At 40.6% G+C, this 240,055-nt stretch overlaps 7 protein-coding genes across 13 annotated transcripts; 1 reads left to right on the forward strand and 6 right to left on the reverse strand.

The window, feature by feature from the left end:
- Window positions 1-1,134: 1,134 nt before the first annotated feature.
- On the reverse strand, window positions 1,135-12,809 carry LOC128444418 (troponin I, fast skeletal muscle). Of its 2 annotated transcripts, none has more exons than XM_053426899.1 (7): window positions 12,693-12,809; window positions 7,137-7,175; window positions 6,627-6,663; window positions 6,392-6,520; window positions 5,966-6,055; window positions 5,029-5,205; window positions 1,135-2,149 (listed from the first exon to the last, which is right to left on the reverse strand). In XM_053426899.1, exons 2-7 carry the CDS (start codon window positions 7,145-7,147, stop codon window positions 2,069-2,071), a joined length of 525 nt encoding a protein of 174 aa, XP_053282874.1. In that variant the 5' UTR covers window positions 7,148-7,175; window positions 12,693-12,809; the 3' UTR covers window positions 1,135-2,068. The 2 variants fall into 2 exon arrangements, with proteins under 2 accessions (XP_053282874.1, XP_053282875.1); XM_053426900.1 differs by having other exon boundaries at window positions 7,137-7,172; window positions 12,693-12,797.
- A 2,678-nt stretch (window positions 12,810-15,487) lies between these two features.
- Window positions 15,488-20,882, reverse strand: LOC128444417 (troponin I, fast skeletal muscle). The gene is made up of 7 exons (XM_053426898.1): window positions 20,732-20,882; window positions 18,829-18,861; window positions 18,557-18,593; window positions 17,629-17,757; window positions 17,172-17,261; window positions 16,472-16,648; window positions 15,488-15,716 (listed from the first exon to the last, which is right to left on the reverse strand). Exons 2-7 carry the CDS (start codon window positions 18,834-18,836, stop codon window positions 15,621-15,623), a joined length of 537 nt encoding a protein of 178 aa, XP_053282873.1. The 5' UTR covers window positions 18,837-18,861; window positions 20,732-20,882; the 3' UTR covers window positions 15,488-15,620.
- A 17,956-nt stretch (window positions 20,883-38,838) lies between these two features.
- syt8 (synaptotagmin VIII) lies at window positions 38,839-60,746 on the reverse strand. 3 transcript variants are annotated; one of them, XM_053427788.1, is made up of 10 exons: window positions 60,520-60,746; window positions 49,739-49,928; window positions 48,609-48,778; window positions 48,270-48,350; window positions 47,568-47,663; window positions 46,501-46,668; window positions 46,029-46,196; window positions 44,111-44,228; window positions 43,133-43,266; window positions 38,839-42,788 (listed from the first exon to the last, which is right to left on the reverse strand). In XM_053427788.1, exons 2-10 carry the CDS (start codon window positions 49,908-49,910, stop codon window positions 42,552-42,554), a joined length of 1,344 nt encoding a protein of 447 aa, XP_053283763.1. In that variant the 5' UTR covers window positions 49,911-49,928; window positions 60,520-60,746; the 3' UTR covers window positions 38,839-42,551. The 3 variants fall into 3 exon arrangements, with proteins under 3 accessions (XP_053283763.1, XP_053283764.1, XP_053283765.1); XM_053427789.1 differs by lacking the exon at window positions 60,520-60,746 and adding an exon at window positions 59,125-59,240; XM_053427790.1 differs by lacking the exon at window positions 48,270-48,350 and having other exon boundaries at window positions 60,520-60,745.
- Window positions 60,747-78,405: 17,659 nt separating this feature from the next.
- On the reverse strand, window positions 78,406-88,106 carry dldh (dihydrolipoamide dehydrogenase). Its single transcript, XM_053427074.1, has 14 exons — window positions 87,966-88,106; window positions 86,544-86,619; window positions 85,369-85,448; window positions 85,094-85,162; window positions 84,723-84,792; window positions 84,495-84,595; window positions 84,257-84,400; window positions 83,461-83,562; window positions 83,122-83,312; window positions 82,829-82,999; window positions 82,327-82,516; window positions 81,235-81,372; window positions 79,831-79,920; window positions 78,406-79,652 (listed from the first exon to the last, which is right to left on the reverse strand). Exons 1-14 carry the CDS (start codon window positions 88,002-88,004, stop codon window positions 79,587-79,589), a joined length of 1,527 nt encoding a protein of 508 aa, XP_053283049.1. The 5' UTR covers window positions 88,005-88,106; the 3' UTR covers window positions 78,406-79,586.
- A 1,748-nt stretch (window positions 88,107-89,854) lies between these two features.
- On the reverse strand, window positions 89,855-91,244 carry LOC128444786 (E3 ubiquitin-protein ligase TRIM41-like). Its single transcript, XM_053427443.1, is given in 2 exon segments — window positions 89,855-90,022; window positions 90,024-91,244. Coding segments are annotated over 2 exon segments (1,386 nt in total). The 5' UTR covers window positions 91,242-91,244.
- A 19,533-nt stretch (window positions 91,245-110,777) lies between these two features.
- ptprz1a (protein tyrosine phosphatase receptor type Z1a) lies at window positions 110,778-202,309 on the forward strand. Of its 3 annotated transcripts, XM_053427371.1 has the most exons (31): window positions 110,778-111,090; window positions 142,008-142,070; window positions 147,246-147,425; window positions 149,962-150,113; window positions 150,918-151,013; window positions 157,115-157,181; window positions 157,271-157,428; window positions 166,873-167,023; window positions 172,727-172,911; window positions 173,415-173,541; window positions 175,869-175,909; window positions 175,995-176,706; window positions 177,679-178,230; window positions 182,575-182,713; window positions 187,067-187,155; window positions 187,460-187,545; window positions 190,030-190,050; window positions 190,705-190,801; window positions 191,270-191,352; window positions 192,708-192,842; window positions 193,472-193,606; window positions 194,445-194,608; window positions 194,748-194,883; window positions 195,160-195,306; window positions 196,045-196,138; window positions 196,244-196,317; window positions 197,676-197,807; window positions 199,057-199,212; window positions 199,690-199,832; window positions 199,955-200,090; window positions 201,360-202,309. In XM_053427371.1, the coding sequence occupies exons 1-31, from the start codon at window positions 111,030-111,032 to the stop codon at window positions 201,501-201,503; spliced, it is 4,656 nt and encodes a 1,551-aa protein (XP_053283346.1). In that variant the 5' UTR covers window positions 110,778-111,029; the 3' UTR covers window positions 201,504-202,309. The 3 variants fall into 3 exon arrangements, with proteins under 3 accessions (XP_053283346.1, XP_053283345.1, XP_053283347.1); XM_053427370.1 differs by having other exon boundaries at window positions 175,995-178,230; XM_053427372.1 differs by lacking the exon at window positions 177,679-178,230.
- A 5,003-nt stretch (window positions 202,310-207,312) lies between these two features.
- On the reverse strand, window positions 207,313-239,833 carry aass (aminoadipate-semialdehyde synthase). 2 transcript variants are annotated; one of them, XR_008339159.1, is made up of 25 exons: window positions 239,699-239,833; window positions 236,624-236,856; window positions 235,499-235,675; window positions 234,495-234,579; window positions 233,690-233,757; window positions 233,352-233,498; window positions 233,007-233,085; window positions 232,358-232,485; window positions 230,168-230,316; window positions 228,250-228,372; window positions 226,840-226,951; window positions 226,583-226,642; window positions 225,220-225,287; window positions 220,595-220,716; window positions 218,710-218,839; window positions 217,973-218,083; window positions 217,594-217,702; window positions 215,607-215,747; window positions 215,314-215,481; window positions 214,125-214,220; window positions 212,198-212,313; window positions 210,740-210,828; window positions 210,207-210,383; window positions 208,411-209,695; window positions 207,313-208,368 (listed from the first exon to the last, which is right to left on the reverse strand). XR_008339159.1 is itself a non-coding variant. In XM_053427076.1 (24 exons), the coding sequence occupies exons 2-24, from the start codon at window positions 236,840-236,842 to the stop codon at window positions 209,574-209,576; spliced, it is 2,796 nt and encodes a 931-aa protein (XP_053283051.1). In that variant the 5' UTR covers window positions 236,843-236,856; window positions 239,699-239,833; the 3' UTR covers window positions 207,313-209,573. The 2 variants fall into 2 exon arrangements, 1 of the variants encoding a protein (XP_053283051.1); XM_053427076.1 differs by having other exon boundaries at window positions 207,313-209,695.
- Window positions 239,834-240,055: the final 222 nt, after the last annotated feature.

Consider the following 240,055-nt stretch of genomic DNA (forward strand, 5'->3'; position numbering starts at 1 on the left):
GCCCTTTATATCTAAATACTTTATATATACATAAAGAGCAGGCCTCTATACGGAGGCCGTCATTTTTCTTGACAGCAATAAAATGATTCACATAAAACAACTCTACATTATTACAAAATTATTTTAATCTCAATCCCTGTTGGCTCTCCCATTTGACAACAAACAATTTTAAGATAAAAGATAAAAACACTCAAAAATGTAATTACTTTGAAGGTTAAATTATGACTTTTTTATATTTATACCAAAATATTTTCTGTCTGTAGGTTAACTAATGTTATCTGTAAGAGTGGAATTAGCTAATGTTTAGCTAGTTGGTAGTTGTTGGTTAGAACTGTTGTCAAACAGTATGAATATCTTGGATAAAAAGAAAAACAATTAGTTTTTTCTCTGTTGCCTAATAATGTATATATACTTTGAACCAACTTCTCACTGAGAGAACGGAGAAGAAGGTGAGGAGCATCCACGCCGACAACTCCCATCCTCTCAGCCGCCAGTCTGAGCTTCTGAAATTTGGTAGTCTCTCTGGCGACAACAAATATTTTGTTAAGGTCTTTTATCCTAAGTGCCATTCTAAACTCTGTATCAGCCCTGCAAGTGTTACGCAATTTTACCCTAAACACCAAACTGCACTTTTAGATGTTTTAACTTTTAAACATTTTTTTTCCCAATTTGTAACTCAATATAGTGATAGCTGCACTTCAACCGACAGAAACTGAACTGCTTTATTATATTTTAATGTGTTGTCTTTCATCTCTTTGTCTGATTCAACAGAGCTGAAGGCAATTTTCCACTTTTGGTGGACAATAACATTGCATTTGCTTTCATTCATACATTTAGATGAGAAGTAAAAATCACCATAAAATGCATTAGTGGAGATAATCCTACATAAAGAAATGTAGCATCAACTGTAAAGAAGTTATGGTCTAAGTTTAGCCGGATGAGAGAGAAGCTGACATTTTATGTCTTCTACCTTATTTCTATTTACTTCAAAAAATGCGAGCAGCGGACCAAACCCTCCAAAAACCTGAGGTTATAAATCAAAATAGGCTAATGGGATTTCATTTAATTCAAATCGGAGATGAACTACTGTGAACTAAAACAGAAGAAAACAAATCCAAGACTCTGAACAAGATGAACATTAAGCTTTTGTATTTAATGTGACTGCAACAAGATGAGAATAAGATCATGGCATTTTTGATTAGTAAAGAAAAGATAACATGATGTTGTTGGGTACAGACTGTGGACTGAGTTATACCTCTGCAGTTAGACTCGCAGTAGCTAGCATGTTTAGAGCGATTTGCTTCATTTGATTCATGATTGCTAGCTCTTCATGCTTTGTCACTTTCCCTTTTCACACTGGGCCTTAAGTGCTTTTAATTACAACACATCAAAAGCATAGAGGCAGACATTCAGTGAAAGAAAAACCTGATATCAATAATTTGAAACTAAATAAACCTAAACCCAACCTGCACATAAAGCCTCAAACAAACGGCCTCATCACAACCAAATAGTGGGGTCTACTTGTGAATTATGCAGTGCCACAGTGCTATTATATGAGAATGATACATTATAGACATTTTACATTTTGATGCAGAGGTATAAATCAGAGCAAAAGCAGGTTTGATTCACCAGTCATGTACCAAGAGACGTTGGAATATTACAATACATCAAAAGCAGAGGGCAGTTTAAATCAAACTTAAGAGTTTTGTTCCAAAGTGAGCAATCCAAAATTACAAAACTAAAACACACAAAAAATCTCTAACCCAGCTGTGCCATCTACCTCAGATCACGTTACTGATTTTCAATAGTACTTCAGTGAAACTTTTCATTTAATTCTTTTTTTTAAACAGTTCAGATTTATCCAATAAAGGCCCTTTATCACTTACTGTACCATATCAGAACAGTTTATCACTATCACCTCCACAGCTGTCATGTCTTGTTGTTCCTTAATGGAAACGTTAAAGTGGATATGCAGCATTTTGGAATAAAACTCTTCAGTTACAAAGACATGAGACAAGAATTCTGTCCTGAAAACCACTCTTAATCCTTAATCAGTGACAGATGGCATTTAACTATCAAACATCTTCTTCCTATCAGACTTGTCTTCAATGTTCTTACGCCAGTCTCCCACATCGCGCAGCTGCTTGTCCTGTGAACACAGATGATATTTATTTCAGATTTATTTTACATAACATAATGACCTGTATTATATACAAAAAAGAAGAAAAAAATAGCAAATAAGAATGTTAACCATAATAAGCTCCATTGTTATCATATAAATCAGTTGTGATTTATTTGAGTGTTTCTATGCTACTTTATCTTCTATGCGGCAATGATAAACGCTTCACTTCCTGCGTCCGTCACACGATGTCGATCCTTGGGTGCTAATTGCTCATTACAGTCCACGCTATCAATAGCACATCACACTGTTAACATTTTATGTACATTGAATGATAGTTGTAAAACAAAGCTTATTCCTGTTGCCAGTAGTTGTCACCAGCAGTATTATTACATACAGATTCATATATCTGTTCAAGTAGGGGCTCTGATGTATCGTGAGCAATTTTCTGTGAATTGACAATGTTACAACAACTTGATTTTCCCACTGATCAGTAGGTGGCGCTATGACCCCTTTTAATTATAGTTGTGAAGTTGGGGGCCGGTTGGATAATGCAGAGTGGATTTACAAAGTAGTTCCTGTTTCATGGCGAATCAGTAGGTGGCGCTATGACACTGAGGAAATATTGACACATAGAGCTGTTAAGGCTTGGACTCTGATCAGGAAACAGAAGTTTGGTGGTGATAGGACAATGCACACTGGAGTTATGACAACATTGTCGCCTTTGGTCCTATGACTTGACTGATCTCTTTTGAGCTGTATATTGTAAAGCAGCCAGGAGCAGTCCATCAAAGTATTAAACTTGTCACTTCCTGTAGCCAGCAGGGGGGGCTTTGACGACGAGTAAATATTGACACATGGATCTGATCAGGGTGGGACTGTGAATGTGCGAATGAGGTTTGAGGCTGATGGAACAATGCACAGAGGAGTTATAAGAAATCCCTCTTTTTTGGCGAATCATCCAAATTTGACGCCACGCCACGGTCAAACCGTGTATATCCTACCCTTAAAAAATCTTCATTTTACTCTTAATCATGAACTAGAATTATCCCTCAACAATAATTGACAAATATCCGTAAATTTAATTTAGTTTGCAACATATTAACAATGTGTGAACGAGCTCTGCAGCCCTAGTGAAGAAGATTTGTGCCTTGGGCAAACCATGGTAATACACGCCCTCTAGTGACCAATATTGCAGGTGTAGCTCAATCATCTTGATTTGACTCATCAAACTTTAACGCCACTTCACGGTCAAACCGTGTGATGAAATCAACTATACCAAGGTGGTTTACATCTCCATCTTGTTTAGGTGACATTCCCAGAAGTTGAAGTTAATCTGATGAAAGTCCTACGACAAGTTCGTCAAAGTGAAAAAGTGGTAAATGGCTAAACTGGCCACTAAAGTCAAAATGGTGGGCTTCCTGTTTGGTCTAGCATATCTATCGCGGTACCAGGGCTGCACTTTAGGGGGCGCTATTCAGTTATTTTACCACACCCATTCCTTAAAACCTTCTGAATGTCTTCAGGGGGGGCTGTTGTTACACAAATGTAGTTTGAGTGATATAGAAGCATGAACACTGGAGTTACAGCAATTTAGTTTGTCACGGCGAGTTGATGAACTTTGACGCCATGCCACTAATATGGCGTTTGACGAAAAGTCACAGTTATCATGTGCCTACATCATCAATGTCTCGAGAGCCTTTTGACACAGGTTGACATGGTTGCGGTCAGTGGAGGAGGAGGAATACTTCCAAGTGTAAGACGTTCAAAAACAAGATATTTCCTGTTACCACCAGGGGGCACTGTGATTTTAATTCATAATTTCTGTGTAGATGTCATCAAACCGGGACTCTTGTGTCACATGTCTAATTTGGAGTCGATTGCATCATTTATATCTGAGATACACAACCTTGTGTTTTAATGGTGTATAATCAAACTTTGACGCCACGCACCGTGCGATGAAACACGAAATTCGAGGTAATTAATATCTCCATCTTGTTGTGATGACACTCATCTCCATATGAAGTTGATCTGATGAAAGCCCTGGGACAAGTACGTCAAAGTAAAAATGTAGAAAACGGCCAAAATGGCCACTTATTCCAAAATGGCGGGCTTTCTGTTGCGTCTTTCTTATTGCACCTCAGACTTTTTTGTGCGTCTGAACATGATACAACTGTGTATCGATTTTTTGTGAAGATCAGTCAAAGTGAACTCAGGGGCTGTGTATAGGTGGCACTTTTGAGCCATTTTGCCACACCCATTATAAATTTCTCCGGAATACAGTTAGTCTTTGGGGTTTTGAATTTCCTGCAAACTTTGGTATGAATTTGAGCATGTGTAGGCCCCGTGTGTTTCATTTAAATCGTATGAATTGTTGTTTTCTCTATGGAGGCTGACATGTTTTTACTTTAGCTCAGACTGGACAAACTAAACTAAAAAATGTTGAAGGCTAATTGAAGGCTGACACAGGTTATCCTTCATGTTTTGAAGTTGAGGGTGTGAGATATTCAACTGCAACATGCAACTTCACTACTAGATATCACTAAATTCTACACACTAAACATTTAAGGGACGTTTGTCACAGGTTTCAGATGTGTGCTCTATCAGTCATTTACGGCTTCTTCTATGAATGACTGAATGTGGGCAAGATTACTTTTTTATGACCTAAAAACAAATCCTGTTATGTTATCCTTTATAATGTAGCCTAAGTCCAGAAATCATTCAACCTTCTGTTTGACTGTCGGATCTCTTTTTAACGTTTCCATTTAATCTTACCATATTTAAGAATCAAACTCAAATGTCATAACAAAAAAATAAGATCTAGGTTGTGTGCCTTGCATGCTGGATCACCAAATACTCTGCAGCTGTAGAGTTTGAGAATGAGGACCAAGGTAGAAGAAGCAGCTTACCTCCTCTTTCACCTCCTTCTTGACCTGCTTCAGGTTGGCCCTCAGGTCCATGTTGACTGTGTGCTTGGAGCCCAGCAGAGCTTTAAGCATGGCATCAGCAGACATACGCACTTTCTTCAGCCGAGGTCTCTTGAACTTTCCTCTCAGATCCACAATCTTGATGTTGAGATCTCTGACCTGTAGGAGGAGTCAAGACATAAGGACACATTCATTCTTATTGTAGGTCACATTTTATTTTAAACATTTTGCGGGTAAAGTTGTTTCGTGCATGTTCTCAAGCAGGGTAGTATTGGCCTGCTGGAAGATGAGGCTGGTACATTTCTCATATCAAAGTATGAAATGAGATATAATCTGTTTCCCTGTGCAATTGTGACGTCAGTGTGATGGGTCAAGCGGATCAGGCCCTGGCCTTTAGAAGGTGTACTTCTGGAGGACGCAAAGTCGCATTCCGATAGATTATGCAGCCCCATGACGGAACGTTTCAGCCTTTACCATCCCTCCTGTTAAAGGGATTCGGAGAGACTGATGACATTTTTTTATTTTATTTATTAAGATAGAGTAAAGATGCTTTGAGATGGCCTATAAATTGTCTCTATAGACTGCACAACCCACCATGTGTATTTCACTGTTACTCCGTCCATTAAAAAACATTTCTGAATTTGTGAATACATAATGACACAACCTTTTTCAAATGTAGTTTTGAAAAAACAATATCTTCTTATATTTGGCCCAATACAACATTACTGAACCTGCACAGACAATAGGCTGAGAATTTAATTGTAATATACTGTTAGCAGTCTAAAATAATATTACTGAACCCAAATCTATAAATCAACATAACTTTTGAAAAGTTAATAGCATGAATCAGTCATGAATATGAACAGCTCAGAGATCTGCTGAAATCAATACTGTGAGCAGGCCTGAAAATGTGTCCTACCTCATTGAGCACCATGTTGAGCTTGAACTCTATGGAGTACCTCTCCTCCTCGCTGATGTCAATCTGCTCATGGAATTTCTCGCAAAGTTCCTGTAGAAGAAAAAAGAGAACTGTAAATGTCCCTTTTTGTTGAGTTTGCAGTGTTCCTGAAGTCAAGTTCAACCCTAACCCTAGGGATTAAACAAACTAATTGGTGCTGATCTCAAATATTTTCATCTTGTATTAATACTTTAAGTTCAGATTCAAATCTTTGCTAATACATGTGCTTACCATTAATGACATGTATGGAATGGTTCAAATTGTGTTGTTAGATATTTATGAACAGGATTTCAGAGATGACTAAAGCATGACTGCAGCACCCAGTAATAACCCTGCCAGAGGCTTATCCCGGACTGACCCGGGACAGTCTGTTCTGTTTTCTCTCACCAAAAGCTCGTCCTTGGAGTATGGAATATCCACAGGGGGACATTTGTCTGCCAGGAACTTCTCCCTCTCACCAGTCTTCACTCCGGCCTCAGCATCCAACAAGGTATTGGCCACCACCAGCATACAGCTCTGCAAATCACAGTCACACACAACCTTAAGTACATAAAGCTAAAATCTCAAAGTAAGCAAGAGAAACACAGCAGTATCTCTTCTCCGCTATTTATTCATTTATTACCTTCAGAGTATGCTTACGCCTCGCAGACAGTCTTTTCCTGAAGATAAATATGAAAACATTCATCAGTTTTAGGGGAATTAAAGGAGGTTTATTCTACATTTTTCACAAATCCATCATTATCATTTATTTAACCGAATCATGCAGTGATGATGTTGATATTGAGTTGATACTGCTTTATAACTTTTGTTAATTTGATGCTGTTGTTGCTGGTAATTTCTTATTACTTCCAAATGTGGCTTGTGTCACATGTGTCGTGTGTGTGGAAGCCATGTCTGCATAAATATCAAATGGATTCTGTTAAGAAAAAACATGAAATGGATCTATTTCAAAGCAAACACAGAGTTAGACTATTATGGTATGTATGTGCAAGATGTTCAGCAATCTGCATGATTCGTTCCTTGGCTCATTGGCCATTTTAAAATCTGTTAGCACAGCCTGCCATCAACAACATTAGCTATAATCAAACAAGAAGCACAATATTCATTATTAAGTTTGATTTTAAGTACTTACTCAGTGGCCATGTTTGCTGCAGGGTCCTGTTCTTATCTGCTAGAAAAACAAAAAGGGTAGATTGAACCATTTTTTACCTTTAGATATGTGATAAAACTGATATTTCTGGAGTGTTGCTGGAGTTTGTCCACAATAACACAAAAGCAATATGTACAAATATTAACTTGCAAGAGACACACAAAGCAAATACACTTAGTGTTTCAGCAACAACAAACAGGACACTGTTATTTTGTATTGAAATGAAATGTAAACTGTAATCTGCTGCTTGAGGTCACCTTTTTCTGCATTTGATCAAATAGCTGAGCTTTTTTTTTACCATATGACGTAAGCTTTGATTTGCAGCAGTCGGCAAACATAATGTTCTATTTAGGGATCAGTTGGTCATATTTATGTAATACATGGTGACTAGTCAATATATGCAGGGTAGTGTGCAAACATTTCTTCTCTTTATTATAAATCATTATTCAGATATATATTAACAATGAATAATGTTATGTTACATTATTGTGTAAAACTGATTTGAATAATGTTGGGTTTAGTGAAAAAAAGTTATTATGTTAACTATCACCATGCTTTAGGTGAAAAAATCTAATCCAATATACATTATGTGGTGATGTTGTTGGGTCTTTGGATTGACAGTTTCCACTTTTGGTCCAGCCTTACTATGGATACATAAATAAGTAAATAAGTGGAAAATCAAATCAGTACCAATGTCCCTGTATATCAACAACATGGCCTCCCCCTCCGACAACAGCTTTGATAAATTTTGTGTTTTTACAATCTAATGGAAAACATTGAAAAGGATCATAGCTACAGGATCTCTAACAAGGTTTTTATTAGTGAGATTTAAGAATTTATCCATCTATAAAGGTCGGTAATTGTCTACCTGTCCATATTTTGGTTTCTCAACAACGGCTCATTTCAATACGCTCGAGAAAATCTATTTGGATCTTTACAACATGTGGTCAGGTCAGAACCGTACTGCGAGCGCAGTGCACCCAGACAACTGACATGCCAGGGCTTTCAGAATGGTGAAACTCAAGTGCACCTTCTATGCTGTCACCGAAATATTGCTGGAGCTGATCAGGAGCAGCCAACTCAAGCTGGGCATAGTAATCAGCGACCACCCACAGGTACAGTACATCCTTTTTATTTCAGTAAGCTGCCAGGTGAGGCCTCTTTGGAAAAAACTGTTGGCAGGGTATGCTATCCTACTGGAAGATGCCTTTGACATTAAGGGGTACTGTAATAATGACAGAGTGTACAATGATTTGTTCAGCAACATGAATGTCAGGTTCCTTGCCCTACCTGCGGCCATCTCTACCCCAGGTTGCTCACATGACGTATAAAAAAACAGGAGTCATCAGACCAGGCCATTGGCCCATTTTCCAGTTCTGATGCTAACATGCCCAATGTAAACATTTCAATAGTGGACCAGGGTCGACAGGGGCACTATGACTGGTCTGCGTCTACACAGACCCATATGCAGCAAGCTGCGATGCACTGTGGTTCAATCATGATCAGAATGAAGTTTTGAGGGATTAAGCATTGCAGGCTCTATGCTCCCTATATGTACATCAACGACTCTTGGGTGTAAATGATCCTTTTGTTGGTAACCAAAGTGGCCTTCTCTGTATCACTTTTGGTAGAAACCAATGCATCATGGGAGCACCCCACGAGACCTGCTATTTTTTAAATGCTTTGACCCAGTTTTCTAATGTCACAATTGGCCTTCGTCAGTTGCTCACATCCTTAAACTTGCCCAGGTTTCTAGTTGCCAACTGAGAACTGAAAGTTCACTTACTGCCTAATATATTTCACTGACTAACATATATATATATAACAAAAAATCCATGTTATTTACATCCGTCAGTGTTTTTACTGTTGTAGCTGATCTGTGTTTATGCTATCTAACTGCATCATATTGAGGTCATGTCTCTCCTGTTTCTCTCGTACCGTAGAAACTCACCTCTCTCACATGTCATGATTGGATCCAGCTAATTCTATTTCAAGACACCATTTTGATTCCAGGAGGTTTCAATTAACGGATCTTTGTAACCAAGGCCATGTTGATGTCCTCGAAACTATATTTAAACACATTAGGGTGGGGCTCAGGGACAGAGGTCCAGCACTTTGGTCCACTCATAAACAGCGCAAAGAGCATGACTCATTATAACCTAAAAGATCTCCTGACTGGTCTTTGAGCGCCACCAAGCTCCCAAATGTAGCCGATACTTTTCCAGCTTTGGACTTTTGCCCTAAGCGTAACTTGGATGTGAATGCTAACTTAGCATGTTAAGTTAAAATGTTTACATGCTATGTAAAGTTTGCTAATGGGCTAAACATGTGTTAACTATGACCTGCTTAAATGGGTATTTTAACAAGCTAACACTAAATGTTACAAGATTTAAGGATATTTTAGCATGTTAACATAGCATGCTAACATTATTAGGTCAAAATCTGCATTACTTTGAATACAAAATAAGATATCTCTTAAACTGAATGAATCCCATTCACCCATTGCTTTAGTTTGATTATAATGCTAATACGGTGTGCTAACACTAGCAATGCTAAATATGAAATGCTTGTACGTTAAATAACTTGGACAGCTTAGCATGCTAAATTTGAACAGAACCCTGTAACCAGCTTGAATTACAATAACATGCCAACTTAATCAATATTCGTATTCTTAATCTAGCCTTTTAGTAATGTCCAAAATGTGCTACATTTATATAAAAATGATTATTGTCAGTATCTCCACAAAGCATTTTGAGCATGTAACAATCTTGTGTACTTATGTATGATAAGAGCTACCCTAACCAAATTGTTAGATTTATTCAGTATGACACACTTTTCAAACTTGAGGTATCTAGAAATATAAATATTTGAAATGTGTTTGGTAGTGATGTAGAGCATATTACTTCATATTTGATATTTGCTAAACATTTAGCAAATATCAAATAAATTGTGCAATACTTGTTGTATTAACATCCAAACATTGTACACATAGTCTTGTTTGTGAACAGATCAACCTGTTTGGGATCAAGTACAGTGCATACAGCACATAATAAATGGTAGCTTCACTATATTTTGCACACTGACCCACAACCATCCAGTACAGAATACAAATCTTAAACAGGTTCCCTTTGATTTGATAAAGCACAACCTAATTTAGCAAAAAGCACCATGTGAGCAAGAAATAGGGCTAAGCTCGAAGCGTCAAATATGAAAAAAGCAACCATCACAGGGGAACTGGTTGCATGCTTTCCCAAGTCTCATACCAGCAGGCAGCACCATGATGTCGGGTACGGAACTAGAATTTCTAAATATATACAACAGAAGTTGAAAAACCTGCATTTTTTGTTTTGCTAATCCAAGGTTAAGGCAAATAGCATATCAAAGGAAAAAACACTTAGTAAAACCAAATCACGAGGCCATTTAAGTTGAGTTCACACTACACGACTATCATCAACTAACGACAACAATCATGACTATTGCTGCACAGTTCGTACTGCGGAATTTTCCGTTGTGTGATCGGGAGTCTTGTTGTCTATGTTAGTTCATGCTTCATGACTAACTGAGAACAAGAGGTCACACACTTCACTATCTTTTACCAGGAGAAACCTCCAACCGACCATCTCCTGACATTTATTCTAGCACCACTGGTTTACATTTATTGATTCAAGTTGAATGTCTCAGCAAATATCATTAGCTTATCATCTAACATTTCCATCAAGTCAAAATTATTCTCTGTCAGGGTTTTGACCATATTCCTGCAAAACTAATGACTATTTTCCTAGCAAACAAGTCTCTTAACTTCAATACTTAGAATAAAGCGAAACATCTATAAACAGATACCAGTACAGTGGGTAAAGTGACCCTTTAAGTACCAGACTCGAGGGATCTGAGGCCAATACCAGGGGTACTCAGAGGCCAGATAGTTGCTGCCTGAGCTGCGTCTAATATTTAGGAGCTGTGACAGTGCAGTGGATTAAAGCTCTATTCCTGGAGCCACAGCTGCTCCTAACTTCTTCACTATGGAGACAAAAAAACATGACAGCGGGCTCTTCTCAGAAGAAAAGACGTCTGGCAACCACTGCAGGCATCCCAAAACACATAGCTGGCCAAGGATCAAATGGCTGTCATCTGTGGAACAGTCGGGGGGTACTTCCGAGCCGACAATGTATTTTCAGACACTCGACACTCTGAGGGCATAGTAACATATTGCTCTGGAGACAAGAAGAGTTAAATTTATGCCATGATTTTTGTTCTTAAGAAATTGATAGTGGGTGTTACGGGTGGAATTGTCTTTGGAGGGAGGAAGGTGGCAGGCTTTGCTGTAACCCAACACCATCCCTCGCACAGCCACGACATTAGAGCATTTCATAAAAATAACCTGCCGCTGGGTTGACCTCAGATACACAAACACTTCATCTGCTGTACACCCAGCGAAATACAGACAGGAAGGTACAATAGCATTCGATATGTCCTATCTGAAATAGTAGTTCTGTGAAGTTAAAAAAAAACTATAACAAGTCTAGAAAAGACATTACAGTTTTGACCAAGTTTTTCCACCAAGCCGACCGACCATGGATTTATTTGAAGTTTAATTTCTGTTTGATCTTGAAAAATAAAGAATTTGTTGATCAGGTCCATACATTTACAGAAACCACAAAAAAACACTCAAAGACTATGAGAAAATCTCTTTTAAAAGGTCATCCATTGTAGGGATCTTGTTTTGATAAAGGCAGAATAAAGAGTCACTATTGCTAACACACTCCAACATTTGTGAAGGAAACAGGCTAAATCTGGTGGGCAGGGATTTATGTGAAGTGTAAAGTGCAGACAGAGACCGAGGTTGGCAGCCGCTACAGATTAGTCCAGGTTTTCCACACGCAACCCTCCGTGGTGACAGGAGGATAAACACTAACGGCTCGATTTTCAACTTCATGCCTTGTTGTGGTGTTCCTTTACAGCACAGCACATCAACAGGTTTGCCACACCACAGACGGAACTCATGTGCTCATATTTCTAAGCTAACACAAAAATGACTCCTTTAACCACTGAAATCCAGATTAAACACTACAATAAGAGTTGTAATAGTCAGTGAAACTGAAAGAAAGCTGACATTTTCCATGTGTCCTCAATTCACAGAGCACATCGACTAGTAATTGTTTTCGTATGGCTAAATTTCTCCATACTCTACAATTAAGTCCTGTTAAAACACTCCAATCGCAAAGATGCCATTTTATCACGGCTACACACCGTCCACATTCATTTCGCATTGCTGTAACCTCTGTTTGAAAACCAGCCAGTCACACTCCACGTTTCGTCTCATGACCTTGTGAGTAACCTTTTTCTACAACCTTCCGCTGACACAAACCAAACATAAATTCCCAACAAAAATATCGTTGAGACAAAGTATTTTAAAATAACGCCAAAGAACAATCAACAAAGGCAACAAAACAACCACAATGCCACTGCATGCTTCTAGACGTCATCACACTTCAACACACTAAAACAATAGCAAAGTGGCCAAAGAGAAGATGTCCTTACTTTAACAGAGCAGACTTGTCAGAGTCCCAGACACACAGACCCAGGCAGAGAAGTGTTAAGAAGGTATATATTGCAATCTCTGAAGACCCTCTAAATCCTCCACTTTCTCTTTATGGAAGTGGATTACTAGACAAACCAATGAGCTGGCAAGGTCATGAAATACAGTACACTGTCATCTGCCCCTTCCTCTGAGCGCCTCATTATAAATAACCCGCCCTTTAAGATTCTTATCTGTATTATCTTGTACCATCAGCTCTTGAGGCACAAAATGAAGCAAAGTGATTAAACCACAGAGGCATTTTGTAATTAAAAGTTAATATATATACACAACAGAAGTTATTTAAAGGTTTGATATCATAGGAAAACACTCACTGACAAGATATAGCAAAGGTGCAGTTGTAAATTAATCTGGAAAGATTTTATATTTCATATTCTAGTTCACATATCCATGAACATAAAGTGGAAAATGTATCATGCAGTTTTATTCCCACGTTTTCCATGCTGCACGGAGCTGAAGCTTTGGCACTTGGTTTGGTGTTATGAGATTATATTGAGCATTCACATGATGGCAGAAATATGAGGCTGGACATCTGTTGGGAGTTTGTGCAGCTTGACAAAGAGATAGTTGCAAATTTAGTCAAGCACAATGGCTTTTTAAAGACCTATAAGTGAACCTCATGGCTGCAGTGTTTATGAGCTGAAGTCAAACAAACCTTTCAACAGTATCGGAAGTAAAACAATGATTCTAACTGTTGTTTGGTGTTTTTCTTTGTTAGGCTTTCAGATTTTGATAATGGAGTAGTCATTATCTTTATGTCTTGACTACGGATTGTACCTATTATGAAAAGACTTCAGAAAATGTAACTCACACAACACTTTCAGCAGAAGGGAAGCCGTCCTAGACTCAGCTTGATACCTGAAAAGACAAAACCATGATGTCATGTTAATGTTAACTCAATTATACAAGGTAATATCAAAATTAAACATCTATGAAATCCGATAAAGGCCAAAAACACAATTACAATTTAGGCCCCAGTTTATTATTTATGAGAAGTAAACATTTAATAAATACACAGTGTAATGTAGTTTTAAACAGATATAACATTTGTTGTGTATATTGATAAACAGAATACATCAACAATCACAACTCTTCTATGAACATATAATTTATTTAAGTCAACTATGTGCTCACCAGCTTCCACTTATGTATGTCCACAGACGGAGTTAGTTATCAGCAAATCAACCTAAAAATGCTTATATTAGATTACAAATAAATTATAGTGTTATAAATCCTTATAACTAAAACTGAATGCTTATATACCACCTTTTAATATGAATGTTAAAATCAACCAATAATAACAAATAAAAACAGTAATATTGGTAAAAAAAAACGTACCTCTGATCTTTTCCTGGAGAATGTTGAGAAATGTTGTGCAAACATATCAAAACCTGAGAAGTGTCCAATAATCACTGCAGTTCATAGAGTTCATATGAAGGGATACATAATTTGTATGTGGACGTGTGTCTCAATGTTTCTCACTATACAATTACACCTCCTTCCAGGATGTGATGAAGATGACACCTCTTTAAACTTGGGTCAGTCTTACATCATTAGCGGCTTTGCACATCATAAAACAGGAAGAACCAAGTGAGAAGCATGTATCGATTACCAAACGCACCTACTAGTCACTTCATGGAGGCTCTGACGTATGGAGCCCTTAACCTCTAAGACCGTCCACCCGAGCCACTGTATGAAAGTTGGTGAGTATATTTCCTCCTTGAAAGTCACAGAGTTCAATTATAAGGTTAAGAAATGACCACAAAGAGACAAAAAGCCGCAACACCAATTATATAGACGCACAAACAACTACAAAGGGCCAATAAAAAGACCACCCAAAAAAATAAAGCTACAAAGAAATGACCACAAAGACACACTGACACCCACACACAATAACCACAGAGCCCGAAAGCAACTGCAGAGAGACACAAAATGACCTCATACACCAAAAAAAGTGTATCACAAATATACAAAATGATCATAAGGACACACACAGTGAAGATATGATAACTGTATTTTCCTTGAATAAAAGTACAGCTATATATGCAAATAATTTTTTTACTTATTAAAGCAGCAGAAACGCTGGAGTGGTTTTACTTTGAAAGGGTCCCAGGAAGTGTTGCAAATATTTATGTACATATTCAACAGATAAAGATTAAAGCTGTGGCGGAAGATCATTTTCAACATCTATTCTGCTGTGAACCGCGCAGTACGCTGAGGAAAAAGGCGACAACTTGATTCAAATGATGTATGTTTTAAAAACATGTGGAAAAAGCAGAGAGAATAAATCTCTTACCGACAGGCCAGTGAAAATGAATGCCTTGATTTATGTGATATATTTTTAATTGTACAGATTTACTGTATTTAGTGTAATATATAGATTTTTAATAACTGCATCTAAACCACTCCTGCAAGGACTTATAGTTGTTTTATATGTATATGTAATGTATATATGTAATCTTGTTCTGTATATGGCACTGAAACAACACCATGTAACTATATTTGTGCTCTTCACCTGTTACAACCTGATTTATAAAAGGTAAATGGTCTTTATTTAAATAGCACTGTCCTAATGACACCCATTCACTCACATACATACAAAGCAACTATGTGCAGAACTTTTCTACAACACATCACTCATTGTCTTTAGAGAGCTGATGGTATTTCACTTGTATGTTTTGATACAGCATGTTTACAACAAACGTGTGTATATCCAAGTAAACAAGGAAACATCTCATTCAGCAGGTTTTACTTCTTTATTTGACAGAACTTTTCACAGCTTACATATTAATTGTTTGAAAGGTAGTTTGAACCAGTGCAGTCAGTGGAAAACAGGGATTACAAATCTGCAGCTTTGATAGGACGCTGACTTAAGCCTCGGACTCAAACATCTTCTTCCTGCCGTCCATACCAGCTTTGTCTTCAATGTTTTTACGCCAGTCGCCGACGTCACGCAGTTCCTTATCCTGAAACACCGAGACGATAGGAAATGAATCAGGATCAGGTGGTTTCAGGACACATGACTTTACTTAATTCAACAAATCAGAAATTAAGCGTAAAAATCTGCATCAAGGAATCAAAGGTTCAACATCTGGCCAAGGCTGGACATCTGGAGGTAGATATAGATTAGGTGAAAAGTACAAACCTTTGGTCCAAAAGGGTTGTACTTGGTGTTTTAATGAATCATGAGTGTGTTCTAGAGTGTGGTTGGAAAGTTGGTGGCTGCTGACTTCTAATCTTCACAAAATGTTTGCGTCGCAGCAAAATAAATCACTGAGTGCAAGTTGGACAGCATGCGGGAAATGAATAAACCGGATTGACATTTCCCATTCTCTTTAGAAGCTGGTGGATTAGTCAGGTAGTAAGGAAAAAGAATCTGCAGAGAGTGACATTGGCCATCTGTGTGTGTAGGCTTGTGCAAGTCAGTAGCTGAGAATTTGTGTCACATGACCACACCTCATTATACAACCAAGATGGTCACAAGCATATTTACTATTTAAACAACATTTGTGTGGGACAAGAAAAACAGAGTGGGTTTGAAACTAGCAAAGAAAGTTGCCATGTGCTCTGCCCCGCTCGGTGCTAGTTAGATAGGGCGTTTAGTTTGTAACGTCACATTATTCACAGGCCTCTGTGTGTGTCTGCCAATAATAACCTTCGGCAAGCAGCAGCTGCAAACACATTTACACTGCACATGTGAAAAATCCAGCCAGCTCCTCACCTCCTCTTTCACCTCCTTCTTGACCTGCTTCAGGTTGGCCCTCAGGTCCATGTTGACTGTGTGCTTGGAGCCCAGCAGAGCTTTCAGCATGGCGTCTGCGGACATACGCACTTTCCTCAGGACAGGCTTCTTAAATTTGCCCATCAGGTCCTGAACTTTGATCTTCAGGTCATCGATCTAGAAGGTGAAAAGTGGTGAGAAATAAACAGGGCGAAAATGAAGCCCGCTGGTCCCAATTTACTTCAATTGTATTGGATATGGCTTTTCTGGAATCAAACTCTTCACCCCCCCCCCCCCCCCCTCCATCGGCATAGTGGTGTGTAGATAATGAGTGAATTTTCGTTTTTCTGTGAACTATCCCTTTAAGAAAGGTTATAGGGTCAATCAAATCTGTAGCAAACCTCATCAGTGTCCACTATAGTTACCTTTTTATTCTGCCTGTTGTCTTTTTTCCTTTTTTTTTATAAAGGGCACAGCTAATTTGGGCTCAGTTTATTGCTCAAGGACATCTCGACACAGGGACAGGAGGGATCGAAACAACAACCTTACTGTGACATGGTCGCTATCTTTGGTAAACTCTGGAACCTCTGCTACATTTAAAATACAATTATGTAGGTTTGAACTATGAGTTTGTTCAGACTGAACCACTGAAGGTTCTGCAGGATTTATATCAAATTATTTATAAATAAGAATAATCTACCTCCTTGTCGGCCTTGTTGACTTTCACCTCCAGGTTGTATCTCTCCTCATCGATCACGTCGATCTTGTGGTGGATCTCTCTGGACAGGTCCTGAACACAAACATCAGTAAAATGTCATGATGCCAAAGTAATGCAGTGCACACAGATTATTTTAATATTCTTTTTTTCAGCACTTACAAGATAAGATAAATATTCCTTATTGCCATAATGGTTTGATGATAAGTTGCTAATCACCAGCAGATGTTCAGAGGGATCACTAGTAGATGTCAGGGACATATCTGCAGTTGTCTACTTTAGCGTCAGTGGGTACACAACTTCTGTACAATTATGATTTCAGTCAATCTTGTGAACCCAGTATCATACGTCAACTATCAAGTGACTGACATAAATCACATGAATGTTTTTAATGTGTGATCATGCATTGCTGTGTGTTTCTATGCGTTGGTGTGTGACGTGCCTGCAGCTCCTGCATGCTCCTGGGAAAAGAGAGAGCAGGACAGTTCTCCGCCATGTACCTCCCCCTCTCCTCCTCCTGCTCCCTCTCCTCCTCCTCAAGCAAACCTTTGGCGATGGACAGCATCAAACTCTGCAGAGGAAACAGACCGATAATGTGAAAACATGAAGGCACATCCAATATTTAATCAATATGTGTTATATGTTGCTGTGACAAAATCCTTCTAGCAACCAATTTGTCATTTGCGGAGCCCTGAAAGGTCATTGTGGGAATATTTCTGGGGATTCATTTTTGTTTTGAGTTCACAATACTGTTTTCCTTCTAAGCCTGTACGTGCACAAGACCAAACTCATCAAGTCCGACCTGAACCCAACAGCTATTCTGCTTTTTGTTTTTGTGTCTGTGATGTGATTGGAATGTAGCTTGCTAATGCTGGTCACTAGATTATGTCGCAGCTAGTCTGTGATTAATACGATTAAAAGTTGAATAAGTGATTGTGTTCTCCAGTCAGTGAACCTGACCTGAGCCTAATGCAGTAAATGAAAGCTGCACTGAGTTTGTGTTTCTGTCTCTGACACACGTGGTTATTGCTTGTTTTCCCCCATAAAAGACAAAAATCCGCCCAACCAATGTTCAGATTCTCAGAGTTCTCTCCAGGAGAACACAGTACAATAATCTGCAGGGTGCTGTCTGATTCAATTAGAACCAGTAACTGTACTCGGGACAACTGGGTAGATACAGATGACGTTAAATGATTGAAACAGGAACCTCTTGCAAGATAAAGCAAAACATATTGCGTACGAAACTATTGCGAGGTAACGCAAAACCGTTAGAGGGAATGCAAAAGTGATCCTCAAAGATTTCTGGTTGTGACCTCTGCTTGCTTTACAAAACAATATAAAACAACAGTGTTGTATACAAGGACCTTTACCTTTATATGATGCTTGCGACTCGAGGACATCTTTTTTCTGAGGAGAAAAAACAGTCAGAATGTTATGTTGTGTTTTGTATTCATAAATATGCAAAGAAACTTGTTTCTTGAATTTTTTTGGATGGTTTTAAGGCTAAAATGTTAATGAGATGAAACACAAATATTTGCCCAAACCCTTAAGGAATATGGAGAATTATGTTTGAAGCAAGCTTATCATTAGAGGAGTAAAATCTAAAGAACTTGAATAAATGAATAAGACCAGGGATACTTACTCTGACATGTTGATGTTTGTTTGGCTTCAAACCCTGCACAAAAACACAATGATCCTTTTCTAAATGCTGAAATGTAAAGACAGGCGACTGGAGAGACATGTGAAAACTGTCATAGATGGTTATTTATCAGGAAAGGTTATTAACAGTGTGGCTAACACAAACAGGGAAACGGGACACGAGATGAATGTGGGGTCAGACTGAGGAGGAACAGGACTGGAATCCCTCTGTTTAGTCTCTTGGGGATAATGGCTCCACTCAGAGGAAACCCAACACTGGCTCCAGGCTCAGTGGTCAGCCTTGAATGAGGAAAGCTCTCCTTGTCTAAATTAGGGCAAAGATCTGGGGTCCATTTGTCTCCCCACGGGCATCCCTGTCTGTCTTCTGGAAGATTATCAACAAACACCTGATACCTCCTCTGTTGCTACAAACATCTCAGACATTAGACATCTTCTCCTAAAATAGAGACCCGATCAGACGGAAAACTGAACTTAAGGCTCTTAGATCTTTAACTAAATGTCTAAAAGATGTCACAGCTATGGTGTCAGGCTATAGTTTTCAATATGTAAAAACTTTAAGGTTAGGGTTTTTTTTTGTTCTGTGCCTGAACCCAGAAAATGTGTCTGATTTGGTATTTACAGAAGCAGCGTTAAACCCCACTGTGCGGTCAATGAAAACATGTTTTGCTCCCAATACTGATCAAAATCCTTTGACACAGAAAAAGTGGCAGCACCAAGTGAGTCTGATCCACACGTTTCTCTTTCAACGTTGTGTGGATCTAAACAGATGAAAGAATGTTTAGAATTAGATTTGGCTTCATTTACCAACATAATCCATCAAAAAGAAAAAGCATAGCTAGCTCTGATCCTCCAGATTCAGGCCTGTGACACAGAGTGTCAATACTAGTAATGTCTGTTGCAATATTTCTCATACGACAATGTTAGAATTTTTATAGAATAATGAAGAAAAGATGATAAATGATGGTGCAGATTGAAAGTAAAGATCCCCAGTTAAAACCACAGCAGCTTAATGGACTCATTGACACATTAACCACAACAGATCCGGTCCCTACAAGAAAGTTTTGCCATTTTATGACTGACGTATATTTGAAGGGAGTGAATGGTTCCAATTGCTTTATTGTCACAATTCAATTATTTCATATGTTATATTGGATTTATACATTGTAATTTTCAATATAAAACTTCAGTACACTTTTATAGTTATACAGTGATAGTCAAAAGTATTTGTATTTACAACCGGAAGACAACTTTTAAACTAAAGATTTTTTAAAGATTTTTTCATTCTTTCATAAATCATGTTAATATAAACTGATGATTGTAAATCCAATGTTTTGCCTTGAGACCAGAGGAACTCACATGTAGTTCTTATTGAAATTTGTGTTTAAAAACTTTTCATATATATATATATCATTAATTAATTTAAATATGTAATATATAATGCAATATATTTTACAATGTAAAATATGTAAAATATACAGACACACCATGAATAAAAAAATAATAGGATCCTTGATATTGAAATGTGATAGAAGCATCAATGCAGATTATTGCGAAACTCTTTCAAATCTGACACATAAATTATATTCAAACAGTTTGTGATGACAGTGATTAACACTGGAACTATCACTTTTCAGCTCGAGGCAATTTTCACCTACACACCTCATCACTGACCGTAGGCTATTATTGTTAAAATAAAACAACATCATCACCTTCATCCTACAGTCACAGATTCTAAAAGAGCTGGATTGTTTTTTTATGTCAGTTTAAACATCCAAAACAACAAAAACATTTATAATCTGCCAAACAACTGGATCCACAAGTTTTCATAAGAATCAAATATGTGCTAAGAAATCCGCTGCAGCAGAGAAAAGACAAAGATTTCTCACCTTTTGGCCAGAGTTGGAAATGGAGCAGAGCAACAGAGGTGGGCAGCAGATCCGTTTTGGAACTAAAAGTCTGTTTATATTGTATTCCCCAAAAGCAAAGGAAACCCCAGCTTTCTCTTTATGGCAGTAGATTTTCTTAGTGTCCAATGGGCTCACCAGCAATCATATATCTGGCCTCCCCTCTGCTCTTAAATCTCCTCCCTATCGGACCATTATAAATAACCCCCAGCCTTCTGATTGTTTTACTGATTGCATTATTTCCCCCTGAGCCTCAAAAGGAAAGTGCTCCCAGAAGGAGGAGGTGAAATTGAGGAGAACTAGAAGGTGATATTTCTCAATACACCAAAAATGATTAAATATGAACACTGCTTTAGACTCGCTGTTTAAGGGAAGGATGACTCTGAGGCAGGCTTTGGTGAAGGAAACCAGGGAACAGCGGTGATGAAAGTTGAGGAGACAGCAGGTGGGAGGGAGTGGAGTTTCTGGACGGTCATTTAAGACACGCTTAATGGAGGCTGTTAAGAAGCTGTTAACAGGAGCTGGCGAGTGAAGGAGTGAAAGTGAGAGGAGGGAGACACGGCAGGGAGAGAGACTCCCTGAACTAAGATCACTCAGGATTTTTCTGCAGGAAGAACAAAGTAATAAAGGGCAGCAGGAGTATTTCTATCATTTGGTCTGTGAAAGGATTTCAGGGGCTTGTTCGGCTCAGTGTTGACCCCCGAGGTTGGCAGGTGGCACACATGGGTTGCTGTACCGTCAGACAAGCTTGACAAAGATGCTGCTTTTCTAGAGAATGAACCTCGACTTTACGCCACCATTGTGTACAAGTTCAGTTCAGCCGTATCATTTTGATTAACAGCAACAGAAAACTCTGCATCCCAGACATGTGGGAGAGCAGGAAATGAAAACAGCGCAGATCACATTGGTGCCAGTTTCTTCATTGAAATGTCATGACGTTGCAGCTATGAATAGTGTCCTATTTATAGCAATAAACATAGCAGTCTAATTTTACTCTAGCAGTACTCTATTGTATTGTTTATTTTGCATTTTTGGAAATGTACATCAATTTATAACATTAAATATATAACACATGATACAGGGACAGAGACAGACCAAAAGTTGGTAATGAAAGTGTCCTTAATGCCATCGTCATAAAATAAGTGAAACTTTAAAGGGGACATATTATGAAAATTCCACTTTTGTAGTGCTTCTACACGTTCATTTCGGTATCTGGCATGTCTATCGTCCCAAAAACTCTGGAAAAAAACAACTCCTGCGATTTGTTGTGGTTCCTCTATGTCAGAAACATACACTAGAGTGCGTCCAATGGGATTACGACCGAAATAAACGTCATAGTCTCATTATGACGAGCGACTATGACGCTCGCGAGCTAACCGGGCCGGTGGAGCCCGGCTAGCGTTAGCTCGCTGCTGCTACCCGTCAGACATTTAAGTGGCCGCATAAACAAGGGACCCCCGGGACACCTCTAAACGTTGACTCAACAGTTTGGAAGGATGCTGCTGCTGCGCCAGCTCAAGCTCCCACTGCTCCCACCGAGGGGCTGCACTGGGGAGCTGGGGCTCTTGCAGCCAGGCTCACAGGGGGTGAGGGGGGCGGGGCACTCAAAACAGGTCAATCTGAGGAGGGCTGTTATAGACAGGGTAAAAAGGGTGCTGTTTTAAATGATCCTTGTGGTATTTTGACCAAAATATGTTACAGACATTTCATTAAGACCCAGAGAAACCATATCAACTGTGGTAAAATGGGCATTATATGTCCCCTTTAATATTTGATTTGCACTATGTGTCTACAATGATAGTGTGTTAACATGTAATGTAACAGTTTGAGAAGTTTGCACTTTGCAGCTTTCTAGAGGCAACTACCACACAACCGCCGACACCTCCACATCCAAGTCCTCCAACTACAGCGGCTACATCCATACATGTTCTAGTTTGAAAACAGTGTCCTTTTAAGAGAGTGGTTTTACTCTGTTTATTACTGTTTGTCCTGGTTGGTCAAATTAAGAATCTGGTTGCCCACTTAAAGCATCAGAGGGTGAGTTAAAGATCTTTAAAACAAATCTTATTTATTGTTGCTTTATAGATGGACACTAGTTCAGTTATCAGAGAATAATCCTGATAACTGAACAAGCTTCTTTTAATAAGAGATCAAGTATCAAGTCTGGAAACAGACACAACACGTGTTTTCTGGCTTTCTCAGTCAACACCAGAACGACAGTTGAGTACATATCTTTCTTTAATATTTCAACAGTACAAATTATATGTGACTTAAGAAACATGACATGAGAAATACATCGTTTCACATTTCTGAACATCACACTCATTGAGAACATTCTGGGCCACTGAGAAATCACCTGAGAGAATGAGTCAGAAAACCTATTCAGTTTGATTTGATGACTGTGACTTGAAATATGCCGACACTCAGTCTACTACAGTGGGCATTAATAACATCGAGAAGTATACCGTCTCCTGTCTCACGTCCTGCGTTAGTAAAACACCAGTACTGTACACGAATGGATAGCAAATATATTACAGCAAGGACCTTTTTACACAAATATCATGTTTATACTTTTCTTTTTTGGCCAAAATAAAACATCAAAAAATATTCAACATTGTACAACATAATAAGAGAAGATAGTCATACAAAGTGTGCAAATGTCACCGTACGGTCACGAGACAACTTCAAATCAAGGCACCATACTTTTAGTTTCCACTCCTACCACACGGCTCACATCAAGACTGGACTGTGCTGCATACAACCGTCCTGTACAACTTATTCTCACAGAGGCTGCCCAAGTAAGTACATGGAAAATAAATGAAAAACAAAAAAGGAAAAGCCAATGGCAACATTTTAGCCTTCATTTAGGTATTTGCATAACTTTAATTTTCAGAAAAGTTTTCTAGGAGTGTTTGTTCCCCAATTATAAATATGTAGGACACTCTACCTTGATTTATCTTTACTGTTTGATGAAATAAAATGAAAACTGATGACAAATATCCAGCAGTGGGCTAATGTCCTAGGCTTCACATTTCAGAGCATGTTTTGTATGAGGAGAGTGTCACAGTTTCTATTGAGCTCAGAGAAAAACTGTGGGTTAATATCTTTCTGCTTTATACATTCAGCTTTGATGATCAGAGTCAAAATTCATACCAAGACACGTTGCATACAAGAAGTGGATGAACCATGTGTAAGCCTAAACCTTTTAAACCCTAAAAAAGTTTATGCTTTTGCTAATACTAACTTAAACTTTGATGATGGAGCTTCAAATTTCAGAGTGATATGTTTTGTAACCACTGAACTGAACCTGACTAAACTTCAGCTGGTTGGTTGAATTGCTGTACTCACCGTATTTCAGTAAAAATTTGAGCCATTAGATTGAACCATTTGCTAACTACAACCAAACATAGTTAATCAACCGATCCCTCTCTTGCCTGAATCCAACATTTGTGAACTTCAAAATGAACATGTGCATGAACCTTTCTTTTTTTAAATTACTTTTTGCAACTGATAGCAATGAATAAAACTATGCAAATACATGTATCTGCATAGTAGGGTCATATTAGCATCCACAGCAGCAAACCAAGCTGCCCTAAACCCTCTCTTAATTTTCACCTTCAAATGACAGAATGGCAAGAGATCATATGAAAAACTGAACAGAAAAAAGAGAAATTATTTGCGCTGTAATTAATGACCCAAAATACAATAGCATGCGTTGGTGAAAAGCATATGGGACACGAAACAGTCCAGATATTGTTACAGCACAAACCCTAATGGAGCTTACCTGACAAGCAGGCTTAAAACATCCCTCCACAAGTGGAAAAATGTACCATTTATATTATGTCATTGCTGTAGGATCATCTTGGACTGTGAAAAATGTCACAAGTGAATTACTTGTGCTAATAATAATAATAAAACCAGAATCATCTAGTTGACAAAGGGGACAATCTGTAATCATTGGGATGTGGATACATACTGATAAAATAAAGGCATCAATTGAGGTGATGGTCCCTTTTATACAAAAACAGCAGTTTGGCTGGTGTGGAAGAACATTCGAGTATCAGTCAACAGACCAGGTTCTAACATCCATCCTGAGTGATCCGAGAAGTTATGCGGTGGTAACGCATTTGTACGTTGACTACAAATCAAGAAAAATGTCAAAAAGAAAACAGATGCGCTGCAAATAAGTCACAACAGAAGAAAACATCAATTTAACGACGGGTTCAAAGCTTTGTGACGTTACTGAGGTCTGCTTCTTGTCAGTGGTGATCGAACTTCACAAAGTATTAAAGTACTTGAGGTTCATCATTTTTTTGGGCCCATTGGAAACGTTGTCGTTTTTTCGCAATTTGCATCGTGTTTTTGTATTTGCCTGTGTTTTTTTACTTTTTGCATATGATGTCATCAAATTGATGAAGTTGTTTGTTCGCAAAAAATTCATTTTTTTAGATTTGCATGCGTTTTCTTAATTTGTTGTGCATTGAGCTCTCAACCACTGTACATTTGGAACGTGATTGCTCAAGCACGTGAATGCATCCTGAGCCACATTGAAGGATCACCCAATCAGCTGACGTCCTCTGACCCATAAGTATTTATACTCTAGTCAATGTTTACTATATACCGCCACAATATTATTATTGGCCTCCACATGATTTCTCAAATGGATACATCTTATTTCATTCAACAGCTGTACGCACTGATTCACTCTGATCTATCCATCTAAAACCAAGACACACAAACACAGTCATAGACCCATATGTAAGCTCAAACTTTCTACTTTCTATTTGGTCTTTATGAACAGAAAAGATGTCTTAATTTGCATATAGAGCTGGGAAGTATGATCTGATCACTGGTTGTTGGAGAGGCATTTTACTGCTAGGTATGGACGGATGTACAGAGAGCTGGCCAATTGTTATCAGGTCTCTCAGGACGGATGTTAAAACCAGGTCTGACAGGGCCAAAAGAGGGCAGATATCAGACCTCACTTTTATGAGTACTGACTCAGCTGTGTCTGGAGTCATATATCCAGTGTTGGCACAAGTGCTGAAACTAGATGATTAATCAGGTAGCTCATATATAGAGGATTAATCAGCTAGTTTTGATGATTGTGTGATGTTTTAAGTAATTTATCAAAAGCGGAAACAAAAATCATTCTCCGATTTGAGGATATGCTGCTTTTCTGTTTTGTGTCACTGCAAGTTGAATATTTGTGGGTTTGGCAAAACAGGACCTTGTGAAGACATCAACTAAAACTGTAAAGAACATGAGCCTTTACCTTCATCTGATATTTGACAGACTTTAATGATATATCAATTGAAAGATAGTAGATCAAATTAGATAATTTTAATATTATTTGGATCCTTGGTAGACCGTGATCAAATCGTTATGATCAGACATTAGACTGATTATCATAACCTGCTTTTTATCCTTTTAACATAATTTTTTTAGTTGTGTTTGGGTTATTTGATCAAAGAGCAGTGGTAGAAAACAAACATAAGATACTGAATAAAAGTTCATGTTCACAATAAACAAATGTCAACTCAAGCTATCGGGCAACTCATATGATGTGAACCATGTAGCCACTTTGATTACCATAATAAAGTGTCTTCCAGGTGTCCGTAAGGCCTGACATTCATATTTGTCTTGAAACAAAGTCATTTACACCATGTTTTAGCCTAAATGACCTCTGATAACTTCTGACGAGGTGCATCCATGGACCCTCTGGCACACCATCAAGTGGCTTGATCCGCTAGCGTAGCAACTTCCAGTGGACTTTTAGGCATAAACATGGTGTAAGTAACCTTGTTCGAGACAAATAGGAATTTCGGACTTGCGGACAATTGGATGACACCACACGAGCAGTATGTTGTGTTTTTCCTGTTGATTTAATATGTCTGAAGAAGAGGTCACAATTCACCTCATTTGTGTTGGATTCTGCTGCAACAAAGGTTACTTATGAGACTCCAGAAATGTATTGGGGGACTCAAACCCTTCATCCAGTCCTCTATCGGCATAGTGGTGAGTAGATAATGATTGAATTTCCATTCTTCGGGGAACCATCCCTTTAATCTGGTTATTCTAATAGGTGTGTAAACATGCCAACTGTCAAACTCAAAAAATATTTAAACAATATTTAAATAAAAAATCAATACTTGCATTAAACAACCCTGTGAGTAGTGCAAAAATCTTCTCTTGCAGTGTAAACCCTGAATCGCAGTTCAGTGGCACTCAAACACTAATACTGAAAATCCACGAGATGCACGACACCCAGCCTCACTCCATACACCGAAGTTCAAATCAACAAAGCCACAGTTTGAGCACCACCAGAGATATAAATCAAACAAACTGTGGCTAAAAATGGGGCTACAGTATTCCTCACGGAGGAGAGGTCGAACCGTTCATCTTCCATCAAGTATGACCTCGGAAAAACTAAAAAGAAACTGCATGAAAAGGTCACAAACAACAGAAGCTTTACATTTAAATCACGTGTCCATGTGCAAAGTTCCCTCTTGTGATAGAAGCAGATAAATCAATGTATCCAGTCAGTGGTGATGGAGCCGATGGTGACAAATCACACGTATGTCCTCTGTTCTTCTGAGTGGCAGTTTGTTTCAACAGTGGCTTCAAACAACTAGTTCACCAGCTAAACACATTACTTTAGGAAGAAAAACAAGCCTCCAAACAAATGATGCCAGGTACTTATTTCTGGCTCAGATCTTTGTGTAAAAACCTGTATAAAACTGATCTAAGCTCACACCTGTAATTTCTAAAAATGCATCTTGAGTGGCCCCTTGTGATTCAGTTTCACATTGGAATTTGATTTAAATCAGTGTGTAGAGTTTAACTGCTTTTAAAAAAACAGTTCAGGCTCTGCAGCTATCGAGCCAAGAAGGAAGTCTAGAGGTTTACGGATAACTTATTGGTTCTAATAGTTAATGATTTTGAACACCAGCGGTGCTATAGACTAATGTTTTTATGAACAGGTCCCAATTTTGTCTTTATCTCATGCCCTATTTGCCTGTGGAGGGGGGGGGGGGGGGGGGGGGGGGGGGGGTATTAGTTGCATATTTTGAAAGTGTAGATTTATATAATAATCATAATGTTGTGATTTTCAGACACCTGAAGGGTAATTTCACACCTGTAGCAGTGTTTCTGTGCATTAAAACCCACCAACTCAAAATTCTTTATCCGCTAGGCTGCATCTACTAGACTGATATTGGTCTTTCAAACAGTGGTGACATATGGCCAGACCATAAAAGCCACATATAGCTCACCAAGACGCATTTTATTTGCAGGTGTGAACGTGGCCACAGACTCATCTGATGAGTCATTTCCCACCCTTTACTGGAATGACATCAATAATCTCCTGAGATCTCCCATTAATAATATCCCCTGATAGAAAACACCACCATGACTGCATGGCACAGAACTGGAGTAGGACTATATCAACTATACAGCCAACACTATTACATTGGGATACCACGAAGCTGTATACATTACAGTGAAGTCTATTGCGTCTCCTGTTCTGTGAGAGGGGAGGAACAACGGACAGGTCACATTTATAGGTTTGAGGAGGAAATACATCAAATTCATACATTTTACAGCCACTGCACTCAGGTGAGGACAATAACATCCAGTTGACAGGGCAAAGTACAACTGCCCTTGATTGTTTTTAGGAAAATATTTTATACCATAAGCAGCAGCTGAGCATGTTGGGAAAGTGAGTCAGGTCCACGCCACTTTACGTGAGATGGCCTGTTTAAAGCACTCAGGGTTGACGTTGCCCCCGGGCCGCAGCGCCCTCTCCAGGCTCACCAGCACATTCTGGTGACATTCCCTGATGTTGACCGGGTACTTGGCCCTCAGCAGCTCGTAGGCGGCAATCAGCCTCATGTTCTGCTTCACCATCAGGTACTGGATGATACACGTTGGTGCCAAGGAGAACCCGTCCCGACAGTGGACCAGGACACGCTTCCTCTTCTCTGTGGAGGCGTCAATGCATTCGTTGATGTCCTCGAAGCAGCACTGTTTCAGGGCCGGGCCGTCACCCAGAGCTTCTGGCACGTCTCCTATGTCTACCTTGAGGCGAGACCAGCTGTGCCGGGCACCGCGAGTGCAGGTGCAGGGTATGAGGCTGAGGCTGGGCCCCGGTTCCCCCGGCACGCTGCTCATATCGATTATACTGTCAATGTTGTTGCGGCACAGGGTGCGTCCATTGTAAGCCGCATTGAGGTTGCCCACATAGATGTAGTCCGTCACTTTGGAGATGACCGGTTCAGAGTACTGGAAGTGTTCAGGGCCGCTGGGTTTAGGCTCAGGTGTATCGGGGCCCCTGGCTCCTGCCGGCCCCGTGGCAGCTCTCCTGCTGTAGTTGCGCAATTTCTTGGAACCAGAACGGGACGGGGGGTTGGAGTCAGACTCAGAGCTGCTGTTCCAGGGCGGAGAGAAGAGAGAGAAGCGGCTGGAGGATTTGCTCTTGTTGAGGATCTCCACTGGACTGGACAGGCTGGAGCTGGACGCTGTGGTGGAAGCTGAGGCGCAGAACAGGGAGGCTCGCTCCAGAGAGCCTGTGCTGCTGGCAGCTCCTGCACTGTGGGCCTGCTCCATCTGCAACAAACACACATCTGACATCTACTCAACTGTAAACCAACAAATCAGTTGAGTTCCTCAGGCTTTTTCAGAGAGATATCAGGTTGTCACATGAATGTGAGAAATTATCTTCATGTGCTTTGAATAGGATTTAGGTAATTAATACTTATTGTCAATCCCACCTCAATAGGATTTAACGAGTTATCGGGCCTTATTTAAGAAAAATAAATAAAACTGTGATTTTAAGAATCATTTTCTGTTATGAGAAAAAAACGAGAGCAAAACAGGTTTATTATGATAATAAAGTCAATTTATCAATTTCATTGTATTTGTATGTCTATTATTTGTATAGCTCTTATTCACAAATCACAATTTGTCTCATTGGCCTGGGACATACTCTGATCTATGCTTCAGCAAGAGTAAGGGAAGGAAAGTTGTAACATGCCACAGTAGGATTGTAAAACTTTCTGTCACTTGCTTTATTTCTGACATGTAGCAGCTGCATGTTGTGGAATGTTGGCGTGTACCTGAGCTTTGAGGTTGTTCTTCCACTCCTGCGTCTCCAGAGCTTTGAAGCGGCCGCTGCTGTCGGAGGAGACCGACACGCAGAGGGGCCGGTGAGCTCTGGGGGGGAGCTGGGGGGTGAGGGCCACGGGGACGGGCCTCGCATCGGCGTGCTCGGTCCTACTCATCATTAGATTTGGACAGGAGCCTGAAACACAGGAGATATATTAGAGCCAGGTATCAGACGTATGTGTCTGTGGTTGTGCTTGGCTGTCAGTGGGTCAGTGGCATTGATGAGCCAGATTTTATGAAGCTACACTATTGACACTTATTTGGAAAAAAGCAGCTTGGACCAATTGAGGAGTAGATAGTAAATCTGCCTACTTGGTTTGTTTTTTGTTCCAAATGAACCTGGATAAGGATAAACTGTTTATTATTAATGTATATTCTGACACAAATCTCGAATAAAATAGAAGGTGGAAACCAGAAGTAAAAACTGTAATCATCTGTTGTATTTTTCTTTTTTTCCTTTACATTTTAATTTAGAACGGTTTCAATTTAGCTACATTTACTTTTCCTGGCATCCACACAACCTCCAAGTTTCAACACAGCGGCTTGTGTTTTATTTAGAAAATTCTGGACAACGAAATGGACATTCCAACACTACAGATGAGTTTTCCAGTGATTTCACTTATTTTGTGTACGTCTTGTGATATAATCAATGGACGTTATATTGCTGGAAGAGACCAAAGACAAACTTGCTGTCTCGACTGGACATTTAAGTTTAGTATAGTAACTAGACTAAACTTAAATGTCCAGTAGACTAGACTCTAGGTTATCCCATTAATGAGAAATCAATCGCCTCATGTTAACCATTTTATTTTTAGATGTTAGGATTCTTACTAATTTATTCCAACAAGGTACTGCCTGAAGTTGAGTTTAGTTGACAGGATGAAGATAATGAAGTTCCACATAGAAATGACTTCCACAGACCACTTACAGGCGTTGTCCTAAATTTTTTAATAACAAGAATAATAATTTTACTAGATGTCTTTGATATAAAAAAACGATTCAAACCTTCTGAGTTCAGCAGGTTAGAGTTGTGTTAACTTCTCACTACAACCAGAAGTTAAGAAATACTGTGCTGTGGGCTCATACAGACACATTTCTAGTAATATCTTTAACTGGGCTAATCTGAGTTTACTGATTTTGCAATGGACCGACAGGTGAAGTGTATTTTCATACAGATGATGATGTACATTGATGTCAGCAGTATCTTCTCCTACTGGTGCTCTGTGACGGGTACAAAACTCTGGCCTTCCCATTTGATTCCTCATAACCAAGCAGCAGCAGCAGCAGGAGCCCTGTTAACACCTCTGCCTGCACATTGCAATGTAAAGCATCAGAGGTAACAGCATTAGACCTTGTGCCATGGAGGGTTTCACTTACCAGCACATTCTGAGCGGGCTAGGGACTGAATCTGCAGCGAGTTGGGGTTTTTAAACAGACCGTGAAGAGTCCTGGCTATACCTGTGAACGAGAGGTCACCTTGTTGTAAACATAACAAACCCATGCGGCTGCTTGGAAGCAGTGACACTAGGTACTTGCTAGACCAGAAGTAAAAAACAAACAAACACCGGCCTTACCGATCCCTCCATTCTGCTTGCGGAGCACTTTCTTATCCAGCAGCTTGTGCGCACTCAGATCTTGGTCCCACTCTTCCTCGTCTTCCATGTTCCGACTCCTGCAGACAGAGGCACAAAAACCCGACTCAGGCGGCCCGTCATCTTTGGCAAGCCGGCCAACGCTTCAGCTCCATGGGACGGACGTGACTTCAGCTGCGGGCGGCGTGGACGCACTCTGCTGCTAGCATCACCGGCTAAGTTAGCCGCCAACAGCAGGTTGCTAGCTAGCTCACTGCTGTGCGGGTCTCATGTTGATGGGCTGATGGAGAGTCTAACCGTCGGGCATGTCTACCCCCAAACCGCGGCAGACTAAAGGGTGCACACCGGGGGACTGAGCGAGCATGTGGTCGCAAGCGCTCGAAAAAATGCTAAGCGTTAGCAAGTTAGCCACAGCTGGTTAGTACGGCTGCTTGCTGCTCGTGTACGGGCGCTGCAGCTCATGACGCCCCAACTACAACTACATGTTGTGTGTGTCGGCGGCTAACATCGCTGACACATCGTTGATGTGACCGTTTCCACGGAGCTGCGGTGACTAATTAGCTACTGAGCAGCTCCGCTAGCCGAGCGGCATCACCGCCTCAGAGCCAGTGTATGGGGGTCGACCCTGTGTGCAGTCTTCCAGGTTGTGTGAAACCAAATGTGACGACAGCCAGTATCAAGCAAACAGTTGAGGTAAAAAGTAGATGTAATAAAGTGAGATGAGGCGCAGGGTTGTGGAAGAAGAGCGGGACATGTACGTGCTGGGAGAAGAAAACTGCCTGGAAGACTAAACTCAGAAGAACAAAAACATATAATTTCAGACTCACTTGATGAATATACCGGCGTCTCCCACAAGGGCGGAACTAGTCAGTTTATCAATGAATTCGACTTCCACCACCGACAAGGCGCAAGCAGATAAGAAAAACGAACGCCTCTCCAGTCATATTCATCCCAACAAAGCTATTTTTACTTAATTAAATGAACAACCGTTTATTTCTTTATACTAACTTAGCAAGTACAATTATAGAAAAATCTTGGATAAGAGACAGTGGCTACCTAATATTATTATTGTAAAAATCCAAAAGCACCTAATTTTATTTCATAATAACAAGTTTCTCATGGTACAGTCTAAACTGAAACTAGTAATTTTTAACAACTTAAATATTTTACTGTTAATGTTTAACCATACGGGTGTTTTCATATGCATGGATAAAAGAAAGCTTTTGTCAAAAGGCTAAATTGATAAAAAAGAAAAGGATTACAGATTCAATATTTCCAGTAGACCAACATTTCAACGATACTGTGTGTTTGTCACTGTTTACAATTTAAAGAATCAGCCATTTTTAGTAAAGCAATTGTTTCATGTAAAGTTTGTTGCAGTAAATTGAGACCGTGCTGACAGTTTATCTGCACTAAAAGAAGACACAGAAGTGTATCGACGTTGTGAGTCCTGAGAATGTTACATCCTGGAAATGCTTATGCATATAATCAGTTTACAGAAACGCAAAAAGTACAGCACTAGCAAATGATTGGTTTTAATATAATTAGTTAAATATTCAATTTACTGTAGAAAGTTGGTTAGTTTCCAGCTGCTTCATTAGCTTACACGCTGCTTTTGTTTAGAGGTTCAGCAATGTCCAGAGGTAGTATCATAATAACTGAAAAGTAATAATACAATTACACATTTAAATCTGTACAAAAACATGTTGTGTCTACTTTTCCCTCTGTGGGTCACGTCAGCTAAACATTGTTATTATATTGCTAAATGAGCTTCAAAGTAATAATTAAAAACCAGTCCACTAATAATGAAGTCACACATTTGTGTTGAGAAAACTCATCTCAACAATAATTCACAGCATTTAAAGCTTGAGTCTGTGAAGTGAAACAAACCTCTCACCTCACCCCATCACTTTCATGCATCGACTCACCTTGTGTGTGAGTGTGTGATGCTGGTTGTGGCTGTTGGTCTGTTTCTCAGTGTGTCAGCAGACCGACTGAGGCAACTGCAGCTCTGTCTGACAACAATTATCTAGGAGCTGATCTGGAGCCGGGTTTTTTTCTCCTTCTTCCTTTTCTTCTTGTGTTTTAATTGGATGAGCGAGTCTCTCTCCAGGTATCCTGGTAACCCAGCAAGCAGCTGATGTCAATGCCTCTCCATAATGAAGTGTGAGCGTATCTGGCTGCCTTTGTCAATAAGCAGGCAGGGAAATTCACATTAGATAAGGCCGACAACAAAGGCCACGTCTGCCATGATGTGATCAGGACACACTCAGCTCCTCTGGGTCCTAAACGGTTATATAGTACATTAAGGGCGTCTCAGTGGATTATTTCCATTACTGTATGAAAATGCACTCTTTGAATCATTTCTTAAAAGGTCTTGAATATGAAGGCAATCGACTGAAACAACTTTAACATACTATCATCCTCTTATTTATTTATTAATTAAGCCAATACCCTGACTGAGCCTCTGAGCTGGTACCTGAATAAAAAATATATTTTTTAAGGTACAAATTAAGAGATGAATTTAATGTTATTCTACAAGTTTGTACCCTTTGACAACCCCTTTATTCAGAAATAAAACTATTGAGAAAATAATTGAAATCATATAGATTTTCTGTTAATGTTACCCAAATCTGAGTAGAGCTAATGTGTTGACTATATGCATGTACAAAATAATTTACCCACTATAGTCATTCATCCTGATACAAAGTATACAGCTGAGCAAAGCGTTATTTCCGATCCCCTGAAACATTTTATATTTAAAAAATGAACAAGACCACAAAGGTTTATTGCGTCTGACTGCTGATGAAGAAGATGCTGTGTGCACAGCTCTATGTAAACACAGTAAAAAGTTGCTTTGATGGGCCGAATATATGATAAAAACAGTCATCAATGTAGTTATCCACATATGGTCCCTGTGAATAATAATAGGATATAAATCTAACCTACAAAGTGCATTTTCACAGTATACATTATGTTATAAGCATAATATTAAAATAGCGACTACAATAAAACTTGTAACAGCATGCTAGTAAATATAATATTAGTGTGATAATTAAACACTTTAAAAGTTTAGCAATAGTATAATAATAATAGTAGCAATGTTAATAATGGTAATGGTAAAATATTAAGGATGATATGGACTAGATTAAAAAAGGTAAAACAATTTGTAGCTAATGTAATTGTACATATTTCAATAGTATAAGCATCTAGCAGACAGATATCGAACAGATGTCTTTTAAATAATATATAATAAGTGTTGTTTCATCATGGTAATATTCCTGATAATCTCAACTGGTATAAAAGGGAATGTAAGGCCTGATATTAGGACCTTCAAACACTTTGCAACCCTCAACAAGAGTAAAGAAAAAACGAAAAAAAAAAGAGCTTTTAAAAAGGGGAAAAGAACATAGAAATCTCAGAGACATACAGTGCCTTGCATAAGTATTCACCCCCCTTGGATTTTTTCCCATTATGTACTGTTACTAACTGGAATTCAAATAGACTTAAATAAACTTTTTCCCTTTTGATCAACAAAACATGCATAGTACTTTGGAGGTGCAAAATAAATTTTATTGTGACACAAACAATAATGAGAACAAAAAAGTTGACATCTTTTGGGTGCATAACTAAGTATTCACCCCCCTGTGTCAATACTTGGTAGAACCCCTTTTCGCTGCAATTACAGCTGCAAGTCTTTTGGGGTATGTCTCTACCAGCTTTGCACATATAGAGATGGAAAGGTTTGTCCATTCTTCTTGGCAAAAAAGATGAAGCTCAATCAGATTAGATGGAGACCGTCTGTGAACCGCAATCTTCAAGTCTTGCCATAGATTCTCTATTGGATTGAGGTCTGGGCTTTGACTGGGCCATTTTAAGACATTCACATTCTTTAATCCAAACCATTCCTTTGTAGCTCTGGCTGTATGTTTAGGGTCATTGTCCTGCTGGAAGATGAACCTCCGCCCCAGTCTCAAGTCTTTTGCAGACTGCATCAGATTTTCTTCAAGGATTTCCCTGTATTTGGCTCCATCCATCTTTCCCTCTATTCTGACCAGTTTCCCTGTACCTGCTGAAGAGAAGCATCCCCACAGCATGATGCTACCACCACCATGTTTCACTGTTGAGATGGTGTGCTCAGGGTGATGGGCAGTGTTGGGTTTCCGCCACACATAGCGTTTTGCATTGAGGCCAAAAAGTTCAATTTTGGTCTCATCTGACCAGAGCACCTTCTTCCACATGTTTGCTGTGTCTCCCACATGGCTTCTGGCAAACTCCAAACGGGATTTTTTATGGATCCCTTTCAACAATGGCTTTCTTCTTGCCACTCTTCCATAAAGGCCAGATTTGTGGAGTAGACGACTAATAGTTGTCCTGTGGACAGATTCTCCCACCTCAGCTGTGGATCTCTGCAACTCCTCCAGAGTAACCATGGGCCTCCTGGTTGCTACTCTGATTCATTTTCTCCTTGTCCGACTCTTCAGTTTGGGTGGACGGCCTCCTCTTGGTAGGTTTGCGGTTGTGCCATATTCTTTCCATTTTCTTATGATGGATTTTATGGTGCTCAGAGAGATGTTCAAAGCTCTGGATATTTTTTTATAACCTAACCCTGCTTCATATTTCTCCACAACTTTATCCCTGACCTGTTTGGTGAGCTCCTTGGTCTTCATGATGCTGTTTGTTCAGTAATGATCTCCAACAAACTCTGAGTCCGTCACAGAACAGGTGTATTTATACTGAAATTAAATTGCAGACAGGTGGACCCTATTTACTAATTATGTGACTTGCAAATGTGACTTGTGAATGCAATTGGTCGCACCAGATCTTTGTTAGGGGTTTCACAGTAAAGGGGGTGAATACATATGCACTCAACACTTTTCAGATTTTTATTTGTAAATAATTGTGAAATCCATGTAATATTTCCCCCCACTTCCAAATGATGCACTATTTTGTGTTGGTCCATTACATAAACTCACGATGAAATAAATTTTAATCTGTGGTTATACCATGACAAAATGTAGAAAAGTCCAAAGGGGGTGAATACTTATGCAAGGCACTGTATGTGAGCCACAGTGTCTCATTTGTCATGGTTGTGTGAAAACCAAGTCGGGTCCGGACCAAAAGGCCAGAGAGTCTGACGTGTGTGGACTGCACATTGTAAACTAATACATAATACCTTTGTCCCTGCCTAATTCATGTTGAACTTAAAGGTTAAGTCACCTTAAAATCCTCTTAATGTCTTCATCAGGGCTTTGCAAATATTTGTTTAATGAATAATTTTTCAAATTGAAATTCCCCTTGCAGTCTCTGAGCAACTTCACACTGCTAGAGCAGCCTCTCTCTCCTCTGACCTTATCCTTCTAGGCCTCTCTGCTGCATTTGACCCAGTGAACCCCCAGATCCTTATTTCCTCTCTTCAGGCTCTGGGTGTCTCAGGCTCTGCTCTCTCCCTGCTCTCATCATACCTCAACGACCTCACTTACCAGGTAACGTGGAGAGGATCTGTGTCTGAACCTTGTCCTCTCACTACTGGGGTCCCTCAAGGTTCCGTCCTGGGTCCCCTCCTCTTCTCTTTGTACACCAACTCTCTCGGCTCTGTCATTCACTCACATGGCTTTTCCTACCATAGCTATGCTGATGACACCCAACTAATCCTCTCTTTTCCACAATCTGGAACATAGGTAGCAGCACAAATCTCTGCCTGTCTGACTGACATCTCTCAGTGGATGAACGCACACCAAAGGCTCCCCCCCACGACCTGACTATTACCTTTGACAACTCCATCTGAGCCCCCACCCAGACTGCTAGGAACCTGGGTGTGAAACTCGACAGTCAACTCTCCCTTTCCGCCAACATTACTGCAACAGCATATTCCTGTAATAAACATCAGGAAAATACATCCCCTTCTCACTCAGAAGGCAGCGCAGGATCTGATCCAGGCTCTGGTCATCTCCCGCCTAGATTATTGAAACTCCCTCCTGGCTGGTCTACCTTCTAGTGCCATCTGACCTCTGCAGGTCATCCAGAATGCAGCAGCTCGACTGGTCTTTAACATAAATTCACACACACTACTCGCCTCCTCCGCTCCCTTCACTGGTAACCAGTGGCTGCCCGCATCAGTTTAAAAACATTGGTGTTTGCGTACCATGCTGCAAACGGATCTGGTCCAGTCTACATCCAGGACATGGTCAAACATTACACCCCAGCCCGTTCACTCCGCTCTGCATCTGCCAATCAGCTTGCTGTTCCCTCACTGTGAGCTAAATACTCAGCAAAATCACGACTGTTTTCTGTCCTGGCTCCTAAATGGTGGAATGAGCTTCCCATTGAAATCAGGACAGCAGAAAGTGAACACATCTTCCAGTGCAGACTAAAAAAACATCTCTTCCGACTATACCTTGAATAAAAAACTTTAAAAAAACTTTAGTTCAAACAAAAGATTTAGTAGCACTTAAACGGCACTTACTTATAGCACTTTGTAGTTTGGCTTTGTTGAAGAAAATTTTACTTTCTTGATTCTTGTTCTGGGTTTGTATCCTCATGGTTGAATGCACTTATTGTAATTCACTTTGGATAAAGGGCTCAGCTAAATGTAATGTAATATGATATTTTGTTGATAAAGCAATATTTTCTTGGTAAAGTTGCAGGGGAAAGAGTGGATAGAGAGCCTTGGGTGATGTAAACTGCTGCGTTAGTGCGAAGCTGCAAAGGTGGGCAGGACATTTGCATCTCAAAGAGCCTCGTCGAGCTCCTCAGCTCATCAGTGTCTATTGAACTTTGCTGCCTGAACATGTGAAGCGGTCCAGTGGGACTGTGGTGCTCATTACACACCAGACAGCATGTCGTGTGGACGTTAGTTACGTCTGTCCTGAGGATGGCACCAGAGGAAAGACCATAGCTTTTAGACATCTCAGACTCAGTCCTTTTGGGAGTCATCACAGGCATTGAATTATCCTGGGACAAACACATACAGAGAGTGCTAACCAAAGGGGATGTTTAAAGGATGTGCAACATATCTGACATTAAAACCTATTGAACAAGTAATACACGTTTTTTTGGATTGTTGCTCAGCAGTTTGGTCCAATTCTACATAAGGTGATATTCAAATATTAATTGGCCCAGAATAAAGTTGCAAACTTGCTCTTTCTTGTGGCTTGAGAAAAATTGTAAAAATGCATAAATATCTGAATGCATCAATGTATCCCTGAGGGTTGTCTGGAGTGGTGCATGATATATTTTTAAATGTTGATTTTAAAAAGATCAGTCATGCATAATTTCTAAACGATTTATACAACAACAAATTCAATAAAATATATACTTTGGAAATACAAGTAGAATAGGCAATTTTTTATTTAATATTTCCATTTTAAACACAAACATTTAAAGCTGTAAATTGCAGCAGTCAGTTCACTGTCTTAAAGTTTTACTGTTTAAAAACCTTTCACATTTAAAGGTTGATTTCCACCGGTTTTCATTTATAACTGCACAGTGAAGGGTGACGTCACAGATTCTAACTTAGATTCTACCATTAAAGCCCAATTTAAAGCTCAACCTTGATCTGCCGTGTTCACACAGGATCTCTGCAGCCCAGACAGACTGACCATCAGGTTCTTGATCACCTCTGTTCATAAGGTCCTTGGTCAGTTTGGTGACCAGCTCTCCACAGATTTTGGCTGGAATAAACGTCTTCCATTTAAGAACTATGGAGGCCACTGACACTTTGATGCCACACACATAGCCTTCTCCAGATCTGTGCCCCTCGACACAGTCCTGTCTCTGAGCTCTGCAGCTTCTTCACCTCATGGCTTAGATTATCCTTTGATAGGTATGTGAATATATGTATCAGCTGTTGCTGTCACAAGTATTAGACTAGTTAAATACTCAAGTTCTGCGACCAACATTTTCTCTTTTCAGATAAAAAGAAGTTGTATTTTAGCATCAGGTGCTCACTGAGTAAAGACCAAAACCAAGCCCTCTGTTCTCTGCATAGCTCGGGGACTCTTCTTTAATGACGAAGCTCTCTGGAGAATCGGAGCAGCAGGAAGAGACATGTGCTGAACTCAGCTTGATTGCTTTTATTTAACTCTTCATTCGTCAGGGGAGTCCTACGGTGGCCCTGAGAGCTCAACGCACTGCAACTTAAGAAAAAACATGCAAGGAGACAAAACACAAGCAAAGTGACTAACACTTCCGTTGTCGTTTTGTGTAATTGCAGAGCGTTTCTGTAAAGTGTTGTGTTGTGCGTAATGTGTTGTGTTGCCAAATTGATGAAGATATTTTCTTACTTTGCCCGTGTTTTGTCTACTTGTGTGTGTTTTCTTAAGTTTCAGTGCTTTGAGCTCTCGGAGCCACCGTAGAGTCCCGAGAGCCTGAGAGGCGAGTGAGCAAAAAAGATCCAGGGGATTCATCTGATCTGAATAATTTTCTCTCTTGAGTTTAAGGCTAAACACAAGCATTATCTTTCAACAAGTTCCCAATTTTTTTTACACATCAGCATCTCGCTTCATAAGCCTGCAAACTTCACAGTAGTTAACAATGACCTTTACTCTTTGCTACAAGATGTTAGGATCCATGGACTATTCCATTTTGACACCGACAATGAGGTGTTTGTTAGTGAGGTGGGGGTAAACTGCGATTTTATGGAGCAGCAGTGATGTCCTTAATAAAGACAATACACAGACACACTGCTGCTGCTGATGATGATGATACAGTGAGTGAGAGTGAGTACGATAGAAAGAACGGAGCCTAAAATAAAAAAAGATCCAATTCAAAGGTGGAGGCAAAAAAATAAGAATGTGGGGGAACTTGTATCACGTGATATTTTAATCATCCACAACTGCAGGATTATTAATTTCATAGACAGCTGTGATGTCCTTAATCTATAAAATTTTACAGAATTATTTCATATGCTTCTGTTTGTACTGTGATGTTTTGGTCCAGTCGGTCGATCTGTGTGATACTGGACTCAGTTCAGCACAAAGATCCAAGATCAGAGATCACAGATCTATAGAATCTATAAAAGCTCTCCATCGTCAGGGGCCCAAAACTTGTTGTGATCGCTGAACACTCGTTTCCTCCTCATCCGTCTATTCGCGTGCATCTATCACACAGCATTACGCACCAGTGTCCCACCGTATTTTCGATCCTAACCTCCACTCTGGGATATTATTTGGAAATAGAAGTTTGAAAGTGGATAGCTTTTATTTTCTTGAGTAAACTCCAGTGGGCACTGTGCCCCTGATGGCACAGCCATGTTCACTGCAGAGATTTAATACAAACTATTAATGACTCGGCTGTTTAATAGTATCTGAATGTTATTTGCTGAAAGTCAACTCATCCACATAGCAAAATTCAGTTTCGGCCCATATTTTGCCCACATGTCCTCTGATATCCTCCTAGGAGGCTTGTTCACATACCCTCTAGCCCAGGGGTCTTCAACATTTTTCAGGCCAAGGTCCCCCAAACTGATGGCGAGATGGAGCAAGGACCCCCTACTATATAAATTGCATAAAATAATGTTTATATTATTCTGGGCCTAGTGCCATGTATAAACATAGCTACCCTTTTATTGTGCATTCAATACTACCCTTGTGGGTAGTAGCATGCTAACATTAGAAAGGTGGCTCAGACACCTCGCAAATCCTCTCAGACTTATTTTTCAGTTACAGTAATGTTTTTTTTACATTGTACAGTATCTATTTCTATGTAAATTTTTAAAAATCTAAGCAAAAAAAAGTCAGACAAACAACTTTTAGGTACAAATACGACCATCTACAGAGTTTGGTCCGCCATCTTTTATTTTTGAGCTTCGCACTCTTTAGACGTGAGCATAAACACGATCTGATTGGCTAGTGCCTGTGTTGTCGTATTTGCATGAAAGGGGCTGTGAACTGGTGCCCAGCTTGAGAGAGCTCCTGTGTGTAGCTGAATGTGTGCATTGCTGAGTGAAAGATAACGTCTTCTGCCTCAATTTATCCGTCCGCTAAAATATGTCGGATTCATGTCAATGTGTATCTAAAGACAATATATACAATTCTGGTTCTGAAGAAGTTAATTTTGTGGGGGGAAAAAATGTCGCGACCCCCCTGCAGTACCCCCGCGGACCCCCTAGGGGTCGCGGACCCCCTGTTGAAGACCACTGCTCTAGCCCCTTGGAGCAATGCACACACTCTTGCCCAAGGGAACATGTGGGCTGCACGTTCATGTGGATACGCCCGCTAGCATCGCCCCTTCCAGGAGTGGACCTTTATTTGGTCTGATGAAGGGGTCACTTTGGCTGAAACACTGTTTATCTCTGAGACTCCAAGAGTGTTTTGTGGACTCAAACAATTCACCCACCCCTCCTTCGGCATAGTGCTGAGTAGATAATGAGTGAATTTTCATTTTTTTGGTGAACTTTCCCTTTAAGTACATTCCTTTATTAAATGTACTTGTTACTTTATCTCTCAGCTCTCACAACCAGCACTTAAAATACTGCAGTTGAATCAGCCAACCACGTGTTAGTCCAGATGTGGAGCCTTAAACAATGGTAATAACATTTATAACTTTAAAATCGTTGCTTGAACACTGAACATGTGAATCCACAACATAAAATCTTCACTTCAGCTCCCATTACAGCTTGTTTAGGGACAGCAGCGAGGGATTCAGACATCAATGGTTTGAAGAAACTGTCTGATCAGTGACTGTAAACTTTCACTACAGCATTCAAGCATCTCATGGATTCTTCGATGAGAAGTTTTAAGAGTTGGACACATATATATGATGATAATTCAAACTACAGCAAGGTCCTATAAAGTTAAAGGAATGGGATTTCTTTAGAGTTACGATTCAGTTCATTCCGGTGGAGAGAAGTGCTCATGTTTGAAACTAAAATATGACTTTATGATTTGGTAATAAAATATAATTGTTAATCTTTCATTTATAATACAAAATATCAATAATCAATGAAATAGATAAAATAATCTCAAATTTGAGGGATTGTCTTGAAACAATATTTAAATCTCTTCATTTGGTGCATTGGAAATGATTTTCCTGTGTGTTTCCCATCAGAGGGGCAGTTTGTCACGGAGGGGGATCTTCTTTTTCAGGTTCAGCGTAGAGTTGACCTGCTTGGCCGACAGCAGGCTGTGCCACTGAGCGACCGGCCGCCGCGGGTTGGACAACATGTCGGCCCAGTGTCTCAGCTGGTTCCCTGTGGCGTCGCAGCCCAGGAATATCTTCCCCATGGCATCATTTCGGGACACGGCATCGTGGTCCCACAAAGAGATAACCAGGTTCACCCTCTGAGGAGGACAAGAAAACTCAGAGTCACAACAGAATCAAAGGTGCGACTTTGTTGGATCCAGTTCAGTAACACATTTTCACATTTCTTTCCAGTGTTTTCAGTCCAGGTTTCAGATTAAGCCATTGCCCTTATGGAAGATTTAAAATGCCAAAATAATTCCTTTTAAGACATTTACTATGTCATAATCAAATGAATAAACATGTATTAAATGCTAATTATTTACAAGGTTTGATTATTTACAAGGTTTGATTGTGTTGTGTGTTTATGTAAAAAATATCAATATTGTTTTTTTAAAACCTTGTTTTTAGTGTCAGGCTCTGTTTCTTATTTGATGATTCTCACCTTGATTTGTTCAAATGCCACGTCGAAGGTGAAGGATTCGTTATAATACGGGTTCAGCGTCTTCTTTCTAACGGACGTCTTCTTTTTCTTCCACTTCCTCTTGTCCAGAGCCAGCTGCACCTTTACATACGGGTCTGCAAACAACAGGTGGATAAAATCAAACAGATATCATATGGGGGGAAAAAACACTGGAATAAAGTCAAATTAGTTTAAAGATACTAAATATGACATAAAAATCCTTCTCTTTTTTTTTGTGGTGTGAAACAAAACAGAGAGTGCAAATAAAATGTCACAATGACAAACAAATGTATAATTTAAAACTCATTGGATCGGTTTATTGACATTGGGATTCTTGATGCAGTCAATAGATACTGTCAGAGCGAAACATTCCTCTATGGAAGTCCTCAAGCATTCATTTTTATTAAATCTGATCTAAATGGAAGAAATAAAGAACTTTAGAAAGATTTTCCTGAGAAAAGACCAGAATCTCACTTTTGAGAACTGCTTTACCTTTTAATGCTTCAAATTAGGTCATTCTATTATTAATATTTAAGTCTCACTTAAAAGTTAGAGCAAAAAAACAAGCACAAGAAGGTTAAGTTAGTTCAGTCACAACCTTATCTCAAGATTATTTACTGATCTTGTCCGACCTGTTTTCTGTACTTGAACAAACAGAACATCTCAGACATTTTACTTGTTATACTACATACGTTATTTAAATTGAGTTTCTGATCACATGAAACATTTGTTATTTTTGAGGAATAACGATTCTCAAAGAGTCAAGATCGCCACCCCTCATAGCTCATGTAGCGCATTTCTCTCATTGGTCTATCCCAGTACTGGACGGACCAGTGTAAACCTGCAAGCGCGGTTTCAGCAGCAGCATTCTGACCCCGAGCAGAAATATGGTAATCCATAACCAAACATCTGTGAAACCTCTGAGGCGTGTGAATGATTTAAATTTGCTATCAGTCTTACCTGAGAATCCTCCAGGGTCCATGCTCTTCAGGTTTTGGGCCTCCAGGATCACCACATTCAGTTTGCCAGCAGTGGGAACGTAACGCAGAGAGAAGCAGATCTCTCCCAACTCTTCCTCCTGCAGCACGCAGATATGACAGTTGTTAGAATAACTAGATCAAACCATTCATTACATGTCCTTTTCAGATAAATAACATAAGTAACTCTTTAAGATGCTTCTTTTTGGTTTTGGGAATCACATAAAATAAAAGAATATCTACAAATATCTCTCCTCAAAAAGTTCCACCATTGTTTATATTCCTGACTTGTGGCGTATGGTCAACTTGCTTGAACTATTGGCTACACTGCCCCCCTTCAATTTTAGATTGTGCTACTCCATTTCGTCAGTTTTATCCGTATCCGTAAACTTCAGAAGATTCAGTATTAGTCTTTTTTATTGTTTGTGCATATTTATAATCTCCCTTTGACATAAGGTCTTTGAGATAAATATTTTCATCTACATTTGCTTTTAGGCTTGTGTCAAACTAATGAGCTGCAAGTGAATTACAAGGAGATTATGGCTGCATGTTGAGGCAGTTATTCAAATGTTTACAACCAGTTTAAAAGCTCCGCCCACTGATCGACCAATTCATTGGAACCATGACCCCAGCTTTCTTAAAGGATCCTGTGGAGCTGGCTAAGGATTGTTAGAGTCCTTAAATCCTTTTACCTTCTCTGATGAGTGTCTTTATGCAATATATAGATTCTCATCAGAGGGAATGATAAACCTTCGTCAGCTGCTGGTGCTGAACAGACCTAACCTGATATTTAGGAGGAATGTGATCACAGTAACACAGACTGTCTGCATTGATCTACACTTATTTACTTGTGGGAGTTACTGATATTGATGTACTGGGTGTGTTGGCAGCGAGAAAACCACACATACTTCAAGTCTTTTATACTTTAAGTAGATTTATCCTATGAAATTAAATATTTAGTTGGAATGGGGGATAGAATGTTTACAGATTGTCCATGTGAAAGCCCCCAGTCCTCAGTCCTCTCTCTCTTTGAGGCTCGAACAGTCAGCCCTCACCCAAATGATACCACACTGTTGCGTGGTGCGCACTCTCCTTAAGGATGAGGGACGTATAAAACAAGTCTGGTTGGTTAAGTCAATCCCTGCCACGAACACAACCAGTGCATCTCAAACTCTCCAGATGCACCAGATGCATCCTGCCACTAAAATATAAAATGCCCTGAGTCACGTTCTGTGCACCATGGCATCCATATGTTTTTATTAACTAGTAATTGCAAACGTTCCCCGCACAGTGTGTCCTCAGAGTCAGTGCAGACAGTGTGTTTCAAACTAAAGCTCAGCATAGAGGCTCCATCATGAGTGAAAAGTTTCATAACACAATCAGAGATCTTTCAGCAGCTGTCCTTCCTGCATCGAGCAGCGGTAACTGTGTTTCTCTTAGTCTGGATAATGTTTGTTTCTCCGTCTAACAGTTTGCTCCTCATTGTGAAATATGAGACTCTGCTGTCAGTCCAAGCTGTGCATCTGTGTGATTGGTTATATGCAGTAAACCCGCCCCTTTCATGTGCACACACTCAGATCTTGATGAGGCAAACCTGGGTTGACTTAACAAGTTGATAACCAGTGTCATGTGACCACTTAACCTTATTGTGATTGCTAGGTTAAGTTCACCCGGATATCTGAAAGATATCCTGGATATCGTGAAGTGGCTTCGTAGTACAGGCCCCAGTTGTGTGTGTGTGTGTGTGTGTGTATATGGCACCAGTGTGACCAGACTGTGACATCGGTCAAACAGTGACCCTGTCATCTGGAGTTTGGAGTTTGGAGTAAGTCTCACAGGGCTGTTGGTGTATCTGTAGACTGCGAGTCTCGTTTTGTGCTTGCTCAGTTTTGCGCTTCTACCTCAAACTTGGCCGGTTCATCGAGATCCTGCCACTCCTCGATGACGTGGTTCCAGTCGACATTGCAGAGCTCCACCCTGAGCTCACCAATGATGTTGTGTTTGGTGAATCTATTGAAGTCGAACACCTTCATCACCGCAGTCGACTTCAGGAGGGAGGACTTGGATATCTGGTAAAAAGATTGCGCTGGTCAAAAACACAATATTTTTTGGTCAACATAACAATAATTAGTGAAATCTTTCTTCTCTAATCAACTAAATGGAAGTTGTTTAATTGCCCTGAAACACACACGTATACAATATATACAGTATATCAAATTCCAACTACAAGTCTCTATAAATGGATTAATAATATGTATCTGTCAGTGAGGTTATAATAAAGATTAGCAGCATATTCTTTAGTGTATTTTAATCAGCCATCTTTAAACTTGTAGTCATTGCATCCAACAAAAACAAACCAGAGCCACTTCTGACCTGGAAGCGGAACTGTTCGTTGAAGATGGGGTTCAGCGTGTTTCTGAACACTTTGGTCTCACAGGTTATGGATTTGTCGGGGCAGATGTAGACTTTGATGTACGGGTCCGAGCTTCCTCCCACGTCCATGGCCTTCAAGCTGTCAGCTTGTTTAATCCCAACTGTGAGCTGTAAAAACCAGCAGACAACAGACGAGTAAGGACAGTGAGTTTCCTGGGCTTCCTGTTCATAACTGCTGTGTACGTTCCTAATGGGTCTGGAAACATGCAAATGCCAATTTCAACTGAAACAATGGGATTTAAAAGATAAACCTGAGGAGAGATGTATGCGTACCTGTGTGTGTGAGAATTCACACATGGATAAGTTGGAAAGTGAAGATATTTTTATTTTGTATATTATTATTTGTATTCATAATGTATACATTTTTCCTAATGACCCTTTCACAGGTTTAATGTTACTTAATACTAAATGTATAATTACACAGTATGACCCCAATGTTGGCCAGCAGTGTTGAGCTTGTAAGACATTAGCTTATGTTTATACCCCACTTTGTATTTTTGTTTGTTTGTTAGGTATGTGCTCTATTGAGTGCCATTCTAGTTCCTTGTTGTTGTAAAGGGGCCATCTGTAAGTTGTGCCATTGCTACGCAGCTAACTTTAGCATTAACAGGTGTTTACTTTCCAATCTAGAAGAGATGTTACAAGTTTAGCATCAAACTTTATTCACCAAGTCTCCAGTCATAATCTCTGTGCTCCATCTCGCAGCTGTAGCTACATGAGAGTCTTCAGGTTGGGAACCCAGAGGTTTATGCATATTGTTCCTTGTTGCATTTAGTGTTGTTCTAAATGTTACCAATGTGTTTAATGGTACTTGGAATAGCCAGTCGCCTATGTAGACATGCACAACTCCTGAGGATACAATGACCTGGATGACTGAGAATCTTCACTGATCCATTACTAGTCCACCAACATATTGAGTGTAATGATAACTTGGTGGAGTGCTCCTTTAAAGCAGAGAACATAATGAGGACTCAGATGTGGGACTGGCTGTTCAAAGATTTCATCACCTCAGACAGAGCGGCTTTGTACTCTAGAGAGTAGAGCAGCTTCCCTCTGTGCTTTTTCGTAGAGCCGTAGTCCACATCTGCCACATCTGGCTGAACCTGCCAGAGCACAGGACAAACATTGGGTCAGATCCTCTGGGCAAACAAGAACACTGGACAGAGCCGATAAAAGAATTGCTCAGGTCTCTAAGGAGTGATTGGCTCTGTCCTTTTAAATAAACAACAATTAAGGGATGTGTATGGACATTCAGGTTGGAAGGATGTTGGAGGAAGCAAAGCTTTAATGTGCTGAAACAACCTTCATGTCGGATTCCTGTCGAAAACATATTATTTTATTTGAATATACAATAACTGGTTTGTTTAGCCAAAGGTTCTGACACACCTTAATATGTTGATATAGTGATTTAGCTTATTTTCACATTCAACAGTTTCCGTCGCCTTCAAATAAATAAATGTAGTGCGTGTATACAGCACTTTCTAGTCTAATCGACCACTGAAATTGTTTACACTACAAGTCAAATTCACAAAACACCTCGAAACACAGCGCTTCATCTATCAGACAGCATCAGGAGCAACTTAGTGTTCCCTGCTGTGCCCAAGGACACTTTGGCATGCAGAATGCAGGAGCATTGCAGGAGGTTGCAGCCCTTCTGATTAGTGGATGACCCGCTCTACCGACTGAGCCACCCTGCATGCTCCACTCACCAGCTGCTCTCTTGACTGTGTCTGTATGCTGTTTACTAGCGTGCTGTGGCTTTCTACAGCTTCTTCTCCATAAGTAGCTTCCTGCGGTGGTCAGAAACAACACTTTGAGAGCGGTGAACAGTACAGTTGTGGTGTGGATAGATGAACAAGAAGCTGAAGCTCACTAAAATGCTCAAATTTTCAATTATTTACATTTTGCTTTGCAGAAACAGCACCTTTCCTTTTTACAATAAAGCAGGAGTTAAAGTAGTGATGCAGGCACCATCCAGATCTGACTGATCGTTATGTAGATGCTCGCTCTGCAGATTTCACCCAGTGAAAGACTCTATATTGACTCACCAGAGCTGTGGTGGAGGTCCCATTCACCCCCAACATGTTGATCTTCTCATCCTTCTTCTGTTTTTTCTTCTTCTTGCCTTTGCAGCAGCACTTTATGCAGATGCACAGACAGCAGAGCAGAATCAGCAGAGCGCCGCTCGCAAAGATGGTGTAGATCGCCCAATGAGGCACTGCCCGAGACCAGCAAGGTACAGTTAGTCAAGTGTGATATGTACTGTGTCATACACAAGGTAGGTGTGAGTGAGTGATAGTGAGTGAGATAAATCCACTCGCTATATTCCAAAGTTCTATTCCCAATTCCCTCTTTATGATACCGGCCCTGAGGTCGTAAATGTTTCGACAATCAACAATCAAAGTTATTTAGCAGCTATTTTTACAATTAACTTATTATTTTAGTCATTTTTCAAGCTATAATCGTGAAACAAATATGAGACACATTCAATTTTGCTGGATATCGACTTTGGGTTTTGGACTGCAAATAGCATGGGCCATATCTTTTCAAATGAATGGTTGTAACTTGCACAAACTCACAGAGTCGGTCATCGTTTGTACTGGGAGCTGCGACACAGCGGCAGTGGCTACTATGTAATGTTGCGGGGCAACTGCAGCAGACCACAAAGTGTCCACTAAAAGTTACTTTTCACCAATAAAAAAACATGAAAAGATTGTTATTCTGTTCTAAATGCTAAGCGTCTGGCAACATAACATTAGTCTCTACCACAGCAACTCGTTGTCACCCCTCCATCTTTCGCCCCTTCTCTCTCTCTCCTTGTACCCTCTTCAGTCATGATAGTTGATCCAGGCATGATCGTTTTTTTCAGTAAAATACAAACTTCTCTCCAGCTCTCACTCTCACTTATGTTTCCACCTTTGAATTTTTCAATCTCACTCTCAAGTTGAGCATTTTAATGGTGAAAAAAAACAATACTTTTAATGCACACTTCATGGACTATCGCAGTTCCCAATAAGATTTCTTTGTAGCCGTGCAGACCATTTAGTTAACAAATTTAAATAAAGGATCTGATCTGATCTGAGAACTAACACAGATGCTGCAGAGGCTTTTATTGGAAGGATAAGTGGACTATTAGGTGGAAGGGTCGTTTATGTGGAGCTGCTGTTTGTCAACTTACAGGGAATCTTGTCCAGAAAGTCATAGAAGAAGTTGCTAACAGCGACAGCAATCGGATCGAGGGTGGTGTTAGTGTTAGTGTAGGTGGTGGACACGATGTTGATGGGGTGAACTGTCGTGGCTGATACATTATGGTGAGTTGAGTTGAGTCTTGGTTTTCGGCTGGAAAACATGTTGAAATGAATGAGGAGCTGTGGAAACAAGAGAGTGGCGTCACACATTACTGCTCAAGAACCTGGCAGTTGCTCGCCAAGGCAGGGAGGAAGAAGACTGAATTAAGTATACATGAATTGAAACAACTGCACAGAAAATACTTCTGGTATAAGTCCAGTATATTTTCTCATCTTCTTGGTCTAAATCAGGGGTCTTCAACGTTTTTCAGGCCAAGGACCCCAAAACTGGTGGAGAGATGGAGCAGGGACCCCCTACTATATATATATATATTGTATAAAATTGTGTTTTATATTAAGCTGGGCCTAGTACCATGTATAAACAAAGCTACCCTGTTATTGTGCATTCTATACTAAGCTATTCAAATATTACACGGGGTCATATATTCATGTTTTTAATTTAAACATGTGCAAGTTACAGGGTGGCCATGCCACAGCCATTTATAAACATAGATCTTGCATACAACACTAAGCTATTAAAGTAATTCACAGATTCATGTTTTTATTTTAAACATGCATGTAGAAGAGAAAGTGAATCCTCAAACCATCTGTGGATGGCACACATACTCCATCATTAGTGAGATGTCGGACCCTGATGGGTAACATATAACTTATCTAATCTTGGACGGATGGAGGTTGTCGGGCAAGGGGTCAAATCAGCCTCACAATACGTTGGATGCATGTTAATGTTTATTTAAAGGCATTTCAATTTGTGGGGGGGAAATTGGTTTGAAAAAACAAACAATTCTAATCAACCAAAGATTTCGTCACCCCCCTGCAGTACCTCAGCGGATCCCCTAGGGGTCACGGACCCCCTGTTGAAGACCTCTGGTCTAAATGATTTACAGGATTAATAGGAACAGAAATGTTTTGAATAGGTCCATTGAGTGAGAATGCTGCAACCTCTAAATTTGAAATTGCTATAGTGTAATCCAACTGCTGATTTGACCATGTTGGAGTTCATCTACAACAGATGCTTGTCATACACAGCAGCAATTTTTTTTTACTTTACTTCGTTACTCTACTTATTTTTTGTATTTGTTTTTTGTTTATTTGTTGAAATCCTCTATGTCCTGATAGCCATCAGTATATAACATTGTCTGTGGACCTCGCAGGACTGAATGTAATAATTGGTAAGCTCACTTGTCTGTCACTGACTGACTTGCCTCTCTGCTTGCGTGCATCACTGCGCATGACCGGAGTCCTCACAAGTCAGAGAGACTCACGCCCCCAAAGCAGAAAGGATAATCAGAAGCTAGCGAGCAAGTCACTGAAAAGTCGGCTTCTAAAAATTAGTTTAAAGAGTGGAGCTTTGAAGATAGCTCTTATAGGAAGGGCTGAGATGCATTGCATTTTATCAAAGTGTGGCTTCCTATTGGCTTTTTCCAAGATTACCAAACCTAAATTTAATTTAGTTGTCCATACTTTTCCCTTTCACTCCACTACAAACTGTATATCAACAAATATATGTACTTCGTACTCCACTACATTTTATAATGCATCGTGTTACATGTTTAGTTTTTTGAAACGTGGCCAATAAAGAGAAGGGTATTGATCCGCTGATCCAAGCAGAGCGGGCAGGTAACATCAGACACAACCTCCTGCAGCTTCAGCATCACTGATGAAGAAACACCTGAAATGGACTCGGAAGAGGTTAACGCTGACACAGCCTTTAATTAATAGGACAGGTCAAAGTGTTTTCAGTGGCATCATCTGAAACATTCTTTATCAATATGAGTCTGTATTATTCTTGTATTAAACACAATATGCAGTAGACACAGCTCATGATGTACAAAAGAGTTCCATTAGGGAATAGGCGACAGTCTGCAAGTACTTTTTTAATAGTTCAGGTAGGGTGAATTCAGGTAATCTGGGACATTGGGTAATGTGGGACACTTAAGCTCCAGTCTGTTTATTTCATATTCTAAAAAAGCTCTTCTAGGTATGATATCCACATCCCTTCTTCTGGTGTGGCTAGAAAACATCTTATATGATGTACTTATGATATGTTTATGTGAGATATTGGAATAAGTCATAGAAGTCAAAATTCCAAAAATGTCCCAGATTACCTTTATTCACCCTATATTCAAAAACAAGTACTAACTTACTTTCACTAAAGTAGGAACACTAACTTTTACTTTATAGTTCAGTTTTTTCTGTTTATTTTTTACTTTTACTCAAGAACAATTTTCAAGTTCTTGCTTTGGTCAGGAAGCAGTTGCTATAGTATAGAGCAGGGGTTTTCAACTGGTTTTGTCCCAGGGACCTAGCCTGACGTTGTCATACTCACAATTCTAGTCAGAATGTGAGTCTGATACCGCTCCATTGGGCTGTGATTATGGGGCGTGTTTCAACCGAACCAGGAAATAAAATTCCTCTTCGCTCAATTGGATAGACCTACAACCAATCAGAGCAACGTAGTATGTGACGTATGTAAAGCGGCGCATAGTTGTTGTCAACAGAACTCAACTGCACGCACGCTGGAAGAAGTAGAAGAAGATCAGCCAAAACGATTTTTGCCGGGGTTGTAAAAATAATTTAAGGATACACGGAGAGCTTACCAACACGATCAGCATTTTTTAGATAAACAGTTAATGTAACAGCCCCCCCCCCCGAACATGACGCAGAGTTTCTCTAATGATGGCACACGGCTCTTTATTGTTCACTTCATCGTAGCCGTAAATACACCGTAAAACTGGAATGACATTAAGTATACGATATTTTAATCCATAAAACCAAACACAAACGTTAAAATACAATAAACAAACAAATCACCACGAGACAAGTCTGATGCGTTAACGTGACAGCGACTCCCGTTCCGCGCTACCTGCAGTAAAGTAAATGGGACCAGCTTCCTTTCCTCATTCCGCTGGCGAGGGGTGTTAAACTAGCCTGGATGCCAGACGAACTTAGCCCCGCCCATAACATTTTAGGTCGGGCAGTTCGTTCTGGAGTCGCTCCGTTGGGAAAAAATTATGCCCGACCGGGCCAATCAGATTGTCAGGGCGGGCTTTATACGATGATTGACAGATGATCAACGGTAACGTAATCAACCACGTCATCAAAGTGCCCTTGGGTTGAATTCGTTTTCAACAAACATGCCTGCCGCTGGCGAGCTGAGATGTGTGGATGCTGCCATTGAGTCTGTTTTAGAAGACATCAACAGCGCATTCATTTTGAAAGAGGAACACAGAACGTGGAGGCGACGCCAAAGCACCGCGCTAATCCCTATCGCCCGGCGCTTGGCTGTTCACAACGGACACTGAAGCGACGCTGAACCGCCGGGCAGGGCTAATAATATCACCCGTTGATCCAGTAGATCGCTGCACGGCTTTGTGCCAGTCACACCGGAGGCTGAAGCACCGCGCTGCGCCAAGGCTGCCTCGCGGTGCTTCAGCCTCCGGTGTGACCGGCACAAGGTTTTAACATGGGAGTGGATGGGAGCCAGCGGTTATTTAAGGCTTGGCGCTGCGCTGAAGCGTCCGGTGTGAACCCGGCGTTAGTAAATAACTCACAATGCGTTGCTTAGCATACATCACATACTACGTTGCTCTGATTGGTTGTAGGTCTATCCAATTGAGCGAAGAAGAATTTTACTTCCTGGTCAGTTGAAACACGCCCCATAATCACAGCCCAATGGAGCGGTCTCAGACTCACATTCTGACTAGAATTGTGAGTCTGACAACGTCAGGCTAGTGTTATACTATAGTTTTTGAGAAATGCCGCACAGCCCGCGTCCGGTCGTTGTTCCTGCTCCTATCCTTGTGCCGGCGCTGTACGGCAGGTGTCTTATTGCACTGGTCCGCAAGCGAGGCATCTGGTGCATCTATTAACATGGTCCACTCCTTAAACTGCCGGTATTTATGCGAGGGGAGTCGCTACGTGTAAAACAAAATAAGCCCATCACAAAATAACAGAATAAAACAGTATGCATAAAGTGGCAGGTGTAGCAGTCAGTTACAGTAAAGGTGAATGCACGTACGAACAAGCTCTCCGTTTAGGATTACAGCTCCACAACACATCAAACAAATCGTATCGCATTTGTCGGTCCTGTAAGAACTTAATAACGCGGTTGGAACGCGACATTCCCGTGTCCCATCTTCTTCGCGACCATCGGGGCCAGCTGATAGATTAAACTTTTTCCGAATCCCGTAGGAAGGACGGCAAAAACATCTTTTCGATCTACAAATGCCTTGATCGCGTTTCTCTGTTCCTCTTTCAAAATGAATGCGCTGTCGATGTCTCCTAAAACAGACTCAATGGCAGCATCTACACATCTCAGCTCTCCAGCGGCAGGCATGTTTGTGGAAAACAAAGTCAACCCAAGCGCTCCTTGATGAAGTAGTTGATTACGTTACCGTTGATCATCTGTCCATCATCGTATAAAGCCCGCCCTGACTGGTCCAGTCGATTTCGAACCGGGCATAATTTCTCCCCAACGGAGCGACTCCAGACCGAACTTCCCGACCTCAAATGTTGTGGGCGGGGCTAAATTCATCTGGCATCCAGGCTACGAGGGACCACCATTCTGACTAGAAAGTAATCCGCGGCCCACTGATGTGCCAACGCGGGCGTGCCTACGTGTGTGCGTGCGTGCGTGCAAGTGGAGAGAAGGAATTTTTAACATTTGGTTTTCCATGTTGGTTTTATTTAAAAACCTCAAACAAATCCACAAAAATGTGTAAAAAACTAAAAACGGTTGATTTTCAGTGCTTAAGAAATTAAAACAAAATTAAAATGCACTTTGTAGTTGTACTGCATCTCAGAACCATATGTACGTCAATATCTAACGTTCATGACTTAAATGTACAGACTGTAGCTGACACAAACAATTGAGGCCCACTTAAGTTTAACCAGCAGCAAATCCCACCTACTGCGTGAGTAGTAGGGGAGAGCGGTGTAATGTGGGACATTTTTTACATTTGGTCCCCTCTAGGCGAGCTAAAATGATATATCAGTAAAATGTACACATTTCCCATTAGTTCAGGATGTTTTCTAGAAATGGAAATTATCAGAATGTCTTCAGGACAAAGGGCTGTGAAAATATGATTGTTTTTAAAAAAATGGTCTTGTGTCCCACTTTACCCCAGCCAAGGGGTAAAGTGGTCCAATTACTTTTTCCACTTTAAAACTACCATAACAACACATTAAAATCCTGACAGCTAAATTGACAACCACTAATATCGGACTAGTAACAGAATCATGGGGATTGGTAAATTAAGCACATTTATGATTATTATGATTCATGTGATATCTTGCACACCCTAGCTTACCAGCACATCGTTTCTCTGTCCAATTGGCAGGGACAGGGATATTGTTTTTCTCTGCGTATTCAAATTCCAGTTCACGGCACTTAACTGGAGCAAGGCCATGGAACTGGTCAGCTAGTTGTTTCAAGTGTTTGGCAAGCTCCTCCTCCATCTCATCTGTGAATATTCTCTTTACCTCAGCTACTGATCTCCAGGCTATTTGACTTTCCCTTTTCTCTTTTTTCTTTATGAATCTTTTGAGGGTTGTCTTATCAATATTTCTATCCCTTGCAGCTTTTCTTAAGGACTTCTTTCCTTGCATGACCTCAGCGGCTGCACTCTCCATCTCTGCGAGGGGTGTTTGGCCCCAGCTTGTCTTCCTGGTGTAGTTTCTTGGCATGATGGCGTTTCTACAATGTTTATGACATTCAAAAAAAAACATATATAATGTAATATAACACTAAAATATATTTAAGACTAAACTTAACTTGTGCTTCATTGTGGGGTAAAGTGAGACACTGTCCAATTTTACCCCACAGCATTTGTCCCACTTTACCCCGAAGCCACAATTTTAGAAAAACAACATCTCTTAGCAATTCAGGCTAATCTTCAGCTAGCATCAATCACATGGTTTTATATGTTGGAAGTTCATCAACATGTATGATATAATTTTGTCTACCTGAATCAATTTGTTTTGACACAACAGTTGATTAAGTTCAAAGCAAGAAAATTTACTTTTACACGCAAAAAACACATTTTTGTGAAAAAACATACTTTCCACAGCACCTGCGCCAACTTCTCCTTCATGGTAAGGGGGAAATGGGAGGGGCTTGAAAACATAATGGTCAAATGACCACAAATGTGTTCCGTTGCCTAGATACAGGGGGTGTTTCACATAACCCGATGTCCCACATTAACCCGCTCTCCCCTACTTCTGTGTGTGTGTGTCTAGAGCTCTCCTAAGAAATAGTTTCTCAACCAGCGAACGTGGTAAAGTTCACTGTTATTGCAATTAATTGTTTTGGCTATTATGACATTTTATTTTTCTTATTACTAAGTATTTGTTTTTCGCTCTTTTGTTTTATTTAATATTTTCATTATTAATTCTGCCCTTTTGGGCCTTCGTTTTTGGACAATAAAAATTCCCATCATCCAAACTACATCTCCAAGACCTCCTGAGAGTTTTTCTACCTAGCTCAACCGCTCTTCTACATCTACCTTTAACACACATGCACAGGGGAAAACTACTGGCAGTATCTAGCCCCAAGCCGGTTTCAAGGTTCCCCTCATCACCTTTATATTATTTTAGACATATTTTTCCTTTTTTAAATATTTTTCATGATATTCAAGAGTAATCTGGAAATGTCTTTAAATATCAAAGCAAATTTCGCGGACCCCCTGCAATGCTGTCGCGGACCACCAGGGGGCCGCGGACCCCTGGTTGAAAACCCCTGGTATAGAGGGATATTCACCATATTGTCCTATATTCTAAAAATCATGCTGGATAAATAAGAAGTCAAGCCAACCACCTGATGCACATGTGGCAAAATAATACCTCAGACGCCAGAAGGAATCTTAACGCTAAGGTTTTTAATTCAGCCCACATAATTGTATGACTGAAGATTTCTCCCCTGAGGCTGAGGCAGGTCGTCCATGTGATGTGTTTGAAGGGATGAAACATCCCAATCCAACACCTGAAGGCTGAGGATTGTTCCACTAACTTATTTGACTAAGAGTCAACAACAACATAAACTAAGCAAACCACTTGAATAATAAGACTAGAGATTTATTTCCATAAAAACCATAAAACCATTCACTGCCTGCACAGTAAAAACTCCTAAACTGGAGATTTGGAGACTTCCTGACAACAGTGACGTAAACAGTCAAACAAACATTATAGAACATTGATGTCGTCAATCTGCTGCTGAAGTGACTGAGTGGAATTCCAACCTGCAGGCCTCCACCATGGACAAACAGCAGCACCTCATTAACCCACACTCTGATAACAATCCACAAGTAAATGTGCTCATGTCCCTGGCACCAACCCTGAACCAAGGTGGGTCTCTATTTGACAAAAATATCCAAGATTTGCTCATCTATCTCTATTGGATGAGCAACAAAACAAGATTTGTGCAGTTTTATCATTATAATTCATTTTTCTCCGCACAAAATCTTCCGTTTTCAGATCCAGAATTGTGGTAAAAGCACAAACTGGATAGAATAATGGATCATATGAAAACTTCCAAAAGTGAAACCAAACTATCACCGACCTGGTAGCTCGATTAGGTATAGGTCTTAAACCATTCTCCTCAATGTTAGTGGATGGGACACTGACCAAAATAAAAAGTACACATCCAATGAATATTTCTGTCATTCATATCTCAACAGCAAACCTGAAACAAGCCTTGAACTCTTAGATCTGTTTTCTTACCTGCCTGACCTCCTGTCTGCTGAAATGTGTGGAGGCCACGCTAGGCCAGCACCCCACCACCATCACTCTGCCTCACCCCTCCCTGGAACACTGTACCTTGGATGCCCCCTTTTTCTTAATTCAGCTAGAGGGCACATTCGGTTTGTCCACACTTGTTTTTTAGTTTTTTAAAGGTTACAAATAAATCATTTTAGTTGTAAATAAATCATTGACATTTTTACTCTGCTGTCTCTCTTCCCTGTGTTCAGCGCAGTGAGTCCATTCTTCTGGTAAAACCTAACAGATGGATTTCAGGAGCTGTAGAAGTAAACTGGTTGTAAAATTGTAAGAACGTATAGAAACCCTTAGGCCAAAACATTTGGCCAAAAAATAAGTATTGCGTGGCCATGAAATAATGACGCGTTTTTTCTTGTGGCCATAAGATGATAATCTGTTTGAGCCCTGACGATCAAGATCTGGCGAACCGAACTGAAAAAGCCTCTTGCCTCTTTCACATGATGTAGCCTCTATAATGGGCTTTAGTTTGACACACACTGTCTACACTGACTCTGATTCAGGCCACACTGTAAAATCATATATGGCCATATTTCCATGAACCATGACGCACTGTAAATGACCAGTACACAGAGAGCATGATGTTTATATTGGATATTTTGATTTGTTATCAAGGCAACATCTACACGACTACGTTTTCTGTCAGCAAAGGCCTTTTGGCTCTGTATCACTTTAATCTCTGTTCCTACTAACATGCCTGAAAACACATAACACGTGACCACTCATACTGGGCATGTGCTTGCCGGTGTAAACAGAGAGGGATGTGTTTGCTACGCTGCTCGTCTCCTGCACATGTAGACAGTTGTATCATTGTAAAATGCAGAATTTAACTGCATAGCAGCTGTTAGCCCAGACAACAGGGTCAGCATCGCTTGTAATCCATGTTGTGTTTTACATTGGGAGCCAAGGATAATGCCAGTAGTTTTCTTACGAAAGAGGATCATGAGATAGGAGCCTGACGAATCAGCTAAGGCTATTTTGTGAACAAAAGCCCCAATCAGCAAGCGGTTGTGAGTGTACATGTCATCATCAGAGTTTTCAAACTAAAACGTGGCCAGAAGCCTTTCAAAACGTCTCCATTTTACCAGATGTAAAACTAGAGTAGTTTGGATGAAAGGGGCATTGAGATGTATCTATAGCAGAGCTACTGATGAAAACTCACTCTGCCATGACACTATCATCAGAGCACCTCACCAGCAAGATCCTCTAAGAATTACATTTTGCAAAAGGACAGAAAGACTAATTTAAGAGGAGATATTTTACATTAATCAACTCATTAAAAGGTGTTTTACTGCAGAAAAGAGTTGATGATAATGCGAACCCTGACTTTGGGTTATAATCTGGTATAACCCAGAGTCTACACATCCATTATCTTAACCAATTAATGTTAAACACCCATTAATACTCTTCATAAAAAACAGGGTTTTGCCAAAATCAAGCCAAAGACACATGTCATAGATTGAAGCTGAAATATTTCACTCACTGATGAGGACTTTTAAAGGAATGTCGACTTCCCTGCTTGCTCGACTGGTGGAAACTGAACTGTTGCTGTGCTGCTCACAATAAAACGAAGCAGAAGAGAAAGGAAGTGGTCTAATGATGTGACCAGGTTTTCCTCAAAAACAAGCCAAAGTGTCTGATCAAAGAGAGGAAACGTCTCCTCCCTCCCTCTTCACTGAGTCAGTTTTCAGTGTAATCAGGAGGGAAACCACATCGTCATCGCTCCGACAGACTTAAACAGTGAAAGTGGTCTGTGACTTAATCAAATTTGCATCCTGTTCTCAAGAGGCACAAAAACCTTAGATCTAATTCTTGGCGGATCAGATGTACTCTTTCTTCAGAGGCCGTATGGTGTTCAGGTTGCATGAATGGATATGAAGTTGGCCACCAAATGTCATTGGACTGCCATGACAGTCCAAATACACATTGTATATTCTGTTCACATAGAGTACGCCTAACTAATCAAGCTGCCAAAACCATCTGAGACTAGAAATGTAAATGTCATTTCTTTCCGCTGCTGCTGCTGCTTCATGAAGGTGTGAACAGTTGCAGATTAATGTTTATCGTTCTTTAATAAATAAATGTGGCTGGAAAACAAGTATGATTAACTGAACACTACAAACGATCACAAGCTGATTGCACACAAATAGAAGATAGAAGCTAAAAAGAAAATTATAAAAAGAAGATACAGAAAATAGAGTGGGGGAAGGAGAGGTATGAAGGAAACAATGGAAAAATAAGTAGGACAGGAAGAAAAAGGAAAAGGGGAGCAAGTGAGGAAATGAGGGGAAAAGTAAGAAATGCAGCAACAAAAATGAGTAGAAAGAATGTGACAAAGTGAAAATGATGAAGGATTAAGGGTTGAGAAAAGAGAGAACAGTGGTGGAAGGGGAAGGGACGAAAGAAATACAAACGGGAAAGCATAAGAGAGAAATTCAATAAATGGAGAGAGAGAAAAAAGGATGGACAGAGGGAGTAAATAGGGAAAGCACGAAGAAAGAGGAAAAGAGAGGAAGTGAAGAAAGACGGACAAAGAAAAAGAGTAACAAGAAGGTATGAAATGCTGAGACTGAACGCAGAGAAGTAGAAAAATGGGAAATAGCTAGAAAGACAGGACCATAGAAAACAACAAAGAAAGACAAACACACGAGTGAGAGTGGCAGCTGGGTGTTTGTTTTAGGGTTCTTACCGCAAAGAAAACAAATGTTAACCTGACTAGATCAAACACACAGAACGTTTTTCCCATCAACACAGACAGAAAAGGTTTGAGTTTTGACATCTTACATGTATTGCTCCTGAAAGAAACAAGCTGGGATAAATGAATGTCTGACCGTGGATATGAATAATAAATAGAAAACCCCAGTAAGATCAACACTACCTGGGAGGAGACGAAGAGACTTTCTGTCCAAAACTTTTCTTCCTTTTCATTTAAATCTCATTTCTTCACCATTTGTTCAGGCGGCTGTTGAGCGTGAGCTGTTTTCTTGGCTGCTGGACGTCAGTGGTCCATCTTCAGCTCTTGGACTCGGTAAGTTTCGGCCTGCAGCAACCACCACACCTGCAGAACACACACACAGTGATACACACACGCAGAGTTAACCTGCGTAGTCAGTGTTCAAACAGAGGTGGAGTCTTTGCTGCTAGAATACCAGTTATTCAAATAAAGTGTGTGTCATCTGACAGAACAACAGTTGCAAGTTACTGAGGCAAGAATGAAGATTATTGAAGGAGAAGTCCAATTGTACAGGCTAGACAGTGGCTGCTGTTCTAGAATCTCTAATATGATCATAATATAAAAGTCTTGCTTTTTATCCCTTTTCTTTCAGCATATCATATGGCCATGATAGTTTAGGAGTTGGCCGATGACCTCGCTGCTCTCTCCTCAACAACACAACATCTGCAGGAGAAAACTGACACTGAACACCTTCGCAAACCAGCAGGTCTAATGTAGTAAACACAAGCAGCGGTGTTGTTGAAGTTGTTGATGATGAAGGAAGGATGCCGAGGACCAAGTAGTTTCAGTGTAACAAAGTTTATTACAAGAAATCACAGGTCAGGACGAGCTCTAGAGACTCGGAGACATCACACAGCCAAATGGTGAAATCTGACTTGCAGGGGATGAAAGCACACATATATAGGGAGTTTGGTTCCACCCATGACTTCAGGTATAATGCTTCCCACATGGGATTTCTGACTGAATAAGGGCACATCTTTGTGTCCGAACATGAAGGCACACTGGTCAAGAACATTCCTTCTGAGCCCATCTGTTAACTGGTAAGAGATGGTTCCCTAGGTCAAAGGTCGTCCCCCAAAGGGTAAAGTAAATAAGACACACATCTGGTGGACTCTCTGAGAATGTCTTTGTGTTTGTAAGCATATATCCACATGTTCTACTCTAACGAATATACGACACTAAACACCAGCAGAAACGCCAAACGGTGACCCAGGTCCATCCGGAAGGCAAAGTGTTACAGCCTGAGAATCCAGACTCTACAACAGCAGTGCTGGCACGTAGCAACATCTGACATGAACAAGATCAACGTCTTTGACAATGGAGGACTCAGGAATAAAAGGCTGTGTCCAAGATTGCAAATGAGGAACATTACAAGCAGACTAGAGACAAAGTGTGGCGCTAGAGATCAGACGTCAGCTAACACATTGGCTTGGGCATGTTCTCAGAATGGTGCACAGCCACATACACCACCTGGAAATTGCGAAATGTGACGGCTGAGCTGAAAGACTCTCATCACCTCGGTCAACTGGAAAACATCTGATGTGCGCCGCAGGAAGAAGTGCGCCGATGTGCAACGCAGGAAGAAGTGCGCCGCAGGACGATGTGCGCCGCAGGACGATGTGCGCAGGCTGATGTGCCCCGCAGGACGATGTGCCCCGCAGGACGATGTGCGCAGGCTGATGTGCGCCGCAAGATGATGTGCGCTGCAGGACGATGTCCGCAGGCTGATGTGCGCCGCAGGACGATGTGCCCCGCAGGACGATGTGCCCCGCAGGACGATGTGCGCCGCAGGATGAAGAGCGCCGAAGGACGATGTGGGCTGATGTACGCCGCAGGACGATGCACGCTGCAGGACGATGTGCGCCGAAGGATGATGTGCGCTGCAGCACGATGTGCGCAGATGTGCGCAGATGTACGCCGCAGGACGATGCACGCTGCAGGATGAAGTGCGCCGAAGGATGATGTGCGCTGCAGCACGATGTGCGCAGATGTGCGCAGATGTGCGCCGCAGGACGATTTTCGCCGATGTGCGCCGCAGGAGGAAGTGCACCGAAGGATGAAGTGTGCTGCAGGACGATGTGCGCCGCAGGAAGATGTGCGCCGAAGGATGATGTGCACAGCAGGACGATGTGCGCCCCAGCCGCAGGATGAAGTGCGCTGCAGGATGATGTGCGCCGCAAGATGATGTGCGCCGCAGGATGATGATGTCTTGTTAGGAGAGACGGCGTTCATCCCACTTGGGATGGAGCAGCTCTCTTATCTAGGAATATTACTCAGTCTATAACATGACAACCTATAGCTGGGACCAGGAAGCAGAGCTTCAGTGCTAAACACTTCTCTGCGCTCCCTCTGGATCAATCACAAAACCCCATAGAGATTGTGTCTGTTCACCGTCCGATTAAATTATTGAAATTAAACAAAAACAGAGCGAGAACTCCACACAAAAATCGAATACAAATTAAAACAACCTCTGAAACAACACAGGAAACCCAGACTTTTAAATGTGGTCTTTTAAACATTAGATCACTGGAAAAAAAGGCTCTTTTAGTTAATGAAATAGTCTCCGATTACAACATAGATTTATTGTCCCTCACTGAGACGTGGCTGCGTCCTGATGAATATGTCAGTCTAAATGAATCTACTCCCCCCAGTCATATCAATTCACAGGTTCCCCGAGAAATTGGGCGAGGAGGTGGAGTTGCTGCCATTTTTAACTCCAGTCTATCAATTAATCCTAAACCTAAACTCAGCTACAAATCATTTGAATGTCTGGTTCTTAGTCTTCCACGCCAATCTAGGAACCACCAACAGCCAATCATATTTGCTGTAGTTTACCGTGCTCCGGTGGCTTATTCTGAATTTTTAAAGGAATTCCCTGAGTTTTTATCAAACTTAGTCCTAAAGACCGATAAAATTATTATTGTTGGTGACTTTAATATTCATGTTGACAATAATAAAGATTGCCTTAGCGTAGCATTTATTTCAATACTAGACTCTATTGGTTTCAGTCAGTGTGTGCACAAACCTACTCATTGTGGTAACCACACACTTGACCTTGTATTATCGTACCGTGTCGGAATTGAAAATTTAACAGTACTTCCGCGCAATCCAGTTCTATCAGACCATAATTTAATAACCTTTGATTTTTCAATAACTGAATATATGCCACTAATAAAAAATTCATTTTCTAGATATCTACCTGATAGTGCTGTAGCTAAATTTAAGAGATCGACCACCTCGTCGATAGCTCTGCAGACTCATTACCATTAACATTAGACTCAATAGCGCCTCTAAAAAAGAAAAATTTCAAACATAGTAAATTAGCTCCGTGGTATAATTCCCAGACAAATGAGTTAAAACAATTATCAAGAAAACTAGAAAGGAAGTGGCGCTCCAGCAACCATGTTGAAAATCGAATAGACTGGAAGAATAGTGTTAAAGAATATAAAAAGGCTCTCCACAAAGCAAGAGCCGCCTACTATTCAAAACTAATTGAAGAGAATAGAAACAACCCCAGGTTTCTCTTCAGCACTGTAGCCAGGCTGACAGAGAGTCACACCTCCACCGAACCCAGTATTCCTCGATCCCTAAATAGCAATATCTTTATGACCTTTTTTAATGATAAAATTAAAACTATTAGAAATAAAATCAACCATCTCCTGCCCTCAATTGGCACTAATACCCTCCCAACAACAGAGATCTCAGAAACGGCTGAGAATCCTACCCATTACTTAAACAGCTTCTCTCTGATCACCCGTGATCAGTTTACCAAAATAATCTCAGGTTCTAAACCAACAACCTGTATCTTAGGGTGAGTTTCTCCGGGGAAATAATATATATGAAGACTTTCAATCGGGGTTTAGAGCCAATCACAGTACAGAGACAGCCTTGGCAAAAGTCACTAATGACCTTTTAATAGCCTCAGATCAGGGACTTGTGTCTGTCCTCGTTCTGTTAGATCTCAGTGCAGCATTCGACACAATTGACCATCAAATTTTATTACAAAGACTCAAACAGTTAATTAACATTAATGGAACCGCCCTTAACTGGTTTAAATCGTATTTTTCTGATCGCTCCCAATTCCTGCAAATTAATGAGTCATCTGTGCGCACCAAAGTTAACCATTGTGTTCCACAGGGCTCTGTGCTCGGCCCAATTTTATTCTCATTATATATGCTTCCACTAGGAAACATTATCAGGACACACTCTGTAAATTTCCACTGCTATGCGGATGACACCCAGTTATATTTGTCAATAAAACCTGAACAAAGTAATCAATTAACTAAACTTCGAACATGTCTCAAGGACATAAAAACCTGGATGACCCGCAATTTTCTCTTATTAAATTCAGACAAAACAGAGGTTATTGTAGTATATTCCCTTAGCTAATAGATATCCATAGCACAGTTACAAACCAAAAATGGTATGTTAATATCCAGCTAATGATTCTTTCTAGCATAGGTTTAGATCATAATGACATGTTAATATCTTAAGGCGCCTTGAATCTTAAGTTCAGACATTTAAGTATTATCTCCAGATGTGTTCAGTGTGTTTCTCCTTGTTTGAACTATCCTTGAACTGCCTATGGAATAATAAGAGGAGAGATGGTTTTCAGCGGGTCCTTAAATCTTAAGGTACGACACATTCCCAAATTTAGGCAGAAGGCCCGGTTGTGTGACGTCATTTTATCTGTAGGTTTGTGGTAAACAACTCCCCTATAAAACGCCTTACCTTGCAGAGTCAAATCGGATTTTCACCATTTGGCTGTGTGTTATCTCCGAGTCTCTAGAGCTCGTCCTGACCTGTAATACTCTTGTGTAATAAACATTATACTTGTAAGTACTGGGTCCGCGTCTCCTCTCTTCGAACACCGACTTCAACAAGACACTACTGCGGGAAAGATACTATAGATTGGCGTCACGACAGAGACGAGCTGTGAGCTGCTGCACCTCCAACAGCTTCATGCGGTGAGCATTTCTCATTTTGACTAAATGCTGGCTCGTTCATTGTTGCTGTTCTGTGTCTGCTGTGGTCACACCGTTAAGAAAAACCTGTTTTGGGGGATGTGTCTTGTTGTATTGATGTCTGAAGAAAAGTTTCGTGCTAAATTTGACTTTATTTGCGAAGTGCACGTCGCAAATAAAGGGGGGGAAAGGGTTTAACAGTTAAAAAGGACTGAAATAAGGAAAAGACAGGAGTCTTGGTTTAGAATAGCTTTAATTGTAAAGATGAGGTGGCCATCTGTGCAGAATTAAGAAAAATGGTACCTCAGTATCTTAATGGTAAGTCGCGGTATTCCATTGTGTTACGATCTAAAGCTAAGGCATAGACAGGAATTGAGTTATAGAGAAAAATTGGGACGACCTGGGCCCAGGTTAATTTGAATAAATAAATAGATGTAAAGTGGTAAGAAACAAGGAAAATAAGATTAAGGAATTGATCAATGAGCCGCAGAATCTGGATAGTCAAGCCCTCAGTGAAGGAGCTAAGTAGAACGGGCCTGAGTTTAAATAACTGGGGAAGTAGACATAAATTCGAATGCATGCTCCCACTCTGACATTTGTTGACGAACAGTGTCTGATGCAGCCTCTCGTCGGATGATCTACATCTCAAAAGGTAGCAAAAATTAAGATAATGGAAACAAGGAAAAAGCGGCAAAGAGCATGCTCCGTGGTATGTCTGTCTGTTGGTCTTGAGAATGTGTGTGCGTCTGTGTACAGGGGGCCTTGCAGATGTGTGTGTAAGTGGTCTGTGTGTGTGTGTGAGACAAAAATGCAGAAGGGATATGCTGTTAAGTTGTAAGTGCTGTTCTTGAGTTGAAATTTGCCATGTTATTTTTGGGGGGATGTGTATGTGTATTTTGTTGTCTCCCGGTCGGGAATTGAATAAATATAACTGATATATATATGAGAGGACTGATAAAATGATGCGCCTCGTAATTACACAATGAGCTCCTACTAAGGGGACTTTTGAACTAGTGGTTTAATGACACCATGAGCTGCCCTTATAGCAGACGTAACAAAATCATGAGCCTCATTAGGAGGACTTAAATTAATATAACTACACCTTTTATTCCCACACCGGTTTGCAGTTTTTTCCAAGTGCTGTGAGAGTTGGTGTGCGTTGGTCTGGGGGAGCTTGCCCTCAGTGCTGTGGTGTGTGTGTGTGGGTCTTTGTGTCTACATGAATATCCCACTGCATCTTTCCTGTTGGAGCAAAAGGGGGTTATATTGTGATTTACATTCTCTTGCGGGTCCATGGACAGACTCGCACATTTTAAAGAACTCTCTCTCTTTTTCTCGCTAACGCAATAAAGATAAGGTGTGGGGAAAGAGTTCTATGAACTCCTTATAACAAATAATGGAAACTACATGTATGCACTTTGCAACAGAGATCTAAATAGACTCTCAAAACTGAGGAAAGAGAGTTGTTTAAAGTGATTAGGCAACTGTAACATTTGTTTAAATGTTAAAGGAGCTTTGACAATTGAACGGGGAGTCCCTGAAGGGGAACAGGGACTGATTGGAGTTTTTCCTGTTTTAAATTGGGAAGTATATGATTCTTGTTTGACTTGAAAGGGGAGTCACTGAGGGGGAGCAGGGACTGAAAGGAGTTTTTTCTCTGACCTCTCCTCGGCTCTCCTGAGAGAAAGCATCTGTTCAGAAATGGGGGAGTATACATCCTCTAAGCATGAAGAGTCTCCTCTCTATAATTTACAGACAAAGAGTTAAAAAAATTATTCTTTAATGGGGTTTAAGCCAAAAAGATAATTTGTTTATTTGACTGTTTGTGGGAAAGGGAAATTGTGGTTGACGGTATTAAAAAAATGAAATAGCTTACTTGATTCAGCTAGATTGAATATGTTTGTAGTTCTAAATAAAATATTTTACAGCTTGAACTTTTTGTTTCATTTAGTTTTCATTAAATTCAACAATACTTAGTTAAGGGTTCACTTTGGGAACACATTAGGTTTAATTTGACATTTTGGACTTCAAATAATGGATACAAATAATTTTGATAAACGGAGAAGGTTAATTGTTTGCATTGAATAGACATAACATGTCTGCTTTTCCTCACTGGGAGTGACACATGTGCGGTGTAGAGACCGCACATAAAAATCAAACAGTTAAACTGCATTACGAAAAGAACTGTCAAGTTATCAATACAACCGTGAATAAATATTACAATACTGAGAACTTTAAAGATATTATTAGAATAAAATAAACTAAATGATACATGGTATGAAATTACGACTGGTATTTGAGAAAAAAAAAAAAAACATCTGTTGATCTGAGTGCTGGCAGATAACGTGTGCAAGTGTAATGCTCACACTTTTAATAATGGCCCAGAGTGAATTCAGCAGCAAAAACAGCGACTCGCCAGCCACTATCTGTCTCACACTTTCTCTGATAATGAAAGTTAACGCATGAGATGAATCATGCTTAGAAAGGATGTTGGCTGAAATTTTACAGCACTGGTTGACAAAGGCGTATAACTGTGTCTACAACAACAGCAGTTTGATTTCTCCTACAGTATTATAGTTGATGCATTTTGAATACATGTGACTTGATGTATTTTAGTGTGGTGCTTTCCCTTAAGTTGTCAATTAATGACAAAAGGGGGGAAATGTATCTAAATACATAAACAAACTGTCCAAATAGTTTATGACTTGGACTGTTTTAATGATCTCAGCTGTGTATGATCTGAAAGCTGTCGGACTCATTTTATTGTTTATCTCCAAGATAACGGGTGCAAATGTGTACAAATCATATTGAATCGCTCATAAGATACTAAATCATGGTCTGTTTCTTTTCCCTTATGATGAGTGGGAATTGAGGTGGAGAGATGAGAAGGCAACTGTCCACTGCATCACAGACTGAGGCCTGCTGACATCTGCATGTGCAGCCCCTGTCTTCAGTTTGAACAAGGCCGGTACAGTTTTATCCAAAAACTCTTTAGTAAAAACCTGAATTTTACATATTTGTATGTGTTCTCATCTTTAGTCAATATTGCTGATAACCCTTTTAACCTGCTCTCATTTGTGAGCTATTATAGGAGATTAATAGAGCACATTCATCTGCTTACATGCACATGAAAGACTACATGCTGTAGTCAGTCAAAACAAGATATGAGGATTGGCAATGGACTGACCAGTTAATGCATTTAATTAATTAATGGAATAGGATTGTTTGGTTTAAACTCCACTGAAAGTTGCAAATGTGAGTTTTGCTGTCTGAGCGTAGTTTAATCTGATCTGAGCTGTGTTGGAGATTCAATATTGTGACTGTTTGACATTTTTTAGATGAATATTGGGTGATTGTCTTGCTCCAATTAAGAGCACAGTTGGTGACATCCAGTCACTTGTGGGAGCGTGTGATCTTGTTGTAAAATATTAGAAGGGAACTTTTGTGTTGTGTTGTTTTTTATTCCTTCGCAGTTGTTGAATCGACTTCATTTTTATTGGCTGTGGTGAACTAGTGGCTTTACCACATGATTGATTGATTTGACGATTTAATTGATTTATGAACTGATTGATTTGGTGGTTAAGTGATTGATTGATTTGATTGATTTGTGAATTGATTAACTGATTGATTGGTTAATTGGTTTGTTGCTAATTGGTTAATTGGTTTAAAAGATATCAAACAGCTTTAAGTAGCTTTCAATTTTAGCAATCATTCTTTAATTTACAATAAGGGAACAAGAGTAAGCAGTTACTATGTGGAAAAAGGACACTCAAAGTCCAAGACCAATTACTCCTGTTGATGTGGTACAGAAAAATTATCCTTTAGTTAAAGACATCGCTAACGTTTCAAAGATATCAAAGAAATGGCATCAACGCTGGCCTAAAATTGACCGACCATGGCCGGTAGAGGGGACTATGAACCCAGATGTAATCAGAATAATGCGAGTACTTGTGTCTACATACAAGGCGGAGCAAAAGAGGGGTAAAAAGGGGCAAAAACGCAGCAGAAAGAGACAATTGGAGCTTGACATTCTCCAGTTGTTTGAAAATGACGGACAGAAATGTATCAAAGCTGCAAACGATAAGAAATCTAGGGACATAGACAATACGAGACAAACAGAACGACAAATAACCCTGAAGAACCAGGTAGAGGAGTTGCAGACCCAGAGGGAAAAGCTGCAGAAAGAAAGCTCTAAACTATCAGTCATGAAAAACAATCTAAGCCCAAGAAAAAAGTTGACACTCAAGAAAATGCTTCCTGTGATCGTCCGAGGGCAGAATTTGGAGTATAAGCCCTGGCAGAATATAGATATGTTAAGCATAATTGAGAAGTTACCCATCCTTCAAGATGGAGCACATTCTTGGATTTCGAAGTTGGAAGAGATCATGGTGGGAGAACAACTTGCCATGGGAGATATTAAGAGACTCTTGGCTAATCTCCTTGGAGTTCATGCTATGGGAGAGATTCTACAGAAAGCTGGACTTGATCAATATGTGGGAACTGCTGTGAATGATTCAGAGCTGTTTTGTGCAAATAGAGGTCGAGTGTGTAGAGCGTTGAAAGAGACCTTTCCGACAAATTTACATCCTGACAACATTCTTATAGAACCGCTGGGACAGGAAGAAAACCCGAGAGCCTATGTTTCAAGAGCTCATCAAGTTTGGAGAAATGTCACAGGAAATGACCCTGATTTGAATCAAATGGAGCAGTACATTTTGAGAGCAAAAATACAGAAGGGGTTGCCCCTAACAGTGAGGAGCAAACTGGCAGAGGTGGTTGGTCTGGGAAGCATGGAAAAAGGTGTTTATACAGATCATATAGCCCATCATGTGGTGCTGTATAGGACAAAGGAGCATGATCAACAAGACAACAAGACCAAGAGGTTCTTAGAAAACTCCATCAAATACAACTGGTGGATAATAAGAAAATTAAGAAGCAAGCTCTGGTTCTACAGAATCAGGCTCCACTAGATCAATCACTACTACAATCACAGCTGAACCAGGTTCAGCTCCAATCGTTCCAGCCACCATCGGTGGCTCCAGTCATCCCCTACCAAGAGTCAGCTTTTGATCAAGCGCATTGGAGAGGAAGGTTCGATCCAAATTTTGAACAGCATTCAGAAGAATGTTATAATTGTGGACAGTTTGCCTGTGAGTGCAACAGCTGGATAGAATATGGAGGAGGAGAATATTGAAGAAACATCAGTGAAAGAAAGAAAGTACGATGACAAGATTTGTGATTCCTCCAAGATTTCTAAGTTGTCAACGTCGCATTACAACAGTGTGCTTCATTTGTTCCAAATACTTAAAATCTTTTAGCAAGTCCTGAATGATAGTAAATTATTCTCTGTTGTTGACCTTACAGAGAAAGTTACACTTCCCATATCTATGTGAGTGCTATTTACGACCAGACGTCAAAAGAAAGTTAAGAAGAGGATTTTACCCTGATTTCAGGCCCTGACTGGCCTCCCACACAGGCAGTTCACGAGAACGGGGGGGCTACTTTGGTTATTGCCTAGTTATTTCATAGTTTCTCATTACATTAGTGATGTGTTTCCGGGGGGAAAATGGATTAATGTGACTTATAATTTCACATTTACTTAAAGTGTGTTAATCAGATTGATGTTTTTTATTTGTATCTGTTTTGTATGCAAAGATACTGGTTTTCTTTTCTTCTCTTTCATTCTAGACAAGAGAACTATGAGAGTGGTGAATGTTCAGGGACTCCGATGTGTTGAATGGATTCGGAGACTTCAAACATGAACAATACCAATGGACTGAAGGACTCTAAACAACAATACAATATCCAGATTCAACACGTCATCGATACTACAACTTGGAGTCAATGCTGCTGAGAGAGTGCAGTGTTTTTATATTTTGTGTTTTCTCTTAAATATATATTGCATGAGTATTATTAAAAGTGAATTATAGTCTGTGTGTTAATTACTTTGAAAATGATATATTCTGCTATTAGGTAAATATACTGGGACCTCAGATGTTTTCTTTTTCTCGATGGTTAGGGACAGTGGTGTTAGGCAGGATAAGGTCCATTGGGAGGAGCGATGGGTCGACCAGCCTGACCTTGGACATTATTTTGTTTTTATTTGCTGAGAGCTCCATATGTATTTGCCTAAAGTCATTTCCTTACACAATTTCCTAAGATTCCTAATTTCAGTGGTGTAGGAATACTATGTATGGTTGCCCGAGGCAGAGGGACCGTGAGAGAATTTTCCTGTCTAAATTGTTTGATGGATATTTCAGGAAAGATAGCTGCCTGACAGGTTTTTCACTCTCACTCCTACACACAGTTGATTTATTATTGGAATTATACACCTGTATGTTTTCGAGACTTTTTTAAGTCTCGAAGGGGGGAAATATGTAGTATATTCCCTTAGCTAATAGACATCCATAGCACAGTTACAAACCAAAAATGGTATGTTAATATCCAGCTAATGATTCTTTCTAGCATAGGTTTAGATCATAATGACATGTTAATATCTTAAGGCGCCTTGAATCTTAAGTTCAGACATTTAAGTATTATCTCCAGATGTGTTCAGTGTGTTTCTCCTTGTTTGAACTATCCTTGAACTGCCTATGGAATAATAAGAGGAGAGATGGTTTTCAGCGGGTCCTTAAATCTTAAGGTGCAACACATTCCAAAATTTAGGCAGAAGGCCCGGTTGTGTGACGTCATTTTATCTGTAGGTTTGTGGTAAACAACTCCCCTATAAAACGCCTTACCTTGCAGAGTCAAATCGGATTTTCACCATTTGGCTGTGTGTTATCTCCGAGTCTCTAGAGCTCGTCCTGACCTGTAATACTCTTGTGTAATAAACATTATACTTGTAAGTACTGGGTCCGCGTCTCCTCTCTTCGAACACCGACTTCAACAAGACACTACTGCGGGAAAGATACGATATTATAATACTTGGCCCCAAACACCTTATCATTATCTAATGATATAGCTGCGCTAGACGACATTGCCCTTGCTTCCAATGAAACAGTCAGGAACTTGGGAGTGATCTTCGATCCTGATTTATCCTTTAATAGTCACTTAAAACAAATTTCTAGGACCGCTTTTTTCCACTTGCATTATATTTCAAAAATTAGACATGTCCTTTCACAAAAAGATGCAGAAAAACTAGTCCACGCCTTTGTTACATCGAGACTGGACTATTGTAATTCATTATTATCAGGCTCCAGCAGTAAGTCGTTAAAGACTCTGCAGCTTGTCCAAAATGCCGCAGCACGTGTCCTGACGAGAACAAAGAGAAGAGAGCACATTTCTCCAATATTAGCATCGCTACACTGGCTTCCAGTTAAATCTAGAATAGAATTTAAAATTCTTCTCCTCACCTTCAAGGCCATTAATAATATAGCACCTTTTTACCTTAAAGAGCTGTTAGTATCTTATAAACCCACTAGAGCACTCCGCTCCCAGAATTCAAGCCTACTTGTCGTCCCTAAAGTCTCTAAAAGTAGAGTAGGAGCCAGAGCTTTCAGCCATCAAGCGCCTCGGCTGTGGAATCATCTACCACTTTCAGTTCGGGAGGCAGTCACCATCTTTTCATTTAAGAGTAGGCTCAAAACCTTCCTTTTTGATAAAGCTTATAGTTAGAGCTAATTAGTGCGGAAGAACGTAACTTGTTCTATTTTATGACACATGACACACGGAGCTTCTCTTTCCAGCTTCTCCTTCCTCTTCTCCATCCCTATCCCCCTTCCCCGGAATCCCTTTGCTTTATCACCCGCAGATCCAGGGCCTCTGTGGCCGCACCATGGATTGCGGTTTGTGGATCGCGCACCGGGGGTCGCGGTGTTGGATCCAGTGTGGCGGATTCTGAGTCATGTGGGCTGATCGTGGTGCTGGTGGCGGACCCTGTGTCGCGTTGGCATTGGGCACGGGCGGTGGACCAGGACCGCGGTGGTGGCTCGTGATGGGTCCTGGTGGGCGGCGGTGGACGGTGACTGAGGACTGGAGTGGCGTCTGGTCTGGATGGTGGATCGTGGTCTGGATGGTTGCTGAGCATGGACTGTGCTTGCAGCGGGACTGCTTGGCATGTCATGTTGGGGTTGTCCTTCGGGATGTCTACCCTCATCAAATGCTGCTAGAGACTTTAATCTTGATGATGTTTTCCTGCACGTGGCATCTATTGCACTTCTGTCCGTCCTGGGAGAGGGATCCCTCACATGTGGCTCTCTCTGAGGTTTCTACGTATTTTTACCCTGTTAAAAGGGTTTTTAGTAGTTTTTCCTTACTCTTGCTGAGGGTTAAGGACAGAGGATGTCACACCCTGTTAAAGCCCTATGAGATGAATTGTAATTTGTGAATACGGGCTATACAAATAAAATTTGATTGATTGATTGATTGATGATGCGCGCATCAGGATGATGTGCGCCGCAAGATGATGTGCGCAGCAGGACGATGTCCGCAGGCTGATGTGCGCTGCAGGACGATGTGCATGGGCCAATGTGCGCCGCAGGATGAAGTGCGCTGCAGGATGAAGTGCGCTGCAGGATGAAGTGCGCTGCAGGATGATGTGCGCCGCAGGACGATGTGCGCAGCAAGATGAAGTGCGCTGCAGGATGAAGTGCGCTGCAGGACGATGTGCGCCGCAGGACAATGTGCGCTGTAGGATGACGTGCGGCACAGGATGAAGTGCGCCACAGGATGATGTGCGCTGCAGGAGGAAGTGCACCGAAGGATGAAGTGCTCAACAGGACGATGTGCGCTGCACGACGTGTGCCGCATGACGATGTGCGCGCCCCAGGATGATGTGCGCCACAGGATGATGTGCACTGCAGGACGATATGCGCCGATGTGAGTCCCAGGATGATATGCGCCACAAGATGATGTGCGCCGATGTGAGTCCCAGGATGATATGCGCCGCAGGATGATGTGCGTCGCAAGATGATGTGTGCCGCAGGATGATGTCACTGTTAAGTGGGGCGACATTGCTAGCTCTACATCCAACCCTCCTCCTTTATCCGGGCTTGGGACCAGCAAAATGAGCCAAACGAGACACTCTGGCAGAGCAAGTTTTTTTTTTTTTTTTTCAGGGTCCTGAAGGGGTTCAGTTTCACCACGTTCCACACTAGAGGTCTGGAAATGTCTTGATTCTTAGATGCATCACGATGTGGACTCTGCATCGATGAAGAGACGGAACTCAATGGTTGCTCAGTCGTGCCAGTGAAACCAAACTGCAAATAGCTCTCGTCATATTTGCAAAGCTTTGGCTTCTTCGTAACTGGCGCATCGTTGCCTGACTTTTACGAATTAGAAACTTTTCCATGGTTGTGTTTGTTTGCTGATTAGTGATGTGTCGGTCGTGAATGATTCGTTCGTTTTGAACGAATCCTTACAAGGACTCGGGAGTAACGAGTCCTCTCAAAGAGAGATTCGTTCATTTTCTCGTGGCCGCGCATCGGGACTGTTGCATAGGCTGATGCAAGTCACGTGAAAAGGGATCCAAAGACTCGTATCCGGCAGATGAACGAATCACTGATCCGACGACTCTGTTGGCAGAAGAATGAATCACTGATCTGAAGACACGGTCGGGAGGTGAACGATTCGTTCATCTGCCGGGTACGAGTCTTTGGATCATTTTCTACGTGACCTCCATAGGCTCAGAAGAGGAAACAGTTACCTCATTCCCTTTCGCGTGACCGCTGTTAAAAAGCAGCCATGACTGACAGCTTTTGTGTGGCAGATCATATATTTTTTAAGAAAACCTCCTCTATTAAATACAGTAAAAAATGACAGTTTGTATGGTTTTAAATTGTCATTTATTGTCACACTGGCATTTAATTATCACGGGAAATAATTACACTGCACTAAACTGTAAGTGTAAATGTAAAGTGAAAATAACAAATAGGGCTGAATAGGGCTGAACGATTAAGATTTAATATGCGATTCTTTTATTTTAACCTCTCTTTCCCCCCCAAAAAAATAATGAATGATTTAAATATGACCAACACAATATTAGATACTGTACAATATTCTTTCCCACATTTTTATTTGAATGCGGCGTTGTTATAGTCAGTGGATCAGCAGCAGATTAAGCTCTGTGTCCGCGGATGCGGCGGGCCAGCTGGATATGCTGGCAGCGTGCGAATCAGCAGCTCCGTAGATTCCCGTTCATGTCGTGCAGCGGTATGGAGGTGCCGGGCGATTTCCCCGTGCGCCGCCCGCACCAGGGTCACCGGCGAGATGAGCTCGCTCTGTGTGGCCGACACGTCGGCCGAAGACTCTGTGGGCAGATGAACCCGATCATTGATCCAAACACACGGTCGGGAGTTGAACGATTCGTTCATTCCCCGGGTACGAGTCTTTGGATCGTTTACACCCCCCCCCCCCCCCCCCCCCGAAACGAACGAATGACTCAAAAAGAGATTCGTTCATTTTACTGAACGAGATTCAAAGAACCGACACGGTAAAAAGATCCGAACTTCCCATCACTATTGCTGATACAGTGTGTGTGATGTTAATAAAGTTGTAATTGCAACGTCGTGGTCTTGTGAGTGTGTTTGTATGTGTGGCTGGGAGCGACTTGCACACGAATAATGAAGTGTGTGTCTCTTAGAGAGTGAGCGGAGCGGGGGGGGGGGGGGGGGGGGGAGCCCCGGCGCCTGTGTGTGTGTGTGCTGTCCGCGACACACACAACACTGTAGGAAGCCACTGCAGAGGGGCGGCTCTTCAGAGCCGCGGGTTTCAGACCCCTGTCTACGGCGAAAGAGCGATTTGTTTACTGCGCCGTTAAAGAGATGCGGATGTTAAAACACATATGAAAACAATGAAAAAAAGTAGCGTGGATGTAGCCTAAAATTACAGATTTCCTTCTTCCTGGGCTCTTCTGTTTTTATTTCATCACCTTTTCATCATATTAATTATTTTATTTATTTACAGGACACTGACCCCTGACCTCCTTACTGTCGATCAGACACATCACTGGTGACCCAGGCCCCTCAATGACCATACACTCCATTGTGTGAAGGAGAATCTACAAGATGCACCTGTAAGCAAACCAGATTTCATCATTCTTACTGAAACGTTTAAGAGTTGAAGTTAGAGTGACAAAGCAGCAGCGGCACCAGAACGGTGTTTATGTCTTAACTTAGTTTTTCCCCAAACCCCCAACTCTCACACACACACACACCACCATGCTATGTATAGGTGTCACCTTTTCCAGTGTATTTAACATACAGTGCATTCCACGGCACCTAATGGAGAATTGTGTCACTCTACTCACATTGTTCATAGATGAGGAACAACAATGAGCCGACCAGTTGTATGAATATCAATTAAGTATTTGTACTTGCCTACATGTCTGCTAGTGCCCCCTACAGGTTGCACTGTACATTATAGCTGCAATAGCAAAGTGCTAGAGAGAGCAAGAAACATACTGATCATATAATTTCCTGATACTTCATATCATAAAATCATGAGTGAACTCATTGAGGATTTCACATATTTCAGGCAACTCTCTGTTTCTCCAGGATGAGTGTGAGCTTGGAGCAGATGTGGACGTTGCTGACGTAGTTGAGCAGATTCCGGACCAGGAGCCAATGCTCCAGTTCTGAAATACGTTAACTCGTAAGACGAGCTGACACTACAGAGTGAAGCATCAGACACAGGACTGGGAGCTGCACTGACTCAGAAAGGTAAACCAGTAGCATTTGGGAGTAGGGCACAGAGGGGCTATGCCCAAATTGAGAAGGAGTGCTTTGCCACTGTGTTTGGGATGGAAAAGTTTCATCAGTACACATATGGAGGAGAAGTATCAGTACAGAGCGACCATAAGCCGCTGGAAAATATACACAGGAAAACACTACTTACTATTACTTGCATCAAAGAGACTGGAGAGGATGCAGGACAGGATCCGTATTTGGTTAAACTGGACCCTGAACAAACAGAGCCAAGCACAGATTATTTTAAGGAGAAGGATAAGGACCCTTCTTCTTGAGCTAATAGAATTGAGCTCATAGAGTTGTTTGTACATGTTGTTTGTTACAAACAACACACAGGGACTGAGGAACAACAGACGGAGACAGCAGAAACACTACAACTACACAACGGAGGACATGGACTCACTTTAAAAAAGAGGACATTGTGAGAGTTCAACCTTTTGAGCTGCAAAAGGTCTTGAAATCAGCGAAGGTGATTTAACCTGTGAGTCACAGATCTTTTATGAGGTGATGCTGCAGTTAGGGCGTAGTTAAGAGAAGGAACCAACGACATCTCAGACAGAATCAGGTTCCATCCACCACACCACCACAAACAAGGAATTTGGTACATGCACCAAGAGAGGGTGTGGGGAGGCGGGTCAGCTCAGGTCCCGAGGTTATTAGACCTCACATTCTCCAAGACTGTCAGGACTTAGGCAGGGACTCTGGCAAATGTGTTAAATGTGTTTGGCGTGATTGTTACATGAAAAAACATATACAAATGTATGTAGTGTGTGTGCACAGATTGTTTACAATGTTATGTTTCAGTATGTTTACTTTATACAATAAGTCCAAGTAGGATAGTCATATTTTGTTAAGAAGAGCATTGTGATTAAGTGTTAAATGAGTTAAAATACTCCACTAACTGGACAGAGGAACGGTGGCAGTTTTCTCATGCTTTTTAGTTTTATTGTGAAAACACCGTCACTAAGGAAACAACTGACAAGTAAAAGTAAAAAAAAAAGTATATGTTTTAAGGTAACATTTGAAATACATACAAATTAGTTCGCTTAAACTGATGATGATCCTATTATGATGTATGGCTAGGACTTCATAACTCTGGATGTAGAGCTTAACTATTATTACTATCAGCAAAATTAAAATAAAAACTGATAAAAATATGTAAAAAAAAAAAAAAAAAGGACAAAGAATACAGCCTATTCAATCTTTGGGATCCTAAACTATAATTGACAGGGTTGAAATAATTATACAGTGATATATCACTGCATTGCTCATTAGAGTAAATCACTTACATGGGGAGCTGTGAACATTTCTTGTACATGTGGTTCAATGACACAGCTGCTGATTTGTTTGTGTGAAGAGGCCTTAAATGAAAGTCATCATTAAATGTAAAACACTATTTTATTTCATGGATATTGCATTTATTGGTTGTAATGGGCAGATAAGCAAGAACAGGTTTCCCAGCAACTATGACCAGCTCATATAACAAAGTGAATTTATATTGACATGGAAAGCTTACGTCCGCTCAGTTACACAGATATCTGCTGTCATTCTGCTCTGCAGGGACCAAAGTTTCAGCATGTGTCTGAGTCTTAAACCAAACTAATGAATTAAGACCAAGTTGTTCTGGAGTGCAATACAGAACAGGGACAAGCACTGATGATGTATCATTAAATGGTATTTACTATATTTATTTAATTCCTTTAATCCAATAACAGAACGTCAGATGACCCTATCACTAAAATGGACTTCATAGTTTGAGTTATCAAATCCACTTGTACTTGTCAACACTGTGAAATGTGTTGACGCCTCCTTAAAAAGATGGCCAAAATTGTTTCTAACTTTTGATGCTGATGTTATGTCAGGTTTCTCTTATGAAGACATTTCACACCTAAATTAATCTAAACTGGTTCAATTAAATAAAACAATCTGAAGGGACACATCATGTGATTTAGGGTGAATCAGCACTAAACCTTTGGATAATCCAGGGTTGAATCAGCATCAGGGTCAGGTACACAACATGCCTTCAAGTTTTCACCCACACAGAGCAGCTTTAGGTATGGACTTCACCTTTAAGGACATAGTCACACGTGTGCGAATGCATCAGTGGCAAACCTTCACATCATCTTCACCTAATATCAGTGCAAGTGAGGGGTAGGATAAAACATTCGCTTCACATGGAGTTCAACTTTGGGAAACTTCGACCTGCGATACTGGTTTTGCATTTGCATGCGTGTGACTGTGCCAACTTGAATCTGTGGATCTTGAGCGGCTTCAGTTTCCTACAAGAGAACCCACAGCCACCCCACCAATATAGTTCCTTTATATCTTTATCCCTTAAATAGCTGCATAATACTCTCTTTCAAATTATGCGTTTGTAAAACATTTTTATTTACTGCCCAAGCCCTCTTTATTTTTTTACTGAGAACATTTAAATAACATAAGAACTAAATGTGGAACAGTGTTGATTAACACAGAGGATGGTGGTGGGTTGGATGAAGGTTTGGACTCAGTCTCTCCTCTGTTATGTACACTGAAGTTGCGGCGACGTGAGGCCGGCAGATTAGAAGTTGATGGCTTTGCCGAAGGAAGCGGCCAAGTTTGCTTCTCTGAAGGCCTCCGACACAGTCTGCAGGAGGATGGCCAGAGTGAGGAGGGGGAAATGGGTGAGGGGGGGGGGGGCAGGAGAAGAGAGATTATATTTCTGTCAAGTTTTTGTGATATATAACTGTTATGGGTATATTTGTGATGCTTTGTTCTGCGTGCGTGCAGGCGTGCGCCTGTGTGCGTGTGTGCATGTAACATACGGGATGGGCGTGGCAGACTCTGGCAACATCTTCACAGGAAGCTCCGTACTCCATGGCCAAAGCAGCTTCATTGACAATTTCTCCGGCACCCTGCAGGAAAACACACAAATATTCAATCGCCAGTCAGTATTTAGATGAACATGATGGCACAGAAACAACACTCCTGAGAGTGTGACACCACGGATCACAAGGCTTTATTACAGACACTGGAACATCTTATTGAGATTAGAGGGAAAGCATGAAGCTGGTTTAAGTCGTACTTAGATCAAATCCAGTTTGTTTACATTAACAAGGACAAACTGTGAATGTTAGCAGGAAAGTCTGTATTTGACCTGTAACGACAGTTTGGATGGTGGTTTCCTTGGCCTCCTAATCTACTGTAAGGAACCAGGATGCATCCTTTTACTGACACATACAACAGGCCTCCTTCCACCTGGGCCATATTAGTCACTAATCTTAACAGTTGAGGCCTTGGCAAACAAGCAACTCGCATGTTCTGCCAGGCAACTTGACTATTTTGTCATTGGCGTCATGTGACTTTGAACTGAGTGATGTAGCAGCTCTTTGTGGTTCAACAAAAGGATCTTCCTCTTTGATAAAGCACAGAAAAACATGGAAATAAGGCCCTGGTTCAAAGTTTTGATGTGAACCACTTAGACAGGATGCAATATGTGTGTATACGATTAAGACCAGGTGCAAGGTCTGCGTGCTTCTACCTAAGTAGTACAGGGTACAGCAGCGTTTCATTGATGAAAAGAATGATGAAGATTCAGACCCAGATGATGTGTCTGTTGATCAAGGCTTAGTTGTTAAAAATCGTGTTTTAGGTGGAAAGAAGAGTGGGGATCTCTTTTAGTTTGCTATGTTTATTGGTTATTTTAAAAATGTTCATGAAGTTAAGGGAAAAGGCAATTGTTTACAATGAAAACCAAATTTATAAGCTACCAAATTTTTGTATTTCACGTCACTATCTGCTTCAGAGGCCGAGAAACTAAGTTTTTGCGAACATTGGTACATTTGTCCACTCTTCAGAAAATCCTCAGGTTGTCCTCAACCGACACCTGGTTTTAAAGTATGTTTCTATTCAGGGCTTTAGGTCTTTAAGGGTTGCATTTTGGAAAGCCAGCCCCAGTGTTTGCCATTATGCATACTGACTCACTGTACAGGCTTCATGGAAATACATGGACCCACTGATAGGACTGTGATATCCTCTTCATTTCTGCTGCTCCTGTTCCACCTTTATAATTACTTTACCTACGTTATTTAATGAGTCTGATCAACTACAGACTTAACTCATCAGCAGCTTTCACCAATTTACCAGCCAACTAAAACAGCTGTCCACTCCCTCTGTGTTTTGTCTCTCATACAGGATAGGTCATGTGTCTGGTGTGGGATGCAGCTTACAGGTCCGACAATGTGCGCTCCCATCATCCTGTCTGTCTCCTTGTGGCTGAGGATCTTCACCAGGCCATCAGTGTCACCGATGGTTTTGGCTCGACTGTTGGCTGCGAAGGGGAACTTGCCAACTCTGTATGGAATGCCCTGAGGAGCAGAGGAGGAAGACGCGATTCGATTTGATACAGTTTGATTAGTGACAAATCATGATAAACATTATCCCAAGGCAATTTACAATTTACTTACAATATTATAGAGAAACCCCACAGTTCCCACAATAAGCAATGGAGATAGTAAAACACTGCTGGACATGCCGCTCAGACAAAAACAGAATCTCGAAATTGAGATATACATTTCTGGTCTGCAATGTTTCATTATACGAACACATGTAGAGGCTGGTATTTGTTTGTTTTGCACCTTCCCATTGATCATTTGTATTCTTCATTAAGGCTTTCTAGTGGACTGGTGAGGTCAAATGTGAGGAAAGCCTCATATGGCTGACATTGTGAATAACAAATGCAGATTGAGAAATGGCTCAGTTTAACCACAAACAATTTAGTGAGATGAAGATGGGAGCGGCATGGTGGTGTCGGCAGTGGTGTGCTTAACATGCAATTACCACTCAACTATTTCCTGTTTCTACCACTTTGGAATTTATATTTAAACCCTACGATCTGTCCAGGACCTGCCCCCCACTCACCCAATGTCAGCTGAGATTGGCTCCAGCTCCCCATGTGACACTCAAAGGATAAACTTCAAAGATAATGGATTTAAACTGCTTTATAATTGAACTGAATTATCAGCTTGATCTGCAGCTACTTGCTCTATAGAGCTTTATAGTGATTTTCAGCTCATTTAAATTTTTCTATTTATTGATTTACTTCATTATATCACCATTTTACTTTCTAATTGTTTAAATCGTTGCTCTAAAAAAACTAATTTAAAGCAGATTTAAATTAAACAATGACTTGACATAAATAGTTTTGTTTGATAAGACATTATGGAAATGCCGCCTGTAATCTTAATTTATTTTGTAATTGTTTTATAATTCTACATGAATTAGTATCACCCTCCTAATAATCATCACCCCCTTACTCTCACCTCTTCTTTGAGCTGCTCCTCTGTCTTGCCCACCCAGGCCACCTCAGGATGTGTGTAGATCACAGAGGGAACACAGTTGTAGTCGATGTGCACTGCGCCGCCGGCGATGCCCTCAACACAGATGACGCCCTCGTCTTCAGCCTTGTGGGCCAACATTGGTCCGGCGATCACATCACCAATTGCATAAATACTGAGGGGAGAAAACGGTCACAGAAACGTCTTGTTTTACTTTAAAAACTTTACATCCGATATTTAGCTGCTTCTTATCAAAGCATTATAAATGTATCAGGTATTTAATTTAAGGGATTCCTATCTTAAATGTTAAATAACAAATTTTGGATTTAGCAAACTGTAACGACCAGTTTCTCCACCTGTATCAGGAGGACGATACCTTTTCAGATCATCACTAAGTCATATAAATAATATTTGGTATGCCAACGGGTCGGGCCGCCTCCCACAGATAACTATTTGTTTACATGAGTCAGCATAAACTAGGAGATACCTGGGTACTTTGGTCTGGAAGCGGTTGTTGACGGGGATGCGCCCCCTGTTGTCCACCTCAAGGCCAACAGAATCCAGACCGAGGTTCTGAGTGAAAGGTCGTCTTCCGACACAGACCAGCAGCACGTCACACGTCAGCGTCTCATTCTTCCCCCCGGCTGCCGCCTCCACTCTGCAACAACACATACATCAACAAGTTCTGTTACAAACTGGTGCCACACTCTGGTCATTAATAACCACTTTCCTTAGTGTCAATATTTCAAAAGTCAATAGCTTCGGAAGTGTTTTACTGACGCCACATCGATCTTCCCATCGGGCCTTTTGGTGGCTCCCATGACTTTGGTGCCGAGCTTGAACTTGAGGCCCTGCTTCTGTAGAATACGCTGGAAGTTCTTGGAGATCTCCATGTCAATGCCCATGCCGCCGACATGTCCAAGGAACTCTACCGCTGTGACCTTCGAGCCCAGACGCTGCCACACTGAACCCTAAAGTACAGGAGGTCAAACATTTATGTGACTAAGAGGAGAGATTCAAGTGCTCCAAACTAAACAGGACATGAGATGTTGGTGCTATGACCAACATAGCACCAACATAAATGTGTTTGTCGGTGAATGAGACTAAGGTGAGACTGACCAGCTCCACTCCAATGACTCCAGCTCCAATCACAATCAGCTCCTCGGGCACTTTCTTCAGGGACAAAGCTCCTGTTGATGACACAACGATCTCCTCATCAATCTGAAGGAAGAAACAAACAAAAGAACAAAAGATTTAACATGTTTGAAACAGCCTTCAACATCTTTTTTCCCCATATACATTTTAGCAGCAAACAGTTAGACTTGGCATCCGCTGATGATTTAACTATTAAGCAAAGGAGGAAATATATCGTGATATTCTGAAATACTTGCAGTAGAGGGGAAATACAAAATGGGAAATGTTTGTTGGTTAGCTATCTTAGCCTGGAGAGAAAAAAATTTAAACGTTTGGAATTATGTCAGCTCTTCAGAAAACCCTCAGGTGGGGGGGGGGTTTGATTTTAAACAACACATCGGTTTTAGAGTGTGATTTTGTTCTATGCCTTAGTTCTTAATGGGTTAATGATGAACGATTTCTTCTTTGTTTTATATGAACCATGAGTTGCCAGGAGTGACATATAGAGAATTATTGTTTAGCAGCAAATCTTTGACAAGCTATTTTTTTTTCCTAAATTAACAGAAGAGGAACTTATTTCATGATAAACTCATGGTGAATAACAGAAGCGAGTCTCAAAGCATCCAGTTACAATATAAACAAATTTATTTAAACTTCCTTGCTTGTTATATTTTTGTTAGATCATTAAATGGATCAAGGTTTTGAAAATGTTTGGTCTCCATATTTTCCATCTTTCATATTTGCTTGTAAAGATTTCAGCGGGAGGGAAACTCAGCTGTACCTGGATCCCAGGGAAGGGCGTGACCTCTGAGCCAGTGGCGATGAGGATGTTCTTGGTGTTGATGACTTGCATGCTGCCGTCTTCTGCCGTGGCCGTCACCTGGTTTTTACCCGTCACCCTTCCATAACCATTTACATGGGTCACCTGAGGGGAGAAGGGGGACACATCATACTGTCAACACCATGGATGCGTGAATAAGATGCAAAACAAGAACTGTTAACACGGAGAGAAGTCTGACTTTGTTCTGTTTGAATAGATGTGCGATTCCGCCGGTCAGAGCTTTGACCGCCCCGCTCTTCTGAGCCATCATCTTCTCCAGGTTCAAGGAGAGGCCTGAAACTGATACAAACACAGACCTCCAACAATTAGTCTTTTTATCGATTAGTCGATAAACAGGAAAATCTGAGATTCTGTTTTCATCTGAACTAATCCACTTAGCTGCACTAAATATCCACAGATTTCTTACTTTCGATGCCTCTGCTTTCAAAGTCCTTGCCATGAGCCAAGTGGTACAGGTGCGAGTTGTTCAGCAGAGCCTGCAGACACAAAACATCATTCTCAAGACTTTTCATTCATATGCAGTCATTTTGAAGTAGTTTATGTTCAGTTTTTCCAGAAATGGTGCTGGATACCAGCAGGAAATAATACAATTTCTGACATAAGGATACATACTGCATCCAACTAAATAACTGAGAACAGAAATGGGAAGAACAGAAGATGCGGGATGTTCTCATTGAAATAATCACATTATCAGAGTTTGTTCACCGCAGTCTCGTCAACTGCTCCAACTACAAACACATTTCACTATATCAGTCAGAAAGAGAAGCAGTCTATAACCTTTGAGGGGATGCAGCCGACATTCAGACAGGTCCCACCCAGCGTTAGATTCTTCTCCACACACACTGTCTGTTGAAGAAAACAAATGTTATAGAGAGAGCATCTGCATTATTGTTTCTACACTACAAAGAAAACATGCATTATTGACTATAAACTGCCAGCTCTGTGACCTGCATTCAGTAAGTGTGTTTCTACAATATAACAATAACTATCACATTAAATGAAATTAATATGTTGCATTTCTATCAGTAAATACTCTTGGGGAGGAGTCTTACTTTGAAGCCGAGCTGTGCAGCTTTGATGGCAGCGACATAGCCGCCTGGACCGGAGCCCACCACTGTGATATCGGCATCAACTATAGAAAGGAAACACAGCAACTTTATCATGCCTTTGAGTAAAATAGGAATTTGACATATTATTGAAGGCTCTATACATATAAACTTGCTGTACAGTCTGGCAGTTAAAGCTCTGACACTACACTGACGTCCCAAGTTTGTGTCCGACTCTGCCTTTGTCTAATTTTTGAATATTCTGTCATCTCTCTACTTCTGATTATCATAAATGGAATAAAATGGCCACAAAGTATCTAAAAGATAAATAAATGATTAAAGTGGAGTGAAACTAATTCTCGTTCAATGTGTTATACACATTTTCATATTTATATTCTAAATCTCGATCATGTTTTTTTCTTCCTGTGAGGTTTGTTTCATGTCAAGCTCTGCATTTATGAGATTTGAAAAATAGCTAAATCCACTACCTCATATTCACCATTAAGGAAACCTGATCCATTACGTTTGAGGAGTCACAAGTTTCAGTCACATAAACATCAGCAAAGACTTTACATACTCTTAGAATAGCAATTTCACGTTACCTTTTATTTAATTACTATTTAAGATGATTGATCTTAAATACTATGGATTTTTGGCATCAACTATTATTAGGTATCATAGCTTTGTTTGTCCATATGTTGGTGGCAGACCTGACATTAATTTTTACACAAGAGAAAACTTCTGAATATAACAAAAGCAATGACTCACACAAGTTTTCTTAAAACATGTCAGGGAGCCACTACACTTTTAAAACCTTTTTAATAATATATTTGAATGAACTTTAACCAGGTCAGCGAAAATCTATCATGATTACCTTGATTTTTTTGTAGTTGCAAACTGCACATTATAGTAATTCTTAGTCGTACAGTTAATTTAATCAATGCAACCTGGTCCCTGACAAAAGGAAGAAAATGGATGTTTTTTTTAAAACTCGTGTTTAATATATTTTAAGCTTTTGACGTGTGTCTCTTTGAGACCTTTCAGAGACATATACCCAGGTATGTGTTCCATCGATCTGATGTAATAAGTAGGTCCAGCGTCAGTTAAAAGGCACACAACTATCAAACATGGGGCTAAAGTTCATAAGAGAACAAGCCATTAATGAGGTAATAATTTCTTACTTGCTGCTTTGTCAGCATAGGTTCTGACAGATAGAGCTGTAGCTCCATGTAGTTTGCAGGGAAGTTGGTGGCTCCGCTGTGAATAGGAATAAAAAAACAGTGAGAAAAACAGTGTCACAACCCAACATTTAAACACCTTATAAGTATACTACAGCATCCTGTAATGTGATTTCACTTCAGAGTCAAAGTAAAACTAAATGTTCGATCAAATGTTTAGAACAATATAACAGCAATGCAATTTATTATAAAGAATGAAAGCAGCCAAGGTCGAGGTAATTAAACCAGTTCAACTTCTACGAGAAAAACAGACCTTTGTGTGTCATCTGTTTCTACTCAGGCACAAGTATCTACTTACAATATTTTCCATATGAACTACCTGTCATGACATTACCCTGATTGTTTTGTGTATTCCTTCACCAAAATGTCTACAATCAGTTGCTCAACTACATTGTTTAAGTCACAGTGGAAGATTTTGGAAAGAAAAAAAGTTCCTCGTAAACACAGTTAGCATCCCACCGATCAGGATATAAGAAGGTAAAGTGAAAAAAGGGGCTCATATTATCGTACAACCAAACTTTACACATGCCACTGATACTTTATACTTTTACAGGACATGTACGAAGAAGCATCACGATCAGGAGAAATAATTTAATGTGTGTACGTTGTGGGGTTAGAGTCTCCTTTTTTCAATAAGGACTAAACTATTTGCTTACAGCTGTAGTAGATGGGACCTGTCACTTGTTGCGCAGTTAGCAAGAAGAGAACGAGTGACGGTGATGGTGGATACGACTTGTCAAACTAATAGTTACAAAACAGATGATTATTTCGTACAGTTGTGAGCATTCTGTGTTAGGAGTTAGGTAACCACTGCTAACTAGCTTAGCGTGCTAACGTGACATGTAGGGAAATAAATCAAAACATCGGTTTGCTACATCGACTTGTCAGTAGCGTTATTGTAAAACTATATACAAATGCCAACACACAAACGTCACTTATTTCCATCTGTTTATCATGTGTTTGCAGTATGAAGGAGGTATCTAACTTTACCTCCTTCTTTCCATGTTTTTCACTACAAAAAGGAAAGATTATTTCCAATTTAAGGACATTTTCGCTAGTATCATTCACGCTGAACTGTAGAAGAAACATTTATAAAATTGGCAATAATAACAGTTTCCTATTAAGTGACATCTTTTTTCAACACAACCCAAACTACTGTGAATTGCAGCTTCGCCTAGTGGAGTCTGGTGTTGCGTCCTCTCCGTATGACTTCCCCGGACAACAGCTAGCTAGCTGGCCCACTGGTTAGGCCCGGGCGGAAGATGAGAAACAACCAGTATTCCCGTAAACGAGCAGCCAGTGAGACCAGTCTATCCAACCCAGACAACTTACGATGGTTAGTGGTTAAGCAATGTCTACACTCACCGTGGCCAGAGAGCGGTATAACTGAGTCCAGCTCTGCATGTTGTTAGTGTTGCTGCCCCGATCAGTCACCTACAGCAGGCCGAGTGTGAAGGACTCCTCACACTGCGCAGGCGCACTACCACTGCACAAAAACACGGAGTGTCGCCTTCAAATGACGTAGGTTACTGCGAGGGATCCAAACATAGATAGGTCCAAATCTCTATATAGTCTTTGGTCCAAACGAAACAATTTAAAAAATAACATTTACTAGTAAAGTAAAATAAATCACCAGTAATGTATTCATCCTGCAGTACAGTCTCTTGTCAAGCCAGATTCATTTATATAAAGTAATAAAAAAAGCAGGAGTTGAAGCAATGTGCTCAAAGGCAAAGCAACAGGTGTAAAGATTAAAAAGTAAAACCAGTGTGAGAGGAAAATGCAATAAAAGAAGCAAAGCTAACACGCACACGATAAAAAATTTAAGTATTTTAGGTGAATAATACATTGTAATATTACGACAACTTAAATGGAAATCTGAGATGTCAAGGATTGATTTGTATGAGAATAAATTTGTAAATTTACGAGAAAAAAAAGTTGTAATTTTACGAGGATAAAGTTATAGCATTGCAAGATTACAGTTATATTTTTACAAGATAAATTTACATTTGCAATATTACAAGAATAGATTTTAAGCTATGTGTCATGTTTTATACCAGATCAGCCTGTCACTTGTTTTTAATGTTGTACTTATAGGCTGCTCAATAACAAAATGCATAATCCTTTGGCTGATCAGCACAACATTATCATATTATATTATATATAAGGACTTTGAAAAGTTGTGCAAAAATTGATTCTATTCAGAAGAAAGACACACAGATTTGGAGGAACTTGTCTCTTTAGTAGAAAAGAACATGTTTGGTAATCGTAGACTGTGAGGTTTTCAGTACAGTAGATAGTCTCTCAAGAAACAATTAGACTGCTAATCAACATTTTGATCCAGAAGGCAGTAGGAGTGAAACATTGGTATGCATGGGTTTTCCTACAAGCTTGTTTAAACAAAAAAATAAAAAGATTCGTTATTCCTGTTAAATTATGACTTTATTCTTGTTGATACAAAAAATAAAACCAAAGGCTCCATCATACACTGAGCATGAGAAAAAGGTGGAAAGCTTTTAAATCTTCATCCGGCCACTACAGAGAAAAAGATTGTTTTAATGTTTTTATTTATTGGTGATATTTACATTTTCATTTGCATTCAGTTTTCGAAAAAAGTCAAAACAGAAAAAGGCAATGCATATATTGCATTGCGTTGAATGCATTGTATGTCAGGGCCTGATGCAGTTGTGTGGTACTCATTGCAGTTTACACACAGGTTGTAAGCTCCACTAGAGGGCGTCTTCAGCTGTCAATGTTTTTCTCTTCAAACGCATCAAATAACAAAACCTTACTTTGCATTAAATCACAAAACACTGTGTAATTTGATATTATATGATAAGGTAGAGGAAGGTAAAACACTTAAACAGAAATGAGAAGAATAACCAGGAGATAACCATGTGCACATAGTTGTAATTACAATTGCATCACTAAACCCGTGCAGATCAAGGGGTGGATTCAGGACTTCTTCATCACTTTCTTAAACATTGCAAGATATGGTGTTTTTCAACTTTGTCACTGATTCCACAGGGAATAACAGATGGTTGTAGATGAAAATGATCAGGCTCATTTAAGAGATTGATTATTCTGCAATTTGCTGCAGTTGTGGAATTAAATTCTACCCAGTAGAGGTGCATGAATTGCTTTTGGACTACAACACCATCATTCGGACAGAAAAAAGAATGGGGAAAGTTTACCAGGGAAGGAGCAGCCAAAGAAAGGAGAAGATAAGAGCAGCAGTGTGAACGAGAAGGAAATCAGGCTCTCCTCATAATCCTCTTCAGAGAGAGAGGCACTTCTGCTTCACCACTGGCAAAATACCTATCTTGCCTCTCTAAACATACAGACCAGAAGCTATCAGTGGGGCTGAGGGTGATCAGTTCCCTGTTGTCAGACATTCTGGCCACTCCCAAAGACCACCTGGATCACCTTCTCAACCTTCTTCTTAACCTCAAAATATTATCTTCCAAATGAGAAATCCTAATATGAATTGACGTATCTAGGCACAGGCGGGTTGAGTAATATAGGTTGTACTATATCAGGATCAAGAGTCACATCCACTGTTGGCCGCCGGACTCGCTCCAGCTCAGTATCAAGAAGCTTCATTATCTTCTCAGTGAGCGTCTCCTCCAGCCGATTCACTGCTCTCCTTACAATCCCCACATATGATGGAGGATGGACACTGACTCCTGTCCAGTCCTTGGTGGGAGGACCAGTGCTAAGGGACGAGAAGCTTTGGAGGAGGTGGAGGTGGTCTTCAGATTGTGCGAGCGGCTCCACCTCAGCGCTTCTCTTCTTCAACTCTCCGATTTCTTGTTCCAGATCATTGATGAAGCCTTCAGCCTGTTTCTCCTTCATTCTCTGCTCCTCCTTGATCGTCTCGATGAGCTCAGCCTGGCCTCTCTCAACGGACTTCCTCAAAGCCGTGAATACCTGAACACCTTCTTCTATTTCTCTGTCTGCACTTGTCTTACAGAGCTCCACTGAACTTTTGATCTCCATAATTTTCTGTCGTCTGTCTTGGGTCATTTGCTGAAGTTCAGCCTCTCTCATGCTCAGCTCAGCCTTCTTCTCTTCATATTCTTCTTTCAGAGGAACAACATCATGTGTCTTGTGGTCTGAAATGGTGCAGAGCCGGCAGACACACACCTGGTGGGTCTTACAGAACAGCTCCAGCAGTTTATCGTGCTTCGTACACATCCTGCCTTCCAGGTTCTCCACAGGGCCGATCAGCTGATGCTTTTTCAGGCCTGACACTGTGAGGTGCGGCTCCAGGTGAGTGTTGCAGTAGGAGGCCAGACACACCAGGCAAGACTTCAGGGCCTTCACTCTGGCTCCTCTGCAGGCGTCACAGGGAACCTCTCCTGGTTTGGTAGCTTGTTGCTCTGAGCTTTTCTGTTGAGACGACCGTCTGAACTGAGCAGTCATCTCAGAGATGAAGGTGTTAACCCGCAGCTCAGGTCTCTTGAAGAAACGCTCTTTACAGTTGGGACAATAACACAGGACGTTAATATCCCAGTGTCCAGTGATGCATTTGATACAGAAGTTGTGTGCACATGGTAAAGTGACTGGATCAGTGAACACATCCAGACATATGGAGCACAGGAACTGATCCTCAGTCAGCAGGCAGCTGGCAGCAGACATGTCTACACATGGAGGAGAAAAATTGAAAAAAGAGCATTGTACAGTGTATTTGCAAATCTTTTGATGATTTGTGTTATTACATCAAACTGTATTTAGAGGAATATAAGAGGAATTCTGTTGCTCACCCAACTGAGGACCACATTTACTGAGAACATATACCAACATGCAGGGACATGCAATCATTTTTCTGGGCATAATCTGTATATTCCTGTGACTAATTTACGAACACAGCAGCTGATTACACAGTCAAGACTTGGACTATTTACTTAGGCTGCCCCCAAATGGTCATCCAGCAAACATTGGTCAATAGCAAGAGTCTTAATTAATGATGTTTTGATTGATCGTTTTTGGTAGCAGAAAAAAAAAGGAAAACACCCTGTGACACTCAGTTCCACAGTCAGTCACAGACAGACAGGATTTACAGGCAGTCCCCGTGAGTATTAGATATAGTGAATGTTGAGGATTTTTTGACCAACCTCACACATAACTGTATATGCCACTATATATTATGTAGATTGTATATTACATATTATATCTGTCGAGGAGAATAGTGCCTATCTCATTCCAAAGATATTCTCTTCTCTCTCTAAGCAGTACCAAAGGTCAGGTTATAGATAAAGGACCAGTACAGTACATTTCATATCTAACTCAGATGCTCCAACTTCAACTCTCACCAACCCTTTTGTGTATTTCACCAGTAGCAGGACACAATGTAAGGACACAATGTGATTTTGGAATGCGTACCTTAGGCTTAACTATCCAATAGGTTGCGAACACCTACATGTAACATAGAGAGTGACAGCAATTCTAACCATTCAAGGATGTGCTGTTGGAACGTGTGACGCAAGTATCAGGAGATATACTGGGATGGTGTAGGAGACATCCTAAGACTTGGGGGTGACACTTGCTCATGTTACTCTGTTATAGCGTTTGTTTCACCTTCTGGTGCTGCCTGAGTTCTACTTTCACCAGCTTCCAGAAAACTTCCATAACAGTGACATATGTCAGGCAAGAGTTCTGAAGTGCGGTGTCATTTCAAGAGGGCTCGAATTGGGACAGTCCCGTGGTGCCCATGTGACTCAGTAAGTCTTCCAATGCAGCCTGAATTGGGACACAGCGAATGTTACGTTCTTTGCCAGTCCTTAAACTCAAACCATTTTCTGAGGCGCACCCTTAAATGTTTTACTCATAAAATCAATATCATAAATGTACGACAACTAGTTGTCAAATGGCTTGAACTAGTAACTACTAACTTTGAGTCAGTGTGAGCCCTAAAATGTTAAATAGTTAAATAGTTTTGGATTAGTCATGCTTTTCTCGTGTGTGTGTGTGTGTGTGTGTGTGTGTGTGTGTGTGTGTTTGTGATGGAGGGATGACAGTACTGCATTGTAAATTTCAGCCTGAGAGGCTTTAAGAAAGGTAGTGAAGAGGGATGAAGTCCACATTGTTGTGGCTGAATGGGTGAAACGCAGAACTGACCCAGTGGACTGTGGTTTGTCTGCTGTTAAATAGACGATATATTCTTTGACATAGAAAACATAATTTTTTATCTCCTTTTTGTCCCAGCATAAAAAACAGGGCCTGAGAATGCGTCAGACATTGAGCCTTCTGTTGGTTTTAAATTATTTTCCAAAGACCACACAGCATTTGTTTAATGGGTGGGATTTTATGGGACTACATAAATTAAGCTGGAACACTCTGAAAGGTTTTGTCTTTGTTTTAAAAAAAAGCACTAATCTGATTTATTTAGCAGTGCAGTGATAACATCGCATTATTGTTAATGAGATCATTTCAATCTGCAAATTCATGGAAGAAATCAGTTTCAAAAGACTTTGAAACCCAGACAGACACTAAAACCTCCTTCCATATATGTCATATCAGGAATTCAGCTTGGACTCACATAAGGAAGAGAAGGTAGAGAGCAGAGAACCAAGGAGATGAAATGTGCATTAAAAACTGTGTCATTTTCTCCACAATAACTTCAGCCACAGATTGAGTTAATTAGTCCTGGTTAAGTCATGTCCTTTTACAGTAAATGTCATCAGCAAGTACTCACCGCGTTGTTGAGTAAAACTTGGTGGTTGAGCTCTTTGAATTATCTTCAGAGAGCTTTAGGGAGCTCTGCTGCCGCTCAGACAAACCTTCACTGAACGACGAATCTCTCCAGCTCTTCCTCTCAGTTTGGATGTGTAGGGGAGGTTTTATTGCTTCTTCACCTTTGAAACAAGGCTGAGTATTTTCTTTGCTGAACCTTGTTTCAGTAATAGTTGTTACTGTGACTTTGGTCAGAGTGCACACTGCCCCCCTTGTTTTCATGTAGCAGTATTTTTGGTTGTAAAAGTGGCAAAGTTTACATGTAAATTTAGAGGCTAAAATCAAAGCATGCAGCCCCGTGCAGGGCTTTAGTTCACATGCAGATTTTGATCACCTTAAGTGAAGATAATTAGAGATGTGAGCTATTAAGAGTTGACTCAACTCCTGAACTCATGGCATATGTTTTAGTGTCAGAGCTTATATGGCCTCATGCTGCAGCTTGTAATGAGTGCCACTAGAGTGCGCCATTAATTCACTTTAAACACTGGTTCAGTTTCCATATCTAACACAACTGTACAAAACATTTCAGAGGCAAAGCAGTTTCACATTACATGAAACTGCTTTACTACACAGTATTTGATATCAGATGATATAAGACATCACTCACTCAGTTTTTTATTTCCATGTTTTTTCCCCCTCCTCAACCCACACGTTAGGCAGATATTTGACTCTCTGTCTCTGAGCAGATGATGTATGAAGCGTTGACCACCTGCTGCAGGTTTTGGTTTCGCGTTAATAAGCTGTTATGTGTCCGAGTCACTGTCAGCCTGACACTAGCTGATGATTGATGTCACGAGCAGGACGGCATGCAGCAGGAATCAAAGAGACAACTACAGAATTGGAAAGGTGGAATTAATAAAAGTCTGTAATGTCCATGTTCTCCTTTCCTGTCACAATGTGTCCTCTGGGACAAACTTAACAAGAAGATCCAGTTCCCATGCTGCTACAGACGTAGGGGAAATGTCCTAAACATCCCAGATGAAATCTGAAACAGATATTTTGATCAGAGGATTAGGATGTGTGGCAACATCCAACCACCTGCACTGCTCTCTGTGTTGAACAGTTTGAACACTTCAGCTCCCCTCAGCTTCACAGGGCTTCAGAGTGACCTTATTGTACTATATGTCCTGTCCACACCTTTACTGTTCTGGTTCACGCTGACCACTCGCATGGCGTGGTTTCTGATTGCAGCAGGAAGCCAGGCATCTTTAAAAAGCCAATTTTCACTATCTGCTCTGCACCAAACAACAGACACATTTAAGAGAAAGGCTGAGAACAGTTCAGCATGTAGCAGCTGAAAAGACGGATATTTAGCTCAGGTGGTGGTTGAAATATTTGATAAGAGCGACATCAAAAAATTCTAATCACAAATGCTTATATCACTTCTTGTAAACTATTAGTCCGTTAGCCATTTTATAAATATGTTACATTACTTCTTAAGCTTTAGTTGAGAGTTAACATTGGAGACATGAAAGGGAAGAGGAAGACAAGGGATGACGTCCCAAGGTCAGGGGATGGACATGAACTGAAGTTATAGCTAAATCAGTTATCATCTTTATCACCAGAGCACCCCACAGTTTAGATTTCTAATAGGTGTACTCGAAATAAACTATATCCAAATAAACTCTTCTTAAAAAATTATAAATATAATATTACAATTAATAAATTGTTTGTTTTAAATTAAATTATCTATTTTCTTAATGTTTTTTTTTACTCTATTCACATAATATCACACATTTTTAAAAGAGACAAATATGGCTATTCTGGTTGTAAAGAAACATTTGTATTCATTTTACATTTTAAAAAACAACAACAATTTATTAACATTTGCATTTATTTGCCTTAACCTTTGATCAAACCTGAAACCCTGTACTAGCCATTTGACCTTTTTTCATGTTTGTGCCTGGGTAACTTCAGCAGGATCCCACAAGAGTGTTTCCATAATAAGTTTATTTTGCGAACCACGACTTGTCCCTTTGAGACCTGCTGACAGTCAATTCAATTAAAACATGATGCCAACATCCCGGCAAACACTCCCTTCTACTCCCAGAGAAATGGTGGCTTTCAAAGTCAATTGTGTCCAATGTGAAGAGCTTGCCTTCATGTCCCCGTCTGGAGCCTTTTCACGTGCTAAAATAAGAGTTTCCCCCTCTTTCCCCGAGTCGACATGAGCAAAGTGAGCACTGTGAAAGGCTCAGAGAGAGCTTCCATTTGATGACTAGAAGCCTCAGGTCTTGTGTCTGTGTGACACCATGGGCCACGACAAAAGCTCGTCCTTTCTGCTGCTGCAGAAGAACACTGAAAGAGAAGAAAAGAGGTGGTGTATGATGGGGAGGAGGGAGAATTTAGAGGGAAAAAAGAGGGGGTCTGGCTTTTGAAACGGGCTCTGCGCAGATGTACGGGGCAGGAGGATTAGGCCGTGGGTGTTGGTGAAGTTCACCAAGCTTGGCTCTCCCTCCACTGTGGCCCTTTGTGGCTCCCAACAGCCTCAGGGTTGTAAGTGGCTGGCCGGTGTGCCAACGAAGCTCAGTGAAAATGACAATGGTGAAGCGACCCCAACACCCCCCCGCCCCAACCCAATCCCACTGGCCTGTGACTCAAAGCTCACCCTCCATACCCGTTGCACACACAGACGGTGTGAACAGGGAGCTGATGTCAGCCCATCTGACTATGTGTGTGTGTGTGTGTGTGTGTGTGTGTGTGTGTGTGTGTGTGTGTGTGTGTTGACAGATCCATTACATTAGCACACATATATAAAAATATGTGAAAATAAGAAGGGCGCATTCCTCCACCAAGGCTAATGGCTAAGTTTCCATTAAGTATCTAGAACGTGGCAGCCCATCATATTTTAATTTGTTAAAAAGAGTTTTTACAGTGTCATAGATCAGAGACTCCAGCTGTGTCATGTCTGTGTACACTCTATACTCACTGGCAGGGTGCAAGAACTGTGACCGGGCTCTGTTGTGTTGAATAAAAACAGCCATCGTTTACTCACCAAAAATGAGGATCACAACATTTAACTGCAATTATCAAGCATTAGTTTTAACATAAATGTAACATAAAATATGTCAGTTGGTCTGTCAGCCAACCACTTTTGTTCAGACTGAAATATCTTAACAACTTTCTTTCATTTTGATGCAGGAATGCATAACTTCCTGATCCTCACACATCATCCTCATACATCACCCAGCAGTGCACGAGGAGAGAGAGAGGGAGCAGCAGATATTCTCAGAGTGTATTGTGGAGAGGAATGCCATTGAATTTGGGTGTTTTTTCATGTGCCAGCCTCTTTTGTGTGCAGGCTATGGAAGTCCATTGTGCGGGCAGACACCCTGAGAAAAGAGGCGAGCTTGGAGCCGTTGTCTGCCGGTGCTTCTGCAGCTCTCGGGCCCTAAAAAGGACCTGAATGAAGCTCTGCCATCGGAAGCAGCCGGCCCGAACCATGAGACAATGCCACTGGGCAACTTTGAAGACCAGCAACAATTAAAAATGCAGCTTCACTATATTAATTATGCATTCATGCTTTTGTCTTGGCCTTTTCTTGCAAACGGGGGAATGGGCGGAGGCAGGGGGAGGAGGAGGGCGGGGGAGCGTAAGGTTTAAGATTCAACAAGTCTGAGACAGAGGGAGAGATTACAGAACACATGCAAATGCTTCTCCAAATGAGAACTCATTGAATTTGAAATGTGTGTGTGATTGGATGTGAGATCCGGGGGGGATTATGGACACTAACAGGATCATGTGCAAGAAAAAAAGCAACCAACTGATGGAATAAAAATAAATATTCAAAAATATAACATAAGACGAGACTTTGCTCCAGTATGACGACAGTAAAACAATTGTGAATAAAAAAAAGGCAGCAGATGCAGATGAGTTCAACAAAACACTCAGTCTCATCTTGCACAGCATGTTGCTAGGAAACTCTGAGTTACAGCTCGGGGTTGCACTTTGCAGACTCTTTTTCTGTAAGGCTTTTCTCCTTCCCTGCTGCCTCAGTTGCAGGCAGGACACACATTAAGCAGCTTTCTGAAGGCATTGAGGTGAAGTCCTGCTGGCTGCCGGCTCTGACAGGTGGCCCTGTTGTGCACAGAGTTGCCAGCAAACAGCTCCTTTTTGCACCAACGGGAAGGTTTATTCAGAAAAAGCCAACACTGCTTTGAAAAATCGTTCTGTTCGGGGGGAATTTATGCCTCGTTTACAACCAAATCTGTCGCTGGGGGCCACAGGACTTGGAGTCACAGCCGCCCCCCTGCTGGTCATGAGACAAACTACATATGCATTAAATATCAGACTACAGATAACAGGGTACGTACGGTCATTGGAAACCTGGAAAAGTCATGGAATTTTAAAATGTGTTTTTCCGGGCCTGGAAAAGTCATGAAAAAAAATAACTCCCAAGAGTTTTGGAAAAGTCATGGAAATTTGTTATATTCATATTTTCATGTCGTTCATACGCTGAGTTTTAAATAATTCATATGCTTTTAAAGAAATATGCTCAAAATATAAGCAGGCATACTTGTGTGTGTGTCATTTAAGGTATACTGTATGCCTTGGAATTCTCATTGTTAGTTTGAGTGCTATATTTTGTCACTTTTTCGCATAAACACCGAGATTTCACAAAATGTTTGGTCATGGATTCGATAAGGTGGAAGTAACATGTATGAGTCCATGATCACAAATTAGTGGTACACATTTATTGATGGAGTACATTTATATATTTTTTATTATTAGAATTGTGAATAATTTATTATATTTGACAAAGGTAGTCAAAAGTTAAAAACCTTAAGGTGATAGTTATGTTTTGTTTGTCTGTTTTTGTGAGCTAAAACTTGAGCCCCGTCATTCTAGGCAGTTCATATTTTGGCAAATTCAACATTTATAAGTATACGTTGAATGAATTTCAGTGTTTGCCTGCAGTGTTTATGTAGATGCCCATGTAACTATCAATGCATTACTTAAACACTGGCACCTAGTATTCCTAGGTAAGTTCTTAAACATAATGATAACACTGGGAGGAAACGTGCGTTTCATGTGTATGTTCAGATTTAACCAAGTCATGACTCAGAGGAGAAAGATTTCTGATAAAAAATGAAGGATGTAAATGTTCTTCATGAGTTGTGTGCCGCATGATCCGATGGTGTAACTGCTGATCATTGAGTTTGACACATAAAAAAACCCAGTGTAGCCTTTACATGCTGCTCGGATGGTCCCATGTCCCAAGCTGGAAAGTTATTCTTCTGACTTCTGTTCATGTATGTTAAGGACATGGAGGCTACAAAAAAAGATGTGATATTGTCTCAGACTCAAACCACTTCAGGGTCGCTGCTAATAGATAACTTTTCACTGGACAACAACTAATGGTAACAACCTAATATGTTAAAAACTAAATGTGCACCACTTGAATTTGTGCCATTAATCAAAAGTTATCCCTGTCAACCAAACATTTACTTGTGCTTCAAACTCTTTGCCAACTTTCCGAGTTCTTGTTTTGATTAGAAAGTTTGTTCATGTCAAATTTTTCTTGTCATTGCGACTCCATGTGAAAGCACCACTTGGCTTTAGAACACTTACATACACCTGTGACCCAATGCATTATATCTGCTTCTCTACCTCTGCGTCCTGAGACAATACAGCTGAATTAAAGGACTGTTGAATCAACTGTTGTGCTGCCTACACCTTTACACAACCGCAACAATACTGGGGCTGGAATTATATTATACCAGTGGGCATGATGACCAGATATAGAAAGGTAAAGCCCTGTAGTTATTGAAGATAAAAGAGTGAAGATTACATTGGGTTATATGTTAAAGTTGTAGTTGTGGTTGCGTTGCACTAATGTTTGTGTTGCACAAATGGGGGAACTAACTAACTTCACAGTTAGGAAGTCAAAACTTTTTCCCACAAGAACTCAGAGTCAGTTCATTGAGGGGATACTTCACAATGTCAGTATTTGATTGACAGTTTGCTCATTTGCTCATATTTTTCAGGTCTAGTAATAGCTGCCATGTGTTGGGAATTGATGCTGAACCTTGGGAAACCGAGGAGCCGCCATTGTTTCCCAAGCCTGCACCTGTGTGACATTACAGCTCTGTCACTCTCACTGCTACACTGTGGGACTGACTCCCTTTTTATAGAAACAGGAGACGAGACGGACCGAGGAAAGGGAGAGTGAACTGAGCGGTCAGCAGTTAAACAGGATTCTGTGTCACATGCTGAAAACTACCAGAGATCAATTCTTATTGGTTTTATGAGGTTTGTGGATGCAGTAAACAAGGGTTTGTCAAACAGAAGTGGAGCAGACGGAGTTAAGAACAATTAGAGTCTGTTCTCATAGATATCCCCTTTATGAGATCAGGGTTTTTACTTTTTAAATAGATGAGCAGAGTGGAACGGTTCACTCTTGAAACTAATTTGAATCACGGCAGCAGAAAAAAAACTTTGTGACTCAAACATCCTGTTAAACTGCAGTGAAAGTAAATGAGTGAAGTGGAGGTATAACGTGATGGTCCTGTTCAAACACCTGTTTTTTTAATTTATTTTTACCACCATTAAAGACATGCTGATTATTGGTCACAATACACAATTGTCATCTTGACAAAAAATGTCCTTATGTTTGTATTATGTATTAGATGTTTATCTATGCCACTGGGTGACTTGCAACAAAGCTGTTGAAACGTATGCGGTCAGCCACTGGTGAAGTGAGCGGAGGAGTGGAGTAGTGTGAGTTAGGAAGGTTGACGACAAGTCGGGCTGCTGCATTCTGGATGAGCTGCAGAGGTCGGATGGCACTAGCAGGTAGACCAGCCAGGAGGGAGTTACAATAGTCTAGGCGTGAGATGACCAGAGCCTGGACCAGAACCTGCGCCGCCTTCTGAGTGGGAAGGGAAGTTATTCTCCTGAAGTTGGCAAGCATGTATATACAGTAGCAGGTTGCTGCAGTAATGTTGGCAATAAGGGAGAGTTTACTGTCGAGTGTCACACCCAGCTTACTAGCAGTCTGGGTGGGGGGAGTTATCAAAGGTCCGTCCTCGTCTGATGGGAGGTGCTCAGGAGAACGAGACTCAACAATCAACTCCTTTTCTAGCGATGCTGCCAACTACACCTTTAAGAAGATCTTTATCTTAACATTATCCAATACAATATAAGGAATATTTATTTTTACACTTTTCTTACCCGTGCGCAAAGCAGCACCAAGTACAACGCAAATGTTTTTGCTAGTGTCAGACCAACACAGTTGACATTTTCTTGTGCAACACCTACAAGGTTTACTTAGAAAAAAAAAACATTTCTGTCAGCACCCCACCTCTGTGACACCTGCAGTGACACCTGACTGGCTGTTGTGATTGTTGCATTCTTTTGGATGAGTGGTTTGTGGTTGTGTTTTGGTTTCTTCACTCCTCTTTGCTTTCTCCACACCTGCTAGTCATCACAGTCAAACACAGCAAGGGATCATCCGCCAATCATTAATATTAGGGATGCACCGATACGGAAATTCTTGGCCGATACCGATACGATATTTAAAATAACAATCTGGCCGATAGCCGATACCGATACCGATATTTGTTTATTTTCTTTTTCTTGTTATTCATTCACCCTTTTGTGCCAGAAAAATAATTAAATCATTATTTAAAAAGCACTATTCATCACTCTTATCTTTTAATGAGCACAAATTGAATCAGATTTATGAAACAATCTCTGATTTAACTAAACTTTATTTAACAGAGACATATTAGGCCCATTTTACCGCAAGTTGAAATGGTTCCTTGGGATCTTAATGAAATGTCTGTAACATATTTTGGTCAAAATACCACAAGGATAATTTAAAACAGCACCTTTTTACCCTGTCTAAAACAGCCCTGTTAAAGTATCATTATAGAGAACGCTCTTCTCATTGATTTACGGTAGCATTATTGCCCGTTTATTAGAGGTGTTACGGCTTCTGTGTGTATGATGTATGTTGTCAATTCCCTTGTTACCTGTGCATGAGACGGATCAATAGAGCCGATGCACATGAGAATAAAGTACTTAAACAGACGCTACGCTCATACTTTTTACACAGAGTTACACTGCGTGAGTCAAGATAACTTAACAAGCCCTCCTCAGTTTTACCTGTTTTGAGTGTCGGGCAGAAATCACATCGCGTCAACACCCACCGTGGCCCTTCGCGATACTTGTTTTAATTAAACAGTCGGATTCCCCTGGTCCGCACCAGTTCTCAGTCAGCTGCTAGGCGCCAGCCGGAGGGTTCCCCCAGCGGTCGCCGTAGCTGAGGTGATCCGCGAGAAGGGCCCGACACGCGTCCAGAGTGGCCGCCGCTGACCGCGTACCCAGTCCCCTCCCCGCCTTCCGCGCCGGCGCCGTGAGGTGCCACCGGGTGAGGACCTCCCGGTGCCGCACACTGAGCCTCCGACGGCGCGGAGAGGAGGGCGACGGAGCGACTGCTCCCCCAGCCGCGGCACGTGCCCAGCGGTTTTACAACAAATATGAACATCGGCCAATGATATCGGTGAAAGTCAAGTTTATTACTGATAAGCCGATATCAGTAAACGAGGCGAATATCGGCCGCTACCGATGTTCGGCCGATATATCGGTGCATCCCTAATTAATATATCTACAAGGAGCCCAGTCCAACTGTCAGTGTCCATCAGATCATCACCTTACACTGGCCTCTACTCAGAACTCATAATCCGTTTTCAAACATGAACTCCAGAGAACCTCAGCAAAATTGGTTCCGGACTTTGTCTTGACCCAATTTTCCACAGTTTGCCTTTCACACATGAAATATTCATCAGGAGATTCTCCACGTAGACGTGTTAAAACAACATAGAAATGTTTGTAGCATTCATTTAAGGAGCGGCACAGAAAGCAGAGGCAAGAAGTAAAGTATAAATTCCTGCAAAAGAAAAGGGGTATAGATAATGGAAGAACCTGTCATTAATGTGTCTCATGTTTCATAAAAAATGTAGTCGACCAAGGACGACAAAATGTGTGTATTTTAGGTGCATGAATACAATAGTCCAATACAAGTCTTACAAATTAGCTTACCTTAATGACGGTTTTATGTATTAAGCTGTACAAGCCATATGCAGTACTGCTTTCTCAGAAGGATTGCAAATATTTTTGCCCCTCATTTAAATCAATAAGGCTAGACTCAATAATTGCCACATAACTCACCATTGTGTTGTGTAAAAGCACAACACAAACTAAATCCTCCACAACTGTCATACAACTGAGTGGAGTTGAATCATCACTGCTCTAAATTAGTTTCAAAACAACTGACCATTATAACGAGAGGACAAGTCTTACACTACAGTAGATGCAGCTGGGTGTACATAATAAAGTGCCAATCGAGTGCAATTCCCCAACAAGCTTCTAAAAATATTAAAAATGTGTTCTAACTGCAACTTTGACATATGACAGAAAATCCCAAATTCCAGATTTGACCTTCATAACTAAATCCAGATTGTTTCAGAAAGCAACACTTTCATGTTCATCAATTGACCTCATAGGTCAGCGACGGATGCAAAATTCAGATTAATGCTTTTTGTACACTGACAAAATTGCTTCACGCCGATGCAATTTCTCTCCTCCGGCCCAAACAAAGGTTCGGCCCAGCATTCATGACTATGTGTTGTGGAGTGTTGCAGGGGTCAGAGGTCACGTGTGTTGGCAGCGGGCAACTCGCCATGTGTTTCAAATAGAAACAGGACTGCTTGAATGAGTGGCTGAATGCAAGGCTCATTAGTGCTGCAGGAGACTGTACGAAGAGAGTCAGAGATCGTATAGTTGGAGTGAACGCAGCAGAGCCTCAACACATTCCTGCCTCTTTATTAAGGTGATCTGTGACCCAGTCTCTCCCAAAATAGAAGGGTTTTCCATTGTGTGCATGTGTGTGCATGTGTGTGTGTGTATGAGGTGGTTGATACAGCGCGAATCGGACCTCTGCTCTCCTAAAAAGGAACTTGTTGTCAGTTGAGAGACCACTTAGTGCTCTTACACTCTCGTCAGTGTGTACAGATAAAAGCGAATCAGACCTGCTGCTTTCTGAAGCCTCCTCCACTGGAGAGGCTGGAGTGGAGCGTTTTGTTTCGCTGCTGGTATGCAGAGAGCGGCCCGGACGCACAAAGACGCCGGTAATAACAGTTAATCTTCGCAAAGGTTCAATGGCTGCCAACTACCCAACCAACCGGCCCAGAGCCGGCCCAACAATGGCAACGAAACATCAAGGTTGGAGGCAGTGCAGAGCGGCCGGTTCCCATCACTTAAATCAACAAGGCCCAGGAAGAAAGTAAACATGCAGCGTTAACAGATGGAGTCACGGCCAGACTGCTTGTTTGGACTCTAAATTTGCGACAACAGACATTTCCGCATTCAGTAAACATCCAGTTAGTTAGTGTTTCCTGAAGGAGTTCAGCTCAAAGGATTTCTATGCTGTAATAACCATTTGTTTTCCAGGATTCTGTCAGTCTCAAACACAAAAGTAAAACCGATTTTCCAGATCTCACCGAATGTTCATAGTGTAATGTCTCAGTTATACAAGGATCTCAGCTTAGTATATATGATGAGGAACTGTGGGTGAAGATCTGTTACTTCTGAGCGTAGCAGAATTTTCCTGTGTCTATATTTTGGGGGGAGTCTGTGTTCGACATTTTTTGATTTGATAAGCCCCTCCCTCTAAACGTCCTCTGTGATCGATGGATCGCTTCAACACTTTGTGATGTGACAGAAACACCCTGTGGGTTTGACGCGGATCACCAGGGGGCCTGTGAACCTGCTTCCTGACTGTTACCAGCTCCAGAGCCTGACCTCTGACCCTCTCTGTCAGGAGGGAGAGGGAGGGAGGGGCCGGGTCGGTGGCTGTTTAATGACACCCAGTCTGTTCCATGTGACATGACCCCATTACCTCAATCCATGTATTGAGAGAGGGGGGTGGGATTATCGTGAGGCTGACGATGTATTTAATGCCACTGCTACTGTTAAAGGCTCAGCTCACACAAATGACAAAATAACACTTAGATAGTAGCTGTGAACATACATCCAGCTCCATAATCAATCAATCGAAATGTATTTGTATAGCCCATATTCACAAATCAGAATTGGTCTCATCCTCTGTCCTTAACCCTCAACATGAGTAAGAAAAAACGACCAAAAAACATATTAACAGGAGGAAAAAATCTGTGAGAGCCACATCCCTCTCTAAGGACGGACAGAAGTGTCTCACAAATCCTGAGAAAAAAATGTCTGTCCATTCTACTTATGTGAAATATTAGATTTTTTTTCAGTTATTTATTGTTAATGTTTATAATGGTTCTTCCTTTTACCAGTTTTTCTTTCCTTCTTTGCTTGATTTTCTTTAATGTTCTTATTTTTCTCTTGTTTATATTATCTATAAGTATTATAGATAATGATCGATGTTTTATATTCAGTTTTCATTTTCTTTTGTTTTTATTTTCTTCATTTTGTGAATGTGTTCATTTCCGTTATAGTCACCTGCGAAGATGCTGTTACAGGACACAGAGTGGAGGTTCAATAACCAAACCACCTTCCATCCCTTCACTTTAAGGTGAAATTCCATGATCAGCATTAAAGCTAGGGTTGGTAATGCAGGAAAAGCTAACAAGAGCAGGCTACACTTTAAAAATAAGAAAACGATACATCCAACCTTCTCCCATCGGCCCTGTCGTAAAAGCTACGCTCCCAAACACATAAACTTGCACTAGCAATTGCTAGAATCTGACACAAGGAGAGAGCGCTGGGAGGACACTATTATAATGAACCCTGAAAAATAAAACAGACAAATTGGTCATGTTTATTACAGTCACATGCTTCTTTTTTTATTATTTATTAATTGATGGCTATCAGGACGTGAGCAGGATTTCAACAAATAAGAATTTGTTTTACCAGAATCTTTACTTTAAGACTTAACAGAACTTTTTTCCTCACTTGCTCTCCCCATCAACTATGTGTGAAAATGTTGACCTACATGAACTTTAAGGAAGGTGTAGCTGCAGAAAAGGACAAAGCTCAAAACAAACCCCTCTGTAGTATACAGGTTAAAAAGGCATTAACAATAAAAAGTGGTCGAGTTTATCTGATGTCCTAGAAAACGCCCCGGGAACCTTCCCTCTGGGATTTGTTGTTCTCCATTAGTTTCTATGGCCGGGGTTTTTTCCCACGTAACATCATCTGAGGGTGGGGCCCAAGAGTGGATGTGAAAAGGATGCTTGCTGCAACTTTTTCTCTAACTGTAAAGAGGACATGTTAAACACCTTAACAATCATTTATATAATTGTGTTAATATCAATAGAAAGATGAAGATCTGGCATTTGTCTTGGAAAGGTTTGGTTTTGATTAATAATTTGATGGGTGGGGTGGCATCAAACTGCACGAGAGAGGTGTAGAGTTGGTATAGTGTGTGAGATATCAAATTTTTTGTTTACACTTGAAAAATGTCCAAGTTGTGAGCTTTGTCTTTATCTTCTACGTGTATGGCACCACTTTTTCCCCCTGAAATATTTTTATTCTCTTATTTTTTTTATTTTTTTTTCGCCGGTTGCCTGTTAGAAACGTCATCAACACTCCCACTCCCCCCTCTGGAGGATGTCCTGCTGTTTTCTCATACGGGTTCAGTCAGACATAAGACAGACAGAAGAAAGTCAGAAGCCTCTTGACTCAGACGTTTGCTTTCTCACATACAGCCCCTCCATAGAAAATCCAGAGATTATCCAGAGTTCAGTGCATGTCTCAAAGCAGCTTTGGTCCCCACAGTTACTTCCTGTTGATGGATTGGTGTCCTCCGAAGTGTTTGAACCACTGAACAGTTTTCTGTTTTCTCTGTTTTCTCCAGTTTGATCAAATGTTCCTCGCTATCTGGTCTGTTTTCCTCTACGGATCATTTCAGGTCACAGGCTTGTGTTGCAGGGAAAAATCCCTCTGAGAGCAGGAAAATCATGAAAAACTGTCCGAAAGCTCAGGAAAAAAAAACACGAAAAGAAAATCTCTGAATGGGTGCCCTGTGGGAGTACAACTAATTTTATTAGCCCCCTTGGAAACATTCAACCTCACAGTTTCTGCATAAATTAAAGATAATCCAGTGTAAATTATGCAAATATATTCGCTCAGCTAAAGAAGGGGGCGGTGTGGTCGTTAGTTGTGTGGTTTAAAAAAATCCAAGCCAGCGGTGGAAACCAAACTGAGGGAAACTTCACTTAAGAGTTTAACAGAAGTCAGTCTGTGAGGATATAACACAGGGATGTTGCATCATCTGTACATCACTGAGAAGATGAGTGAAGCTCTGAATCAAACTGTGGAGAAAACAGCAGGTAACGTTTGGTGAAGTTTTCATCTGAACAGTTTTCACACGGATTTCTTCCATTCAGCCGTCGGTTTCACCATAATCCCAAGAAAATCAACATGCAGAGATTTCAGATTTCTACAGGGAGATAATCCAAGACAATCCAAATAAAGCCTAAGTGGAGTTGGTGAAGGATGTTGTCATCATGTTGTTGTGCAGTGAAAGAACTTTTAAAATGGTAACCAACAGGGCTAGAGTACGGGAGCAGAGGACCACAGGGCGAAATTTAATTGTTGGAATCCAACCTGGCTTAGAATGCTGGGGTTTGAGATGTTCATATTTCATTGTAAATGTATGAAGCAGTACCTTCAGGAACCCGGGGTTTTTGGCATCAGTGACATTGTGCGTCTGGGTACAACTGTGTGCTCAAGTGCTGAAAATGAACCTGGTATGAAGATACCTCAAAGATCATCAACACCACCATGCCACAGCTGTAGATGTGGGCTGACCTTGAAATACGGCATTAAAGTAATTGAACTGGATCAACATTTCAGCGGCAGCGTTTTCCTTCAACCAGTTTTCCTGATGAAATTATTCCATACTATTGACATCCTTCCCTTTAAGTAGTTTATCCTATGAAATTAAATATTCATTCGGAATGTGGGATAGATAGCTTACAGATATACCTTGTTACAGCCCCCCCCCCCTCCTTCTCTCTCTACCTCTCTCTGAGGCTCACGCACGCAGCTCCCGCCAAAATGACACTACACTGTTGCACGGTGCAGGGAAGGATAAGGGACTTTGGTTTGATAAATCAATCCCTGCCAGTTACACATCCGGTACATCTCAATCTCTCCCTGTTTCCAGATGCGCCAGCCAGACGCCTCCTGTCACCAAAATACCAAATACGCAGAGTCACGTACCGTGGCCCATGGTGCACGAAAACAGGTCCATAAGGGTTTATTGACTAGTAATTGCAAAAGAGTGAGTGCAGACAGTGTTTGCAAACTAAAGTTGCTCATCATAGAGGCCACATCATGTGATTAAGTGAAAAGTTTAAATCCTGTAAAAATACTAAATGAAGCAGCTTCACAGTCAACATCAGTTCTTCTCTGACTGTTGAGTGCTGAACTGGTTTGTTTTCTGGTCTTGTTTTTCTAAAACCTAAGATCCAGGCGTCTGACGATAAATATCCTTCATCTGGTTAAAATACATATTTAAAAAGCAACAAGATATAAAAAGTTTTTCAATACAATTTGACTTAAAATTAAATGAAAGACCGTTTTGACTCTTCTGAAAGAAAAAAAAAACTGAAACATGCACAAACCCCTCTGCATTTCACAGAAAGCCCTTTAATCCACATGTATCAGGCAACTGCAGTTACTTTTCAGACTTTACATCAAAACTCTTACAAAATAAAATGATCCCTGAGGAGGCAGCAGTGTTTAGCTGGTCCACCAAAGACACATTTCACCTCTGAACTTCATGGCTTCATTTTAATAACTGTGACAAGACATGAAACTGTCCAATACTTCATTCAAAAATCTAATAATTGAATAGCTAAACACATTTGTGTATCAGATCTTTGTTTTGACTGCTGGACTAAACTCTCCCTCTATGAAGGTCAGAACCACCTCCACATGGAGAAGCAGCATCAATATAGTGCTGCTGAAGCTTTGATGCATCAGACAGCACGTTCTAATAAGGTCACACCGCTCGGGTACCTGCTTTTCTTTCTTCTTTTCCTTTGCTTCCTTTTGTTTTTTCATCTTCTTTGCTTCCTGTTTACCTGTGCCTCAGGTCCACTCTCACCATCCAGTCCTGTGTCCTGCCTCACCCAGCTCACTGCTCCATCTACAGTTCCCTGCTCCAGCTCCCCTGCTCTGCTGTGTCCCAAACCTGAACAAACTTCAGGTTAACAACCTCTCTCCAACTGTGAACCCATCTTCGCCCCAGAAATCTACAGTATTGGTCCACAACATACATTTCAAACTAAAGACATATATTATAATGCATCAGTCACAAAGGATATTTTCGATATAATGAGTAGATTTTTATTTACTTTGTGATATTGGATCTTTTGCTAATATCAAAGTATAAGTTTTTATATATGAATACTAAAGTCTTGATATGAAGCTAAAGGATTATTATTCTCTTCGGTCTGTCTCTGCTGGAGGCACAGAGGTGACACTGTTTTCATTTTTATCACTTCTTTGGTTTTAAAAATCAAATTCCTTCACTCCAAATTAACTTATGAAATAATTTACCCTCTTTGTGTTTGATGTAGATTTGTGAATGGAGCTCTGCTTGTTATTCCTATTCATCACAGCCAGTAACAAAGAGGTGACCAGGCCTTTGCTATTAGAGACGTCACCAGTTGATCTCATTACAAAGACTGTGGACAAATTGAAAAAAGAAACAGACGGGTATGATGTAAATTTCCTTTTTAATTGTATTTATATTATTTTGTCAATTGTATCTTATTTAAAACAGGCAACATCTTTAGTGTCTCTTCTTAAAACGTGATCTTATTAGAAAGCTTGTGAATGTTTGACATGTTCTGTGTTTTATTTTCTCTTCATTTGATTCCACTCTTTACTTTATGATCCATTTGTCTTTCTCTTCTCTTTGATCACTGCTTTTTAATCATCAATAAGCACAACATTTTTTAAGAGAAAAGTGCTATATCATTTTTTTATTAATACCTTGTCATCTGACTATAGAAACAGTGGAGCAGATTTTCCCAACACACACAAACACACACAAACACATACACACACACACACACACACACACACACACACACACACAGACTGGTTCCACATTCCCAGAGTGAATTGTGATTTCTGGGTCAGTGCTGATGTTTTGGTCTCCATTTCAATGTGAGGTGCGAGTGTCTTCTGGGGGCCAGGAGGTCAGCGGCCCAGCGAACTGCGCCACACACACACTTGAACACAAAACAAAACCAAAACCTCCTCTTTGCCGTTTCACCCAATTACTCTTTACGTTGTGTTAATGACTCCCTGCTGTCTGCAGGCTGAGAGTCACCAGCTGCCACTTTACTTGAGTCTCGATCAGCACCTGATGTTGTCTTCTGATTTAAAAAAAAATTATGCTGATGCTGCAAGTGTGAAACACATAAAGTGGAATCTTATTTACATGTTTTGTTTACCACTTAAAGGTAAGGCAGATTCCACCATCATTGATTTACCCAGAAATCCTCAGTGAGGACACCTCTGGCCTTGTGATAACTCAGTGACTTTATAACCATGACAAAATCTTTCCACAGACAGACAGTTATATAAACACCATCCGAAAGAGAGAAAGAGAGAGAGAGAGAGAGAGTCACACACAGTGATCAGCTTTCACATACCCAACAGGGTTAATTAGCTTGTGGTAATTAGATTAATTGATTCATATAAACTGATTAAAACTAATGGAAATGGCTTTGAGGCTTTTGATCTTGATGCGAGGAGCACTGTGTCAAAATCTACTTCACGATTTCACTTTATATGTCTATAATGACATGGTGCATAATAATAACCAAACAGGTGTACAGGTCAGCTTGCAGACTGCAGATGCTGTCATCCAAAATACACCTTTACAGAATAGACATAATAAAGAACAAAAACTGCTTTCAGTCCAGAATCTGTTTGTTTGGGTCACAACATGGCTCAGGCTCTGCTTATGTGCCCCTTGCTCTTCTTTTTAATCCTCTTTCTCTTAGTCTTTCCTTCTGCCCTCCTTTCTTCCTCCTCCCTGGCCCCTCCCTGTTTCCCCTTTCCCGAAATATTCTATTTTTCTTGATGCATCTCCCTTCCCCTCCCTGTTCTCTCCTGTCTATTTGTTCTTGTCTTGTTCCCTGCTTCCACTTCATTCTCCCTTCCTCCGTCATGTATTTGGTTTCAGCCATGTTCCTTCAGTCAGTCTGGCCCCTTCACCTCATCACTCTCCTTTCATCCCGACTCTGCAGTTCACCCTCCACTATAATGTAATACAATACAAAATACATAAATTAATAGAAGAATTGAACTCATTAATACAATAAGTACGGTCTGTCTACAGTGAGAAGCTGTAGTGTTAGGAGGAAGTGAGGCCGGTGTGTCTGTGGGATGTGGGCGGTGCACAGCTTCAGTCTGCCGGCTCCTGTTCAGTCAGTCGGTCGGTGTGGAGGAGAGCGGACGAAGCGGAGCGGCGCACCGGGACCCTGGATCTGTACTTCATTTATACAAATATATAAATATAAATATATATATACAGCCACACACAGAGAGACCACCACCGCAGACCGACAGGCAGAAGAGGAGCAGCATGGAGCTGTGAGGGCGGACTGGGACCTGCTCCCCAAAATAACCTCTGGTGATCTGTTTATTTGACGCATCTGCGAGCTTTGCCCCAACATGGAGACTCCGGGCTGCTGGCTGCTCCTGGCTGCACATCTCATCCTCCTCTCCCAACCAGGTAGGACGTGCTGTCAACCTACTTTCCCCCCCCACAGGACACAGAACCCCCCACACATTCTATATTGTGATCCGTTTTATTGAAAACTGCGCGCTTTTCCACTTGCTGCGCAAACTTTCCTGTGATTTCGCAGAAGCCATCAGGTGAGATGGGAAGTGAAACACTAAGTTTCAGAACAAACCGAAAATCAAGTCCGCGTGTAGTTTGTGTATTAGCATTTTCATCAAACTCATAAACCGCCAGCTTTCATTTATCACCAGAACCGTGTCTGTGGTGCGTAACGCGCTGTGCGTCACATCCAAGGAAATTAATCCAAAAGCGTATATATATATATCCTTTTTTTTTTTAAAACACAAATGTCCTCATGTCTGGTTGACAGAGTGTGTCTGTGGTGTTTGCTGTTGAAGATTGCACTAGGTCTGTGGGAGCGCAGATTAAAACGTTGTGAGTCGCAGGGCGTCACATATATCAGTTCCAAACCGGAGCTGTCAAGCATGAAGAGAGAAGTTTGGACACGGTAGTCTGACTGGCTTATTAAGGGTGTCACAGGCTCCAGATCTGGCAACAACAACGACAGTGATCCCAATGTATCCCCAAAACAGATACTATCACTGGAACAAATAACAACCTATAAGTCTCAATTCCAGGCCTGGAACAGAAATCAAACACATGGAGCTTTTTGGATATTGAATAGGAGTTCGTGGGAAGTGAGTGTGGCTGTAAACTCAACTGATGTCTCTGACCTGAGGAGAGACAGGTGCTAATGTTGATAGGTGGAGATGGGCAGGCTCAGGAGGTCAGTCTGTCTTCAAACCCATGGGATATAACTTCAGCTGGTTGCAGGGTCAAGTTGGGTGTGTTTTGACGGTGAATCTGCCTGCTGGAAGAAATGTAGGGATACAGGTTTAAAGAAAAACAAAAACTCTACCCAGGCTCGCTGCCCAGCCAGGAGCATTCCGATTGCAGGTTCTCATTCTGCCACATGAGGTAACAGGTTCGTCTGTGCTTTGAACCAGGAGATGTGTACTTGCTTGTTTTGATCCCTGATCTTTGGCTCATTTTCTGCTTGACGGTCTGATTGAAGTGTTGATATGAGTCACCAGGGGATCAAGATGTGAAATTAAACTCTACTGGTCATTGAGTCAGTTAACAGGAAACCAATTTCTCATAATTAATTCTGTCAGATCCCATGATCTCCTTCTTTAGATTGCCCGGGTGATGATGCACACGATGATTTGGTCACAAAATGATGGTCATTCTCCTCAGTGTTTGTCCAGAGCAGAACATTATGTTTCTCTACACAAGACACTTGACAACTTAGTATAGGCCTGATCCAACACTAAAACATCAGTATCAGTCAGGTGATGCGAAAAATGACTGGATATGAAATTGGAAAAATAAATTAAATAGACCCTGTGAACCCTAAATATCATGTAAAAGCTTCACTAAGAACAGGGGACGTGCTGTTAAAGAGAGACATGCGCGGCCGCTGTTCTTTGACCAGAACGAGAGTCAAGGCTGCACACGTTGTCACGCCGCTGTAATCATGTCAAAAAAAGTGTAATTTATGTAATTCAAGTATCTTTAGATATGGAAACTTCTACTCAGCAAACTTTATGAAACACCATAGAAGGAGTTCAGAACTGCTAACTTAATATCAGGTGCAATAACCTTAGGATGGCCATGTTACTGGTTCTGTGTTTCACAGTACATGGACATGCTATTATTTATGTTAAGTACTTTAAGGTCTGATCTTGGTATTGGCTGCAGTGTTAACTGAACCTTGTATTTTACACCGGGATTCTACTTCTTGTTAGTCCTAAACTTTTGCACCAATTTGCACTTCACCTTGAATGCTGCTGAGTGACCAACCAAAAGTTCAGTTCGTTTAAAATTTAAATAAAAAAGGGAGCAGCAGATTTTGGGCTATTTGTTTCTTCTTTATGGGAATATTTCAATATATGTGTCGATATTAATTGCTGAGCTGTTTTATCAAAAATACTATATTGTATCGGTAGACACTCAAGGTTGTGATATGGGTGTCGGACATGAGATAGAGAGTTTAAGCCATCCATAATCACAAGCACAGTATATCCTGTATCAACCTGTCCTAACACTTCACAGAAGGAACATGATGCTGCACTGTTGGAAATGTCCAAACCTAGGAGGATTTTTTTATTATGCTCATTAATTTCAGATTTACAGAAAACATCTGCCTGTCTCGTCCATCAATAAACATATTCGGCATCTCTGCAGACATGGATATCTCTGCTACAAACGTAGATGAATCTCACTGGTATTGGTGAGTTTTTGATTATCTAGTTGTATCGACAGTGGAGATAAATCTGAAGTTTGTCACTGTAAGTCTGAACACTTATTCTGCGGTTTGGCCTCCGAGCCGCATGGTACAGTCACACAGGGCCAGAGAGGACACTGATCTGCTTGGCTGATCGTTGCGGGGGGTGAGACATAAAACAAAGATGAAGGGGAGAAGCTGGTCAGGGCCTTTTTTAGCCAAAGACTTGTGAGACCTTTTTTTATGGCAGCGCCAGCGAGTCTAGATCCCTGCAGAACCGTTCTGTACCTGCAGAAAGCTTCCGGGCTCCATCGTCTCCTCCTCCTGATTTTTTCCTTTGTCTCTTGACAAAATGTCACAGCACAAAGGAAGTGCCAGCTCGCTCAGAAGGCAGCGCAGGAATGGTTTGAGGTGGAAGAAAAAAGACACGTGGAGAAAATTCAGCACCATCTGTCTTCCCAAAAGATATTTGTGAATGGGCAGTGCCAATGCCCTGCGCTCCGTCTGGACTCATGGAGTCACCGGGTCTCTTGTTGTCTAACAGGGAGTCTGCAGACAGATGGCCCTCTCAGTCAGGAGGCTGTCAGTCAAACACACTGAGATGCCGAAATATGACGTAGACATTATACAAATATAAATGGACTCGTTTTTTAAGTTTTATTAAATATGACTGAAAACTAAGCTGATATTCATTAAGGCTAAAAAAAAAAACAGCAGGTAGCACCAAATACAACCTTTTTAATATGATGTTAGAAAGAATCAGCTCCTCTATTAAACAAAAAACCTTTACCTTTACAGAAGTTAGCATGCTAACCAGCTAGCCCCTACTAAGTTCATCACTTGCCGACATGAAGTCCAGAGAATGTCGACACAATTGGGTCTGGACTTTCTCCAGAGTGTCCTTTTCACGCATGAAAAATGCAACAGGAGATTCACTACAGCACTGAAATCTCCGTAGTGTTCAGGTGAGGGTGGGTTAGCATGCGGAAGCTGCTATGGAGATCACGTTTGTTTGTTTACTGCACATCGACACTGGAATCTGCCCCCAGCACCAAAACCCTCCTGACTCTCCTTAGATGTCTTCTACTTCTGTGTCTCCTCTTTTTCATCCTGATATCTGTTACGTAGAAACCTCAGAGAGAGCCACATGTGAGGGCTCCCTCTCCCAGGACGGACAGAAGTGCAGAAGAGGATGCTTGTAGCATCTGAGTTTAAATATCTTCAGCAATTGTTGAAATATATATATATATATATATATTTAATGAACAAAGGAAAACATAGATGTTGTATGTTATTTGTAAAGGATTTGAAAAAAGTACAGAATAAAATGGCTTTCAGGAGTGTTCCTGACTTACTTTGGGTAGATAGATCTTCCTTGTCTACAGATATTCAATCTCACATTTCAGAGCTTGACAGTGTTTATTACTCATGTTGCTCTGATCCAGTTCACCCTTTTAAATTGAGAGTTAAATACAGTATATAACCTCATTTGGATTTAGAATGTTGTTTGGGCAAAGACAGAACCAAGTCTTTGGTCACCTCCTTTTTCTATAGTCCTTCACATTCATGTCTTTATTTCCTCCTATTTCCCACCATCCTCTCTGTCTCCTTTCTTTCCATGGCGTTATCCCGCCATCTCTATCCAAATCAGCTTCAGCTGGGCAGACATCCCTTGCTGCCCCACTGGTAGTCTGGGACAGAGAAAAGCAGATTTCCAGTCATGGCAGCAGGGGTATTTGATGACCAGATTAGTGGGTATTAGGCTCAACGGCATTCACTCAGGCATACACAGGGGCCACCGGTTTGAATCCACCAGAGTCGCCCCTCTTTTTCCTCTCCCCTGGCCCTCGACTGAATGCAAGCCGGGGTTACGTGGGGAAACAACCAGCTGGGTCCTCGGCGGAGGTCAGCTGAGGAGGCCCGTTCGTCCTGCGCCGCCTCTTCGGGGCCCGGCCCGGAGAATTATTCTGTCAGAGGGGAGATTTGTTTTGTAACAGTAGGGAAGGGGGCAACTACAGAAAGAAGGGAGGTGTAAGGGGATGGATTGAGGGGGGTGGAAGGGTGTGTGTGTGTGTTTGTGTGTGTGTGCGGGGGGTGATGCAGAGCAACAGAGAAAAGAAAAGGGGGGGATGTGGGGGGGCTTGGCATTTAAGCGTGACGCATGATGGCACTGCGATTTGTCCCAGTGGCGGCGGTGAGAAGGAGAGGACGCTGTCACACTGTGAAGCTGGAGCAGAAGTGTGGGAGCGCAGTGTGTTAAGAGGAGGGGGGACAGGGGGAGCACACACACACAAACACACACGCACACACACACACATACATTCATCCTCCAACACCTCGAGGTTGGAGGCCTCACAGAGTGATGGAGCGCAGGTTAAGCAGCACTCCTGCCTTCATTAGTCTTCGTTAACATCCCCAGCCTCATTACCCCCCACTCACAAGCTCACTGTGTCTCCCATCACTGTTTTCTCAGGCCTCCGTTCCCCACATACACTGTAAAAACACTAAATCCTGGATCGGATTTGTGTTAGTTGGGCTGTTAGCTCCACAGCTGATTGGATTATTCAAAGTGTTGATATAACTTCATTAGTGAATGATCAGGAGCAATTTAGGGTTCAGCATCTTGTCCAAGGACGCTTCAGAATGTGAACTGTAGGAGCCGGGGGTCGAACCACTGACGTTCAAAATATTAGACAACCTTTTTTAATTCCTGAGGCAGTTATGGACTTTTTTAAACCTCTGCCAACAAAGTTCTATTTTCATTGGCTTGTGTCTGCCTGTCTGTCCGTCCATTCATTGTAATTTCCATAACATTTTGTGCAGGGTAGGCCATGACCCAAGGAAGAATCCATTACATTTTGGAGCGGATCTGGGTAAATAGTTTCAGCAGAGTGATCAATGTTATCTTAGAATTAGAAGCCATACGTGAACTTAAATACTGTCTATATGTTGATGCTTGATCCCCAGCCCTAAAAGTAACAGAGCAAGTAATAATGAAAGTCATACCTCAGCCATCATGTCCTCACGCACTCAAACAACAGTCTCCCATTGCACCAAGACACTGTTTACGTAGGTTGTAGTTTATATCATATACAATACTGAAATGGCAATACCTCCGCAGAGTCCAAACAGTCTCCTTAAATTCAATACATTCATATTTCAAACACTCAAAGGTGTCAGTTCCATAAATGAACCTGATTTATTTCAATAATTTCCTGGGACAATGGCAAAAATGTTGACACACGTTTTTCAATGTTAATGAAAGTGGAAAACAATTCCTGGAGCTGCCCCCTGATCTGGATTTGAACCAAATTTGAATGGGTTCCTTCCTGACCCATACCACGTCCTCCCACCAAGTTTCATAGAAAACAGTTCAGCTGTTTTTGTGTGATCTTGCTCAAAAACAAACAAGCATGCAGGGATGAAAGGTGGTGGAGGTGATACAAAGGCTGTTGTCTCTGTTGTAGGCTGAGCAGTTGAACTGTGCTTTCCATCCATAATTCAGCTTTTGCTTATTTTTATATTTTATTTAATCATAAAAGAACATGTGTGAAAGTTTAGGCCCCATGCTCTCTGTACTGTATAGTATAATCACAGTCTGGATGTCTTTGTCTTTAGATGATCCAAAAAGGGATTTTGAGTCAAACATGTTGAGACTGAGACCTTTTTTGCAGTGCATTTCCTCAGGGCTGGATCTTTGTTTGTAACTCTTCAGTCTTCTTTAACATTTTTTTCCATCCGGCTCCTTCCTTTTTCTCTCCTCTGCTCTTAATCTCTCATTTTCTCTCCTCCTTTCACAATGTGTGTGTACCGCTGTACATCTTCCGTCACCCTGTTGTCCCACATCTCTCCCTTTTCAGAGCTTCATTCCTTCACCCTTCAGCACACACAACTCTCCCTCCTGAACCCCCTTTGCGTTTTTTTAAATCCGCCTCCCCCTCCCCATTTATCTCCCCTCTCATTTCTGGACGGGTAAGGAATGAGAGGTGTCCAGTTTTTTTTTTTCTTCAGCCGACCACCTTGTCCCTGCTGGTGTTCACCTGGCGCTCTGCCACCATCTTCACCCTCCTCTTCCTCCTCCTCATCCTCCTGTGTGCTCACTGCCTCTCTGTACAGTGTAATGGATGATGGGCAGATCCGGGTGGCCCACAGTGCGTGTGAAAGAGGGGCCACTCACGCCAGAGCCCATTGCAGTGGAGAACAAGTGGCGCCCCCGTGGAGTAGCTGGTGGAGCGCCATTTGATTTGTCCTCCGCGCCATTTGATTTGTCCTGTGTGGTCTCTTTCTCGATCCTGGATGTTCGATGGCCCTCATCTCTCAACCAGCTGAATGTGAAAGTGACGCAGAAAAAGGCCAGCGATAATAGGCCTGTGTGGAGGACATGGGTCGGTCAAAGTCCTCTTCAGTAAAAGGGCAGACTCGCTCCTTTTCTTCCCCATTCACTGGCTGGTGTAGGGCATCCAAGCAGGTGAATGTGGACGCGCTTTAGGCAGATGTTGGCCTGCACAAAAGGATTCGATGGGCCTCAACAAGGCTTTTCAAGTATTTACAGAACATTTACATTTCAGGCATTAGTCTGATCCTCTTATCCAGATCAGCCTCCATTGAGTGCAGTGGGAGAATGAGCTTAAATTCCTCGATCGACGACATTACAAGCTCACAGTAGCAGGGGGTTGAGCCGTACAGCACCATGTCATTACTTCTGAGACTCTAAAGAAGTAAGAGAAGAAGAGAAAAGAGCAGAGAATAGAGGCAGATATGTTTAGAGTTTTCTTTTTCCTGTTACAATGTGAAAGGCAGAAGTAACAAATGAATTTCACACAGATTTTCTAAGCTCCTGGGCCACAGAACCTTCACAACAATGAAAATAAATACTGGCTTAATAATAGTATCATTGTTAAGTTTATATGGAATACATTTTAGCAGCTGGCTAATTTCACACTGAGCCACACGATCATCCCATTAGTGTAGTGGTTGTGTCCACTATTCACTCTGCTTTTATCTCAGGTTTGGCCTCAACCAACACCAACAAGAAAAATCTCTCTCTCTCTCTCTCTCTCTCTCTCTCTCTCTCTCTCTCTCTCTCTCTCTCTCTCTCTCTCTCTCTCTCTCTCTCTCTCTCTCTCTCTCTGTCTGTCTGTCTGTCTGTTTCTCGCATCAACATCAAAGTCACTATAGGTAAAGAACAACCACTTACTATTTAGTCTAGAATGCTAAACTATTGAGTAAAACTAAAGAAACAATGTTTGGTTGTTATTTTTGCTAACTTACGTGACAAATTGATGAAGTACATTTTGAGGAAAAAAGGCCACTGTAAGTGTGTGCTGTTTGTGTGTTTTCTAAAAATTAGAATTTAGAATCTGAATGCTCTAACCTAAAGATGATAGAGGCTTCGCCACTTCTCAGGTGTGTCAGTTCTGAATATAAATACGTGTGGACTCTGTCGAGGTCGGCCTGCAGCATTAGACTGTTACAACACTGAGCAGATGTTAAGCCCAGTGGCGCTGACTCTTGCTGAGGTCCTGGTCAGACTGGTTATGCACCTCAGAGGAAGCCACAGCTTGAGGTAAAAACACCTGAGCTCGTCTCCAGGCAGAGGCGTGTGAAAGCTGTGAAAGGTTAATCCTGTTAGTCTGAGGTACATAACAATTACAGCAGTTACATCTAATTGGAAGCAGACATGGAGTGAGAGACTCCTTGTTTTTACATGGTCACTGAAATTTATTTGAGATTAAACTAAAGCTGATCTGAAGTCCCAGATGTGCTGCTAGACTCCAGATGTTTTCTATAATAGACAGCCATGTTAATTTTCAGATAATTATCCAATTAAAGAAGAATCAGTCTAAAGCCAGTTAATGTCTCTAGGGCGTGCTGTTCACAGACATTTCCAAAAACAAAGTATAAGGTTAAAGAGCACAGTCTTGGTGGATGTTCAGTCTTGTTGCAAGGCGCTAGATGTAAAGTTTGCCTCGCGGGTGGAGCTGCATGAATAGTCAAGGTGCCATATAAATAGAAGGGCTGATCTTCTGGGGAGCATGAATATGATCAGGAAATGTCCCTAAATATATAACAATATAACAACAACTAGCATAACAAACGTCCATCTTTAAAGCAAACTTTCGTTTTGCATTGTGGGTAATGTAGGTACAGGAAACACAAACAGGAAAGATAATTAAACTTCAGCACGTGATGTTTCAGTTTTCATACTTTATGTTTTAACTGTACAACTCATTAAAGTCATTATGTTTCTTTCCCATGAGCACTCAGGTGGGCACAATTTGCTGCACATGCACACAACCATGTTTCACGCTTTATGACGCTGTTTTGTGTCAGGTAGGCTATAAGATGAGGCCCGTTCAGTTTAATATGAAAATAAAATCGTCACAGCTGAAACCAGCAGATGTTTTTACTTTTTGTTAAAAATGAATGAAATGATTTACCACGCTGTCCAATTAGCTGTTTTACTTTCGAATGATTGACTAAAAAATGTATCTGCTAAGTGGACACTGTTCAGTAAGCTTCACAGTAACATGAACATGTTTGGGCACTTTTTCGGAGGCATTATGTTTTGGGGTTGTCTGTCCGACTTGAGGATGAACTGGTTAGATTCTGGTGGTCAAACGCCATGATGACCTCATGCTACCTTGGACTCACTGATTAGATTTAGTAAAATGTATATTTTTTGCCTCTTGAATGTGAAATCTCAAGAATGTCGGAGGGATTTTCCTCAACTTTTGATCAGTTGTCACGTGGACTCAAAGATAATGTGATTATATTTCAGTGGTTACATTGACCTTATATCATTTTGGAAAAAGGTATGCAACCACAGTGCGGTAATTCAGAACAGGAATTCATGGATTTATTCTGCTGGTCATTAGCTTTTTATTTGGTTTTACATGATCAACTGTACAGCCACTGTAATTTCCTCTACGAGCAGCACACGTCTCTTCGTGTTACTGCCAGGTTGACTGGTACGGTAGCCCAGGGTGGTATACTGGGGATGTTGGGAGATGGGATGGGTAGCAGCTGGTGGAGGTGGTGAACAGCAGAAGGTCGGCACTAACCAGCTCGCACCAAACTGCTGCATCTGGTCAGTCAGCGCTGGTTATATTTATTAGTACAATAACAGTTCACCTCAAAAGTAAGATACAACATATGTATTTTTATACAATACCTTCAAATTATAACATGAAATTTAAAGAAGTGTTTTCTTATATATTAAATAAGAAAATTTAGTCTTAGTCAAATAATCCAAAATAATGCAAACACACATTTTAGAAAAAGCAATTCAAAAATCCCTTAAAGAGAGAATTGGTTTAAATTAGTTTCATGGTGAGATAATGATGACAAGGAAACGACGAGCACCATCAGAAAGTGTGTCAAGGTTGAAGAAGGACAAAGTGTATAATCTATAATTTCCTCTGTGCCCCTCCCCGCCGGCCCCTCCCGCTGAGAGTTTCAATTAGGTCATCCCTCAAAATAGTCATGCATCCCCAAGGCACCAGCACAAAATGTCTGCCTGTTAATGAGCCAGTGATTGTGCTGATGATGATCGGCCGGTGCAAAAAGAAATCAGTGCTTGTGGCCGCAGACCTGCACAGAGGACAGATGACGGGGTGTCTGGACAGACTCTTTGCACATGCAGGACCAGATTAGCTTTTAGTGGTTTTGCCAGTTATTTATATATCACAAATACTTTTTCTTATTGCAGCAGTTCTAATGCAGAAACCGACCAGATTCACATGATCATACGGCGACATTACACAACACAACACTTCTTGTTTATCCTGCATTCAATCAACTCGTGCAGTGGCCTTTTTCTACCTGCTTGTTTGTAATGTTCTGTTCTCTTGTCCTGCGTTAATGCTCCTTAGCTACTTCAGAATTTTTCCTCGTCATTAGTGAGTCCTCTTCAAACAGTTCTACAATAAAATGTCACTTTTTACTGGCCGTTGTGTGCAGAGCTTTTTATAAACAGTCTATGGTGCAGAGTGAAGTTGGCGACATGCAGAGAGCAAGGCCTGCTGGAAGAGTGAGGGCTGTCCTGCTGGACCGTAAACAGACCACACTCACTGTAAAGAACCAGAGACTGTGAAGGTCTGAGTGTGATTGTAGTGTGTTGGACCATGTGGTAAACACAGTGAGAGAACTGTAGACATCAGTCTCTGCTGAAGTTTGATTTGGTCTGAGTGATTGGATTAGAAATGCCTCCAGATCTTTTCTTCATACACTTTCAGAGTAAAAGCATCACAGCTGGACTTGGTCCCTGTGAAGTCTTTCCATTTAAACTCCTTTAAATCTGTGCAGTGAAGCCAGTTTAAAACACGCAGAGGCTTCATTCAGCACAGTCTCTTTCTCATCAAGAACAGAGTCTGTGAGAAAATAATTTATACACAACAAAACGCTTAGAAGTTAACATAGATAACGAGAGTGGTAGTCAGTAGAGAGGATACCTCCGCCAAAGCCAAAACTTCCCCGCAAATTAATCAAGCTGCAACAAATAGTACACACACATAGATATCAGTTTTCCTTTAGAAAACCTTAAAGGGCCCATATTGTGTAAAATAAATTGTCTGGGCTTTTACTATCCGTAATTAATTGAAGGAGGTCAGTAGGGACCTTCAAAGTATGAAAACAGTCCCTCCGCGGACTGTCTCACTCAGTCCATTCTAAGAATGATCGTGTAAGTTATAATAAGTTAACGAAAAGTCTTGTTTCGTACCTCCTTCGCAATATAATGTCATTCAGGATCGCACTCGTCTCTCAGCCCCACCCAGCCGGGACCAGTTCAGCCTAAGAACTTACCGTTAAGAAAATTCCTGTCGTAACCGACTGTAAACCTATCTTTTATAGCTGCAAAACATAACAACATGTCTGTCAGCTGTGTTTACAAGAGTGCATACACCAGAATGAGACCGGTGATAGGCCTGCTTGCTTGTCACTCAAAGTGCAGTCAGCCAATCAGATGAGGGGCTCAAGAGGCAGGCAAAAATGGCCTATTCTGTCTGGAGCTCCAGAGAGAGGCAGAAGAGAGGACATGGAAATACACATTGCAGCAGTTTTTTCGACTTCCAAACAAATGGACAGGGGTAAAAAAAAACAAAAACAATGCTGCAGCTGCACTGATGGATTCAAGAGCCACACTGGTCCGTAATTCTTACATTTCTAAACCAACCAAGACTAAGAGCCCGATGGTCACTCTGTCTGAGCTCAAGTGATCCTGTGTGGAGTGTGGACACGTTAGAAACCTCTAGAAGACACTGTATAAACAAACTGATTAATTATTTATTTGAAGAAATAAAGAAAGAGGTAATAAATAGAAAAAACTGTTCCTTGAAGCCCTGTATATATCAGCTGGACTGCCGGGATCTGAGTGGATTGGTTCAGCTTTACTTCCCAATTGGCAGCTGGTAAAAACTACATGACTTGAATGCAGCATTAAAATCCTCAAATTCATTTATACACCAGATCATCTTTTACCTACATGTTCCTACATACATCATTAAGAACATAATTCTCATCTTAAGCTTGAATTGAAGAGTAAATCCAACTGTAATGAGTTTATCGAATTAGTAAGAATGCCCCCCCCCCTCCCCCCAAACACACACAAACACACACACACACACACACACACACACACACACACACACACACACACACACACACACACACACACACACACACACACACACACACACACACACACACACACACACAAACACACACACACACACAAACACACACAAAGACAAACACACACCATTTCCTCTCTCATTGTCTTTCCGGTGGGATACGACGTTGGCACTGCATTAGTTCATTCAGCTCCAGTGTTTAATTAAGTTGTTTTCCTGCTGAGGAGCTTTTCTCTGGGCCTCTGACAAACTGTTTCGTCACCGTGTGTATACGCTCACAGTAGAAACACGTCCGCTCCAACCAAGACCGCTCCGCTTGGACAACGCTCTATGCATGAGGAAATCTGTGAATTCATTACACAGCGTGGCCTCTCTGTGTTTTAGAGTCTGACCACTAGTGCAGTGGACAAGACTGAGAGTTTACCACCATGCAAGGCCATACTGTGCTTTGAGCTAGATGTTAACGATCAGCAAAGCTAGTTGGATTCTTCTCTCAGAACCATGAATGTCTGAGTGAAATGACATTGCAGTCCAGTGACCCCATTTACTTAAAAATACAAGTGTCTTTTTGGTCATTAATAAGTTATTGGGCTTTATCTTCTGGCGACCATGAATTATAATTGAGAGTGATGGATCGAGTGGCTAAAATCCGATGTTGGTGAGACATTTAACTTCGGATCGAAGGTGTTTAACTGACAAACTGACTGAGGCTGAGATGAAGAGACTAGAATCAGTTCATGAGATCTGTTACAGCTGTAGTTAACCTTGACCCTGGATGTATTATGTTCAGATTGAGTTCATCTCTGTCCAATTCTCAGAAACACGTTGATAGAATTTCTTTAGATTTGGTAAATTTTTTCACTTAGATTCAAGAATAAACGGATTCAGTTATACTGATCAAAGGTCACTCACAAATAGGGATGGGCACAATTAATCGACGATCGATTAATTGATCATTAAGAATTTCCTCGATGAAATAATTTTTTCATCGAGGAATTCGCTAATTACACATTTGACCACGGGGGGCAGTGTTTGGAAAAAACGCCACAGTTCTACTCAGTTACCTGCGACTGGCTGCGAGTTACCGTGTAGTTCGATTTCCAAAGTAAACATGAAGAGGTAACGGCGAAGTGTTGCATGGGACCATTTTGAGTTAAAAAATGACTTGGTTCACTGCCAACACTGCGAAGCTATCCCAGAGACCGGGGGAGACGAGGAGCCTGCTACAGTGCCTTGCATAAGTATTCACCCCCTTTGGACTTTTCTACATTTTGTCATGGTATAACCACAGATTAAAATTTATTTCATCGTGAGTTTATGTAATGGACCAACACAAAATAGTGCATCATTTGGAAGTGGGGGGAAATATTACATGGATTTCACAATTATTTACAAATAAAAATCTGAAAAGTGTTGAGTGCATATGTATTCACCCCCTTTACTGTGAAACCCCTAACAAAGATCTGGTGCGACCAATTGCATTCACAAGTCACATTTGCAAGTCACATAATTAGTAAATAGGGTCCACCTGTCTGCAATTTAATCTCAGTATAAATACACCTGTTCTGTGACGGACTCAGAGTTTGTTGGAGATCATTACTGAACAAACAGCATCATGAAGACCAAGGAGCTCACCAAACAGGTCAGGGATAAAGTTGTGGAGAAATATGAAGCAGGGTTAGGTTATAAAAAAATATCCAGAGTTTTGAACATCTCTCTGAGCACCATAAAATCCATCATAAGAAAATGGAAAGAATATGGCACAACCGCAAACCTACCAAGAGGAGGCCGTCCACCCAAACTGAAGAGTCGGACAAGGAGAAAATTAATCAGAGAAGCAACCAGGAGGCCCATGGTTACTCTGGAGGAGTTGCAGAGATCCACAGCTGAGGTGGGAGAATCTGTCCACAGGACAACTATTAGTCTTCTACTCCACAAATCTGGCCTTTATGGAAGAGTGGCAAGAAGAAAGCCATTGTTGAAAGGGATCCATAAAAAATCCCGTTGGGAGTTTGCCAGAAGCCATGTGGGAGACACAGCAAACATGTGGAAGAAGGTGCTCTGGTCAGATGAGACCAAAATTGAACTTTTTGGCCTCAATGCAAAACGCTATGTGTGGCGAAAACCCAACACTGCCCATCACCCTGAGCACACCATCCCAACAGTGAAACATGGTGGTGGTAGCATCATGCTGTGGGGATGCTTCTCTTCAGCAGGTACAGGGAAACTGGTCAGAATAGAGGGAAAGATGGATGGAGCCAAATACAGGGAAATCCTTGAAGAAAATCTGATGCAGTCTGCAAAAGACTTGAGACTGGGGCGGAGGTTCATCTTCCAGCAGGACAATGACCCTAAACATACAGCCAGAGCTACAAAGGAATGGTTTGGATTAAAGAATGTTAATGTCTTAAAATGGCCCAGTCAAAGCCCAGACCTCAATCCAATAGAGAATCTATGGCAAGACTTGAAGATTGCGGTTCACAGACGGTCTCCATCCAATCTGACTGAGCTTCATCTTTTTTGCCAAGAAGAATGGACAAACCTATCCATCTCTAGATGTGCAAAGCTGGTAGAGACATACCCCAAAAGACTTGCAGCTGTAATTGCAGCGAAAGGGGGTTCTACCAAGTATTGACACAGGGGGGTGAATACTTATGCACCCAACAGATGTCAACTTTTTTGCTCTCATTATTGTTTGTGTCACAATAAAATTTATTTTGCACCTCCAAAGTACTATGCATGTTTTGTTGATCAAACGGGAAAAAGTTTATTTAAGTCTATTTGAATTCCAGTTAGTAACAGTACATAAAGGGAAAAAGTCCAAGGGGGGTGAATACTTATGCAAGGCACTGTATGTCTGACACGGACGAGGGGAGCGCAAACACCGGAGCCGCGGCCAGGCTAGCCAAGTTAGCACGGAGCTACCTGTGTATCACGGCGACGTCAGTCCCCTCAGAGCGGGTTTTTCGGCGGCTGGACTGACGGTCACCAGGCTGCGTTCGCATCTGACCACAGAGCAGTTTAACATGCTCATCTTTCTCAACACAAATCAGTAGGCTGGTGCTGAAGTTGTATGTGAGTTACTGGTTATTTTTATGAAGCTTTCTCGACTCAGTACCTTGTTTGATAGTTTTGAGTTACATTTGGCAAAACCTGTCAGACCTAAGTATTATATATTTGTAGTTGTTGTTTAACATTATGTTTTTTTTATATTATTATTATTTTATTTTGGAGAAAAAAAAAACGAGGGTCAGTTGTGTTTAGTAGCACCGGCTTCTAGCTGTCGGCTCCGCTGCTTAAGATTACGGCAGCGCATATTTTGTTCACCTTGTAATAAAGATCTCAATGAGGAAACACGATTTTTTTTCCCACTGCATTTTAATGTAGCTTATAAATAGTGAATTTTTTAACTTGAAAATATTAATGATTAATCGAAAATTCGTCATTAACTCTCCCGACGATCGACGAAGACAATTTAATAGAACGCCCATCCCTACTCACAAATTAAAGCAATTTCACACAAATGTCCATTGACATAGTTCACCTCAAAGGTCAACTTCACTGTGACATTATAAATGTAGTGAAAAACTATATTCAGGTTTTATTCGTCCCCATAACACAGCAAAAGAAGAGGAGATAGTGATCATATCTAACATTTGGTCAGTTATGAATTGATGCCACAAATATTGTGTGACCACCTCGAAACTCTGGTGATTGTATCAGGTCGTCTGTGCTGCTGGTTTGATGACTTGTGTGAAGAATCCACATCGAAGTTGTAGCTTCTTTGCAGCTACATTCATATTTGAAGCATCACTTTAGCTTTGTGCTCTACATCACCTCTAGGTGTAGATAATGTGTTAATACTAGTGCTGTCAAATGATTAAAATATTTAATCGCGATTAATCGCATTTATGTCATAGTTAACTCAAAATTAATCGCGATTAATCGCACATTTTTATCTATTATAAATGTCCCTTCATTTATTTTTTCTCCATATTTTTTTCGTTTTAATGCTCTATCAACATGGAAAAGTGGATTGGCTTGCTTTATGCAAATGTTTTATTTTATTGAAAAACAACATTGCCAAACAGGGCGGTACAAAATAAAATTACAAAGTGCACATTTCAGGTAAACAAGACCTCACTCAACTCCTATAGTGCAGTTAAACCATGGCTTAATATTTTCTTTTTTTCAAGTTTGCTGTGAACATAGCAGTCAGGCCTCTTATTTCAGAAACAATGAACCGTAACAATTAGGTTACCAATAAAAGGTAAGCCTACTACTTCTTTGCTTTCAACCAGCTACTCCAACAGACAAGCCACAAAATAACAAACAAACAAAATACACAGGCAAGTGTCGGCCTACTTTGAAATAAATTAAACAGAGAACTTTATAGGGCCATTTGAGTCCTCCCCATATTTGTGGAAAATGTATGAAATAAGAAGTACCCTATTTTGAAATAAATAAAAACATATAGCTGCAGCCTAATAGCTTAAAAATATGTATTTTGGTTGGCGAAATATTAAAACAAAAAGTGAGAGCAGTTCAGACTGGAGGCGAACACAGAAACTGAAGCTCGGTAGAAACCACCAGCAGCTTCTGCTCTGACCAAGAAGCTGAGGCGCTGATCTCTGAGCAGCTGAGACCAGAGAAACTCTGTGTTTTCACTGTTTCCATAGTTAAGAGGCAGTCAGTCACTGAGCGGCTGATCCACGTGAACGAGCTCTGATCTCACTGTGTCTCTCTGAGGGGGCGGGGGGCGGAGCCCACGGAGCGGTGTGCTATCTGGGAGGACACACACATACAGACACACACATTCGCCCGCTCCTGGTACTTCATGACGGCCTGATACGATGATGTTTAAAAAAAAAATTGTGACTGAGTCAGTTAATAACGCGTTTAACTGACAGCACTAGTTAATACTGTTAAAACTATAGTTTGATTTCATAATAATCTGAAGGATGAAGAAGATTTTTGGGTGGAATACAATTAAATGAAACCCTGACACATGATCAGGTTATCAGGTGGTTCAGGGTCACACTGGCTGCTGCGGGGATCAAAGTCACTACACTTTGATCCTCACAGCAGTAGGATGCTCATTATGTTTCTTTCAGCACCAAAACATTTTGTTTACACATTACCTAGATGCCCCTCTTTACTGAGGAAAGAGAAAAGGTTCGCTGGTCTCATCCCAATATACACACCACTGCTTTGTTCTCTGATTGATGCTAACATGAGCCACATACAGGTAGTTCTCTTGCATGTTACTGTTTCCATTTAATCTGCTGATGTGCCAAGACAAAATAAATCATTGTTTATGTTCTGCTCTACAGCGGTTGAATCACTTTGAGGCAGACATAGCTATGAGCAGAGGTTTTAAATAAATATAAAACCCTTGTAACCTCATTGTAATGGGGCCGGTCTTTCTCAGTTTCCCATTAAATCTTCCTCTTCTTGTAAACATATCACTGTGAGCGTGAGCGTTTTGTTGAAGAATCCAAGTCCCTCTCTGAGTGTTTAGAGATGCTTTGAGGTGAAGGTCGGGCAGACGAACAGAGAGAGAGACAGGCATATTGAAGGTTCAGGGCTGCTTTGTTTGAGACTGATGCAGCAGCTGAGGCTGGCACTCAGAGAACGGTGGGCAGGTAACTAACGGACATTTAGAAGTTGAATAGATGTTTATTTGACAACCTGCTCCAGTGCATACAACTGGTGCATGAGGTGTCTCATCTGTTTCTAAACACTGTTTTAATTTCTTCTTCTCAGTTTACTGAAATTCCCTACTGGGTTGGAGAAAAAAAACAATCCTGCTAACGATCCTCTGTGATCTGGTCTGATAAAAGTCTTTCACTGATCAAATAATTGTGTTTTTTTTTCACAGTGTAAATCAGCCTATGGGACTTTGCGTCATCATGCTGGTCCAGACTGAAATATGTGTTGCATTTCTTACATTTTTTGTAAATGTTGTGCTCCCTTGATGATGAACCCTACTGACTTTGTTTATCCTCTGACCTTAACTCTATCAACACCATCGATAAAATGGTTACTGGTTTTGCAATTAACCACAGTAAAATTCCTGTGGTTAGTATTACTGTGTGAAATTGAAATTATCTTTATAACTGCGGGGGGGGGGGATTACCCCACTGCCATATCTGCAGCTGATTGGCTGCAGGTATTGTTCAGCAGGAGTAAACAGAAGAAAAAGGCTGAACTGATCTAACGTATTGACTCTCTTAATGTTTGGCTGCGGCCCAAACTGGAGGGAACTGTAGACAGTCACATCCATTATTTAACAGCTTTCCCCCCCGAGACAGATCATTTGTTTCCAACTACAAACTCAGGTCACACATGAGTGCACACACACACACATACACTCGCACATGTTTGTTCAGCTCTCTTAGCAAGGACACTCATTGGCATAATATATTCCCTAGCCCCTTACCCTAACCCATTCAAACCAAATGCCTAACCCTAACCCTTAACCTAACCTGAACAGTTCTATTTGAAATCCAATTAGTCAGATAGCAACCACAAGAGTTATGTATATTTATATGATTTATTGAAATATAGGTATCGTCGGAACACCACAGAGGGAGTGCTGTTGTAAAACAGTCCTAAAAAAATTGGCGTCTGATTGTTCTGTTGTTGTTTTTTAAACCACCATCTCAAAACTTCTGGCTGGTTTACGCTATCAACTGTTGTTTCTTTTAGAATGGAGTTAAAAACCGTCTCGGGAAGATGCTAAATGTTGATGACATAATAAGGATATTCATTACACTATGATGTAATATTTACAATTTGCTTAGTGTCAGCTGATTTCAGCCATTACTCAGTTTGCTTCTCTTCTGCTCACTGTGATAAAATATACTGTATTTTACGACAACAAAATTCAAAAGCGGTTCCTGTTTTCAGACAATGGGACAAATATGAAGACGACAGTGACTACGTTTGTCAATTCATGAGCATAGAGAATTTCGTCTGTGGAGAGAAAAATCAACCTTACGCTTATGGGGCATTGTGGCAATTCAATTAGTTACAAACTGCATTTAAAAAACAGTGGGCGCTAAGTTGGCAACACTTCCTGTAAACGCTCCTCCTGATGATGTAATAGACATTGTTTGAGGCGGTGTATCTTGTAAGCAAAATAGACAATGAGGAAACTCCACCTCCGGGCCGACTGACCTGTGTAACTTGTACACTCATTCACGATTTTGTTTTAATTTGAATTTGACAACAACTTTTTTTATTCAGTTGGTAAGTTTTGTTTTTTCAGTGTTGGACTGGCCCTGCATCCAGCAAAAAATAACAAATATATCTTGAGGTGTCTTAATAGAGATGAATTTCTTGCAGCACCCTACAGTCATACTTTCATTTCAATCGAGCTCCTGGATTCTTTTTTCCCTGCCTTCATTCCTGCCTTGCATGCTTCACATTCAATCATCCTCTCAGTCGCTCTGCTTTCATGTTTCAGCCTCCTTTTAGGGTCGAGGGTTTGCTCTGCAAAGAATATACCGCTTTTGTTCGTTGCCATTTATAGTTAAAAAGAAAAGATGAGAGCGGCTGATCAATGAGGAAAACATCAACCCAGAGGCCTCTGTTCATCTGATGAGTTGAGTTTTCCACAGCCGCTGCTCCCCTGTGTTTCTGCTCCCAGCAGCGGTTTGAAGGGATTTTTAGGTGAAAAAAAACTTTCATTTGTTTAAAGCCTGCAGCGCTGTGACGAGGGGCTTTGATTTCCTCCTGGTGGTCTTAAAGTGGACTTCTGAGGTTTAACAGAGGATCTGCTGTGTATAAATCTAGTAGGATCACTTTCATGAATCACATCTGTTGTCCAAGCCTCATAAAGGTCAAACTCAAAGCCAGTTTGGAAATGTAGGCATTTGCTGCACCACAATCCACAACAGTGTTATAGCTGCAAAAAAAACACATATTTTTGGACAGAAGTTAAGAGACACATTTAGGCTGTTCTGTTAAAGAGAGCAGAAAGTACATAATTAATGAGGAAAAATTGGAAGTTTGATGGCTTATAGCCAAACAATGGCTAAAACAGGTATATACTTTAAAAAACCTTAGATGGATGCCTTTTTGTGATGATCATCAGTCATTGCCATTTGTTTTCGTAATATTGCAAATTTCCAAAATGGCAAAACAGTTGGCAATACGTCCGTATCATTTGTTTTACTGCATTCAGGAGGTTGTCATTTTAGATTGTTTGTCTCAAAGCATTGAAAACAGAAGCTGAAGTTCTTTTCCAAGTACCAGAGCCTATCACTAATCTAGTCGAGACCACATTGGAGTGAGGCATCATGGCAGGCTGGACAGTCTCCCTCCTTCTTTTCACAGTGGCCATGCAAGTCATCTTCAGGGCCTCAAGATGAACAAACCAACACTGGGCATTCCTCCACCTTTCAGGCCATACATGGTCATAATGACAAAACTGACCATAATTGCAGCATCCATACCCAGTTGAAGCAGAGACGCTAAACACGTACGTCACAGTATATGGTGAAAGTGCAGGAGCTCAGTCAGCAGGTTTCGAGGGAAAACATCTGGATCCAGTCCCACTCTGATGAACTGTCCATCTTCATTAACTTCCTCCCTACAAGATCGGTTTATTCTTAGGAAGAAGTCTCCTTTTTCTCCTCCAGGATCACTGACTAACGAGATATATTTTAGAAACACTCTAAAGGTAATAAATGCCCATAACCCACAATCCAGCTTTGTTTGTCTTAGCTTTCACAGAGTGGTGCTCTGTCCGTCAGGTCATATAAAGATCTCAGGTTTACTCGTCTGTCCTGAGAGGGCATCTCCAGCTGTCAGTGAAATACATGGGTATAAATTCATAAATAGAAACATGCAATCATTCATAATTTCCATATTAAACTGGTCACATGCTCATCATTAGACCACTTTGAATGTTTGGCTAATGGCTAATGAAAACTGCTTTTTGTTTAGTTAAGGTTAGACCATCAATTGTCAATTTAAATCATGTGTGTAACTGATTTTAACTGTGTTCTGCAGTTGTGTGATTGTTTTTTTATTGATTAATTTGTGTGTATGTATTCTGTAATACCTCTCAAGGCCACTGGCCTTGATTACATTTTAGTAAATGTAGAATGATCACCTTTATTACACTTTTACACTTTGACTTGGAGCTGAATGTTTACTGGTCACAGGAGATTTGAACTTGTGTTCTATGGTGCCCCTTCTTGACAGAACCAGAACTAGGAGGTTTGATGAAAGATATAACCGTGTAACGGGATTTGTACAGTAGCTGAAGTGGACATGTTATGACAGCAGCTCTGTGGCTCTTCTCTCTCGACTGCTGACAGATCAGCCCGGCGGTCAGACCTCTGAAGTGTAAAACACTCCAGCTGTTCAGACTCATTGTGTCCGGCACAGTGCTAATGACTTCCAGGGGTTTGTATCTGACCCCTCCTCAGCTGATACACAATGGGCTTAAAGGTGTTGCCTGTCAGACTCTACTATATTGACTATGGATTAATAATATACATACAAAATGATTGTGTCGTTTTGTTGATGGATATTGCGATTGCTATTTGAGTTAAATTTTTAGGACAAAATAAAAAAAATGTATTATCAATTTCACACAAAAAATATATAGATGATGATGGTGTGATTATTTTGTCACTGTAAGTCTGTATAGATCAACTATTTTCCCTTCTATCTGAGGAATATTAATCTAAGCGGGAATCTCTCCATATGCCCAAATGCTCGTGATAACCTCATGGTTCTTCAATTTCCGGTGTTCGGGAATGTCCGGTTGTTGAGTTTGGAAAATGGATCTCACATCTTAGCACCAACTGTAACACCACACCTGAGGTCCGCTGTGATCCTCCTCCTGATCCGATCTGTGCGACGATCATAGCGAACATTTAGGCTGAAAACATGGTGTAGATTAAGCCGTTTTGAGTCGAATTTGAATGACGGGGCTTAAGGACACTTTGATGACACCACAGGAGCAGTAAGGAGGCATATTATGTTTTCGTGTTGTTTATCAACAATATTACCCCCACTCAATGTTATTAGTATGACAATTCTGATATCGTATTAATAGGTTTGAATAAATTAGCTTCTCTATAAAAAAAGAGTTATTATAATTTTTTTTAACTACATTTATTGAGGTCCTACAAAGGTCTTAAAAAGCATTAAATTGGACTTTAAAAATGGTGCAAGAAACCTGTTGACCGTCACCAGTACTGAATGCCCTGTACGTACAACAACAACGTTTTAAACTGCGATACGGAGGCTTATCCTTATGTTTACAATACTGGGTTGTTGGTTTGAGAAGATCCACGGACCCAGAGCGGAATATCTTTGTTATGTTTGTTTTCGCCTTGATTTAACTGGATTGAACTGAATGGTGCTTTGCCTGTAGGGGAAATGGACTTTCCTAATACACAGATTGAACGCTGAATGCTGAGACTCTGGTTTAGAAAAAGGTCTCTTAAAATGACAATAGTATCGTTCAATGCCATTATTTCTGGGACAATATATTGTCTAACAAATGTTTATCCTGACAAGCCGAGAAAACCATTGGCCGCAATGATACAAGGAAGGAAATGACCTCACTGTCACTGGGAAATGTGTAGTTAAAGAGCTGAAACATGCCAGACAACGCTCATATGGTGCCACCAGAAATAAAAGCCCAGCCTGTCCACAGATGCCGTACTCCCTTCCAGTCTCTGCAGTTTGGCATTACGCAATCCCCCCCCACCTTTCTCAGACCCTGGTCCCCCCCTGGCATTAGGAGCGGAGGGGACACGGACTCGGGTGGATGTTGGGGGGGGCGGGGTGTCACACATTTTGGCGTGGGTTGCAGTTCTCACCCCCTACAGCCTGTGGACGTCCCGGCTCTCCCAAGGCTCGGCTAATCCTCTTATTCAGCGTCCGGCTGGAGGCAGCGGGACTCCCACAGACCGGAGCACCGAGCCGGCCACTCTCCACTGAATAAACACACTGACACAGTTGTGGTCTTTTTCTCTCCGTACAGACGTTGAGCAAGAGCTCCCCATAGAATGCATTCGAATCATTCACTCTTTTCCAGTAAAACATAAGCACGTACCACCACCCCTCACCACACCACGCCGCCTGAATTGTTAATTTGCTGCAATTTTCTCTCATACCTGCCTCTTGGCTTCTACAGTAACACTGAATTTTCCTCTTAAAATGCTTTTTTTACTTCTCAGCTACGAGGAAACACTCGTTCGGTTTTCTGCTTCTTTTACTTGCTTCCATTGCTGTTTGCTAGTTTACAGTAGATTTACAAACCAACCAACACGGCTACATATATAGACTAGTCAGCAATTACAGAAACTTCTCTTTGTTAATATCAACTATGTAGTGAAATTAGCAGCATGGTAAGTAAATGAAAGCAAATACATTAAACAACCATCAGCCTGCACAGTAGAACTGTGTTTTCAATCATGTTGTCAGCTACTCTTAAAGCACTGTTTACTATGTCAATTTTATTAAATTGCTCTATTTATGATTATAGCATGTCTTGATAAGATTGATTTTACCTTCAAATGCCCATCAGCACTGAGATTTATAGCAACATTATTATTCTTCAGAATATTGCTGACTTTCAATTCTAGATTTTTAAAAGTCACTTTTATGGAGTTAAACTTGAATTTTGCACATTCATTCCATGATGAATATGTAAATTTCAAAAATGTTAAGTTGTTTTCATGAGATATTATTATTAAAAAAAAAGGCTGTTTGAATAAAAAAAGGCAAGACTTTAAAACAGTGACATCGTTAAGAGCAATATTCAAATACAAAATACACAAAAGTAGATCATCAATACAAGAGGTAAGCGGGCCATCTTCATGAACTGGTAAGATATACAGTGGTCCAAAGTGGTGGACACACTATGATCATATCCATGTAGGAATCCTACCAGCATGGCTCAGAAATCTAAGCACATTATAAAAAAACAAACAAGAAAGCACAATGTAGCTGGTTGCTATAAAAAATGGATCAGCGGTTGAAGGGGCTCAGTTCAATAAATTATTATTGTGACTGTAATGAACACTACAGTCACCTGGGGCGTTTTGTTAGCACTTCCTGTCTACATACGGATATGTAACCGTTACAGACTGAGCAGGTGTTTTCTTTATCGTCACAGTCACAATAGCTTTTTAGCCCTACTCATGTGTCAGCCGTGTGGCCTGTAAGTGAAACCTGCAATGTTTGATGTGGTCGTGTCAGATGAGTCGTGTTTGTCCCGCAGCGGAGGGAGGATCTGACACACAGAGAAGAATCTGTCGAGTGAAACGGAAACGGCAACTGAAGTTTAATAGTTTTTTGTTCTTGCAAGATTTCCCTCATAATCAGCAAACAGCAGGAAACTATATTTGATCCAATAGTTGCACGTCCCTGAGGTGGCTCTGAGATTTTAATATAAAGTAGGATACAACCTAGACAATCATTAAGGGCCCAAGAAGGTGCAGTGTTTAATTTGGCATGATTTGAACTCGCGACATGTTAATATTTATAAACTTTTGAATCAACAAATGACCAATGCTCTGTAGCAGCAGCGGCTGGGACTCATCAACATAGACGTTGTTGATCAAAATAACGGTCATGTTTATGACAACAGTCACAACTGAATCTCCCGTTGAGGGTTCTGCGCAGTGAGTTGAGATTCGTTGAACTTTGATTAAAGATGTGAACAGCTGCCTGTGCAGCTTCAGGGTTCTGTGGACTGAGTCCTGCTGTAGCTCAATTACTGATGCTCCCTTCTACAGTTTCAGAAAGAGCAAACAGCCCATTTCAAAAAGGCAGGGTTATAACGGCCAATGCATCCATATGTTGGCGCTCTTAAAATCAAACGAGGGGGTAAAAAATGCACAGTAAAACCACCTGGTTGCTGTTTCAGTAGAAGAGTCCCCTGGAGTGCTCAGTTTACTGCCTCTCAAAGATGAGCTCAGATGGTAACTGTTAGAACCTAACACTGACAGACTGAAAGGGAGTTGAACTGCACCGGACTGAACACACTGACATATAAAAGACTGTACAGGTGTTATAATATCACGACTTAGAGTGAACCTTGAACTAAAACATCCTCACATTGAAAGAGTTTCCTTGTAAACTTCACACACACACTGACACACACACACACACACACACACACACACACACACACACACACACACACACACACACACACACACACACACACACAGTGTCGGGAGCAGCAGGTGTCTCATGTCAGAGCTGCTGTTTACACCATCTGCTTTCCTTTTCCACCTTAACAGAGACACAGCTCACAGCTTCCTGTCTGTCCTGACCCACCTGACTGAGGTCACAGAAGGAGAGTTCTCTGCTCAGTTTCACTTGCATGAACTATGCTGAGAACAAACTGGCATAGTGCTTGAATTTGAACATGCAACCTGGACTTGTGCCTCTGATGATATATGTGTTGTGCTGCGCGACTGACACTTAATGTCGAGAACCCTGAATCACCATAACATCTCCTCCAGTTTTATATCCTGTATCTTGTTTAAAGGGGGGAATTATGTACTGATGGTTGTGGAAGAGAGAGAGAGGAGTCTCGGGGAGGTGTCACCATAAACACTGCTGATCATCATTTCTAAGACAGGGAACGTAAATTTCCTGTCAGGCTTTCCCGTAAAAAGCTGGGATATTTTCCCTGGATCAAAGTGTTGGAGAGACAGATGAACGGCCTCCATCCCGAGGTGATAACGGTCTAAAGCTGCTACTTGAACTTCTCCCTTCTGACCTTTAAACTAGAGGTTCAGACCCTGCCACCGTGTTGGAGGTCAGTGATTAAGTGAAAGCAGTGGAGTGAATAACACCACCAGAGCGAGGCCACTGCAAAGACACTTCAGGACAGGAACAACCAACGGTCTAATTGTTTCTTTATTGCCGCTTTCTGAAGGGAACAAGCTGCTCCCGTCAGACAGGAGCTGTCACACAGCTGGAATGCATTGCATTAACTGGCATTCATTCTCTACTTGTGGTCATGCAATGATTCATGGGAAACTAGCAACGAGCGAGTTTCACCTCGTCGGGAGGTTTTATTCCACTTTGTATTTCTTCAGTCAGTCTTTTATCCTCGGAAACAGGAGTCTTCTCTGCTGGACTTTGATCACGTTTCTACATTTCAACCATCTTTAGTTTGAAGGATTAAACTCTGTACACTTAAGCAGAAATGAACTGGGTGACCGGCCCGTCCTGGGAGGTTCTGCTGGTCCACAAAAACAAGAGGAGCCTTTTTTCTCTCGAAGGAAAAACTCCAAACTTCAAAACTCAATGTGTCCCTGGCAAATCTCACACAATCCCCGAACAATGACAAGCTGTAGATTACAATAGGTAAAACTCACTGCTGCTGCTTCTTTCTTGTTACTGAGTTCTATATATGTAGATATGTTTATTTCTCTGTCTTTATTCAGGCCTCGTTGTGGATGCTTTAGATTTACTTCATTAAGAGGCCCCTATGTGGGTGCATGAACCAGGTTAGAGTAACCACCTGCACTCTCAAAGAAGTAAAGCTGGAGAGCAGGAGTTCTGTCCAATCAACAAATATTTGAGTGCAGAGCAAATCTAAGCACAAGCAGGGGTATTTGAGTGCGAGTTCAGGGTTTTGAGTAAAAGCATTACTAAATCTGAAGTCCCTCAAACTGAACGAACACACTCTTGAATAAAGACAGGGAGAAAAAAAAGAATCTATGAAGCATGAAAGAACAACAGGTAGACAATAAGCTGAAGTCACTGAATAGTGAAAACCTGAAAAGGGCACAAAGTTAAGATATAACCATCATATTGTGGTTTATTTCATCCAAATACAGTAAAGGTTCATAAATGTAATGAGGATTTATAGTTCGGTGCATTGGACTGACAACAGGAACCTACAAACCAAAAAAGTTTGGTCTCGTTTGCCATCACATTCAAGCCACATAATGTCCTTGTTTTAAATTGCAAGATCTAAGTAGGTTCATTCTAAAAAGTGTTGAACACGTTGTGTTTCTTAACGAGTGGAAGTTGACTGACCTCAATGCATAACAATGCTGGGGAGTGCACCCTTGTAATATCCAATCACAAACTGCAAAACTTGATTGTTCTTTACAAGGCAACAAAATACTTGATATGGTTTGGGTCCAATCTCAAAGTCCATTTAATGGTTTTATTTATATTTCTACATTCAGGCCATATTGCACTATTTCCTGTTTGGAAAACCATGAGTAACGTCACTCCATGTCCTCTCACTGCTGAAGATCGACTGTTCAATTAGATCAACACTTTCAATTCAATTGTGATCTCCTCTTAACTTATACACGTTACATTTAAAGCAGCTACTTTGGTCTTGACGTTCTTAGATTACTATCAGCGTGTCTGGAATTCACCTGCTTTGCATGCGTATGAACATCTTCACAAAGTGGAGCTGAACCGAAGTCGTTTCCTGCAGACGACCTCTTCCCTCTGCAGACTGTCAAACGTGTAATCCTGGATTAGACCGCTATCATCCCGAGTTTAGAGGGAATAAACGCAGCACAGCAGGATGCCTCATCTCCTAATTTACCAAAGACTAATACTTAACAGACCACATACAGGTGGGGTCATGAGATCAAATATGGAAATGAGGCTGCAAACACTGTCTGACACTTTAATTGTCTTGGTTTGAAGTTAGTTGCACAGACAAGATTACAAATTCATGGAGAAGATCCATGTTTTACTTCTTCTTGTGTGGTTTATGTTTGAATCTGTCTTTGCTCATGTGCTCTGCTGCATGGAACATCTATTGCACTTCTCTCAGTCCTGAGAGAGGAAGCAGTCTTTACAACTCTCCTGAAGTTTCTGAGTTTTCTTTCCCTGTTAAAAGTGTTTTGAGCCCGACGGAGGGGTGGTCAAGTGTTGTGTTGCTTTTGGCCTAAATGTCCTTCTGTGATCCTTACTAAAGACAAAACAACACAACAACAATAATGAGTGAATTTTCACTTTGGGGTGAACTATCCCTTTAATATCACTGCATCCTGGTTTCTAGTGAAAGTTCTGACCAGAGGCTTTGATTTGTGTCTTTCTGCTGCTTTGAAGCTGCTTTTAGATATTTTTATTATTCATAACTCCAATTTTACAAAGTGGACTTCTTCTCTAAAGCATTGAGTGACTCCAGAGGGAGCTGTGTGAAGTCTGGTAAATTGTCAGTGACTACAAGTTTGAAAAGCAACGAATCCGAGGGTGTTCATTTAGAAAGAAGTGAGCCGACCAGACCTCTGTCTATGGTCCTCCCTATTCAGTAGTCAATAAGTGGAGGGCCTTGACTGAACTGGTGCTCTGTAAGTGTGTGACTATTGATGCAATGGAAGTTATTGTTTTCATGGCTGTGTAAATCTACTGTATGTTGTGGTATATTGTTAGTATATTGGTCATATTCCCTTGTCAAAGTCACTCAAACTTGTTTGTTTTAATTTGACTGAGTGGAACATTAAACTGTAACGTGACCAGATTCCAAAACAAATGCACATTCTGTCTGGACCAAGGTTTTTACCTAAGGTGAGAGTGGAAACACTAGCGACTTTGTACACAGACGTGCCAAAATCAATGAAAATTGGGTTGGTTGATGGAAGACAACATCTACCAAAGATAAGGTTGATTTACTATTTACTATAGGTCTTCAAGGGTTGTTATAGGGTGGAAACCTTTGGTTGTCACCTCTGCCTGTTGAGCATGTCTTTGGAGAAATTCCACCTTTCATATTCAGTATTGTTGCAGCTTTCAAACACACACCTCATTACGTCACTTTATTCCCTCTTAGTGTCACATGACCTCTGCTCTGTGTCTCTCAGGCTGGGCCCTCAGCGCTCTGTAATGGTTATTAGGTGTTGTTCTCTTATGGCTCCACTTCATTAACGTGACAGCTGCCGGTACAGCCGATCGGGTTAATGATGTCACCTCCCGATGGGCTCTTATTATATACGAGAGCCGGAGTGGTCCGAGTTTGTTGGCAAAGTCCAGAGGAAGTACTGTAAGTGAGGTATGGAGGGATGATGATGATCAGTGAGATGTGTGCTGTGTGCTGTGGACAAGGAATCAGTCTTGTAGACTGATCACTTTCTTAGCAACGCTAGTGCTGATGCACAATACCAGCAATGGGAGACTACAGTCTCTTTACATTCCATTTTTTGTTGTGGATTAGGCAGACTAGATGCTGACAATTGGAGATGGTGCCAGTGTCGACTGAAAGCTGTCTGTCAGCGTCTCGCTCGCTACCCCTGCCTTCCATTTGCTGCTGGGATGTAACTACTCCTTTATGATCGCCAAGCTTGACTGAACATCCAGTCTTCTTGTGAGGTTTTAGGGCTGTCAAAAGTAGACAGGAAACTGGGAAAGCTAGCCGGTGGGCTGGTAGCTCAAGGCTTTCCCTCCCGCCTTCTTAATGACAGCGTCTTGAACAAACTGTGTTCTTTCGGCCTCCTCCTCCTGACAGCTGTTTGTGGGCCTAGACCAGTCAGCACCGCCTTACCTAGCTGTACTTCTTCATGTTCACTCTCCAGCTATAGAGAGCTGAGGTCAGCTGCTCCTGGATTTGCCTAAAACAAGGCTCTGCCCCCTCCCTCGCAAGGTTCAAATCATTGTTGAAGACACATCTCTTCTATATGGATTTCTTTTTTGAGTTGAGAACGTTTTTATCACAGCGGATTTAATTTAATTAAATATATATTTATTTTTTATCATTGGTATTTTGACTTGTTGCTTTTTTTCTTGTTTTACCTTTTACTTTGTGAAGCACTTTGGTCAACCAAGTGGTTTTAAATGCATTTTATTGACATCAACTTTTATTTTTTACACAGCAGTCACAAAGTTGAAGTTGGTCTCATTGGTCACCATAATCCCAACCCCCCCAGACTTTGATGTAAACCGATCTTGGTTCTAAACCACCAAAGTGTTGATGTCGCTCTCCAGGCAGGTTTTCTGGATGAGAGTCGTTCCCTCAACTCTCATAGGCAAAGAGCTGGTTCAAGATGGGCTAGTGGCTTTGAACCGGCCATCACACTGTGTCTGCAGGAAAGGGTTATGCGAGGGTTCTCAGTCATCTTGGATATGTAGAAATGCCTTTGACATTACAGATATTCTATGTTTTTTAGAGAATATACTTTTTAGCCCAGATATGGACCAATTGGTGCAGAAGGGACCGAATGGTACAAAAGGCGTGAAATGCCAGCTCATCACGTCCCGATGAGGGAGGGAGCATTTATTAAGCAACAGAGATTTGAAAACCTAAGGGTGCTTCTATTATATTTCGAGCAGCTATAAAAACTCATCATGGCAAACAAGGTCACTTTTATAGAGACTTTTATAGTGACTCACTGACCCTCACTAGCTCGATGTTTTATTGTTTGAGTGGAACAGAGCCTGTGGCAGTTTTCAGCTGCACGACATCTGAAAGTGTCTGTTGCAGCTTGTGGTTTTGTTTGGCAGCTGTTCATTCAAACCTCTGCAATAACTTTGTGTGAGGCAGCAAATCAAATATAACCTACTAAAGTCCAACGGGACTAATATATATGTCAGCTCAGAACATTTGTCTCGTAACATGTCTTCTGTAAAACATTTACAACCTCACAACTGAAGTTATACTTGAAGTACATGGACTGAGTCATTGCTGCTTGTATTAAGAGAGAAAGAAACACTGAGGAGTAGCTGAACTTGATTCCTTTATTGACTTTATTTAACCCTTTCTTTAATTTATGTCATATTTTAGGCTTTTGCATATTTCAAACAAGCTTTGGGAGTCCTGTCACTATTTAATGAGCCAAATATCTTCTTATGTGAGATTGTAAGAACCGAAATATTTTGTTTTTGCTGCAGTGACCATGTTTTCAGAATTCGCCGGATTCAGCAGAAAAAAACTGTTTATATATGAAGTCAACATGCAACATGACAGATAATCTCTTATTTCTTATTGTTTAAATGAGCCTCTCTCTCTCTCTCTCTCTTTCTTACAGCTAAAGGATATGCTTACAGAAATCAACGCAAGTTCTCAGAAGACATCGACTGGTCATACGCAGGTGAGCAAAGTTTATCAAAAGCTGTGCATGCAGCACTTTCCCTCCCTCTGCTTGTTGAAGTGGAATAATAAGCTGACAGTCACTGGTCAGGAGGTTTTTCTGAGGAGCGCGGCAGTGGCTTTACCAGGGTTCAGTGTTTGTTTTGTGATAGTTCTGCGTGCCACTCTGTAAAAACACCTCCTCTCACTCAACACCTGATAGAGTCTGTGGGTGTGTCACAGTAAGCAAAAGTAGAATGTTGTTCCATTGTGTCTAGCCCAGTTAGCGGCCAGCTACTCACTATAAATAGATTCTGCATGTGAATATCAGTTGTTAATGAACTTGGAGTTTCTCCTTGTTTGTTAACCAAGACTAAGAAAACCAGATGTCAGGTGATCTAGTGGTCTACAAATTCCATGAAAACACCAGAACCAAAAGTCAGTATGTTTCAAATATTTTATAACAAATTTATTACAGGTCATGTTACAGTTTTTTTGAATTGCTAAAACGCATTTCCTGCAACTTCCTCTCGAAATAGTAAACACAAACCCCCAAATTCAAGCTACACTCAAAACTTTTTACTTGCATAATAAAACTATTGATTCAAAACTATTTATCTTTACTGTTCGATCCACAATATTTATCTTCTCAGTTCAACAATATGTTCTGCAAATATGAATATTTCCTTATATAAAAGTACTCCTGTGTACCCAAAACAAACAAAGTACTACACAGTCGGAAGCTGTGCATTTTCTGCTCCTACAAACATTTTAGTATAAAACCCTTTTTTTAATACAAATTAACAAATTAATTTTGAAACTGATACAGGAATTGCTGCAATCATTCATGTTGGTGACATAAATTGAACAGATAAACATTACAACTCAGGTGATAGATAATATTCTTTGTCTATTCTGCTGTGAACCACAGTGTTTATCTGTCCATGTAACAAACGTATTTCCACACAAACACTTCCCACGTCCGGCATTTCACTTTCTGAATCCATTCATCCCTTCTAATGGGGCTTTGATTGTTATCGACAGACCAGAAGATGCGCATATTCATACTGTAGAGTCCTGATATTAGTTTAGTACATTATCCGACGAAGGAAAGGCAGCAGATAAACTAGCAGCTCCTCTGCCAGTAGCAGACATGCTGCCTGTGTTAACAGACACACAGCTGATCTGCAGAGCGAGTGCAGCCTGTGAGTCCAGAGAGTGGATCGACGGGTTGGTGACCACTGTTGTAGATTATCTGAAACATTGATGATGTTTAGTGTTGTATGGTCATAAAGTAACACGAATGGACATGTGAGTGTTAAATATTTAAACCTTTGGGGCCTGTGTGTGTCAGTCTGGGTCAAAGTGCACTACACTGCTAAATGTGTTTTTGTGAATGACCAGTGTTTACAGTTTTGCCAACTATGTTGTTGATTCGATAAAGTTACTTTGCCAGTTTTTGTTTAGAAAATGGAGTTTAAGTGTTTTGGCAATTAAGAAAAACTCTAACAACATATACCATTTGCATGCTTTGAGTTTGGCCTCAATATGAATTAAACATTTTTCAATTTCGAAATGGAATATTCTGTTATAATTCTGCCTCACGTGGCCTCTTACATGTATATGGTTATACTCTTTGGGAGATATTTATAAAGCGTATAAAAAAAACTCAGGGTCACAAAGTTTTGAATTACCACAATTATGGTCATCTGGATCACATAAAGATGCCAGGCACTCTTAAATATGTGTTGCACATGTCTGGAAAGTAATCAAGTGTTTTCGGGGCTGACACTGCTGTTGTTTAAATATTGAAATGCAACAAGAAGAATGTTGTGGGCATTTAAGAAAACAGCAGTGATTAAAAAAAGAATTCCTCTGGACCACTTCAGTGAGAGGACTCTAACACATAGTTAACAATGTGAAATGTTCTTTTCATTGAGACTTCACAGAGTATGTTTCCGTTTTTGCTTGAGGGGTTGTCGTCAGATTTGGTGCAAACTTTCACTTTGACTCAATTGCAATTTCAACAGTTAACCATCTACTCAAAAGGAGCGTAGTACCTGTATAAAGGATATTCTTAAAACCTGCTCTGTCATTCCACATCTTCTTAATCATTCTTAAAACGTTCAGAGGTTCAGATTCCATATTTATTAATCCAATTTTAATTATTTAGCATTCCAGGCTGAATTTTTGTATATTTGTATGCCTAAATATTATATAGTGTCAGTTTGGAGCTACAACAGCAGGACACAGTGTCCTCTGTGTTGTACACTGACATGATGTGGAAACTAATTCTCACTATATAGTGGCTGAAGTGGAAAGTGGATATAAATATTTAGAGTTCAAGAGGTACATTTACATTTACGATCAGGGTTTCATGTGACAGCGGCTTCATAATATGTTCTAAACCTCCCTCTTTGGAATGGGCTGTTCCCTTGTCCTGTGTTTATGCTCTGAAACTATTATTCAATTATCCCTTGTCAATAGTGAGTCCTCCTCAAACAGTTCTACAATATACTCTCACTTTTTAATGTTTGTGTGCTGGAAGTTGCGTGTAGAGCTTTTTATAAACAGTCCATGGCGCAGAGTGAAGTTTAAAAACTTTGTATTCATCCTATATCTTGTTTATCTGCAGTGAAGATTTAAGAGTGAATTTGCTTTGTTACTGTTCACACTTGTGACTGATAATTAAGTTTTAATAATAATTTACTGATCTGCATGTGCTCCACATCTCACAGTAGATATCCTGAAATGTGTGTGTGTGTGTGTGTGTGTGTGTGTGGTGTGTGGTGTGCGGTGTGTGGTGTGCGGTGTGTGTGTGTGTGTGTGTGTGTGTGTGTGTGTGTGTGTGTGTGTGTGTGTGTGTGTGTGTGTGTGTGTGTGTGTGTGTGTGTGTGTGTGTGTGTGTGTGTGTGTGTGTGTGTGTGTGTGTGTGTGTGTGTGTGTGTGTGTGTGTGTGTGTGTGTGTGTGTGTGTGTGTGTGTGTGTGTGTGTGTGTTCCTTATTGACACGGTAACATCCACCCTGACCCAGAAGCCTCTCTGACCTGGTTGGGCTCTTTGTCCTCTGGAGGAAGAAGCCTCTAACAACCAATCAACAGGGAGGATGGAAGGGTGTGTGGGTCATGTGACCGCTGATGCACCTGCTCACGAACACAAACACCAGCTGGTTGAAACAACACTACAACAGATAATTAGCACGACTGAAGTAGCTGCAAACATCTGCAGGAACACAGGGAGAGGTCATTAGTATGAATGTGGCTTGTTTCCTGTTGAAGAGAAGGAATCTGGATTTTAGATTTTTAAATTTTTTGTGGCTAAGGTAAGTTTGTTGGTAATGCATTTCATAACTGAAATTGAATTTGAACTAGGTTGCCTACATGCGATTCTCACAGTTACTGAGGGCCCTAAACAGAGCAGATACATCTGCCAACACTCATTAATACTAGCCCTCTAAATATGCCTGATGTTTTTCATCAAGAACCATGAATTATTCCCTGAGAGATCAATGAAAATGTTGAAAAATGCCGGTCTTTATAAATTCCAGAATTTGCGTGATCCTGCTAAACAACAAACAAACATATGCAGACTAACACATAACCTCATTAGCGGAGGTAATAGTATGTAATAAAAACAGGCATTACAACTGTCACGGAATCATTGTCGGTCTTGAATAAAGGCGCAGTTTTTTTCAAGATTTAACGGCTCCAAAACACAACCCATAATTTAGACATCCTGCTCATTGTTGAGATGTAGTGGGAAAATGTACTCATCTATTCGGGAACAGGTTTTAATGAGCAAATTATAATAATTGCGATGATGAGGCAGGGGTACAAGGGTAGGGCTTCACCTTCCCAGACTTTTACTTTAATCTTATCAGACAACTTAAAATAAATTGACTTTGAACACACAGACACAAGAGCTACAGTAGATATTATCCATGACTGGGTGTGTATCCAACAAACAAATAACAGAGGCTCAGTATGACTGCTTACAGATTCCATCAGAAACAGGTAGTTATTAGTTTTTAATCAAACAGACTCTCAGAGCCTGAATTTTGGAAATAATGGATTCCAGGAAGTGGAATGGAATGGACAAAGGCATCAGCAAATGAAATGTAATGTAATGAAAATAGAGTACATCAGGTTGGGACATCTTGGTTTGGCTGCTATTAACTAGTGACACAGTGAACCAAACAGACAACAGCTTCTAACTGTGTCTCATCTCTTGAATGTAACCGTCGGTATCAGAGATATTGAGTGACGATAAGAACACATGTAGTCCTCCTACTGCAGGTGCAGCAGCAGCAGAATATGTGAACAGAACATTGACTTTTACTTTTTGATTGCAGCCCACCTCACAGTTTTCTCCAATAAAAGTGAAACAATAAGCCTGAGGCTCAAATCAGTTTGACGTGAATGTGAACTGCTGGATTTAATCTGGTTGTTTCAGATCGAGGCGCAGCTGAAACACTCACGAATGGATGAACATCTTTGTGAGGGATAATTTGTATTTCTGGCTGTACCACTTCCCTTAGTGTATTTGTGTCATTCATCATGTCAGGCTTTTCTCTGTGACTGAAAGGAAAGAGGAAACCTGATGCTGAACCCTTTCTGTGAGCCACAGTTGGTAGTGGAACGCTGCAGGCTGTGTTTCAGAGAAAGTCTGCTGGCACATTGAAAAATCCTGCACTTTGACCTCAGAGGAGAAAATGTGAGCTGATATTAGTTCTAAAGCTCGAGTGCAGCAGAACAGCTGGAGGTTATTACCTTGTTAGCTCAAAACTAGCTCTCCGAGAGAAGCACCTGTGAGCACTCATTGCATTATGGTCGGAGTGAGAAGTCTGCAGTTTGTCAGTCTGAACAACCAATCAAGGCACAGTGTGATTATTTCATAGAATGTATTCTATTGAGTGCTGGTTTCGCTGTTGTCCCCAATTTATCTGCTTAATCAACAAACCTCTGTCTCTGTGTGTATGTGGACATAAACATTCACAGGTGCTGCCTTCCGTCAATGCAATGGTTTATTTCAAGCTTGATTGAAATTTTATTTTGAAAAGTTGTGAACTGTGGTCTGAATATTGTTTCAGGTGCCTAACAGACCTCGGAAATACCAACCTGCAATGTATGAAACAGATTAGTGTTTTTTTTGTAAAAAAAAAAATCACTCTTCACTTTTTCTGTATGTTTGCTTTTTAGGAACATTAAACCAAAACAACTGGGCCAAGAAGTTTCCATCTTGCAGCAACGCCAAGCAGTCTCCCATCAACATCGAGGAGAACCTGGCTCAGGTCAAGCTGCAGTACCAGAAGTTACAGTTTGACGGTTGGGAAAGTCTGACAACCGAAAGGACCACCATCAAGAATGATGGCAAGACCGGTGAGAACAATCCCCTGTTAATGTGGTAGCAGTTTTCAAAAGTTAAATTTAATCTGAACTTCTCTCCAGCTCTCTGGAGAACTTAAAGGGGACATATTATGAAAAATCCGCTTTTGTAGTGCTTCTACCCATGCCTATGTAGGGAGTCTCGCTACATGGCCTTGGACAAAAAATCTGGGCGCTTGTATCTCTTGAAGGAGGGAGGAGGGGTGAGGGGAAGAGGGGGGCGGGGCACTCAAAACCGGTCAATATGAGGAGGGCTGTTTTAGACAGGGTAAAAAGGGTGCTGTTTTAAATGATCCTTGTGGTATTTTGACCCAAATATGTTACAGACATTTCATTAAGACCCCAAGGAACCATATCAACTGTGGTAAAATGGGCCTACGATGGGTCCTTTAAGCATCTTACAGCACAAATTTCCGTTCCAGCAGAAATCCAATTTTTTTTACCAAACATGCTCAGATAAACCCCCTGTACCTTACATGACTTGCACAAAACAGCAACTAATAGTCTCTAATACATAATTAGAGACTAGCCTGTGAACATAGTGGAGAATTTAGAAGCTTAAGAGCCATTTCTTTATTGAGACAATATCTGTTAAAAGAGTTTAATCAGTAGTGTAAACAAAGCCTAAAATCTGCTTTCGGTAACAATATTCCTGCTCTGTGCACGAGCTGTGATGCATCTTATATCAATTAGCAATAACTGGTTTGTGGAAGACAGAAGCAGCAAAGACAGAGGAGGCTACAGCAACTATGGTGGAACCTTAGGAAGTGTCAGAGTAAAGTTTCCCATCCTACAAAGAAAATAAAAAACTTGGTGTTGAGAAGACGGTCTAAAAAAAAGGGAACGATGGACAGTGTTTGTGTAGTTACTCTCACTGCCAGACAGGGGAGACAACATTTCCACCATGCAACTTTAACATGAACTTAATGGTTTGACTATAAAATGTCATAATGACATGATGAAAGCAAAATGAAAAATACTTCTGTATTTCCAATCTCTGACACTGACGCTATCTTACAACAACAGTGAGAAGCATCCGTCCTGACCTCCGTAAACGAAACTACAGCCATCTCATTGCCTCCTTCCTTATTGCCCCCCGACCCCACCCCCACTTCTCTCCCAGTGACAGTTTGTCCCAGATAGATACTGAGCGATAGAGCCTTTTCTACTACAGTGGTATCCTATTGTAAAGGATACAGTTACCAGTTCCTCATTTGACAGAATTGAGAGTCTTTCATATATTTCCTCTCTCTAAGTGGTGTGAAACACAATAACCTGCAGTGTGCATTCAAGGTTATTGTTATGTGAAATTGTAGACATGAGGGGTCCAGCCTCTCCTTTCAAAAAGCTCCAAACAGACGAGTCCAGCGCTTCTTAGCAACAGGACTCTCCGAGAAAAAAAGAATCAGCCCGTTGAAGTTGTTGTTTGGCTGCCAGCTGCACTATAGGCTTTTATTAATGGAGATGTTCGGTGGACAATCTGAGCACGGTTCAGGCTGACTACTCAGACCTGTTTTGATCAGCACCCAAATGGGCCCAGTGTAGGTTCCATATACACTATTCACAAAGCTCTCAGGGCCCCTAGGAGAATACATGGCTACAAGTGGATGATTTCAGTTTTAGAAAAGGGGCTGATGGATGCAGCGTACGGATATATTCACACTTTTGACATGGTGCAAACAAACTTTTCAACACAAGTGAATCAGCAACACGTTGAGTCAATATTTGCCCTCCCTCGAGGGGAAATTAGATTTTAGACGGGGTTAAAAGAAAACACCATGACACACACAGAGACTGCAGACAACAAAGAGGACAAGGGTGTAGAGCTCAAGTGTTCAGCAGATTGATGTCTTTGCACAGACTGAAATTCATCCGGGCATTCACATGAAAAATATGCATTATCCATACAACACAATAGACACATGGCCATTCCATTGTAAAGGGGGTGGCCTGAGATGTACAGGATGGCACAGAGGATAAAAGGTCTGTATAACTCTCCACGTTTATCAGAGCATCAAAGAAGGTTTTGATCCTAAATGAGACCTTTTGTCAGGTCAAACAAAGACCAGCCTGAAGAAGATCCCATCATTGTCTGAGTCATTGTTCGATGCTAACCCAATGAAGGCGTCTCTGGAGTATAATGTAGTGTTGAAGCTCCGATCGTTTGATCTTCTGTAGAATTTATAAATTGATCATTTTCAGTCAGAGATTTGGCTGTGTTGTGTTCTTGTGTGCAGCGCTTTGCAAGCAGTAGACAAATTGGATCTGGGTGTCAAAGTTTGAGTGCACATTTTTAAATAATCATATTTGCTTTAAACACAAACACTTAGTGGAGCATTGGATGTGTATTACATCAACATAGTACAACTCTATACAAATACTTTGCATCCAGTATATACAATCATGTACATATACTGTCATGTATGTATCATGTACTACTATTATTATTATAAATTGCTTTGAGATGATGTATGTTGTGATTTGGCGCTATACTATTTGTTTTTATTGAATGTGTCTTCTCTCCTCTCAGTGGCGGTGGATGTGGATGGAGAGTTTTATGTTAGCGGAGGAGGCCTCAGGTCAAAGTTCAAGGTGGGACGTCTGACGTTCCACTGGGGGCGCTGCAATGCCTCCTCAGACGGCTCAGAACACAGTTTGGATGGAGTCAAATACCCTCTAGAGGTGAGAGATTCAAGATGGCGCCTTCCTATCGGCCTGTTATAGCTGCTCTAGCTCACTTCAAGCTTTTTTCTTTCTAACTAGGTCTTGCAAATTTCCCCACTGTTGGACCAATGAATGATTACCTTGTCTTATCTTATCTTAAATTTGCAACTAACAGCGACCGATAACACCCCTTGTGTTATGCCTCAAGAAAAATGTAGGTTCAACAATGTGCAAAGAAGAAGATAAGGACAGTCCAGGCTGTTTTTTGGTGCAAAACATTTGGTGCAAGGATTTGTGTAGTCTTCCGACTCCAGAGATCTAGTTTTTAATTATTAAAGGTTCAGTGTGTTGTCAAGTGTGTTTTCGACCTCAAAAGACCCCAACAAATTCAAAATAGTTTTTGGTAAATTATCGAGTGTATGTAGGTTTCAGCCAGATGTCTAGTTGGTGTTTTCATGGAGATGTATCCCGGTGTGAATAAGCATGCCAATAATTCACAGATTTTTTATTTAACATATTAGGTTCGATTTTTGCATCTTTAGCTTTTATCTCTTGTACATCTTGATGGTTGTACTATTGATCGATATGAAATCAGTCATTTCAAACATAGGCAGTGGGCGCCCCTGGGCCTGTGCGTGGTAGAAAAAGAGTCACATAAGTTGACATGTTGCTGTAGCTCAGTATGTAGTTCTGTAGCTAATATGCATAAAGAACAGGAACAGCCCGTCTGAAAAGTGTATCAGAGTAAACAGTGTATCTCTACAGACACATGACTGGCCTTCCTGCAACTTGTAAAGTTAATCATACTTTTTTCTTCCACAGATGCAGATCTACTGTTACGAAGATGAAAGCTTCAACTCCCTAGATGAAGCCCTCAAGGATGGAGGCAAAATCACAGCCCTTGCTGTGCTGTTTGAGGTGTGTGTGTGTTTGTGTGTACTGATAACACCGAGACCAGTTTACAGTCTTGTCTGTCAGTTGTAGTAGAGCAGTGGCTTTAACATTACAATAACTCCTGCCATCCTTTACTATTTTACTAGAAGAAAGGACATGATGTGAAGTTAACCTGTCCTCAGCCTCTGACTCATCTCATAGTCCTATTTCCAAGTCAGTCATTACATTACATCACATTTCATTTAGCTGAGACTTTTATCCAAAGCGACTTACAATAAGTCACTTTCTACAAACCCAAAACAACAAGAATCAAGAAAGTACAATTTTCTTAAAGAAAGCCAAACTACAAGGTAATATAAAATGCCATATAAGTGCTACTAAAATTAAGTATTATTATATATTTTTTTTTTATCCAAGGTATAGTTGGAACAGATGTGTTTTTAGTTTGCGGTGGAAGATGTATATTCTTTCTGCTGTCTTGATGTCATTGGGGAGCTCAGTCCACCATTTAGGAGCCAGGACAGCAAACAGTCGTGATTTTCTCTGAGTGGTTAACTCGCAGTGAGGGAGCAACCAGCCGATTGTCAGATGCAGAGTGGAGTGAAAGGGCTGGGGTGTGACATTTGACCATGTCCTGGATGTAGACTGGACCCGATCAGTTCGCAGCACAGTACGCAAGTTTTAGTGTTTTGAGACGGATGCAGGCAGCTACTGGTAGCCAGTGAAGTAGGTGGAGGAGCGGAGAAGTGTGAGTTAGGAAGGTTAAAGCCCAGTCGAGCTGCTGCATTCTGGATGAGCTGCAGAGGTCGGATGGCACTAGCAGGTAGACCTGCCAGGACTAGAGCCTGGACCAGAACTTGAGCCGCCTTCTGAGTGAGAAGGGGACATATTCTCCTGATGTTGTGCAGCATGAATCTACAGGAATGTGTTGTTGCAGTTATGTTTACAGTAAAGGAGAGTGTGTTGAGTGTCACACCCAGGTTCCTAGCAGTCTGACTTGGGGCTTACACGGAGTTCAATCAATCAATAAAAATTTATTTGTATAGCCCATATTCACAAATTACAATTCATCTCATAGGGCTTTAACAGGGTGTGACATCCTCTGTCCTCAACCCTCAGCAAGAGTAAGGAAAAACTACTAAAAACCCTTTTAACAGGGTAAAAATATGTAGAAACCTCAGAGAGAGCCACATGTGAGGGATCCCTCTCCCAGGACAGACAGAAGTGCAATAGATGCCACGTGTAGGAGAACATCATCAATAATCAAAGTCTCTAGCAGCATTTGGTGAGGCTAGACATCCCGAAGGACAACCCCAACATGACATGCCAAGCAGTCCCGCTGCGATCACAGTCCACGCTCAGCAACCATCCAGACCACGATCCACCATCCAGACCAGACGCCACTCCAGTCCTCAGTCACCGTCCACCGCCGCCCACCAGGACCAGCGACCAGCGTCCACTGCCCGTGCCCAATGCCAACGCGACACAGGGTCCGCCACCAGCACCACGATCAGCCCACATGACTCAGAATCCGCCACACTGGATTCAACACTGCGACCCCCGGTGCGCGATCCACAAACCGCAATCCATGGTGCGGCCACAGAGGCCCTGGATCTGCGGGTGATAAAGCAAAGGGATTCCGGGGAAGGGGGATAGGGATGGAGAAGAGGAAGGAGAAGCTGGAAAGAGAAGCTCCGTGTGTCATGTGTCATAAAATAGAACAAGTAACGTTCTGGCGCACTAATTAGCTCTAACTATAAGCTTTATCAAAAAGGAAGGTTTTGAGCCTACTTTTAAACGAAAAGATGGTGACTGCCTCCCGAACTGAAAGTGGTAGATTATTCCACAGCCGAGGGGCTTGATGGCTAAAAGCTCTGGCTCCTACTCTACTTTTAGAGAATTTAGGGACGACAAGTAGGCTTGATTTCTGGGAGCGGAGTGCTCTAGCGGGTTTATAAGGTACTAACAGCCCTTAAGGTAAAAAGGCGCTATATTATTAAGGGCCTTGAAGGTGAGGAGGAGAATTTTAAATTCTATTCTAGATTTAACTGGAAGCCAGTGTAGCGATGCTAATATTGGAGAAATGTGCTCTCTTCTCTTTGTTCTCGTCAGGACACGTGCTGCGGCATTTTGGACAAGCTGTAGAGTCTTTAACGACTTACTGCTGGAGCCAGATAATAATGAATTACAATAGTCCAGTCTCGATGTAACAAAGGCGTGGACTAGTTTTTCTGCATCTTTTTGGGAAAGGACATGTCTAATTTTTGAAATATTACGCAAGTGGAAAAAAGCGGTCCTAGAAATTTGTTTTAAGTGACTATTAAAGGATAAATCAGGATCGAAGATCACTCCCAAGTTCCTGACTGTTTCATTGGAAGCAAGGGCAATGTCGTCTAGCGCAGCTATATCATTAGATAATGCATCTCTAAGGTGTTTGGGGCCAAGTATTATAACCTCTGTTTTGTCTGAGTTTAATAAGAGAAAATTGCGGGTCATCCAGGTTTTTATGTCCTTGAGACATGTTCGAAGTTTAGTTAATTGATTACTTTGTTCAGGTTTTATTGACAAATATAACTGGGTGTCATCCGCATAGCAGTGGAAATTTACCGAGTGTGTCCTGATAATGTTTCCTAGTGGAAGCATATATAATGAGAATAAAATTGGGCCGAGCACAGAGCCCTGTGGAACACCATGGTTAACTTTGGTGCGCACAGATGACTCATCATTAATTTGCACAAATTGGAAGCGATCAGAAAAATACGATTTAAACCAGTTAAGGGCGGTTCCATTAATGTTAATTAACTGTTTGAGTCTTTGTAATAAAATTTGATGGTCAATTGTGTCGAATGCTGCACTGAGATCTAACAGAACGAGGACAGACACAAGTCCCTGATCTGAGGCTATTAAAAGGTAATTAGTGACTTTGGCCAAGGCTGTCTCTGTACTGTGATTGGCTCTAAACCCCGATTGAAAGTCTTCATATATATTATTTTCACGGAGAAACTCACACAGCTGATTGGCAACAACTTTTTCAAAGGTAATGGTCAGGTCGTGGGTGGAAAAGTCTTTGGTGTGCGAACATCCACTGAGAGATGTCAGTCAGACAGGCAGAGATTCGTGGTGCTACCTGTGTTTCAGATTGGGGAAACGAGAGGATTAGACGGGTGTCATCAGCATAGGAAAAGCCATGTGAGTGAGGAAAGCGAAGGGGATTAAGATGAAGTTGATGGAAATGTAGTAACTAAAGGTGGATTTGAAAATGAGTCATCAATCTTTTTTTCTAAAGTAGTTGACAAAGTGGCTTGGTAGACGTGTGGAAGGAGCAGCGGGACGGGGGGGTCACGGAGGTTGGAAAAGATGGAGAAAAGCTTTTTGGGGTTCAAAAATTAGGTTGAATTCTAGTTTGGTAAAAAGAGCTTTTTACTGCAGAAACAGAGGCAGAGAACTAGGAGAGAAGAGATTGATAAGTGAGCAGGTCATCATTGTATAATCCAGTCTGTTGTCAGTCCAACATGAGAGGAAGACAAAGTACTGATAAGAGGTTCTCTTTTAACCTTGTCTCACAAACATAAAGATGGCTGAAGTTTACAGCTATTTAGTGAGTGTATAATTGACTTATATAGTTGCCAGACGTGTCTATTGTCTGAGCCTCTGTCTCTCCTCTTAGTATGACTGTAAACTGTTATATTGATTTTTTTTCTATACATCTTTGGTATCAAAGATACTCTGTAACGCAGGTGGCGACCAACACAAAGGTGAATAACCATCAACTCCACTCTGAAAACTTGGCATGAGGCGCTTGTTTATAGTCAGAACTAGGTCATGAAATCTCTATATATAAAGATGTATATATCTTACATATATGTTGCTACCAACCAAACCCTGCTCAAAAGTCATTGGTCAAACTGGAAACAGAAACCAGACGGCTTCCAGACCAATGTCTGGTGTCCTGTCTACAGATTCAGAATTTTCACATGTAGAACCTAAACATATGGAAGGAGGTAGTGAGCTGAGAGAGAGCTTCAATCTTGACGGGAGGGGTTGTAAATGTCAGATTTAAGTTTTCGGATCAGTCATTCTTGGACATTCATAGGCCTGTGATCTATATTTTTAATACTATACTGTTTGTATAGCCCACATACTCACTTGTGTGGAAAAACATGTTCTAAGTGTTCAATGCTAACAATGGTCTGATGTATTCTTGCACAAAGCTCAGACTTAAATTTGAGGTCTGGTTTTCATTTCAGAAAGTGTCTGATTTGAGAAGCATACCTGCAGAATATGACTTTATCGATAACTTCTTGTTGAAGATGAAAAAGTCGGAGCGAGGGAATGAATCAGACACTTTCAGTGATACCACCAATGGACTGTAGTAATACCTGAGTGAGTGTTGTGCATCTCAAAAGTCTGATTCATATTTCTGGCTCGGGATCATTGCTGTGCTCTTCCCTGTGTTTTCATGCTCAGTGCCAGGGTACGCAGCGTCATGCATTCTTTCGTTCTTTCTGCTTTGTGCAGTTGCATTGCCTCTGGCCACATTGGCATGTTCGAACCGACAGAGGCCATGTTGGAACAGAAATCTGAAAACGTCTGATGTGAAGCTGCAGGCTTTATGTGTGTGTGTGTGTGTGTTTGTGTTGGGCTGCAGATTGGGTGGAGAGCAGGGTGGGAACACCAACAACACAAAGAAATAGCAAAATTTTGTTTTCGTGCACTGCCAGCCGCCTTCGCAGGTAACATTATTTTTCAACTTTCCAGAATTCATGTTGAGGGTGTCTGGTGGCTTGGTTGGTGAATGCAACCTGAAAGACATGAGTTTGGATCTGTCCTGGGGCTCTTATCAGATGTCATTCCCCTTCTTTTCTCTCTGTACCTTCTAAATAACAGCAACTTAAAAGTAGTTGTACTGTTTTTTCACCTTGATAATTTGTGCTATTTATACAAAATATGATATATCGGGTCACCAAAATGGTCAGGGTTCAAACCATATGGCAGCTGGTCCCTGGTTTGACTCCCAACCAGCTCGGCCATTTGGTTCATGTCGTTCAACTACTCTCTCATCATGTTTCATGTCTCTCGTTCACATCTTCCCATCAGAAATCAAGTCAAGTGACCAAATAATGTACTTTTTATATATTGTATAAAGCCAAAAAACTGTAGCCACAAGGCTTCATTGCCCATATTAACAATATGTGTAAACATGAGTACAACAATAATTCACATGCTCCCTACTCTCTCATACAATATTAGGTCATTTTGAGACATGACCTAAAACCCGGAGACTTGGCTAAGCAGTTTACCCACAGCTTGCCTTTCACACATGCACAACACAGCTGGAGGGTCTTTGCACAGACAAGTTCACAACCGCATCAAATCCTCCTCTTATTCAGGCGAGAGGTGGAGCAGCCGGGTGCAGCAGACAAGAAGTAACGTTATAACTCTGCTGCGCACATGCGCCTCTGCTGAAGGCAGCTATAACTGCATCTGTTCCCCTGAGCCACCACCACTCTTATCTTCAATGTATCAAATGTACATTTTACTCAGTAATCCCAGCAAAAACACTGAAATAGTTACCTGCAACTAGAAGATAAATTGGAAAAAGAGTCGTCCACTCAAAGTAAGGAAAACAATCTTTGAAAATCCCCACCTTCAGAAGGCCAAGTAGAATAAACTATCCTTAACATTCACTGTTCGATTACATGAAAGTAATATTTCTAATATAATTAATACTGTGTTAAAATCCATTAAAATGAACACATTTGGAACAGGGGCAGCACGGTGGTGCGATGGTTAACACTGTTGCCTCACAGCAAGTGGGTCTCTATGTGGACTCTGCATGTTCATCCCGTGTTGTGTGGGTTTTCACAGTCATGCAGATTGGGACTTGGTTAATTGGAGACTTTAAATGATCCATAGGTGTTAGTGTGAACATTTTTTTGTCTCTGTATGTTGGCCCTGTGACGGACTAGCGAACAGTCCAGGATGTACCCTGCCTCTTGCCCGATGTCAGCAGGGCTTGGCCAACATCCATGTTGAACCTGGCCTGTGTCAAACTGCAGAGCGTTATGAACAATTTACATTTATCAATAACAAAGACTGTAATTCTGTTGATTTTTTCTTTACAGACGACCACTGAAGACAACGTGAACTACGCACCAATCATAGACAGTATCCTCAGTGTGAGCAGATACGGTAAGTCTTCTTCTTCTTCTACTTGTTCTCATCACTTGCTTCGTCTTCCTCTGTCTTGTCTATTTAAGCTTTGTTGTGTTACTTTTCAGGTAAAAGCGCTGAGGTTTCGCCCTTCACCCTCCGAGGTCTCCTTCCAAACTCCACGGATAAATATTTCATCTACAACGGCTCTCTGACCACACCCCCCTGCAGCGAGATTGTCGAGTGGATCATCTTCAAGAACAAAGTCGCGATCTCCGATGAACAGGTAAGGGTTTTAGACAGTAGCACACCAAAGTTGACTTCTTGTTGGGATCAATTTTCTCATTTTCACCATTTTAATAACAAAGAACAAGCATTTAGTGTTTCAGTCTCTCTTCCTAATTTGAACTGTATTTTTGAAAAGTTAGAGCATCAACCTACACTGAGGTCATCTGCACTGTCAGCAAACTGTGAATCAAAACATTAGTCATCATAGTAAAGTTATTTTTAAGGCTGTTATATTGGCTTGCATTATATTTAGAGACTTGACTCATCAGTCATTGTGGTTTGGTACAGACCCAATCTATTTGTGAGTCATTTAAATTATAATTTTGCTTTGCAATGGACCACTTTCTGGAAAAAACAAATAATGTAAATGTAAATGGGCCCCATACAATATTCTGTGAAAATGTGGTCATTGCTTTTTCAGTCTTGTCAACCACTCAAAAAATGTTACCGTACAGGCCACATGCACCCATTCACACACCATTCATTCAGCACTATTGTAAGCTGTGTCTTTTCTAACACACACCATTCAATCAGTGCCAGAACGGCCGTCAGGGGACATTTCTGTGTTCAGTATCTTGCTCAATGACACTGCGGCACCTAACATTGTTAGAGCAGATCCACAACTTTCTAGTTATTGGACGACCGGCCCTACCTCCTGAGCCAGAGCAGCCCCTTGATGATAATGTGAACATTAAGCTCAGTCATTAAAGAAGTGTTCCTCCAAATGTGTGTTGCATGGCCAATGTGTCACGAGTTCCCAGTGCACTACAGGTTTAACCCCAAAAACAAGTGTTCAATATGCAACTATACTGTATATACTGGGTCTATGCCAGCATTCCCAGCAACTGCATACAATTCAAAGACAGATTACCTGCACACTGTCAAGTATATGTATCTGCAACATGGAACTAAACTGAAACCAGAGGCTACCTGAGAGGAAGGAAACTAAAACCAAACCTTGAAAAAACAATCAGCAATAATGTCAAGTGAACACAGGTCTAGAGACCATGCGTAACCACCAGTGTGGTTCTTTGAGAACCAGACTTGAGCTGTGGAATCTTCGTTCAATTACAGGAATGTCAGTAAACAACCTTTTAGAAACATGTTGAAGGATCTGAAAGGAGGAATTATCATACCAGAGCTCAGGAAACACACAAGTGATGGGTGAGGCAGAGCAGCTTTGTGTGTGTGTGTGTGTGTGTGTGTGTGTGTGTGTGTGTGTGTGTGTGTGTGTGTGTGTGTGTGTGTGTGTGTGTGTGTGTGTGTGTGTGTGTGTGTGTGCGCACGCGTGAGACAGCCCTCAGGCCAAATGTGATCGACATGCATACAGAGGCAGTCATTACATCAAACGAGTATTCACTCACAAAATAACTTTATGGTCTTTTAACTTAAACACACACACGCACATACACACGCTGGCATGAACCAACATGTGATAACAAACACAAAAGGCTTTTGACGACAAGGTTCCTGTGTGATTCCTGCTGAGTCTCTGACATGATCATTAACTGACTCACAGCTGTCTCACACACAAACACACACACACACACACACACACACACACACACACACACACACACACACACACTCCTTTACTAACTAACTTTGTAAGTTGTCTACTCCAACTTCACATTTCAATCCTGTTAAATAATGGACGATTTTCTTATGCAGGCAGAAATCAACTGAGTGTTCACTTTGCAATTACAATTCCATTCCAGTGTTATTTTGTGCAAAAACCTTACTGAGAACAAAAAGGAAAATAGGAACATATAGAGCCGCAGTTTGGCAGAAAACCTCAGTCTGAGCCAAGACAATGGTTTAAACCACACGTGGAGTTTGCAGTGAATCTATAGGCAGCAGCCATGAGGAAGAATCAAGTCAAAAAACTACTCAAACTGCAGATAAAACCAAAATGTCAGTTGATCACAAAGGGAACTAAACATGAAACAACAGCTGGTGTGATGCAAAGTTCAGAGTTTGATCTGACCAAAGCTATTCCCAGCTTTATTCAAATAACCTCAACCTGGTTTTACCCTTAAAGGTGCCATTTGTTAGAGAGGGTGCGATCTTCAGCTATTGTTCCATTTCCAAGACAAAAGTTTATAACACATTACTTCTTCAGGTCATAGACTGTATATAAAGATTGATAACACATCTCTGTTTCCCCCTACTAGTCAGAAATGAGCCAATAGATCTGGATAGAAACACTGCCATCTTGCGCATTTGGAGCCAGAGTCTGCGCAGTACTGATTGGTGGATGGAGCTGCGGTCGCATTGTCCCACCAATATATGTACTTGACAAATCATGAGTCGGTCTCAACTGTCAATCATAACATTTCACCCCACTTTATGGTATCTAATATGTAATTCAAACCAACTTCACAGCAAACTAAGCTTCGAACATTTCTCAGTGAAACCATCTTTGAGAAAAATGTAGTGGACGAGAAGCTCCGGTTCTGTTTCTGATTTCCCTTTGATCTCACGCCTTCATCTCATGTCTGTTTGATTATCATTATTATTTCTGTCCACATGAGCGTTTATCAGTTTTAATCTCCGTCCATACTAACCGGCATGATCATGCAAATCACATGACCACTAAATTGACTGGGCATGCGTGTGCCATAGCACACAAGAAGCATTTGGTTGTTTGTTCCAGTCACCAAGCTACACACGTGAAACAGCAATGGTAATAAGTGTGAGCAGAAATCGGCTTAATTTAACTGCACAACACCTGTTAGCAAAGACAACACGGTCAGCAACTCTTGTTATTGAACATCCATGTAGCATTGTAGCACCTTATGTCACGTCATGACCAAAAAGATCCAATCAGCAAGCGTTTGTGAGTCATTGTTTCCAAGCATCTCTGTTTTTGCCTATACAAATTAAACTTCTGCCCTGGAGTTTTTAAACTACAACGAGACCAATAGTGTTTCCAAACTTCTCAGTTTTTAGCAGCTCTGAAACTCTTTAGTAGTGTTGAGTTATCTATCCATAGCAGAGTTGATCTGGTTTCAAAGGAAAAGGTAGTAATGTGGATGTGTAACTACACAAATAATCTTTCTAAACAAAGAAAATGATTAAATCATCACAGCTGTTATAATGGAGGCAGGTGTTTCTCTTTCACCTTGAAAGCCTCCATGTCTCGTGACGTGTCTCAGCCGGTCGACATTCCAAGTCAGCTCAGGCTGCCAGGGACTAACAGTTATATTTTACAACTTCAACGATCACATAGGACCTTAATGGGCTCTGCTGTGTTGACTGTGTTGTGTAACCAGACGGATGTGACTCACCTGAGAAGGTACAGAAGCAGACCGCGGGTAAAAGGGCTATTCCAGCGTGATTCATGGCCCCTCCACACCTTTTCACTTCTGCTGCTTTGTTTTGAGGATTATTTAGGGCCCAAGCCAACGAATGGTGAGAGGCCCTATTGAAATTGTAATGATTATTATAATTTTTTTTTTCATCAAATGAATTGCCTTTTTGAGGGCTTTAGCATGCTCAAAAAGTTGTTAAAGTTTGCAGTAAATTAGAAAGTGGTGAAAATGTACGTATTCTGGAGTATTTGGAAATGGGCGTGGCAAAATGGCTCAAAAGCGCCATCTGGAACCCAGCCCCTAGGTTTTCACGCAACCGATTTTTCACCAAAATCTGGAGAAATGTGTATTGTGACTAATCATAGAAAAAAGCCTCCGGGAGTATTATGAAAAACGCAACATGAAGTCCGCCATTTTTCATTTAGTGGCAATTTTGGCCATATTCCACATTTTTACTTTGACGTACTTGTCCCAGGGCTTTCATCAGATTAACTTAAAATTCATCACAACAAGATGGAGATAAAAACTGACTTTTTTCATCACACCGTTCGTCACACCGTGCGACCGTGGCGTGGCGTCAAAGTTTGATTAAACGGCATCAAAACAAAAGGTTTCTATATCTCGGACTTACATGGTCCAATCGAGTCCAAACTAGACATGTAAGACAAGAGTCCCGGTCTGGTGACATCTACACAGAAATTATGACTTGAAATCACAGCGCCCCTGGTGGCAACAGGAAATGTCTTTGTTTTTTGCATGTCTTACACTTGGATGTATTCCTCCTCATCCACTGACCTCAACCACGTCAAGCTGTGTCAAATTGGTCTCAAGACATTTATAATGTGGGCATCAGATTACTGTGACTTTTTCATCAAATGCCATATTAATGGCGTGGCATTAAAGTTCATCAACTCGCCTTGAAAAACAAAAATTGCTGTAACTTCAGTGTTCATGGTGCTATCTCACTCAATCAATCAATCAATCAAACTTTATTTGTATAGCCCATATTCACATATTACAATTCGTCTCATAGGGCTTTAACATGGTGAGACATCCTCTGTCCTTAACCCTCAGCAAGAGTAAGGAAAAACTACTAAAAACCTGTTTAACAGGGTAAAAATACATAGAAACCTCAGAGAGAGCCACATGTGAGGGATCCCTCTCCCAGGACGGACAGACGTGCAATAGATGTCAAGTGCAGGAAAACATCATCAAGATGAAGGTTTTTTAGAAGCATTGATGAGGGTAAACATTTTGAAGGATAACTTCAATACGATATGTCAAGTAGTCAAGCTGCAATCATAGTCCATGGTCAGCAGTCAGCAAGATAATGATCCATCATCCTGGTCGGATCCACTATAGTCCACAGTCATTGTCCACTGCCGCTTATTAAGATCCATCATCAGGCGCCGCCTCGGCCGTGGTCCAACACCATTATCTCACTCCAACGCGACAAAGGATCCCTCATTCCCACTACGATGAGCCAGCACGATATAGAATCCGCCATACTGGATCCACCATTGCGACCTCTGATACTCACACTACATGTGTGTATTAACAGCCCCCCCTTGAAGATATTCATATGGTTTTAAGGCCGTGTGGCCGTGGCATGGCATCAAAGTTTGATTACACGCTATCAAACACGAGCTTCTGTATCTAAGACATATTTGGTCCAATCAAGTCCAAACGTGAGACAAGACTCTCGACCTGATGACATCTACAAAGACATCATGACTTAAAACCACAGCGCCACCTGCTCGCTACAGGAAGTGAAGCGTTTATCCTGGCCACAGAGCGCAAAACGCATGCAATGTGGAGACTCGCACTTGGTCATCGATTGCTCTCTCTTCACGGACCGCAACAGGCTTGAAATTGCCTGTGCTCGGCCCCGTTAGTGCTACAACGTAGCCCTAGTTTGTGTAGGCGGCAAAAACTGCGATAAATGGTGTTCGATAGGCCTAGCATTCACACTCTGTGTGTAAATATATTTGGCCAATCAGATGAAGCCCTGCTACTCTAGATGATAAATTAAAGAAATTCATATCATCGACGGGTTTTTCTTTCAATGAATTATTGTCAAAAGAATTGAGAAATTGATTATTTGAAAATCAGAGATATGACGGAGCCTCAAATCTCACTCTGCCTCCTCCACTGTGGACATTTTCAAGGGATCCCGTTTGTCCCGGGTCAGATTCATCATTATGATAAACTTGTGCATGTCTATCTATAGTTTTGAGGCAAAATTTTGGTCCAATACCATAATTATTAGGACATTTTGGCTGTTCCTCACAAATTCAAAGGACTGTTTGAAGGTTAAGAATTGGTTTTAAGGTTATGGTTAGGTTTAAGTTAAGACCTGAAATGACTCATCTACCTGCTCTGTCCTGTCCGCAAAAAACTAAAACCTGAGAGCCCGTCCTATGTGGACTTGTGGTGCAGATGCCAATGTTGATAGTGGGGAGTAAAAAATCCAAAATACCAATATATTGGCAAATATATATGAAGATTAAAATAATTCAGATATAGCTAAACATAATTAAGACTTTATATGTAATATTTTTTGCATATTTAAGACATTTCCAACCAGCAGTAATTGTGGATTCACAGTTTTGTTTCATTGTCTTAAACAATGTGAGACGAAAGATTTATTTACATTTTCACTGATTTCACAGAGAATAATTCATGGATCTTGATGAGAATAATACTACATTTAGGGGACTGCTGGAAACCACGATTATTAATCTAGATTTTTGCATTTTGTGATGAAATATGACTTTTCAAAGGAAACATGTAAAAATAAGGAATTCAAGGAATAAATGGAATGTTCCGGAAGAAGAGAACTGTTTGGGGTGGCGTTTAGCCACCCGGTAGAGCTGCTGCCCCGAAGAGGAAAGCCTTCAACCTGCAGACGCCTGTTAGACTCCAACCCGCAGCCATTTATGCATGTCCTCCCCCACTCTCTCTGTTCCCCTTTCACAACTACGCCTATGTCCTATAAAAAAAAAAGGTTATAAAGAGACCCAAAATATATGTAAAGGAAAAGGACTCTTCATTAAGATCACAAACATCTTAAATGTTAAAGATTAAAGATACGTTCAATGTTCTATATATCGAAGGCTCATGCTCTTTGATCTAAAAGGTTCCATTGATAGGTCCTTTATAGCAAAATAAGACAAAGGGGATAAACTCCTACTGACTCAGAAATCTGTCCAGAATACTTCTAACGTTCTATTTAAAACTAATAGATCAAACTAGTGATGGAAGTTTTTTTTCACCAAAACGTGGGGGCTATTCCAAACCCAGCAACGATTCTGCAGAACTCTATTGGTATGACTCAACAAATACGCTACCTCATAGACCTGCTGGCCAAGGAGAATGCCTACCATAGAATAGAGTACCACTGGAGGATCCAACTGAGGCAAGAGTTGGAGGAGCACAAACGAGAGCTGTTTCGACAGAAAAAGCTGAAGGAAATGATCATTAACAGAGGGAAAAAAACAGAGCAAGAGCTGGAGCAGATACAAAAGTACAGCAATGCAAACCAGGAGAAGTTAAACACCGAGCTCCAGGAGGAGAAGAGGATGAAGAACTCTCTCCAAGAAGAGCTGGAGAATATCAAAGCTTCTTATCATGAGGTCTGCCAAAGTCACACAACCAACCAGGATAAGTTAAACACCGAGCTCCAGGAGGAGAAGAGGAAGAAGAACGTTCTCCAAGAAGAACTGAAAAATCTCAAAGCTTCTCATCAAGAGGTCTGCCAAAGTGTTGCAACCAACCAGGAGAAGTTAAACACAGAGCTCCAGGAGGAGAAGAGGAAGAAGAACGTTCTCCAAGAAGAACTGAAAAATCTCAAAGCTTCTCATCAAGAGGTCTGCCAAAGTCACACAACCAACCAGGAGAAGTTAAACACCGAGCTCCAGGAGGAGAAGAGGAAGAAGAACGTTCTCCAAGAAGAACTGAAAAATCTCAAAGCTTCTCATCACGAGGTCTGCCAAAGTGTTGCAACCAAACAGGAGAAGTTAAACACAGAGCTCAAAGAGGAGAAGAGGAAGAAGAACGTTCTCCAAGAAGAACTGAAAAATCTCAAAGCTTCTCATCACGAGGTCTGCCAAAGTGTTGCAACCAAACAGGAGAAGTTAAACACAGAGCTCCAGGAGGAGAAGAGGAAGAAGGACTTTCTCCAAGAAGAGCTGAAAGATCTCAAAGCTTCTCATTACGAGGTCTGCCAAAGTGTTGCAACCAACCAGGAGAAGTTCAACACCGAGCTCCAGGAGGAGAAGAGGAAGAAGAACGTTCTCCAAGAAGAACTGAAAAATCTCAAAGCTTCTTATCGCGAGGTCCGCCAAAGTGTTGCAACCAACCAGGAGAAGTTAAACACAGAGCTCCAGGAGGAGAAGAGGAAGAAGAACATTCTCCTAGAATATCTGGAGAAGTTCAGGGTTACTGCTGATGAGGTCTTCCAAAGACATTAACCTTATGTAACTAGAACTGAGCTCACTGAGGAAGAGGTTCTCTCCAATGTCCTCCCTGATCCCAAACCCAAGGAGACAGGGCTGCCTGACAAGACAGAGAAACCAAAGAATGCTTCATTGTGGTAGAGAGTCCGCAACATTGTGGGTTTGTGAAGGAGGCGGAAGAAGTCAGCGGCTCCAACATCCCCCAGCAACTGAGCTGACTTTACCTTCCTCACCTGCTCTGAGGACTGTCAAGGTTAATGGAGGGATTTACATTGTGATTTCAAAACATCATAAAAAATAATAATGTCCTAACAATAAGCGGCAGTGGACAATGACTGTGGACTTTAGTGTCATCTGATCTGGATGGCGGATCATGATCTTGCTGGCTGCTGACCATAGACTATTATTGCAGCAGGACTGCTTGTTATATAGTATTGGGTTAGGGTTAGGGATGTGGCTCTCTCTGAGGTTTCTACGTATTTTTACCCTGTTAAAAGGGGTTTTAGTCGTGATGGGGTCCATGTTGTCAGGATCTCCAGTCTTTTATCATCTCAGTTTTGTTGAGCTGTCATCTCACCTGGCTGGTCTTGAGTTTCGGGTAGTTTGGGGCGTGGTGGGGGACAGACTGGGGGAGGTAACTACGATGGAGGCTGAAAACTACAGATATTGTTTGTCCATCTTGTTGTTGAGTCATGCCCCATGATGACTAAAGGGAGACGGGACTTGTATCTCCATCTTATCTCTATCCTCATATTTCTCACCATCCTTGCTGCTTGTGATCCTTGCCTCCTAACTTCCCTGATAGCAGATTCGACGCAAAAAGGGCGGAAAACAACACTAGCACTTTCTACACAAATTCTCACCGAAATAAGAACAGAGGATGATATACTGAAATATTATGATTAGGGCCCGAGCACCGAATGGTGGGAGGCCCTATTGAAATTTAAAGGGGACATATTATGCCCATTTTACCACAGTTGATATGGCTCCTTGGGGTCTTAATGAAATGTCTGTAACATTTTTTGGTCAAAATACCACAAGGATCATTTAAAACAGCACCTTTTTACCCTGTCTAAAACAGCCCTCCTCAGATTGACCTGTTTTGAGTGACCCCCCCCATCGCCCCGCCCCCGCCACACACACACACACACACACGCACACACACACACACACACACACACACACACACACACACACACACACACACACACACACACACACACAAAGGGATCGTGGAGGGGCTACAGCTCTGGAGGCTAACACTGCTGCAACTTTTGCGGCGAAATGCACTTAAGACCCCGCAACGCGGAGACGTGCGCTTGGTCATCGATCGCTCTCTCCACCGACCGCAACGTAGCCCTAGTTACACTTTGACTTATGGATGGAGAGTCATTCACTTGGACAATCTACATTCAAGATGCGTCTTGTCAAACCACTTATATGTTCATGTACAGCATATGTATTATATATAGTACAACTGTGTGGAAAGATTTTCTTTTCCACAATCACACTCAAGCCATCGATTAGTAACGCTGTCGCTGTTCATTGTGTCAAATGAATCAGCGTGATTCATTTAAGGCTGTAGGTTACATTTAGTGAAGCTTCCCTCAGTCTGTGCTTCAGAAGGACTGCAGGAGCTGTGGCTGACGTTGTTCTGTGGTTGTGTTGCAGCTGGAGATGTTCTGCGAGGTGATGACGATGCAGCAGGCCGGATACGTGATGCTGATGGACTACCTGCAGAACAACTACAGGGAGCAGCAGCAGCAGTTCATGGGACAGGTGCTCTCCTCCTATACCGGCACCGAGAAGGTCCTCACACCAGGTACGAACACCACCGGCCCAAAATCCTACAATTCGCTGACACCGACATCACAGTGTAGGTGAGGTGTTTATCACACACCAGGAAACATCGTTGTGGATCTGAACTGATATGGAGCCAGTGACCCCAAGTCAGTGGTAGCACGCATCAAAGTACATTTACTCAATTCCTGTACGCAAACCGACAGATTGCAAGATTCACCCTACAGGTAAGATGCCGAGTTCACTGTGGAAAATACAAGTTGCAGTCAGAGCCTCCCACAGCTGTACAGTACACATGTGCATTTGTTGACAAGCTGATGGAGAAGCAAAGAACTATGTCGACTGACCAGAGAGAGATTCTACACAAATATGATGGGTTAGTTTAATTTGATGGGACATTGGAGATGAAAACTAGCAGAAGTAAAGAACGAGAGAAGATTGACAGTGTTTTAGTTAAGCTGAAATACCGCTCATCTTTTCAGCCCATTCACTGTTGCTTGCCAAGCGGTTAAATGTGTTGTATGAAAGACATGGCAAATAGAGTTACGCATCCTTTGGCCTCTTTTAACTCTCGAGTGAAATATGATACGATATTCACTCTTCTTCATTTTCTCACTAACTTTTTACTTCTCCTCTTGCAATGACAGACATGCTGTTCTCCTATTATAAGATAATACTCTGTTATATTTACAAATAACTTGAGATAATTTGAGCTCCACCAGCTGTAATATTAAAATGCTCCTTGCTTGTCAAAGTATTAATATTCCATTTATGTAGTATACAGTATATATATATGATGATATAATTTTGAAGGTTCCATTCTGCCCACAAAACAAAAACAAACAAAATTTGCTTTGATATTCTTAGTACATTGTGTTGTTAATACAGCTGTACCTTTACTACTTGCAGTAAACATACACGTTACATGTATATCTATTTGCATGTTAACAAAGAAACTGTGGCAATGATAAAATACAATCGATACAGGGCTGGGCTTTTTTTTTTCACCAATGCAAATTATTTGATTCTGTAATAGAAGCTGCAGACAGTTACTGCTTGTTGATGAGTTTATTGTCACCCTAAGAACCCAATCTAATCCATAATATCTTTTTGATAGAGTCAACATCAAAATACTGTACAGTGCTGCAATTGAAAAAATCAGTCTGTTTTAAAGTTTCATTGTGGGTTATGTAGACACTGGCTTTTTGAAAAGGAAAAATACTTGTGCTGCTTCAATGCAAGACAGATTTATTTGTGTAGCACCGTTCAACAGCAAGGAGCTACAAAGAGCTGTAACCAAGCATTAAGTAAAGATACACATGAGCTGATATGAAATATATTATATTATAGATTTCTTTTTAAAAGGAGTGAGACAATATAGAATACAGGACATTGAATAACAATCTATATTAAACATGTGAAATCAAATAAATTAAGGCATTCCAAATATGAAACAATATTCATCATATCTTTGGTGTAGCACAGGGGTGTCCAAACTACGGCCCGTGGGCCATCTGCGACCCGCCATCCATTTTAAATTGGCCCGCATCAAAAAAAAAAAAAAAGTAAGTTTTTTTAAACTAACAATTTAGTAGCACTGAAATGGCAGTTACTTATAGCACTATTTAGTTTTGCCCTCGAGTAGGGGAGAGCGGGGTAATGTGAGACATTTTTTACATTTACTCCCCTTTAGGCGAGCTAAAATCATATATCAGTAAAATTTACACATTTCCTATTAATTCAGGAATGTTTCCTAGCAATGGTCAGAATGTCTTCAGGACAAAGGGCAGGGAAAATATGATTGTTTGTAAAAAAGAGGTCTTATGTCTCACTTTACCCCAGCTTAGGGGTAAAGACCAGAGAAATCAAGGGGGTAAAGTGATCCACTTACCTTTTCCACTTTAAAACTACCATAACAACACATGTTGTAATAGGTCAATTAAGCACATTTATGATTATTATGATTCATGTGATCTCTTGCACACCCTAGCTTGCCTGCACATTGTTTCTCTGTCCAATTGGCAGGGACAGGGATATTGTTTTTCTCTGCGTATTCAAATGCCAGTTCACGGCACTTAACTGGAGCAAGGCCATGGAACTGGTCAGCTAGTTGTTTCAAGTGTTTGGCCAGCTCCTCCATCTCATCTGTGAATAATATCTTTGCCTCAGCTACTGCACCCCAGGCTACTGATTTTACTTTCCCTTTCTGTGTTTTCTTTATTAATCTTTTGAGGGTTGTCTTATCAATATTTCTATCCCTTCCAGCTTTTCTTAAGGACTTCTTTCCTTGCATGACCTCAGCGGCTGCACTCTCCATCTCTGGGAGGGGTGTTTGGCCCCTGGTTGTCTTCCTGGTGTAGTTTGATGGCTTTTCTACAATGTTTAAGGCATTAAAAATAAAATATATGTAATGTAATATTACACTAAAATATGGTTAAGACTAAACTTAACTTGTGCTACATGTCTCACTTTACCCCACAGCCAACATTTTAGAAAAAACATCTCTTAGCAATTCAGGCTAATCTTCAGCTAGCATCAATCACATGGTTTTATATGTTGGAAGTTCACCAACATGTATGATATAAGTTTTTCTACCTGATTCAATTTGTTTTGACAAAACAGTTGATGCAAGTGAAAAAACATTCTAACCACAGCATCAGCACCAACTTCTCCTACATGGCAAGTGTGGAATGGGAGGGGCTTGAAAACATAATGATCAAATGACCACAAATGTGTTCCGTTGCCTAGATACAGGGGGTGTCTCACATTACCCCACTCTCCCCTTCCTTTGAATGCACTGATTGTAAATCGCTTTGGATAAAAGCGTCAGCTAAATTAATTGTAATGTAATGGACTATGGCCCACTGTATTGTACTACTCAGTTTTGACACTAGGTGGCGCTACGCCCCCCGCATTAAGCTACGCAATTGAGGCACACTGTCAACAGTCCGCTCCAGGGCAGGGGCGCGTGGCGGCGTGAGTGGCCCAGACCTTCACATTTTTTTCTGTATGTGGCCCTCAGGATAAAAAGTTTGGACACCCCTGGTGTAGCATAAATTATGTTCACTTTAGTTACTCAAGCACTTTATGACCCTGCTGGGAAAATGTTTACGTGATGATATATTATTCAGATGATTAACAGTCGGATTGTCTGCTGCTGGACGACACACTGATACTCCTCATAATAACTACGTCCACCTGGCTGACCCCAGCTTGACTCCATTATGAAAATAAATTATTTGTACTAATTAATTCTAAGTAGATCACAAATGATGGAAAGAAAAGACAGATAAGAATAGAACTCCAGTGACCTAAATAAAACGGGTCGACTCGGTGTAAGCCATCGATTTCCTGGTCCTGCTCCATAGTTATTAATGAAGTTTATCGATCTGTGGATTTTGTGGAGGGCATGTTTTGTTGTAGACCAGGGGATTGTTTGCTTTTATACAATCTGAGTATTTTAGTCTATTTAAAATAACTCAGATTTGTTTTTATTACATTTTAATTGCCCTTCGAAACAGCCATAGATCAAATAACTAATTATATTAAATGGAAAGAATTAAAAAGTAACTTTGGAGGAAATGTTAATGAGACAAATGTGTTAATCAAACAATAAAAGTGGGAAGGTGAAGATTCTGAGGTCTTAAGATCAGCTGTAATAATCTCACGACTTTTTGAAGCATTTTCCAAGTATGTGAAGGGAGAATTTTAATTTAATCAAATTAAATTAATCTTAACAAAAAGCTGACTCCCTCCTCACTGATAGAAAAGGATATGCCTATGATGGATATTTACAGTATGTTTCTCTATGGCCCTTTATAATGGTGTCATTAAGAGAACAAATTTCTGGCCGTCAAAAACAATATGTATGTATTTGGGAAGTCACTACTACATAGGTTGTAAATATATTGGCAAAATATTCACAGAGAGCATATTTTTATTATTATTTTTTCTCAGAAGACAGTTTCCACTTGACTCATGCTTTATTAATCTGAGGTACGGTTCTGTTTAGACTCTCTCACAGCACTAGGATAAGATAAGTGAAAATGTTTGTCTGATTTATTACAGAAAAAGTTAACTTCAGTGACTTAATAAACGTTTATTTATATTTAACCTAAACCACAATCTACCTGGTTAAACCACAGACTGGACGTAAACCCTGGTCTCCGGTGTGACTTGTGGCTGAAAGAAGAAATTGTTATCATTATTATTATTATTATTATTATTGTTATTATTATTATTATTATTATTATTATTATTTTAATTTATTTCTATTAACTTGAATATCAGTCAGTGTAATGAATTATCATGATAAATGTCACATTTTTATTTCTTTCACGTTAAAAGACTGATTTTTACTTCGAAGTGAAGGTTTTAGTTTTTGTCTCATCTCAATGGGCACAGAATGACTTGACAAAGGTATAGGTTGGTTATATGTGACACCTCCTTGCTGTACTTTCACAATGCATAAACATGATATAGAATGAACCTTTGTTGCACTGCTATTTATAAAATTGTATTGCAAAATTATTGACATTGTCTTATTCTTAGTATGACTGCCTGGCGTTTTTTTAATTGAGTGTCTGTTTTAGGATCAGCTGAAGCATATTAGTGCAAAAGAACTCATGGTGATATTTTTAATTGTTACTCATTAGCTCTATTAAATGCTCTGCCTCATATTGTCTGAGGGTGTATTCTCCTGACTCTCAACATTTTCATGTCAACTTTGATATGTGATATCTGCCTAAAGTATTTTTCAATTTAAAGCAAAAATAACAAAGGTCTCCTGGCTCATTCTGCCCTCTAGTGGACTGCCACAGCCTCTTCCTCTCACCCCCTCACCGTCCCTCTCAGTGTTTGTATATTTTCTGAGTGGGGGACATGCGTCTCTAATTGCTTGTGAACTTTGAGTATTCAAGTTTTATTGAGTGTGTAGCAGCGTTGACACATAGCCTGACATTATCACTTTGATCCTGCAGAAGAGAGGTCAGAGGTCAGAGGGTAGAGCCAGTGACAGCAGAGGTTTAGGTTCAGCTCAGAAAAGTGCCAGTGTTCAGATAGAAAGAGCCTCCTCCTTCCTATTGTCATCCTTCCTCAGCCTTTTTTAATCTGTGTTAATCCCAGAGTGTCTGTCATTTGTATTATCTCTTCTCCTCTAATCTCAACTCTGACCCAGAATCAGGCTGCAGGAGGAACACAGACCCCATCAGCCTCATTTGACTTCTTACTGTTATCTGCTTTTTAATCTTTTAACTGCTGACAGCAGGAGGTGGAGGTGTAAGGGAACAGATGGCCTTTACAGATTTACACGTAAAATAGAGTGACAGTTTGTATTCCAAGGTTCCATTTTTTTTGTGATAACTCTAATAAATCTGGATTAAACAAACAGGGGTAAATATACATATGTATGATGTCCAGTGAGGCTGAGGCTGCTCCTTAGAGAATGTATAAATCCAAATGCACCATCATTTAAACCTGGTTAGAAGTATAATTACATTTTATAAGGAAGGAATATGTAATACATTTGTGTTTCATATACATTTGATCTGAAGTCAGTTTGTGTATTCACCTGTTTTTGTGTTGGCCTTCTTGGTTTTTGTGATTGTACAAATAACCGAGCAGATGTGCTGGTCTGTGGGAAACATTCCTGTCCAATTTTCGGGGACCTTGGAAGAGAATTTTTCATCCACTTTTGATTTTGATCTCGTCTTTGTGTTTCTGTCAGTCTGCAGTTCAGAGCCGGAGAACATGCAGGCAGCGCCCTACAATCTCAGCAGCCTGCTAGTGACCTGGGAGCGGCCGCGGGCAGTGTACGACGCCAGCATCGAGAAATATGCCGTCACCTACCGACTGGCCAACGCAGAAGACTCTGTCGCCTCTGAGTACTTGACTGATGGAGACCAGGATGTGGTGAGAGAGTGTCCACGGGAATCATCATGAATCATCAATCAAATTTTGAACGAATCTCATTGTGAAAGTGGGAATATCCATTGACTATCCCACAGATGTAACAACTGTATAAGTTGATACAGTTTGTCCAGTTTGGGCTATTTAAAAAACCCAGAGAGGACCCACTCCTGATGTAAATATAAAAGGCTCATTATAGGGTAAAGAAAACAACAATTCACAAAAATCTATTTAGATGAACACATTACTGAAAACATTCCTAGGATTATTTTATATTCAGTTTCTGCCAATACATCCATTTCACCTACGTCTTACACATTGAACCTTTAAGTTATAAAGGCCAAAGTATACAAGGTAGTAGGAGAGGACCAAATTAAAACTATAATAATGTAAATATATTTGCGCTTTAACCCAGCTTTTAAGATGCTGTATGTTATTTGTAGCTGTTTGCTTAAAACATGAATATGATCTTTCAATAATTATGTCATTAACTTTCCCACCACCAGGGGGCAATACTTGATGATCTGTCAGCCAACACCAGCTACGTGGTCCAGGTGGTGGCGGTGTGCACCAATGGTCTGTATGGACGTGTGAGTGACCTGCTGACGGTCGTCATGCCCGTTGATGACCCCGGTAAGAGCCACCGTGCCAGAGGCAGAGCGTAGAGCAGACCAACTGTACAAATATTTCTCTGCTGCACTTGTTCACTTTGTTTCGAGTAGGATTTAGATATGGTGCAAAAAGACTTTAGAATTGATGAAAAACAAACAAAATTGATATTACAGTACAAGTAAAGCAGACACATTCACTGAAAGTCAAATTCTGTTACTTACCAATGGAAGCCCTATACTAAGTTAATATGTAACAACGCTTGACCTGATTACGATTTTTAACCTAAAAACAGAGTTAATATGTCCAAATAGCCAAACATGTGAGAAGTAGCTCACAGTTTATACAGGGGAGATTCATGAGGCGTAATGTTAGTAGTTCAGTAAATTCCCTTTTACTTGTGGTCCATCACTACTCAATATGATTCATCTCCAGCCATGTTTCTTTTCTTTTAAAACAACTTCTGTCCTTCCTCTCATCCTCCCTTTGAACCCAAAACCATACAAACACAGTTTTGTTGTTTCTCTGCATCTCTCTTCACCCTCCCTATGTTATACTCTGGGCTATACAGTGTATATTCTATTTTACACACAGAGCTGTTGTTTGCCTCTTCTTTTCTGTGTGTATAACTGTTTCATGACTCTCTCTGTGGTCTTCAAATGTGCTGTCTCTATATATTTCTATATTTCTAAGACAAAGGGGTCATTTCCTGTGTAACTTTCATTTCACATGGAAATCCAAGGTCTCCATCTTTGTTTTGTTTTCACTTTGTGGCGTCTGTTCCTTCTGCATCTCACAGTAAGACCAATGTTTGCATGTTTGCAGCAGCATTTTGTGTAACATGGATTGGAATGGCAATCACAATAACATTGTATCTTAATCTGAGCTTTATATTGGAATAAACTACTATGTCTTGTTACAAAGAAAAAAAAATCCCCTGCATCCTACTTCAGTGTCAGCTTGCATGAATGAGTGAAACTCTGCAACATTCAGTAGGTTTACATGATGCTTTCCTCATTTTTACGTTACTATTCAAAACAGTAATGTTAACTTAATGCTATAAAAACCACAGAGAATTAATTCAAAGATCAACTACTTCACATAGTTTGTTTCAGCTTCAGGAATCTGCAGACACTTGCTTTTTTCTGTTTCATATCAATTTACGTATCATATCAAGATTTTATCAAATAAACTGATTTAGCTAAAAGAGCTAGCACACGTATTTGATTGGTTAGATTTCTACTTAATCATCATAACTTAAGTAATTACAAATCAGCCCATAGATTTATGTTATAATTCAAACTCATTTAACATGAGAGAAGGATTATTTTTCACGATTCAATAAATTATGAATTGTTAATTCATAATCAATTTACTTTCTGTTAATTGCCTAATCATTTAATCAACAAATAATCGCAGCACCAAATTAAGTTTTTTTTCATGTAATTTAGTGTTTTTCATGCACTTGCTTCATTAAAGAATCAAGTTGTCCTCAACCAAAATGTGCCTCAGTTTACCCCAGAAAGCCCTCAGGCATCTCTCTCAAACTAGTTCATAAGACTTGTAAAACCTCACCTCATGCTTCACAAACCAGTTTCATCTGGTCTCCATGATGTGTCACTTAGCCTCAGACAGGTAAGAGCCACACCTGCTGTGTCTGCTGTTTGCTGTGCGTCTGAGCTCAGTCAGCGTATAGGGCATTTGCAAATAACTCTGTGGGTTTGTTTTATCCCTCTTGTGACAGACGGGCAGAGTTTGGATTCCAAAAAGTTAAGATAACAGAGGAAAGTAATTAAAAGTGGTCCGTTTGAATTCCTTTCCTTGGCTCGTCTGGTTTCATAAGGAAGATGAAACAGAAAATGTATTAGTTGCAAATGCTTTTTGTCCAAGGTTTTCTGTGCTGGCGAAAGTCAAATATGCCCGACATGTTGCATGTAAATGTTTCATCCTTCCAAAACTCAACTTAATTTTCCTCTGTCCCCCTTGGTCATTTCAAACATTCACATCCATCCAGAGCACATTTCATTATCACCTTTTTAACTAAACTAAACTGAGCTTTCTTTATATGTCTCTGAAACCCTGGAGTCCCACATTTCTTAACTTTCCTCTCCATGATGATCTCATCACATTTTTATTTAAATCGTTTTACCCTTTTGTCACGTCTTTGCATTTTTGTCGGGGGGGGGGGTTGTATACCATCATCCTTAGGAAATTAACAGCAACATAAATACTCAGAGAAAAGTAAAAACCAATGTAGACAGAAGTTCAATTGTCTTGTCCGTGAGTTTTGACATTTTCTAAGTTAATTTAGTCTTTGTGTAACTAATGGTGTAACCTGTGCCTTTTGGTAGAAAATACACTGGATCCAGATTCAGATGAATTTGATGATGAGGTATGAAGCTATTTTCTTCATTAAAAACTGCATGTTATTGTGTACTTCATTGTTATTTATTGTCAAATCATTCTGTCACCAACAGAACAACTATGAACCTGATCCGGCCTGGAGTCCCACATATTCACCAAAAACCACCACTTCTGGATCCCTTCTTTTACCTTTACCCGGCATTAGAACCACAACTCCAGACTCAGCTCAAAGAAGAACCAGCACTGATCCGGTTCCCCCGGTCAGATCCACAAAGTTTGGTCAGGTGCCGAGCCAAACGGAAGAGACAGCACGTGACAGTACCTCCTCACAGCCACGAGAGGTCGCCCTATCACCAGAAACAATAGATGCTGAATTAAGTGGCAACGCTCCTATTTACTCCACTGCCACAGCAGCAGCCGAGGAATCCTTCATCTCCCCTCCAACTACTCTTTCCGATACAAAGACAGATGGTGGTTTTGGACACATCAGTCCAAAAGGTGTTGTTAGTACGACAGCTTCTACATTAACCAGTGCAAAGACAAAAGCTGTTAAAAGTATTTCATTTTCCAGCACCAGCGAAACCACACTAAGGTCTCACCCCCGGGAAATGAGCAGCACAACGTCTTCATCCTTCATCCAGGCCGAGACCAACCAAGGCTTGGGCTATCCCCTAAACAAAGACACCACCCCTGTCAGCAGAGGTTTTCCAGCGATCCAAATGTCAACCTCCGAACCTTCCTCAACTGAAGCTGTCACACGTAGCCCCACAACCTCTGTACGCTTAAGAGCTGTTCTCTTGCAGACGACAAAGTCTGTTTCCAACGGTGAGCGCCCCACTGTCCTCCCCTCCTCTTCCTCCTCCTCCTCCGCCTCCTCCCCTTTGTGTGACACTGCAGACCCCGACAAAGCCCCCTCCACCTGCCTGCATGACCCTCCTTCCTCATCTTGGCCTGTGTTGTCTGCCTCTGCTCCGGACTCCAAGCATGCCGCTACTGCACCACTGTCTATAAATGACCCGGCTTCCCCTTCAACCCCTACACTCGCTGCCTCCGCCCTGCCCCACCCCCCTCACTCCTCACATCCCTTGTCTGGTAGGGAGACTGACTCTGTCTCCCCTGGGTCTGATGATAATGATAGTGATGGTGATTTGTTGTCTGGGTCTTCATCTTCGTCATTTTCCTCAGGGGACCCCTTAGTTTTCAGGGATACCCCTCCTATCCAAACAATTCCGGATCTGTCCGTCACCACCGTCGCTGCTGAGCCGACTGAATCTTCCTGGGAACTATCACTCTCAACGGTCTCTCTGTCTCTTAGCCCCACCCTTCAGCCTTCGATTCTTCTTTCTAGTGACTTCACCCTGTCTGGTGCCACACCGGGCTTATCCCACTCTTTCTCAACTGGGTTTGAGGACTCAAGGTATGCCAAAGGAAGCACCATTGAGTCTTTCCTCCCAGAGGTCAGTGGTGATGGGTTTTCGTTAGGTAGCGATATGGTCACCATGTGTGGCTGTTCCATGGAACCATCTGCTTCCTCGTCCTGGTTGCCTCCGTCTTCTCATGTCCCGCTGCCGTCTTCAGCCTGGGACTCTGCTAGCTTAGATCTCTACTCAAGTGTTGGCCATCCTTCAGCCTCTGGTGTTGGTAGAGATGACCATCACTCTGTGTCGGTGGCGGGTTCTGATGGTTTGCTCCTAGACCAGCCTCTGTTCTCCCATAGTGGCATCTTGCCCTCATTATCCTTGCTACAATCCCACCTTCTTCAAGTCACCCATAGTGACCTGCCCGTTTCTGTTGCAGCCACAACGTCTATCGTCAGGGATTCCTGGTTCTTGCCGTCAGATAGGGACTCTGACCTCCATACCTCTGCCCTCCCTTCCTCACCCACAGCCAACCCCTTCACCCCCACTCCAGAGGGACAGGCGTTAGATACTACCAGCAGTGCCTCTGGTTCAGCTCTGTTCTCTGACTCCCAGGAGGGCGTAGATCAGGAATGGGACCGGGTTCAAATCTCGGCCTCGGGGGAGAGCGCACTCCCTATTTCGACCGAAATTGCGAACACCATTCCCCCATCTACAACCTCTGCTTCTGGCCAGACCCCAGATGATCTGGAAGAACGCTCCTCAGCATTCTATTTTGAAAGCGAGAGTGGTAGTGCCGTCACCCCGGAGGTAGGAAGCACTGCGTCTTCAACCACTCCTGCTGAATCCTTGGCTTCACCCTGGCCGTTAAGTGGGGAGGAGGAGAGTGGCTCAGGGCAGGGTGAAGGCCTGTACGACAACGAGACGTCCTCTGACTTCAGTATCCCCGAGCGAACGGAAAGAGAGTCGGAGGAAGAGGAACCAGTTGAAGGTAAAAAAGCTGTCAATATCGCGGAAAAAGCTGCTTTACACCTGCACAATACCAAGGACTCAGGAAGAGTTTTGGACATCCAAAAGATGACTCATCCACCATCTGACAACAACAAATCATCTAATTTTTTTCATTTTTTTCTGTCTAATTGAGGATTTCATTACTCCAATGAATCACCACCTTCATCATCATTTTAAGCTCATAATTACAGAACCTTTAGTCCATCTGTTTTGTAAACCACTTATTCTGTTTATGAAGGGCTGGAGCTTATCCCAGCATCGGTATGGTAGGGACACAATAGTTAGGAGGCCAAGTCAGTCACTGAGCTCAGTGCAATAGTGAAGTAGATTAATCCACAGCTTTATTAGAATGGAACTGAGTAGAGCGCATACCTTTGCCACAGCCCAAAGGTACAATCAATCTGCACTTAATTCTACACACTCCTTCATATTAGTTCTCTAAATATGCCTGAATAATTTTTTCATCAACATCCATAATTTATTCTTCAGGGAAAACCGTGAAAGAAATTAACCAACAAACAAATAGACAGGGGAAACAACATAACAAAGCAAAGAGTCACCACTAAATTAATGTTTTGACTTCATAACAGTAAATAATGCTGCTACGTTATATTTACTTAATACTATGATATTCCTATCCATGAAAATCAAACAAATCAATCAAATTTTATTTGTATAGCCCATATTCACAAATCAAAATTCGTCTCATAGGGCTTTAACATGGTGTGACAGCCTCTGTCCTTAACCCTCAGCTAGAGTAAGGAAAAACTACTTAAAACCCCTTTAACAGGGTAAAAATACATAGAAACCTCAGAGAGAGCCACATGTGAGGGATCCCTCTCCCAGGATGGACAGAAGTGCAATAGATGTCAGGTGTAGGAAAATATGTTTTATTTAATTTGTTTAATCAGTATAAAAAGATATAACTTATATATTTACTTAATATATTCATATTTGATATAGACTTACTTGTTACGTCTTTCAGTGTGGTCATAGGGTCAGAATTTTACTGTTATTTTAAGGCTTATGATCAAGACAGTAAAAAGCAACTATAGGCCAAACATTCCTCTAATGAAACCTAAAACAGACGGACCTTCTTCTTATTTTGAGTTACAACTTTGAACCGATTTTACCAAAATGTATGTACTCGTGTAGCTATTTTAAATGTGAGACTAATACTTTGTTTTTGTTTACTGAGTTCACCATCTAAATTCACCCTTTCATTGATGATGCATTAAATTAGCAATAAGAGTATGGCGCTTTCAATCATAAGTTATGAAGTTTCAGTCTTCAGACCGTTTTTAAACTTACATGAAGTTTTTCAAATGTTCACAGCATGAGTAAGACTGAACAAACACAGGAATGAGGCGTCCACTGTGATGGATTATCGGTCTGCAGCAAGTCTCTTGAAGTTGATTCTTTACCTGAAGGTTCGAGAGTGTCATGCACTATGCGGTTGGTAAAGACCTTTGAGGCAGGTTCGTGGTTTGTGTTTTTGGCCTCTATAAATAACATTGAATTGAAGACCAAAGAAGAGGCCTGGTGTTCACTGTGTCACACTCGCAATAAATCCAAGAAGCCTTGAAGTGCTCTTGAAGAAAAAAAAGTTTAGACAAGAAAACATTATTCAGGCACTCAGAGGCAGAGCAAGGAGTGAAGATATATTAAAAGGCTTTATTTAGTCACATGTATCTATAAAATACAGACTGCGGTCAGTGTCTAAAATCACCCACTCATTCATATCCCCCTACTCATTATATAAGTGCGTCTATGTAGAGGAAGATGTAGTGAGCTCATTGACAAATGAAACATACACTTTCCGACACAACTAGGCGTATTTTTTCGCTGCGCGTTAACTACGTCATTGTCAAAGGATTATGATGTATGAGAAAGACAGCAATGTAAGCCAGTGGAAAATCCCATGATGAATTTCAAATGTTTATATCACACTTACGTATTAATGCTTTCAGGTAAAAAGCACGTAGCGAGGTCTGCGGGTTGCTTTCTTCCGGCTGCCCTCTCTTCTCTTCTCTCTCTGCTTTTCTTCTTCCTGTCAACACTTTGACCGCAATGCATGATGGTATAAATTGCTCACTACAAAATGGCGAACTCACTATATAGTGGAATAAATAGGGATTATTGAGTGATATCGGACCCAGCGTTTGTCTTTGTCCAGTGACAACAATAAAACCAGATTTACACCTGGTGCTCTATATAGTCAATGTAGCGTAAGTCACGGTTGCAAACCTAATGAAATAATAGCAGAAAAAACTATGTCATAAAAAGAAAAAGGGGAAAGAAATCATGACTTTTCTCAGTGTATTTCCATATCAACACTCATGACAGTACAGATGTACAGTACGGAAATCAATTCTTAAATTTGAAATCTTTGCCATAGGGAACTCAGATAGATTTTTTGTGCCCTTAATTGTCCTCAGATCATCCCTGCGTCACAAAGTCTCTTCAGTGTCTTCACCTAAACCAATAACCTTTTCCATTCTCTGTCCTCTGAGCCTTTTTATTCTCTTCACCCATTATCATCCCCCACGTGTGCAGGGTATCGGAGAGGCTGACACACTGCTGGATGAACGATTGAGTGAATGTGTTGTACTCTGATTGTGCACAGTGTAGAAAGCACACAACAGGCTCTTTATGAACTGTCAACAGGGCAGACCCAGCCATTCACGGCTGAACTGATTGACTGTGCAGTAAAGGTAAGTTCTAACAAACAGCCTCCCAGTCAAGGATAATGCACACTAGTGTTTCTCTTATTGGTTATCACACGATAAAGGGAGGATTCAGTGAGGTCAGGATCAACCATCAGGTTTTCATTCCCCATTATTCAAAGTTAGAATTGTGTTGCTTGATTTACAGAAGCCTTGCTCTGTTTGTGTGCTGCTGCAGTTTGCCACATGAATTTTCATGATGAGCTTTTGTGCATCTGTCGAGTGGTTTGAATGTGATGATTATTGTGTTTTTGCTGTAGATAACTGAAAGTTAATGGTGCTACATTGTGTTTCGATGCTGGGCTGTTACCACAGTTCATGTTTTTCTCTGAAGTGTGTATCAGAGGTCTGAGAGTGATGGATTTTTCTATCTGCAAACAGTTCAGGGAGGCCAGGCTGCTCTGGAGGCAGGAATGTGCTCAGTGTTTGAGGCATCCTTGGGTTCTTCTTGTACATTTTTGTTTTGCATCAAGCAGGGCAGGGACCAACTCTAAGTTTTGAAACGTGAATAGGACAGAAGAAATGTATAGAAACATATAGAAGTAAACCCCTAATACTATAGAGACATGTTTTTACACATCTGTGAATGTTTCAGAAATATTCTGCAGTTGTACATAGAACTCCCAAACTGTTATTCATACGAAGCATTTGTCCACTTGTGTGTGCCGTGCCTGAATAACTCGATTTTTCAAAGATTCAGTTTTGATTAAAAAACATTTTTTATTGTGACAGTACAACGTTTAACAGTATTTCACAGTCCAGGTCAAAACCACAGTCACAAAGTGCATTCAAATAACCTTTAAATACAGGTTAAAGTTTCAAAGATAAAAAAAGATACATTTAAAGGTTATAATGCTGCCAGTGTAAACGCTTTTTAAATTGAGGCCTAACCAGCTGATCTGATGCTGAGTTATAAACACAAGTTTATAGGGTTTTTCTCAAGCCTTTGCTGTTTTAACAGCCTTTGCTTCTCAGAGCTGAGGAATGTCTTAGCAGAGTATTGAGTTAACAGGCCATACATGTATAGCAGACGACAAACATGCAAGGGTTCATAAATAAGCTTAATTTTCATTTAAGTTTTTTCCTGTAAGTCAGTCTGACCTAGAGAGAGATGTCACTGCATCCCATCTTCATCAGACCCCTCAGATGTGGCTCAGCTTTGGTTCTGTTGACTTTGAATTCAGGCATCCAGTTTGGCATAGCTAAAAAGCTAAACATAATTAACAAATGTTCAATTGAAGAGCCTCTGCCACCCCATGACCAAGTGAAATATCAAGTTCAACTGTATGAAAACAGTATAGCATAACTGCCAACTTTATTATAATTTATACTGTTAAATAAGATCAAATGAACATATTTGGAACAGAGGCTGGTGTCAATGATAGATGGCTTCAGTACATCTAACATGGCAAAGGTCAGCGACTACACTCTGCAGGTTAAGGGTTAATGAGCTAGATCCTTGCAGCCAGAGCAGCTTTTCCTCTGAGGAACACAGTACAGAGCAGAACAGATGACGGCCCTGGTTTCCCCTCTCACTCTGCTGTAGCTTTACTCTCTGTCCCCTCTCTCTCTCTTTCTCTCCCTCTCTCTCTCTCCAGACGCCAGCAACAGCAGCCACGAGTCAAGGGTCGGTTCAATCCGGGAGAGGGAGAGAAAGGCCGTGGTTCCCCTGGCAGTCATCTCCACCCTCACTGTCATCGGCCTCGTCGTCCTCATCAGCATCCTCGTATACTGGAGGTCAGTGCTGCCGGTGCACCTAAAGCTGCTGTCAGTTGATGGTTGTGGCCATTAGAGGGCAGGAGAAGTCCACAACAGGCGGAGAGAAACATATTGTTCTCTTCTGACAGTGACATGGTTTGCTAACAGCTTTGTTTACTGACATTGAGCAACTTTATTATCCTGAATCATTACATGCTGGAATTGTTTAGCTCTTTTTCACTGGTACTTAGGAACCAATCTGGGCGAGGTACAGGTCCAGAGGGAGGCAGTCTGGGATCAGGTTCCCTCAAAATGTGCCACACAGAACATTCATGTTGATGGGTTTAGGGCTCGCTTGAGTTTGAATTACTCCTGGATTAAAATAAACACACACACACACACACAATCATCTATATAATTTGGATAAATATAGTTTTGTATTTATTTGTTTGTGCAGTTTAGACTGATGCTGTCTGAAATTGGTATCCATGTAGATGTTGGAACTCCTAAAATGGACACCAGTTAGGTGTTTATTTTAGGAGGAATGTCTTCTTCCCTCTCATTCATTTACTGTTGTTATTTAATAAGGCAAAAGTCATTTTTATCTGTTTACTCGATGACTAGATTCGAATGAGCAACATCATTCACACGCAGTGATACTTATTGAGCTGAACGGTAAAGGATGAGAGGTGCTTATTTTTTAGTTCGTCACAGCCCCAATGATGGCCCTTGGTCGGGCTTTCACACCTCCATCTGTAATCTATTACTCTTTTTTTTGTAACATTTGTATTTTGGTCACTGTTTACACTTTGCTGTGTGGCCATGCAGCATCTTGCTGGGGGTGTACTGTAATTATTTATTGGAAAGGCTGTGGACTGGTGTTTGAAAAACACTTGATGATTCAGATGTGTTCCAGTTCACGCAAAAAAAATTTAATTGAATCCTCCAATTCACCACTTGAACAGTCCTGAAACACACACACACACACACCTCCAACTGAACTCAACCCACGCCTCAGCCCCCTGCCCTGCAGCCCCTCAAATCTCATATAATGTGGGGAGGGGAGTGAAGTGGTGACTGTCATGTTTGTCTGGGAAGCTTAATCTTCCCGAACATGAGCTCAGTCTTGATCTTACATTGCGCTGTGTGTGTGTGTGTGTGTGTGTGTGTGTGTGTGTGTGTGTGTGTGTGTGTGTGTGTGTGCTTACCGACATCCCTTTCACAAACAATACCTCCTGTTTTGTGTTGTGGATGTGCGTGTGCCGGCGGACTGAACGAGCCTTTCAGCTGCTCCACATTTTGACAGTTGAGAGTTTTTAGTTCCTTATTGTTGACCTTGAGAAATGCTGTTTCTTCCTTTTTATTGAGAAATATGAAATACTAGATTCGGAGCAAACAGAACTTTCTCTGGGACTTATTTATAAGTCATTTTATTTAACCCATTCGGGAGTCTGGACATAAACACAGGTTTTTACTTTTTGCTACATTCTCCTGCTATCTGGCAGGAAGAAACACTGCTGCTCAATCAGACCTTGAAATAACTAACTTGAGAAATCCGATCAAGGACACACTTGTCAAACGCAGTGTAACCACTTTTAGTCTTATTTTTTCACAGACTGTCCACTTCTCATCTGCTGTGCAGGCAGTTCAACATATTGTTCTTGTTTTGCAACCTCCTTGTTGTTGTATCTCCAAGATTGAGCAGTGCTAAACTGGTAATAATCTGAAGAGCAGGGGGATTAATGCTCGGTGAAGGATGTACCCTGGCTGCAGCGCTGCAAGTGTCCACTCAGCTGAGAGCGTCCAGCGAGGGTCTGGGGATAGAAAAGGACATTCGCCTGATTATGTCAGACAGAAGGAATCGTGTCCGCGTCTTGTAGGGCGACCGGCAGGAGGCCAAACTGCACTAATCCTGCTGGTGTCGTGTCCTTTTTCTTTCCCTCATGACAACACGGTGCTCATTTAGACTGCTGCTGTGCATTTGAGGTCAAGCAGTTTGAGAGGATTTTGGTTGAGTTTACAAGTTTACAAACTGAGAAATGCACCGCAAATTTGCAACATCATCTTCATCATCATCAGTAGGCATCTGACCAAATCCAACTTATTAATGTGGCAGCTTTATGTCCAGGACATATGGATGTTTTTCCAACCTGTGAGGATCCTGTGAAACAGATGTCAGAGCACTATTTGATTAATCTCCAGGGACATGTCATGGATACAGATTGATTTGTAAAGTAACCAATAACACTGAATGTGTCACGCCCCTGCAGCTCAATATGGAAAGTCATGACTGTTCTTTGTTGTTGAGGACTTCTCGCTACCTTCACCTACACCTGCGGATTCAACCAATGACTCGGACAATGAAGTCTCTGTGCATTGGTTGCTAACTGTCAGAATCTGTCTTTAAACAGAGAATTTATTATCATTATTAATATTTTATTTTTTTATTATGGCAAACAGGACATATTGATTTATTGATCAATACACAGTCAGCGTGTTTACATCGGTTATTTCAATGTAAAGTTAGTCCTTTCCATGGAAGCTTCTGCCCTGCACTGAAATAACTACCGGTATAACATATAGAACTAATTTAATCAACCTACATCCTGATCTGGATTCACACTAAAATTGAATGCGTTCTTCCAAATTCTTCCGCCAAGTTTTGTTGAAAACTGTTAATTTATTTTTGGTTAATGTTGCTCACAAACAAACAATTAAAGAGACAGGGGTGAAAACATAACAGTAGTCTCATACAGACAAAATAAGCCTAAAGAGACATAAAATGTCAACAAGGAACAGAAGAGAGATAAGATGACCAAAACTGATTGCTACCCCTTAATTTGTCCCTTTGTGAGGGGTCAGGGGTGTTTTTCCCCGTCTTTACCCGGGAGCCCATTTTCTTATAATCCATCCTTATGAGGATCAAGTGCTTCTCAGAGAAATGAGTAAAAGATCAATAAAAATACAATCCAAAACGTCACTAATATCAGAGATGTTCATTTGTCTTCACAAGAGATTTAACAGCAACATAGTTCTTCAGAGAAATGTCACAGCAGATTAGATGGATTTCTTTTCACCTGCAGAAACATTTCATCCAAACAATCCGGTGTGACACTGTTTAGTTTCTAATACTATTGTCTGTGTGAGTGTGTTTGTTCATGAGCAGCAGCGTGTCCAGATGTTTTCTTCTCTGGGTTAAAGCGCTTGGTGTACATCTGACATCAGTATAATCAGATTAAGTAGTTTCAGTCTCAGTAGATAAACAAGTCATATACATTAAATCGACCAATGAACAGCAGCTGAATAACATCTTTTGACAAGGAATTGAAGCTAAGGTGTTTCAGATCAAATATCATGCGCCAGAAGAATAAAGCCTGCTCTGAAGTAGTGCTGACACCAGAGATGCACCTGACAACTTTGTCGTGGTCACTGATCTGCCTTGATTGATATAAATGTGTGGAGTGTCTTTGAGCAGTGTTTCCTCTTTCTCTCTCCCATGGTGATGGAGTGTGCTCTTATATACTGGGAACCCAGTTCTGACAGCTCCGACGTGTTTGCCTCACAAAATGTCATACTACAGGTTTTATTATCACTTTCTCTCTCAACTATCTCTTTTACCGTGTTTGTGCTTTGGTTCAGCATCTCTCTTTGGTTGTCATCTTCGAAGAGCTTCCTTTCATAGGAGACCTGGGTTATCTCTGCAATGGCGGCTGAACAGCTATTATTGTAAATATATTATCTTAGGGAGTTGTCTGGTAACAGGTTCAGTTTAATACAAGTATATTCATCGCAAGTTAACTTGTTCAGGAGTCAAGCAACTAATCCAACATTCAGCTGATAATTAAGGAGCTGAGATCCACTGAGAGAAAAACGGTTTGTGTTTTGCATCTTTACATCTGTGTGTGTGTGTGTGTGTGGGTGTGGGTGTGGGTGTGTGTGGGTGGGTGTTTTTCTGTGTGTCTTTATGTTTTGCTGGTGATAATCCCTGATGCCCATTTCTGGCGGAGACAACACAAGTTCATTAGAGGCCATCTCATCCATTTAAAAACGTGTTAAGGATTAACGCAGCATCTTTCTTCCTGTGTTTTTGGGAAGATTACCCCATGTTCTCCGAAAATCTAGGCTAACGCAGAGACACATGAAAACAAAAGCATCCTCATCTTGTCAGAACCAGTACAGCGTTGTTGCTGTGGTCTGTTATTATGCCCCTTTTCTGTTCCTGCCCAATACAACTCTTTGAATTCTCTGTTTCTGTTTAGGGTTTCAACCATGTCCCTTTATTTCAATAATTTCCTCTGATTTGAGCATTTCTTCTATGATGATAACACTTATGTTCTCTTTGATAAAAGCGTTTAAAGGTTTTATTTTAATCAATGTTTATTTTGTCCACAGGACCTGTTTTCAGACGGCTCACTTCTACATCGACGAGAGCTCATCGCCCAGAGTCATCGCTGCAGCATCCACAGCTGCATTAACATCTGGTAACATACGTTTGTGTACTTGTGAGGGCCTACGCCATACTAAACTTAAAACATATAACAATGAATATAAGTCCATAAAATCTGCGCTCTGAAACATGGGGACCAAATAAAATGTTCTATCCTTCCTCATATGTCAAAAAATGTCATCATCTACTAACGATATTTTCCTTTTCCAAAAAATATCTTACATTTTTCAAATGTCCAAACTTAAAGTATTTCTAATTTCCAAGTGTCCAAAAGTCTCAGCATTTTCTAAAAGGATACTTGCTGTCCAGAAAAAAAAAAGACCTGCTTTATATTCCAGATGAGCAGACTGCGCTTCCAGTCACGGATTTTGTCCAACATGTCGCTGAACTTCACAGCACCCAGGGCTTCAAGCAGGAATTTGAGGTATTAAGACAGAAGGGTTATTACCTTTGCATAAAAGTTCAACTATTTTATATTTCTTTACAGAGCGACTGCGGTCTGTGTGTGTGTGTGTGTGTGTGTGTGTGTGTGTGTGTGTGTGTATGTGTGTGTGTGTGTGTGTGTGTGATTGTCGTAATTTTTTCTGCATGCTGCTTGTTGACCTGTGATGAGATATTTTTTTAATGGCCTTATTTAGGGCTGCAACATTATATGACTATCTATCAACAATAATGAGAGTGATTATAACAGTAACGAGTTGCGGTCCTGGCTCAGCGTCTTGTGGCGAGCCTCCATTATTCATGTGAGCAGGGAGTCGGTTGTCTTTTGTCTGTGGAGCTTCAACAGAACAACTGGTCACGAGGCTTCAGACCTCAAGACATCAAGAGCTCCTTCACCTCATGAATCTGAGCTCCAATTAGTTTGATTCTGAAAATGCCTATTCAGGAAAAATCTACTCAAAGTACAGATGTGCGGGCCAGCTCTGACGTAGTTCTGCAGTTCTACAGAACGGATAAGGGAACCCAATCCCATAGTGCACTACACTCTCTCTCTCTCTCTCTCTCTCTCTCTCTCTCTTCTCTCTCTCTCTCTCTCTCTCTCTCTCTCTCTCTCTCTCTCTCTCTCTCTCTCTCTTCATTAAATTCAATTAACTGGAATTGCTATATATAGTACTAAATAAAACATCATTACATACGCAATTATTATTATCAATATTATCATTATGTGTGATACAATCATTTTAAATTCTTTTAGGCTTCTCACATATGCCCACATCTAAATAACAATGGAGATTACAACACTTAAAATCAGCAGTTCATCTCAAACAACAGCAAGACATTAACACTCAACAGTTTACAATAAAGATTCACATTTATCATTTGTTTAAAGAAAATTAAATGTTCAAGGCTCTATCTAAAGAGAGCAGAACCTTGAGTAATGTGATTAGTAACACCAGTATTTGCACTGTTTCATGTCAAAATGGCTGCAGTGAAAAGGGATTATTGTGTAAGCAAACCGTCATTAGAAACAAATTAAAAAAATTCTAAACCAGAGCACGAGTATACCATTACATTCCTTCAGGAATAAGAGTCGTTGGAAAGTAATTATGACTATACTTAATGATTAAGATAACAACAAAGGATTTTTTGGTTTGTTTAGTATTTTTTATAAGGCTTGATATCACAGGAAAAATACAATGATACTGTGTGTGAATCACCTGAACACCCTCTCTTCTATCACAAAATGACAAAAATTACAGAATATAATGGATGCAATGGTTTCCACCCTCCATCCTTTACTTTTAGATTCCATATTGAGTTTAAAAAGTAAATAGATTTGACAGATATAAAGCAAGTAATATACCAAATGTCCAGTTTTAAAGGTTTTTATTTTTCTGAATCAAATAACAATTTTGGAATGATCATCTGGTTAAGCTTTTAACATATAATAAACTTAAATTTATAATACTGACAAATGTACATTGCACTTTCATAGTGCTCAGTGTTTTGAACATTTCTTGTTCGGCGAAAAAACATAATAGCATTATATTAAAAGTGAGGTAAAAATCTGTAAATGCAGTGGGATATATTTGCTTTCACAGTAACTTGAACAATAATCCTCTCGATTGGCAACATCGTCGTAGGATAAATTTTTCCCTTTCACCCAATAATTGGTGAAACGAGTGGTTTGCTTCAAATGTTAAATCAGCTAAAAAAGAAGAGAGAAACATTATGATGATGATGATGATGATGATGATGATGATGATGATGATGATAGAAAAATATCTAAATTTAATATTGTGAAACATCTAATATATTTACGTGGAACTGATACCTAATTCCTACTTAGTTGTTTATGTGGCTAGTAAAAATGATCATTTCAATATTATTTTATTCTTTATTCTATTTTATTTAACCAATTATTATATATTGTTATCAGCATATTCCACATTTCTTGATCAGAAAATGCCAAATTCTGAAAAATGCCAAATTAGGAATCTCCAAATGGAATATGCTGACCCTTATACATATTTGAATATTGTCATATTCTGAATAATAGTGAAGGATTAGTGGGCACGTATTATTGATACAAATATTATGAATGTGACAAGAATTTAAGAATGAAAATATATTGTTCTACAATGTAGCAGAGGATAAGTAGATGGCTCCAAAAAAACTACAAATACATAGGTTCAATTAAAGTTTAAATTATACATCAACAGAGAAATTTTACATCAACTGTGTGTAAAAAGAGAGTCTGAGTCCACCCGCCCATGTTTCGTCTCTTTTTGTTTGGTTTTATTTTTTCCTCTGTGTAGACAGAAGCAAGAGGTGTGCTGTGAGACAAATGTGTATTTTGTGTTTTTTTTTGTCTTGTCTTGTAATTTGTATTTTTGTACCTCTTTGGTTGACTGTGTTGTCACGAAAACATCCTGGCTGCCTGCTGCTTCCTCACCCTCATCATTAGATACTGAAGGAGAGCTACGAGGTAAGACGCTCTCCTCCTGACGTCTCTATTCACTGACGGATGCGGCTCCACATGACATATCTGTTTGTTTGTCTCGTCTTGTAATTCAAAGTGCTTTAGAAAATGTGAAAAATGTGGATGTACAAAACTGCTGTTTGTCGCAAGTGGAGAGTTTGTATTCTATGACAGGGTAATTAGAGGATCATTAAAGAATCTAAAGAATCATGTAGTTTGATTTTTAATATTCTAGTCTGAAAAATGTCTTTAAAACCCTTAATCACATCTTTGCCAGTTTTAATTACATACAGTGTAAGTGCCACCATCAAAGTAAACCCAATGCAGTTTAATAAATTAATTTAACCTTTGTTATGCTTCAGTTAAGTTTGTACTCAAACTGTCTGAGAAAGTTAAATGCAACATGTTTCATTATTTTGTTGTGCATACAAACAACTAATGTTGTGTGATACTATTTAAAAACTTGTGAAACAAGAACTCTACCCAGCAACACTAGCTGACAAAGAAATGACAATAAACAGTGGCAGAGGTAATATCTCTGTATGAAAGCAAAGGGAGAAAACTGAGTATGTAGTCATTCAATATATACTGAACTTAGACAGAATGTATGAAGGACATCTTCTAAAGGTAAAGCTTTACTCTCTATATGTGTGTTTTCAGGAGGTGCAGGTGTGCACAGTGGACATGGGGATGAACACTGACAGCTCCAACCATCCTGAAAACAAGAACAAAAACAGATACAGCAACATCCTGGCCTGTGAGTGCACTTACTGCAGCAGAGGGTCAGGAATGATGAGTTTTCACTGAAGGACTCAGATCAGAACATCACTTTCACTGATAGATAGACAGATAGATAGACAGATAGATAGATAGAGAGATAGACAGAGAGATAGATAGATAGATAGATAGATAGATAGATAGATAGATAGATAGATAGATAGATAGATAGATAGATAGATAGATAGATAGATAAATAGATAGATAGATAGATAGATAGATAGATGGATGGATGGATGGATGGATAGATAGATAGATAGATAGATAGAAACATGTCAGCGTAAGAAGCATTCACACGGAATAAAATAATTGGTACATGGTACATGACACGATAGATAGGATAGAGAAATGGATAGAAAGAGGGATAGAGAAATCGATGGATGGATGGATATTGTCCTCCACATTGATCTGATGACTTCCCTTTGTGTTTCTACTCTGTAACCCTCAGATGACCACAGCCGGGTGCGGCTCTCGTCGCAGGCTGATAAAGACGGAAGGACGACGGATTACATCAACGCAAACTACGTGGATGTGAGGATCTCTGTGTCGTATTGTGACTGTATTTCAGTTTCTTTTTTAATCTCCACACAAACCAAGGTCCTCACCTTCACCCAGAGGCTCGTTAAACACACAGTGAAAACTTCTCTTCACAGAGCCACTGCATGGTTTCCCTCTTGTCTCCCTGAAGCCAAATCTGCCTATTTCTAAACCTTTTCATGAGGCTCACTGTTGGCAGCAAGAACCTGTGAAGCTCTCCATTATGCCTGTCACCGCACCATTAAAATCTCATTTCCGGTGTGTTGTGTTTCGTGAAAGGCAGAGGCGAAACAAAAAAAACACCCTGCGGCAGGCACGGCACTTCTGGAGAGCTGACGTGCAGGTTCTAAAGTTGGTACAAACACGTTGAGGATCACTCCAGCTCAAACTTTTGTCTGAGTCGCACAGTATGAAGGAAACGTCAAGCTGTCAGTCAGGCGAAGGTTATCAAACTATTAAAATGGATTAATGTCCTCTACTGAGAACTAGTGACACTTTCTTTCCTGTGCTGGCCTTAACTAAACCAACTCCTTTCAACTCAGCCTGCTCTAAACTTTTGAGTCAAAATTGTTATCAACCTTGATGAGTTTTGTATGTAATGGCAATTCATTTTTTTTTTATTTACAGATGTCCCTAAGTGCTTTCTAGCCCATAACCTCCTATTTAGTAAGAGGCATACAATTTGATTGTATTTCTAAAAGGCCACAGAGCTCTGAGTAGACATGAAGGTTTGGAACAATACTCTCATAAAAGAGTAATTTGTAAAACTAACTGTCAAACTGGAGCAACTAAAAAGTTATATACGGAAAAATCTATTTCCTTGAATCACTGTTAATGTTTTCAGTTAATAGGTTGATTAAACAGTAGCTACTCAGTCTGTTGAGCAGATGCTTTGTACAGGCCTCATGTACAGAAGCTTAACCATACAAATTAAACGCTGCATTAAATGATTTTAAACACTAAATGACAGAAAGACACAAGCTGACAGACACATGATCACTGTTGATTTAATATTGTATACAGACATTCATGGTTTCCAGAGGATGACTCCTGGTGACTGACTCTTCTTTTGTTGAGAGGATTTCCATGAAACAAATTTGTCCAATACTTTGCAATTCTATCATCAAGTACCCTGCAAAACAAATGACATTCCCATCAGCCTCAGCTGACAGTTGTGTTTAATGTTATCACTAAAATGTTATAACCTGTTCAAGTTTGCTGCTCTGGAAATTATTCTTTCTTCTACAGATTCATGCAGGTTTCACACACTTGTTGAGGTTTTCAAAGCTGATGGAGGCACTGTGTATGTGTTTGTGTGTGTCCTTCTCTGTGTGTGTATGTTTCCTCAGGGCTTTAAAAAGACAAGGTCGTATATCGCCGCTCAGGGTCCTCTGAAGTCGAGCACCGAAGACTTCTGGAGGATGATTTGGGAGCAAAACATTGGCGTCATTGTCATGATCACAAACCTGGTGGAGAAAGGACGAGTGAGTCAACTTGAATCACACAGTCTGAAATGCTCCCAGTACAGATTTAATAATGTTTGTCCTATAGCCAAAATTCCCAAAACAAATTAAAATGCTATTTTTAATTTTCAGTTTTATTATCAGAAGTATAAATTGTGATCTTTCTCGTTGATTTAAGAATAAAACAGACTGATTTTACATGTTTATGAACATTAAAAGGTTAGTTAACTTTTTTCAAAGGAAAAAGGGTTTTGAAGGAAAATGCAGACATACAGTATTTACTGATTTAAAAGGTACAGCATTCGGTTTAATTAATGCCATTTAATAGAACATCCAAATAATTTAATCTTCATGATGCTTGTTTAGTTCAGCTGGTACTGAAACAGTTTAGAGTTGTTGATTCAACTGTACTGCTGTTGAACTGAATTGTATTGTAATGAATTTACAATATATCATGAAAGTTATTGTTTACATTAACAATTTGTGTCGTGTGATACTATTTTAAAATGTGTGGAACATAAACTCAATTACCCAGCGACAGTAGTTGTCAGATATAAAAAAAATATATGGTAACACGTAATATTTCTGTGTCAATACAGTACATTTTATCATTTCCTCAGACGTGTGTGATGTGTTGACTGTTTCCTCAGAGGAAGTGTGATCAGTACTGGCCAACGGAGGTGCAGGAGGAGTATGGCAGCTTCCTGGTGACGGTGAAAAGCAGCAGAGTCCTCGCCTACTACACCCAGAGAACCTTCACCGTCAGGAACACCCACTCCAAAAAGGTCCAAGACACCCGACACTTATCACAGAGTATAACTGTTTGATTGTGCAGGACTAAACAAAATAAATAAGGGATACAAAAAATTCTTTAACCAGGTTAATGTCAGAAAGTGTTGGACAAAGATTTTTTTTCTAGATATTGAAACATCACCTAGAACTGGATTGTGACCTTATATTTTAGAAGTTCAAGGTAAAAATCAGGAAAGCAGATGAGTTGTCTATCATCCAGATATTTTGAGTTGTTTGAAATATACGTGAATTTCTGTTCTCTTAATCTTATAAAACATCAGAAAACACCCATCACCTATTCATATTACATAAAATATCTAAAGTATCATCATCATATCCTAGATCATAAGGGTGATGTCAATAATATATTTTCTTCTCTGAATATTTCAAAACCCAACAGTATAAAGAAGGGCAGCGCATTGTCACATTTTTGCTTTGAAAATTATATCAACAATCAATCTATCAATACTCAAAATAGTCAATCAGATTATCATAACTGTTTCATGAGCCAAGTATTCAAGCAAACAAAGGATGTATCTTGCTCAACAAACTACATGAATGAGAAAAATACAGAGAAGAAGTAATTAATTATTTAAAATGATAAACAGAAAACAAAAATATAGTTTGTTCTATTTACAGACATTTCATTATCAATCATTGGAGCCTCACAACAAACAGGAAAGCATCTGTTCGGCTCCTTACACAATATTACACAATAAAACACACACTATGGACTTGTTACAATATCAAAGATACTTTTCCAGTCTCTTGAACCTTTTTTATGTTGAAATCTCTGTTACTGACGTCCTGTTTGGTTCGGTCCACCTGCAGGGCTCCCAGAGAGGTCAGAATAGTGAACGGACAGTGACACAGTACCATTACACCCAGTGGCCCGACATGGGCGTCCCAGAGTTCGCCCTGCCGCTGCTGAGCTTCATCCGCAAGTCGTCCAAAGCCAGGGCGGAGGACATGGGGCCGCTGGTGGTGCACTGCAGGTCAGTTGTGATTTAATTAGATGGGATAATGTTTTATTATTTAAATATACGTGTATGTCAACATACACGAACATAACGTGCCATTCCTCAGGGACCACAACGTGTACAAATACAATTTTCTTCTTCTGCCTTGCTGCAGTGCGGGTGTGGGCCGAACAGGAACCTACATCGTCCTGGACAGCATGTTGAAGCAGATCAGAGACGAAGGCAGCATCAACATCACAGGCTTCCTCAAACACATCCGCACACAGAGGAACTACCTGGTCCAGACAGAGGTCAGAGGTCCATCTCCTGTCTGCACACACACATTCATACAGTTGTTCAGTCATCTCTTTCTGACTTGCCACCATATTACAAACTGAGATATCCAAATCACGGATTTCCATGAAGCATGGAAGTCTTGGTGCCTACTGAGAAGAGTTGCTGATCAATTAAAAAAACGTACAATCATCCTTTGTCATGAGTCCACAAATCATTTCAAGCTAAGTCATTATTTATCTCTGAAGTAAGTACAGAGTCTAACTGCAGCGCTGTGTGTATCCTCTCCTCAGGAACAGTATGTTTTTATCCATGAGGCCTTGGTGGAAGCCATCTTGTCTGGGGAGACAGAGGTTGTGGCAGCTCAGCTGCACAGGTACATGGACGAGCTGCTGACCCCAGGGGATGCTGGGAGGATGAGCCTGGACAAACAGTTCAAGGTGAGCAGTTCATCCACCACTTCATCTCATTACTCATCGCTAACCATCTATATCTCATTTGGACTTAGTATTACATTGAACTGTATAATAACACATACACACTGCTCTGTAGAATACATGTTATCTGTATTATAATGTTTTATCAAACATTATGATGAATTACAACTCAGCAAATTTGACTAAAATACAATGATGGCAATGATAGATTTTCTGTTGCAATGACTTTTTCTCAGCATCATGCAGCTGCCTGGTATCCATGCCAACAGACAATGCTCAAAATCACAAAATGTGGGATATTACCTGAAAATAAAGTCAGGCCGGAAGCAAATACTACTCCCTGAGATATTCAAAAAATCCTGAATCTGCTCCTCTAATCTGATATCCACCAAAGATGAATGACTTCTTCGCAGACCCAAGCTCTACGTTTGTCTGTAATCCTGAAGAAAGAAAATAGCAAACCGACAAACCGAGATAGTAAACACATCACCTCCATTGTGTCGTCATAGTAGCAGTAGTAGTAGTTGTAATAGGCAGCTTCATTAGTGTTCTTTTAGAAATGATTTCAAATGATTTTAATTACAATATTTTAGTTTAAATAACAATTATATAGCTATGCAACACCACACATGCAAGTTACATGGTACATAATAATGATTATTGTGCATGTTTATATATTTCATGCACCTATGATTCAGTGCTGATACGTGAGTCACTAACAGATGTTTCTGTTTTCCGCAGCTGGTTTGTCCCTCTGAGTCGAAGCAGTGCGACTATTCTACAGCTCTGCAGGAATGCAACCTCTGCAAGAACAGAAGCTGCTCTGTGATACCTGGTGAGTCCGACATGTTCGTCAGGTCAGACGTCACTCAGCCTGTCGCTGGTTTCATTTGCCTCTGCTGCTTTTGAGACGTTAACTGTCTTTTCTCTGTCTTTCCAGTTGAGAGATCAAGAGTGCGTCTGTCTACGTCAGCAGGGGAAACGTCAGACTACATCAATGCATCGTACATCGCAGTAAGAAACCATTGAGTACTGTACTGAAGTTCTTCCATTTTATGATGCCTCACACTTCTACCTCATTACATTTGAGAGATAATTATTGTATTATGCCGCTGTATTTTTACAGTATGACTCTATCAGGAAATGGTTTGATAAAATATATAATAATATGCAATATATAATCAACAAATATATAAAATACTTTAGAATTATTCTTGTCATTAGTCACTTTTTATTATTTGTGTGCTGGACGCTATGTGCAGAGCTTTTTATAAACAGTGTCTAGTGCAGAGTAAAGTTTGTGTTCATTGTTTTCATACAGCGCATGTTGACTTTTCAGAGGTTTGTTCAGAGGTCTGCCATCGACACAGTGCTAAGACCCAAATTCAAGGCTTTCCAAAATGCTATGTACAACGTAATTCAGCTGGATATAAACAAAACAAATGTGCTTTAACTTTGAAGATAACGTGCCAAACAGGACGTTATTATATATATATAGTTAACATGAGCACCCACGACACCCGTGAATGTCTGAGTCAGTCCGATAAAATGAAATTCGATTAATTAAACTATCAAAATAATCTGGCGGCCCAGTAGAATGCATCTCCTTCTCACACAGAAGGCGGTGCAGGTTCTGGTCCAGGCCCTGGCCCTCTCACGCCTAGACTACTGTAACTCCTTCCTGGCTGGTCTACCTGTTAGTGCCATCCAACATCTGCAGCTCATCCAGAATGCAGCTGCCCAACTGGTCTTTAACGTAAACTCACTCACACTACTCGGCTCCTCCACTCCCTTCACTGGTTACCAGTGTCTGCTCTCATCGACGTCTAGATCCTAGCACTTGCGTACCGTGCTGTGAACGGATCGGGTCCAGTCTTCATCCAGGATATGTTCAAATGTTACACCCCAGCCTGTCCACTCCACTCTGCATCTGCCAATCAGCTTGCTGCTCCCTCACTGTGAACTAACCACTCAGCAAAATCTCGACTGTTTGCTGTCCTGGCTCCTAAATGGTGGAACAAGCTCCCCATTGACATCAGGACAGCAGAAAGTCTACACATCTTCTGCTGCAGACTAAATACGCATCTCTTCAAACTACACCTTGGTTAAGAAGATGATGTATAATAACCAATTAAAAAAAAAATCTATACACTATACCACTGCCCGCTATAGAACACTGGTCGAATTTTGTCAATACTGAAGGCATCACATGTGCAAATTGCACCAAATTCCACTCTGCACTTCAGAAACACATGAGAGGGCGATACGATGAACGGTTCCTGAGATAAATTATCCACATAGAGAAAGACAGACATTTATAGAACTAGCAGCTGAGGCTTAAATGAATCATACTAAGCAATGTTTTTTTACAGGGTTACAGGCAGAGCAGTGAGTTCATCATTACCCAGAATCCTCTACCTGGGACCATAAAAGACTTCTGGAGGATGATATGGGACCATAATGCCCAGGTCATTGTGTCACTGCAAGGGGCATCAACAATTGGGGTGAGTGGTTCACCTCCCGATGGGGTCTGACTAATCAGATCTCATATGTGTTTTCCAATGTGTCGTTTACACCTTGAATTATACCTGTAGTCGGATCACTCAGGACGGATTTGAAGACCAGGTCTGATCAGTGTTAAGAAAGCTACAGAGTCTAACTTTCTGAAAAATATTTGAACATGATTTTGTTCTGTTCTTCCCACTCTGCAGACATGGCATGAGTGGAAAACTGCAGTCATCGGATTGATTATCATTCTCTCACCCCACTGTCTTTTACACTGTCATATCTGAGGCTGTGGGATTTTTTATGACACGCTCCAATTTAATGGCCAGCACAAATATTTGCAAGCAAATAGTGCAAAAAACCCTCTTGATACACACAGGTTAGCATGTAAAGGAGGTGCTCTTACAAATTGGGTTGATGGAAGATACTAACATATTGCAAAAGGTCATAATGAAACATCTGTGGTTATAGCTACTTCTCTTCTTATAGTTGACAAGACTTCCCCCAGTCACATGTTCTGCAGCTGTCTGTAGATCTCAGTAACAAAGATGCAGTTGAATTATCTTTTCAGGTATTTAGAAAAGCAACCGAGAAAAACAAAGACTTGATTCTGTCAGGTGACAAAACAATTATATGGCAATAATTTTGATAATTTAATTATAATTCATACCAAAAAAGCACTGTTACCAGCCTTGTGTATAATACTTGCTAGTTTTTATAGTTTCGTTTTTCAAAGTTAAGCCTTTTTTTTATTTTTGACTGATGGTCAGATAACAAACCCGAACGGAATATGTTAATTAAATCTGCAGGGAATTGTCATAAGCAATTGTCACTATTTTGAGTCGTTATGTGAGTTGTTCCCATTTTTTTACGTAAACACCAAACTAAAACAATGTAGGTCTTAAAGCTACATTTTGACACAGAGTGTCTCTACACCACAAAATGAAGAGTGTCCTATTCTACATTGTACTTTAGTGGTGCACAAATCTGACAAATCTGTGATTAATTTATTAAGTAGAGCCCAGTGATAGGCAGTAAAGCTGGAGCCTCTGGCCCCCTGGGCAGTTTATCCAGCCTTGGCTCTAATTTTCTTAATTACCAGTGTCAAATCCCGTATCAAATCCCTTCCAGGCCAGAGTGCATGTGACTATCAAAGAATCATAGAATCTAAATGATATGTAATTGTGCCTTATGCTATACATGGAAGAAAGTGTAATATAACCATTTGCTGACTTCCTGTGTTGTTAGACGGAGGAGGAGGCAGAGTTGTGCGTCTTCTGGCCCCGCAAAGGGCAGCCAATCAGATTTGAGATGTTCACCATTACACTGAGGAGCGAGGATCACATCTGCCTGGCCAACGAGGACATGCTGGTAGTCCATGAGTATGTGCTGGAAGCTACACAGGTTAGTGGAGTCTCCAGATTCAAAGTGCCCGTTTGAGCTCAGTTATTTTCAAACTGAAATCCAGCTATAATTCCTACTCCAACAGTTCTAGTTGGAGTAGGAAGTTCTGGACGTGGTTTGCATTGCCTTTTATGTGCAGTGTGAAGCTTGTGTTCAACCTACCTGGTTTATCTGCAATAAAGATTTCATAGTCATGTTTTGTGTGTGATTCTATGAATGTTGCTGCCGTGACGGAGGTCACTACCTGTGACACCCATGAATGTCTGTGTCAGTCCAATACAGTAATTATAAAACGATCTGGCTGCAATTTTGGCCCAGTTGTTGACCTCTGCTGTAGTTTATCAGAGGAGATGGAAGAACACATGTTTAACCTGGTCCACATACTGTAAATTGCATCACTTTGATTTAACGGTCAAAAAGACTTATACCTCACTAGTAAATTTGAGTCACTGAAATTCAATCTCTCTATTTCGACAGGACGACTTCGTTCTGGAGGTGAAACACTACCGTGCCCCCTGCTGGCCGAACCCAGACGGTCCTGTCAGTAATACCTTTGAACTGCTCAACCTGGTCAAAGAGGATTGCGCTGCCAAGGACAGTCCCACTGTAGTCCACGATGAGTAAGTCCATGTCTGACCCTGGAATAATAACATTTAAGGATTTTTCTAGTTTGATTCATTGTTCAGAATGAGTAGGATGTTTTACAGTTAACATCAGGACCATTTTTTTGGTTTTTTTTCAGTGTGGGTGGAGTCACAGCAGGAACATTTTGCACCCTATTGTCTCTGACTCGCCAGCTGGAGGCTGAAGGTTCGGTCAACATCTTCCAAGTGGCCAAACTTACAAACCTCATGAGACCAGGAATCTTCAGCGACCTTGTAAGAATTTGTTTTGTCTCACAGTATGCTGATGATGATGGGCTGTGCATTACAAAACATGTGTGACTTACATCAAAAGCATTTACAGTTTAGGGGATCATTTTTTCTCCGTCACTTTCATTTATCTTACAGTGCAATACTTATGATCGGTATTTAAAAAATCTAAACAAAGTTGCCATCAGAGATACTGATACATCTACATCTGTACACTGTAGCACAGAGCAAGGACACTGACCATTGGCATTTTAGAAACACATTAGTACAACACCTGTACTAAAATAAATGATGCTTCAGAATGAACTACTGGAACATTAGTATAGTGCTAAAAATGTCATGATGACATTGAAGGAACTTGGTGTGATAAAGATTAAGAGTTATTCCTCTGTAAGGCATGAAAACTTAGTCATCAAAACATCATAGTATAGTAAGGCATCCAAGGTCAATAAGTTACAAAAACATCATTGTAAAATATACCATAAAAAACCTAATACTAAATTAAATAATATAAATATCATACTTGTGTCGTTCATAAATATTCCATACTATAGATGTATACATATAGTATGGCATTAAAAGTAATGCAAAATGCCGCCTACAATAATTGAGGAAAATGTAATTTTTTACCTAGTCATTGTTACACCCAGCGATTGAGTAGCCGTATGGGGCATACAACACGCCGAATCATGGCATGCATTATTTCAAGGCACTTAACATGGTAAGGTCGAGACCGTACAATGTTATAAAGAAACAGTATTAGATGGTCAGGTGGTCTGTCCATCCATCTGTCTCATTCCTGTGATATCTCAAGAATGCATTGAGGGATTTTCGTCAAATGTGGTACAAATATTGAGTTGTACTCGGGGATAAACTGATTTAATTTTGGTGGCCAGAGGTCATGATGACCTCTCTAAACAAATTTTTGGGATTGTCAAGATGATATCTCTGGGACGCCTTCAAGAAATCCTTTCACATTTGGCACAAACACTCACTTGGACTCAAGGATTAACTCACTTGATCCATCCGATCCAGATCTGAATCAAAATGTAATGGAGTCTACCCTGACCCATAGCTCTTCTTTTGCAGGAATCCTTTCAGTAATTTTTGTGTAATCTTGCTTACAAACAAACGAATCAAGCAACAAACAAACGGGGGTGAAAATATAACCCACTCGGCTCTATAACACAAATGATTTTGAGTTACAGGCCTAATAAGGGGCTATTGTACACTTACTATCATACTAATAATTTGTTATCTGTTACTGTTTTAAAGGAGCAGTACCAGTTCCTGTATAAAGCCATGCTGAGTCTCATCGGGATGCAAGAAGATAAGGAAGAGCTCCAGTCCTCTGACATCAACGGCAGCATCGTGGTGGGAACTGCCAGCACCGCAGAGAGCCTTGAATCCCTTGTTTGACTGCCCAAAAAAACAAACCACAAAGAACTTTTAACTTTTACACTGAGCGACAGCATTTGGTATTTTTTCTCCAACGCCAACTGATCTGCTCCTGATGCCTCGCCACAGCTACACAATAAAACATCCCTGTCATTCAGGATTATGTGGCTGGCACGTACTGAACGAGTTTCTTCTCTGCTGTACCTGGACTCCCTATGGTTTTATAATGTGTGCCTTTTTGTATTTTTCACCCTGTATGTCTAACTTTGATACGAGCTGTAAACTAACTGTCCGATGTTTTAACCCTGTACTGCCCGGAGACGTTTCAGTCAACTAACAAACATTTCCAAAACATTTGTATTTATTGGCTCTGAGCCAAATGGGAAAAAAAGGGAAAAGCTGCATCTTTTATATCAATGAGATATTTTGCTAGTGTGTCTTTTATAGAGCTTGTGCACTTAAGTCCTCTCTGCAAATACCATCGCAACGGTAGCAGCAGTCCGATTGACGTCAAATATAAAATAAGGGCCTGAAATGATAAAAATAATAATAATCTAATGTAAATAATATTATAGTAATCACCTTGATGGACCAAATTTCTATTTATACTTTTAGATTTTTATATTTTACCATTATAATGCATTCAAATGTTATGGTTTCATTCTAATTGCGTAGTTGGAGAACATTAATGCTTTTGTATTCTGGATCTTGTAACAGACTAAATGTGATGCATGGGGTACTGACATGTTTGTTTGTTTTTTAGCTGGACATGAAACACTGCTGGAGTATTAGCTGTAGCTGATTAAATAAGTGAAACACCAATGACAGAGCCTGTTGAAGTGTTTTGTTCCTGTGTGCAGTTGAACTGGACTGACACAACCAAGGATGTATGTATGTTTTATGAACGGGGAGTTAGTTAAAGCCAATCTGGCATCACTCAGGAAGCCAAAGACAACCTGACTGCTTCCAAAAACTGAGGCCAACAAAATGTGATCGCCCCCTGGTGGCTTGCTGCAATTTAGGTCACATTCCTCCTACTCCATGTTAGTAGATGGTATATGGACCAAACTAAATAGTCAAAATACACCTTAATTAATGAGTTTTTAAGATTCTTTTAGGTTTTTGTTATTACACTAACGTGTTCAAGTGTTTTTACTAGTAAGTTTGAGAAATGTGATCGACAGTTGAGACTGACTCACAGTTGATCAAATGTTAGCTTCTGTGAGACCGCTCCAATTTGACTCCATACACTGATCACCACTATACAGACAAAGTCCAATACTTGTATAAAAACAATAGACTAAAACAGGTTAGCGAGAAAAGATTGAGATTGAGTCTCCCTCTCATGTTTGTTTCGACCTCATTTGTCTTCTGTGTTGTGTTACATCGGTTGTGTCGTGATAGATTTACTACAAAGTAGATACATCAATAGGTAGATAGATAAATAGATAGTATAGTATAGAAATATACATATTCACCATAAGAGAAATTCATACGTAATAACATAACTGGTACATGCTCTACAACGACAAATACAGGTGATGTGGACAAAAAACTGATGGTGAGTAGTTCTGGTGTTGCCATATAAAACACAGTGCTATGGTGCTTTTACATTTTGACCAGTGTAGTTGACTGGTTATGGATCGTCAATGCACTTAAGATTTCTGGAATTGAACAATCTGGTTGTTGAAGTTATTCCCAAAAGAAGATGAAGAGATAATTAAACATTGTCTGAGAAAGCAGGTTACATAGAAAATATTTAGCTGATGCGTTTATGCAAAGTGACCTACTGCAGTAGAACGAGCCTCACAGACGAGCAACAAGGAAGTCGAAGATCAGAGGTTACAACCTCACAAAAGATGTAGTGAGCATCCCTGTGGCCTGACAGCAGAGAGGTGTGAATAAAACAAACACAAAAACAGTAATAAAGACATGGTCTGTTGAAAACGGAGTGCTGTCCAACCTGTGGATTATATGTTTTCCCTTTATGGAGTTATGCTTTAATCCCTGAACTAAACCGGTTATTCCGATTGATTTCCCATGTGTTAATCCGGGCTAAGACTCTGCAAGAAACGCGTCTTTTCTGGTCAGAAAATAGGTCAAGTGTCCCGACGTCATCTTGACCAGCCACAGTATCCACAACGTCATTTGCATTTTTGACTTTTCATAATTACATCCCCAATTATCCCCTGCTTGGTGGCCTAGTTTGCATGGCTGCCTCTGAATTGAGTGGAAGCAAAGGGCAGATTGTCTTTTCATAGGGGCTGAGCTGGAGACCCAGGATACGTCAGAGCAGGATCAGACATTTAAAAAAAAGGTGGAATACTTGGGGGTTTGGTTGACAAGATCTTTGACAGGATTAAATTGTTTAAATTGACGCAGTGGAGGAAAAAGTATTTAGATCTTTTAATTTTATTCTGCAATAAAACTCTTATTACAAGGGAAAGTCCTGTATTTACAATAGTTGACATATGTACAAGTATCATCAGCGAAATGTACATGTAAAAAATATCACAGATATGCACTCATTTGAATTTAGCTGGTTACTGTTTGGTAGTTAATAGCAGCTTATAATAATACTATGGAGCCCCAGAAGGGACATGGATGAGGAAAAAAAAATTGCTGTTTGAAAATAAAAGTGTACTTTTCCCAGATTTCGCAAAAGCTTTGAGTTATCTTCTAAATTTCTTAATTTAGGTCAATGTACTTCCAGGTCAGGGTCTGCAAAATTGAAAACACAACAATGGAGCTTTCACACCTGTGTTAGGGATTAATAGATTTTTATTTTGAAATTGGTTTTGAGATTATAGACATACATAGATAGTAGATTAGTTCTGGGCAGTAGGCATGGTTTTGAGATAAGGGAGAGGTATCTGAAGAGAGGACTTCATGCAAGGGGACACATTCGTCACAAACACTTCTTAGAATTGGCAGTTGTGGTTGCATTTATTACAAACAAACTGCTGTACTCCGGGCAGCTTCCTGGTGTCCGGCGGATGCACAGGAAGTGTAGAAAGCATTGTCTGCGTGTGAGAGAGGAGGATGTGTGACTGATATTAAAGGAGCTGGATCACCGAGGAGAGTCAAGGAAGCAAGCAGGACGTCTCAGACGAAGGAGATACTTTTCCAGAGGGCCGAACGCCATCTGGCACCTGGACTCATATGACAAACTAAAACCATATATCATTTTTGTCATGGAAGTATTGATGGTTTTTCAAGTGAAATAGTGTGGCTTAATACATACACAACAAGTAGTGACCCAAAGTTGATTGGATAGTATTACATAGAAGCAGAGCAGCGTTTCGGGGGCTGCCTTAAAGTTGTGAGAGGCCATCTTGGAACCCAAAATGCCCATGTTCGAGGGTTTCCACATTTCCTTGTCCCCACTAACCAAGATAGCACCCTTAATACTTAGAGGGAGACGGTACTGCCAATTAAAGAATTGAATATTGGTGTTTTTGGAGTTTTCCTCGGAGACCACATATGACCAAGATGTGGACTTTGAAACCAGGGGAGAAAACATTCTAGACCGAGTTTACGCAAACGTCAAAGCAGCCCCCCACCCCCGTCTTGGACCATCTCTATGTTATGCTAATTCTAGCATACAGACCACTGCTAACTAGGAGCAAGCCATCTGTGAAGCAGATACGGAGCTAGTCAGAGAGAGCTCTTTCAGCAGCCCAGGACTGTTGAAAGCACAAACTTGAATGTGTTCAGAGAGGATGCCAGTGTCAATCAAGACATCAACCCGGGGAGAGTATGCTGAGTCTGTGATGGTATTCATATCCAGGTGTGTGGAAGATGGGACCACCATCCAGAATACACCCTGGCTCACCAGAGAGGTGCAAGCACCTCTGAGCGCACGTAATGCTGCCTTCCAGTCCGGGGACAAAGACACTGTTAGATCTAATAGAGCAGTGGACCCCAAACTTTTTACAGTCGAGTACCCCTTCAGACATTCGATCTCCAGCGATAGGACACGAAAGATGGTGAGCTATGCAAAACGCTCAAATATATAACCACTTTGTGTACCCCTGGGGGAACTCCTACCCCAGTTTGGGAACCAATGTACTAGAGCCAACTTAAACCAGGGTGTGGGAGCAGCAAAGTGTGCTTATGAACCGAAAATCCAGTTTCACTTCACTGACTCAAAAGACCCCAGGCACTCGTGGCAAGGCATCCAGTCTATCACAGATTACAGGTCCTCCCCGCAATATAATAATAATGAACGCTACCCTCAGCCTGGAACATGAAGTACTTTGTTTCGACCAGGAGGACCCTACACAGGGTCAATCCACAGAAAGCTTTGAAAGACCGGTCAAGGAGCATATAGCATCAAGTCACCCAGCAACACTCGACCTACTCCAGTTTGCATACCGCCCTCACCGATCCACTGAAGGTGTCATATCGACAGCACTTCACCTGAGCCTGGCATATCTGGATGTTCTTCATAGACTTCTGTTCCGACTTCAATACAGTCATAACCCAGTTATTATCATCCCACTGTGCAACTGGATATTGGACTTCCTCACAGGCCGACCAGAAAAATATCTCATGTACCTAGACAACATGTTTAGATATACTGTAAATATAAGGACAAGCCCCCAAATATGTTACGGCCAAAAACAGAAGTTGAAAGTCCAGCTTAGCCACAACCTTAAATGGAGGATAAAAACCAAGTTCTGATTCCAAACAGAAGATGAAGTTTATTTTCAAAATTGAATATAAAATAATTATAATTTACCAAACAATGGGAGTCTAGAGGGTCTGGCCAAAAATCGCAAAAAGATGAGGAAGTCTGGGCCTGCCAACGGGGACCGTAGGACCTAGAGCTTCCTCTCCTAAACTAATAAACATCAAGGTAAACCTAAACTAGAAATAAAGACCGGCAACTTGACTACCAGACCTCCAGCTTCAAATAGAAAACCGCATTGTTGAACGTGATAATATTGCTGCTGCTGATGCTGGGAGAGCAGAGCAAAGAGTAAAAGGGGAGGGAACAACAGGAAGGTGGGAGCAACAACACCTGTTCACTAATGTCCCTGTCAGATGAATGGAAGGAATCTTCACTGCATTGGATTTGATCTTCTTTAACTCCTAGGATCTTCAGTTTAATTAGCTTAGAAATCTGCAGAGGTCATCCAGGAAAGATATCTCCTTCCCTGTTTCGAAAATCTGAACAACAGTTGTTTTTTCCACAGCTGTATCAATTACACCTCAAATATGCATTTTCTGCCATGGCATGGCGATAGCACTAACATTAGCTAATGTTCAGCTAGCATAACATTAACAGTAGCTCCATTTTTCATTAAGTCGTTTTCCCGGCTTTCCTTATTGTGATATCGACTGAATTCTCTGCCCCCACCTTGTAATTTTCATGATGTCTTATTGTCGGATCTCTCTCTTGGTTCCTGAACTGACCTGGAAGTAAATAGACCTAGCTGAAAAACTTTTGCGAAATAACACAAAATAATTTCAGAGAAAACGCACAACTTTTCAGGGATCTAGCAAAATTAGCTTTTCTTTTTTTTTTCCCCAACTAGATTTTCCTATCCTCCATTTGCCTTGGTGAAAACAAAAATGTATTTAAAGGATTAATAACCTAACTAACACTGCAAGGCATCATAATATGAAGCTGAACTGATTAATATAATGTTAATATATATATGATTTTGATTTGATAAATATACTGTTACGTATACATTAGTCTGATAAAATGGTAATATCTTATTAAGGCTGTCATGTGTATTGAAAAAAATATTAAATCTGTGAGTAACAGATTATAACATAGTAGTACATTTTCTATTTAAATGATGAAAGAAGACAGAACTTCCTAGAACGATTTTTTATTCATGTGAACATTTTGATATGTTAATAAATCCAAAATGTGCTATCAAAAAAAAGCTTTTATAAATGAATGGGTGCTTGTAATATTAAATAAAGATTTTCATCAATGTCAAATCCAATATTTACCGGAACAACAAAACCAAAAAGTGACCAAAAGTCTTTGTGTTGCTCAGACCCAAACCTACATATCAACCAAAATATCAAACAATACACTGGTGTTTAAAATATCACTATGGCCCTCATATGTACTTCATATATGGAATATTATTGATATATTATTGGAAAAAATATATCTCAGGTACATCGTTTCAAGCATGTGAAAAAACGTTTAGAATGTGACCACACCCCCCGTCCAAATAAAATAAATATTACTCAGCAGACACTACTCATTAGTCCGGGGACACAAATACAGACTTCCCTCTTGAACAACGATTCAAACGGACCGCTGAGCTCAGCAGAGGCCAAGTTTAGCTGTTACTGATCATGTTTCAGTTATCAAGTCAATCATAATATATCTCTATAGGTCAAGATAAGCTAAATATGTTACTTTCAGGTAATACTTTTGTTAAATGAAAATGGTTAAAAAAAGGATGCAGTATGTGATGGGTGCTTGTTTTGGGTGTAACATGCACTAAACCAGCAGATTGCCATCTACCACTCGCTTTAAAAAGCAGATGTGATTGCATGTTAGCAGACTGTTATAATAAAGGTGGGTCTGCTGTTGAGTTGTACCAGGGCTCCATGTTAACCCTTCGAACATGTAGATGTATCTTTCACCTGTCCAGGCACAAAGGTCCATTATCTGGATAGAAAAATTAGTTTATCATTTTGTTTGTGAATGCCGAATATAATATTCAGACAAACTGCTGAAAGCATCCAAACTGTGTCAACAGTTAATGGTTGAATAGATTATTTGCATGCACATTAAGGTATTGGCCCATCGCATCCTAGTAGTTTAGGCCATAAAACAAATTACCAGAAGCTGCTTTGTGTCAATAGGAACCTGATTGGTCCTGTTCAGATGCTGCATTATCCTCCCCTGCAGGAGTGTCCCACTGACATCCTCGAATGTGTGTGATACATGCAGTGGTGTAAGGGGGATGACAGGATCACTATCAAGTCATACCTTTTTTTTAGGGAATGACCTATTGTGAAACAATTTCATTAAGAAATGTTGTATAGTTTTAATGTGGAACATACAAGGGAAAGTATTTGGCTTTTATTATTCATGCCCCTAGTTTGAAAAGGAACTTAATGTGGATACCTTCAGAGGAAACATCTGCTTTTGCATTTTCCCCTTAGTGTTTGTTACAAGTATTTAAGATGTAGTTTCTTGTTTGAGTTAATGCGTTTTAAGTGAGAGAAGCATCAAGCTATGTTTGTTGTTGTTTTTAATTCATAAAGAAACCAGTAGTCACAGACATTTTGTTGACAGGAAAAGAAGACAGTTACCATGGAAACCTTTGAAAGTTTTGTTAATTTCTGACTGACACTTCACACAACTTTGATTGCACAAGGTTAAGAAAAGTAGGAAGCATTGCTCCCATTGCCCTCTGAACATTTTAATGCTTTGCTGTTTTTTTTTATAGGTGACAACAAGTATGCTTTGTATGACATGACTTTTTTATGACTGATGCCAAAAGCAACATTTTTAGTCTTTGGGAAAAGTAGTTTTAAATCCCAGGCAGACCTAGTGTCTTCAGTTGTACTTTGGACAATTAGGAAATGTATTTGCTTTTAAATGCTTTAAATTTATTATGCAAATTATTTTTTTTGATGAGTGAACTTTTTATTCATCTTCACAGAAGAACTTTTCTCTGAAACAGAGCAAATTCAGCCAAACTAGGGAAGTTTATATTAAGATTACTATATAGTCAAAGTTTCATTTTAACACAATAGTGTGTGTGTGTGTGTGTGTGTGTGTGTGTGTGTGTGTGTGTGTGTGTGTGTGTGTGTGTGTGTGTGTGTGTGTGTGTGTGTAGGTTTGAAAAAACATAATCCTCAAAGTTAATTTTGGTTATCAAAACATTTTTCACCTTTTACCATTTTATATATATACATACAAAAATGACTAATATTTATCTTATCAGAGCCCCCCCCCCTTTCAGGCCGGTGAGTTTGACTCTGTCTTAAGATCATGTTTTGATAAAGTTGTTGTAAAGGCAACAGATAGAATGTGGATTTTATACAGTATTTGTGCTGGACAGGATTTACAGGGAGTTATTGGTTCTCTTTAGTTAGCTTCTACTCCTCCTCCAAGGTGCTTTTGGACATGAAGCGCAGTCCTTCTTGCCTCAGTCGGTCCAAGATCGGCCCATAGACGTCCTTTGTCATCGGAGCAACCAGACCCTTCGTGTTGATTTCGCCTGAAGAGAGCAAACACAGATTTAGTTTCACTCAACAGCTCAGTGACATCATTTCAGGATTTTCAGGAAGCTGCTTGTTTCAGTTCATTTTGGAATATAAAGAACATCACACATCAGGCCTCAAAGGACAAGCTAACCTTAGCTTTGTGGACAAACAGAATATCCTAATGTCCCTTTACAGACTGACAAATGTTAGCTTCACACTTTAACTGTTTAGTCACATATTTTGTTTAATATATTCTACCTTGCAGCTTATTTTGGCCAATTAAAAGGTTAGAAGCTTGGTTAGAGCTTTCTTATGTATGTACGGTGTAAACAAATTTTGGGGTCATTATAAAACTTTAGCAGAACAAATGTGAATATGGAGGACCAGTCAGTCTAGATAATTAATGGGAAACAACATTTTAACATGGCTGGATTGGCCTTGGTCTTTCAGATTTTTACAAAACATAGAGTTTCATTAAATTGCTGTAAGAGGCAGAAAACAATGGTCCAAAGTTATCTTACTGACCGTCGAGAACCATGCGAGCAGCTATGGCTGCTGGGTATCCTACAGTCTTAGCCATGGCAGAGAAACCATTAGGGTCACCATAAACCACCAGGCTGACGTGTTTGGTCTCCAGCTCCCCAGTCGGGTGGCGAACCCCCACGTCGTTCCTCAAGATGATCATGTCTCGCTCACCCTTATCTGACCACGGGAGAGAAGTCAAAAGTTTGTGTTACTAGAATTATCAAGGCTTGTGCAGTGTTCAACATTTCTTATTTAAGTCTTTCTTAATACCATATAGAATGAAATTTAATAACACATGAACAAAACTTGTTTCATATAATATCAATAAAAAAAAAGAACAGTTAAGACTAGTAGTAATGGGCTACTGATTGATTGATAGGTGTTTTTTTAATACAAGTATGTTTTTAATCTTCAACATAATTTTTTCAAAGAAAATCAGATTCCAATGCTTGTAATACTTTGCAAGACATGCAGGTTCCCTGATCAAATTGTTTTCTTCTGTCTTGTGGTAATAAAATGAGGCTGTTTCTTACTGAATGAGAGCTTGGCCTCCAGATGTTTTGTCAGAGCAGCCAGAACGCTGTCGGCCTGAGGCACTGCCTCGTCGCTCAGCATCCCAAACCTGAACACAGAGAGACGGGATAAAAAACAGGACTTTTCCTCACAATAAAATAACCTTCACAAAGCCGTATTAAAAGCTTCAAAAGAAAATTACTCCGCTTTAACACCCCGCCGGCGCTGCAACAGCCTACACATCCTTGGCTAAATCTAAAGAGATGAGCAGCTGCTTTTGTTGTTGCTTTGCTGGTGAATTGAATAAATGAACAAGTCATTCAATTTCAGCTGTAAGCACGTTGGCTTTTTACCCTTTTAAAGGCAGAGATGGAATGTTTCCAACAGTTCACTTTCACTGTCAGAGGAATTTATGTTTCAATGTTAGCGTGGCCCTCTTCCGTTCAGCGCCAGCAGCAGCACCACAATGATGGCACGGAGCCTTGATCTGAAGACACCCTTGGAAAGGTTGATTTAAATTGAGGAGTGTGCATGCTACACCACTTCAGGCGTCCTCATTAAGGAGAAAAGTGAAAAGTGTAGAGAAGAGGAACAGCCTCGGCCTTGCTCTTAGCTACCCATCTATTGATGTTTACTTTGAAGAGACATCACATCTGCCTCCTCTGCACAGACCGAGCTGCACAGACAAATGGACATTCAGTAAACTAGTCGGTGGATTTGATTGTTTCACCCCACCAACAAGCTGTTGATTAGAGAGTGCTATGGAAGAGTTGGTGACATTTATGACTTTTAAAACTCACTTGCCTGCATGAGTAGGGAAAAACAACGGGCCAAAACCAAGTTAAACACCAAAATCCGATTTTTTTTCTTGATCTGTTTTAGTGTATTACAACTATCATGTGAAATGTATTATAATAATAATTTTAATGACAGCAAAATGTTACATTTGCAATGCTTCAATCCTGGTATAAAATAAGATGAACTCTGGGATTTCATTGAATTATATTTTGCCAAAGATAGAGAAAAGGCTGACCTTATAGCTACAGTTTCAACTGCCCGTTATGCGTAATTTTTCACACCTTCAGTTTGTCATGACATGTAACTACAGTAATAAGGCCGTTGCAAAAACAAATTACGATGGAGACAAAAAGCCTTTTAAACCCAATTAAACCTGTGGTTAAGCTGCCATCTTAGTTTTTGTCTCATATCACAGGCTTTGCTGTAGTTAAACTACTTTATATCACATATATATGTACTAAATTAAAGATTGAATATAATGTTAGTTTCATTATAAATAATTGACTGTAAATAGTAAACTGTAAAATTAAAATAAGTTACACAAACATCTTGTAAATACTTTTTCTTGCATACACATGGAGATATTTGACATCGACATTCAGACGCATTTCAAACTAGAGTCACGTTTGATAAACATAAACACATAGTGTCAATCCTGGCAGTCTAATGAGATCTCTCACCATCTCAGGCTGTCCATTCTGAAATCATCCTTTTCGATGTGTTCATATACGGCTTCTTCAAAGGCCGCCTGGGACAGAGAAGAGGACAATCCGATCTGCTTACAGAGCAGCTCTTTCTGTAGAGAGGAGAGAACTGATAAGAACAAACCATGTCCATCTACTAGCCCACCTTTAGCTCCAAATCTGTCTCCTAGCCCATCTTTAGCTCCTTGCGTGTCTCCTAACCCATCTTTGGCTCCTAGCCCGTATTCTGACCAATCTTTGGCTCTTAGTCTGTCTTTTAACCATACTTTAGCTACTAGTCTGTCTTATAGTCCATCTTTATCTCCTAGTCTATATCCTAGCCTATCTTTAGCTCCTTGCGTGTCTCCTAACCCATCTTTAGCTCCTAGCCCGTATTCTGACCAATCTTTGGCTCTTAGTCTGTCTTTTAACCATACTTTAGCTACTAGTCTGTCTTATAGTCCATCTTTATCTCCTAGTCTATATCCTAGCCTATCTTTAGCTCATAGACCGTCTCCCAGTCCACCTTTAGCAAAGTCTGCCTCCTAGCCCCTTGTTTGCGCCTGTCTCCTGTCCTATATTTAGCTCCAAGCTTGTATTCTGACCCATGTTTAGCTCAAAGTCCCTCTCCTAGCCCATCTTTAGCTCCTAGCGTGTCTCCTAACCTGCTCCTAGTTTGTCTCCTAATCCAATATTTAGGTCCTAGTCTGTCTCCTAGCCAATCTTTATCTCAGAGTCTGTCTCCTAGCCTATCTTTAGCTCTTAGTCTGTCTCCTAGCCTACCTTTAGCTCCTAGTCTGTCTCCTAGCCCATCTTTAGCTCAAAGTCTGTATCCTAGCCCATCTTTAGCTCAAAGTCTACCCCTAGTCTAATCTTTAGCTCCTAGTTTGTCTCCTAATCCAATATTTAGGTCCTTGTCTGTCTCCTAGCCAATCTTTATCTCAGAGTCTGTCTCCTAGCCTAGCTTTAGCTCTTAGTCTGTCTCTTAGCCTACCATTACCTCCTAGTCTGTCTCCTATCCCATCTTTAGCTCAAAGTCTGTATCCTAGCCTATCTTTAGCTCCTAGCCTGTCTTCCAACCCATCTTTAGCTCAAAGTCTGTCTCCTAGTCCAATCTTTAGTTCCTAGTTTGTCTCCTAATCCAATATTTAGGTCCTAGTCCGTCTCCTAGCCAATCTTTATCTCAGAGTCTGTCTCCTAGCCTAGCTTTAGCTCTTAGTCTGTCTCCTAGCCCACCTTTAGCTCAGAGTCTGTCTCCTAGCCCATATTTTGCTTCTATTCTGTCTCCTAGTCCATCTTTTGCTCCTAGTCTGTCTCCTAGCCTACCTTTAGTGAGTATTACCTTCAATTCCTTAATTGTCTGTTGCTCCTGTTTTTAAACACGGGGTATAAGACACTTTGAGAATTCGCTACATGAACCTTTAATGGGCTCCAGGGCTAAATATTGCAGGTGGGCCATCATTATTTATCTATTTCTCATTGAATCTTCGTTCAAGATTTTTTTTTAAAAGATGGGGAGATAAAAAAGATTTTATTAAGAGTTTCAGAAGGACAAGGGGCAGGATTTAAACTTATCATCTTTTGATTTCTGAACATGCGGCTCTGGGTTTCTCTTTCATCTCAGAAGGATAAAAGAGCGCAAATGTTAGCTGCTGTAAACTCATCAATGTCAGAAAGCCGAGGCTCACTGCAGCCTTGATGCTGACAAGCAGCTATTGACAGTAATAGACTCTTCAGCAAACCCACTTCCACAATCAGACGCTTCAAGTGGAAGAGCTGCAAAACAGCTCATTTTATAAAAGTGAGTGACAGACTGGAGAACGAAGCGTGAGGCACAGCTCAGCTGCCTTTCAACCATCTATTCAAAAGTTTTCATGATCCCTTTAAAACAAACAGTGAAAGCATCGTCAGCTGAGGTTCTTACCCAGGAAACGGGAGATGAAGTGGGCTGCAAGATGGGACAGGGCTCGCTGTTTATCAGACCCAGTTTGACAAAACCACTCATAGCCTTGGAGAAGCCCTGAGGGAAAGAACAAAAGCTCAAGTGAATCACAATGAACACAAGAAACAAAAGATTCTTTGAGAAATAAGGTTTATGCATGAATATATTTTTTAGGTTCAACTGCGTCTAAAACATACAAACTGTTTTGAGACAATAAATCAGTCATTTCCACAACTTTATTTTCACATTGTTTGGGATTTATTTGGACTTTCGAGGACACATAACTACAGTGATTAACTTTTATTTTCCCTTTCTAACTGCTCTCATTACAATACTTCCCATCGTATCTTACATGTTACAACAAATCCTAGACGTAACAAACATGACCACAACATGAGATAAGATTTTTCCTGTATTAGCTTCACTTCATTGGATTACTATAAAATGTAATATATAATTTTAAATTATCCTCCTCACCTACAAAGCCCCTCATAATATGGCACCATCAAACCTTAAAGAGCCTGTATTACCATATCACCCCACTAGAGCACTGCGCTCCCGTAATGCAGGCTAACTTTAAGGCAGGCGCATGCTTCTGCAACTGAGGCTTTTCACGCAGCTGTGTCGAAGGACTCGTTTTAATTTATGCTTCTCCAAGGGTTGCGCGTGTTGCAAAGCAATTCACCGCCAGAACACTAGGCGGAGTAACGTTTTTTTGTCGAAGACGGCCTTAGAGACGCCTTCTTTCTTCTTGGTCGACTGTTTGTTTACATCTCCACGCCGTCTCCTCAGAGCCTTTTTCTGGCGAACAAATCCGCCAGTCAGTGACGGGTTATACAAGTGGTCATACTTTCTTATCTCTTCTGCCAAACGCTCTTCTATTTGGTTCATATTCGGTCTTCTAAATCTTCCGTGGTTACTGCCGGTATTATGGGGCATGAAACCGGAAATGCTTCTCCGGAAAGGATATAGTTAGCGGACCAATCACAGCCTTGCGGGCTGCGTGAGGCTTGCGGAGCTTTGCCGTATAGTTACAAAAATTGGGCGACGCACGCACGCATGCAAGAAGGGGCACGCAAGGGCTCTTGCGCTTGCTTGCCCCTGAAAACGCATGCTTCTGCCAGCTTCTGCCAGCTATCAGTGGAAGTGTGTGTGTCCGTGTGTGCTGTACCTTGAAGCGCAGGGTTCCTCTGATCAGTGTGTGTGCGGTCTGAATGCCGTACGACTCTGCATATATGGTGCTGTTACGATTGGGAAATCCCTCCAGGTTGAAACCAGGAAAGATATCCAGTGGCATGGTGGAGTCCATCAGAGAGCCGCCAGCCGGGATGCTCACCTCCTGGTCAAATCAAAACATACACAGATTCAGTTTCTTCTTCTTGACTTGAGGAACTGTAATTATTGGAGCAAATTCAGAGAAAAAACAACATATTGTTCTTTTATGGTAAACTGGAGCCACTGTACCTGGTTGTCTTTGAGGAAGACGGCAGGGCTGATGGTGTTGAGGAGGACGCCGTACGGACTCCAGCTGAACTTGTAGCGGAGAGGATTGTCTGAACATTCCGGAGCAGGAAGACCACCACAGAAAGAGCTGTAGAACTCCACCTGAACCCAAAAATGATTTATATTCAATTCAAGTTTACTGACAATCAACAGGTTTAAAATAACTACTTCAAAATGGAAAAGAATCACCATATGTATTTAACTTGCACTGCAGCAGCTTTACAGCAGCTTGTGATGAGGTCTGACAGAGAGTTAAGTCAGTCTACTGACATGAAGACATGTAAACTACAAAGTCTCCATATGTCACGATTAGAGCATGATCAATACAGATACAAATTTGTTTGATATTGACCAACATTTTTTGGTTTAGGAATTCATTCAAATTACAGCTGAGTGGGATACTTTACCACGAAATAGTGCAACATCCATATTATTAATGATTTCTATCTCACCAAACAGACACATTTACATAAACTTTGTTTGACATGCTGTTGCACTGATACTTTTTATTTCATTAATTAAAAAGTACATTTATTCAAATAAAACACCCAACATCCACTAAAAACACAGAAACAAACTCACCTTATGGGTCATCGTTCACGAGCATGGTCAGTCAGTTTGAAAACAGGAGTTACAGATTTCACTCTAAAACAGCCCCTGCTTCTCAAACAGCTAGTTCTCAAACTATGCACTTGAACTCAGAGACTTAGTTGCTCGCACTTATATATTTCCTGAGCTCCAGCTCCTGTGTGTGTGAAATGTCCCCACATCTCCCTTGCGCTTAGATTTCTTTGAGCAAAATTCCTAAAACATGAATGACACCTGTAGATATAACAAATATAATGTTCAACTTTTGCACACACAGACAAAGCATGAGCTCAAGAAGAGAAGCTGATGCGCAGCAAAAAGTCTGACTGCAAGCGCACAGTTTAGGCACAAGCATAGCTAGTCTGAGTCCGAGCAGGGGTTATTGGAGTGTCGGCGAAGTGTTTTGAGCGATGGTACAAATAAATCTAAGGTAAAATCAAGTCCTGCTCTCCAACTGAAAGACCACACTTGTGGAATGTATGAATTCAAAGTGTCATGAATTGTTGTCATTAATTGATAGTTGAAAAACTTTGCTCAATCACACACATCACTGCTACGCGCCATCTCTGACAAGTATCATGGTGATTTTGAAGGTAAAGTAAAGACAGAATGTAGAGAAACGATAAAGACAATCCTGTTTTTGGTTGTGTGAACATCATTACATCTGGGAACTAAGGCTAATGCTCTTGGACAAAGGTAATATTCTTTAAGAGGCTTTCACAAGACTCATTCTGATAGACAACGTTACGCAGACAAGTTCTGTGGCGAATGAGCTGCTAAGAAAAAGCCTAGAAGGTGAAATCTCCTTCAGAAGGACAATGTGTGAGGGAACCTTGTTGCTGCAGAGCTGCTACAGAGCCAGACACGGAACGAAGGACCCTCTGTGTCAGTTTGTCGAAAAGAACCATCAAGGAGCAGTTTACTGAAACAACATAAGTTACCAAAAAAAACTAAGGGACACAGCTGAGCATTTCCAAACACAAGGGAGGGATTTACGGTCTGCACAAGCCAAATTATTTGATCAAGTTATTTTGGCTAAAACCAGCTGTGAGAAGCTATTTCAGCCATTACAATCAAGGAAAGTGTGACAAAGTAAATAAAGTAAGTTAGCTTTATTTGCATCACCTTTCACAGATATAAATTCATGAAGTGCTAAAAATCCATAAAAATATACAATATGGAAAACCAGTATTAAGGTAGAAATGTTACAGAAATTGAAATGGCCCTAGATAGGGAAAAGGTTCCTCGCCCCTGATTTAATAAATCAATATGGCAGCGAACAGTCTGCACCGACATGTAAAAACCAAACACAACTTATCTCATACACACACAAACACAGTCCGAGTGTGTGCCGTCTCACCGTGCAGCCTTCGGCTTTGGCCGTGTCGATACACTCCATGGCCAGCATGTGGTCGATACCCGGGTCCAGTCCCATCTCATTCACTATGGTGACGCCCGCCGCCTCCGCACTAAGACACACACCCACACACACATTCATTGGTAAATAGGAATTAAAATGATATTTTCTGTTAGTTTTTCAATATATTCAATCATTTCTTTCATATATCTTATTTCCAAATTTGATCATTTATTCATTCAACATTTATTTTTCTTTAGTCTACCATCTAAAAATTAAATATATCAAATGTGAAAACTGCAGCAAAACAAGTGCCCACTTGTATGGAATGGTCATGAATTCTTAGTAGCCCTGTTTTATTGTTGTCTGTGGTGTAGATCACCTGCTCTGCAGCTCCTTCATGGCAGGACTCAGGTAGCTGGCGGTCACCAGGTTTACCTTCCTCTTGATGCAGTGTTTGGCGATGAGCGGGTGGAGGGTGTACGGCAGCATGCTGAGGAGCAGAGGGAAGACAGCAGGTCCTTCAGTGGACTGGTGAAAGCTTAGGCTAGTCGGACAGTTTAGGACTGAGCCTGACAAACGTATTTATTATACAAACTAAACTTATTGTATGGCTCCTGCACTTTCCAGCAAATTTCCTGAAACCTCTCCTCGTAATTTCCTCCAAGTTTATTGGTAATTACCAGTTAATTACTGGACTTTTTTACACAATTTGATACTTATTGAGGGAAAAAGTAGTTTCGACATTTGTTAATTGTGTTTGAGTTTCTTACTAAAGGAAAAGTAGTTTTATTACTTATAATTGATACATAATTGTGCAGCCCTTCTTTCTAATATCGTAACAATTCACGGCTAAATTAGGACAAATTATGAAAAAAGCTTCCAGGAAATAATCTGCAAAATTTGACCTGTTGGATAAAATGTTCACATAATACTGGTAGTCTACTAATGTATTTTACAAACCAGAGGTTGACCATCAGCCCAATATACCTGAAAATAATTGATTTAGAACCAAAATAAGACACCTAAAAATGATTTGGTCCAAACTAGAGACAGTTGGTATGCCTGCATATGGAACAAACCATTTGTAATACAGTGAGACCGTAGTGTGTACTGCACCTGATGACCAAGTCATGATCTTTGATCAGAGAGTCGAGGTGTCCTTCCTGGCTGCTGGCATCCAGCGTGATGGGGATGACGTTGGGATATTTGGCTGCCAGCGCCTCCGCCTGCTTCAGCAGCATCGACGCTGTTACACAAGGTCACTCAGGTTAGTAAAACAGGTTCGACTGGTTGTGCTGTACATTAGTTGTACATTAGCTGCAGGCAAATTGTTTGAATACAAACTATATTATAGAGGTTATACTGTAGTATGGCACACAGCAGACAGAAAGGCCTCTTGGGCTCATGAACAAGACAGTGAGTTCAGTGAACTTCAGTGTCCTCCCAGTCACCAGATGTGAATCCAGTCGAGCATGTTAGAAATGAGGTAGAGCAGGAGACTGGCAGCATGAATGTTCAGCTGACTTTTCAGCAGATATGATGTGATGCAATCATGTGAACTTGAAGCAGAATCTCAATCTCTCATCTGGAATCAATGAAACAAGGAACTGAGGCTGTTTGAGAGCAAATCCGGGAACAGCCCAGAATCAGTCAAATTTTCCTCAGAGGTGAATGAACTTCATGATGTGACCTTTGAGCAGCTGATCAAGGGAGCTGAAGCCAAACCAGAGCTTTCAGCTCCAGCAGTAAGGCAATTTCATTCTGATATTTTAACAACACTATACTAAAATCCAACTTTGAACCAGAGCCATTCTCCGCAGTGTGTCACGTGGTTTTTTCTTATCTTTCAGTAAGTGTTCAAACTGAATATATTTTAAATCACTTCATGTATTTCGTATTAGTTGTCTGTAATAACAGAAGGACAGAACTCTATAGAAGTTTTAAGAGAGCAGAGACCAGAAATGACTTTAGAAGACAGTGTTATTGATTTATAGATATGCACCAAACCTAGAAACAATTTCAGCCTCTTAGTTTCTTGATTCTGTTCCCAAGGTAATCATTATTTCACCTTAACCCTAAAGGTGCCATTTACTTACAGCAAGTGCTGTAGCGGATGACAATTTGTCTTTGAATACGTGAAGTTCAGGTAAACGGTTCATTTTTTATGAAAGCTCGATGAAAGAAATGCTAAAATGTATATTTTTGAATTTAAGTTACAAAAGTTGGTTGAGGAGAAGCATGATGTGAGGACATCATCTTCATGTTATAATGTAACACAAATATCGATCCCATTGTCAAAGCTCTGTGCTGATTGATTTCACTGATAATAACAATTTATCAACTAATTCCACGAATCTCAGTCTGTGGATCTCTAAAACCGTTCAGTTTATCAGCTTCACACTTAGCATGGATCAATATTAATTCATTTGATTTCAGTTATGGCAACAGAATTCATAGATTAACAAATAGCAAAAAAACTCTTACCATTTGTCTACAGAGTAAAGGCGCAAATTTAATTTTGTTGCTGTAATGCTTTATAACAAGACAAATAAAAGAGCTTTTATTTTAAATAGATGTGATCTTGGGTCAGAAAATTGTGTCAGTTGCTTAACAACAGTCGTTGCAATGTATAATAAATAAGACATTTTATACAATGTCTAAAAAAATCAGTTTTGGATGATTAAAATACAAACACTTCTTTTTGCGTGTGCCATTTTCTGCTTTTGTGCGCACATACACTTTTAGTATGAATCCCACTCACTGGTTTATAAATGAGGCTCTAGGTCTTTACTTGCCACAGCTCAATTACTGCAGGTCACATTTACCGTTTTAGAATGCAAACAGAAAACAGAGTCAAACAGAACAAGAGTTGTCTATCTGGCTTTGAGAGCAGCCTATGTATGAGAGTTTGGTTGGAATCTTGCCAAAGGCCCAAAAAAACTACAGAATTTAAAGTGTCAGTGTCACTGATTGCCTTTCATAGTTTGTAAAACCAACTCACCCACAGTGACCTGGATCATCTCATTGCGAGTCAGGTACTCAACAACGGGTCCAGTGACGTATCCTGAACCCAACAGCAGAACTCGCTTCATCCCAGGTTTGTTCAGGATCTGAGCCTTCTCCCTGAACAACAAACACACAGAGTTAGAAACACATCGTAATGAAAAAAAACATGGGGCTCAAGAACTGTGTTTCCATCAATGAATCTTAAGGGTTGGATGTTAAGTCCAGAGCCCAAAAAGTCTGGACTCTATCAAACAAGGGAAAAATAGTTCCCATGTGTTCAAATATCTATTCAATACAGAGGGGATTTCAGATGCAGGATGAAAAACAGAGCAGGCCTAACCCTAACCCACATGTATCCGGTGAGACACTCAACTTTGACCTTTTACACATTTTAAATACATAGACCAACAGTCTTTATTCTCAAAGCTACAATGCTACCATTAAGCACATGTTTACCATGTTGAACATCTGAGTTTAGTGTTAGCATGTCAACATTTGCTAATTAGCAACGGCTTGACACTGAAGTACAATCAGATAAATGATGAGGAAAAGTCAGATGATCACTGGATTCCTTGAAAAAGTCTGAGTACCATGGATATGTGAACCAAACTTTTCTTTTGGTTGCATGAGATGAAAGTTCGGGGGGGAGGGGGACATTAATATCTTTGAAAGATTTCAAGGTAGTCTGTCCAATTAGTTGTTGGGCTATTTCTCATGTCTACAGCTAACATGGCTAAAAATGACCACTTTTTTTCATGCTCAAAGTTAATCATGAGTTTTTGTTTGGCTGTTATCATTTGTTTGGTAGCTGGATTATAAATTCATATCAAAAGTAAGATCATCAAAACTGGCAGTTTACTACAATGCCAATTTGATATTAGTTCAATGTTTACAGTTGAAATACTTCTTGGGCTTTTAAAGTACTGGAAAGAAAGAAGTTAAATGACCTTTCATTAAACGATTGCTGATAAGTGCATGTAAGAATTTATCTCGAATATTAAAATGTGTAAGAAATCAAAGGTGTAGCTGGATTGTTACAATAAAACTAAATGAAACAGGTTTGGTGCGACTGATGAGGATCTGGACTGAAACACAAGAAGAGAGGGGTGGAAGATGAGCCAGGACAGGAGGGAGGGGATGAAGACCATGGAGAGGAAATCATCCCCCAAAATATAAAATCAATAAATAACTAAAAGAGTGCTTCTTTTCAATGCAAAAACTATAATTATCACAACAGGACATCATTGTTTATCTAAAAAAAAAAAGAATAGCGCATGTATAACTAATGCCTGAAAACCACATGTCCTTATATCTAACATTATCTAACTATCTTACAGATCAGTCCCAAAATTCTTAACAACTTTATTACCGCTAAAATCTAGATCTTCTTAAATAATGAATAAACTGAACAAAGATACATAATCAAGAATAATATGTTTTAAATGAGTCACGTAATTCTCTTTTAGCGTCACTTTCTTTAGCAGTAAACACTGTTAAAGAGTCAAATAGAATAGAGGTTGATCCAATGCTTCTATGACATATATCACCCTCAGTGATGGTAAGTGATGGTAAGAAAATGATGCTTGCACCTCTCAAAGCCTCTCAGTTAAACTAAGAGGTCGTCTCGAAACAAATGGATCAGCTAAAAAGAGTGATTCTGCATGCTGGATTATATTAACAGCAATAACAACAATAGCAGAGACAACACCCTGAGTGACCTGTGGTATTAATATCATACCACCAGCGCAACCGCCGGCCTCAAATCTCCCAGGAGTCAGACCCCTGGACTCATTAGCTTTGGCCTAATTGGAAGCGACACCCCGCACATGCACGAGCTACAGCGAGACTGAGCGGCAGCCCGCCTGCCGCCGAGCCTCATCTTCTTAATTAAAAAAGAAAAGAGAGATATTCCCTCAGGAGGATTTCTCCCGGAGTTTACATATCTTAAGGAGCCTACCTCAATCCAAAGGATTAAGATTTGTTAGCATAGCTTGTCTGGAAAAATGATACTTAGGTTCAATTAGAGAAAACTCATCACGTCTTAGAGGTGGCCTAAATATGAGCTGCACTCTTAAAAAACCCAACAGGCTGTTAATAAAGCTGTTGAGGAGCAAAGCTACACTGAGCTGGAGTCTTAATAATCATCAGAAACAAACACTGCTGCTATTGAGGGTCAGTGTGTCTGAATATATTTCTAGAAGCTCATTTAAATGTTTGATGCTGTAGATAAGCTGAGATCGCTGAGAGAAAAAGATAAATGAATAATCAATCAACTGAAATTAGAAATTAATCAAGACAGATTTCAAACATGCTGCTGAGGATTCCACTGCTTGCACATGAATACATAACATGCATTATTCTGTTTAGAAATCTCTCATTTTAGGTTTTATCCACAGCCAGAGAAAAAGACAAATTTGTTTTATGTGACCAGTACAGAGTGGTGTCCAAGGAGCGTTTAGCGTAGCTTAGCACAAGAACTGGAAAGGGAGAAACTGCAAGACTGTCTCCATGTTGGCATTAAAATGAATGATAACTGAATGTGAGGTAGGGCGCGCATGTCCCTGAATCTCCACCGCTCTGTTTTGGTGATAGGGTGTGTTTACCTGAGCCAACATCGAAGCTCCAGCTTTAATCTATCTAGACCTACAAGCTACTATACAATAAATATATAAAATCACTAATTCCAGAAATCTCTGTAAGTGGAACACATATTTCGAGAATCGTTCATCTTATCAGTTGACACTTGACATTTGTATTGCTATGGGTCAGGGGTCCACTATACAAAAGTGAAGACAAAATATGCCATCTTGACCTGATGAGGTCATTTGGAGCCGGACGTTACTTTCAAATGGGGGCGTATTTACTGTGTTCATGGGGACACCGCCCTCTTGTGGTACTAACAACTCCGAATTGTCTGAAAGTTCACGAGTTTTGAAATGTTAACTAATGTTTTGGGGAATTGGCAAATTCACAGAAGTTTTTAGTTTTTAGACTAAGTTGTACTTTAGTTGTATAATAGGTTAACAGATATTTATAAATTTAATTAATATTTTAGAAATGTTTTCTTCAAACCTTTCTTTGTAATTTTATAATACATATGCGGGAAAATTGCAATGTTCCTCATGAACTCATGTTTTGCCATCTGTTATTATTCCTTAGCATTACCTGATTATATTGCCCGACAACTAGCGTGCTAAATTGTTAGCCTCTGTTGTTTCTAGCTGTCTAGTATTATTCATAATTAATATCAATGTTGCCATTGAGTAGCACCTTAAAACAGCAAGCACACAGTGTACACGTTGTCAGGTTGAACTCACAAGTTCCATTTGAAGGCAGCAAGAGTTTGCACGGCCATGGTATCCAAGTTGATCGATACAAATGTAATGGATGTAAATATTTTGGCATTAATGACCACTCAAAGTGCTCATTGCCATTCCTCCTTTCATTTATACACCGCATCTCTGGTTAGCCCTTTTTTATGAGGGGGCAATTCAGGGTTCAGTATCTTGCCCACTGAAACTTCAGCATGCAGATGGAGAAGACTGAGATCGGACCACAGACCGCCGTATAGCCACAGCCACAAGGTGTAGATAGGGTGATCTCATTAGCGCACGCAACATGATAGTACACACGCACAATTAGCATGTAAGCAGAGGTAGCATGTTAACAAATACAATTGCTCATATAGACATTAGCTATAAAATCAATCAATTTTACACAAAAGTATAACAGATTAATATCTCAGCACACGGCATGAGTTGGATTTTTTTTTCTTCAGGTGGCTTGCAGTTCACCCCTGTTTGCAGTCTTTGTGCAGAGCTAAACACAAGTTGGACCTAAGCTTTGTATGGGACACACAGGAACAAAGCATGTATTGATCGTCTTACGCGGTGAAGACGACTAACAAGATGTCCTAAACAGGCCAGAACTAGATGAAACAAAACAGACAGATGATAAACGTGGGGTGATGGCGGTTTATGTGTGACGTGAGACGGAGGGATGTTTCTACCCCTTGATACCTAAGGACAAACTTCAACATCTGAGGTTGGCCGGTGGCAGCAGCTTATTAGCGCGCTAGCCGTGCAAGGTGTTAATGAAGAGGCAGGTTGGCACAGCAGACACCAGAGAGCAGCACTGTGCAGGAACAACCACAAGATGAGGTTAGTCGCTACGAGGCCAGCTTAGAGCAGAGCTGGCAGGAGGACAGTAAAACATCATAAACTGTAATGCTACAAAAGAGGACGAGCTAAGGAGGAGAAGGAGGAAAACAGGAGACTACAGAGCAAAGTGTTACTAGACTTTTAGTTAGCTGCTATTCATTTTAATAAGAGGACAGAATATAGAAAGTTAGCAGAGGTGAGCTACATTAGTTCATGCAAAACTTTACATTACCTCTCTTGTAATCTTTAGACATGTCAATCCATTAATTGGTTGCATTAACAGGCATATGCCAAAGCATTTTTTTTTTACATTTAAAAGAATATTTCAAAATCAGAATGATATCCAAACACATAAACATATGCATCCTTCAAAGTCTTCATTTTAAAATCACTACTAAACTGACTATACTGAGCATTACAGTCACACTGTATGACTATACACAGATGGAATAGGACTTACCTTCTTTCTCGAAGTTTTTCAATGTATTCAAACTTTGGGGTGAGTGCTCCGTTTGAGGTGATGACAGCCTTCAGGGGCAATGAAATTAATTATTATCTTTCATCATTTCTACAGGTGCAACATAAATCTTGTCAAAATAATAAATAATTGTCGTACATTGTGAAAAGCTGAGGTGTTAATGAGGAAGCTAAACGGGTTCTACTGAGACACTTGAGGAAGAAATGCTCATGAAATGGCTATGAGGAATGGTCTTCACAATATGGCACACATGCTTTGGCACTGGGCTGTGATGAGCGTATTCTCAACCCTCCCAATGCACTCAACACTCGCTCACTTCTCAAGTTGACTTCTAAGTATTTTTTTAGACTCATTTTGGCAAAGAAGAATTAAATTATATTTGAAATCAATTTTGCTATTAAAAAGTATTCACAACCTGCCATGGGGTTAGCCTGTGCCCTGTAAAGACCTCATTCGCACACACGCCGATGCACAGCCGCTCTCATTAATAATGAAAACTAAACTGGTGTCAGCGTAGCCCTAACCTGAAGACGAGCCGAGCAGCAGAAGGTTTGAAATATTGATTATCCACAGTTGACAATGTGTAGAGGGATGAGGGGAGCAGCCAGCGTCTTTAAACCGAAATGACCAAAAAACATCCTCCTTAACAACCTGTGAATTATGCCATCCCCTAAGTCCCAAATGAGGGAATTTGTTTGTGACATCCTCATTAGTGCTGATATTAAATCACATGATCCACAGTTTATTTTTGAAAGTTGAAACCGAATGACAATCGAAAAGAGAAGCAGGAGAGCGCTCTTTGCCTTGCACTTCATCTCTCTCCAACACACACTGGCCATCAAAGATCACCAGTTGCACCAGTTGCCATTCATTAAGATATTTGCCGTCCTCAGTAGAGATCTGATTTCAGTAGAATTTTATACATTTTTTTCCCTGTTAAATTTGTCTTCACACAACAAGTATTCTTCTCCACCTTCTCAATGTATTGGTATAGATTTATGCCAAATTGACAGACCGAAACTAGGTTGAAATTATGAATAAAATGACACTCAAAACATTTCCAGAAGAGTCCAGGATTTGGCTTTGAAAAACCAAAGTGCACGTTCACACGTTCAGACAAACACAATCCAATAAATTCAACTTGTGGTGCTGGATCAGAAGTATCAAAAGTCTGACACAGAGCCTTGTATTCGAAACATCAGTATTAGGTAAAGGTTATATATTTCCTAGATCTCAATTATCAGTCATCTGATCTGTTACTTATTATCTCTCATATAAGTTTAAGATCAAATTGTGGTCAAATCAAAAACCTAGAATAAATAAAGTGAATTATTTCAAGACTTACGTCTCTGATTTGTGGGCTGAATTCTTCTTCCTCCAAAGGTCTGGTGGCATCTGATGGCAGCTGATGACAACAGAACACTAAATTTACAAAACAAGAAACTGGCAGAAAACACATATCAGGCCTGTCAGGGATTTTAATCTGATCCATTAACAACCTGAGAGCAATGCTCTCTTGCAGCAAACTCCGACGTCAGGCAGAAGCCGAAGCAGAGTGGAGCAGGACAGAATCTCACCTCACCAATAACCCAGATATCTTACCATCTCCCAGATGTAAGGGAAGAGGCGGTCTCCAAAGTACTCTGTGGCTTCGATGGGGAGCTGAGCAGGAAGATTGTCAATGGAGCACATGAGGACACCGTTTCCCTCCACACTGCCAAGATGAGAAACTTAATGTTATTTACTGTCCGGAACACAAATAGTCCATACCTTGGAAACAAATGCTTGTCTTTGGATCCATAATGAAACATACACAGTATAATGATTACACTTAGACTACACCCAGTTTACTAGGTGAAAAATATATATATAAAAAATCCTCTATTAAATCCAATTATATAGTCTTTGTCTTTGTGTGGGACTAAATGAACAAAACATTTCTCTGTTGTTCTCATTTTAAAAAGAAGCAGGTAAAATTATCTGTAAAAGTTTGGACTCACTCCAAACTTTGTTTGTATTTGAATAAACCCCTGCAGCAGAAAGACATATAAAAAAGAAGCCTTTCTCCACATATAAATATCAACTCCCTTATAATCTCGCAAGTTTAATATAATCCTGGCTTCATCCCCTGATCCTGATCCCCTCCAAAAGTTGATGAATTGTTTCCTGACCCATACAACATACTTCCACCGAGTTTTGTGTTAATCTGTGCGGTTTTTGCGTGATTGGCAAACAAAATAACCGAAAAGATGAAAACATAACCTCCTTGGCGAAGGTAATTAAACAGTAATTGAGGCAAACACAGAGAACCTCATTCACACGTCAGTTCTCAATTGAGACTGACTGAGAATTCTCATTATGAATCGTCAGCAGCTGACATTTCCAGAACTGATAAATTCCCTGTCCCTTTAAACCACCAGTCAATCAGCCACAGGCTTCTTAGTCACTATGTGAAGATGTGAAAGCAGAGGCTTTACAAAGATCAAATCCCCTCCAGCTCATGAACTTAGTTTACGGCAGATATATCACTATTTGTGTTACCTGTCAACTGATAACAACAAGAAATACAGGACAAACTGGAAGGTTGCTCTGAGTGCATACATCTCCCAAGGCTAATCTAAATAATTCAGAGCATTGTTTACAATTATTTATCTAGACTGTGACTGCCCTCCATATTATATTTTCTCCTGCCACATAATTAAGCAAACAAAAAAAAAGAACACTCCTAAATTAACATTAGAGAGCTTTAACACGTGTTTTTACTCCGTACATAAAGTTTTTATTTGGGCCACGTTCCACCCCTACACAAATTGTCATGGAAATCCGTTAACTAGTTTTTACGTAATCCTGCTTACTATGGAGCAGTCAGAAAGATTAATGACATGAAACCTCTAATGTCTGATGGCGGCCCACAGTCTCCATTCAAACTGGAACTGAAGAAACAAGGAACCAAACAGAAATGTGCAGGTGATGTTGTTGAGAAGACACAGGTGAGGAGAGTTTGTACTGTACCTGTCGTGGTCTATGTGCTGGTCAGCATCGTACATACAGAAAGGCCTATCAATGGTGGTGCATTCAGTCATGAACTCTATAGAGCCTCCCAGGTCAGCTGATATATCACAGATTGCCAGCAGCCTGCAGAAAGAGAGAGAGAAAGAGAGAGAGGCCAGAAGGTGAGAACGACAAGCTGAACTCTCACTCTGTAAACATGACTAAAGATATTACAATATTTGAATTAATAATATGACTTATGCAGTATATCTGTCATTAATTATGAATTTTTGTTATTTAGTAGGAATATTATTTTACTCCGCCCCTCTGAGAGTAAAGGGGGAGGCTTGGCTGAGGGGTAGAGTGGTCGTCCTCCAACCTGAAGGTCGGCGGTTCGATCCCCAGTCTGACCCATCTGCATGCCGAAGTGTCCTTGGGCAAGATGTTGAACCCTGAATGGCCCCCCATAGATTAACAAAGTGCTGTGATTAGATGCACTGTATGAATGTGTGTGTTAATGAGTGAATGTAAAACTGTAATGTAAAGCGCTTTGAGTGGTCATCAAGACTAGACAAGCGCTATATAAATAAAAAACAATTTACCATTTAATTAATGAATGGCTTTGTGGATCACGTTTGAGAAGCGGAACAGTTTTTTGCCCATAGTGGATGTTAGTCATTATTTGCAGGAAAATTTTAGGTTAAACCTTTTGTCAATAAAGTGCCTTTGTCAACTTGGATCGGCGGGTGCCTCAATATGTTGTGGATCGCGTATCGAATTTATCCCCACTCTATTACAGCTCCACCAGCAGTTTGGACTGTTGGATCCATGGATTCATGCTGTTAACTCGAGACTCTCAAGCGGTGTCTCAATTCAGGCGCTGAAGCCTTCGGAGGCTGCATTTAAAGACAGTTTGCATAATAGCGGCATGGCTAGACATTTCAGAGGCTCCTTCAAAAGCAGCCAACAAATGCGTCCTGCCATCCCGGAGATAGGAAGGCTCCAACGGTGAGATGGTTAAAATAAATCTTTCACTTGGTGTCCAACTGCAGCCATGTTGCTAGATCCTCTCATTTTGGTTGGGCCTTCACAACCTGTACAGCCCAAGGACGCCTCCTCATTTTTAAGTTAGACACAGCTCGACTCTACCATCTGCAACCTCGGCATAAATACACATTCATCAGACTAGGCTGTGTTTTTCAGTCTCCAGCTGACCAGTGTTGGTGAGCCTGTGTCACTGCAGCATCTCAGGAGACGGCTTACAATAACGTTCTTCTACAAATCCAGGTGCATATGGTAACTGCTTATTCATTTACTTACTTAATAATGCATTAGATGATATCAGTTACTGGCAAAGGATTTACATAATCTTTTCTGAGATGCCATCTTGTTTTATTACTAATATTAGGTTTGTTTGTAACTTGAATTAAAATCAGGGGTTAAGAATACAGACCTCACATCTGGGCTAACAAAAGCTAGCAAAAAAATGAAAATACAGATCACAAGACCCTTGTGTGGAAGGCCATAGCAGCCCTTCAACAAGTCTCCCATTCAAGATACTGTTATTTTAACTCCCAAATGCTGCAAGTTGTATTTTGTGCTCTGCACATGCTTTCTGCTCACATTGAGAGGAAGCACACTTCAGCTCACCTCATGGAAAACATGGCGAATGCTGCCATTCAGACACATTATACAGCAAGAGGGGACATTTGACTCTATGAATGTCCATTATTTAACTTTGAGACAGAGGTGAAGAGACATTTGTTCTCTCTCTCTGAGGCAAGGACACATCTGTCTGAATGCTTCAACTTAAGTGAACGCTGCAAGCATAATGAACAGAGACAGAAACTAACCTAGACAAATGAAACAGCTTACATGACTTGGTGGTAAGTTTGAGACAAATTCTGTGGTTGGTGACATCCCATAACCACGCTCTTACTTGTGTGGCAGCCGTGGTGATCCGCCGATGGCTGCAGACAAGGTTTTGGGAGCTCGCATCAGTTTCTGGGCATCCAGGCGCCTGAGCAGTCGTGGGGTGTGAGGGTCCCAGTAAATACCGTTGATCAGACAGGTTGTGTACGGCGCCACCTGTGGTCAAAATGAAATAGGAGATGAGAGAAGATTTTTACAGGGATAATGTGCGCAGGGACCTCTTTACAACAAGATAGTACTGATCGAATAATACAGCTGCCAGACTGAATGAAGCTGCTTCCAGACATGAACTGAACTCCGCACTTTCTCCGGAGGAGGTGCATGTGTGAACGCAAATGTCCGAGGGAGAGCCTTTGGATTATCTGTGGTCTTTCTCTGTCTGGCTCCCAACTATAAAATCAGCAGAAGATCTCCAGAATCCAATGTGAGCATGCAGCAGTGGATCCCTGCTGGATTGACAGCGTGCGGGTGGGGGTGTTGTTGACGCTTCAACTACCCAACAGATGCAAAAATGAAAAATAACAACAACAACAAAACGAACATCTCCGGGTGAGAAAGCGGTGACACAGATGAAGATGTCAACAGAGTTTGTGGTGATAAGAGCTGAAAACGATGTTGATGGTCTGTGTGCTGTGATCTCTGCAGCTGATTTAATACCACACTTCCTGCCACTGGCTGCTGCAACCATCTGCTCCACCTCTCGCCTGGATAACACGTTTTTGTTGCAGCCACTAGCATCACGATTCGATTACATTTCATTTCAGAAGTCAACGATTCGATTCAAAACTATGCATCTCGATGCATTTCAATGTAACACATCGACAATTTTCTATATTACTGCATATGGCTGCTTTTTCGTCAATTAATAAAATCAGACAGACAAACATGAACTCTGTTTGTATTTAGAAAGTGCTTTAAAAAGTATTATAGACTGTAAATGTTATTACAATTGTGCCATAATTTACAAAATAAGGTTTTCAATTAAAAAAATCAGTAAGTCTATGAAAGTGGTCATTGTTTTGCTCACTGAGGTGACATTCATTCAGTTTAGACTAATGTGCTGCACCTAAGGCTTAAGAGGATAAACTGTATCAAGTGGCCCCACCTGGCCCCCCTTACCGTCCCCACTGCACTGAGGCGCATGACTCCCCTGATCAACAAGTGACACTGCTCCTCTGATGTTTTCTATTCCCTCTATAACAAAACCTGCTTAATTCATATTATGTACCTGAATAAGTGGGACGTCGCTTCTTCTGGAACAATGAAGTTAAAACACCGCTTTGCATCTTAGTCTGCGGGAAGAAGTTATTTCTACAGGGGTGTGTGTGTGAGTGTGTGTGAGAGTGAGTGAGTGAGTGAGTGAGTGAGTGAGTGAGTGAGTGAGTGAGTGAGTGAGTGAGTGAGTGAGTGTGTGAGTGTGTGAGTGTGTGTGTGTGTGTGTGTGTGTGTGTGTGTGTGTCTTATCTCTGTCCATCTTCACGCAAACTGATAATCACATGTATTTAGTTATTATCAATGATGTCGGATCATGACTCCGGATCACTCTGGTCACTTTAACCCTGACTGCACGTGATGTTATGTCTCTTGTTGTATAGCAGGGGAATGCGTGACGTGTGCAAGGTGTGATTAAAAATGTGTTTACCGGACGTGGCTAAGCTAGCAGTCATTAGCATGTCCGACAGTCCGTGAACGCATCTCATAGAAAAGATATCCGCAGTCTTTTAGGATTAAAACTCAGTGTAAATGACCTCGTTTTGAGTCGAATATGAAAGTTGTGGCTTGCAGACACTGCGATGACACCACACAAGCATTATGGGGGCATGTTGTGTCTGAGACTCTAGAAGTGTTTTGTGGACTCAAACACTTATCCACCCTTCCATCGGCATGTGGGCGAGTAGATGAGTGACTTTTCATTTTTGGGAGAACTATCTCTTTAAGTAGATGAGATAGATAAATTGGTTGTCTGATTCTCGATAGACACTGAACTGCACTGTAATGAAATAATGTGTCAAATCTGCACCATGTGTTTTGAATCACCGGCACAATCTCGCCAGTCAGTATTTTTTGGGGCTGCTGGCTCACAGAGGACAAGGCCTATGAGTGCCTGTACAGGATCAGGAGGGGAGTTAGACGAGGAGTGTTTTAACAATCGTCACTGAAGGGGTGGGAGTGGTGTAACAGAGGCTAGTGGACTCACGCTGGTTCTGAAGTGGGAGGTGTACAGCTCCGGGTGGATCTCATACTCCAATGGGTCGTAGATGCCGTCGCTCTTCCTCATCAGGTGGTGGTGTCGGCTCAGAACAGTGGCGTAAACTCTTGACATATCTGACAGGAAAACAATAAGCAGCATACTGAAAATGTTCATTTATGGATGGATGGATTGTGTTATTTAAGTTTTGCAGCAAGCACTTCTCAAAAAACTAAATTCATGTTAAACTATTCTGATTTTAAAATAAATTAACTTAAGCACAAATTCTAACCTTAGTTATGATAATCCAGACTGATGCAGAACATAAATATCAACCAATCCGTATTTCCATTCAAGGAAAAAAACTACAGCAGTGTTTCCATTTCCAATTAAATATCTAAACAAAGTCAGCCCGCCATATTAAAATTTGTCACAAATACTCTCATAGTAATATTAGAGATCTGTTTGTACCGTTGATTCCTTGCGGAGCTGTCTACAGCGCTATTTGCCTCATACTTGCTTGGCTACTCCCTTTTGCTCATGCGCTTCCAGAAAGTTTTAACCACTAACGCAGACAGTCAGACTTCAGCCTCATACAGACAGTTAACTACACAGGATGTCCCGACCCTTACTGTGATCTGCCATCAAACAGACTTACCTCCAGTCTCTGAGACGTCCTTCAACTCATGAGGTTCGACATATTCAACTGGAAGCTCATTGATGATGTCTTGGGCTCCCTGCAGGTTAAAAAGTTACATAACATTTTAGTCCAAGGAACTTTTTCAAGGAACTAAAAGATTCGTGCAGACCATTGTTTTCCACCAGGGGAGATTAGGCAAAATACTCTGCTGAGCGACAGTTCCTGTGGTTTCATAAAGTACTACCTCCCAGGCAGTGACATTTTTGGGTTGTAAAAAGATTTACCTAGAAAACTGGCCTATGCACTGGAAAGAACAGAGTTCATGCTAAGGTTTCCATCTATCTGAGTTTAATCTTTCCGTACCTTGGAGACATTTCCGGTTCCGGTGAAACAAAACGTGACAGGACCGATGGATTTGGGCATTAGGCCCATGGAGATCTCATAACCACAATCCCTCACTGCCTGGACGGCCTGGCTGACGTTCCTGTAGTTATGAGCCATGCCAATGTGCTGTGGACGGGAGATACAAAGTCATATTGTATGAACCAAAATAAAATATGTGGGTCTTCACAGCCATCAGGGTTAGGCACAGAGGGAATTCAACAACAAATCAAACACTATGATAAAATAAATGTGTATTATATAGAGTTCAGGGATTAAGTTCTTTCATGTTCAAATTGATGGAGAATGATTTATCTTACCATAAAGGGAGTGTGGTGGCCAAGAGCCAGGTAGCGCAGCCCCAATCCATGCAAAATGTTGATCATTCCTTCAAGGAAAAAAAAAAATTCTGAACAAATATGGCTTCAGAGAAGCATGAATGAAATATAGATCAAATACTACAATTAAAATAAAGTTAGATAGATATATGAAATATCTATGAAAACCATAATTAATGAAATTGATCATGGGACATAATATATAAATATAAATGAAACCTTTTGAATCTTAATAGAATAGTCAAATATATTAGTAGAATAAAATATTATGATAAACAAAATCTTCAAAGAAAAACTTGATTTAAATTGTATTTTTTGTCAGAAAGCTGTTTTTTTATGTTGGATCTCAATAAATATCAATAATCCTTTATTATCTTTTTAAGAACTTCAGCAAGCCCTCTCTACAAATTACGTTAATTAATAATGAAATATATTCATTAACCAACAGAGCATCTTTCCTTTGCTAATCTGAAGTCAAATATCCAGAGTGTGTATTAGTGTGACTCTGTACATGTTTGACTTGTATGACTATAGCTGGTTGTCATATTCACATTTAAGTCTGGTAAAATGCGGAGGCTCAAGCTGATTCACATCAAACACAAAACAAATATGTTTGAACAGGGAGCGGCTCTTTCTTGTTTGAAACTAAACACCTCATCCTCACTTCCGTTTCCCACCTGCTACAGCTCCAGTCATTCACCTTCTCAACAGCCCCAGGACATTGATGTGCTGAACGAGGCATGTCGTAAAAACCTGCTTTAAATGTTCCTCGGGCTAACCATCCTACCTGCAACACCCGCCCACTGGCCAAATGCGACTATCCGGTAGCCGTTAGCATCGACCATCTTCTCATAGTCAATAAGACGAACCTCCTGAAAAGACAAAAGAAAATTCTTGTTACACTCCAGAACTATATTTTCTGACCAAAAAGCCATTTGTTTGCCTGTCGAATAAAACAGAAAACTGATTCTAGATTAGGCCTCGGCTCCAAACTGGCCCTTGAACTGCCTCGGATGAAAAGGATCGGTTTTGGGCTACATATGAAGGACTGTCTACCCAACTCAACTGCTAACTTCTCCATTTTGGTGGTTACTCACTTTGTTTTACACTGAGGCAGCTGACTGAGGGAGGAATTTTGAGCTTTACTCTCCGTATATATTTCAAAACTCATCAATAACATGTAAAACAGACCTATTATTGACCTACGTATTCTCCTGCGAATTGAAATATGTCCTATCCAAATAGTAATGGGAGATCTCTTTCTTTGGAGAGAGGAACAATGAGAAACATTTGGAAGCAAACGCAGCCTATATCTATTCATAAAATTATTATGACAAACAATTTCCTATTGTGAAAAATGAAAGAATTACCTGAACCCATCTCTCCTTCAGAACACGTTACACAATCTTGAGTCAATGTGATGTTGACTTGTTGTGACCACCAAAATCGAATCAGTTAATCTTTGAGTCTAACTGAAAGTTTGTATAAAATTTGAAGGAAATCCCTCCAGGCGAAACTTGAGATATGGTGTTAACAGACGGACGGACAGACAGTAGGAAATAATACTGCCATAAACAAACACCGGCTGTCTCCGCCATGAAACAAACAAATCCTATAAATAAACCACACAGTATATTTGCTTGGTACTTTTAAGTTTTTCAAATATGGAATTGGTAATCACCTCCTAAATGTGGCTATAAAAGTCAGTTTCTTGTAAATCAACATTAAAACTAGAGTAACGGGGGTCAGGAACCCTGCAGGGTTATTTAGAGCTCTTCTGAGTGCTCTCACCTTCTTCAGTAAATCGCCCAGGAGCCCCATGTTGGCCTCCTGGGCCTTGATAGTGTGGGAGAAAAAGGCGTACGTCTTCCTCTCAATGACCTTGTCCTCAGACGGCCTCTTCACTCCGATTATAAGCGACGCCTCCGAGATGTCCTCCTGAATCATGGCCCCGGCCTTCGAGTAGTACTGAAATCAAAACATAACGTACACTGGGTTAGTCCGCCGACACATTTCATACAGCAGTATTTTGTATTGTTTTTTTATATTTTAATTTTTTTTCTCATGTGTAACAACACGGTCATTAATACCCATGAGATAATTCATGTTAAAGCAGCAAATAAACCAAATAGGCAAAAATCTGATGGGAACCTTGGATTGAATAAATACATATAAAATTGGAAATTTTACCAACAAGCATGTTCGATATATTTGACTATATAAATAAATTGTCCATAAATTTGTGCAAAGGAAATCAGGAAATCTATTACTATAACACTAGAACCAATGACGTGAATAACAGTTACAAAGCATGCGTAGACATAAGTGTATGACTAATGACTGAGATTTACATGTTGACATGCATGAATACTATATGCACTGTATATATAATATTTAGTATTAATACAGATAGTGGACACATGCAGCTATCTTGAAATCCAAATCAGCAAAAAGCTGGACTGGAAATACTACACAGGGTGCAGACTAGTCTCAAACACCATGTGTGATAAATGGCTAATGGACTCTCATGAGTGTGACAGCCGGAGAATTATTTTGTAAACGAGTGCTGGAGATGTTTACTGCAGATATTCCATAGCTGCACGGGTGTTCAGGATCAGTAAGGTGTAACCTAAATAATTAAATTGATACCTGGAGAATCAGTACAACTACAAAGAGACACAAAATAAACAAAATAGTTCCATTGTCTAACACTGTGACCATTAAAATAAAATAACATGAAAATGATAATAAGAAGCGGTTGTGATGAAGCTTTGTTATATAATGGCAGAAGTAACAACCAATGCAGAAATGCCTCGACTACTATCTCAACAACTTCCAAAGTAGAAAACAGATCAAAAGAGAGTCGCTCCTGAAGCGTAAATGTGGTTGACATTACTAGAAATTTGTTTTCATTACCTTCTCATGAATAGCTCTGCTGTTGCAGGGTTGGACTAGGACTTTGACGCCAGCATTGGTCAGCTCCTTGACGTGGCGAGGGGCCAGCGGCGCCCTCCTCTCCCAGGGATTGATATCTTCCCGGCGGATGGCCATGACGGCCCTGTGGTGCTCATAGCGCCGCTGGCTTGTGAGGCAGCTCGGCAGCCTCTTGCTTCGGTGACTGAGGAGTCTGAACATTTTCTCACCCTGTCCTGCTCGGGAAAAGGACATGGAGCCTCAGAACTGATGAGTAGAAACCAGGAAAACTGACTCATGACCTTCAGTCAGGAGGTGACGCCAAGTGTTTCTTTAAAATAGGTATTTTTTAATCTTTAACTCTGATACAAAGCATGGGAATACTCTGGCTGGATTTAGGATTTTTTTTTTTATTCTGAATCGATTTGCCTATTATTTTCTCGATTAGATGATTAATTGTTATGTTTATAAAACATGCAGCCATAGGGAACCATGGATGTTGCAGTTTCCCAGTGTCCAAGGTCACATTATCAGAAGTATTGTTTAGTCTGTATTCAAGGGACAAGAAAAGCATTACATTCTAATATTTTTGAAGTTGAAATTCCAAAATATTGGTTATGTTTGCTTTAAAATTAAATGCATTATTTAATTACCAAAGTAATTGTGGATTCATTTTCTATTGATGGGAGGGTGTTCAAGACAAACAGGTGGTTTAGACAAACCAGACAAACTAGAAACTGCTAATGACACACAAAAAAAAACAACATAACACTTCAAGAGCAACGCATCACTGATCTACTTGTTCATGTAAACAGAAAGGTTGATTAGACTGACATTGTGTGGAGAAGGATGTTTTTGTTATACACACACACCAATACATATATATATATATATATTTACATACAGACATAAATACATACATATGGTGTTGGAGAGTCAGATCAGATTGTCAGATTGTAGTATTTCTGTCATATCTTTTAAACTGTGATTAAAAGCACTTCAGCCTCCAATGTGTGATAATGAATTACAGATATTATGATTGACCGCAGTGTAATCTCCAATTTAGTGCAAGTACAACAGAGATATATCAGCATATTATTGGCCGCAAATGTACTACTGCTATTATCAGAATAAAAAGGTGTTTTTCCTGCTCTGTTATTTATCTGTCAAATAGAGTAGCCAGCAGTCAGATAGCTTAGCTTAGCACAAAGACTGGAAACAGATGGAAACTGCTAGCTCCCGGGCTGTGATTATTATATCTTTGCAAGAAGGCACTAGGCCATACACCCATAAACTAATTATTGAGTTTTTATTTTGCTGAACAGACAGGTAAAAATCTAAATTTTCTATACCAGTGTTTGCTATTAATTATACAGACTGTGGCTGCCCGCCATATTCTAATTTGTCCTGCCAAAGTTTGATAGTAAACCAATTTTCTTCACACTTCCCATGAAAATATAGAAGATCAAACTTGCTAAAGTGTACAGCTGTTTGCAGAATTACTTGCCACATTCTCACTCAAGCTATCGTCATAACGTTTTTACTGTCCACACAGACTGTCAGACCTCATAGCTTCAGTTGTGTCATGCATTAAATGCATTAAAGTTGCATGCCTCTGCCAACCAAACTATCTAGACTCATATAGTGAGGCCTTTAATGAATGAATTTAATTAAGGGGATATTTGGGTGAAAGTGAAGTTATCACTGTATGGGCTGTGTCTAAATTCAGAGTCTGCATCCTTTGGAGGCTGCATTAGAAGACCGTCACAGCAGCACTAATAACCTGTACCATTGCAAAGGCACTTTTATAACAACAGCACGCACACTTTTAAATGTGTGACAAATACGTTATTTCATCCCAGAAAAACAAAGGCTCCAAAGGGTAGATCCTTCCCAGCCAAACCTATGACAGGATAATTGTGTTTCTACAAACCGAGGTAATGGGGCCTGCGAGCGACAGGACTTCCAATGCTCGAGTATCACACTTCAACTTAACCGAACAGCTAACAGCTAACAAGTCGAAAAAACCAAGGGGCTTTGCAACTTTCTCGTTGAGTCCAACTGCAACAGTGCTGCTATGTGAGGGCGGGACAAGTTGGTGGCTGCGATCCCTCTGTAGACCAGGCCGTCTCATTTTGGTTCAGGCGTTGCGGTCTACGCAGCCCACAGACCACTCCTCCTTTGTGGGCCACATGGAAGACGTCCTCCATCGACCAATAAATCTTCAACGTTGGATCCAAGTGACCATTTATGACAAATTTGAAGAAATTCCTCAAGCCAATAGTGTGATATTGTGTCACAAGGCCAGAAAATGTGCTCAATGTGACCTTTGACCCCCTCACATTCACCACAGTTGTTTCTGATATATTTATATCACAAGTCTGTGTGTTTGTGTCGTTACTCCCTCGGGCCACAGTCCAGTACATAACCTTTATAAATCACACCTTACACCTTCAGTTTTAGTACAGATTTAAACACAGGACATACAATGTTCTTGTGTTTATGATCGGAGTACAAACATAAGTGTGTAAATTATCTTCTCTAAGAGGGAAATTAGTGTATTTCTCAAATTGACAAACTGCTCTTTAACGCCTCATAGCGAGCCCACAGGTAAATCTGAGCCCATGTGGGGTCCCAGCCCTCAGACCAGAAACCACTGTTCACACCAGTGTACTGTGAGCCTGAACTCATTGTGGGTACTTCTACCTAACTCTGCAGGAATGACCCAACCAATGGATGAATCATTAAACCAAGGACATGTGCCAAGCGCTTATTTAGCAACAGATCTACAGCACGTATGCAGACATGTGACAGTAGCATGAAACTTGCTAGAACTAAACTGAAACAGCCAACTAGAGCGTCCATCGTTCTAAAGTCAGATTTGAATCCCGTGGACTCTAAATTGAAATGTGTAAGAACCTTAATGCAGCTCCGCGTTGGCTTCAGTTCTAGCTTCAGCTTTGAGGACTGCATGTGTACTCATAACTTCTCTGATCGACTCTGACTCACTCCCACGCGTTTCATAGGGACGTTATCGATAGACGGATCAATAATCGGCAGGGTGAACGAAGGACCCACCTTTCTGACCTGCCTCTGTTCAACACGCCGGCTCCTGACGAGGAAATGCAGCGACGGTTCTCCCACAACACCGGAGTGTCACCCTGAGGTGAGACGAGCTGCAACTTCTGTGGCTCAGCAACCACTGATCCGCTTCCGCTCACGATTTCAGAATAAAACTCCCCTTCCTGGTCACTATGATTTGGTGTAGTCTGCAGGAGACTGATCCTCCACAGGGGCCCCAAATATACTCCAATTCATGGGACAATTCATGTTAGATGAACCTGAGCGTTTAGGGGAAATTTGCACCATTGAACGACAACATCCACCGTAACAGGTCCTACAATCTATTAAAAAGTAGGCATTTTAATCATAGAA

Source organism: Pleuronectes platessa, chromosome 7, assembly GCF_947347685.1.
Source record: "Pleuronectes platessa chromosome 7, fPlePla1.1, whole genome shotgun sequence".
NCBI classification, from domain to species: domain Eukaryota; kingdom Metazoa; phylum Chordata; class Actinopteri; order Pleuronectiformes; family Pleuronectidae; genus Pleuronectes; species Pleuronectes platessa.

What these genes read in the sequence shown, in the direction of transcription:
- dldh (XM_053427074.1), bottom strand. Translation starts at nt 88,004, where the DNA reads ATGCAGAGCTGGACTCAGTTATACCGCTCTCTGGCCACG. An exon ending in CTGCACAGCTCGGCTTCAAA is followed by an intron (nt 85,163 to 85,368) that starts GTAAGACTCCTC and finishes TTTCTTCAACAG; the next exon opens with ACAGTGTGTGTGGAGAAGAA. An exon ending in AGGAGCAGCTCAAAGAAGAG is followed by an intron (nt 81,373 to 82,326) that starts GTGAGAGTAAGG and finishes TCTGCTCCTCAG; the next exon opens with GGCATTCCATACAGAGTTGG.
- aass (XM_053427076.1), bottom strand. Translation starts at nt 236,842, where the DNA reads ATGTTCAGACTCCTCAGTCACCGAAGCAAGAGGCTGCCGAGCTGCCTC. An exon ending in TGGGCGATTTACTGAAGAAG is followed by an intron (nt 234,580 to 235,498) that starts GTGAGAGCACTC and finishes TTGTCTTTTCAG; the next exon opens with GAGGTTCGTCTTATTGACTA. An exon ending in CTTCATCTCCCGTTTCCTGG is followed by an intron (nt 212,314 to 214,124) that starts GTAAGAACCTCA and finishes TCCTCTCTACAG; the next exon opens with AAAGAGCTGCTCTGTAAGCA.
- ptprz1a (XM_053427370.1), top strand. Translation starts at nt 111,030, where the DNA reads ATGGAGACTCCGGGCTGCTGGCTGCTCCTGGCTGCACATCTCATCCTC. An exon ending in GCTTCAAGCAGGAATTTGAG is followed by an intron (nt 187,546 to 190,029) that starts GTATTAAGACAG and finishes CCTCATCATTAG; the next exon opens with ATACTGAAGGAGAGCTACGA. An exon ending in AAGGGGCATCAACAATTGGG is followed by an intron (nt 197,808 to 199,056) that starts GTGAGTGGTTCA and finishes CTGTGTTGTTAG; the next exon opens with ACGGAGGAGGAGGCAGAGTT.
- LOC128444417 (XM_053426898.1), bottom strand. An exon ending in GTCGCAAGCATCATATAAAG is followed by an intron (nt 17,758 to 18,556) that starts GTAAAGGTCCTT and finishes TTTCCTCTGCAG; the next exon opens with AGTTTGATGCTGTCCATCGC. An exon ending in GGAGCATGCAGGAGCTGCAG is followed by an intron (nt 17,262 to 17,628) that starts GCACGTCACACA and finishes GTTTGTGTTCAG; the next exon opens with GACCTGTCCAGAGAGATCCA.
- syt8 (XM_053427788.1), bottom strand. Translation starts at nt 49,910, where the DNA reads ATGTTTTCCAGCCGAAAACCAAGACTCAACTCAACTCACCATAATGTA. An exon ending in GGACCTCCACCACAGCTCTG is followed by an intron (nt 48,351 to 48,608) that starts GTGAGTCAATAT and finishes TGACCACCGCAG; the next exon opens with GAAGCTACTTATGGAGAAGA. An exon ending in ACAAAGCCGCTCTGTCTGAG is followed by an intron (nt 46,669 to 47,567) that starts GTGATGAAATCT and finishes TGGTTTTTACAG; the next exon opens with CTCACAGTTGGGATTAAACA.
- LOC128444418 (XM_053426899.1), bottom strand. An exon ending in GGCGTAAGCATACTCTGAAG is followed by an intron (nt 6,521 to 6,626) that starts GTAATAAATGAA and finishes TGTGATTTGCAG; the next exon opens with AGCTGTATGCTGGTGGTGGC. An exon ending in AGAAGGAGGTGAAAGAGGAG is followed by an intron (nt 2,150 to 5,028) that starts GTAAGCTGCTTC and finishes CTGTGTTCACAG; the next exon opens with GACAAGCAGCTGCGCGATGT.